General features: G+C 37.0%; 1 protein-coding gene across 1 annotated transcript; it reads right to left on the bottom strand.

Annotated features, from left to right (window-relative positions):
* Window positions 1-177868: 177868 nt before the first annotated feature.
* LOC148840899 (uncharacterized) lies at window positions 177869-181582 on the bottom strand. Its single transcript, XM_088917178.1, has 3 exons — window positions 181520-181582; window positions 179433-179580; window positions 177869-179344 (listed from the first exon to the last, which is right to left on the bottom strand). Exons 1-3 carry the CDS (start codon window positions 181570-181572, stop codon window positions 179207-179209), a joined length of 339 nt encoding a protein of 112 aa, XP_088773304.1. The 5' UTR covers window positions 181573-181582; the 3' UTR covers window positions 177869-179206.
* Window positions 181583-288358: the final 106776 nt, after the last annotated feature.

Here is a 288358-nt window from a genome sequence, read left to right as displayed (position 1 = left end):
ATGTAACTCTTTGTAACTGATTGAATATATACCTTTTGTATTCGGATAACCCTCTCGATAAGATCTGTTAGGTTTACATGCATATTCTATGTATTAATAAATGTATCCTCGTGTATTAGTACCTGTGTGTGTGCGTTGTTTGAGTTATGTCGCATGGTTGGATTCTAAAGCCATCAAAAGAATCAACTTTGTGATTTACTGCTACAATTAATAATTGTCTCAGTAAATGCCCAAACCCTACAGAACCGGTGCCTTCAGAGAGCCACTATGACTACATATTTGGCGTCCCTGAACGGCTATGAAACATTACAATGGGAACTGCATAAACTACAATACTATTAATGAGTCCCTGAGGCATATTGTACAAGTTTCAGAATGATAAAAAAGAAACCTTTGTTGAGTTTGCAGGTGAGACAAATGGTACCTTTTGAGAAGTCGTGCATTACGTGCAAATTTTGATGATTTTGACAAATGGCTAACTTTTGGTTGAAGAATTTAAAATCTATACTGTAGCTATATTTATTTCAGCAGAAAGTCACCTTGCTCTTACAAACGGCTCTGTTAAGCAGAGTTTGTTTTAACACCCCACACCCTTTTAAATGAGTTTTTAATCACCTTTGTCTGTCCAGGGTGTGGTGGGGAGTGGTGGGGGGTTGGGCAGAGTAATGGAGAGTGAAATAAATTACCACTAGCACTACCAGCATTTTCGCTTTCCCCTGGTGTGAGATGATAATGCCCTGGCGGGGACCGAGCAATCCCTCCCAAGCTCTTTCAGAACATCTTGGAGATGGTCTGAAGGTTGATTTGTTATTACATTATTTTTCACATTAATATTAATATTTGATACGTACTGTACAATTATAAGAAATGTGACTGTATCACAGTATATTACTATGATCTTGCAAGTACTTTTTAAAAAATGTTTGATGTTTGTAATTGCAAATTCTTAAAAATACATTATTGTATTTTTATATTTAGTGAAGACATTGTCATATATAAAAATAAAATGTCAATATAATGTACATAATATTAACTTTAAAAAAAAATAGTGTTTTTGTTGCAAGAAAAACACATACCTTGAATGGGATTTGAACACTGCTTTCCCAGTTGAGAGGCAAGAGCTTAATCCACTATACCACACTGTTGCTTGGAGAGAATGCTGAAACAGGCTGATATTTTCCCCACACCACATAATCACGAGTGAACGAGTCAAAGATGTTAATGCAGATGTTTACAAAGAATGGAATACGATAATACTTTGAGCCATATAAATATAATTAAATCCTTAAATATCGTTATCAATTTCTCTAGATACACGATTCCATATTCTATTCCCTATTAATTGGATTTTAAAAAGTATCTGTTTTTTTACTGCGAAAATGAGCACAAGTATTCATAGAAAAGGTTAAAACATTACAACTTTTTATAAAGTATATAAACTTAATATAGTCAGAAGGAGCACTTAAACGTAAAAACTTTCCCAAAATAACCACAGTAAGTAATTGAGTGAAAGACTTTGATGCTTAAAATGTTTATGAAGAAAGTGAAATACTGTTCTGTATTTTTTATTTAAACTACCGATACCAGCCATATACAGCTTGTATAATATATTTATATTCCTTAATTAAGATCGTTTATGACCTTCAGAGATGTTATGCTCCTCCTATTTTTATGCTCAACTACCAAAATATCCCTTTAGTTGTAAGATTCCATATTAATATTCAATATTAAGAGGATTTAAACATGCACAGTAAAGAAAAACAATCGCTTCAGTAAAAACTAATGCACCACAAGTGCCACCTGTTGGTCATTTTGGTCAGCCAATCACGTATTGCAGTAGGCTGTAGATGTTTTCCTGCGGTATGGGATTTTACAGTGCATTTTGAATGGCTACATCTGTAGGCTTTTCTATGTTGAAGTGATACTGAACACTTTGATTCCATGTTCTGCCTCCTTTAATTTTCAGGGGCTCTTAAAATGACTTCCAGGAGCTTCTATAAATTCATCTGAGATTGTGTAGTACTACTTATCATCTGCTTCTGTGTTCTGCCTTGTTTAATACTCAGTTGCAATTAAAATGACTTCCAGAAGCTTCTGTAATCTTTTTGAGACTGTGTAAATCTGCCAGATGACATTTAAACCATTTATTTTCAGCATAATTGAAGAGTGAAAATAAAATTAAACTTTAAGCATTTACAAACATATAAACTTATATTGACAGATGTGTTTTGTTTCATCTGACACTGATCATTGTCTTATTTAAAAACATTTCATGTTTCTATTTATGCAAAAACATATTGAATGTGCACTTGCATTTTTGATTGTCCATAAACCATTTTTAAGTTACAGTTCATCAAGGGTAGGAACACACTTTGAGCCTGCTTTATTTCATATATAAATAAAAATCACGGGTACTTTTTCATAGTTGTACATTTTACTTTATTCTACTATGAGAATAATGAGAGGAAGTACAAGAAAAAGATTAATCAACAATGTAATATATATGGAGTGTCAAAAGAAATTATTCCTTATAACTGCAACACATTCACAGAATAATAAGGGATACACTGTAATAAAATATCAGATGAAAGGAGCACTGGTATTTTATTGAATAGACATGACATAAATAAATGGATTAACGGGGGGCCTACTGTTTGTGTACAGGCTAGCAGTGGTGAAGGCCACAACTGGAAGCATTGCAAGCTATTCATCTTATAGATAGAGATTGTTGCATAGATTGTCTTCTATCACATTCCTTTTGCACAGCCTGGATAAGCATAATCCTGCTTATTTGACTCTGACTCTGAGTTCTAGATGCCATATGATATCCCACGTCATTCCACAAAATGTTAATGGGGCTCATATTTGCTGAGTGGGGCATCCACAGTATACTGTAACTGTTACATCCTCATCTCACAAACAAGTTGTTGTTACATCTTAGTGTCTTGAGCAGCATAAAGACTATGCTGTTCTTCTGTAATGGTGTCACCTTAAGATGAGCCTGCAGGAAAGACAACAACTGAGGTTCCAGGACATAAACAGTGTACCTTAGTGCAGTTAAACTGGCATCAATCACTACAAGTGGAGTTCTTTAGATCCTGGAAACATCTGTACAAACCATTCTTAGACCTTCTGATTGATTGGTCTATTGGATGCAATAATTATTATTTGTATCTTAAGGCTGGTATACACAAAACCACAACAAAGAAGGACTTTCCCCAACTTCTGTTGAGTCGACCTAATGTGTTACTCTAAATAATGATGATAAAAAGGTGTTGTTGCCTGGCATATTGTTTTTTTTTTCTGTTATTTTATTTTCTTCAGGATTGACAGGTTAAATTACCTCATCACCTAAGCATAATCAACTGTGAGTGTACCACAGCCATCAATAATCACTTACTCAAAAATGATGCCAAAAACATTTAATCACCTATTCCAAAATGTGTGTGCAAGTTGGGGTTATGTGCATACAAGCTCCTTTTAATACTTTTTATACTGTATTTAAGAATAAATAATGTGATGTGTATTGTCTTAAACAATTATATTTTATAAAAAGAATTTGTATGTATGAAATCATAAATTAGAATGTTAATTTGGTATTAGGAATGGCTCAGAAGGAATAAAAAAGAAACGTACTTTCTGTATCAGTCCATGGAGATTCCAATGGTACCAATGTCATGTTTAAAAGACACTAAATCAGACATGAACAAACTCGTGATGACATTTCAAAGTTTGTCACCTGGGGAATCAAGATCAGTGAAGAACTGTATTTTAAATTTGTAAAATGACTTTGGTTTGGTTGTGGGAGAAAGGATACCACAATAAATACTAGAATAAAATTGAAGGAATTAAAAATTGAAATTTTACTTTTTATACCAAAAGCAAAATGCCAGCTCAAGACCTTTGAAAAGTTTCTAATCAGACAACAAGTATTGACAGGAATACTTTAAAGTATATTTTATGAAACAATAAAATAATTATAATAGAATAACTTTAAAACCCAGAAGTGTGTACCAAGAAGCAATTGTATGTGAAAATTGCTTTTAAATTGCTTTTACCTTTGATTGTTGACCTTTTTCCTGTAGAAATAAATAATAAATTAAATGCTATAAAACATAAAAACGTATTAAGCAATTATGCTGCTGTAAAGTGTATCACATTTGCTTGAACAGCACATTCATGCTTCTCAAATTCATTTGTTTTTCCTAAAGTTAATGGAATTTGGAGAACAAAAAAAGCTCAGGAGGATAAAAGTGGCTGAGTTTAATTTCAGTGCACTAACCTTTAGAATGTGACAGCCCATTCAACTTCAATTCTTTTCATTTGCTTCAGTTCCATAATATTTTCATCCATTTTCATTAATTTAGTGTTTTCATGATTACAAATGATGTTGAATTGAATCCCCTCATAACTCAGTGCATAAGCAATGCATTGTGATTACCTGAGAACGTTAATAACTGTAGGGCAATAGAGCACAGATAGTCTTTTCAAAATGACACTTTTTACTAAGTTGCTGGTTCATAAATATAGAGTTCTCTTAATAATTATAACAAGATGCTTTGACATAGTATGAAAAAACACAAACTAAGTATTGAACAGTGCAGACAAATATATCAATATCAGGTAGTCTGGCAGTCTGGCCTTGTACAACATGCAGGCCCTGATGCAGAGTATCACAAAGCTTATGTTTCAGTCAAACTGGAAAATTTCCTATATCCTTATACTATATTATACCTATATTACATCTAATTTTCATATGGGAAATTCAAACCTTTGTGTTGGTTTGTTTTACATTGTGTTATGTGTTAAATAATGAAGGTTTGTGTGCAAGCCTGGAAAATTATATAAAAAACTTCTGTACGTAAAGAAATCTAATAATAATAACAGTATTTGATTGCATTTGCATTGATGATTGTTCACATTTGTATAGAGATTCCATTTCAAAAGATCTTAAAAGAGGAGACCTATTTCATCTACCACTTAAGTGCAACACTCCCCTGCGTGACGTGAGACAGACATTGTGTGCACCACTACACTGCAGATCAGGTGGAGAAAAGTAAAATTACTATGGAATACAATCCAGAGGCTCTTGGAAAATGTTCTGATATACAATGTGTAGGATTGAAAACAAGAGTCTTGCGATGCTGATATTGTGTATTCAGTAAAAAAAAATGACTGCACTTGTGAATCTGTGACTGAGGTAGGGAGCTGTACGTGCAGTTACTTTATGACTTTCTTGTTTTAATTCCACTTAGACGTGTGGAAACCACTAGGGAATCTTCAGCTGCAGGTAACTACCATATTAAGCATTGACCTTTAAGGCAGGACTCAACTTCTCTTTTTCTTTTATTTGTTAACTATTTCCTTAGAGATAGTTCCATAAAGTTATCCTGGTTTGTTGTAGTCATTCAGTGTGTTCAATGTTCAATAAAAAAATCCTAATGATTAATTTAATTAATTGATTTTATAATTAACATTACATTAAAAAAATATATTTTTTAAACAGTGATCCTGTATTATTTTAAAATAAATTGAATCCAATTGATGTTTAATGTAAATAAAATAATACAATCATATCTTAAATTCTTGAGGTGGAATCACTAAAAATTGCTTCACCAATTTAATAAATGAGGGAGACCCAAATGAGACCCAATTGTGCAAGGCCAAAACACATTGCTTAACATCTTTTATCTCATTAACAGTTCCATCTGAACCTTAATGACTAGTCACAACTTTGGTTTGACTTCTCAATTAGAAGCTCCTTTTATAATACTATATCCCCATTCACCATACTGGGTACTGGGTTTTTATTGGGAATTTTGGTCAAAGCAACCTGGTTTATCTTAGAGGTTTTTTATTCCTGTACTTACCCCCATTCTTGATTAGCATCTGAGATCTGTAGACATCAGCCAAGAAGATGGTAATGATGCTGTCATATTTAAGATAACCAAGTGTGTTTTTATGTTTTTCTTAAGAACTCACTGTAAGTCCGAATCCTTTATTTGTACACTGTTGCCTTTTTATCAGTAATTGAAATGGAACAAATAGTTATCTATTGCAACTTCGGACAGTTGGACAGAATTACTAGCTATATCAGTTGAAGAATTTTAGGCCAAAAGTAATACTAAATATCAACATGTCTTTGGCAAAGTTTAATCCTTTCAAAGTTTCATTTTCACAAAAATTTCACACATCAATTCCTCCTCATGTTATCAGTCATATTAGCCGTATTAGTGTCGTGTTCATATAAACAAATGAATTCATTGTGTTATAAATAACAATTTTAATACTAATTATATTTAATTAATTATATATTAATTAATAATAATAGTAGTAGCAACAGAAGTAGCAACAGTAGAAGAACATCAGTAATAAGAGTAGTGGCTGTTTTCTATATTGACATAATTAAACTAGACAGCACATAAGACAAAATACATAAATCAACACATGGTTTGTTTTGTACTATAAACACTATCTTCAGGATAGAACTGTTTTATACAAGGCAAAAAAGCATATACACCCTGGGGTTTTCAGACATTCAGAATACAGAAGGAAGTGGTTGCAGTCCCGGAGCTCAGATGACATTCTGTTTGAACGATCAGTTTAGTTTTATCCTGAGAAATACCTTCTGGAATATTAATAACAAAGGAAACATAGGACATTAATTATTTTGCCTTGTGCAATTCTAAAGGCTTACCAAGGTCATGACTAAAATTTCAAGTGGGCACTCAATTGATTTTACCGATTAATTGTGATGTTTTAAATTGCCCCATTCTCTTGAGGAATGAAGCAACAGAAAGAGGTCTGATTCAAATATCACACTATCACTCAAATGGATTCCAACAATAAAAAATGACATTTCTAACTTAATATCATGTAGTGCCTGTAAGTCTCAGAATAGAGGATTATAGGGACAATTTGTGCTTGTTCTGTCCATCAAAGACAACCTCTAAAATGATTAGGTGAGTCCCAAATGTGCTAGTACGTTAGCTAAATATCACAGAAATTAAACCAGGCAGCCTCTGATTGTCCAATGCAAAGTCAGCTCTTGCTTGGAATTTATAGTCACCAGGCCTTTGGCTTTATAGCAATATGTATCTAAGGGTTCTAATTAAACAACACAAATACATTGCTCAATATCATTTGGTTTTAATAAACTATATAAATTTGTTAATGGGCAAAGAAAATCTTACTTCAATAGTATGTATGCTTGGTGGTCAGCAAAAAACTTTAACATGCTATGCTTACAATATTGTGGTTTTAGATTAAAATCTCTATATAATACACACATAGTATTATTATGGAATAAACTGTAACCTAAGCCAAAATACAAGAACTACAGCCAACAGTTTATAAATATAAAGGAAATGTACAAATTGAAGTTTACCAATAAGTATCTTTTAAATGACAAAAAAAAAGTATTTTCATGGGGAAATGACTGGAAAAACAACTTGCTGTTGTTGAGACAACATAAAGAAACTTGATAGAAAACTAATATGTTGAATAAAGCTGCTTCACCTACTGAATGTTATCCACAAAGGCCCACAACAGTTTTACTTTTTATAAAATTCTGTGTGGGCACCAAAACACATTTTTATTGATAGAAAACATTTGAGACCAATTATTTTTCCTCTATAATACTAATACAGAGGAAATAGTATGTGATTTATTCAGAAGACAATTTGGCTTGTTTTCAATTGTGTAGATTTTGAGAATATTTTTTTCTTTGTTATTTTGTATCCTTTAGAGCTCTCAAGTGCAATGAGGATCAAAATGACTATATTTTATATTATCTGTTGCAATGAATTCTTCTAGTCAACGACAGGAATAAAGCAATCATAATTCCATTGTTTTCTGAACAATATCTGAAGCTTTTTTTAGTAATCACAATATGCTTCTGCATATTCCCATACAACATTTTGTCATTTAAAATGGTCTATGCAACAACGGTGTCCTCAGAATTAAAGTGTTTTCTAGAGAAATATTACATAAGTAAATATGTTTTTATTTGCTTACTAGAAAGCAAATTGTGTTGGACACAGAAACATTATACATCTATCCATTTTTTAACTGTTTTATCTGGTAAAAGGTTGTGGGGGGAGCTGGAGCCAAACCTGACATGCAACGGTCAAAAGGCACTACACACCCTGGGCAGGACACCAGTCCATTGATGTGCATACACAGACACAAACATACACATGCTCACACCAGGACCAATTTTCCCAGAAGCCAATTAACCCTCCTGGATGTCTTTGGTCTGTGGGAGGAAACCAGAGCACCCAGAGGAATCTCATACAAACACAGGGAGAACATACAAACTCCATGTAAATATCACCCCAGGAATTTAACCCATACCTTCTGCACTGTGAGACAGCAATGCTAACCTTTGTGCCCTCATGCCACCCCATATACAAAATTATTTCTCTTTTCATATTGTTTGTTATAGAAAGAGTGTCATCATTACCCAACATCATAGGCTTTAATGTCATGCTTGTTTTTTATTTAAAAATATTATTTTTGTATCAGGGTTCCCTAACAATGAAAACACAAAAATCTATCCTTAGGATTTATTTATTTGTTCAGTATCAAAAATAGGTTTAAGAACACATACTTTTATTATTATTAATACAGTCATATCATGGTTTAAAATGAAACAAGTGTTCAAACAATACATTGGAATGCCTGTTAACGCTGTAATAGAATAACCCATGAATGACCATTTAAAATAGAATAGAATGGGCAAAATGGGAATTAGGTGGCATACAATTTATACAGAACATCATAAAAGATCTGCAACTTGTGTTTTTTTCCAGAACTGAAAAATAAAATTAATGTAATACCAAAACTTAATATATAATAATACTTTAATATATCATTTAAAAATGAATCGTATCTTTGATTTAAAACCTTTTGGCGAGTTTAGCCAAGTAAATAACATGTTTTTTATTCTCAATCTAAGTTTATACATACAGGCAAGCTGTATAAAGCTTAGCAAAAATCTTACGTTTAAGGTTTTTTTCTGAAAAGGATAAGAGTTCAATGGAATTAAGATTTTGGTAGAAGGAATTTAGCAGAATCATGGAATGAGTGGTTAAGGTATGACATGTTATTACTACATATGAAAATGTATGTTTAATGCAATAAAATGTAATGACACTAATGTATTAGACTATAGATTAAATTAATCAATTAAAAAGTTGGATACATGTCCCATCTCATTTCCTAACAACTTACTCCTGGGGAGGGTTACTGTTGTAACAGGCTGAGCAGAGCAGACATCAGGAGAAAAAGGTCTCAAAAGGATTCTTAGGCCCATTGAGAGATATAATCCCTCCAGTGGGTCTGCCCAATACACTTTCAGCGGGAGTTGCCCTGGAAGCATCCTTACCATGTGCCCGTGCTACCTCAACTGGTGGTGCTCCATTCGGAGGAGCAGCAACTCTACTCCATGGTCTTCCCGGATTGCTGAGCTCCTCTCCCTTTCACAAAGCCCAGAAGCCCTGCAGAGAAATGTATAAAACATTATACATCTATCCATTGTTTAACTGTTTTATCTGGTAAAAGGTCGTAGGGGGAGCTGGAGCATCCTTATCACGTGCCCATGCTACCTCAACTGGTGGTGCTCCATCCGGAGGAGCAGCAGCTCTACTCCAAGGTCTTCCCAGATTGCTGAGCTCCTCTCCCTGTCACAAAGCCCAGCATCCCTGCAGAGAAACCTCATTTCTGCCACTGTACCCATGATCACATTCTTTCACTCACTATCCAAAGCTCTTCACCTTAGATGAATATAGGGACAAAGATCAATAGAAAAACCATGAGCTTTGTCCAAAAACGCAGTTCCCACTTCACTACCCAAGATCAATAAAGCATCTGTGTTACTGTATTAAATACTTGTTTGGATAAATCATTAAATATATTGATTCATAACTTTTGGGAATGGTGGAAAGTTCATACAGTGTGTGCACATTTAGAGAGCTGTTTATCCTCTACTTTTAAATGTAATATTGTTTAAACCAGTCATTATGCTTATTACAAGATATATCACATGACCATTCGTTGAGATATCCATTATGTTGGATTGTGGTATACCCTGCTATATTTTTAAATAAACTCCTGTTACAATACTGGAAATCAACTTTATTACCAAATTTACAAGAATATACATCTTTTGAATTGAATCATTTAAGCACTGAGTAAAGTTGAGCACTGAAAAGAAATAAAACTATACAATTTCAAAGAGTATGGGGAGATGAAACGTAAACTTTGGATGAAATTTGATTTTATGGATCAGAGAAGGAAAGTAGAGGACTTCAACATCTGTATTGTGGTTGTTATTCTGATATATTGTACTATGTAATTAGATGTCATTGTTATTATAGCTTTTATGTTTTTTTGTGTATTTTGTGATGTCATGTTATATCTGCAATATTATAATGTCACACCATGACATTTGCACCATTTATAATCCAAAGAAAAATATAACAGTATAAGGGATTTCAGTGCTCAGGTCACATTCCTGCTCTTGTTTGGTCCATAACCCACTTGGTGAACTTTCAGTCTGAACTGGTGGCTGAAGTTACTCTGCCCATGTTAGAGTTTCCAGCTCCTCTCTTAATGGAGCAAACTGGTTCCTTGAAGAGTGAGCTCAAGTGTGTTAATTAAACATATCAATTTGGAAAATGTATGATCCTTCTTTATTTTTCTCCCATCACTTGTCTAATGCCTAAACATGTTCTCTAACCGGTGTGAAATGGTCTTCACAATATAACCATACTGGTTGAATAATTTCTCTATCAACAAGTCTGTTGCACCCATGTGCAAATGCCCACATTTATAAAATTCTCTCTAAATTATTTTTGATAATGACAGCTCAGAGAGACAGGTGCTTTGTTATATTCAGACTGCTTTTTCCAGGCTTGTCTTGATGTGATGCTTCCTTTCTTTATTCTGGAGTCTCCTGATGTCCTAATCCCACATAAATCCTGCAAAAACAGCAGGATTATGACATATTATGCATGAAACAGTGGAGAAGCAAAAAAATAAACCCAAAGAAAATTTAGATCATAAACATAAACAGAAGACAGCCATCACAAAGAATTAAATAACTACCCTTACAAATGCTAAAAAATGCAGAAACTACATTTTTTTAACACATCAGTAAAAAAGTTTCAGTCACACTTTTTTGGCATATTACAATAACTTACTTTATGGGAGTAAAAGGTGGAATGAATTATATCTGGTTTGACTCTGGTAACTATTTAATCTATGATAAAAGTTGTACGCAGTTCAGAATTTTTTTACAGTCATCAAAGATATCCACCAGTGTAAAAAATACCACACTTTCATGTTGTTATTGAATTTGCATAATCCTTCCTTCTTTGACCTTATCTACATTGTAATACAATATGCTACACAGATTAAGGTACTTTAGATTCTGAACACAATCCATCTACGTGTTTTTCATTTAGTTTCTAAGATTGGTTCGGACCACAATATCTCTTCCTAAGTCTGCTTAAAATTACTTCATGCCTTTTTGTTTTCCAACATACTTCACTGTATTAACTTATATGGAGATGATATAAACATTCCCTTTGTGGTTATGCCTGTATTTTAGGTTCTTTATTCAACAGCTATCAGCTGTTGCTACTAAAATTATATTTTACTCTTAACGATAGTTTTGATACACAGTTTGATAGTATGGTGTACACATACAGATCCAGCCATTCAGAATGCAGAAATACACTGGATAATGCAGTACATTGCAACGCATGCGTGGCGGGGCACTGTGCATTTTTTAAAATATGCAGCTGTTGGACTGCACTAATTTGTAAAATCACCAGGTGGAATAGTGAAAGCTTAACGTGGCTTGTGGAAGCATTTGGGTTGTTGCCAGAAAACGATTTTTTTTAATATTTTAAATATTAAGTTAATACTAAATTAATTAAAAAAGAAAGTAGGGCTATTTTACAAAAAGAACATGACTAGGTTTGATATATGAAAAATAATGTATTATTCTACTGTCATTTACTGTGAGCAAATGTGCTTTTTTCAGGCTCACATCTGGATTGAGATAATCTATATTGTGCCTTAATGCAAATTTCAGCAGTGAGTAATCAGGATAATTTACCTTTAAATTTCGATTGTGAAAAATATAGTTTTTACACATACTGTACTGTAGTGGCTTTGAAGCCATACAGTCTCATATGTACAGGTAATATATACCTAATGTACATACAATAGACGGTAGTGGGAGCTTAATATAAAAAATACAAAGTACAAGTATTCCACCATCTTCATAAACATTTTATGCATCAAAGTCTTTAACTCAGCAACGTGCAGTAGTTATTTTTTATGTGCTTGTTCTAACTATATAAAGTTTATATACTTAATAAAAAGCTATATGTTGTATCCTTTTTGAAGAATATGTAATAAGAGCACTCTCCATTATTGTAAAAAAAACAACATTTAATGCTTTAATACCACATGATAGGGAATATTAATATGGAATCGTGTAACTAAAGAAATTTTGGCAGTTAAAAATATCACCTGTAGATATTTTTGAAACACTTTGATGTTGTGACAAGACAAGTGGTTACTACTCTTAGGAACATGGTTCAAATCCAGGTCAGAGCAATCCTTTTGGCTATATTTTTTACAGTCAGATTTCTTAAAACAGTTTATCATTATTATAGCTTGTTGTGAACATGATGTCCCACTCCGTTGGGCCCCTGAACAAGGCCCTTAACCCCAACTGCTCCAGGGGTGCCATATAAATGGCTGACTCTGTGCTCTGACCCCAAGCTTCTCTTCTTGTCTGTGTGTCTCATGGAGAGCAAGTTGGGGTATGCAAAAAGACAAATTCCTAATACAAGATATTGTATATGGCCAATAAAGTGATCTCTCTCTCTCATGAAGAAAATCTATATTTTGTGTTAATGAAAATTTCAGCAATGAGAAGTCAACTTTAAATATTGATTATGAAAAATATTTCACACATACTTTTAGAACCATACAGTATCATACTGTATGTACAATATACAGTGGTGTGAAAAAGTGTTTGCCCCCTTCCTGATTTCTTATTTTTTTGCATGTTTGTCACACTGAAATGTTTCAGATCATCAAACAAATTGAAATATTAGACAAAGATAACACAAGTAAACACAAAATGCAGTTTTTAAATGAAAGTTTTTATTATTAAGGGAAAAAAAAATCCAAACCTACATGGCCCCGTGTGAAAAAGTGATTGCCCCTAAACCTAATAACTGGTTGGGCCACCCTTGGCAGCAACAACTGCAATCAAGCGTTTGCGATAACTGGCAATGAGTCTTTTACAGCGCTGTGGAGGAATTTTGGCCCACTCATCTTTGCAGAATTGTTGTAATTCAGCCACATTGGAGAGTTTTCGAGCCTTAACCGCTTTTTTAAGGTCATGCCACAACATCTCAATCGGATTCAGGTCAGGACTTTGACTAGGCCACTCCAAAGTCTTCATTTTGTTTTTCTTAAGCCATTCAGAGGTGGACTTGCTGGTGTGTTTTGATCATTGTCCTGCTGCAGAACCCAAGTGCGCTTCAGCTTGAGGTCACGAACAGATGGCCGGACATTCTCCTTCAGGATTTTTTGGTAAACAGCAGAATTAATGGTTCCATTTACCACAGCAAGTCTTCCAGGTCCTGAAGCAGCAAAACAGCCCCAGACCATCACACTACCACCACCATATTTTACTGTTGGTATGATGTTCCTTTTCTGAAATGCTGTGTTACTTTTACGCCAGATGTAATGGGACACACACCTTCCAAAAAGTATTTTCCCAAAAGTCTTGGGGATCATCAAGATGTTTTCTGGCAAAACTGAGACGAGCCTTTATGTTCTTTTTGCTCAGCAGTGGTTTTCGTCTTGGAACTCTGCCATGCAGGCCATTTTTGCCCAGTCTCTTTCTTATGGTGGAGTCATGAACACTGACCTTAACTGAGGCAAGTGAAGCCTGCAGTTCTTTGGATGTTGTTGTGGGGTTTTTTGTGACCTCTTGGATGAGTCATCGCTGCGCTCTTGGGGTAATTTTGGTCGGCCGGCCACTCCTGGGAAGGTTCACCACTGTTCCATGTTTTTGCCATTTGTGGATAATGGCTCTCACTGTGGTTCGCTGGAGTCTCAAAGCTTTAGAAATGGCTTTATAACCTTTTCCAGACTGATAAATCTCAATTACTCTGTTTCTCATTTGTTCCTGAATTTCTTTGGATCGCAGCATAATGTCTAGCTTTTGAGGATCTTTTGGTCTACTTCACTTTGTCAGGCAGGTCCTATTTAAGTGATTTCTTGATTGAGAACAGGTGTGGCAGTAATCAGGCCTGGGTGTGGCTAGAGAAATTGAACTCAGCTTTCCAAAGATGTGATAAACCACAGTTGATTTATGTTTTAACAGGGGGGGCAATCACTTTTTCACACAGGGCCATGTAGGTTTGGATTTTTTTTTCCCTTAATAATAAAAACCTTAATTTAAAAACTGCATTTTGTGTTTACTTGTGTTATCTTTGTCTAATATTTCAATTTGTTTGATGATCTGAAACATTTCAGTGTGACAAACATGCAAAAAAATAAGAAATCAGGAAGGGGGCAAACATTTTTTCACACCACTGTATTTATATGGTATGGGATCACACAGCCGTTCATTGATGTGTACGCTGCTGTTGAGGTATAGCTGTGAATCTGACTTCATGGGGTTTGCGTGTGTGGAAAGTTGAGTGATGAGGCCCAGCGAGGGTTTTGTTTATACTACGAATGCATCCCTGAAGCATAAAGTCCAGGTTTCAAAATTATAAAAAAATAAACCTTTGTTGAGTTTGCATGAGAGAAAAGGGTACCTTTTGAGAAGTCGTGTTCTGCTTGCAAAGTACCTGATTTTGACAAACAGCTAATTTTGCTTGAAGAATTTTGCTTTAAATCTGTCTGTAATGTAGCTTTCATTTAATTGAGCAGAAAGTCATCTTGCTCTTACAAGCAGCTCTGTTTGGAGAGTTTGTGTTAACGCAGTGCACCCTTTTGAATTAATTTTTATCGCCTTTATCACCTTTGTCTGTCCGGGAGATGTGGTTTGGGGAGAGTGATGGAGATTGAAACATAAGCCCACATCCAGTTTTTCTTCCCCATAATACTAAATACATAATACATAATAAAAAAAGAACTTACGAATAAAAACGAAACCACAAATTATTAACATAAACAAGCTTATTTTAATGTATCTGACAAACTTGGAATTTCAAATGAGAAATATTCAAACGTGATAATGCACTAGTTGGCTGGCACAAAACAATCCCTCCCATGCTCTTTCCAAGCATCCTGGAGATGGTCTGGAGGTTCATTCATGTTATTATGTTATTATTAATATAAATATTATTATTAATATTTGATATGTACAATTATCAGAAATGTGAATATAGTTTGCATAGTATTTTATTATGAGATAGTCACATTTATTTTCACCATTGTATTAACAGTTACAGCAGATATTTCATACCTGAAAACACGGGGCTTTTTATTACACTGGAGGCACTGGGACACTAAACCTGGTGAGATTACTCAGCTGACTCTCATTTATTTTGTGGCATCTGTGGTGCAGATAGAGAGATTTAACTGTTGGCTGCATTGTATTTAGTTAGGAGGCAGCTCAACTCTTGTGTGGCCTCTGTAGGCATGTTAAGAGTTTAATGGTTAGTAGCAGTCTGGGGTTTTCTGGTGACCAGAATGTTAGGCCTCTGAAATGCTTTGTTTGTAAATACTGTACATAAAGTTACTTGTGTGTTGTATGTTGGGTGTAATGTAGTTTCTGTTTTGTCACTGTAATAAATATTTGTTTGACCAAGTGTGCCTGAATTATTACTCCTATCAGCAAAGCTGTAACAGAGAATAAAGAATTCATGTGCCTCCAATCATATGGTTTTGAATAATTATTTTACATATTGGCTAAACTGCTTGGTCAAATCCTGGTTTTCACCAGTTTTGTAACCCCCCATTTGTAACAATATAATAGTGTATTACTTTGATCTTTATCTTGCAAGGATATGGTTTTAAACATTTGTAATCGCTATTCTTGCAAATACACTTTGTAATCTTATTCAGTTTGTGTCTGCATGTTAGTTGGTGGGCAATGTTCAAGATGAAAATTCATCCATGAGAAGGGGACTTTTAAAGCTGAGACAACAGCACCAGAAATTTGTGATGCTCCCTCTCTTTAAATCTCTGTCCAAATACTCAGACAGTTTGTACAGTTAAAATTCAAACTAAACTAAAAACTATACATCCCAGTTAACATGGCAGTGTTTGTGATCAATGAGTTTAACCAAAGAACCAGGGTGAAAAATCAGTCACATGACTTTGAGGCTGCTTTTTAAAAGCTTAACCTATCAGCAACAAAACAAAATTTACATGATAGGCTAACTCAAACTGTCAGCTGCTCTGCATTGTACAGATGCAGCCATTCAAAGTGTGCGGCACAGACACGTACCAGAGGTAATTCGTACAAGAGGCATCGTGACGCGCGATGACGCAAAATACCGCAGTACGTGATTGGTTGACCGACAGGGGCACTCGTGGTGCGTTGGTCGGTCGTAGAAAGATTTAAATGTCTTTACTGTGCCCGTTTTAGTATTGAATATTTATATGGAATTTTACCACTGAAGGGAAATCTTAGTAGCTGAGCATAAAAAGAATAGGAGCATACTGTAACGCATGTGAAGGCCATAAACGATATTAATTTTGGAACATAAACATACAGTATATAGCTGGTCTCGGTACTTTAAAGAAAAAATACACACCAGTATTCCATTTCTCCCTAAACATTTTAAGCATCGAAGTCTTTAACTAACGTGATACCGGAGTCAACAAGCATACTTTTAGAATTTGATTAAAAGGGAATATAATATGGAATCGCGTATCTAAAGAAATTAATAATGATATAATTATATTCATGTACCGCAACACAAGAATAGTACACGCTGTACATTGTCTGTTGATAATGTTTCTGTAGGGCTTTTTCAACACTCCTCATGTGACCTTGCCAGTGGCGCTGTGGGTTAGCTTCCTAACTCCCACATTACATGTTGGGTGTTCGAATCCAGCTGGAGCCATGCCTTTTTTTTTAACAAACATTTCTTTGAAAAAATAAAACGTTTCCCTGGCTCAGAGATTAAATAAAACTTCACTCACACCAAACAAATTTATATTTCTAAATATCACAACATGATCGAATTTAAGTCATTTTAATAACAATGAATAGTCACCTACGCGTTACAATATAAACATTTATATTGATTTAAATCGCGTTTTGATTTAAATCGCAAATGCGTGTTTAAATCTATGTGTTTTTTGATTCACAATCAGACAAATGCAACATAAATTGATATATTTGTCTTTTAAGTATCTTAATAAACTTTCAGCATAGCTTTCTCCCCGTTTAGATTTATTTTTCTTGGGATCTTGGGATCAAACGTGGAAAGATTAGATAGTAATCATTTTTATTTTTTAAATACATTTTATAAAAGTGTAATCTATACTAAAAAGCTGTACACCACATGCTATAAAGCTACATATTGTAATACTTTCGGGTTCGGATAGGACGGACACAAGAACTCAGACTTGTGGAGTTAAAGCAAGTTAAAGCCTTGATTTTATATATCACCTTTAAATATGTGTTTTTTGATTCACAATTAGACAAATGCAACATAAATTGATATCTTTGTCTTCTAAGTATCTTAATAAACTTTCAGCATAGCTTTCTCCCCATTTAGATTTATTTTTCTTGGGATCTTGGGATCAAATGTGGAAAGATTAGACAGTAATCATTTTTATTTTTTATATACATTTTAGAAAAGTGTAATCTATACTAAAAAGCTGTACACCACCTGCTATAAAGATAAATATTGTAATACTTTCGGGTTCAGATAGGACGGACACAAGAACTCAGACTTGCCGAGTTAAAGCAAGTTAAAGCCTTGATTTTATATATCACCTTTAAAAGTGGCATCTCAAAGTAATACAGTAGATGTAAAAACAGTTAAAAGGACCACAGATTACAAAGTAAATACCCAACACTGATTGTACCCATCTGTCATGCTAATAAAGCACCTTGAATTGAATTGAATTGAGAGAGAGAGGGGGGGAGGGCGAGCGAGAGAGCACAGCCAGGACAGGCAAATAAGATACACTCCACAGACATTCACAACAGTGACATATCATAAAACCTTTGCACATATTGTTAAATTATTACTTGTTTTTCAGGAAGTTAAAAAAACACTTGAATTACTTATTCAGTCTCTCAAAATAAAATTATTTTTCAAGCAATGCAAATAACGTCGGGCAAAGTGTTTTTTTTAATCCAACATTGACAACCACATCTTAAATCTTGTCAGTCAGCTCTTTTTTCTCTATTTGAATTGTGGCGATTCAAACAACTTGGGATAACAAGTGGTCTCAAAGTCACCGAGCTCACAGAGCTTCAACAACAGATGCCAATTTCCTTAGTCCTTCCTTAGTCTTCCTGAAATTGTCAGATTATGAGTGAATAAAAGCATTTTATTAAAAACACGTTTGCATTTGTTTGGGAGCTATATTTCATATGTAAGATATAATGATGTGTTCCTGCTTACACATCGCACGACTTTAAAAGCTAGAAAAACAGGTTTCGATTCACATTATCTGGTGAGCCTTGTTTTGTCAATTGACAGCACATACTTTGAAAAGACCGCAAATGTATTAGCAAGGTGTGATTTGGGGTTTTTTGACAGAGGTCAAAAAGAGAGAGGGGGGGTGGGCGAGCGAGAGAGAGAGTTTTTTGCCCTCTGTCAAAAAACCCCAAATCACTCGGGGCAGAGACTCTGGGGGGATCATTGTGTGGTACAGAGCGGAGCTCAGTCATTCCATACAAGTAGTAAAGAGAAAAGAGTCAACAATTGATTTAAGGACGATCTGTCAAAGTGCAATGATATACAATATTGTTGTTGTTATTGTTGTTTTTATCCTGTAAAGCGTTTTGAGAAGCCACCTTTAAAGGCGCTATATAAAAGCGCTGATTCTTATGGAATGTGTTTTCTTTCTTCTTTTTTTCAGCATGGAATAAACCTATTACTTGATTCTTATGGATGCCTGGTTCCGCCGGGGATTCAAAAAAATTTTTTTTTTTGAATCGCGTATCTAAGGAAATAGCAGTATAACCTTATTCATGCACAAACAGTGGCATGTTACATTATTAATTTGGGTGTCTCCTCTTGCCAGAAAGCTCTAAATTGCATTTTGAGTGCGGTTTATGACTTTTTTTAAATTGCAACCCATAAATAAAGCTGATACTGTTTAGATTTTTAATTATTTTAAACTTTTCTTTTACTGTAACGGACATAAAAACTCCCTTGCTTTTAACAGAGCGTTTCATAATTTCTAACTACGAAAATCATTTAAACTGCGACACTTATCATTCAACCAGAGCTCAAAATATCACAAGGATCCTCAAGAGCACAGCAAAGACTGTATTAAAAGAATCGCATATCTAAAGAAATTAATAAGATATAATTATATTCGTGTACTGCGACAGGGCTGTGTAGGGCTGTTTCACCTCTCTCTTCGAAGTCGGGAGACATTAGAGGCTTGCCACACCCGGACTGTGAAACCAATGCATTAGCACGTCAAAGCCCATTGAGGAGCCGGGCACAATAATTGTTTTGTTCCTTGATTTACTGATCTGCATTAATTACAGAAATCGAGTTCCTGCTCTTTGCAGACGACCTGGTCCTACTGTCCCCCACAGAACAGAGGCTGTGGCAGAACCTGGCACTGCTGGAGCAGCACTGTCACACCTGGGCGCTGACAGTCAATCTGGACAAGACCAGAGTTATGGTTTTCCAGAAAAAAAGCCAGACCACTCTCTCTTTTCTCTCTCTCCCTCGGGCGCGCGGGCGGTGTGTTGGTTCGCGCTGTTGGCGGGCGGGGGCGCGGGAGAGCCGGGCTGGCAGGTGGTGACGGAGAAGAAAAATAAAGGCTTTCACTTCCTTTAACTCCGCAAGTATGAGTTCTTGTGTCCGTCCTATCCAAACCTGAAAGTATTACAATATGTATCTATATAGCTGGTGGTGTACAGCTTTTTAGTATAGATTACACTTTTCTAAAATGTATTTAAAAAATAAAAACGATTACAATCTAATCTTTCCACGTTTGATCCCAAAATCCCAAGAAAAATAAATCTAAACGGGGAGAAAGCTATGCTGAAAGTTTATTAAGATACTTAGAAGACAAAGATACTGTATCAATTTATGTTGCATTTGTCTGATTATGATTAAAAAAACACATATATTTAAACACGCGTTTGCGATTTAAATCAAAACATGATTTAAATCAATATAAATATTTATATTGTAACGCATACTGTACAGCCTCCATTTCTCTATAAAAATTTAAAAGATCGTGTGCGCAGCCTAAGAGGGGGGGTCTACTGTCAGTGACAACTGACAATCCTCCATACACCCATGTGAAAAATTAATAATGCCAATGTAAACGTCATATTTACAATTTGTTGATAATAGAAATGTTAAGTTCTCTAAAGCTTTGTGATAGTTGACCCAGGCAGCAAAAGATCAGCTGCACTGGTAAGATGCGACACCGAAGATATGATTAATAACCTTTTAAATCTGAAGAGAGATCTAAAGGGATCCCCCCCCACACACACACACAATAGAAACAGGAAGCAGAAGCAGGGACCGTTGTCAGAAGGGAAGAAGGTGACTATTCATTGTTATCAAAAATGACTTAAATTTGATCATGTTGTGATATTTAGAAATATAAAAGTCAATTAATTGTCCATAATATTGCTATTCTATTTTTTCAAAGAAATGTTTGTTAAAAGAAAAGTCACGGCGCCGGCTGGATTTGAACACACAACCTGTATGTTAGTAATCAGGCACGTAGACCAGTGGGCTACTAGGGAAGTGAGAGGCGAAACAGCCCTACACAGCCCTGTCACAGTACACGAATATAATCATCGTTATTAATTTCTTTAGATACGCGATTCCATATTATATTAGCAGAAAAGCTTAAAACTACCACTTTTTTACACGCTATTTCACATGTTAAAGACTTCGATGCTTAAAATGTTTAGGGAGAAATGGAATACTGGTGTGTATGTTTTCTTTAAAGTACAGATTCCTGGAATCTGACTGGCTGACACCCTTCTGAAGTGGTTCCATAATATCTGGTATACGGAAAAGAAAGCGTTGATAAAAAAGCCTGGATTCTCATGTATCTGATACAAGTATCTTTTAATACAGTCTTTGCTGTGCTCTTGAGGATCCTTGTGATATTTTGAGTGCTGGTTGAATGATAAGTGTCGCAGTTTAAATAATTTTCATAGTTAGAAATTATGAAACGCTCTGTTAAAAGCAAGGGAGTTTTTATGTCCGTTGCAGTAAAAGAAAATGCCTGACAAAGTAGGGCTTGGACAGATTCAAAGTGCTTGTACAAATGTGCTAAAGAAATTAGCAAAAAAAGTCATTCCTTTATCATTTGTATTGGCTAGCTAATGTCCTGTCCTCGTTAGTTAGATCAACGAAATGCTGTGGTGTTTGTCAAAGAAAAAAATAAAAGTATTTTCGTTTAAAATGACGGTTAGAAAGAATGTGGACCAGCGTAATACTTTGAGTTTACAGCTTGTCCAAAGTCATTCATTATTAATACTATTAGTAATATCTTCGGTAAAGGCTTTGATGCATAAATATTTCTGATAAAGGTAGGTTGTGTACTTTTGTCCAACTGAGCAATCTTGCTTTCATAAAATATACCAACTTTTTAATGACTGATGATTAACATGGTGTAATACACAGTTTAAATTTAAAAGCTCAAATGCTGTACATGAGAGGTTAAGCTTTATTGGCTCCTCCTGGCGGTTTTACAAGGTGATTCCGGATATTTTCCGGCATGACGTCAAATGACGCGATATACCGCGTGATACTGCGTTTTGATATGACACGCCCACCGGGGTATACCGCGAAATACCCCACCCATTTTGAATGGCTGCATCTGTATGCAGCTAAACTACTTTTATTTAGCATTTTTGTCAGAGACACAGGAAGACGACCCCTACCCCTTCCCTCTGGCTGTGTGACTTATCACCATCTTTTACCATTCCATGTCCGAATTGCAGCGGTTGAGAGATTAGAGTCATGGACAGAAAAAGTGAACCTTAGCTACAAAACATTTATACATATTTTTGTGGTAAGGGGAAGCAAGACATCTGTATTTACTGCTAATAATTAGTGTATTTGTAGTTTAAATCTGAGCCTAAATATAGAGTTAACATCTTGACAAACAGAGCAATGCTGGAAATGTGTATTGATTTTCTGGAGCAGAAATACAAATAGAAAATAAATGTCGATCAAGGTCTCCAAAATGAACAAAAAAAAGAGCATTTTCAGTAAGCAATTACTTTGTGTTAACATAGAATAGGTAATTAGAAATTTGAGCAATCTAATTTCTTGTTAGATTTAACTGTGAAATTTAAACTGCAGAAGATTGCACCAGAGATAGCACTAGTTCTGCTTGTCATAAAAGTTCAGGAAAGGGTGAATTAAGCCATGTCAGTGATCAGTAATAACAGTTTAAAATGTATATGGTTTAATGTAAAGATTCTGGAAACTTCACAACTAAAGAGCTCTGTAGGACAAGTAACAGAACATAGAGAAAACATATGCATTTTAAGGCTAAAGCTAAAATTCAATCTAAGACAAATGAAAATTTAGGACATTAAAGTGTAGAGATGTAAATAAATGGTTTAGATGTAAAAAAGCAAAAATGCTTATGAGGAAAAAAAATAGAAATGGAGCAGGTGTTATTTTGAAATGAGCAAACAGAAAGAAGTGAGTCATGACCAGACATAATGCAAAAGAGGAATACAGAAACACTCGCAAAAGCTTAGCCATATAGTACAAAAAATACAGAAAGCTATGTGTTACAAAAGAACGTGTGAACCTGAAGCAGAGTTGCAGAGTGAGGGGCTTGAATAAGTACAGTGGGTGTTCATTCTGACTATATTAAATTTATATACTTTATAGTTTATAAAAAGCTATAATGTTTTAACCTTTTTATGAATACTTGTTGTTGTTATTTCAGTAAAAATGTATATTTTTAGAATTCGCTTAATAATGAATATAATATGGAATTGCAAATTGCAACTAAACAATTTAACAATGATATCAATTTAAGAATTTAAATATATTTATATAGCTGGTAGTAATACCGTATTCCACTTTTTGGGGAAACATCTGGGATCAATTTCTTTGACTCATTCACTTGTGATTACTTTGGAAACATTTTGACCTGTCCATTTCAGCTATGTTTTTGAGTGATGCCTTGGTACAATGCATTTGGTGTATGCCTCTCACCCTGAAAGGACTGAGTTCAATTCCCACTCAGGGCACAAGTTTTTCTTTTCACAAATATAATAGTAAACATTATGACTTTTTTTATTATTTTTATATATCACAATGAGTTTAATGTTAAATGATATTAATACATTTAAAACATGAATGACCAAATGTGAAAACTGTCAAGAGTGGAGAGTAAAAACCAGTACAGCTGGTTTAAATCAATGTTAAATACTTTATCCATCCCAGTGACTAATCTAAGACTATACAACAAGCCTTAAAATGAAATTCTATATATTATATTTATAATCAAGAATAACAAAGTGGTATTAAAATACCTATAAAAGAACCATAATAACATACCAGATCATTATTAACAATATTAATATATCAATAATAAATAATAATTTCAAGCTTCTTGTTCAGGATCATTTGTTTTCTTCGGTTTTCATAACCTTCGCTTTCTTATTAAAATGGCTATTTATGAGACACAATGTTTCAGATGTCAATAACTTTGCAAACAAACAACAGCCTTCAAACCACAGGCATTTTAAATATCGAGATTTGAGAAAATTCTCACAGCTTATTTTTAAACAAAATATATTACCTGGTTGCTTTTTTTAGAAACCTTAGTTTAAATAAAGTGGATCCCAGGTATATGCTAGTTCAGTGAGAGGTGTGAGTATTACTTTTCAAAAGCTATTGGATTTACAGTATGTGAAACATCTGTCCATATAAAGCAGAATAACACAAACTCATTGGGTTCAACCTCTCTTTAATTTGTGAAACTCTTTCTTCATTTTCAATTTTTACTCAGATAAGAATAAACTACATACATGTATGAAATTCTTTTGACAAGAGGAAAGATGTTCTGTGCTCAATAGCTTTTTCATCACAGCACGCCTTATGCTACATTTTTTATGCCTCACTTGAAGTGTTTTGAAGTCTCTCAAAAATGTAAAAAATGTAACATAATATGTAAAATAATGCATGACTGTTACCATATTCGGAAGAAATACTACGCATTCTGAGTGGCTACATCTGTATATACTTGACCCTTTTCTACCCTTTGAATGTTGTTTAGATCCATCAGAATATACAGTATCTGTATGTATGGGAACCAATAATACTTAATGTGATCTTCAGAAATACAAGACGATTTATGTTTTTATTCCCCTGCAATTACAAAGCATTTTTTAAAATTTTTTGTCTAAAATAATCTTCATCCAAGAATAGTACTCCAGCAGTCTCGAATAAAGTTTTTCTAAGACGGAAGTGCATGTACAGTACAGTTGCAAGAAAAAGTTTGTGAACCCTTTGGAATTACCTGGATTTCATCATAAAAATGTGGTCTGATCTTCAACTGTCACAATAATAAACAAATCTAATAACACACAAACAATTATACTTCTTCTTGTCAATATTGAACACAGCAGTTGGGTCAGCAGGTTTAAGTTTAAGTTCCTGAGAATTAACATCTCAGAGGACTTAACCTGGACCCACCACACCAACACTGTGGTCAAAACACCATGGCGGCACCTATTCTTTTTCCGTAGGCTAAAGACATTTGGCATGCCATTACATATCCAGGCCAACTTCTACAGATGCACTATTGAGAGCATCCTGACTGGTTGCATCACTGCCTGGTATGGGAGCTGCTCCTCACAGGATCACAAAGTACTGCAGAGGGTGGTGAAGTCAGCGCAGCTCATTACCGGATGTGCGCTACCAGGTATCCAGGATATCTACTCAGCTAGATGTCTTAAGAAGGCCAGGTCCATTCTCAAGGACCCCAGTCATCCCAGTCACAAACTGTTTTCTCTCCTACTGTCTGGTAAACGGTACCGAAGCATTTGGTCAAAGTTCAACAGATTATGGAACAGCTTCTACCTCCAGGCAGTGAGACTGCTAAACAGCCAACCTGCAGCTCCTCTAGCAAATCACCCGTAATGGCTACATGGACATTCTGTTTTCATTGCATTCAGCATACTGCACTACTTGGACATGTAGCGGACGGCTTCCTCTGCGTTGTGTCAAATGAACACCCAGGGGCACCAGGTAGAGGTCTGCAATTTTATTTCCTTACAGAACATAAAGCACGTTGGGGTTACACACGCTAAATGTCTCTCTCTATCCCACTTGGCGTCCACAATGTGTCTGAGAAATCATCTTATAATTATATTATATAAAATAACAGAATAATATCTAGAATATATATAATATAAAGAATGATATATAATATATAAAAGTATGATATATAATATATAAATGTAATTATATAATATCATATATTATTAACACCATACCCTCCATCTATGTACATTCACATGACTACACATATCATACTAATATCAAATCAATTACAATGATTATAATGCACGCATAAATCGCCCCTTTCTTTTCCCATGTTTTATCTTTCATCACATTATACGTACTCTCCATGATATAAACCAATACCCGGTATCTTACTCTACAATGCAACTTTTCCAGTGTTGTACGTTAACATTAGGTTAATAAAATCGACACACCTAAAATATTAAATAAGAAAGAAAAAAAATTATAACAAAATGGACGACATACCTTACAGAACATAAAGCACGTTGGGGTTACACACGCTAAATGTCTCTCTCTATCCTGCGTAGCAAAATATAACATGTGGTTAAACACTGTGTAATGCATTATTATGCATTACCGTGATAAACTCTAATATTTCCAGAAATAATATATATAATATCGACACATGAATATGTAATAAAAATTAAATAAAAAAAATAACGCTCGCATGCTAACCTGCATGACCATGTGTAGCACCACACTACACTCCATTACGATATGTTATCATATCACAACAGGCCCTCCAGATCAGATATTCTAACTTTCTAATTAATCAAATAAAACATTATATGCAGCCTAATAATGCGGCACAGTCTTTATCACATGGTCACCAATATATTACACCATACTAATAATCGTTTAAAACAGAAAATAAACTGATTAAAATAAAGTTGCATAAGTTCGTTGAAGAGAGACAGTAACGTGCGTCTTACCCACTTGGCGTCCAAAATGCGTCTGAGAAACCACCAGAAAAACGTGACACCTATGACGCCCAGGGTGCACCTTAATTGATGCCCCACCAACAACAAATCCCAAGGTATGTCGCAAAGCCAACTATATACATAAAAACGGAACTAATTTTGGGGAAGTTCACAAAAATAAAATAATAAAATAACATAAAATAAAAGATTACATCATATAACCATGGCTCAATACACCTGGCTACAGACATAATATATTGCATACATCATGGACACATAGCAGCTCTATTCATCTTGAGTTATCTATTATTTATTTATTGAGTTATTATCTATTATCATGTAACCTTATTTTCGTAACCTTAATTTTGTGATTTTTGTGATCCTTTTGATTTTTGTGATTTTTGTGAGCTCGCAGAAAAGACATTTAATTGCCAGCAACTACTGCTGCACGCTGTATTGTTGTGCATTTGATAAATAAACTTTGATTTGATTTGACATTGTTTAAACATTCGCAGTTCAGGCTGGAAAAGGTATCTGAACCCATGTATTTAGTAACTGGTAGAACCTCTTCTTCTAGTCCTTCCATTAACACCATTCTTGTTCTGTGTTTTTCTTATAGTAGACACATGAACAGAGACTTTGGCAAGTTCAAGAGTTTTCTGTAGGTCCTTTGCTGTTACCCTAGGTTCTTTTTCACCTCCTTCAGCATTGCATGCTGGAAATTACTGGACTTATCACACTTCTTGGAGAAGTTTCATTTTCAAGTTATCTTGTCAGTATACTCTGTATCTACACTTACTTGAACAGTCTGTTCAAATGGAAATTATTCTATCCAATGGAACATATAGCAGATCAACTTGAAAAGATTTGAATGTTAAATGAAAGCTACAGTAAATCTGAAAAAAAAATCATATCATATAGCATCTGTATGTGTATTCTACTACTTTGAGCACTGCTTTTACCACCTCAGTTTAGAATAATCCTAAATATGAAAAGCTATCTACAGACTCTTAGACATTTAAAAAAAAACCTGTCTTATTAAAGACATTGTTTGTCAAAGATAATTTGGTGTTTATGTTTATTTAACACATTGTGTTTATGCAGTAAAAAGTTGTTTTACGCAGTGACAACAGAATAGGTATTGAGTGCATGTGAAGAGCTATGGAAGCTGTCAGAAAGTTGACAATGGGATGTTACAAAAGACAAAATGAAAGCATTTAGATTCCATTGTGTAGACACTGTAAATTAACATTTATCACATTCTCTAGAGAAAGCAAACAAACATCTTTTACAATTAGCAGGTTTATTACCTTTCTCATTAAGTCATCCTGCCAGTCATGGCTCACAATACCCTTCATTTCATTCCTGTCATTACAGAGCTCACAGAATTCCTTGACAGAAAATAAAACCTAAAGATAAAAGTCATGCTTAAAAATTGTAAATACAACACTAAGTTTTACTAATTTGAAGTTCATGAGTACAAGGAACTATAGTAAAAATCACCTTTATAAATAGATGATTTGAAACTCTATTCTTAGTGGTACCAGTGTAAAGTGATACTTCTACAAGGGAAGATGGAAGACATTATACAGAGATACAGAAAATTGTATTGTTTTAGACATAGTGCTGCCTACTCTAAAACTGCCAGTTTTTACTGCTGCTTTAAGTCCTAAGGTGAAAGGTTGCAGTGTATATATATATGTAGCATAAATTAAACATTACCATTAATAGCAGTACCACATAGTAGACTGTTATTAATATTAGTAACCATCATTTTAGAAGAAATACTAAATATAGTACTTATAGCAGTACCTACCTACAAAGAAGCAGTAGGATTGTTTTTTATATTGACACTGTTTCTATTAATGGTTTTGATGAGTTTTTCTAGTTTATTATAGAATATAAGGCAGCCTTAAAATACTTATCCTTCACAGGTCTGGTGTCATGGGGTGCAGAAGGCAGGTGACTACACCCGAGCTTAGTTTTGTGGAGTTGTAGACCAAGGGGAGCCCATCCGTAGACCCATTTTCCCTAGAAAGTGAAAAATAGGTACTTCATTCCTTCCCCTAGAGAGTGAAAAATAAATGAGGGAATACAGAGCAACAATTTTTCACCAGGACACATGATTTACATCTCTGGCTCTGATCTCTAAAGCTGACTTATTTTAAGAAAAACATTGTATGTTTTCAGCATTGTTTGTGTGTGTGCTGTGAACCTTATACTGACATAACAGCATTGAAAACATCACAGAACAAAGATACATTTGCAGTACTTCTGTATGTCTTCAACATTTCATGGTTGCTAAATAATTTACTTCTCCTATTTTCTTTTTTAGGTCTTAGGACAAGCTGACAAGCAAGCTAAGAAAAAATACAAAATCAAAGCCTTGTAAACAAAAATGGAAACAGAAGTAAAACTCCTTCAGGCTTGACGTGGATGCATAACAAGAAGGTTGCAGAATACCATAGAGGTACTCAAATTGACTACATTTTACTTCAACAGCCACTGGCTAACCTGTCTTTAACATGCATTTTCAATTACACAATTCACAAAGGAGTAGAAAAAAATCCTTTTACCTCCACTTTTAATGCACTGAACTGTGTGTTCACTCATACTAATGTATTTGCAATCATTGTCCCTGCAATATGGGGTGATACACTCACTAGAGTAACACTACTTTACTACAGCATTGCTTTAGCTTGGGATTTTAAAGATGTGAATAAAACAAGGAATTGAAAGTTAGTAATATACTTATAGTGCCTTAATCTCCCTCTGGATAATCTGTCTAAATATACAATATTCAGAATGTTTATTTGGTTGACTCTTAAAGTCATCAGAGCTTCCATCCATGTAACCATTCATCCCTGTTTCTTGAATAAATGGTAATTAACTTCTTTAATGCATGTAACATTTTTAATTCAATCATTTAATTACTTTACATTGTCATTTATGTGCATATTACATTTGTGTACATGTACAGATGCAGCCATTCAAAACAAGCAGGCGATACCGCATTATTTTGCGGTGCGTTTAATGCGGTATACCGCAAGTTACGGTACTAATACCGTATATTCTCACATAGAACCGCATCATACCGCATGATAACGCAGGTAAAATAATAGTATCTGGAATTTCCGCAAGGTGGAGCTAATAAAGCTCAACCTCTCATGTTTGAGCTGTCTCCATCAAAGACTTTACCGAAGATATTACTAATAGTATTTATAATGAATGACCTTGGACAAGCTGTAAACTCAAAGTATTGCCCTGGTCCACATTCTTTTTTTCATTGTCCCTCTTTGTAAAAGTAACACCACAGCATTTTGTTGATCCAATCATGCATTTGTTTCCAATCATGCAAAGTACAGTAATTTTTGAGAATCTCCGATTACCATAAATAAAGCTGATACTATTTAGACTTTTAATTATTTTAAACTGTATTACAGCAGCACAATGCACAGAAACGTAAATCGCTACCTTTGTCTTCTGCATAATAATGTTCACCTCTCTGTCCAGCAAATTAATGTATTAATGGTTAGTTAATTACCACACTTTTATGGTAAATGACTTTGCTAAAATGTATTTAAAAATAAAAATGATTACAAATGCCAGCAGAGAGAAAGAGAGACACACACAGTTTTTCATGGTCAAAAAGTAATTGTTTTTTACTTTGTCAGCACCCAGACAAACACAAATGCGTTTTTAATAAAATGCTTTTATTCATTCTTAATCAGACTCACATTCCCGAATGCCCCCCGCCCCACTCAACAATCCTGGGGAGAACACGAAACAGCCTGTTAATAAAATTGTTGTAATTTTGTTTGGTCAGTTCTTCCTCCCAGAATTTGTAAATCACATTGATCAGTTCTTGCTTTGTGCTGGGTTTAGCAGTTTTCAGAACATAGTCTTTCAGCGAATGCAAAACCATCTCTATTGGATTTAAATCTAGGGATTTGGCTGGAGTTTTCACCCAGTTCACTCCTTCTCCTATAAGCCTCGCCCTTGCTGCTGTGTGTTTCAGATCGTTGTCTTAAAAGAGACGGTGCCTTGATCCAAAGTGCTCCCTGATATATGGGGCGGCATGCTGTGTGACCACAACTTCCTCGAAGAATTCACGATCCATAATTCCTTCGAAAATAAGAAGTGGTCCCGGGCCTCTTCTAGATATACCCCCCCAGACGTGAACCTTCAGTGGATGTTTGGGCTTTGGCTTGTCCACATATCTCCCCTTTTTACAAAATGACATGTTTGAAAACATGTCTCTACCTACTGCGACTCGAACACGGAATGGTTAAAGATGGTGACAAGTCAGGCACCCAGAGGTGGGGGGTGCGTCTTTCCACCTCCATAACATTAGCAAGTTAAAAAAAATTGCGTCGAAAAGCCAGGCGTAACAATTGTTTCCTTTTTCTGATCACTCACTGTTTGGATACTCGTCTCACCTGCCCTGTTCTTTGTTTTCTTGTTATTTGCTGTGTATGCCTGCTGCGATCCACTCCTGCCCTCACACCTAAAGAAGACTATTTTACATTTCTTTGTGCGGTCCATAGTGCAATTAACCCTTGCTAATACATTTGTGGCCTTTTGAAAGTCTGTGCTGTCCTTTGAAAGCGAGATGATCTCTGGTTCTTTGACAAAACAAGGCTCGCCAGATAATGTGAAAAATACAAGAATTGAAACCTGTTTTTATAGCTTTTAAAGTCGTGCAATGTGTAAGCAGGAACACATCATTATATCTTATATATGAAAAATACATAATATACCTCCCAAACAAACGCAAACGTATTTTGAATAAAATGTTTTTATTCATTCATAATCTAACTCGCATAACTCACATTCCCGAGTGCCCCCCAACCCGTCTAACAATTTTAGGAAGACTAAGGAAGGACTAAGGAAGTTGTCATCTGTTGTTGAAGCTCTGTGAGCTCGGTGACTTTGAGACCACTTGTTATCCAAAGTTATTTGAATCACCACAATTCAAATAGAGAAAAAAGAGCTGACTGACAAGATTTAAGATGTGGCTGTCAATGTTAGATAAAAAAAAACACATTCCCCAACATTAGTTACATTGCTTGAAAAATAATTTTATTTCGAGAGACTGGATAAGTAATTTATGTGTTTTTTAACTTCCTGAAAAACAAGTAATAATTTAACAATCTTTGCAAATGTTTTATGATATGTTGCTGTTGTGAATGTCTGTAGAGTGTATCTTATTTGCCTGTCCTGACTGGTGGAGCTCATCCAGCTGTGCCTGGATATCTTGGTCAAATATTCGGCTAGTGTGTATTGTCTGTTTAGGGTTCTGTAGCATTCCACACGGCTGGGCAGCTTGTTCCCCCCTCCTGCCCCTCTCTGTGTACAGTAGAGCCTCCTGTCCTGGCTGGTGGAGCTCATACAGCTGTGTCTGGAGAGAATCCAGAGTATCAGCTTCAACCACATGGCTGGGCAGCTTGTTCCCCCCTCCCGCCCCTCTCTGTGTACAGTAGAGCCTCCTGTCCTGACTAGTGGAGCTCATACAGCTGTGTCTGGAGAGAACCCAGGGTATCAGCTTGTGAGCACTCTGTGATTAAATTAATTCTCATTACATTATCATTCCCACTGTGCATAACAAGGAAGATTAATAAACATAAGGTTGTTTAATGACAATCTATTGTATATCTCATGGCTAGATAGTCAAGTCTAGCCAAAAGAGAAAACATCGATTTTATTTAAACCCAAGCGAAAGTATTAATGGTTTTTAATTACCATACATTTATGGTACATTACTTTGCTAAAATGTATTTAAAAATAAAAACGATTGCAATTGGCACGCCTGTAGCTTTTTCACGAAACCTCCTAGGGTAACAAAATTCTTGCGTTGTACAGCTTTTCAGCTAAATATACAGTATTTATCGCTTACGCCTGAAATTGGAGATGCTCGCCGCACGGTGAATAGCGACTAATAAGCAATGAAAACATTTGTCTGTCTTTCCGTGGGGAGAAGGGAATCTGATCTGATCTGCAATCGCTGGAAGACTCGCCCCCTTCTACTTTGAAAATACCTGTGAAACCGGTTTAATTCATCTCAGCCAGCACTCCCGCAGAGAGTGATGAAATCCGCGCTGCGCGACTCCTATTTGGCATTTTAGTTATGGAGGCAGAAAGACCCACCCCCACCTCTGGGTGCCTGACTTGTCGACATCTTTAACAATTCAGTGTTCGAGTCGCAGTAGGTAGAGACATGTATGAAAAAAAGTTAATTAATCCCTGGCGGGACCGGGCGTCCATAAGAATCAAGTAATAGGTTTCATTGCGCTTTGACAGATCGCTTTGACAGAAACCAAATTTCCCAAATTTAATATGTGCTTTTCTATATTATTGTCAATTAATTGTCCATAATATTGCTATTCTATTTTTTCAAAGAAAAATTTGTTAAAATAAAAGTCACGGTGCCAGCTCGATTTGAACACCCAACCTGTGGTTTATTAGTTAGGCACCTAGACCACAGTACCACCCGCAAGGTCACATGAGGAGTGGTGAAACAGCCTTACACAAACAGTATCAACAGACATTGTACAGCGTATACTATTCTTGTGTTGCAGTACATGAATATAATTATACTGTTATTAATTTCTTTAGATACACAATTCCATATTATATTCCTTATTAATCAAATTCTAAAAGTATGCTTGTTGACACTGGAATCGAGCGTATTCGCAGAAAAGCTTAAAACTACCACTTTTTAAACACATGTTAGTTAAAGACTTCGATGCTTAAAATGTTTAGGGAGAAATGGAATACTGGTGTGTATTTTTTCTTTAAAGTACCGAGACCAGCCATATACTGTAATACTCTATGTTTATGTAACAAAATTAATATCATTTATGGTCTTCACACGCGTTATGCTCCTATTCTTTTTATGCTCAGCTACTAAGATTTCCCTTCAGTGGTAAAATTCTATATAAATATTCAATACTAAAACGGGCACAGTAAAGACATTTAAATCTTTCAACGACCGACCAAAGCACCACGAGTGCCCCTGTTGGTCAACCAATCACTTTAGTAGAGGCTGGACAGGTATGTGCTTGTTCATTCGTTTCTGAGCTCCAGATTCCACCTCACCCCACTTTAACCCTCAAATGTTAAGTGGTGCTTGAGTCTGACATAGGGAATGTCACATTCTTATCTGTCAAAGTCCTCGTTAAATTAGTAGCTTGGGATGTGCAATGACCCTACAGGAAAGTTGTTCCATCAGGATGAGTCTGGTAACATGTGACCACCTTTTAGAACTTGTTCAATATAGTGCCATGTGGTCAGGTCATCATCAATCATTACAATAGTTTTTGGTGACTAGATACCCCTATCTAGACCACCACACTTGAACCTCAAAATTCCTGGCAAGTGTGGCTTATCACACTTTCAACATATTATGGCTGGAAGATGTTGCTCTCTTGCACATACTGTAGGTTCCATTCTGCATTCTTTTTTATTGATTTTCACCAGACTTGACTTTCAAAAGTTTAAATCACCCTATCACTTGTGCCTAACAAGCTCTCTCAGTTTTACGGTGATTTAGTACTTATCCAACTGTCGGAGTCACTTGAGCATATTACTGTCTGCCATGAATGAACAATTACTCAATTTATCACCAAATATATTTAATCTATATTCAAAATCCATATACTTTTTTTCTAGAATCATACATGCATAAACAGAGTGATAGGTTTCCTTTCACATGTGATGCTTTGTAAACAGATTGCTTGAAATGTATTCTGTTGGTACAGTACATGCTTTTGGATGGATGGCATGAATCTTGCAAATTGCATAAGACTAAAAAAATCCAGCAATAATTACACAAAAGATAACAGTGATTTTTGCTGGCTTTGCATTCCATTCTTTTGTGATCATATTCTGTATAAGTTATTTCTGACATGCTTGTTTTTCAAATTCCTAAATTATGTGTGACAGTAAACAAAACATGCCAACTGAATTTAATTATTTTTTATAGAAATATATATAATTAACATTAAATATAATTACAGTCCCGACAAGATATGGAAAATAATATATTAACATTTACAAAATATGTATATAATTTAAAACTTTGTAATTATACACAGTGAAAACTTGCGCTTTCATGAAGATTGAGGCTTGTCAGCAGTCTACTTTATCTCTGAAGTAGAAACTATGTTTCTGTTAATACTGTATTCTCAACAGAAAAATATTTCAAAAAGAAGTGTACTCAAAATGTGTTCTTAGAGTGTGAACATTTCTTAAAATAAGGTAAATGACAAGTTGTCATCTCAGCTTTTCATCATTCCTCCACTGGTTTTCATGCTTCAGAAAATATTGTTCAGTGTTTCATCTATTGAACTATTTAGAAACACCTTCTTATTGTATTTAGGACTCGGAAAACCTTGGATCTTAAAATGTTCTGACAAGAAAAAGAAGCTGCATTCAATAGTATTGAAAAAGTTATAAACTGTTTTTAACTGTTTTAAATATATTTGAGTCCTTCACTCGTATGTATTAAAGTTCTTTATTCAAGAGCTTAAAATGTGCTGAAAGATGAAACCAGAACAAAGAAGCCTTACCTGAAAAAAGACACATCTCAAATGCTATTTGAGATATAATACAGACACGTGGTAGAAGGTTTTATGGTCAGATGAGACAAAAACTGAACATTTTCAGTCTAAATACAAAATGTAAAATCTGCAATGAGCCTAACACAGCACATAACCCAGTCAGCGCTATCCCAGCTATCAAGCATAGTGGTGGCAGCATCATAAGGATGCTTCTCTTGAGCAGATACTGAAAACTTGTCAGGATTGGGGGAAACAAGGATGGTGAAAGAAGAAGGCCAATACAACACTGAAATAGCTTAACAAGAAGAGAATGGATGTTCTTGAATAGCCAAAATGTCCTATATGTGTACTGTATCTGATGGTTTGGATTTGTCCTTATAAGGGTTTGATACTGACAATTTAAATGAAATATCAATAAACATCTAAAAGGAATCTGGATTTAGAGCAGTGCTTTCAGAAATACAGTGCTATTCAATATGTTGTGATCTTTATACACCTGAGAACATCTGTCTCAAAACATCCTCCACTGTCTTTTTACAGAAAGCAAAAGAAGAAGCTGTCTAAAACCTTTGATTTCTTTCCTCATGCTTGCAAAGGCATAAATCCCTAGGAGGACTCCTCAGCTGGTGGAAAAAGGCTGCAATGATGACGGTAAAGACATCCATAAGATTAGCTGTTTGTCCCAGGCAGTGATGGGAGTAGTATAAACTATAATGGAATGAAGGGCTTAGATAACAGAAAGCTAAAATTAATACTACACTGAAACATAAAAAAATGAGTAAAGTACACAGTTTCAGCTGTGGGACCTTCCTCAGATAAGAAAGAAAATAGGAAACAGGAAAAACGGGTAAGAGGTAGGGTGGGGAAAACAAAATAAACAAAAAATGTAAGAAAATAAGGTTATGTTAGGAGGTTAAGGCAGAAGAACAATACAACAAAATTTGAGGACTCAAAGATGGAAATCTGAATTTAAAATATGTTTTAAAAAGATTATCTGATTGTTGGGTGTAGGAAAATATTTGATCCAGCTCTAATATGATGTTGGCCTTTGACAATGTTATTGAATAAGAGTCTTTGAATCTCAAAGATTAGGCAGAAAAGTTATGTTGTCCCATGTGAAAATCAAGTTGTAGTACATACTCACTACAGTTGAATGTCAGAAACGACCTCATGCAAATTACTCATAATATAATGTGAAGAACAATAGTCCACATTCAGAACCATTTTAAGCTTGCTCTACGACATTGATTCACTACAATATGGTGCCATATGAGCTTTTATGTGAAACTGAATATATTACCTTTTGAATGTGTTAATTACTTGTATATTCCACATTTTTGTATCCATTTTAACTTAATCTTAAATTGCAAATCATAAACCTGCAATTAAGACAACAGAAGATCATGTTAAAAAAACAGAAAAAGAAGCAAAAGAAGGCAGTCATGATGTACAGTATACATAATACTGAAACACTACAGATTGTCTCCTCCACTGAAATTGATCTAAAATGCAAAGTGTTTATGTAATTAACATAACTAAAATGAGTGTTAATGTACCAAAAGTAAAAATACTGTAAATGCAAAACTTCATAAGCTTAATGATGATTTAAAACATATTTCCATTTTATACCATATATTTAATACCATATTTTATACCAAGTTAAACACTACCCTCATCTTAATTGGATCCCAAAAGCCTGATGGAGAATAATACTGTAAGTCACCTTGGATAAGGCTGACTGCAAAACTTATTTTTTCTTCTGATTACACACTCATTGAAGAAAATGAACAGCTTTGATCTTACAATGAAGAAAATCTGGTTATTATGCATCACAAGTTAAATAAAATAAAGACCTTGTGGCTAGATATACAACTCTTATTAAACTCTGAACAATTATCTTAGGGAGGATTAATTATACCTTTTAAAGCAATGAACTAGACTGCCAGCCCATTTTATCTGTGCATCAACTGAGCAATGAAAAGATAAGAGTCATTGAAGTCAATCTTGCTATAAATTGCCTTGTTTCGTTTTATTTGATATATTGTGAGGTTAAAAGACCTTAATTTATTATTTTAGCTGTTTTAACTTTATAATGTTACTGTGTTTCTTACCATTGTTTATTTACAATTTCTATTTTAACAACACCATACAACTTATTATTATTAAATCTTAAACCCTTAGATTATTTAATTTTTATTCTAGGAATAGTGATTTAAAAAGAACTTAATTCAAGTCACTATCTCTATTGCACAGCAAAAAACTCTGCTACCTCAACAAGCTTAGCTAATCCTTAGAGCCTAATGAACCCAAAGTACCATGCCTTAAGTCCTATGGTACTGTAGGAATCTTGAGATCTCTAATTCATACTTAATAAAATGCTTTATTATAACAGAAAGACTATATTATTAAAATTGTCAAAGTAAGAAATAAACTGATTAAATTAATTTAAAGGCCATATAAATATTTTATCTAAATATTTATTTCTTGTTTGTATTGTCAAAGTAAAAACAGATTATCATAACTGAGAGTAAACAATTAATTGAAGGCCTAACTAAAATGTAGGTCTTTAGATAGCTGTTCAGATAGGGTGCATTAGACTCCCTAATGCATTGTAGCATTAATCACTAATGTTATTATGTGGACAAATGGGAAGTTAGAATAATCCATTACTGCCAATTCAAAAAAAGGACTTTTGTTACAGTGAGATACAGAATTCAAATTAAGATCTATTCCTAATGTTTGGTAGGTGTGCATTAATATTCCAGAATTCCACCTAAAAGCTACTATGATCTGCACCTTACTAATTATCTGAGGTTGTAGTGGGGGTGTTTTAGCAGTCAATTTTGAAGGACTTGTTTTTTTTAATGATACTGTATATAACAACGTATGTCACAGAGTTGCATAACGACAGGTAAAGTAGAAGACAGGCAGTGTCTGACAGTTTTGTAAGAGTCTGTCAGAACCCAGTACCTGACATGGCTCATTTTGTGCGACGGCTGTCAGGATTGATGTTTTCTGCAGCCATAGTGGCCTCAAACTTTATGCCTTGGAGGGAAGTAGCAGAGTACAAAAAGGTTTTCTGAACTGTTGATATAAAATGAAAATAAATCATCCCCAGTAATATTAATATTTGTGAGTGTAGTGGGTTTATTGTTCTAAAATGGAATATAATCTTCATAGTGATTATTTATTGTAAACAATATTCTTATTCAATTTATTCTGCAGCAACACATTTAGAGCCCTGTAATAGGTAACATTTATAAACATTGCTATTGTTTCTTATTTTGCACATCCAGCTATTGGAGAAGATTCATGGCATTACTAAAACATTTCTTAATTCCATTTTCTTGCATTTCACAAATACAAATCCTTTCACACATTATTGGGCTTTATTGAGATTCAGCCATGTATGGTATAATTCCTTGCTTTCTCTACTTGGCAATGTTAAATGGCATTTTTATCAAATGAATTTTTAATACATTTTATTCTGATACACCACTTTAACCTCGTCTTTTTTAGTCTTGTAACAATATGTAGAATGACAAATACTGCACATAAATTGCAGAGATCCAAACAAAAAAGGAAAAAATATATAATATTGTTACATTGTTTTTTGGTGTCCATATCCATATCGTCTGGTATATTACTGGGTGTGTTATAAAGTATAATAATTAATAAAATGTTAGTCACATGCATGGGCACCATTAAAAGCAATGCAAAGAAGTACATCTGTGATGCATGTATTGTTCCAGGTGGTTAAAGTTGTCTTAGAGCATTCTGTACCATTTGTCTCTAGATCCTGGGCAAGCTTGTGTCTGGTTTCTGTACCCCTAGATGTTCCACATTATAAGTAGGACATCTCCTGCATAAATGTCAACAATTTCATATTGCAAGAAATTCTTTGTTTAAGGGCCAGCACAAGGATGTGCATTGACATGCTACAAAATAAGGATAAGCCTGCAGAAATGACAGCAAGTGAGGTCCCCGGATTTGACCAATGAAGCACAATGCAATGAGGTTGCCATCAATTCCTAGAAATCAAAATAAGACCATTGGTGTTGGACCCCTCCATCAACTGGTCTATGGTACATAACAATTAGCATATTGTTCAGTATGTCTGTTTCACACTCACTGATGCTCAACAGTGTGGTGTACATTAAAATATACTTTGATTGTGTATGACTTAGAACATTGATTAATTCCTAAAGAAGACTTGGTTTCAAGGAACTACATTTAATATGTTGTTACAACATAACAAAAGCACAAAGCAGTAATTGTCTTGATAAATGGGGTATAGTTCCTTACTGTGACAGGCATTCAAAGTTTAGTCACTTCATCACCTGTGCTTTAACAAATTTATGAAAGTAATGTTAGCAGTCAAAGTCACTCAAGTGTAGCATGGTTTATACTCAATGAAAATATTATTATTGCTTAAATAGGTAAATAAAAAAATAATAATATTAATAATGTGGTTGTTTACTCTTTTATTTCTGGGAATGGCAGCTTGAAGATGTTTTTTTTTTACATAACTATGGTGGTACTCTCAAAAATGAATAATTCTCTGTTACAAAAACAGCAGTAGTATAACTGTTTTTTCTAAAGACATTTACTTTTATTATGATATGAATTACTTGTTGTTTTCTACATGTGTCCTCCCAGTCTATCAATCTAACTACAAACATCCATCAACCAATGCTTTGATAAGCTATTCATCCCATATGTTACTAAGATGATAACCAATAGCTGTGACAGCTAATCAATCACTATCACCCTGTTTATAAAACAAACTAGGGCTTTCTACACCATTTTATATCATCTAAGTGTTCAAACTATCATTGATTCACAGCCCTCTGCATGTTACAAAGCAACTGTTTATTTTCATGAATCATAGGCTAGTCTGCTCAAAATAGGTGTTAGGACAATGTAATTGGTTGAGCAGTGGAGTAGGATATTAAATCATTTGGCTTTTTAATGGAATCCCTGCTTCATAGTTTTCTCTCCCAACGGATTTATTTATTTGAGGTGTTTTATAGTGGTAGGATGACATACATTGTAATGATGCTAGAATGGGATACTTATTAAGTATCTCCACACATGTACAGTTTGAAAAGGTGTCCTCTATTTCCTAATTGAAAATATTAATTTGAGACTAATCAGTATGCAAAGCAGTAAAATTAACACCAGTGATATGTCTGTTATATGATATCAGACCCTGCTGTTTTTGTGCAGTTTAACACTGTTATGTCCCTGTGAGTGTCCATGTTTTTTTTTTCCGCTTCCTGTACTCAGGTACCCCCACCCATTGGTCCATCACTACAATCAAGTAATCAGCTACTAATCAACTACCGACCTTCTGCTTGTTTTGATGGTTTCGGCTTTGTTTTTTCTTATTTAGTTTTTGTTTGTTGTTTGTGCTTGTATTACCTTGCTCGTTGCTCCTAATTTCTCTTTGTACCCCGTCCCTGGCTTGTGTATTGTATATTCACATATTACCTGTTTTCCACCATTGTGCACATTTTTCACTTGTGTTTGTGTTTAACTGTGAACTTGTTGTACACTAGGGGAAAAGGTAATAGGTAAGATCATCGGATATATATTTCAATCATAGGGTTGTTTTCTGTCTAGACACACTAGGTTAGAGGCGTGTGCCACTTGTGTATTTTGGTTCTGGTTAGTTCAGTGTAGGGAAGTTAGGGTGCGTGAAGATGCCAAAGACCTTTTTATTTTTGTTTGGGTTAGTTAGGTTAGACCTCACTGTTAGCTATATCTGTTTGGTTTTGTTATTTTCTTTGCTTTGGCACCACTCAAGTTCTTTTTCCCTGTGTGATATTGTGTCTTGTATACATACCAGTCACTTATTCACTTTTTAAAAAATAAATCACTTTTGCACAAACTTTTGTTGTTACGCTTCCTAAGTCCCTCACCAGAAATTCACCTGCATCCAAACCCATCCTAAATGTTACACCTTTTTTACCCCTAGACATCTGGGGTCCTAACAAACACATACTGACAAGGATCAGTTCTTTGGACAAAAAAAGTATGTAAAACCCTTACCAGAATATACTGTCACTTCTATTAGGCAGTCAAGGTTTCTAAAAGTAGTGAGATTAGATCAAACTCTGCTAAAAAAAATATTTTATTTTTATACTCAAAGGTCTAATTTATCTCAATGACACCACCAATTCAAAATTATGTTCTTTGTTTTTTTGTGTCAAGGTAATAGTGGTGGAAATTTATGTTTCATAAAGTTGTAAAATGCATATACGTTATAGGTAGGATAGCATTAGGGGGAATAAGTCAGATACCAGGTGGTGAGGGGGAGGCAAATAAAATCTAAAAAGTGTTGTAACAGAAAGAATAAGGTTCTGGATCCCGAGATGAAGTTAAACAGATGAGTTTATTGCATGCAAGGAACAATAAAGCCAAAGTCTTGTTTCCGCAAGAAACAACAAAAACGAAATATTGTTCAAAGTGCTGGTACAAACTTTAGGTTTATATATCCTTTCCTTTTCGCTTCTGACGTCACTGTTGTTATGGTAAAGGGGGGAGGTCACGTGTCTGGCCAGTTTACAGCTTTTTGGCCAAATGGTCAGGGATTAAGTCCACAGGGGGTTCCCTAGCTCTCCTAGCTCGCATCTGGAATTCTTATCAGTTAACCCCTTTCCTGCCATAAACTCCAGCCTTAGAAGTCTAATCTTCATGCAGAAAGGACTTAAAATTAACCCCGTCTTCACATCTTACTTCAAAAGGAATACACATGAAAAGTAAGATAAAAAAGAGAACACAGAGGGAAAACAAACAAGACTACATACTTAAGTGCATAAGCCTAGTAGCCATGGAATAGAAGCTACCATATTAATAATTATGAGGTATGTGCATAATATATTATGTGTGCTGGATATTGCATCACCCCAAGCTAACGCGACCATTTTAAAAAACAAATCTGTTTTTGGGCTGCACTATTTTGTACAGTGAATGCTTATCGTGGCATGTGGAAGCATTAAGGCTATCGCCAGAAAATGCCTGGTTTCAGATCCAGTTAATGCTGAGCCCCTTGAGACAATCTTTTTCTAATTATAGAATTTAAGTTGTATGCTGTTAAGACTTTTATTAATTTTAAACTGTATACATTTATTAATACTAAATTAATTAAGAAAGTCTGATTTCTAAAAACAAAATTACTTAGCTGGATATATAAAAAGAGTTTATTATACTGTAGCTTGTTGCGAAAAGGATATGCCTCTTTCTGATTTACAACCGAATTGAGTAAATCTGAAGGTAAATTTTGGTAGCGGAAAATAAAAACTGAAGTATAAAGTAATATATACCAAATGCACATGCAGTAGATGGTAGTGGTAGCTAAATGTAAAAAAGTACACAACAGTATTCCACCTTCTTCATAAATATTTTATGCATCAAATTATTTAACTGGGTAACGTACGGTGGATATTTTGGAAAAGTTTTAAAATGCTTGTTCTAACTATATAAAGCTTATATACTGTACTATAAAAGGCTATAATGTTTTATCCTTTCCTAAGAATACATAGTAAGAACACTACTTGTTATTGTAAAAAAAGTTTGACTATTGTCTTTATAGTGTTAATGAACAATGAAATGCTCATGGACTTTAATGTAGCACCCAAGTGGTTCAAAGCCTGATCAGAGCATTACATTTGGTTTGTTTTTTACATAGTTGGATGTATAATAATGTAAAATTATTATGAATTATTATAGCTGGTTGTGAATGGGATGAGCCTCTTTCAGGTTTACATCCGCACTGATAAAAAATCTATATTTTGTCTTAATCCAAATTTCAGCAACCACTAGTCAACAATGTACCTTAATTTTAATACTTTAAACCATATATTGTACTATACAATACTGCACAGTCCAAAGCCTTACTGGGAGGTTGTTTCTGGCAAAATTGGCTCCAGCGTGAGTGTGTGTATCTGGATGAATTATTATAAGTGATGGTTTGTGATTAAGGATTTCTTCATGGAATTCTTAAAGTTAAACAAAGGAGGGAAGAAGGGCTGTTTTTACAATTTCCAGTAACTAGAGAACAGCTTATCAATATGTTGAAACCGTACCATGACAGTGAAGACAGACGTGTTACACCTTGACTCACTGTTGTTGACTAATGTGTACTGTCTAGATGTGGATGGTCTTGTTATGCAAAATATTTTAGACCAAAACGCCCACTTATTAAACTCTGAGATCCTGACTGATTTGACTTTCTACTCTCCCCATTTAGCTGAAGTGGAAAAAAGAAGATGTGGTTAATTTATTGAAAAATGCTCTGTTTTATTAACAGACACTCCGATTCAAACCTGTGTCGTACAACGCTATAAACGTGGGAATGTCACCACAATTAAGCAATGTGCTTATCACATGAATCCTGATAAACTAAAGCATTGCAGACGGTGATACACTGTACATTATTTGCATAATTACAGTTTATTTAAAACAAACAAGTCTGTGGAGTTTCCCTTGTTTAGTTCCCTTTTGTTATAAAAAGGGAAATTAGACACAAGGGCATGGACAATTTTGTGTGGCTCTGGTGGAATTTTTCTATAAACTGAAGAGTTATAAAGGAGACACTCGTGTATCGCCTCTTTTTATAATTGTAAAAACGTTCCAATTTAAATGCAATACAGAATATATTATTAATAATATTAATAATGAATGACCAAGAATGAGCTGTAAGCTGAAGAGTTATAGAGAAGACAAATTGAGTCTTGTCTTTTCAGCCTGGAATTAACCTTTAGAGTGATCCTTTTGACTATATTTTTCACATAGTTGGATGTATAAAAATAGATTATTATTATAACTTGTTGCAAATTCTATGGGCATCTTTGAGGTTTATAGCCGCATTAAGAAAATATTAATATTAAAAATAATCTATATTTTGTCCTTATACAAATTTCGGCAACAAGAAATTTAACTTTAAATTTTGATTATGAAAAATATTTCTCACATACGGTACTGCACTGTAGTGGCTTTAAAACCATATGGTATCATACTGTATATACAGTATATTTATACAGTATATAAAGTTTAATACAGTAAAACAACCAGCTATATAAATATATTGCATTTAGATAATTAAATTAATATAATTATTAATTTCTTCAGTTACGTGTTCCATATTAAGTAGATTCTAAAAAGTATACATTTTTTTTACTGCAATAACGTCAAGTAGTAATAGAAAATATGAAAACATTATAGCTTTTTATAAAGTATATAAACTTAATATAGTCAGAACGAGCGCATCAAAACTTTTCCAAAATAACCATAGTAAGTGACCAAGGCTTTGAGGCATAACATTTTTATGAAGAAAGTGGAACACTGTTATGTACATTTTGTTTAAGCTACCACTACCAGCCTTATACAGTATGAATTATATATTTATATTCTTAAATTAATATTGTTTATGACGATATGACATTCAGAGATGTTATGCTCCTGTTATTTTTATGCTCAGGTGCCAAAATTTCCCTTTAGTTGTAAATTCCATATTAATATTCCATATTAAGCGGATTTAAACATGCACAGTAAATAGATGCAAATTGTTTCACTAATAACTAATGCACCACAAGTGCCACCTGTTGATCATTTTTGGGCAGCAAATCACATGCCACGGTAACTTGCAGCCCCACTCCCGCATTACAGGGTTTTACAATGCATTCTGAATGGCTACATCTGTATGTGCAAAAAGAAAGTGTTTTAATGGGAGACTTCAACTTTCTTCATACAGTCTGGAAATAACAATGAATGACAGCAGCAGAAACATAAATAGTAGACATTGTTAATAAATCTTTTTTTACTCAGTTTGTGGGTGCAAGAGGAAATAATCGACAGAGTGAGGAGTACAGAAGTAAGGGAACTAAGATGATAGTATTGTGTGCTGTTTAATTAAGAAGTAAAAACCTTACAGCGTACACAGATTTCTAAGCTGATCAGGAGGAAGAAAAATCACCCGTGTTTCGCGCATAAAAAGTGGTTATAACTATCGAAACCTGTTTTTATTTTGCCTGGCAATCTACCTGAATGCCCAACTACATTGTCTGAGAAGAACTGCAATTGAACTAGTGTTGATAATAAGAAGAGAGAGAGTCCCCATTACCCACATTTTGATTTAAATCGCAAATGCGTGTTTAATTAAATGTCTTTTTTGATTCACAATCAGACAAATGCAACGTAAATCGTTATCTTTGTCTTCTAGGTATCTCAATAAACTTTCAACATAGCTTTCTCCCCGTTTAGATTTATTTTTCTTAGGATTTTGGGATCAAACATGGAAAGATTAGATTGTAATCGTTTTTATTTTTTAAATACATTTTAGAAAAGTGTAATCTATACTAAAAAGCTGTATTGATTTAATACCACTCAATACTTATATTAATGTAGTTTAGTGGATACTGTTTAAGCTTTTAATTATTTTAAACTGTATTACAGCATTGTACACATGCTTAAAAGAGAAGAGAGAAAACGCAAGCCTTCTTCAGGTGTGAGGGTCTTCTGCTCAGAATGAAACATTAAAATGTAGTGTAGGCTCTGAATGGGTTCAATTATGATTTGGGCTTGATTGAGGTTGCTGCCTTTCATCTAAAACACTGTTTTTCCATGTTAACAAAGAAAGTGGAATACAGTGATACTAGCTGCTATATAGATACATATTTGTAGATATTTAGACCCTTAAATTAATATCATTATTAATTTCTTTAGATACGCGATTCCATACTATTGTGAGACATATTTGGGTTAACATGTTCAGTGTTCAGTGTGTGGTAATTTGTTTGGTGCGAGTGAAGTTGTATTTACTGAACTAGAAGTGTATATCTTTGTTGGGCTCTGGACAGACATGAAGTCCTTGTGTCTAGGTCTGTTGGCATTCAGGGAAAGTTGTGCATTTGGATTGAGAGCTGGTAAATCAATAGAAAAAAAGAGATTACAGATAAAGGGTGAGTGTTCAAATGGGGAGTACATAATTGTAATGTAATAAGGCAAGTACAACAGGGATATGTAATCAGATTATTGCAGGTGGAAAATTATATCAATTTCCTGGATTCTGGTATAGTTAATAAAACTAGTCAAGTTTGCAGATGATACCAAATTAGGAGAATTTATGAACACTGTAGAAGAAGCAAATCCACCCATCCATTTTCAAACTGCTTTATCCAATACAGGGTTGTAGGAGAGCTGGAGCTTATACCAGCAAGCAACGGGGCGTTTTAACTCTTATATTTGATAATTTCAGTCATGAAAAATATCAAATATCATCAATAAAAAAGCATACATCATTCACTTCCCTTACTCCACATATCAACACTTCACTAAATGAGTAAATACTAAAAAAAAATCTGTTATATTTTTGAATAATTCTGTTTCAGCATGCCAGTTCTGTTTTTTTTATTATTCTGTTGCTGAGAGTCATTGTCTGGACAGTAGCATCATTATTTTTGGCTTTATTACATGAATCTTTGTATGTTTAAGATATCAATAAATATCAATAAATAAATATCAATAGATAATCAGAAAAATCTTTTTTTTCATTAGTCAAAGAACTGAGTTCCATTACACATTTCAGAAGACAAGGACAAGTAAAAATGAGAAAGAGTCATTTGGACCATTTTGCTCATTGGGTTGCTAACTGAACCAAAATTCTCATCAATCTGTTTCTTAAAATAAGCCAAGATGGCAATAGTATGGTGTAGTGTTTCATAGCCGTTCAGGGACGCCAAATATGTAATGTAGTGGCTCTCTGAAGGCACCAGTTCTGTAGGGTTTGGGCATTTACTGAGACAATTATTAATTGTAGCAGTAAATCACAAAGTTGATTCTTTTGATGGCTTTAGAGTCCAACCATGCGACATAACTCAAACAACGCACACACACAGGTACTAATACACGAGGATACATTTATTAATACATAGAATATGCATATAAACCTAACAGATCTTATCGAGAGGGTTATCAGAATACAAAAGGTATATATTCAATCAGTTACGAAGTGTTACACATCAAGAGGACATACGTTCAGTATATCATTCATTAAGACCGTTTCGTAAATGAACTTGGTTATAACTTCTACATTAGATACTCAAAACAAGTACATAACTCTTAGGAATTAAATTGATATCAACTGGTTGGGATAACAATTGAATTCTCGAGCTGTAATGCATTGAAGTTGAATACTCATCCAATTTCTGGGGATTCAGATCTCCTGCGGGCACAAAGAAACAGTTGCAGGCTGTTGCTGTCCAATCCGCGCTGTCTGGCTCGGTGCCAGGCTGTGCTGTGCGGCTTGCGACGGTGCGCTGCTGATGCTCACTGACCGGCTAGTTAGTGTTGGCTTTAACTAGCAAAGTTTGTGCACAGGAGAAAAGATGACTGTGGATCCCAGCAAGTCAGGAAGAGGACCGGTTCGTTCCTGATGAAGAGCTAGTTCTGAATAGTGATTCAGCTGTCCACAGTTCTGACCTGTTCACGAGGCCTGCTGCTGGTTACTCTCTGGCAACCTCCACTCTAGACTCTTAGAACAAAGGAAAGTTCTGGCACTCGGACACACTGGCCGTTCCGTGGTTGTCCGGGCTGAGTCTCGGGATGGTCAGGAGGCGCGCTGCGAGAATGTCCTGCCCTTGGGAGCCTTCTGCTCCTGGGCCGTCCTGCCCTGGAATTCTCCTTTGAATTCCCTTTAGAACAGTCCACAGAATCCTCTCCAGAATCTTACTGAATCTCCCGAATCTCCCCTTCTGAATCTCTCAGGCTCTCTGTGTTGCCTGTTTTTACCTGGAGGAACTTCAGCTCGTTGATTGGCTGAAAGTTCCATGGGCATCAGAGTCCCACGTGGGTTACTCGGCCCTACCAGTCCCTGATTGGTTGATCAAGGTGAGATATGAGTCACTTAGTCCTGACACTTAGTAATGCAGTCCAGATGTCCATCCGGCACTCCCTAGACTGATAGGCGCCAGTGGATGACCATTGATCATGATAGCCAGACTTAGCTAAGTGCATCCCCCTTTGGGAGCTGTCCTAGGACCTTAAATCACCCTGCACTAATGGTCTCTCTGTGGCTGCACCACAGAGATGAACAGAGAAATGGGGCCTCATTTTGTGAAGCTCAGAAACACTTAATTCTTTCTTATTATTAAGCCTCGCCGCTACATATCCCCCCTTTTTGAAGGTCACGAGGTCCTGAGGCGTTGTTGCCTTCAAAACAAAAACAGAGTTAAGTGATGTCCCTTGCCATTAGAACATTAATCTTAAATGTCCACATTACTCCTCGAGAATTCATACCAGAACCAGCATTGGATACAAACAGGATGAATAACATCTGGAGTATGTATAAACACGGTAGGAGACATTATCTAAGTCTAGGAATTACACATCAGGAAGTTCACTGTCAATATCTGATACCTCTGTGGTAGATATTTGGGGAGAAGTCACTTCCTTTCTTTTGACATGCTACCTTTGACTCATTCATGCTACCCGGAGTACATCTTGATGTGAGAGTACATCATTCAGAGTACACTGTCAGTCATGATCCAGCTACCTGGCAGTAGTGTTACAATAACAACAGTTCCTGTTCCCAGCCCCCCGATAAACCACAACACCTGTGTTGGGTATCTGCTAGGGTGGTTTGGAGGTTTGTTCCATTAAAGCAAACTAAACTACCTGTACCTCTTCAGGGCTTACTGTTTCTTGGATTTCTATCCAATTCAATAGTGTGGCACCTGAAGGCATCCAAGACCTCAAGTTTGGTCTTATATTGTCTGGTTCCAGACCGTACAGTATTAAGTTCAAGAACACTGTGGCCTCCTCGGGAACTTGCAGGAAAACTGTTTTGATTAGGTAGCTGCATTGCGGTAGCTGTATCATGCCTGTCACAAGTCATGGTGACAGTTAAATGTGGTGTGCTGACCAGCCATTTACTTCCCACCTGCTCTTCATGGGGTTCATTAACCTCCCTCTGCCCATTAGTAGCTTTACACCCTTCATTGGTGAATCGTTTAGACACAGCCAATGGATAGCTTTGGTAGCCATACCCATCTCAAGATTTGGAACCGAATTCAATCTTGGATTGCCTTCTGGGTGAGCTATGAGTGATGGGGTTAATGTCACATACTCCTCTACTGAGAAGAGTGGAATCAAGTGGGTTGGGAATTGTGCCGTGGCTAGACTGGCTACAGTGGCACTAAACTCCCTTAACAGGTCTTGTGTCAGCATTCTTGCCTGTTGCACACAAGCATAAACCCACTGTATAACACCAACAATCATGTCCACTGGTTGGGGAATAAGGTTTAACCCTGTTGCATAGGAAGTTGCCTGTAGGGTTTTCCCTAAGCTTTCCAACTTTTGCTGCTGTCGATACAGTCTGTCACTACCCTCTGGCATCTCTGACACCTGCCTTCTTGGGGCAGTCAGGGTGAGAGTGCCAGTAGCACACAAACCTACCAGAAAAAGCAAACGTGCAACAGTGGCGGCAGCAATCAGTCTTCCCAAAAGTCTTTTCGGGTGGCTGATCCCAGTCATCTCCTTCTGAGTGACTGTTGCCTTTCTAAGCTGGCGCAGCGTGTACATGGTGTCTTTCTCAGTATGCCATGTGGCATCTTGGGCACCAACATCCTGGAAATCTGGGGAGATCTGACACAGCTGCTGATGCTGCTCCTCCATTTCCAGGGCATCTGCTTTTTCGATTTGTTCATGCCTGTGCTCTAGGAACCCTGCAGGGGGCGGTGCAGCGGTGGAGCATGCCTGACCCTCGGCTGAGTGGTCATCTGGAGCACCTGAGTGATCTGGGATTGTTACCCCATTCTCAATGTTCAGGTCACAATGTGCACACTTCCTGATTGAGGAATCCCTCTATCGGCATGTTTACAATCGTTCGCTGGGGGTAGGTGTAGGACACCTGCTCGCTCCCCCCTTCCCTCGCTAGGGGTTCAGGGAGCTGCCCCAGCACTGGGATAGCTAGTTCACTGTCTTCGAACTCGCTATCACCCACCAGGCCCATGTTAGTGCAGGCGGGGATTCTGACACCCCTCTTTGCGATGTCCTGCACTGACAGGCGGGTGGCTTGACCATCCAGCTCCAGTCTGGGTGAACCACTGTTGGTCAGACTCAGACTGACAGACTGAGCTGGTGGCTGTAAGAAAACCAGCTCGGCTTTCATTCCCTGTCCCTTCTGGGGGACTGGGTGTGTTGGAAACCCTGCCGTTGAGGCAGGAACAATCAGGTCAGTCTCACTCACTACCTGGTAGTTGTGAGAAATAATGTTACCTGACTGCAGGTTCCCTGGGTCACAGCAGAGGGAATCGGCATCTGGGATCAGGTGTGTCCACAGCGCAGTAGTCTCAGCGTCCAGCTGGACCTCCTGTCTAACCTGTGAATGTTGCACCAGGGGCACCTGGTGGTGGCCCTGTGACAGCTGCTCAAGCAGATCCTCACTAATAGAGGACCTGTCAGGGCTAAGGGTGAGGGCTACATCACCAACCTGCTCTCCTGCCATCTGGATCCCTTCCACCACTGCAGGGTGGTGTTCCTGACCCCTCTTGGGTGCCAGGGTGCACAGGGAAAGCTCCTTTTCATCGCCAGGTGGGGAGATCTGCTCCTCTTTAGGGATGTAAAAGGTGTGTGCTTTACCTGGTGGATCAGGCGGCTGCTCGGAGCACCGCTCCTGTGGCAGGGAGGCTGTTGTGACCTCAGCCGGGACACGACTTCCCTGTATATCCGGGGAACAAGAAAATATTTTTATTTCTTGTCCAGAGGGAACAGAAGGAATCTCCACATAGGCTTCTGTGTTCGGTGGGCACTGTGTGAGCACAGTCTGCCTCTTGGCCCCCCTTTCCTTCTGTACAGAAGGCTTAGGAGCCTTGACCTGTTTCCACACTTTGCCTTTCCGGTGATCCACCAAAGGTTCCACTCTGAGTCGCATACCCTTTTCTTTTTTTACCCGTTTGAGCTTGCTGTGTGACATCAAACACCTTTCAACCTCAGTGTCAATCAGTGTCTCACTGGGTAAGACATCTCCCATGGCAGCCTTGAGGTAAAAGCTTCCTGCTTTTCCTCTGTGTTTTACTGCCTGCTCTGTGACTTCAGGGGTGGAGTCAGCACTCACTTGGGAGTGGCTGACCTCATCCAGGCAGGAACCCTTCCGCTCAATCAGATAGACTGAGGGAGGGAGAGGGGGCGGGTCTCCGCCTCCTCCAGTGGAGAGTATCAGCTCATTCACGCTTCCGGCAGCCTTGGGGAGCGGTTGTCCCTGTCCTAATAAAACTTGTTCAAGCCTGGCCAGGCGGGCGGCTACTGAATCCTTTTGTTCAGCTTTATCTAGCCCTTTCCCTCCCCCGGTGTTCTCATGGCACTTAGGACGCTGGGTGCGGTCCTGTGTGCCTGCTTTGGAACGGGGCTTAGCCAGCTCAGGAGCCTGTGCTCCTTCGAGCAGGAGGGAGTTAACCCTGCTGGCTCTGACGGCGAACACAGTCGCTTTAACAGCTTTTTGCTCAGAGCAAATTTGGACATCATACTCCCAGGCTTTCTGCACGAATCTCTTAATATCAGTCATTTTCATGGTCTGTGCATCTGTATGCATTAAGATCATCTTTCTGACTGATGGGTGGAGATTTGCAATGAATAAACCCTTGAAATGTGTGTTCTCTTCGCAACCCTCATTATTTCGCCCTGCAAAATAAGTTCGTCTAAGTCTCTCGTAATATTCGCGAGGGGACTCTGCTCTCTCGTGCTTAATGTTAAGGGCGGCGGCTATCGCGGCAGTCAGGTCAATAAACGCACTGTATTCTTCGATAAGTGCATGACAAAGCTGTTCAAAGTCATTACAGACTTCTTTCATCTGCCTAGCCATCCACTCATGTACAGCTCTGCTGGTAGTTTTCCTGACCAGAAACACTTTCTCCTGTTCTGTGGCGTTTGGCAGGAACTGCAGGTTATACCTGAGGTCTTGAATATAACTCTCGATATTATTCTCTGACACTGCGGGGTCAAATCTCTCTACGTCCTTCGCTAGCTCTCTCAGAGAATGGAGATTTATTCTTCTAGCTTCTCCGCTGACGGAGATATGGAAGAGATCGTGGTCAGACTTGTCGCTGCTAGAGAGAGTGCTTAATAGCGACTCGAATTCAGACCTTTTAGCAACCATCGTTAAACTTAAAGAGTATTACTTTTAAGTACGAAATCACAGTTTTACCACAGAAAACCACAAGATCAAGTATGCAATCAACCCGGTAGATTGCAAAAGATCACAAAACACTCAAGCACTGCTTAAAGAGCAAGGGGAACTTTTTCTTTCGGCTTTCAGCACACTGTATTATCGTGTATGAAACCCGCGGCGTTTTATATGAATTATTCCGCTTGGTTGATTCATTTCAGTCTTGCCACGCCGGTCCAGGGACGCCAAATATATGTAGTGTTTCATAGCCGTTCAGGGACGCCAAATATGTAATGTAGTGGCTCTCTGAAGGCACCAGTTCTGTAGGGTTTGGGCATTTACTGAGACAATTATTAATTGTAGCAGTAAATCACAAAGTTGATTCTTTTGATGGCTTTAGAGTCCAACCATGCGACATAACTCAAACAACGCACACACACAGGTACTAATACACGAGGATACATTTATTAATACATAGAATATGCATATAAACCTAACAGATCTTATCGAGAGGGTTATCAGAATACAAGAGGTATATATTTAATCAGTTACGAAGTGTTACACATCAAGAGGACATACGTTCAGTATATCATTCATTAAGACCGTTTCGTAAATGAACTTGGTTATAACTTCTACATTAGATACTCAAAACAAGTACATAACTCTTAGGAATTAAATTGATATCAACTGGTTGGGATAACAATTGAATTCTCGAGCTGTAATGCATTGAAGTTGAATACTCATCCAATTTCTGGGGATTCAGATCTCCTGCGGGCACAAAGAAACAGTTGCAGGCTGTTGCTGTCCAATCCGCGCTGTCTGGCTCGGTGCCAGGCTGTGCTGTGCGGCTTGCGACGGTGCGCTGCTGATGCTCACTGACCGGCTAGTTAGTGTTGGCTTTAACTAGCAAAGTTTGTGCACAGGAGAAAAGATGACTGTGGATCCCAGCAAGTCAGGAAGAGGACCGGTTCGTTCCTGATGAAGAGCTAGTTCTGAATAGTGATTCAGCTGTCCACAGTTCTGACCTGTTCACGAGGCCTGCTGCTGGTTACTCTCTGGCAACCTCCACTCTAGACTCTTAGAACAAAGGAAAGTTCTGGCACTCGGACACACTGGCCGTTCCGTGGTTGTCCGGGCTGAGTCTCGGGATGGTCAGGAGGCGCGCTGCGAGAATGTCCTGCCCTTGGGAGCCTTCTGCTCCTGGGCCGTCCTGCCCTGGAATTCTCCTTTGAATTCCCTTTAGAACAGTCCACAGAATCCTCTCCAGAATCTTACTGAATCTCCCGAATCTCCCCTTCTGAATCTCTCAGGCTCTCTGTGTTGCCTGTTTTTACCTAGAGGAACTTCAGCTCGTTGATTGGCTGAAAGTTCCATGGGCATCAGAGTCCCACGTGGGTTACTCGGCCCTACCAGTCCCTGATTGGTTGATCAAGGTGAGATATGAGTCACTTAGTCCTGACACTTAGTAATGCAGTCCAGATGTCCATCCGGCACTCCCTAGACTGATAGGCGCCAGTGGATGACCATTGATCATGATAGCCAGACTTAGCTAAGTGCATCCCCCTTTGGGAGCTGTCCTAGGACCTTAAATCACCCTGCACTAATGGTCTCTCTGTGGCTGCACCACAGAGATGAACAGAGAAATGGGGCCTCATTTGGGAAGCTCAGAAACACTTAATTCTTTCTTATTATTAAGCCTCGCCGCTACAATGGCATGGTAGCTTATTCCAGACTCCCACATCCCTTTGTTTAAAAATGTGTCTCCTGTTATCTATTTTCCAGTAAATGCACTTTCTTATTGTTGCCATTTATAGAGTTTGGTATTTCATTGTTTCTGAAAAAGGACATTGGGTTGTCAGTGCCTTTATGGATTTTGAATTCCTGAATTAAGTCCACTTAGTTTTCTCTATTTGACTAAAATTCATTTTTTTAGACTGTTAGTGAGCCTGGAACCAAAATTGTACACAATATTCTGGTTTCACTAGTATACTGTACAATTGTAACATAACGCCGTTTCTTTTGAGACTTTGTTTCATGTTTCTGAGCCTGGAGAAGCAGAATGGGCATAATGCACAACTACAACTTCTGCAGTGGGAGAAAGTAATTGCTCTAGGAGCCCAAAACTGGAAACCCAAACAGTTGGTAAGGTCCAGAGTTGGAAAACCTGCATCAAGAGGCAGAGTAGGAAAAGGTTTACAAGAGGCAACTACCCTTCCCAAGCTCCTGTCCACAGTCTCCAGTGGAGAGGCAAGACTGAAAGGTATTTTGGCTCAGTTGCTAAGGAACACAATGGGTTGTTCGTGTCCTTCAAAATCCTGGACTAATACTGCCCCAATGCCATGGTCAGAGGCATCAGTATGGACTTTTAATATGTCATATCACTCTGCAACTCACAACTGGCAACCCACAAAAGCTAAGGAGGTGTGAGCCTGGTCAGTACCTGGATGGGAGACCTCTTGGGAAAAACTAAGGTTGCTGCTGGAAGAGGTGTTAGTGGGGCCAGCAGGGGGTGCTCTCCCTGCGGCCTATGTGGGCCCTAATGCCCCAGTATAGTGACGGGGACACTATACTGTAAACAGGTGCCGTCCTTCGGATGAGACGTAAAAACGAGGTCCTGACTCTCTGTGGTCATTAAAAATCCCAGGGTGTTTCTCGAAAAGAGTAGGGGTGTAACCCCAGCGTCCTGGCCAAATTTCCCATTGGCCCTTACCAATCATGGCCTCCTAATAATTCCCATCTATGAATTGGCTTCATTACTCTGTTCTCCTCCCCACCAATAGCTGATGTGTGGTGAGGGTTCTGGCACACTATGGCTGCCGTCGCATCATCCAGGTGGATGCTGCACATTGGTGGTGGTGGAGGGGAGTCCCCATTACCTGTAAAGCACTTTGAGTGGAGTGTCCAGAAAAGCGCTATATAAGTGTAAGCAATTATTATTATTATTATAAATGATTTTGCAAAGTTTAAGCTTTTGAGGAAAGGTTACCTGGCAATGAAGTCCTGTAACTGTTGAAAGGCCTGTTCACACTCTATTATCCAGTTAAATGTATGTCCTCCTTTAGTTTGAGTAAGTTCTGCGATGGAAAAAGAAGTCTAAACAGAGTCCCGTATGAAACCAACCAAGCAGAGAAACAACCAAACTCTCTTTCTAGTTGTTGACGTGACACAAGAAGTAATTGCAGAGATCTTACAAACTTGCTGTTTAATAAAGCCCTTTTTGACTATATACTCCAGGTATTGGATCGCCCAATGGGCAAATGTGCACTTGGATCCACTGACTGTAAGCCCAGCCTCCAGGATTCTTTGCTGCCTGGATTCCTGGGTCCTGAAGATCACAATGAGGCTGCAAAAGCGGGGCAGTCACCCAGGATATGGTCTGTCATCTGCTTAAATGTTGCTAGAGCACCATGGAGAAAAAAAGGTATTACCCAGAACCGAAACAAGCCAAAAGATGTTCTGAAGGCAGTCAGCTCTCAGGATTCCCAAGTTGAGATACTTGCTAGCATCAATTTCCTGAGATCAAGAGTTGTCAGATATTGCAGCCTTTCCCATATCCTCTAAGCATAACCATTACGTTTGTTTTCACAGCACTGAAAGTACTTTCTGATAAAGGAATAAATTAAAGTGTTTCAAGTGGTGCGTACTGTACCTTACCATTATAATGGCAAATTGCAATATTAACAATTTATGTTATTTATTCTTTCCATTACTGTTGTTTGTAATCACTCCAATTCATTGTTTTCTGAGAATCTCAATGAAACCAGATACATTGAAATCAGTCAAATCTAGGCTACATTCCTAGCATGTAATCCACTTTTTAGAAAAAAATACTATATTTTGCATTTGCTAGGCTATGTATTGTATTTACAGAAAATATAAATTATATTTTTCAAGAAATATGATTATTAGACTAAGAAGATGCAGATTAAAAGAAGCTACCTTTTCAGTAGCATCTAATGCAACACACATATCATCTATTGAACTGTTTTGAGCAGTAAAGGGCTGATAGATGTACTCCAGACCAGTTTTATACTGCAGTGCACTTTCCACTAACGTGAGTTTTGATGTGCGTTCTAGATGGCTGCATCTGTAATTCATTAGTCCAGGCTTTACTAAAAATGTCATATAGTCCCACCCACCTGGCTAACAATTTATTCTCCAGTGCAGGGAGAAGCAACAGCACTTTCTGACCAAGTTGTAGTTCTCTGTTTCTGGCCTGCTAATCGCAACACATCGCATGGTGCAGGTTTTGTTGAGCCATTGCTGTTTGTTGTTCAAGAATATCCCTCACTAATAAAATGTGATCAATAACAGAAGGATTCACTGTTCCCTGGTGCCTCCTATTCCTATTCCAAGGATTCCTTTAGCACGTCTGAAGGTTCTCTTAGTGTCCGACAGCACAGTATTTCAAAAGATGATAATTCTGTCGACTCCTGAGATACATCTCTCTAAGCAAATGATAAATATGGCAAATGATAAATATCACAATTTGTGCCTGTTTCAGATACAAATTTCTTCAACATTCCCTTGAGGGTTAATTGAATTGCTCCATCAAACCATCTGTCTGCGCATAGTAAAGGCTGGAGTGCCTTTACCATGTAATATCCAGTAATTTATAGACATGTCTGAAAAGACTAGACATAAAATTAGTGCCCTGGTCAGTACTTTTTTCTTTGGATATTTCTTCTCTTGAGATAATATATTATCTATAATATATCTATATAATTTATTATCTATATAATATATTTCTATATTTAGCAGTAAGGGGAAGAGCTTTTGGGTACCATGTTGCATAATCAGATACAGTACAACCAAAAGTTGTCAATTTCCTGCTACATTTTAAAGTTCCCACAATTTCCATTGCAATACATTCAAATGGAAACTTAAAGGTAGGTATCACAAGCTAGACAAGATTTGAAATACTGTACCACATCTTTGTACAGTCCAGGCCAAACAAAATGATCTGCAATATACTGTAACTGCGAGTTGTCATTTGACCTACAGATGCAGCCATTCAAAATGCACGGGCGATACCGCATTATTTTCCAGTGCGCTGTACGTAGTCTACCGCGAGTTACCGATAAATACCGCTAGTTACCGTAAGCAAAATAATAGTATCCGGAATTTCCGCAAGGTGGAGCTAATAAAGCTCAACCTCTCATGTTTGAGCTGTAGCCATCAAAGTCTTTAACGAAGATATTACTAATAGTATTAATAATAAATGACCTTGGACAAGCTGTAAACTCAAAGTATTGCCCTGGTCCACATTCTTTTTTTCATTGACCGTCTTTGTAAAAGTAATACCACAGCATTTCGCAATCACGCATTTTTTTCCAATCATGCAAAGTACAGTAATTTTTGAGAATCGATTCACCATGCCTTACACATGCTCATAAAAGAGATTGATTTAGGAACATAAACATATTACCGTATGCAAACTGTACTGTATACAGTATGTATATGTATATTTAATGTCTTAACTGTGCCCGTTTAAGTATTGAATATTTATATGGAATTTTACCACTGAAGGGAAATCTTAGTGCCTGAGCATAAAAAGAATAGGAGCATACTGCAACGTGTGTGAAGGCCATAAACGATATTAATTTTGGAACATAAACATACAGTATATGGCTGGTCTCGGTACTTTAAAGAAAACATACACGAAACATGGTTTCATTATGACCAGAATCGGTCTTGAGATATTTTTAACTTGATTTACAGTATTTGAGAGGTATGTCTTGACACCGATACTACGTAAGTACTGCTCACGTACTGTATATGTTTCTAGGTTTATATTATGCATTTCATACGGTCAAATTACTTTTGAGCAACTGATAAGAAGCGCGAAACGGTATGCCCAGGGCGTTTTAGTTTCGTTTTGTGCGGGGACTGCTTTAACTAAATCGCCGTGGATTGATTAGAGATATCAAGTACATACAAGTCATTTTTTAAATGTTGTAGTTTGTCTTGTAAAAATGTTACGAGAACATCATCTGTCAACAATTACACAGGTTCTGTTTCCATATTGCAGATTTTGGTTACGTAATATTATTTTCTAATTTAACGTTGTGAATATATGATTTGGGCAAACAGAGCCGCAAAGAAGTACATTATGGGTTGTTGTTTTTTTTTGCAGTTTTATCTAGAACAAGCGATGCTTAAACCTTTGTCTGATTCTTGTGAAACTATCCACACGACAGTTACCCACAGTAGGAGTTGACTTCAGTGATGTCACTGATGGGATGTTTCTAAAAATCCATCCTCTGTAAAACGTCTTCTCTAGTTGTCCTGCATATGTATTCGCTAATGAAGCTGTGTGTTCTGAGCCTGGATCTCTACATTTCTGTATGAACCAGCTTAGAGGGCTAAAGACAGCTTGTGTTTAAATTGAGTGTAAGGTAATTTATGCTTCTAAAGTCATGGTCAGCATTTATTATTGTACTGTGCTGTAAACTTGTTCTGTGCCTAGTCACATTATTTTATAGCGTTTTTATAGCGTTATCAAATCTGGTGGCGCTGTGTGTTAGTTTCCTGACTCCCATGTCACATGGTCTGTGATTGAATCCCATGGAACTACTGTACAGTATCACTTTATTTTTTAACAAACATTTCTTTGAAAAAATGAAACGTTTCCCTTGTTTAGAGATTAAATAAAACCTCACTCGCACCAAACAAATTTATATTTCTAAATATCACAACATGATCGAATTTAAGTCTTTTTAATAACAATGAACAGTCACCTATGCGTTACAAAATAAACATTTATATTGATTTGAATCGCGTTTTGATTTAAATCGTAAACGCGTGTTTAAATATATGTGTTTAAAGGCGATATACTGTATAAAAGCGCTGATTCTTATGGAGTGTGTTCCGCCGGGGATTCAAAAAATTTATTTTTTTTAATCGCTTATCTAAGGAAAATTGCAGTATAACTTTGTTAATGCACAAACAGTGGCATGTTACATTATAATTTGGGTGTCTCCCCTTGCCAGAAAGCTCTAAATTGCATTTTGAGTGCGGTTTTTGACTTTTTCTAAATTGCAACCCATAAATAAAGCTGATAAAGCTTAGACTAACTGTATTCTAAACTGTATTACAACGTAAATTGCAAAAATGCACTTGGAATCTGTCCAAGCACTCCTACAAAAATTATTTAAACTGCGACACTGATCATTCATCTCTAAATAAACTTTATTTTATATAGCGTTTTAGGCGAATAGGTAATTAGATTGCTCATAAACCTAATTGCTTTTTCTACATAAACACAGCGTGATTGCTCTCTGAAAATGCTTTTCCTTTATATTTAGGCTCAGATTTCAACTATAGATCGCATTATTATAAACTTTCTTGGAAAAATGTATTTTATGTAAACCATGTTTGCTATTAATTCATTTAGGGCTAAAATACGTTCATTGTCTTCCAATCGAGTCGAGTTGACATTAGAAGCTTGCCACTCCCGGACTGTTACACCAACGCATTAGCATGTTAAAGCAACTTAATTGAGGTGCCCAGCTACCAGTTAACACTGTACTTCCTACTTTAAAAATACTTGTGAAACCGGTTTAATTCGTCACAGCCAGCACTCCTGCAGAGAGGGGGTTGTACTCGTAAAGTAGAAGCAGGTGAGATTTCCAGCGAAAGACACCTCCCCCCCTCAAAAACCCAGTAAGCAGCAAGGCTTTATGTTGAAAATTGAGGTGGATTTTGTTTATGATAAAGAGGAGAAACTGGGATGGGAGGAAGGTTTGGTCTTGCATAAGGGGCGGGATTATGATAATTGTAGGAATTTGCGAGAGTATAATGGTTTGATATATTTGATTTTGTATTGTGGTCGTTATCTATGTTTTTGGTTGGTATTATGTTTATATGGTTGTTTTTGTTGGTTGGTTGTTATTATGGTTATTAATAATACAATCTATAGTTGAAATCTGAGCTTAAATAAAAAGAAAAAGCAAGTGATTAGGTATATGAGCAATCTAATTACTTATTCGTTTAAAACGCTATATAAAATAAAGTTTATTATTAATTTGCTGGACAGAGCGGTGAACATTATTATGCATAAGACAAAGATAACGATCCTGATCAGTTTAGAAATCTGTGTACGCTGTAAGGTTTTTACTTCTTAAACTTTTAAAGTACACGTTTCGAATAGAAAGAAATCCTCTTCCTGGTACAGTCGCATGAAGAGACAGGCGAAACAGCCCTACACAGCCCTGTCGCAGTACACGATTATAATCATATCGTTATTAAATTCTTTAGATACGCGATTCCATATTATATTAGCAGAAAAGCTTAAACTACCACTTTTTCACACGCTATTTCACATGTTAGTTAAATTTAATTTATTTATATATTATATATTTATATCTCTGACCAAGGGAAACGTCTCATTTTTTCAAAGAAATGTTTGTTCACAACGGCGACTGTCAGAAGATAGGACACAGCGGGTCAGGCACCCGCTGAATGGAAAAGGGGCACTTTAATGTTCTGTATGGCTAATACTAAAGCCAATACTAATATTCAGTACTTAAATATCCTTTTCTGTATGTTTAACAATAGTGGGTACTGGCCTAATTCGTCCCTGCTCCCGTTGTTAGGTGTTAATGTGTTGTTAAGTGTGAATTTGTAGCTGTTTCCCTGGGGTCTGGCTTTTTTTCTGGAAAACCATAACTGGTCTTGTCCAGATTGACTGTCGGCGCCCAGGTCTGACAGTGCTGCTCCAGCAGTGCCTGGTTCTGGCGCAGCCTCTGTTCTGTGGGCGACAGCGGGACCAGGTCGTCTGCACAGAGCAGGAACTCAATTTCCATAATTAATGCAGATCAGTAAATCAAGGGACAAAACAATTATTGCGCCCGGGTCCTCAATGGGTTTTGACGTGCTAATGCGTTGGTTTAAGAGTCCGGGTGTGGCAAGCCTCTAATGTCTCCCGACTTTGAAAACCAAGTAATAACTTAACTATATGTGCAAACGTTTCATATGTTGCTGTTGTGGATGCCTGTGGAGTGTATCTTATTTGCCGCGCGCCCTCCCCCCCTCTTTCCCTCAATTCAATTCAATTCAAGGTGTTTTATTAGCATGGCAGATGGGTTCAATCAGTGTTGGGTATTTACAGTACTTTGCTTTGAGATTCCACTTTTAAAGGTGATATATAAATTTTTGAGTAAAATAAATTGATATCTTTGTCTTCTAAGCTCTCTGCGTACAGTGGAGCCTCCTGTCCAGCCAGCACATGTCCACAGACATTCACAACAGCGACATATCATAAAACGTTTGCACATATAGTGTGCAAAAATGCACTTTATTTACTAAAAATAAGACAGAGATACTGTATCAATTTATGTTGCATTAGCCTGATTATGATTAAAAAAAGACATATAATTAAACACGCGTTTGCGATTTAAATCAAGACACGATTTAAATCAATATAAATGTTTATATTGTATCGCATACTGTCCAGCCTCCATTTCTCTATAAAAATTTACTCTATTACACACACACACAATAGAAGCAGGAAGCGGAAGCAGGGACCGTTGTCAGAAGGGAAGAAGGTGACTATTCATTGTTATCAAAAATGACTTAGAATCGATCATGTTGCGATATTTTGAAATATAAAAGTCAATTGATTGTCCATAATATCGCTATTCTATTTTTTCGAAGAAATGTTTGTGAAAAGAAAAGTCCAGCACCAGCTGGATTTGAACACACAACCTGCAAGTTGTTAATCAGGCACGTAGACCAGTAGGCTACAAGACAACTCGCATGAACAGGGAGGCGAAACAGCCCTACACAGCCCTGTCGCAGTACACGAATATAATCATATCGTTATTAAATTTTTTAGATACGCGATTCCATATTATATTAGCGGAAAAGCTTAAAAGTACCACTTTTTCACACGCTATTTCACATGCTAGTTAAATACTTCGATGCTTGAAATGTTTAGGGAGAAATGGAATACCGGTGTGTATTTTTCCTTTAAAGTACCGATTCCTGGAATCTGACTGGCTGACACCTTTCTGAAGTGGTTCCAAAAAATCTGGTATACGGAAAAGAAAGCATTGATAAAAAAAGCCTGGATTCTCATGTATCTCATACAAGTATCCTTTAATACAGTCTTTGCTGTGCTCTTGAGGATCCTTGTGATGTTTTGAGCTCTAGTTGAATGATAAGTGTCGCATTTAAATCATTTTCGTAGTTAGAAATTATGAAACGCCCTGTTAAAAGCAAGGGGGTTTTTATGCCCGTTGAAGTAAAACAAAATGCCTGACAAAGTATGGCTTGGACAGATTCCAAGTGCTTGTACAAATGTGCTAAAGAAATTATACTTTGAGTATACAGCTTGTCCAAAGTCATTCATTATTAATACTATTAGTAATATCTTCGGTAAAGGCTTTGATGCATAAATATTTCTGATAAAGGTAGGTTGTGTACTTTTGTCCAGCTGAGCAATCGTGCTTTCATAAAATATATACGCGATTCAATATTATATTCCCTTTTAATCAAATTCTAAAAGTATGCCTGTTGACTCTGGTATCTCTTTAGTTAAAGACTTCGATGCTTAAAATGTTTAGGGAGAAATGGAATACTGGTGTGTATTTTTTCTTTAAAGTACCAAGACCAGCCATATACTGTATGTTTATGTTCCAAAATTAATATCGTTTATGGCCTTCACACGCGTTACAGTATGCTCCTATTCTTTTTATGCTCAGCTACTAAGATTTCCTTTCAGTGGTAAAATTCAATATCTACAACGGGCACAGCAAAGACGTTTACTGTAAGTCTTTCTACGACAGACCAACGGACCACGAGTGCCCCTGTCGGTCAACCAATCACGTACTGCGGTGCCTCGCGTCATCTTGCGTCACAATGCGCGACGCCACCTGCAGTACGTGTCTGTAACGCGCACTTTGAATGGCTGCATCTGTACATAGAGTAATGTTTCTGTTCCTAAATTAATATCGTTTATGACCTTCAGATGCGTTATGCTCCTCTTCTTTTTATGCTCAGCTACTAAAATTTCCCTTTAGTGGTAAAATTCCATATAAATATTCAAAACTAACCGGATTAAAATGTGCACAGTAAAGACATTAAATGATTAAATCTTTTCACTACCAACCAATGCACCACGAGTGCCCCTGTCGGTCATTTTGGCCAGCCAATCACTTACAGCGGTGCCCTCCGGTGCCCTGCGGTGGCTTGTGGGTAGGTTACCGTACCGCGGGTTTTTACCGCGCATTTTGAATGGCTGCATCTGTAAATGATCTTCCATAGAAATAGTGTGTCCCATCCATAAGACTTTCTTTCACTTAGCGTGGGGTACGAAAAGCTGTTTCTCTTCATTAAAGTGAAACAATAAATATTTTACTATGACAAAATTAACATTTGTCTGTCTGTATCTGTGTTCCCTTTTAGACTTCAGTAAATGAGAAATGTGCATATTGCATATGAACAGAATGCAGCAGGTGTTGCATATCGGTAGCCTTGCCTAAACTGCACTGTTTTTCAGTGATTGCAAATAATTCCACTAGAAGACTTGGAAAAGACAAATTCTTCTCAATCTCCATTTCTCTTAAAAAATATTAACTCTAATTTTTCATTCAATGAATCCTCTGACACATTCAGTTGGGCCCACCCATCCACAGCCAGTCTTCCCTTTACCTGGAAGAAACCTGTCGCTTTCCTACTCTGTGACCCCAGGCACACTCAATAGGTGTCACCCATCCACTTTCCCACCACTACAATTTCAATGTTTCCTCAGAGAACTACTGAAGTGCCCTTCATGGCTAGCCATTTATGCCCTGCTTTTTCCTCAGATATTCTGGAGTATAAAAACAATTTCCAGGAAATTATATTCTTAAATTTAATTTCCAGGCTTAAATTCACTTGCAATCTGCCTTTCATAATTAAGTCAAATCTCTAACAAGCTCCTTGCAAGTTTTCATTATCTCTCAAACCCTTCAAACTTTCCCTGGTATCAAGACTACTGCCTGATATGCTGATGACAAAGCACAGAAGTCAAGTATCTATTCTTTCTACAGTGAAACTACTACTCACTCTCTGCCACACAGAATAAAAAAAAATCTTGATTAACCAATTTAACTCCCAGATCTCAATCCAATTGAGAATTTGTGTTTCTATATAAATATTATATTTCTTTCAGAATCCAAAGGGTCTGAAAGAAAGAATTATAACGATAGTACATGTTGTTGAAAAATGACTCTTTCAAGTGTCAAATACTCATACTGTAACACACTACAGTAGGTGTGTAGTCAGTGTAGTCTACCAGAGGAGTATTTACAAAATACTCCCTACAGAGGTTTGAATGGATGTCAGTTTTCTTTTCTAGACATTATTTATGATAAATATTACTTTACTCTGTGCAAAACTATGAACTGTGTAACATTTTAAGATTTTCGTAAGCAAGAAACATTATGTAGTTGTAATTCTCTCTGTTATTTAGTGTTTATTGTTACTGTTTCGTCGGGGGTATTAATAAATTTGGAGGGCACTGTAATATAAGTAAGAATTATTGGCCTATAATTACTTGGTTCAGTTTTGTCAACCTTTTTATGGAAGGGCACTTTAGCAATTTTCCAGTCAATGAGTATTATGCTTGGTTTAAGTGAGTTTCCATATCTTTAGAATTCTTTTACTCTATTACCATTATTCCTGTTAATGACCACTTACCAAGGAAAATACTTTCAGTTTAAAGAATAAATATAAAAAGCACTTTTCCCTGAATGCCTTCTGGTTGAAAAACACTTACAAAGACACAAACTCATGGAGTAAACTATAATAGACTTCTTCAATATTACTGTTAATTAAAATTTAATAAGCTGGATCTAAAAGAAGTGTTAAATATGTACTATATATATGTAAATACATAATAAAAAAAAGATTCAATTAAAATAGAGCATGTCTATACTGTATAAGTACCATACATAAAATTCTCTCTTCAGTCTCTTGTGCCAAAGCAGTCTGTAGAATAGTCTGTAGATGTTCTGTTAATCAGCGGTGCACTCCTTCTCCTAAATCTTCATAAATGTCCAGGGCAATCTTCAACAGCTGGGTGCTATTAGAATTTGTGCTAATGGTGACAATCTAGAGTACACCAGCCACTACCTTTTTGCTGGCTATCCAGCAGGGGCATGAGATGAGGTGACATGGTAATGAGTTGATACAAATGACTTTTATAGCTTTCATAGTGCTACCAGGCTGAGCTAGGCAATCATAAAAGCTATTGTCTGGCTTGTGTGTGAGTTTTAATGTGTTCCATTTGATTTAATACTGCTGTTAGGTAAAATGTGAAGGGAAAGTAGGTCACAGACATCTTCGCTTTTTAAATAATAGTAGTGAAGCTATCTAATTCTGAAATGAGATGGCATTTTCAGCAGAGCAAAAGTGAAAAACAGAGTAAAATGCAACATCCATTATGAGTTCTGCCTAAGGGACAAAAATAAAGATTTGACACTGTAAGTGATAAGAAAGAAAATATGACTTTGTATGGTAAATACTTATGTTATATTGGTTTAATTTACCTCATTTCTTAAATTTGCATTGACAATAAAAGCAGCACTTAATTGCCTCCTCTGAAGTTCATGAATATCTTTCACATTTATAAATGCATGTAACTGTATAAATGTTTATTTACCAAAAATGCATTATTTGTTAACTTTAAAACTTTATTTTTGGTTTGCTGCTTTGCTGCAGGGAATAGCTCATTAATGAAATGATGCATGAGTAACACAATTGAAATTATAATGCTATTTCAGAAGCATATCATATAATCAGCACATCACTTTCAATAACCTCTTATCCAATTATCCAGGGTCACAGTGGCCCATCCTGAGATGCATTGGGTGCAGGGTGGGACTTCATATGCATATACAATCCAATTTTTCATATAGATATGTTTTCTGTTGTTCAAATGATAAAGTACCAACTATCATACTTAGTTGCTTGACTAAAGGACTTCATGTGCTTGAATTGACTTTTTGGTTACTTAGAATATATGTAATTGATTTTCTAAGTAGAGTAATATATTGTATGGTTCTTGTAATTAAAAGAATACAAAGGTATTGAAACTATATAGAAATAATGTTGTGTGTCACGTAAGTATTTCACATTAAATGCCACTGAAACATCCAATCAAAGATTCAATCATCTCAGATATGTAAAGAACATACCTCATCACATTGCACTTTCAACATGTGATAACAATAGATCAAACAGTATTACATTTATTACATAAGCCCTTGTGGTACATATATGTTTATTTTGTAAAAAAAAGTGTGAGGTTCACATATGAGTGAGCAACACAAATTGTACACAAAGCTGAGCAGTGTATTACTAAATTCAGCAGCTTGACTTATTTCCTAGTGTAACAGATTTGCATGCATATTACAATTAAGATCAACTATCACTTAGTTGTTTAACTTGATTAGTTAACAATTATTTATTTAGGAAAGTTTTAATTTGTGATTATGTAAATATCAGTCTCAAAATATGACAGGCACTATGGCTGAAGCTTTAATTCTCTGTGTGCATTTTGTTTTAATTGATTGTTTTCTAATTTACCATTTGAAAAGAAATAAAGTGAAAATTTTGTTTTACACAGCTAGTCACATATTGTGGAAAAAGATAAAACTCTATATCAGCTACATAAGTCACAGCATGTAAATTAAAGTTATAAAAGCTCTGTATAATCATTTCTCTCATGAACTTTTGTACAGTATATTGGCAAACACCAATTTATTCTCAATTTGTATGTGCTCAGTTGCATCCAATAATTTATTTTCCTTTCACTAATGTAGCAATGTAATGGAACATTTTCATTTCACTTTTATTTCCTTCCATTTATTGAAATGTATATTTACATTTGTTTCTTTTGTACTGGTAAACATATGTTACTCTTCAGGTGGGTAGCTGTGTCAGCATACGTACTGTAGGCTGCAAAGGAAAAAGTAATAGGTTTATTCCATGCTGAAAAAAAAGAAAGAAAACACAACGTTTCAGTCATGGGGCCTTCTTCAGGTGTGAGAAAGACAAGGCCTTTCTTACTCTTCTTCTGCATAGCACATAATCAGAAAATGCTGTGTTTGCTAGACATTCTCTTTAAGTTTTATTTTTTCCATGACTTACTTCTAGACAAAAAAAATCTGATGCCATGTTTTTTTTTCTTAACCATTTATTTTATATCTACCTTTTGGTGATAGTACTCTACTTGAAGCAAAGTTGAAGAGTACTCAATCTGTCTTTTTGCTCCAGCCAAGCACAATCTAAACATTAATTTCAATGCTTGGCAGGATCCACCTCCTTTGTAGAAATGATTGATTTGTTCCTGTGGTGGAGGAGGTGGTGGAGATTTCATTAGTTTACACAGAATGGAGGGGATCTTCTTGTAGATTCTCCTCTTGTGAAATATTACAGAAGAAAAGGAAAAAAAAATCTTATGCAATTTTTGCATATAAATATTGTATCAGTAAGTAAATGATTCAGGGATTGAATCATAGCTCACATCATATTGTGAAAATCTAGTATTCACTGTAAAAGTAGGAAAAAGGTAAGAGCAGTTTGTCAATAAGTAAATTAAGCTTTTTTATTTTGTAAATGCAAAACAAAATAGTTTTAATAATCATTAAAGCATTAAAGGACAAATATTTGATTTATCAGATCTGATTTCAATTTTTAAAAACTGTTCAGGGACCAAAGTAAAAATCTTGAGTGTTTCTCTCTTAAGTGTCTTTGCAATCAAATAAGTGAGGCAAAACTAAAATGTATAATCTACAGCATATAATAACATGTACAGTATAAGCTGCATGCATAGTAGGAATTTCTCAATTATCGTGTCAGGAACACGGACTGAAATCCGTGTCAGATCTTGTAGAAGACCCTATGCGATGCGGTAAGAGCTGGAGAAAACAGGAGGCGTGGTAAAAGGGAACACACAGGGGTTTAATAGTGCACAAAAATAATAGTGACAATCCGTGAGACAGTGTACAGGGAAGACAAAAACGGCATCCAAATCCAAACGGGTCCAAAGGCAGGTCAAAGCACAGTCCGAGAGTCCATCAACAAGGAATCCATCCTGGAACGCGACAAAGTTAAAATCCCCGGGAGGGGGGAGCACACGGACAAACAAAACATGGAGGTCCAAGGGTGATGGGGCGAGATCCTCCAGACCCCGGGCTCAGGAAACGGGAGATGTCGGGGATGAGGCCTATGCCCTCAGGAGACGGACGTAGGGTTTCCTGGTGCTAGGCTGGCCTCGCGACATCTTACCCTAATGATGAGCCCCGAGGACTGGAGGAGCTGGTCTTTAAATAATAACTCTAAAAGGGTACACCTGGAGAGCTTAATCACACGGACAATAATGAGAGCAGTGGAGCGCCCTCTAGGGAGGGATGTCGGGCGTGACAATCGGTTATCAAAGAAAATATATTACAGTAGCTATGAACACTTTCTTCATCTGAAATGGAAAAGACAAATAAAAAGCAAAAATTAAATATGGGTTTTTGTGTCTTTTAAACTGATCTCATAACTAAAATCTCAATAAGAGTCCAAAATCAAACTAATAGAGATTCTACACTGTTTAAAAGAATCATTCCCATTTCATTTTCTGTTACGGGTTCAATTGTGTTTCTCCCTCTGAATTTAATTGGGTACTTGTGGATTTTTGCTTAAATGTGAGATAGGTACTGTCCCATTTAATTTAGAAAATCTTAAGCTGCTTGCAAATTGTACATTGCATGATTAAATATGAGCAAATTAATGTTAACACCTTAGATTTAAAGGATGGTGTCTTATTGTGGTATTTTGTATGCCATAATACATTATATATACAGTAATAAATTAACATAGAATAGTATCAAACTACTGGAAATATCTGTACTGCCACTGCCAATACTACATATTGAGTCAATTGTCCTTATAAATAAGTCAGTGCAACAGCATTGCAACATTCCTACTACCTCACAAATGCAGACAATAATATTTTAGAGGTTCTGAAAGAAAATACAAGCTTTTCGTAAATAAAAGTGACTAAACAAATTTTAGAAACAATTATTTAAAAAAAAAATAGCTATTGCCTTTTTTTTTTTTACAGTAACATGTTGTTATAAACTGGTTGTTTATGGAACATAGTTGTTTATGGAGCATACTTGCATCACGGAGTTCCTGGCTACATTGCACAAATGTCAATGCTATGAAATTCCTAACCTCTTAGAGCTTGTAGATCACAGAACCCTGAAATGTAGTACAATTATGCGGAAATGAGAATACATTGCTTAGCACACAGCTGCTACCAATATGTCATACGAATATAATGCAGAAAATTGTCTCCAGTTCAGCAGCTAGATGGCACAGGGTAAGTTGGAGAAAGGGGTTCAGTTCCTACAAAAATTGAGTTTATTGCCCTTTAGTTTACAGAGAGCATGATAGTCATAAGAAGAGAGAGAGGGGATAGAGAGATAGAGTGACTGCAGTCTTCCTTTCCAGGATATTTTGCAAAAGAGAAAGAGATGTGGGGCCCCCTTATATACAGTAATAGAGGAGAAAACAGATGCGGTCAGGGTCAAGGTGATGGTTCAATGGTGCAATGAAACAACAGATGGAGCGGAATGCTACAATGTAATGTACATCTCACAGCATGATGATTCTTACTATGGCTTACTATGGCTTTGTAGCTCACATTATATGAAACAACATGAAACACTAATAAGTAGTACAGTACATATTAAAAAGCTTCAAATTTTAACATATAAAAAAATTATTAGTGTGACTTAGTTGAAGATCAGACCACATTTTAGTAATTTTTATAAGTAACTAATGCAGAAATCCAGGTATTTCCCAAGGGTTCACAAAGTTTTTTTTGGAACTGTACAGTATGTGGCAATAGTATGCATGTCCTGTGCTTGAACCTCCAGTGCCAACTGACTATATTGGTGTTCTCTTAACTAACTCAACAATCTAGGTCATTATCGCCCATTCCCCTAGTAAGGTCCAAAACAGTTTGACAGTGCTCAATGGAGGATATTGAACTACAGTAAATACAGGCCAACACCTTGGGGAGTTTCATTCTATTTCATCATGGGATGCTAAATTTGCTGAAGACTCCTTTTGTGCCACATTTCCTGTTTCCGATGTTTTGGTCCATAAAAAGATTTAACTTGTCATTTTTGTCTCAATTACCAAAAGCTCAATGCTGCAGCTATCAATGACTCACATCCTCTTCTGCAAGTTGATGGTGCATTGGATACCTTGTATGTTCCATTTGGTTTTCGACTGTGGATCTTAAGCATAGTTATTGGCAAGTTGAGCTAACCAATCAAAGTCCTTAAAACAAGATCAAGATTCACAACAGTGGATTTTACCGATTTAAGGTGATGCCAAAAGAACTTACCAGTGTTCCTTCTACATTTGAAAAATGAATGGAGATGGTACATCAAGACCTCCCGTGGAAAACCTGCCTGGTGTATTTAGCTGATGTTCTCATATACAGTTGCTCTTTTAGTGAAAATCTGGAGCACTTAAAATAAGTATCTGTTAGATTTCAAGACAGTGGCTTAAAGCTTAACCATGCAGTGCAGTCTTTCCAAGGATAATGTCCAGTTCCTAAGACATGTTGTGTCCAAACATGGAATCCACCCTGACCCACAAAACATCCAAAATGTAAAGGACTGGCCAACTGCTTGCACGCCAACAGAAGTGAAAGCATTTTTAGGACTTTGCTCTTACTATCGTAAGTTTGTCAAGAACTTTCCACACCATGCTGTTCCTCCTCATTAATCGTAGTATGTCAAGATGTGTTCTACTTGAAACATGCATTGTTGCACCCTCCTGTGGCAGCAATTTCAGACTCCACACTGCCATTTTACCTTTACAGAAATGCCTTTTGTTCTGCTATTGGTGTTGTGCTTATTCAAAATCATGAGACAGTGCTCGCTTCCGCTAGTCACAGCCTCACAAAAGCTGAAAGAAATTGGTCAACACATGATTTTGAACTTTGGGCAGTTTTCTGGGCAGTGAGACATTTCCTCCATTACCTTTACGAGCAGCCCTTCTTTATTGTTACTGACCACTAACCAGTATTAGGCCTGAATAAGATTCCTGTTGACAATGATAGAATGGGCTGTCATGCATGTTGGGCTTTTGAGCTTGACTTGTTTGAATGGACTGTAATTCAACGAGAAGGACACATACATTTTTTTTAGAGAAGGGGGTTATGAAAGTGAATTTCAGGAATTGACCGAGTGGCTTAATTTAATTTAATTATTAAGTAAAATAATTAATCGTAACCCCAACTTGTAAGTAATTTCTCCAGAATATACCAGCAAGGTTAGTATAATTAGAGGCATGTGAATTCTTTATTCTCTGGCACAGCTTTGGTGAAAAGAGTAATAATCCAGGCACAATTGGTTAAACAAATGACACAAACAAATATATACAGTATATGTGTGTCAACTAATTTAGATACCAACTTAATATCATGATGAAGGGTGTAAAGAAATTGTTTGCAATAAAAATTAAAAACTGATACAAAGTATATTAAAACAAAAGGGATACATTACCACTGAGATTAATAAAACTAAGGAATAGTATAATACCTTCAAATTATTATTGTCTGATTTCCTTCATGAAAACTTGAATTTATCATTTAATTTCCGTCTGTGCTGTGAGCATCTAAAAACAGTACATAACCATAAATTGTATGTAGTACGTTTTACACACCACTGTAGTTCTTCCTGACAGTTGTCATATTTTTCTCTTTATCAGGAAGATTTGTAAAACCTTGTTTCTTGTTTTTTTACATTTATTTGCATGAACTGACAAATGTAAAGATGGCATGTAAAAGATCTTTAGACATTCTGTGTTGATTATTGTTTTGTCTTCACTATTAATTTTAGAATATCAAGTCCAGTTTTGATTCAAAGGAGAAACATTAAAAAAATTATTGTGATAAAATATAAATAGTGTTTAAGTACCAGTCATTCTTATTGAATCACACTGAATTTTGTTCTCATAGTTTGAGGCTTATAAATTAAGCCTTTATTTTCCTACAAAAAAATCTCTCTTTATATATTTGTTCACCAGTGTCAATAAAATCTGCTAAGGAGAAACAGTTTTCAAAATCAATGAAAAACGAGTCATGAATAGAACTAGAATGTAACTTTTGGATATGAGAGTTTAAATGTCTGTTACTTTCTGGAAACAATTCAAACAAACCACTTATCCTTTTTTATTTTGTTTTTAAAAGACTGTACAACAGTCAACCTCATGAAAATGGAAAATACTTGATGCACTGAAAGCAAAATAACACTTGCTTATATGATTTAATAGGATTTTCAAATATAACAACATTGAACCTCTGGGAGTTAATTTCTATAAGGGAATTATAAGACCTTGTGATTTGTTTTAGAGCACCAATGTGGTACAGGATGTAAATGACTAACCTGAACTATGTACAGCAGTACAAACTGATGACTTGTCAGAAAAAGAATGAAGGAGTTCTTTGATTCCTTGACAAACTGCAGAAACAAGTGTACCTTATATGTTAATTGAGAAAACTCCTGTTCTACTTTCACAGCAATGTCATTCCATCTGTTTTATTGTATTAACAGAACTGGATATGGAGTTTATCCCTATGAATCTATAAATACTAGGGTCTTTGTCAATCCAACCAAATCAACTGACAGTTAATATTTGAGGACTGAGTGATTTCACATCCTTATACATTAATTAAAGATGTATACAGTATATAGATGCTTTACAGACATTTGTTGCTTTAATACTACGCAAAATTATATTCCCTGTGTCTTTTCTTGAGGATGGGGGTTCCTTAAGGATTATGTGTGCAAAAAAAATGACACATAAAAATAGCATTTTAAAAGAACTGATGGTTGCAGAAATGCAGAATTTGTAATCAAAATGACCATGTGTTTCTCGTAAGTGTATAGTGCAGACAATGAAAAAAAATTACCTGAAGAAAACCCAAAAGAAAAATATTCCAAAAAACAAGAGTATATGCACAAAAAATATTAACCCTTACTTGAAAGCCAATATTATAATTATGCTTATAATCTTCTGTTTTTATCAGACCACCTGCTGGATAGCAGCCACAAATTCAGAAATAGACATAATATGTTTTCATTTGTCTTAATTATCATGTTATAGATAATGATCCATTCTTTTTACTGTATGTGCACCATTACAGTGTATTCACTTGTACAGTGACATTTGTAACTCATGGTCTAACTTGAATCATTTCACTTATTCTTCCATTTCATTAATTTCTGTGCATCACCTTTTAATAGTTATCTGTAGTAGCTAGTTTATCAGTAGTAGTAGTTTCTGTATCAATTCTGATTTCCAGGTTATCAGGTTTTCACCTGTATAATGAACTCCATTTATAACTAATCATTAATTAAATAATTGTGGTTTGGCTACCCAATCAGATGGAAAACATAGTGAAACAAGACTTATCTAAAATTACTGAAAGTACATAAAATGGAGACATAAAACGAACAACGTATTTAAAAGGTAAAATTTAATTACTGAATGCTGAAATTAAGAAATTGATTAATCAGTTTATTAATTAATTTTACAACTTATTCCCTGTGCTTTCATCAAGGGAACTGTTATTTTTGCACATTTTGCACTCTACAGTGAAGGGCTGACAGCAAATGAAATAAAAAAATAGTATGTATGTATGCCAGCCTTCTTGTTCTGCTTGTTACAGTTGACTTATTTTGACCCCATGAAAAATGCTAAAAAGGTTACTGAATAAAAAGCATTGGATTCAAATTCAAATTATTTAAACAGACCACAGAGCAATTACCTTATTGTGTGAACTCTATACTTTTCCTGTATTGTACTCTTCACAATTTTGCAGATTGTCATTAATAATATTTGAAAATGTCAGTAAATTTATCTAATTTATTATTTGTATAAAATATGTATAAATTAGGTTTTTGTTTCTGACCTCCTGTAAAATATCAACAATGACAACTGTAATCTGTTAATAAATTCATTCTGAATTTCAACTGCATCTGAAAAATAAAAAGTGCTAATATAAATGTTTCATTTCTGTTTTATTTTTCATTGTTTTTTCATTAGTTATTGAACATTTGCAAAGTTTTAACCCTGACTTCTAGTTATAAATGTATTACTATGAAAAATGATTTAAAGTTTGGGTAACACTTTATTTTAAGCTCCTCATAAGAAGTTATACTTTTACGTCTAAGCAACAAGTTCAAATAAACTACTTAGGAAGCATTAAATAAGGCTTTATAAGTAATAGTAATACTGTATGCTTACGTATCCATTTTTCAATTTATTATTGCTGTACTGTATATCTGAATAATATATTTACACCTCAATAGGAGCTGCAAAAGTCTTTGCTGTTGGACACCTCTTAAGGTCTTTATTAATGTAAATATAGTTCTCACTTCAGGTCTGTGGAAGTCTTTATTCTTGACCTGTTCTTCTTTCTATTCTTGAAAAAAGAACAGGTCAGAATTTCTATTCTTTTTTCTTAAATCTGTTGATACATTCTTAATAAGTTCTTTACAAATGTAAATGAAGTCTTCACTTCAAAATTAGAGCTCTGAAGTTCTTCATTTGTGAGTGTCACCCTCTTAATAGTCCTGCTTAGAATTGCAGTCTTCATTGTATTTCATACTGAAGTGAGACTGAATCTGTATGGAAGTACTAATGCCACATATTTTATATGGGATTTACAGTGAATATCAAAAGTATCCACCCCCTTGAACATTTTCACATTTTACTGTGTAACAATATAGAATCACAATATTTTTGGTACCATAGTATTTATAGTATTTACAACACACCTACCACCTCCACAAATCCTAACTTTCTGACCTTTCCCTTTCACAGGATGAGCTATCCCTCCTCAGCAAAGGCCTCAGTTTTGTACCAGTTCCCAGGAAGCTGGACATCCCCCAGACCCAAGTCAACCTCTGCCGCTTTTACCGCAGGATCTGGCTCAGAGCACATTTTGCGGATGATTCCTCCTTACAGGCAGCTGACAACAATCTGGTTATTGATGTCATTAACAACATTAATCCTAAACAGAGCTGTTGGACTCCCCCCTCTAGCCGTTTTCCACCAGTCGATTATTTCATTAAGCAATGCACCAATCAAGCTCCCAAGACACCCTCTATACCCGGTAAACACAGGTCTAACCCAAGGAGAAATTCAGGCACTCCAGTCTCTCCACAACAGGGATGATATCATCATCAAACCAGCAGACAAAGGAGGCGCTGTTGTGGTGTGGCATAAGGACCTATATATTTTTGAAGCCTCGAGACAACTAACTGACACTTCTGCCTACCTCCCTCTCCAACAGGACCTTACCGCTGACTATGAAAAGGAAGTGGTATTCACCATCTCCCTTCTTATCAACAGTAAGGAGCTCCCCCAGGAGGTGAACTGGCTCATCATTGAACATCCCCAGGTATCTCAATTTTACCTCCTCCCCAAAATCTACAAACCGGACACCCCTGGACGCCCCATAATATCAGCATGCAACTCGGCCTACATACATCTCGGCCTTTCTCAACAGCCTTATGAGACCTCTGGCTGAAGGTCTTCCCTCATACATCAAGGACAACAACCACACGTTCCAACTTTTTAATGATTTCCAGTTTCAGGGCCCCAAATGCTACATTTTTACCATGGACATCACATCTCTTTACACCGTCATTCCCCAAAATGACGGTCTTACAGCCCTCAAGCACACGTTGAACAAACGCACAGTGCTTGATCCACCCACCCACACCCTGGTAAGCCTTGCAGGTAAGTGGAGTCGCCATGGGCACCAGAATGGGACCCAGCTATGCCAATATTTTTGTTGGCTGGGTAAAAGAACACTTCTTCGCTTTCTACACTGGCTTTGTCCTTGACCACTACAAATGATACATTGATGACTGCATTGGTGCTGCCACATGCTCCAACGACCAGCTTGAGCACTTTCTGCATCATTTCACCAACTTTCACCCATCCCTCAAATATACGGTTAACATATCTTTTGCTACTCTTTCATTTCTAGACATCAGCTTCTCCATTAACTGCCCCATACTCTCTGCTTTGGTCTACTACAAACCCACTGATTCACGCAACTATCTTCTGTATAGCTCATTTCACCCCAAACACACTAAAAACTCTTTCCATCTTTCACAGTTCCTTCGGCTATGACGACTCTGCAGCAACTTTCCCCTTCTCTCAACGACAGATTAATTTTCTTCTAAATTATCTCTTTTCATTGTAGGTTTCATTTCACACCTCTCCTCACCTATCCTGACTTCACACTACCTGATCGCCCACTCTGTCTGATTTTCCACTCTGTCTGTCCCCTGCTCCCGCCTCCTGCTGCTCCTCTCCCCCAGCTTTTGTTCTCCTATGCTATATTACCTTTGCTTACTGTCCTGTCTTTCTCACACCTGAAGAAGGCTCCACAGCCAAAAACATTGTGTTTTCTTTCTTCTCTTTTCAGCATGGAATAGACCTATTACTTGTTCCTTTATATTATTTATTTTGGATGCTGCTGTTTTTCAGATAAATCAAGATGGTACTACAACCTCCCTTTGTTCTCAGATTGCCTCCAATTTTATTGATGAACTTTGCTCAATGGTTGCTGTAATACTTTTCATTTGCCTACAGTGTTTTCATCAACTACTTTGCAGAAGAACATTCTGTTCTCTTATGAAATGTAGTATTTAGCAAACAAAATATGAAGTTGGCATGCATTGTTCTTGCTGGCAATACAATTAAAATACAATGAAATTGGGTTCTGTTATGGTTCCATCATCTTGCTGCCAGAGGGTGCTTCAAGGACTCGTTGCTAGTCCGGCTGCGCAGCAGAGGTCCAGACCACACAGATGGCTGTTGCCAATGACGGACTGACTAGTGTACCTAGTGCACCATGCCACTCCTCCTCAGATTTATATTAACTGTGCTCTCATTCCTTTTAGTGCTCAGTATCGTACACCTCTGGTTTGAGCTCTGGACATTTACTTACTTGACTTTTCCTGCACCTAGTATTCTGTTTCTTAATTTTCTTCCTAATCCTGTTCTGTTTGCAGTCTTTAGTTTTGATCTTGATCATCTTTTCACAATACTTTCTCCTGTTTACTCCTTGTTTTATTTTCCCTGCTTCTTGTTTTTTATTTATTCTTGGACTGCTTTCCCGGTTCTTGAATTCAGCTTGTTTCTGGACTTCGTTTGTAGACTTTGTATTATAGTATTCTATTATAGATGTTATATAGGTCTATTATCCCTGTCTTTTTTTAACCTGAAAAGGTTCCTGCTTACTTAAGCTGTTTAGGCAGCTGTTACTGGTTCAAAAAACATTGGGTTAACCAGATTGGTCTTCTGGCTCCCAGTTGTTCAGAAATTCCAATCTGAATTGATTTTGGACCTACTGCATTAATGCCCAGCTTCAGAATCGCACAGATCATAGATTGTAGTGATATGTTATGTACTGTATTGATACTGCTTACCAAATCATGGCAAAACACCATGAATCTGCTTGTCTTCAAATGCATAGTCAAAGTATAATGATGTGGTGAGGCAAAAAATAGCTACATCTGACTAAAATCTCACAAGCAGATCTCAAGCAATGAAGAGGTGAGAAACAGCAAGAAAAAACGCAGAGCCAAAAAAGAAAAGAAAGACAAAAATAATAAACCCAGCACTCAGGGCTGCAGAGCAGTAATGGCAAGGAAAAGGGATTGTGCTGGAACAAGTAAGCAAGTGCAAAAAGACAGAGAAAAAAGAAAACTAGATTGAAGAAAGTACAAGATAGCAAAGGCACAGTAGTTCAGCTAATTACAGAGCCCTGAGTGAAGTGGAAGGGAAGTATTCAAGGAAAAAGGAACTAATAGTGAAGTAATCATTAATTAATAGATTAATTAGTCACCCGCTGTAAAAGTCTGCCTGAGCATGTTCTAACAGTGCCGGGAGGTGTCCCGCATATGTATGTGGGACTGATCACCAGTGCCTGCTCAGGCATGAAACAAATAAATCCAAATGTGGTAGCTGCAGTACATTACTTAGTATTCATAGTAGTATTTTGACCCTTCCTATGGTGTCCCATTTTTTGAAATTACAAAATTATGTACACGTTTTTTAAACTTTTTTGTTCAACTTTAATTAAAATATTTTATTCAAAACCTGAAAGCTCAATCTGAAGATTTATTAGAGTAAGACAAGTTACAGTAAATGTCAATAAAGACTGAATTGAAAAAAAAATATGTTGATTACGTAAGTATTCGGACCCATGAACCCCAAATTAGTGAAGGCACCTTTGACATCAATTACAGCCGTAAGACTTTGAGGGTAAGTAACAACTTTACATATTGGTATAGTGCAATTTTTGCCCATTCGTCTTAAAAGATTTGCTCAATCTCTCTCTTTTGGAATAAGACAAGAGTTTTAAAGTTTTTCTGAAGATCCTTAATAGGATTCAATTCATGACTTTGACTGGACCTCTCAAGGACATGCACTATCTTATTAATAAGCCCCTCCAGTGATCCTTTGACCTTGTGCTTGGATCATTGTCCTGCTATAAAGTCAGTTAAATTTATGAAATATTAAGAAAATATAAATACTCCAAGGTGTCATGACTGCGTGCATCACAGCCTCATATTGTAAGGATAAAGGTGCACTGATTACCAATATAGACACATACATAAAGCTTTTTAGAAAAGAAAAGCTAGAAAGCAATTTAGAACACTGATGTTTTTCAAATTAACTTTTTATTTTCTGAGAAACTACTTGCCAATCTTAGAAACTTTGGCAATTTAAATTTTTGAGTATTTCTTTCACACCTGGAGTGAATTGATAGATTTTAAGAACTGACATGTACTGTAAGAAAAAAAAACATATACTAAGTCAGTTTGGTTATTTGTAGCCAGAAAGAGCTAGCTTGTAGTGGAAAAAGACCTCAATAAAGTAGAACACTAATTAATAATTTGTTACATGACTTAATGAAATAGCAGAGGAACTAAAGGAATTGGTAACGTAAGCCAAGACATTGCATTAGAGAAGATTTCACAGGAATCAGTTCATCTTCCCCCTGAAGTATGTTCTGTAGGGAGGCAATCATGTAATGTTAATGCTTGCAATTATTTTTGTTTGTGGGTTTTGCTTAATTTGTAGTTTAATTATTTTTGTGGCAGCAGTAATGTTTATCTTTACAAAAAAATCTCAATGGAGTAAATGAATTGTGTAGCTATAATGCAGTTGGGTGTTTGAATTAACTGTGTCAGGAATGATTAAATACTATATTCTGTATAGAATTGAATGACTGAAGAAATATTGACAACTTAATTTTGGTTGAACCACTTACTGGACATCCCATTACAAATATACTACTTGAGGCACAAAGAAAAAAATAACACCATGATGAATCTCATTAAACATGCAAGGATACAAAGTCTACTGAATAAAAACGACTGTGTTGCCTGATAGTACTCATGGTTTAAAACAATATATTCTTGTTTAAAGTCCATATTTTGCATAAAGAAGTGTATATAAAAATACAGTGTATTAGATAGCTAATCCCTAACAGCTCTGGGCTAGTTTACGATTCACTTGCAGGTGCAAAACCTATTAAAATGTCTTCTTCTGTCACCCAAAACAGAGTATAGTCTTTTTCTTTTTGGGAATGTTGTCACAGTTTAAATATTTATCTAGAAGACATATTTTTAGTTGTTTATGCCTCCAGACTGGCATATTTAAAACCTATATTGTGGGTATATAATATTTTTGTTTTAATTTAGGCCCTAATGACATTCAAACCACATTTTATGATTGACTAGACAACCTCTGATGGTACTGAATTTATTGGGAATTTGCAGATATGATTGCTGCCATGTATTATGTTCTTGACAGATAAAAGTTAAAGGGCGCAACTGTCCAGCACTTTTACTTGTTTATGACACAAACGTTTTTGGGCTAAAAATAAATCAACTGACTTGATTTTCACCTCTCACATTTTTACTTTTTTCTGCCCATAGCTTTGCTGTTACCAGATTACCATATAAAATCTTAAAGAGTTGTACCAACTTATACATTTTCATGTGACATATTAGTACCACACTGTTACAAATTCAATGTTTCTGTTTCAATCTAAATTTGAGGGGTTTCTCTATTATAGATGTGACTCAGTCAATACTGCCCTTCCACATTCTGTGGAAATGCAGTCAAAGCCTTTAAAATTTACCTCAACATTTGTTCAGTGTCACTTCAGAAATGTTTTTCTACATTGAGTAAATGTACAAATCTACACCAGTAAACTACCAAACTGCAAATTGATACACATCCATTCTACATAAGGCTCCACTCTTACTGAGACAATTATGATTGATGTATAGTCCGGTGCTAGGTTCCAAAGTTAAATACTATAGACAAAAGCTGAATTACACACACTACTAAAATTTGTATTACTTATATCAAGTCAGATCTTGAAGAAAGAAATACTGTACAGTCTTTACTACCACATTGTACCCGTATGGAAGCAGTTAAAAAACAGCCACGCATGAACTTTGCATTCTCGGGTGCTTTTCTTTCTAGATGAAGATGTTTACAGCTGAAAACATCACAGAGATTTAAGCTTGCCACATAATAAACTTCTGGTTTGTTTTTGTTTTGTTTTTTGTTTTACTTCCTTGATTTAAAACATATTGATTTATTCATTATCCATAATTGACTGCAATACACTCAAAGTATTTTTATTGTTGCATAAGCACTAAATCACTTTATTAAAAAAAAATAATTAATTGATGATGCAGTGATTTACCTGCTGAATTTAAAGCCTCATGAAAATTAAGAAAAATATTAAATGAAATGAAATACGACACCTGTTTGCTGATGTTATGTTGGAGGTTGTAAATGTATTTAGTGTAAATCATCACATTGTCACTTGTTGTCTTGGGTTTTCACAGCCAGCAATTTTTTGGCATGTAAAGACAATACATCTAAACATAGTCTGTAAATGATGTCATAATCTGGCAGAAAATGCATCCTGTCACCTGGCAAGACAGACACATCTCCTTATTCTCCACCTTTATCATTGTTTTTGCTGTCTGTTCCATTGTATTAGAAACTCAAAGTTGTACTAATCATTCTATCAACAGTTCAAATGTAAAGAGGCGAACTAAACATTCATTACATAAAGATGAACACAATGGGGTGTAGTGCTCACAAATATTCATTGATGTAACAGAATGAGATGGGCTAAGCAACACCTAAAATGCACTCATTAGCAATGGAGCCAAGTCCTCTTTAGCAATCAATCAAGATTTTGTATAGAAGTGTTTATGTCAGTAAGAATGGCACCAATGCACAGAATGATGCATTAACTGTTGTGTACAACATAACAGTTGATGGAGTGGTCTAAGTGTAATGTTCTGATCAGGACTTTTCAGTTGCTACAGAACTGCACTTCTAGTGATTGATGGCAAACTGACTCCATGGTACTATATTGATCAAATCCTGGAACCTAACTTGCTGGCTTTCCTGCAGGATCATCCTGATTTGACAACATTCTTACTTGTATAAGTTCTTCCTTGAATATAAGAACACAATGCCCTACTTACCAAACGTCAACCTTTTCAAACTTCAAATGTTTCTTTTCTGGGTAGACACTGTATTGATTATATGGTGGAGAATAGAATTGTGTCCCCACTTTAATTAACAGAAATTTTTAAAGTTCATTTTTGGAAAAGGTAGAAAAGATGCTAGAATGTGCTCTGTGTTGTCTATCATACAACCTGAAGTTTCAAATGTGTAAAATAATAATTCCTTACACTTGTATACCATTTTCTGGACACTCCACTCAAAGTGCTTTACAGGTGTAGTGGCAAGGCTTATTAATAATACAGGTTTTAGGTTTACTGCTCCCTTGCCAGTCTCTCTCTCCCTCATCTTAGTAGTGCAGGGCACAGAGAGACCATTCCATGTGGCTCAGATTTAAGGTGTTTTTCTATCTGATATAGTTTCCTGATAAGGAACAACTCCCAGGGCTGTGATTCTCAAGCCACCCTAATGAATGGTCATCTCTGGCGCCTTTCTGTCTGGGAGATTCCAAGGGAGAGTCTTATCGCAAGGTTAACAACCCTAAGGTCAGAGTGCATTGTTACTCATCCTCCACCTTGATCAGCCAATCAGGAACTGGTAGGGCAGGATAACCCCATGTGGGTGTCAAATGCCCGCGAAACTTTCAACCAATGAATGAACGTAGTTCCTCCAGATAAAAGAGGCAGCACAGGGCCCAGAAGGTGCCCCTCCAGGAAATTCTCAGAGTCATCTCGGACAATCACGTGATGGCCAGTGTGTCCGAGTGCCAGGACTTAACTTTGTTCTAAGAGTCGAGACCGGAGGTCGCCTATGCATAACGAAAGGATCCGCCCGAGGTTAGCCCAGCAGCAAGACTCGTGAACCACCGGTCAACGAGTGAACTACGGTCGGAACTGTATCAGGACTAGTGCTACAATGGGAACGAACCGGTCTTCTTCCCGTCTAAAGAGTGTGACTTGCCTGGACCCGCAGTCACTTTTCATGTGCACAAACTCTGCTAGTTCAGCCAGGACTAACTAGCCAGTTTTCAGAGAGTTACTGCCAGTGCGCCGCAGCAGGAATCTCCCCCTCCTTCTCCCACAGCTCCAGCCACCACAGCACTGCCTGGCACCGGACCAGAGGACACCGATTTGAACGCAAGAACAGCTGTTCCTTTGTGTCTGCGGAAGATCTGAATTGGATGAGTATTCAATGTTCTGCATCACAGCTCAAAAATTCAATTGTTACCTCAACCCCAGTTGATCTCAATTTATTTCCTATGAGTGACGTACTTACTTTTGAGTATCTAGTGTAGAAGTTGTAATTAAAGCTCATTAATGAAACGGTGTAAGTGAATGGTATACTACAATTAATAATTGTCCCAGCAAATGCACAAAACCCCTACACAGGTAATGGGGACTCCTCTCCACCACCACCAATGTGCTGCCCCACCTGGATAATGCAATGTCAGCCATTGTGCGCCAGTACGCTCACAACACATCAGCTATTAGTGGGAAGGAAAACAGTGTGATGAAGCCAATTTCCAGATGGAATTATTAGGAGGCCATGAACTAGTAAAGGCCAAAGGGAAATTTAGCCAGGACACTTGGGTAACACCCTTAATCTTTTTGAGAAAATTCCTGGGATTTTTAACAACCACAGAAAGTCAGGACCTTGGATTTACATCTCATCCAAAAGATGCCACCTTTTTACAGTATAGTGTCCCTGTCATTATACTGGGGCTTTAGGACCCACACATACTGCAGGGTGAGCATCTCCTTACTGGCCCACTAAGACTTCCTCCAGCAGCAAAGATTGCTTTCCCAGAAGGTTTCCCATTCATGTCGTGACCAGGTTCACACCTGCTGACCTTCAGTGGGCTGCCAGTTGTGAGGTGCAGGGTGATGTAGCTGATGATAAAACTAATAACAGATTTTATTTTAATAAACTTTAATATATTAAAATAAATATCACATTATTGATTATTTAAATAATAATTTTTTGCTGTATTGTAACTTATATGGCACTTAGAAACAGTAGAAAACAATTGTTGAGAATTATTACATTAAAATGAACAAACTTTTTAGCTTTAGTGTTGTTCAGTTCTCTAGGTACAGTCTAAATTCTGTCTCTGCTACTAAGTTGGTCAGAGGTTAATTACTTTTGTGGATAATTTCACTTTAGTAGTATCTATCTATTTATCAGTTTGCAAAATGTAACGTTTTCTTTACATGATATAAGGCATTCAACATATACTTAATTCCAGAGTGAATTTATTCTTTCACATGTGTGAAAACAACACATTTGTCATAGATGAACTGCATAGAAAGCTTGATCAAAGGTGTTGTATAAAAGACGGAGTTCCACCACTGTTGAGTAGATTCAAGTTGGGCAGTTTTTGTATTCAGTGTGTCATGCAATAGTTAGCTCCTGCTTTAGCAGCTGCTGTATTGGTATTGGTGTGTGATGCATATGCTCCCTACCCAATGGCATACAAACTGTGGGCTCACAGTGTGAAAAAGAAGCTGAAGATCTTACAGGCATATATTTTGGTAGACATATGTGGTGTTTCTACATATATTACTATACTGGCTAATGGAATTGATTAAGGAAAGGAATTACAGATTGAAATAGCATTTTGTCCACTGATTACTGGCACCAAATTTTATATCTCAGAAAAGTAACACTTACTTTTTAGTACTTGAAATCTTAGGAGCTACAGATAATATATCTGCAGTACCATCTGGAAGACTGACATCCTGGCTTTTTTTAAAGAGTAAAAACAAAGTGAAGTGGTATTCTGAAATAATTTATTGAATAATGTTAAAAAGGGGTCTGGGTTTGGTTTTTTGGAATTTTTTTCTGTGCTGGAGTCTTGGAAAATCTTAAATACCTCTTTGGACACTAATTTTTTTTTTTTTTTTAGTCCATCATATTAAATTCAGGAACTTTCACCAATATATCCATACATACAAATCTATCATTTTGTTCTATTCCGCTACCAATGAGGTCTTGATCCTCATATCTTATCATATATAACTTATTTAATATACAGGGGTTAATTTCTGTATTTCAGCCAAAATCAATTTGTCTCCTTCAACAGGTGCTTTATCTCGTTAAGTAGTGTGAAGAATTTGATGGCATAGAGAGGATTCTTAAATTAAGAGTCTGAGAACGTGCATAACTGGGGAAATGGGTGACAAATAAATCACAGATGAATGAAAAAGAACATAAAAAAATTTTAATGAGAAAGAAACAAGACGTACTATAACTACAAATCATCTTCCTCTAGAGCAAGATGGGAAATTGAGCTCAACCAATTTCAGCAAGCTCCTATGCTGGCCAGATGGGTCCTGCAGTTGAGGAGTGTCTGTGAGCGGCCAAAAACTAATGCTGAGCAGCACTATGACAATCAGAAGAAAAAAAGTGTTCATTTGATCTGACTCTACCAAACACTGAATGGACTGCTCATCAAGAAAGATAACCCAGACCTGATGATGTGGACACTGCTGACTTTGAGGATGCTGACTGAAGCTCAATGAGCTAATGAGAGCTAATGAGACTGGAGAAATGCTTGTGGAGGAGACTGACCATAGATCCTGCAGAGAAGTTGGCTCCTAGCAAGGGAAGAAAAAATGCAGTTAGGGGAGTGTCCCCCAAGATGTTCTCTTAAAGGTATTTCCCCCCTGAAGATGGTGTCCAATAATCTTGTTACCTCTAGTAATGAACTTTTAGTTTTTCATACCTATGGTCCTAAGATGTGGTGTTGCATTGCAGGTAAATTAAGCTTGGAAGTAAATATTTGCATGGAAATAATGTGTCCACCAATGTCATTTACTGTACTCAACCAAGTGAGTTAAAGCCAAAGTATTATGGACACTGTCCTTTTATATTCATTGGCTCTTTTGGTTGTTATTATTAGGATTTGAACAACTAAAATGTAAATTGTTCGGATAATTTTCTGTTGGTATTTTTTGTTTCTTCCAAATATAATTTTATCCGTGTTTTGCCCTTATGCCAAGATTTTCACCTCATAGTTGCAATCTAAAATAGTAAATATTATAAACACTATATTGAAGTGTTGGGGTATTTCTAAATATCACAACATGTTTGAAGTTATGTTATTTATTAATAACTGCTAATAATTTCAAGCTGCTAGTATTTTAAAATTGTATTTTGTTTGGGGTGATTTGTCACTGTTTTCACAACCTTCAATTTATTAAACGTCTATTTTTGAGACAGTGTTCCAGACCTCTGTTTAAATTTTGAAACTCCCTCTGTATTTCTTGTTTTCACACAGATAAGAATAAACTACAGATGCAAATCTTTTCACAGATGGAAAGATGTTCTTTGCTCAATATCTCTTTTACCACGGTACGCATTATGTTATATTTTTAAGCATCAGTCTAAGCATTCTGAAGTCTGTCAAAATCGTAAAAAATGTTACCAAATAGTAAAAATAAAATAGAAATTTGAATGCGATATGGAAGATAATATTAATAATAAATGACCTTGGACGGTCTATATGCTGAAGATTTATAGAGACATGTTGAGTCTTTTCTTTTCAGCTTGGAATTAACTTTTACCTACTACAATTTATTCCATTGCAGCCACTTTATGTAACACAGCTCATTGTTGCTCTTTAACATAAGGCAATCATCAATCAGATGTCCTATTTTTTCTTTACACTAATTTTTTCCATACTGTAGTTTTAAAACATGAACAAAGATGTGCCACATGCATACAGCACGATGTTGTATAGCTTTAAAGCCACTACAGTATAGCTTGTGGGAAACACATTTATTTGTCTTGCATCAAAGTTTAACTTGTTCAGAGTGCCCTACATTACAAACTCCAAGCGTTTCATTGTCTAATGCAACAGTATCGACAGCAATGTAGTTAAAAGGAACGTCAAAACGTTTTCAAAATAATCACAAGTGAATGAGTTGAGGGATTCGATAATAATAGAGAAATCATAATAACCCCGAGTTGTTTAGATAGACAGATACTTTATTGATCCCATGAGGGAAATTGCAGTGCAACAGCAGCTTAACACAGACAACACAGCCACAGTGTAACGAATGATACAATAATAATAATAATACAATACATACAATACAATCAGTACAGTGAGAAGTGCACTAAAACAGTTACTCACAGTCCAGAACACACAAGAACAAACTAGAACAGAACAGTACGCAGAAAAATCGGATTGCATGGTAATCATGCAATCCAACTGAAAGAAGGATACTTAAATCAATGCAAAAATACTTTATTTTTTCATTGACAAAAAGTAATGTCACGCTTTCTTGTTTTACCTGTTAAATTTGTTTAATTGCTGCACACTGTTAAATCAGAGGAGAAGAGTGTCTCTTTATTCGAAGCATTTTCGTTTATACGATCATGTATTCATGTCCAATCATACAAAGTAAGTTTTGAGAATCTCTGATTCACCATGCCAATAATGTTTTCCAGACATTTCCCAGGAAAAACTCTTTTGCCTCTGGACCTGTCGAAATTTACAGATGTAGTCCACCCTCAGTAAAATTGAAGTCACAAAATTACGAAACAGAAGAGCGGCGTAATGGTTGGCTCTGGCTTTCCCATCTGTGCCGATGCACTGCACGTACTGTACAATCTCTCCTCCTTCTCTTGACTGATGGGCAAACATTGGATATCTGGGAGAACTATACGTAGCATTGGCATCTGTGAATTCTGCTGTGGCACAGAGCCTTCAAACCACAGTGTAAGCAATCTCATAATGCGAGAAGGCATTAGGTTACAGTTTAATGCATCAGTTGAAACATTCAGAAGTCTCTCAAAAACATAAAAATGTAACCTAATATTGTATGGCATGATGGGCAACTGATTCTTTCAATTTTAAAGAAAATCAAAAATAAGAAACAATAGCGTGTGTCCGCCTTCAATAACGTGTGCAATTAGACATTGCATTACTTTAAAATACAAAAATCCACAAGATCAGCTTAGAGTCTTTGTGTATGCTGTAAGTTCTTTTTACTTTTTAATTAAACATTTTAAAAGTAAAATATAATTTGAAATTAAGACAGAATACACTTTTTTCTGGGTCTCTTCCTACTCTCTCTCACCCGCTTTGATTTGGACACTGATTAAAAATGGGAGGGAATGTTTCGTGCCAGCCAGCACATTATCATCCCGCACCAGGGGGAAGGGAAAAAAGCAGATAGTCATTAATTTCACTCTGCCCAAACCCCCAAAAAGCTGCGGTGTGTTAACACAAACTCTACTTAACAGAGCCGCTTGTAAGGGCAAGGTGACTTTCTGGTCATTTGAATAAAGCTTCTGTACAGACAGCTGTCAAAATTTGTATATATAACAACGTGTTCAGTAAATATGAATGAGCAAATGTGAATATTATTTAAACTCTTATTTTTGTGACAGGATACTTCAGATGTCAATAACTCCGCCATCAAATGACACAGAACCTTCAAACCACCGGCATTGTAAAGATCGCAATTTGTGAAAATGTTCACAACTTTTATATAAACAAGATCTAGTACCTGGTTCAAAATTAAAAAAAAACTTATTTTGAATAAAGCAAATCCTAGGTGTAAGTGGGTTCATAAAGCCAGAATTACTATCCCTGAGTCTGCGAAACATCTGACCATTTGCTGTACTTTTATACTACTTTTTTCTCCTGATGGTAATTGTAACAAATTGTCACGTTTCATTTCCTTGCGTAAAAATCATAAATTTCTCATCTAATCAAAGGTTTGATTTTTTTTTATTTCGAAACCGTGATCTTGACATGCAGGTGTGAAGTATAGTTAATAGCTTCAGATTTAAAAGGTTATTAATAATATCTTCCGTGTTACATTAACATTGGAATGTTCTTACAAGTGTAAAAAGAGGCAATACACAATGTGTCTCCTCTATAACTGTTCAGTTTACAGAGAAATTCTGCCAGAGCCGCACAATATTGTCCAATAATACTCTTCTTGTGTCTAATTTCCAGGGAGTAACCCTGTTACAAAAGGGAACAGCACATCGGTCCTTGATTATGGTTAAATAGTACATATGATGGCTGGTAGAGTTTCAGCGTTCATTTTTAATGTTCATTTGTAATCTGTACAGAACTGTGAGGTCTCATCAATGTTTGGTACCAATAAACAGGGGGACTTCACAGACTTCCTTCTTTGAACTCAACTGCGTTCCAGTAAATAATGTACAGTTTATCACCTTTTACAGTACTTCTAGTTTAGCAGGATTTGCACGATAAGCACATTGTTTAATAGGGATGACATTACCCACATCTATATCATTGTATGATACAGATTTGAGTCAGAGTGTCTCTTAGTATAATAGAGTGCCTTCCAATACATATAACTGCTGCATGATTTCTTTATCCATTTCAGCTAAATGAGGGGAATATAGAGTCAGAATCTCAATGTTTAATAAGCAAGAGCTTATTCTTGTTTGCATAACAAGAACATTGGCATCTAGACAGTGTACAATAGTAAACAACATAGAGAGTGACTGGCTCAACTGAAGGTGTAACACGTCTGTCTTCGCTGTTATGGTGCGGTTTCAACATATAGATAAGTTGCTCTCCAGTTACTGGCAATTGTAAAAATAACCCTCCTTCCCTCCTTTGTTTAACTTAAAGAATTTCGCGACAAAATGCTTAATCACAAAACCATCACTTAATTTATACAGATACACAAACTCACGCCGGAGTCAACAACAAGCTATAATAGTAGACTATTTTTATGTATTCACTATATAAGAAACAAACCAAAAATCATGCTCTGATCGCGCTTTGAATGATTGGGTGTAGCACACTACATCACAGTGTTTTGCCCATTACCACTACAAGGACAATAAAAGTTTTTTAAAAAGAAACGAATGTCAAAATGTTTCCAAAATGTCCACCTGTGATATTTTAGCTGCTTAGTTACATGATTCCATATTCATATAACTATCAAGTAGTATTAAATCAGTACAACTTTTTATTTACACTAACAGCAAGTGATGTTCTTACTATGTATTACTATGTATTCTTGGAAAAGGATAAAACGTTATAACTTTTTATGAAGTACAGTATATAAACTTAATAATATTAGAACAAGCACGTTAAAACCATAACCCACTGTAAGTTACCAAGGTAAAGACTTTGATGCATAAAATATTTATGAAGAGGGTAGAACTGTAGTCACATTACTGAAAATTTTTCAAATGCTGCATTCTCCCGCAATTTACTGCAAACACACACAGTCTTGTGCATCCGCTCAACTGCAGTCCAGTGCAGTATCCCTTGCGCATTCTGAATGACTGGATCTGTACATTAATCAAGAAGGTTTGTTAATCCGCTAGGTAGAAGTGCACATTCTCCTTATTTAAGTCCCATAGATGAAGTTAGAGCGATATATTTTTAGCATTAATAGGATAAAGCCTACCCAAGAAAAATTGTGATATTACAAAAAGCAATGATTGCAAATAAAAATCACAAAGTGACCTAAAAGAGCCAAAAGCCTGTACAATCAAAGGGTCAAAATCTGGCAATTCTTAAATTTGCGATAAATAAAGATTAAACAGAAGACAAAGTTTCACTGTCTGAACTGATGTCTGTAGACAATTCTGTGTGACACTACCTACTGACTATGGAAATAAGTTTAGTTTAAGTAAGATAGTTAAGATAGTTCCCCCCGTGTCCCTTTGCCTTCAGGGTCTGTTCGTTCTCATCTGTCACTACTCAATAAAATCAAGACGTATTAATCTTTGACCACCTTCTGTCATATCCTCAAGACTCATCTGCTATACATCACCTGAGATCTTTTTCACACTGCCATGAACCTTTACCACCAATTGATAATTTACTATGTTCAATGGCATTCCTTCTATTCCGTAATCAATGTTTCCATACTTACTTATTGTTTAGGTACTGCTTGATGGACAGTATCTTTATTCTTCACTGTAATGCTCTGGCATTGTAATTCTAACGTGCATCACTGTTTTGTTTTTGTTATCATATGTATTTTATGTTTTACTGCATTTCATTTTTTTAAGGTTTATATTTAAGCCATACTGGATAAAGGTCTCTCAATTATTTTCTGTGTTTAAGTAAACAAATTAAATAAATAACACATCTACATTCATATTAATTATTAGACTTGATTATTGCATATGTTTAAATAACGCAGATATTAGCAACACTGCTAGCTTTATGGACTTTACATCAAGTTTGCCTAATAGGTATTTTTCTGCACAATTAAAACCAGAATGACACTATGAACTGTCAACATGTGCACATGCTAGATGTATTCAATGCTTTGTGATCTGTGAAATATAACCCAGAGCAATTTACAATTTTAGACTGAAACAACAAACATTGCATCTCATACCACTTCATAAATTTATTTATGTTGTATTTATTTGTAATTCACTTTTTAAGATATTAAAATATATTGAGGAAATTACTGTTTGATGAAACCTGAACTGAGATAACACACAATCCTTTTGTAAAATATTTTGGAATTAGACATAAAGTGTAAGACTGATATATCATGACAGCAAAGCAGGCATCTACTGATGCCTAAAACAACTTCTAATGTGATTGATTTGAAATGGCACACAAAACTACAAGTAAAAAAGACATCTGTGAAACAGACTTTTCCAGTCTATTTTTCTACAGATTGCAATCACGTAAATATTTCTATGAAAATAATTTTGCAAACACCATTACAATTATGGGTACAGCTTTGCAATCTTACTGAAAATTAATTGAAAAAGAAAGAAACAACATAAATTATTGATTTTGTTTACTTTTTTATTAACTTTCTCTAAACGAAAATGCTGCAGAGTGTATGTTTAGCTGTCAATTTACTTCAAAGTTTTCTCATTAAATATTGTATCTTCTATTTTTTAGCTATCATAGCTGCATGTACACTTGTCACACTACTTTAGAATATATTCCATGTTAAAGTATCTTCACTCTTTTCTTTTTTACTGTCCTGTCAAAAATCATTGTACAGCATTTCAAAGGTAGACAGCTGACAAAATCCACATGTATGCTAGTTTTTCTTCTATTTTAAGTAATTCGTTGCATATTTTAGGTCATTAATATTTTTCTACCATTAAACTGTCTAGACTAGTGTAGAAAGACTGTTAAAGGTAATTATTAAACTGTGAACTAAAACTACTGAATAAAAAATGAAAAGGAGACACATCCTTTAGCAATTAAAACAGTTAAATACAGTATGTATACTTATTAAGCTCTACTTTTCCCCTACAGATTTGAAACATGAAACACATTAGATAAATAAATAAATGTCTTTAAATGTTTACTTAATTTCATATGAAGGCTTTTATGGCATTAACTTTGTTTTTTTTTTTCTTAAAAAATGTGAAACCAATGTTGTTTATATTAGAAGTTGTGCCAAGATCCAATTTAATATAGGGTCTAAGAGTCCAAAAGCTTAAAAAACAAGTTATAAAAAACAAATGTATAAATTTATGTTTAGAACAAGGTAACTACAATTCCATAGAGTATCACTACCTAATTATCACACCAATATAATATACCCCATAAAAGATAATTTCATTCCTGTCAGTGTTTGGAAGATAGCATCATCCTGGCTAGCAATATGTTCTTGGGATAACATATTAAGGAGGTTTAGAAAGCTTCCATGAACAAATAGGTTATAAAGAAGAGAAAACATACTATCTAGGATTAATGAAATTAATAACTAACATTTGCAGAAGGAAGAACATTTGATTAAGGCACACTGTCAAAATGCTAACTTTAAATTATTAGTTGATATAGTGTTATATGAAGACAAAATGGTGGTTTTTATCTAACCACAATCCACAGAAAGCTGTGGGAAAAGCTCTCTAATCTTCAGTCACCTGAGCAATGTGAGGAAGGGAATTGGTTGTGTAACATTTAAAATCACTGTACCCTCTATTAGCTGGGAAGTACACTGAACCTGTGTTATGCATTGCAGAATGGAGAAAGGAGCAAAGGAAGAAGCAAATGACAAATGAGCATGAAAACTTAAAGTGTGATATTCTTTTGAAAAGTCTCTGAAAAAGATTCTGTCTCCTTCGATATTTTGATTTCCCATACACCTGAGTATAGGACTTTGGTTCAATCGCTGTGTAAATAGCCCATTTTCTGCATGCATGAGAAAGTGAAGGTTGACTGGAAGCCATTTGTATGGTTCAGTGTTAATTTAGTCACCAGGTTTTGAATTAGTCATAGTATTATGAAAATATCTATTAATCATACTTGTTTTAGTCATATTTTAGTCATGCAGTTTAATTTATTTATATAATGAAATCTATAAATCTTTTAGTTATATTGATTTGAAAAGGAATTCATTCTTTTGTTTTTCTTTTTAGTCTTGAAATATTAAATTTAGTCTTATTTAACAATGAAGACTCTTCTAATTGGATGAGCTTATACTTGTTTTGCAACTTTTAACTTACCACATTAAGTATGACACATGTATTGAACAAATTAGGAACCTTGACTGTCACTCTGAGAATATGGTTTGCTCATCTGGTAAGATTCTATCAAAAAGCACAAGTCTCTTTTGCAAAATCTATAGTGTATTGATCCCCAAAGAGGTCAAATATCAAATACAACAAATAATTGTACAATGAAGTAATAATAAACACTCTTATGCAGATAACATATGAATCCTTCCTAATAAGAAAATCTACTTTTGCACTGTTAACAGTAATACTGTACATTTATGTAGGTTTTATAGGTTTCATTGCAATATTATTATAATTTTATTCAGTGGAGGCCCCGGCAAAAAATGAATTATAATAACTATAGGGAAATGACTGCATGAGTTACTTAAAAAATATTAATACTGGACAGAACAAACAATATATACATTCTTTAATTACGTTCACTCATGCATTATTATTAATAACTATCCCTTTCGACACCATGTTTTTTCACTTGAAAATCTACCATAGTCTTAGAATTATCTAAGTGCTAATGACGTTGTGTTAGTATCTTGCTTACAAAATGACATGCATGTGCTTAAGGTCTGTCACAGTGTTTTCACTCCACACATTCTTCTGAAGAAATAAGATGGAATGTGTGCAAGAATTATAAAATGTTGGTGCTACGATAATATTTTCTTGGTTAGCTAAATACCCAGCTAAACTATTAAATTACATTTAATTCATATGGGACTTCACTTTTGTTGTAGTTGTTCAATTTATAATGTAGCCAAGTTATTTTCAGTAATGTTTTACTACAGTTCTTCCTGGTTTGCTAATTGTACTGTATATGAAGTACTGCCAGACTCCAGATCTTTTTCTTCTAGCTGAAAGCATAGTAAAATACAAGTATTTCTTGTAAATCTCCACAAGGCTCTTTGTCTAATGAAGGTGCTCTAGTTTTAATCTCATTGTTTATCTGGGTATCAATCAATTAACACAATAAGGATCCATGATATGGGGTGTGAAAAAGATCGACTAGAAATGAGGGGCAGTTATAAAAGAAAAGAGAAGAGGAGAGAAAACGGCACACCCTGATCCTTGTGATTCTCACACATAAGTAGCCTGAGGCACTGCACAGTCCACAGCTGCAGCCCTAGGATCATACTTGTTACGGCCAGCCTGATGTTTGCCAGACAGAAAGCAAATGTGAAAACGGTGAACCACATGTGATGAAATTAATTTCAGTATGTGTTTTAGTCAGATAAATTATTTTGTTTTAATTTAATCAATTAAATGCCACGTATTTAGTCTTCATCATTGTCATTGTGGATTATTTTCAGGACCATTTAGTCAATGTTGACAAAAATAAAAATATACATAGACATATGTATTGTAGACATATATTTTCATCAACAAAATTAATACTGGTTGTGCTCTGTGGAGTCTTGGAATTGTGTATTTGCCATTAATGTCTATTACCTGGAAGTCTCTGTGCACAACACTTAAATGGTGTGCTTGAATTTCATCTGCTTTATTGCTAGAACGTTTTTTAAGGTTAACAGAATTTTCAATGTTACATTATTATTGTTGCTGCTGCTCCCAGAGGCTTTCCTCTCCTGTTTCTGTGTTGCCTGGTCTTTCTTTTGGGCTTGGATATCTGTTGACATTTTTCACTTATCTTCACTAGGATAACAGCAATATAAATTAAATTTTTTCCATCTTTCACTTCTTCCTTGTTTACATGGATACACTAAGTCAATAATATTTTCTGTTTTGTTTAATACTGTCAGAGCAATGTTTGACCAAATATTTTGGAACTGGGTATGTTCCTGTTCTGTTTACATATCAAATTTTAATTCTTCTTTAAGTTCTACTATTTTTGCAGTATTTTATAATTATGACAAATTCATAGAACTGATGGATGCTGTGTCAACTTCAGTATTTGAAATGTGAACAGACAACTATTTATGATATACAACAAAGTCCCTATCAAGCCTCAGCTGCTAAAGACAGACATTGTATTTGCATTCCCGCAAAAGACAAGTTTTCACAATTTTTGATCACTTCCAAATTCACAAGGATTGGGTAGTGTAGCCATTTCATTCCAGTTTTTATCGGAAGACTTGTGGCAATGCTAATTCTATCATATCTTATCTTTTGATGAGAAAAGGTTATGTCTGATGTGAATGGAATGTATGTTAGAGTCGCAGGCAAACTTTTAATGCCCCCATTATTCTGGCCAATGTTTATGCCTCCAGCTAGGGAGACTGATTTTTTTTTCATTTAATTTTCCTCATTACCTTCCTTGGACTCACACCAGTCGTTCCTTGGAGGGGATTTCAGTTGCCTTAATTCAAATATAGACTGCTCTTTAACTGAATGTTATAGAATTTCAAAAAGTGCTGTGCTTTTTTGCATTTTTTTTCTCAAACCATATGCATTTTCTGACACTTGTGCTTTCTCTTTCCATCTGCAAGACAGTATTTGTTCTTTTCACTTTCTTGTCACATTATTCCCATTTTAATTAGAATTTCAACAATGCATTTTTCTTCTGTTTATTAATGCTGATATGTGCTCCTTTTATTTTTTCATTACCAGTTAAAAAAACACCCATTAATACTTCCTACTATGAATTTCACTCTTTCTTACTTTGGAAATTAACATATTTTGGCAACACAGCACGCTTGAAAGGTCTTCCTGTCAAATCTGTTGGAAACAAAGCGTACTTTTGAGGATACATATCAGTTATTTCTCATATGAATAAACTTGAATAGAGAGATTAACAGAAGTGACAACAAACATTTTACAAAGTATCAGCATAATGCCAGCTCCTCCACAGCTCATCTACTCCAGGGTAGATCCAAAAAAAAACAACCTGTTAATCATGAACTACTGGTCTTCATGCTTTAACAAATAGATCATACAGCATTTAAAAATAATATAAACATACAGTATGCTTTTTGTTTTGAGATTCTTTTTTAAATGAGAAAAATCACAATTAAAAAATAATAGGAAAAGTGTAGATTATTTTAATACTGTGAGCCAGGGAATAATTATTGATTCCCTAAACCAGAAAAAAGATTAAAAGTTTATTATGTAAATTATGTGCAATGTCTGTTCAGAAGGGATGATATACATCTACATCTTTAGATACTCTAATACTGACTTTGATATTTAAATTGAGAATATTCTAAATGCAAACAACCTAAAAATATTTAATTTTTCTGTTTTAAACCATGCACAATGACATAGCAGTTCGTAGAGAGGTAGATTATTGTTTTACCACAGTGAACGACATCAATTTTAAAATGTACAGATCCAGCCATCAAAGTGAGCGAGCTATGCTGCAGTAAAACGTGTCGCAATATACCACATGCAAATTAGATTATGATAATAGTATCTAGAAGCACCTTGTAAGACCTTGTAAAACCGCCAGGTAGAGCTAATAAAGCTTAACATCTCATGTACAGCATTTGAGCTGTCGCCAGAAAACACTGCTGAGGGAAAATCTTTTTCCAATTAAGAATTTAAGTTGTATACTCTTTAGACTTTTACCAATTTTAAACTGTGTATTACAGCATGTTAATCATTAAAGATTTAAAAGTTGTTATATTTTATAAAAGCAAGATTGCTTAGTTAGACAAAAGTACACAACCTTCCACCTTCATCATAAATATTTTAATTATGCATCTATACTGAGATGGATAGCTTTAGTAAATATGTTGATAAAATATCTGAATTTATGCAAGATAAAATTGTACCCAGCTGTGAATCAGCTACAGTCTAAACAGTATATAACTTAAATTCGTATCTATATTAATATAACTATTAATATATTAATATAACTATCAAGTGTTATTAAATAAATACAACTTGTTTGTATAGATGACACTTTTCTAAAATTTATAAAAAAACCAAAAACAAATACAATCTAATCTTTCCACATGTGATCCCATCAGGAAGTACATTACGCTCCTGCTGTGTTTAACGATAGTATGAAAAAAATACATCTAAATGGTGAGAAAGCTATGCTTAAAGTTAATTAAGGGACTTAGAAGACAAAGATAACGATTTACGTTGCATTGTCAGACTGTGAATTAATAAAGGCATTTAATTAGACATGCGTTTGCGATTTTAATCAAAATGGGGGTAATGGGGACTCTCTATTATACTGTAAATGCCCAAAAATAAATTCACAGTAATAAATATCATGTTCTACATTGACCTTTTTATTATGTGATAGACAAAAAGAAGGGCAATGACTTTCTTTGCAAGCTAGTCGAAGAAGTAAGTAGGCGACTCAAAGCTCGAAGCCCAGCAGCAACAATAATTTAAACAATGTGTATTCTCTTGTCACATTATAAAATAGAACAATGCATCTCCTAAAGATGCAGAAGCCAGAGACAGTATGTTCCAGCAGTCAAACTCTAGGTCAGCTGTCTCTAAACAGACCTTCATCTCCTGATGAGTGCCTCTCACTGCCGCGCAGGTTGCTGTACCTGGCAGAATGTGTATCTCCACACAGCCCTCCGCCCCCAGCAGAGCACACACTGCCTCAGGACACTCCATCCTAGCCTCTCTGCTCACCAATGCCCAGGAATTGGCTGGTGCTGTTCCTGCTGTCTATCTCCCCTCAGGAAGCACCATCTACACAGCAGAATTCACAGATGCTAATGCAACGTCCAGTTCTCCCAGATATCCAACTTTTGCCCATCAGTCACAAGAAGGAGGAGGGATTGTACGTGCAGTGCATCAGCATAGATGGGAAAGCCAGAGCCGACTGCTACGCCGCTCTTCTGTTTCAACAAATCTTGTGACTTTGGAAATTTACCGGGAGTGGACCATATCTGTAAATTTCAATGGGTCCAGAGGCAAAAGGTCCTTGCCTTGCAATCTCTGGGAAACCATTATCGGCATGGTGAATCAGAGATTCTCAAAACTTACTTTTTATGATTGGAAACAAATACGTGACCAGATCAACAAAATACTTAGAAGAAAAAGGCACTCTTTTCCTCTGGTTTAACAGTCTGTGCAGAATCAAATTAAAATTAGAATGTTCTTTTTTACAAGTGTAAAAAGAGGTGATACACAACGTGTCTCCTCTATAACTCTTCAGTTTACAGAGAAATTCTGCCAGAGCTGCACAACATTGTCCAGTAATACTCTTCTTGTGTCTAATTTCCAGGGAGTAACCCTGTTACAAAAGGGAACAGCGCATCGGTCCTTGGCTATGGTTAAACGGTACATACAATGGCTGGTGGAATCATGTAATTAAATGTAAATATTGGTAGATGAGAATAAAAATAACCAAAATACAATAATATTTCCAAATGTTTTTTTTTACTACATTAATTTAGGAATATAAATATATTTACACCCCTGGTATCTGATAGTAAATCCACCCTCAATTTTCCTAAGATATACAGTTGCCAAGTATGGCTATGATGCTGTATTTCCTGTAGAATATATATCTGTGCTTGTCACAGAGTCGAAAATACCACGCAAGAAACATTACAGCAGGTACAAAACAATATTCCATCTTCTTTATAAACATTTTCTGCATTGAATCTTTAATTTGGTGAGAGTTGCTGTTATTATTTTTGGAAAGCTTTGATGTGCTCATTTTAACTACATTTCCCATGAACACTTTCAAGGTACAAATTAAACAACATATTGATTAAACAAACATAATTTATATTAGTACTTCTATTCCAACGATGTTGGGCAGGATCTGCAGGACCGAAGGAAGCAGAACTTGGGATTTCGGGGAGGTGTAGTTTTTGTGGGCAATGGAAAGACTGAGTCATCTAGATTTAGGGTTTACAGTTTATTTTATGAAACTGATAAAATGAGAAATACCAAACTTTTTTTGACAAACTGGTACAGGGGACCATGTAGTAATAACTTATAGAAGTAATTTTATTCATATTATTGTGGATAAATTAGTTAGGATAACCCCTGTCTGCTGTTCCTACTTTTTTTACAAACCACTTTTCTTAGAAGAAATTTTTAAATATCATTTAACTGCCAGATTTATGATATTAAAAGTCAACATTCTAAATAAAGTTTTCAGATTTTATTTAAGTGATTTGGATTTTAATAACAATTTATTGGATTCTTGAATGGTTTAATGGTATTTATTTTTTTAATTTTTAAAGTTATTTACACACATAATTGACCTTAAATGACATCACACTGGTGTGAAAATGTACGTTTTCAATGTGTCATCTGGCAACGTTACAGAGTAGTGCAGTCCTGCATTTCACAATTGCACGGGAAAAATAAGAACGAGGTGCCACATGTCATTTCTGTAAACTGCAGTGCTTAACTCCAAAAAAGGATGTAATAACAGGAGAAATCTTTTACTTAAGTAAAACAAGAATTTAAACTGAAAATTCACATTTCAGCAGGACAATGACCTAAAGCACTTGGCCAAAGCCACAGTGATCTGACAAAAACACTATTAAAATATCCTATCCCAAAATATTAACAGTAACTGCTGATAAAGGTGATTGACTTCTCCACTACTGACTTCGGGGACAGAATACGTACATAATTGGTATATTTCACTTTTCTAAATCATCTTTAAAGGCTTTGCTGACACTTAAAATTCTTAACATACTGTTACAGACACTGAGAAGTGTCTCTTAGATTTTAGATAAAGTTTGTGACACTTGTAAACACTTCTAACTTCAAAGGAGACAGGATGTTTGCTGAGGTCGGGGGGTCAGAAAAAGACAATATAAGATCACATTAAGAGCACAGAGAGACAAGAAGAAGGAGAGAATGAGAAGAAGCAAAGAAGAGCACAAGAAGAGAGAGGAGTTGGGACTTAAAAGCTTGCGCCAGGTGAGAGACCCTACGTCATGATCATCCAAATCAAATCTGACTGGAGCTAATTGTTTGAACCTTGTTAAGGAGAGCATGCTATTCTGTGTTTTAGGGAACTTGAGTTTCCTGGGTAAAAGATACCTCTGTTAGAAATGTCTTTCCTGCTTAGGGTGCATTTTTATGGATAGGGATATAGGCTCCCATTTATTTTGTGGCATCCGGGGTGCAGAAAGAGAGAGATTTAACTTCAGGTGGCATTGTATTTAGTTAGAAGGAAGCTTATCTCTTGTGTGGCCTCTGTACTAAAGCCATATTAAGAGTTTAATGCTTAATAGCACTCTAGGGTTTTCTGGATGAAGTTTCTGGATGGGTTTTCGGAGAAGCTTTGTTTGTAAATACTGTATATAGAGCAACTTGTGTGTTGTATGTTTTGTTAAATATAGTGTAGTTTGTGTCTTGTAATTGTAATATTTGTTTAACCAAGTGTGCCTCAATTATTACTCCTCTCAACAAAGCTGTGCAAGAGAACAAAGAATTCATGTGCCTCTAATTATACCAACCACTCGGGTATATTCTGGTGAAATTACGAATTATAAATTATAAATAATTATTTAGCTTATAGACTAAACCACTTGGTCAAATCCTGATTTTCACCAGTTTCATAACCCCTCATTTGTAACACCACAGCATAAAATTTCAACATACACTCAACATATAGCACTACAGTAGGATTACAGTGTGGATTATAACTAGTATTTTATTATTAAATATTTTATTTATTTGACAATAAGAACTAATAATATGTCCAGTTTATATATTAAGGCTAAGGAATTAAAGAAGGTAGATTATAAATACAGACATAAATGGCCTATTTTCACAATTTTCATGAGAATTTAAAAAATAATTAAACCATATCAATTACTGGACATATATTTGTTAGAGAAGGTAAGTAGACTAGTAGAATTACCTACTAGTGCATTTTGGCAAGGTCCTCTAACTCATGTTTATGATTTAACACACAGCTTCCATGCCAACAATTATTTCAGATTGATGATCATGTTGCAATTTATGGTGAAGACATGAACAAAAAAATTAAAATGAACTTTTTAGGAAAAGAGTACTCACTTCTGGCATTCAGTGGTCAGACTGATGCTGTACTAGGCTGTCATGGAATGGATGGACTTTTTCAAGGATTCAGAAAATTGTTTTTCTCTTTTGCAAAAGGGACAGAGTTGTAGTGCAGACTACAAGGTCAACATAGAGGTCAGCTGTTAAGATACTGGAAGTGCTGGTTATTATAACAGAAATTTGTAACACTTTTCCAGCTCATTTATGGAACCTTGAGCTGCAGCTGTTCATAATGTCCTACCTTTCCATTGGTTTTTCTTCCAATATTCCTATATTTAATCTTAAATCTTAAAGTAGCTAAAAGACAGCACTGTCTACATCAATGTCTTCTTACACTGCTTAATGTGTAAAGCAGCATTTTTATGAAGAAAAAAAAATGAGCCAGATGTCTGTTTGCAATGGTTGCAGGGGTGCCAATAAAAAACTGTGCATTTTGCTAATATAATCTAAAATGAGATTTAAACTAGTACTGTATGTCATATGCAAACAAAATCTTATTGAAGGAATATACTGCTTGACTTTTTTTTCACACCGGGTGTTATTATAGCTTAGATTTTTATTTCAGACTTAAACAATTACATGATTATAACAGCTCGGACAGGGCTTTTTTTAATTTTCATCCTGTCTATTATGGGCATCTTTAGGTTTGGTTACTAAAAGCAGTTGCAAATTCTCATGACAACAGCCATGCAATTCTAAGTGTTCATTTTGACTGTGATGCAGCAATGTATTTGCAAAAAGTAGAATCAGTAACATAATGCAAATTATTTGTGGCCTGATCTAATGGCTCTTTCAGGATGATAAAACTGTTATACAAATGCTATGTCTGCTCCTTCAAAAGACCCTTTTTGTTATGTTTCAATTTACAGGCCAAAATTTAGTTTTCCTAGCTTTTAATCTTTAACCTTAAAAAAACTGTTTTCAGTACAGCTCAAAAACAACAAAATACTAGTTGTTTGAAGTCCTGCTGTCAAAGAGTTTAGCAAGCCCTGTAATGACAGCTGACAATGGATAAGGGCTGTTTGAATGCCAACGTGCTTGGCAGCAAGAAGCCATAGCACCAGTGTTCCTTTCACACTGCTTCAATCAGTGTGTTTGGAAAGAGAGACTGGGGCAGTTTAAATGCAAGACCTTAGGTCTATTTAAGGAGTAAATGAGCCAACAACAGGAATCTGTTGCTTTGGCAAATGGCAAACTTGACTTGGCAAATATTTAACCCCCCCAAAAATTGATTTTTATTAAAATTATTTCCATCAGAGATTACTGCAACTGAATTCTGGAAGAACACTGTTTTAGCTGTATAGCTATCTTTAGTTCACTTTTTAAAAAAGGCCCAAGAAAGATGATATAATGTCCAGTTAAGAAAATAATAATAACCTAATTCACATCAAGAGCTCCAGGTGGAATAAAAAATGGACTTTGAGACAACCTTTCATAAGATGTATCAATTATTATGTGACATATATACTGTATGTATTTTTATTATTAAGGTTGCTAAATATCAGCAGACAGCCATCCATTGTCTAACTCCCATTATCCTTTAAAGGGTCATGGAGAAGCCAGAGTCTAACCCGGCACCAATGGGTGCGGGTGGGATACACTCTGGACAGAATGCTCGTCCATCACAAGGCACACATAGACACAAACACACTCACACCAGGGTTCCGTCGTTTGGATGAGACGTAAAACCGAGGTCCTGACTGTCTGTGGTCATTAAAAAATCCCAGGGTGTTTCTCGAAAAGAGTAGGGGTGTAACCCCAGCGTCCTGGCCAAATTTCCCATTGACCTTTACCAATCATGGCCTCCTAATAATCCCCATCTATGAATTGGCTTCATTACTCTGCTCTCCTCCCCACTAATAGCTGATGTGTGGTGAGCGTTCTGGCGCACTATGGCTGCCTTCCCATCATCCAGGTGGATGCTGCAAATTGGTGGTTATGGAAGGGAGTCCCCATTACCTTTAAAGCGCTTTGAGTGGAGTGTCCAGAAAAGCGCTATATAAGTGTAAGCAATTATTATTATTATAATAAGCTCTATTGAATCCAATACACCAGCGTGTTTTTGGACTGTGAGAGGAAACAGAGCACCCAGAGGAAATGTACGCAAACACAGGGAGAACATACAAACTGTGTGCAGACAGCACCGCAGGAATTGAACTCAGGGCTCCAATGGTAACCGCTGCAAAACCATGGCCCCCTATCTAAGAACACTGATGGCTCAATTTATGATGTCACAAATATTATGACAGAAAGTGTGGTACTGTATTAACATCAAACCATGTTCTTTAAAGTGTACCTACAGTACATCTCAGTGGACAGTAGTGTTCAGTAATTAACCTCTTTAAATTAATGTGATATCATTATATATTAACACAATATAATGCTTAAGTTTTTTGTTTCAAATTTATTTCGAAAACATTTTTCCACTGATCATAAAGCATGATGTTGTTAGACTTTGCATTAGCTATGCTGTAAACAGACAGTGCTGTATATATATAGTATAATGTGAAAAAGCACCCAAGCTGAAAGACAGACAGCACCTATTAGAGATCTGTATTGAGAGATTTTTTATCATTTATTAATGCAAAACGTTAAACGGCTTCATAGGTATTGTTACATGGTTTGTAAGTAATGAACAAGCAGTACTATGATGATTAATGAATAAACATTAAATAAATCTATATAAACTGACCAGATACTACAAATGTTTTACAGATCTTAAAAGTATCTTAAACCGAGTATGATACGGTTAATAGAAATACATTTGAAGGAAACAAAAGTTTTGAAGTTTTGAAATAAAACTTTAGATCCAGTTTCAACATCTATTGACAATATAGCCTTGGAATATTATGCAATATGTTTTAGAAAATTGAGCATAAGCATGAAAACACTATATACAATTCATCATCTTAAGCACAAGTAATTCAGTGTATAAGCAAGACTTCTATAAGATGAGGGTATCTGAACCTCTGTATATAGAAGTCGCCTGTATAAATCTTCTGATTAAGGCTATTTACAGAGAGCAAGCAAAGCCCTACAGTTCATAAATTGCTGGTTCAAACCTGGTCAAAGGCATTAGCAGACTGGGATTTGCCAAATTGAGAGGAGCTATGTGTTCCAAGTATAAGTGCCTTCAGCTTCCTACAACAATTAATTTTGGCTTGAAGGGCCCACTATAGGATTCGTCAGTTCACTTGCATGAATTGTAGGGCAGTGTCAAAACTGCAGAAAGCCTGTCCATGCATGTTACAGAGCTGGTGTGAATGCTTTCCTCCTTTCTATCTGGGAAAAGGGTCAAAATGGTGAGTTAATTTGATTTAAACTTAAAAAATATATTTTTAAATACTTCAAACTACAGTGTTGTGAGGGTTATTTTTGTTTTATAAATTACAGATTGCATGGTTTTGAAAGGACTCTGTAACATACTGTAGTCCTTGATATTACTCCATTAGATAACAAAGCAGGGTAAATCTGGATTACTTGTTGATAACTGATGAAACTACTTGTTTAGTGTAAATAAACAAATACATTAACATAATTTAAATGGCTACTGGGATATCTGAGATATATTAAACGGGATAGCATACAAAACAGAATTTTCAATTAATTATACTGTACAGAATTATACTGTACATTATACTATAAAGATTTCATCTAACTGGAATCAGAATTAAGTTGTAAAAATATGTAAATCCGTCAGCTATACTGTAAAATATGTATTAACAATAATAAAATGTTTGAATATTTTGATTCAGTCCATCCTGCCATTGTCAAAATCAGTCTAGATGTAATAAACCAACCATAATACATATCTTAATTCTAACTAAAGCCTAAGCTTATCACTAACCCTAAAATTAACTCTTACCCTTGCCTAATTCCCAGATGAATAATTATTGTGATATTAATCTATACTGTATAATACAATCTATACAATAATTTAATCTTATCAAAAAAGTACAGTACTCCATACTTCAGTAAAACAAATCAAGTTTTACTAATATATAAAAAATCAAAGAAGTCCATCTGCTAAAAATCTGTATGTGGAATTGAATTGCATTGCAAATTTGATTTTCAAACTGAATATTTAGTTCAGTGATGGCTAATTACATATGATTTTAATGATGCAAAGATGCCACTGATAGTATCTTATGTTTCAATTGCATGCAGAGAACTTTAGTTATCCATAATATTTCAGGTTGTGAACAGTTGCTGTTTGAGATTATGTTGGAAACATTATATATAAAACTAATTTATATTGTTACAGATATCAAAATTGCTGTTTGAGCTGTCTTAGGATCTAGAGAAAATAGTCTCTCTGGTATTTGCAATTCTCATCTTCAAAGCAAGAATTATAAACTGAGGTGTTTGGTGAGCTGTAGGGAATCTGAGATACAGTATAATTTTGAAAAGGAATTGTAAGGCTTACTTTAGTTAAATGTGTTCTTGGTAAATTATTTAGCGTTATATATGGAAGCCAGTTTCCTCCAGGGAGTAAAAAAAAACTGGCTATGGTATCTCAGAATTCCGACTTAGTAACTCAGAATTCCGACTTCATATCTTGCAATTGCGACTTTTTATCTCACATTTGCGACTTCGAAACAGCTCACATTTCATTGTCCGTGCTTTTGTTATTGTAATGGATTCAGGTTCTAGGGCTTGTGCCCTCCCCGCTCTCACCCTACTTCATGCCTCACTGCATTGGCTCGAACCCAGGTCTTTCTGAGTCTAAGAAAATGTGAAAATATAAGTCTGTCTGCTTTACTTTAGTAACCACTTTGTAGCTCCATGTTTAAGTGCTCGTAATCAGATTTAAACCATATTGAAATGATTTTCAGACATTTTCTATAATGAAATGAAAAATGCAAATCAGAGTGGATCACACCAAGTGAAATGATCTTAAGGTACCAATACAATGATAACATTTATTTTAAATTAAAATAAAGTGCTGTTTGCAGCTGAATTACCTCATAAAATACAAAATTCTAAAAGAACTGTAGCGCCAATCACTTATGTATAAATTATTTTCATGGTATATATACCATAAGCATCAAAAAAGGTTGTTCATATCTGACCACGATACAGTTGAGTTACAGTACCTGTATTAGTTAAAGAGAGACTTGATTGGGCACAGCTTATGAGGTGATATTACCTACCATCACTCCAACTGACTGAACCAGAAAGACTCCAATTGTCATCCAGCTCACTGTATCAGCTCATTCCCTAAGAGGTTTCTGGGCCAAGTAGTCCAGACAAGGCTGTCATTTTGTCCAGAATGGCTGTGCGCTTACACTAGTCAAAGACAATTTTAAGTTTTGTTCTATTCATACTGGAGGTCTGAACCATTGAACAAGGTTTTATTTTAAAGTATGAAGATAGTCCCTAACATATGATTTGTCCAGGGAGTGAATTGGGTTTTTTCACCCTCTTTTTCAGGGGGTTTGAAACATGATTTCTTTGATTTTGTCCAGTATTGGAAGCAAGAATAGCTTGGGCTCTCAACTAGTGCACTTGTTAAATGATAATTCCCATCTTGGTCTTTCAAAATGGCTTAAATCAAACTGTTTGGATGGTTTTACTGCAGCTAATAAGAGGTTGGAATTAATTTGGGAATCTCCTTATTCCCTTTACTAGTATCATTGCTTATCTTGATACCATTTACATGAATGTATCTAGTGTTGGGATCTATTTTACAGAGAGAGAGAATGGAGCCTTAGAGAGTTGCTGTGGATCCTCTAAAATCTTTATTGCTTGGTGCTCTTTTTAAAGTTATCAGATATTTTTTTTAATGAAAACAGGGATGTCTTTGTTTTACAGCTTTATTCTTTATAAAATTGTTTTGAAAATGTAAAACTCACAATCTACTTTAATAAAAGAAAGTTTTAAAATAAGAGAAAAAATGTGTATAGCCCCAGCCTATTTTTGTTTTACAAAATATACTTTATTTCTGTAACTACATCTCAAAAAAGAAACATTCTCACAATTGTAAATCTTTGCATGCAATAAAAAAGTCCCTCCAAGCCCTACCACTTGCTTTTGTCCATTAGTCCCTGTACAGAGCCCAAAATCCTTTCCAGCACGTCCTCACCGTAGGGAAACCCCATTTGGTGAAGTCACGCTTTATCCTCCTTTTGAGGTCCGCCAGGATCTTCTCCTCCAGCTCCCTCGCTCCCCGCTCTGCGTTGTGCCGGATGAGAGTTTTCCTCGCATTCCACGGGCCTTGTTTGGTGAGAGACAGCAGCAGCCACAGTATGAACTGCGTCCTCTTGTCCAATCTGGTTGGTGCCAGCCCCAGCAGAATGTACTGGTAACTGTGCACCACTCCTGCTCCCAGGAGTTGCATAATGTTGTCCATTCTCCCCCACACCACTTTGGCAGCTCCAGAACACATGCTCCTGAGTCTCCTTCACAAAGCACGTGTCCCCGGGGGCAATGCAGATTCCTGGTGATCGAGTGTCTGTAGAGGACCTTTCTGGTAGCCAGCCTCTTTTGTACGGCCATCCAGTTGAGGCCCTTCAGTTGGTTGTCCAATTCTTTTGGCTGCATCCTTTCCCAGACTTGTCTGAGAACCCACAGCCTTTCGTCGGCAACCAGTTGTCCCCTCACCTTCTTGTACAGGGCTCTGTGGTTAGTGCAGAGCTCTTGCTGTCTCGTGGCCTCATACCTCCTGCTCCACTTGATAACATGGGTGTAGAACTCCGGTCACCTCTCTGCCTTGGGCCCAGTGTTTGACCACTGGACCAGGTGCCTCATCGGGATAGAGAGCTACAGCCTGACAAAGTACTGGTACTTGTGGCCGATGGGCTCCCGCAGCACCCGACAGAGGTTGCAGAAAAAGATGCAGTCGAGTTTCAGGGGGAAATGTGGTACATCTCTACCCCCTTCCTCGACCAGCTGGCACATCCGGTTCCTCATGATGTACTCGTACCTGCCGCCCCAGATGAAGCCGAAGATCATTCCCTGCAGCGCTTGTCTGAGTCTAGCCGGCAGCGGGTACACCACTGCCAGGTAAACCAAAGCCGGCAGGATGTCTGCTTTCAACATCATCACTTTCCCTGTGTACAGCTACCGCGTTTTTCACAGACCCAGCTTCGCATTCACCCTGGCGATCCTCTTGGTCCAGGAACAGCGTTGTGTCGTCTGCGTAATGGGAGATCTTCAGGGTTTCCCCTGCACTTCCCAGTATCGCCAGGCCATCGATGACAGGGTCCTGTCTCACCACCTCCGTTAAGGGTTCTGTGAAGAGAACATAGAGAAGGGGTGAAAGGGGACAGCCTTGTCGTACTCCGGATTCCTGGGGAATGAAATCCCCCAGGTTTCTGTTTACGTTGACCCTGCTGCCTATGTCAGAGTACAGTATCTTTATCCAGCGGCTGAAACTCTCTCCGAAACCGAAGCGTTCCAGCACCCTGAACAGATAACTGTGGTTTACTCTGTCGAAGGCTTTCTCCTGGTCCAGGCTGACCACCATCATGGGCACGTTCCGGTTCGAGGCGATGGCGTCTCTGGTGAGCTGGAGATTCCAGCTGACAGATCGCCCTTCCACCCCACACGTCTGTTCGCTGTTGATGATGTGGGGCAGTACATCTGTCTGCAGTACATCTGTGCCAGGGTTTGGGTCCTCTCCTTCACGTCTTCCCACCATTCCACCACGGAGCTGTAACCGCCCATCATGTCGACCCAGCTCGCGTACTCCTCCCAGAACAGTGCCTTGAAGTCATCTTCCTCCAGTATCTCCCGATTCAGCTTCCAGTACCCTCGGCCAAATGCCGGCAGGTTGGCATTAGCCCCCACTGTCATGCAGTCATGGTCGGAATACCACACTGGGGACACCGCTGCTGACTCCAGGGAGCAGGTCTTGTGCAGAAAGATGTAGTCCAGGTGGCTGCACACTCCCCGGGAGTTTCTCCACATCGTTCCGGTGTCACTTGGGCAGCAAGGGAGCCCTGGCCTTTGTCCCTGTGGGCTAAGCCCAGCTAGTTGCAGGCGCAGGAGGAGGCCTTCGGTGGTCTTGAGGAGGGAAACAAGTGCTGCGGCAAGCCGCATGCACATGGCCCCGGCAAAGAGGCAGGAGAGGCAGAGAAAGAGGAGGGAGCAGATAGAGCTTCCGAGTCTCAAGGAAAAAGCAAGTGCTGCGGGCAGGCCACGAGCACCTACTCCCAGCCAAGAGGCCAAGGAGGGAGAGAGAGAAGAGAAAGAAGAGGAAAGTTCTGGTTCCCACCCAGTTCAGCTGCTGCTTGGCCTTAACCCCCTGGGCTCAACCCAGAGCGATACCAAGCACTCAAGTCAAGAGTCAAGCACTCTTCAGGGTTCCGGAGGCAGATCAAGAGAAAAAGGGAGGGGAGAGGAGAGAGGAGAGAGAGAGCGTTACTGCTGGATCCCACCCAGCTCAGCTGCTGCTTGACCTTAACCCCCTAGGCTCAACCTAGAGCGACAAGAACTGTGGGCATGCCACTTGAACTTGATCTTAGCCAAAAGGCTGAGAAGCGATATATAGCCCCAGCCTATATGTTGTTTTCTCTCGCCCTAATCCTTCTGGCCACTGCAGAAGCTCCCATGTTCTGACTCTCACTCTGCCCTGTGGGTGCGAGTCCATGGCGTCAGTCTGCTCCAGATCTGGGCTTCCTTGTTCACACACACACTGTCCCTAGCATGGGCCTAGGCAGCATACAATGAAGGATTACCTTCCCTATTTACCTTTTCTGAGGGCTGGCATCCACCTGGTTAGTAATAACCTTTGGAATTGTCCGATCTTTGGTCAGCCGATGGCCTCCCTCATGAGGGATGGGGGATATGTGGCTTTAAGTGGGAGTATGTTCAGTGTGGAGATCCTGGATTAAGGAAGACATGTTGCCTTAGCAACCACAGCTGTTCTGGTTAATTAAGAATAAGCCGTAGCTCCTTTTGATTTTTTCCTTTTTGTTTTTTTTTCACACCAGTGCTTCTATAGCGGAGCTAGTTTGGACACGGTGACATCATTGCCCTCCCTGCGCATAGCTGCATAGGCTGAGGGAGGTCTTCTTTAGCTCATGCGGCTGGCTCCCTGTTGCGTTACGCCGGAGACCTGGGTTCGCGCCCCAGGTGTTGTGGGACGAAACAGGGTGGAGCGGAGAGGGCACGTGCCCACGTGGAACTGCGACGGTCGCACTTCCAGCCCCCTCAGATGGGGCGTCAACTTTGACCAATGTATGCCGTGGCTCCTCCCACTACTGCACTGTTACAGTATGTTAGAGAGGTACTCTATTAAAATTGCTCCAGGCCAACCAGCTGTATAAACAGGGAACAACATTTTTGGGGGTGATATATGTGATTGACCAGTCTCCTGTCCAGGGAAAAAGATGTGCTTTCTCATCAGCCTTAACAGCTTAACCAGAAAACAGCATTAGCTCTGGTCTGATGAACTAATGTTGATCAGTTACAGAAATTACCTATATTTCTTCTTAGAAATTTAATCATTGTCATTTTAATTAATTTAGGAAATATTGTTTATCATTAGGACGCACTTTGTTATATGCAATCTCTGAATATTCATATGTAATTTTATATTTTTGCTCCCCTATGCTGGTCATAAAAAATAACAGGTCAAGGTGAGTCATAACTTGAGAATAAATAGACTTGTTATGTTACACTAAACTTATAATAATGAAATTGATTTTTGGAGCATTAAATATGGAGGTAGTCTCAGTACATTTTTATGATAAAACACCTGTGTATTCAAAGCCAGGGGATTTTGCAACCCATGTGTGATATTACTTGAGAAATTCAATATTTTAAATGAAACAAAAGCTGGCTGACGTTTCTACATTTTATATGTGTTTAACCTCTGGCACTGTAAACAAAAAATAATGCTTGTTTATTCATTTTATTATTAGTATCAAAATTTGAACTACATAATATATTTAAATGTTAAAAAATGATACCAAAATTACATAATATACACTTACTATTGAAAAAGACAAAATGCTTACTCTTCTAATAATTCATATTGCAATTTGAAATCCCAAAATGTCTTCCTTAGATGAATGTCATATTCAAAAACTGTGAAGATGGAATTTATGTTTTAATAATAACATATATTTAAAGGTCTTATTACTCAGAGAAGTATATGAGGATTTTAGAACCGTAAAGAGAAAATGCACTTCATAATTAGTAAAACCACATGCTTATGAAGTGCTAGCGCAAAAGGTCGGTTTGAGTAGGCAGGATTAGTTTATATTATTCAAACATTCAAACCTCTTCATAATTAACATTCACCCCTTAGCTTTACATTTGTGTACACCCTCTAATCAACTCATACTTCATGAATGAATCCATCTGAAGTATACTCCATGTGAACATTTAACAACTATAAGTTAATGTTAAGTGTGAAAAAAGAAAAGCTGCGATAATCAACAAGTTGATTATATATACTTACTCTTATCTCCGGGACAAGGTCTCCCCCCCACCTCAGCAAGACCTCCCTTGTTACCTCTAAGCCATTTAATATCAAATATTATTTGGGGAATATTTATAATATGTTACTGATCATAAAAATTACAAATAATACAGCAATTAATACATGTTTATCATTGATAAAAGTAAACAACCACTGCAAACAGACTGAACAGCACTATAGATACATAAAAATAAAAGCCTGGTGCTAACTTTTCATAGCTTGTTTCTTTAGTTGCTTATGTGTAATTTGAAACTGGACCTTGAATTACAATAAATTCAAACTCAGTGAGGTTAATTAATGAATTTCAAGCACAGGTTCAACCATAAAGAATAAATACTTTAAGGATCAAAAATAAAGTTGTACAAAAGTGCAGGAGAAGGGTTTAAAGCATTTAAAACATTCTTAATATTTCTTTTAGCATGGTGGAGAAGATCAATAAGTGGGAGGTACACAGACACTGCCTAATCCCTCTAAACTGACCATCCAGGCAAGGATGGAACTTGTTAGGAATGCCACTGTGAGGTCAACTGCGACTTTGAAAGAGTTCAGCGACTGAGATTGTGAGTTTACTCCACAAAGAGTCTTTGCATGGAACTGAAAAAAAATCTTAAAACCCACATGGGATTAGCAACAGATCTTAAAGATCCTAAAGATCTTGCAAACAAGATGGTCACACAAAACAAAATTGGAATTGTTTGGTTTTAATTCAAAGTATTACATCTGATATAAGCCCAACATAATGCATCACACAATAAACACCATTCCTGCTATCTTCCTATAAACCCCTATAGAATAAGGCAGCTATGAATAATGGAGAGCAGCAAATGTTTCCTTACACAAAAACCCATGGAGTGACTGGCACAAGCTGCCCAGTCATGTCTTTGTAACAGATTTCATTAGATCAATCAAGATGGATAGATGAGTGTCTCAAACTAATAAGCAGCTAATAACTAATTCATCAATAAAAATGCAGAATACCTAAGAGCTGTAAGATCTCTAATTGTAAGATGACTAAAATTCAAAATAATATGTAAAAATAGTCAAGAAGAAGAAAAAGCTTGCTAATCTAAATATGGCAGGTGAAAAATGCAATGTATCTGGAACACCTCAACAGCATTATTTTTAGCAGCTGCAGATATTTGTTCTGTAAAATAAGTCACAGTAATAGAATGGAATTATTTGCTTAAATGAAAATTTCCACAATAAAGAAACTTGATACTTTGGATTTTTTCACTTTGTGCCATTCTTCTAGACAGGAATACGTTATATCAGCTATGAAGCTCCCTCGGGCACCACTTTGCTGTCATCCTACGTATGTCTAGTAGAAAAACCATTCAAAGAATTACAAAAAAATGCATTCTAACACAGCTTGTCAACATTCTACAGAATGCTACTTTTGTTAAACTGATGAACCAAAATATAATATTTAACTCATCTGATTTTCATCTTGATGTTTTTTTTCTTCATTCCTATAGGTCTATACATTTATTGCAAGTTAATTTTGGCATACAGTTATGGTAACCAGAGACCCTGATTAGGAATGAGTAAACGTTAATTCCATGCCAAAAAGGAGACCTGAAGAAGGTTAAAAACTGAAAATATTGTTTCTTAAAAGAATGGATTTATTAGTTACCTTTCAAATATGGAACAAATTTATTTTGAAAATTTGAATTTTAATTTAAATATTTGTTTATCCTAAATGAGTTCTGTGTCTGGATGTAAAATTATCATGGCACTGCACTAGTTGTAGACAAAGTGTATCAGATAAAAACAGGTACATTGTCCTTGCCTTTAAGAAGAAGATATAAAAAAGTTACATACTGTATCATGAATTTACTTCTTTTTATTTTCTGAGTATAACTAGAGATGGGAAAACATCATCTGACATTCTGAATCATAGAACTTGACAACAAATATAGCTACAGGTTTGTTGATTTGTTGACTAACAGATATAGTGAAGAAACATAGATCAAATGAATGGATATTGAAATTATACCGCAAAAATATGTTTCTAAAGACATTCATTTACAACTTTTATTTACAAAAAATAACAAGGCCTATGCTTCTTGCAAAAAATTTTGAGATTCTGATTGCCAAAAAACACTTTTCTCATTACCAGTAACCAGTACTGAATAGATAGACAAGACAGGAACATTTATTTTAGACAGGTTTCTACCCAAACAAAATTATATTTGGCAGGCTAAAACATATTTAATGAAAAGGATATTCAGAATTTCCTTTAAGAAGCCAGCACCTTCTGAGTTGTCACAATTCTACAATATTTAATATTTTAAACAAGGAGAAGGTCATTTAGACAAACTTGCTTGTTTAGTCTCTAGTGGTTTAAAGACAAATCCCAGCAAGATGATTCTTAAAAGATTCCACAAAATCAGTTTACTGTAGGTATGCAGCCAGGGAGTATGTTCTAGGCATTCATATTTACGAATAGGTTTGCATTTTCTTTGTATAAAGTAGCTACATGAATCAACACCTTAAGTTATACAAACAGTTATGGTAGCTTGGCAAAATTGGTAAAAATACAATTCATACTGTATCTATCTGTTCTCTACACTTTTAATTTTTACTTTATTATTATTTTACTATTTTTGAATCTGCTTTAAAAATAATCACAAATTTACCTTACTGGATCCCTCTCTTGTTCCCTTTGCAGAGAAAAGCATTAAAAGATTAATAGGAATTGAGACATATATGAAACCTTTGTGTGACTAGATTAAGAGGTGATTATAACCTGATCAGTGTAGGTGCAAGACTGACAGAGAAGTCTAGGGGAATGAAGATGAAAATGAAATTCAAATAAATCCAATAAAGGTTTAGAGATGTATTTTTATCTCTCCCATCCATTTTACTGATTGCTTGTGTCTTTGATTATTTTATGTGCATGGGAATTTATATGGACACATTATTTTCATCTTTCAAGCAATGTGGGGGAACCATAAAAAGGCAGAATGAAAGGTTATATAGATAAAACAAATACTGTAATTAAATCAAGGCATGTTATGCGAGAATCGTACAATACACTAGTAAGACTTCTCTGAAAACAGTGTTCAATTGTGGTCACTGCTGTACAATAAAGATATTGCTGTTCAGTTTAGAGAACAGTAACACGGTACTGTATGTTCTTGGACTCAGTGGAATGTCTGGCTCTGAGAAGCTAAAATGACTTATTACCTTTTGTCTCAAACACCTTGAGACTTCTTCAGCTGCAAATGTTAATCACAAACCAAATGAAACTATGGAGAGTACAATTTGAAAGGAGAACAGGAGGTATCATTTACACAAATAGGTTGGGGAATCTGGAATAAGCTACCCCACCATGTTGTTGAACATAATGTCTCTATGAAATCCTGAGAGGGACTAGTTCCTGAAAATCAACTAAGCAAGAAAGGCCAAATGGCCTCCTCTCATTTGCAAACATATGTTTATTTGTATGTGCATATGATAGTTTGCCTGATTTGAATACAAATGTGTACAACAAAAATGTCAGATATCATGGTATTTTTTCATGAAACTCTTTCTCAGATCATAGGTGCTACAAAATGAATACTCTCCTTAGCGGTCAAAAATCTTTTCAGAAATATTTTATGTACTTATCAGTGTTCAAAGAAGAATCATTAAATAAAGGTCTCCCTGTCACACCACATAGCAGGAGCAAAGTGTCAAATATAATAAATATAATTAATTGTCAATCTTGTTTTGTGCAGGTTCTTTTTTCAGGAACTTTGTGTGTACAATACCAGAACAGTTGTACATTAGAGTTTTTTAAAAGTCTGAAGGTTGAAATGAAGAAAAAAAATGCATTTCATATGCAACACTTCAGTCAATACTTTTCATAGTGGCAAAAATAACTACAAAATGTGTTGCTCAAAGCAAGATTAATAAGCTGCACTGTTCTACTGAACTGGGTAAATGGCATGGTTATTTGCGCTCCACTGGTGATAATGGAGATCAGGGAATAATAGGTACAGCAGTCTCTTTAAATTAACTGCTGTATGCCTTTTATACATTTGAAAAGTGACTAAGGCAAGAACTTCTGCAAGCACCTTTTTTATCAAATACTTGTCCCTTCCTTGAATGTGGCTCATTACTGAGCAGTGTCCAATGGACCGATATAATATGTAAAGTTTTAATCAGTACAGAATAATTGAGTATATTCTTTAAAGTTCTTTTGTGCTTCTTTCAGGAGTCCTAAAGGGACTCATCAGTTGTATTGAAAAGACTGGAGGGAGATAATGAATCAAAGCCAAAAGACTTCAGACACTGAAAGATAATTGGCATTTTACTTTCCTCAGTCTGGAGACACCTGTAAAAAATGTAGACTAAAGAAAATTGACTGCAAATTACATCATCATAAAGTGATATCGTTGGGAGTTATTATTAGTTTTAGAAAGTAGGTTCATTATATAAACATATGTATTTGAAATAAACATTGTGTTAAATAACAGTAAAAGTACTTCTTAATTATACAAGAAAAGTTAATTATCTGTCATATTGTACTCTAAGCATGCTGATGATTTTATGTATGATATGTAGAAATGGTGTACTTAATTAAGTCAAGATTGTGTCACTCTGCAGCAAATTACTCTTTTATAATTTGCATGTATCGCTCTGCCATTATGGTTTGCTTCTCAGCTCATAATTCAGTGGATGAAGACAAAAAGTGAAATAATAGAGAACAATCGTAAAAAATAAAACTATATTTCTTCCAGTGGAACTTTTTTAAAAATGCATTTCTGATATCTTTACATCAGTTGCTATGATGACTACATCTTTGAAAAATTCACCAAAAATCATACAATATATCAAATGATCAATCAATTTCTCTGCATAAAAATTAATTTCAGTACTTTAAAATACTACATTAAAGGTAATGTTGCTGTCTCATTTTTGTCCCAATTTACATATCTTTTATTTGTATAGTGTTATGAAATGAATTATGCTTATAAGACAAGTAGGCATTTAGAAATCTCTGAAAGAAAAAGATCTCTAAAAATAATAGCACCACAAAACTGTAGGGCACAATGTAGGCCACTCAGGGCACAATGTTAGATAATTCCATTTGAAAGTAGTGCAATTCTATAACTATAGTGTTCAATTACAGTAACCCAAGGCTGTTGTAGAAAACACAAAGGACCTCTGATATTAAAAAGATATTTTAATAGCAGATCTATAACCTCAAGCATTCAATTGTTGCTGTCATCATAGTTTTTTTTGCCACTTTCACTTATTATAGATTTTTAAATTGTAATGAAAAGAGAAATGGAGAGCTGGTAAAATACTAAAATATTTATCATAATTTTGGTGGCTGTGTTCTATGTCAGTGTGTTTTACTTAGATTTTATATGGGTTTCTCAGAATGCAACGAGACAGAATCCCTATAACTTAAACTGAGGGTGTTACAGGTTTACAAAAAAGTAATTGCAAAGCCAGTTAGAATATATCTACAATTGAATAGAATAGCCTTGATACAGTTCCGGCCATTCAGAATGCACACTAGATAATGCAGCATTTTGTAGCATACAGTACATGCCACAGCACAATGTACTGTGCCACAGTTTTAAATGAAATATCCTGATGTTGGACTGCACTATTTTGTACCACCGCCAGATCGTGCAGTGAATATTTAACATGGTGTGTGGAAGCATTTCCATATAAGTACCATATAAGCTACAGTACTACATAGCCCAAAGACTTATTGGGAGGTTGTTTCTGGGAAAACTGGCAATGGAATAAGTGTGTGTATCTTAATGAATTAGTATAGTGATGGTTTCATGATTAAGGAATTCTTCACGGAATTGTTTAAGTTAAACAAAAAAGGGAAGAAGAGTTATTTTTACAACTACCAGTAACTAGAGAATAGCTTATCAATATGTTGAAACCATACCATGATGGTGAAGAAAGACATGTTACACCTTTAACTGATCTGTCATTCACTCTGTTGTTTACTAATGTACACCATCTAGATGCAGATGATCTTGCTAATCAAAATATTTTTGACCAAAGTGCTCGTTTATTAAAAGCTGAGATCAGGTCTGGTTTGATTTACTTTTCACCTCATTTATCTGAAATGGAAAAAGAAGATGTACAGTAGATAAAATTATTGGAAGGCACTCTGTTTTATTATCAGACACTCTGACTCAAACTTGTGTCATACAGCGACATAGACGTGGGTAATGCACCCCAATTATACAATGTACTTATTGTGTAAATCCTAGAGGATTTACTATAGGAGTTACAGAACAAGGTACTGTAGATTATTTGCTGGATCAAGGTTTAGTTCAAACAAGCAATAGTACGTGGTGTTCCCCTTGTTTATTGGTACCAAAACTTGATGGTACATCACGGTTCTGTACAGACTACAGAAAAGTGAATGCTGAAACTCCACCAGAGATCATATGTACTGTATAACCATAATCAAGGACTGATGCACTGTTCCCTTATGTTACAATGTTATTTCCTGGAAATTAGACAAAAGAAGGGCATGGAGAACATTGTGGATCTGGGTGAATTTGTCTGTGATCTGAAAAGTTACAGAGGAGACATGTATTGTCTTGTCTCTTTACTTTTCAGCATGGAATTAACCTTTCCTTTTAGCATGGAATTGCAGCCAAGGCATGCAACACAGCTCCTTACTCAAACTTCTCTAGCAAACATTATGTTTGTTACAAAGGTTAGGGATGTTACATCCCACCGTGTTTGTTATGTGGAATAAACAGTTTTGCTTTGGAGATGGGGCTGAATTTTTAGTCTCCTGCCTTCTTCATTGTCGCTTTTTAACATAAGGCAATCAGTAATTAAATGGCCTATTTTATAAAAAAATACTAATTTTTATACCTTCTCATTAATTAACAAATGTGCACCCAGTTGACTGATTTTTTATCACCTTTGTCTGTCTAAGGGTGGGGGTTGGGGCTGACATTATTGTCTCCCTTACTCAATTTAATATCTGATACGTCCCCAGTACTGCGATCATGAATTTAAAGTGAATCTTAAAATACTGTGATTATATAAAATCAATAGAATATCCTGCTACAATGAACTAAATAAATATATCTATATCCATAAATTGATATTGTTAATGACACTCAGAAATGTATTGGCAGCAAATACTTCAAAAATATTTGTATTAATCAAATTTAACTTTTTACAGTTTTAAAACACATAATATCTTACATAAAAACTAAATTTCATTAGGTGACTTTACACTTTTACTGTATGTATTCTAGGTAGGAAGTTTTGACATAAAGCTTTTACCCATTTGCACTGATGAATATTTGTTTACCAGCAATGTATTTTGTACATAGAATATTTAATGGTATACATACTGTATTTAATAGTACAAAACTTTGAGATATTGCCAAGTTTACCTTATTTAGTTTGCTTTAAATGAACATGAATGAACGCATTATGTTCCTTGTACTGTCATTTTTGTATTGGGACGGACAATATGAAATTTACTTAGTAGTACTCAGCTTTGAATAAACAGAGAACTAAACTAAAGTTTCCTTAGTTTACTTTGCCTGTTTTGAGTCAAGCCTGACCAACAAGAATGAACATGATGTGGCACTATTTTTGTGCAGGAATAGATGCAATGACATTCAAATTCATCGAACTGTGAGCAGAGAATGATTGTTTGCTTTTTTAAATTAGCAGCCAACATCTACTTTGCCACTGGAAAAGAAGCATCAATGGGAAATAGTTTGGCCCTGAGCTGTGTAGCAAATGAGTGATGTCACGTGAAGGTGTCCCTTTACCCTTTTTATATTGGTGCGCCATTGAATATTCACACACTTTAAGTCTACACTTGCGCTATATCAGAAATCAAGAATTGGAACATGGCCAGAGAGTGAAAATAAAAACCGACACCCCCTCCCCTGTACTGCAAGGGGACATCCTCAAGGCATGGAACACACCCTTCAATGCTACATCAGAAAAGTAAAGATGAAATAGGTGCTACACCCCGCAAAATGCAGTATAACGTAAAAAAACAATTTCTGTTTAAAGGTATCTTCTCTTGCTGTTTCCGAGGTACCCCCAGATTTTTGGTCTGCTGGTTTGGAGGTTCATTCATGTTATTACTTAATAGTCAGAAATGTGAATATAGTTTACAAAGTATTTTATTGTAAGAGAGTGTTTATTATACACTGATATGGACAGCAGCCATATCACTCTGCAACTCACAACTGGCAACCCACTGAAGCTAAGCAGGTGTGAGCCTGGTCAGTACCTGAATGGGAGACTTCTTGGGAAAAAACTAAGGTTACTGCTGGAAGAGGTGTTAGTGGGCCCAGCAGGGGACGCTCACCCTGCGGTCCATGTGGATCCTAATTCCCCAGTATAGTGATGGGGACACTATACTGTAAACAGGCACCGTCCTTCGGATGAGACGTAAAACCGAGGTCCTGACTCTCTGTCGTCATTAAAAATCCCAAGGCATTTCTCGAAAAGAGTAGGAGTGCTACCCTGGCATCCTAGCCAAAATTCCCATTGGTCTTTACTAATCAGGGCCTCCTAATAATACCCATCTATGAATTGGCTTCTTTACTCTGCTCTCCTCCCCACTGATAGCTGATGTGTGGTAAGCGTTCTGGCACACTATGGCTGCTGTTGCATCATCCAGGTGGATGTTGCACATTGGTGGTGGTGAAGCGAAGTCCCCATTACCTGTAAAGCAGTTTGAGTGTAGTGTCCAGAAAAGCACTATATAAGTGTGTAGCGGCGAGGCTTATTAAAATACAGGAATTCAGTTTTCTGCTCCCTTGCCAGTCCCTCTCTCTTTCATCTCAGTGGTGCTTTGTATTCCATTCCATTTGGTTCACAATTAAGGTGTTTTTCTAGCTGATAGAGTGTCCTGATAAGGAACAGCTCCCCAAATGCTGAGATTCTCCAGGAACCTTAATAAATGTTCATCTCTGGCGCCTTAAAATCTGAGATTCCAAGGGAAAGTGTTATTCAAAGTTGATTTACAACTCTAAGGTCAGAGGGCATGGTTACTCATCATCAGCCAATCAGGAACTGCTAGGGTAGGTTAACCCCACGTGGGTCTCTGATACCCATGAAACTTTCAACCAATGAACGACCTGCAGTTCCTCCAGGTAAAACAGGAACAGTTCCCAGGAGCAGGACATTCTCATAATGCGCTTTGGACAGGCCTCAGGTCTCCTCCTGAACATCCTCAGACTCAGTCCGGACCACCACGTAACAGCCAGTGTGTTCGAGTGCAGGACTTTCCTTTGTTCTAAGAGTCGAGGATGGAGGTTGCCAGCACGTAACCAAAGGATCCACCCGAGGTTAGCATCAGCAGCAAGCCTCGTGAACAGGTCGGAACTGTGGACAGCTGAATCAGTATTCAGGACTTGTGCTTCATCAGGAACGAACCGGTCTTCTTCCTGACCTGCTGGGACCCGCAGTCACTTTTCCCCTGTGCACAAACTTTGCTAGTTTCAGCCAACACTAACTAGCTGGTTTTCAGAGAGCATCAGCAGCGAATCGCCGCAGGAATCTCCACCACGTCGCAAGCCGCACCGAGCACTGCTTGACACCGAGCCAGAGAGCGCCGATTGGACAGCAACAAGCCTGCCACTGCTTCTTTGTGTCTGCAGGAGATCTGAATCCCCAGAGATTGGATGAGTATTCAACATTCTGCATTACTGCTCGAGAATTCAATTGTTACCTCAACCTGAGTTGATATCAATGTAATTCCTATGAGTGATGTACTTGCTTTTGAGTATCTAGTGTAGAAGTTGTAACCAAGTTCATTTACGAAACGGTCTAAATGAATGATATACTGAACATATGTCCCTCTTAGTATTTGTAACTCTTCGTGACTGAATATATACATTTTGTATTTTCGTAACCCTCACGATAAGATCTGTTATGTTTATATGCACATTTTATGTATTAATAAATGTATTCTCGTGTATTAGTACCCGTGTGTGTGCGTTGTTTGAGTTATCCTGCAAGGTTGGATTCTAATAGCCATCATAAGAATCATTTTTGTGACTTGCTGCTACAATTAATAATTGTCCCAGTTAAGCACAACCCCTACATTTACTGGTGCCTCGTGACACCTACAAGTGTAAGAAATTATAATAATAATAATAATAAACTTTAATTTAATAAAGATCCTTTAAAGGTGGCTTCTCAAAGTGCTTTACAGAATAAGACCAACAATAAAAAAGAATAAACAAGATAAAACACAATTACAATATAGATAGGAGACCATGGATGGTGGTACTAGGAAAAGCAGAGGGGTGAAGAATGGAACCAGTTAAGTAAAGCCTCTTCTAAAGAAGAAGGTTTTGAGTCTGGATTTGAAGGAGTTTAGAGAAGGTGACTCTCTGATATCCTTGGGCAGAGAGTTCCAGAGCTTGGGAGCATGACAGTATAAGGCCCTGTCACCCATACAACGTAGACGGGCTTGGGGGACAATAAGGAGACCAGAATTAGAAGAGCGAAGGTTGTGAGGTGAGGAGTAAGGCAATAATAGTACAGACAGGTACTGAGGTGCCAAGCCATGCAGAGCCTTATAGGTGAGCATGAGGATTTTAAAGTCCACACGGAATTTGACAGGAAGCCAGTGCAAGGACTCCAGGATAGGAGTAATGTGATCACTTGCACTAGACCGGGTCAGGATCCTGGCTGCTGAGGTTTGGACATTTGGACACTGATCGCCAGTTGTGGAGATTTACAGATCGTGAGGGGGAAGTGTTAGAAACTTTCCAGATTGAAAAGAATAGCTAAGTGGTCAGAGAGGCCTAGATCAAGGGAAGAGCAGTGGGAGACAAAAGAGTCATTGGCAATGATTAAATCTAGGGTGTGTCCTTTGTTATGTGTAGGGGTACAAACAAACTGAGTAAGATCAAAACATCCCAATAGAGAAAGGATGTCCTTAGCCAGACTAGAAGACCTTGAGTCAATGTGTAAACTCCCCTAGAGTGTAAACTCCCCTAGAATAAGGATCCTTTTAAACTTAAGGCATAAAAATGAGAGTAGATCAGCAAACTCACCTAAGAAGGCTTTGCTGGGTTTGGGTGGTATATAAACTGTGGCAATGATAGTAGATTGGGGTATAGAGACATTTAAAACAAGGCACGGAAGACACGGAAGGTCAAACAAACCATATCCAGGAGGGAGTAGTTGGTTAAACAACAGTTCATCATTTTGTCTGTCTTGTCTTTTTTTTCTTTGATAATGTCACATAAAAGAAGAGCCTTGTTGTTCATGGAGTGGGTACTGAGTAGCGCTGATCTGGCCAGTCTCGGGGAAGCAGGGGGAAGCGGAGTGCACTCCAGGTGCGGTAGTGAGAGAAGATTTTTGAGGTCGGTGCCAGGATGGGATGGACTTAAAGTCGTGTACTGAAAGGCAGGGATAGAGACTCTGCTGGCAGACGAATGAAAGAAGCAGCGTCCTGTGCTGCGATGGATGTAGCGACTTGGTCGTTAAATTCCAGTAATACGGCAATAAACAAATGTGTCTTTTACCAGGATGTAGTTTTGTTTTAGTTGAAGAAGTTGCAGTGCAGTGCAGAGACATGATCAATGAATCCAAGACGGTGTAACAAGCCGGCAAGGAAATCCAGAGTAAGGCAGTAGCAGGTGGCGAAAGTCTTCAGTTGAGCAATTTCACAATGCAAGTGGAAGTCACATTTGTAAATTGCAACGTGGAGTGGATAACGTGAAGCAGATAAAAATAAATAATTAGAAACCAGTGTTGCCGAGAAGAAAAATAAATAAATAAGTAGATAAAAAAATGAAAAACTGGTGAGAGGAGCAGCAGCCAAACACGCCAGCATTCCCTCTCGACCGGAACCACAAAAATAAAAAAAATATTATTATTATTATTATTATTATACTCAAAGAACAATTTGTTAAAAATATAACTCAGGTCAAAGCTACTATAGAATCTGGACCCTTCTGTGTGAAAGCACAGGATCCAAACACTGAGCCACCAATGCATTTAAAGGTATACATTCCCACTTTCCCAAAGTAACGATAGCAAGTGATCAAACTAAAGATGCAGAAAATGTTAATGAAGATTGTAGAATACTAATGTGTACCTTATTTTTTTATTTTTAGCTACATACAGATCCATTACATATTGTATATTCACAGTCTCATTTTATTACTGTCTTTGTTAATGTAGGGGTGCGACCTACAGTATTATGTTACATTTTTTAAGTGTTTGAGAGACTTCAAAACACTTAGGCTGATGCATAACAAATGTAACATAATTTGTGCTGTGGTGAAAAAGCTATTGAGCACAGAACACCTTTCCTCCTGTCAAAAGAATTGTATATGTAGTTTATTCTTATCAGAGTAAATACAGACAGAGTTTCACAAACTAAAAGAGAGGTTGAACCCAATGAGTGTTATTCTGCTTCATATGGTCAGGTGTTTCATATACATAGCTTTTGAATAGTAATTCTTGTGTTATAAACTCTCTTACACCAGGGATCCACTTTTTTATCCTGAGGTTACTAAAAATGTTTTTTAGATAAAACCTCTGAAAATGTTCAGATTTTTTTTCTATTGTTAAAATGTCTGTGGTTTGAAGGCTCTGTGTCATTTTTTCGCAAAGTTATTGCGATCTGAAACATCGTTTATTAAAAATAGTCATTTTAATAAGAAAGTGAACATTGTAAAAATATATATATTATTTATTATTAATAATTTAATATTGTTAATAATTCTCAGATCCATTATTTTTCTATGATTTATTAATATTATTTTAATATTTAACATGTTGTGATATATAAAATAATAAAACTGCCAATATAGTGTACTTATTATTTACTATTTTATTTCTTGAGAAGTGGTCTTTATTTGTTCAAAATAAAACCTATGCCCTGACCAAGAAATGAACACAGGAGAACACAGTTACCCTACTGTACCAAAGCATCACTTGGTAACATACATTAGCTGAAACAGACATGTCAAAATGTTTCTAAAATAATCACAAGTGAACAACTCAAAGAAATTGATGCCGTTGTTTATGAAGAAAGTGGAATATGGCACTACTACTAGCTATATAAATATATTATATTCAGATCCTTAAATTAATATCATTAGGGACATTAAGAATTATTTTTCAGCTGTGAAAACATATTTAGTTACATGATTCCATATTAATATTCCTAAGTAAGTGGATTTTTAAAAATACAACTTTTTTACAACAGTAACAACAGCAAGCATTCATAGAAAAGGTTACAACATTATAGCTGTTTTATAAAGTATAAAAACTTAATATAGTCAAAACAAGAATGTCAAAACTTTTACAAAATAACCACAATAAGTGACTGAGTTAAAGACTTTGATGCATAAAATGTTTATGAAGAAGCTAGAATACCGTTGTGTTTTTTATTTGTAGCTATATTCATAAATTATAATTGTTAATGACATTCAGAGACATTATGCTTCTGTTATTTTTATACTTGCTACAAAAATTTCCCTTTAGTTGTACAATTCCATATTAATATTCCACATTTAGCAGATTTAAAAATGAACAGTAGAGAAACAGATTAAATGAAGCAATCCATTTCATTAACATCTAAGACACCACAAGTGCCACCTATCGATCATCTTTGGCCAGTGAATTACACGCTGTTACTTTTAGCATATTTGGAAGAAAAAACATGTGTTCTGGGTGGCTGCATCTGTTTTTTATAAAACATCAATTATTTTTGTTACACCCATTTGTTTGGGAAATCTACTTGTCTACTTTATCTTGTGAAATCTACTTTATCTTGTGAACATATGACAGAGAGCACAACCATCTACTGGAAAGTCAGCACAGATGGGGTGTGAAATGTATACTTCACAGACATGCCTGCAGGTGTCTGAAAATATGTGGGGGTCACTGTGTTGCTCTGAGATGTGAGAGCCCTGATTGGTATAGTCAGCTAATTACACAGAGCTCAACTTGCACTTTGATGAGCACCTTTACCAGTTGATCAAGAAACAAAACTCATGGGGAGTGATTGTTTCTAAGAGATGCTGATCCAGTACTTAGATGGGGCATCATGAAGGGTGCTCCATCTGTCAGAGCAAGGGATGTTTCCAAAATCTTGTTCTTTTTTCTGAAAGGGGACCCTGACATTTTTCCTATGGTCGTTTCAAAGGGAACACACAGTGCACTTCAGACATTTAATGTTATGTATGTACTGAATAGCAGCAATACCCATCTATGACATTTGTAAAAATCTTCACCTTATTTCCATTGTCAAACTTCATCTACAGTATATCCCAAAATTTTGTCTAGGATGAGTTCATTTCCAGGCTGAATATTTTGCATGTTCTTATTATATTTTCACGGTACTATATAACTACTTCTCTTAATTGATATCACTTAAATCCAGATTAATTCTACCTCTTTTTGTTTTAATCCACTCATTAAAAAACATTACACTTACCATACATTTACTCATTGCTACTAAATATTGACAAATCTGTGTTTCAATAATCTGAATTTCTATTTTTTCCAGTATATTTAGTGAGCATTTTTGCCTCTTAAAAGGGCCATTGTTTTGACTGTACTAGCTTCAAATGCTCCTGAATATATATATTTATTTCTATGATTAATTTTGCTGTTTATTTTCTAATGCATAATGCCTGAAGCAAGACTGTGTCACAACAAGATCTTTGTCTGATTCCATTCTTTTGTTATTTTCTTTTTTCATTTATATATGGCATACAGCTTCTCATTTACTTTTCAGCAATAATATATTAATAACATCATATATCAATTTCATACATAAATAACAAAAAACAATCATCCTGAGTATACGTCTTTGACAAGCATAATATTTTAGTAGGTTAAAGATTTAGTATGTTTCTGAACCACATAAACAAGTGTGATATGTCCACACTTCACATATGGCTTTTCAGAACATTAAAGTTGCAGAAATAATCTGAGAATAAGGGATTAGTGTTATAGGGTTTTAAAATGGAGGTAGGATGGAAGAATAAATTAAATTGGAGGAGAGTACAGTATGTCTTTTTTATAAACCCAGACCTCCTTATTCCCAGCCTAATCCTGTACCACTGTTCATAATTTGTGTTATTTTTGTTGAGAAATGTATCTCAGAATATTTCAAATTGGACAGTATTAATTGGTTTGTCATTTTTTTTCTTTTTAACAGGAGCACTTCTGCTCTGAGGCCAAAGACTATAGCATTGGTAAAAACACAACATTCCAATTAGATAGCAAGGATAAGGTGGTACTATATACATACAGTATATAATGAAATCAGGAAAATATTTAAATGGAATTAGTGGTTATTGTTGAATTGTTTATACTTTCCTCGGAATAGGCCATCAGACCATCAGGGGTACTGTATCAGAAGTTTCAACTGAAATAATAGACATAGAAGCTGATGTCCATAACCAATGAACTGGTTATTGGGTAACAAATAAGATTATAGAAATTACATACATAATTTAAGTAGAGACTCAACAGAAGATAGTGAGTACAGATATAGGGTGAATGAATACATATTATGAACATTTCCTTTCCCAATTTATAAAAAGAATTATAAAATCAAATAAGTATGACATACCCAAGAGAAGGGCCTCCTCACATTTGCATATTCCTACTGCTCTTGTGTTTTTAGGATAAAATTAAGGGTTATGCACAAAATGTGAATCAAATATAAAATATGTAAATCTACTCAATAAAGCTGAAAACTCACATTCACACCCATCAAAGTATAATGATCCTTGTTTTGTATGACTGGATTGATGGTGGGGATACCTTATAGGTCAAGGCCAAAAACATTTACAGTATGTTGTATTGTACTGGCAAATAGTGACAAGTAACCTGAAATGTGCTAAACTGAAACTTTAAAAGAAACATATGGTTTCACCTGCTAATTGATTTCATTTGGTCCATAGATTCTTCCTCATAAGTTGATACTCTGATACTCTGAGTCTCAATGTTCAATACCATCTTCAGGGCACCATTTGTATAATTACAATGTCTTGTCCCTATCCAGAATATAGTTTTACATTTTTGGCCAATTATACAGTTCCTTTTTTAATCAGACAGCTTATAAATTTATTAATTGTATTTTATTTATTATTTACAAAAGTTTATCTCAGATGTCAGTACAAAATTCCTCATGATGTGAATCTTCCTCTGTCAGATTTTGAAAAACAGGGTATGTACTTTTATTTTTCCAGATAAGATTTTATGAAAATCATTATGGATTTAGACAGATAAAGCATATGTGACTGTGCTTAATTCTGTGGTTTAGTCATAGTCTTAATGCTATATATTGCAATTAATCAATCCACCTATCAATCTATAAATAGGGAAAATCTATTTAATATACATACTCACAATATAATTTTAGACAAAAGTATTCAAACATTTCAAGCTTGACAGACGTAAAACACCAAAAACTGATGGTTACTTGATATGTAAATTAGAGTTGAAATTCCTGTATTACATATTAAGTACGGTTTGGTTTATGATTTGTATTCTTTCCATATTCGGAAATATTTTTGAACTAGTTAATCCACATTGGATGCATGAACAAATAACAAAAACCACAAAAACAAACAACACAACACAAATTCATAATACATCTTTATTGTGATAAAGAAATTGAACACTTATTGTCTTTTTTTTTCTTGTCAGGAACATTTACACTTGAAATTAAGGGCAAGAGTCAAGTTTGGGATGGTGAGCCTAAGAATGCTCAGCATTCTTATCACCAATAATGGAAGACATAAACCCAAAATCTAGCTTATAAGGAGAGGTAATAGTTTTTATGAATTCCAACATGTTTTTATCCAAAAATCTGTACTGCCTAAGAATTTAAATAAAACCTAATAAACATGTCTTACCTTTTCTTTAAGGAAGTACAATTTCTGGAAAGATTAGTAGGATCCTTACAGTTCTAGTTTCAATATCTGATTTAGTCATGTAAATTCTCAATAATATCTGATACTCTGCATTTCTTAGGACTTCCATTTCCTCTGACTCTATACTAGATAACCACACTTTAAGCCTTTTTGGCACCACAACCCACCAACTTTTTAATCACACAAAACGTCTAGCTATATACACCAAGTAGCTTCCATTATATATTTGTAGCCCAGGTTTGCTATTGGCATCAACATTACAGGTAGTGTTCATTTAGCTGCATGATTATAGCACCCCATAAGGGTACAGCCTTCAGCATCAACACCCTCAAGGTGAAATCTATCTATAATTAAATTTATCACTCACAGGGGTTGGCTTCTAGCAATGTAAGAAGAGCCTTCCTATGTGCTTTACTTATAAATCTTATTTGGTTTAGATGTTTCACAAAAAGAGCCTTAACTTGGCAAACAGTGTACCATGAAGTAAAATAGGGGTTTTCACTAAAAAGGGCTGTGCAACTATTTCTTTCAAAAGCAGCATGGAAACCGCATTAAGAGGCATATAACTGTATATTGTAGACTCCCAGAATTGTCTTAACAAATGTCTTTTTAAAAGTATTTGATCATATATAATAGTGTTATAGATGGGGTGTTACAAAAAGCTGAATACCTGGAAACATCCAAGTTGATTAGTCAATAAGTAAAATAATCAAAGCCCCTAACTTGTAAGGATGTTGCCTAGAATATAGCCAAGCAGTTGGTGTAGTTAAAGTCACATTAATTCTTTGTTCTGTGGAACATCTTTGATGAAAAAACTAAAAATTCAGGCACACTGGGTTAAACCAATACAATATTTATTAACAATGACAGTGAGGCATACTTAACTACACACAACATAAACACAACATAACAAGTTACTCCATTTACAACTTTATAGACAAAGCGTTCCAGGGGCCTAACATCCTAACCACCCAGAAAAACCCCTATTGTTACCAAGTATTCAAACTCATAATGCCTATAAAGGCCAGAATAAGATAAAGATACCTTCTAAAGTAAACATAATACAACTTGTGGTTAAATCTCTATCTCTGCAAACTTATTCTCCGGCACAGAATAAATGGGAACCTACAGTATCTCCCTTTTCTAAAAATGCACTCAATAACCAGGAGAGGCTGTTTTTAACCAAGAGATTCTTCACTCTTGAAATTAGAGTCCCTTAAAAAATATAGAATACCAAGCTCTCTTTGCAAGGTTAAAATTTTGAGCTACAGTTATGGATGATCTGTACAAGGACCTCTTGCCTGGAACACACTTTAGGTTCTGTCCTCCTGTCTCCTCTGTTCTCTCTCTGTGTCTTCTGTGAGACTTCTGTGTCTCTAGATTTTATCTTACATTTTTGACACTTGTAATCATTTACCCAGAATGTAATTAACTAAGGTAAACCAGAATATTCTTTTGATCAGTGTGTTTTAGCAAACTAAAAACATCCTTTGGTTTAAAGCTGTAGGAAGTGTGAACACAAGCTAGGTGTTACCAGTTGTCTCCAGATGCTTAGGGACACTTCCATAGTTACCCACCATAGCCTGTAACAATATGCTGTAAATTCAGTAAATATATGCCTTGTTATTTATCTTCAGTTTGAACTCTATACATCTTTAGACAGAAGCAGACACTGAATCATCTGGATATATTTCTCAACATAATTCCTGCTTTTTCTCTTTAAAAGGAATTTGAGCATATTGTAAATATTTTAGTTAATACAGATTATATGCTATTACTATAGGAAGGAAGATAATCTATCTCAGATAAATGATGATTGATTTTTATGTGATTTGTTTTCAAGTAAATGCCACATTTAGAATAGTTAAATCTAGAAAACGACATTCTTAGTCTGTTTTATGGATTCACTTTATTGACAGAATTTAATCTCTTCCCAGTTGTTAGGTTAAAATCTTTAATCTTAAACTAAAAATTAAGCTGTCAAAAACTATTTCTTTACTGTTATATTTTTTGTGGGATGTGTTGCAATGCTTATGTCGCAGAATGTGGGCCATTGACGCAGTCAAAGGGCGGGGATTGATTGGGCTATGTTGATTAGTGTTGCAGGATGTGGGCCATTGAGGCGGTGAAAGGCTGGGTGATTAGATTATGTTGATTTCCAGGGTGGTGTCGATGTTGCCTTTCACTCGGGGGGGGGCGACTGCAGCTGTCCCAATGAATACTGCCTAGCAGGAACAATTAGGTATCGAGACTTGGAGGTGTGAGGAGTCGCAGAGCCAGTTTAGCCAGACAAAGGGAGGAGGAGAGAGAGCCGGAGAGTGAACAATGAACTGATAAGGTCCTATGACACCTAGCTCGGCACCCCCACAGTCCTCAAACAATACAAGCTTCCTCCTGGAAAAATACTGGACAAATCCAATTCTGCCAGGGACTGTGGAAAATCCCCTGAAAGGGATTGGCTAAGCAGAGGGATAAAAACACCTGAGACAGGACAGAGGGCTCGGGGAACTCCCACTGGACCCTGGAGACGACACAGGCAGCGCCGGGGAAGCTGCAGAGTGCGAGACCACGGAGGCAAGGACCTATTAATCCAGGAATTGACAACTACGAGAGACATTGGCATTGTAACAGAGGTACTGTACAGAGACTTTTTAATACCTGAAGGCAAAGGACAAAGAACCTGGCCCAGCTAACGGATACAAACTGAGCGGAATTACAGCTCGTGGGAGGATTTCTAGTGTAACCTGAACAGAGATCGGGAAATTGAACTGGGTGATACCCCTCTCCTTAAAGTGGTTGTTCGTCTCCAGGCCATCAACGACTTTCACCGATATTAAGAAGAAGTGTGGTAGTGGCCTCCCTTCAGCACTTTACAGAAGAAAAGACTGCTGTCCCCCTGGATTTTATTGTGCCCCTTTGAACTATTTTCTTGTTGTTGTGGATGTTCCCCTTTTTTATGCGTCTTAGAATAGTAGATTGTGCTGATGTATGTAGAAAATAATACATCATTGTTTTACCTTGATGTTTAAACTGTTCAATGCTTCTCACTGAAAAATGAATAAAGCTTTATTTATTGCTATTATTTTGATGTTACCACAGAGAAAAGCAATGAGAATAATGAAAAACTGTCTAATACTTGATGCTTATTAGCTACATAAAATATCATATCTTCTATCCATTAGCAGACAGAAGTTGTCAAATGTTATATTCATTTTGAAACATATTAGTTTGGTGATTTAAAAAAATATTTTTTAATCTTTGCCTACAAACCCTAAACTGCTACTATTGTAGTTCATAAATATAATCTACATCATATGAAATAAATTATAATTAAACTTAAACAGTTGATTGCAATTAATGGTGTGGAATTAAATTAAAATGCTAATCAATGCCTTAAAAGTAATTAATCAACTTGGGCTATTCCAGAGCCATACTAGTAACACCAAACAAATAAATACATGTCTGTGAAATCTTACATTTTGTCTGTGGGCAAATAGCATATAAGCTTTGGTTTCTAAAGAATGCACCAGATTGATTTTAGCAGATTGTGTCTAGCAGAGCAAAGTGTTGGAAAATAAAATCTGAAAAGCTATAATCATTTTCCAACAACCACATTTGTCTTAGTTATATCATTAAACCCATTCATGACAATTGTTTCATGTCTTTAAAATCTTTTTCCTGAAATGGATATTATGGAAATGTTATTGGTAGTGATGAAATACTGAATTTCTGTACAGAGTGAAGAAAATTATTTTCAGATTTGTATGTAAGTTGTACTATGTAAGACCTGATGTACTAGTTTAAATGAAACTTTCTGGTATAGCTATCTGTTGGCATATCACAAGGATTTGGAGATGCAACCATCATATACAACAGGATAAAATCTTAAAAACCACTATAACTCTCATTGCTTCCCTTTGTAGGCTTTTTATATATTTACTTATTTCTTTTAATAGTGTAAACCTGTATTAAAGGATTACTACCAGTAATAAGTATTTTTCTTCACTATTTCTCAAATGTTAAAATATGCCTTTAATTGAAAATAGTATATACTGTACATGCTCTTCCTGACATTGCCATCTAAGTTTCCCTAAAATATACAACTGTTCTTTCAAACAGTTTCTTTGTAAATATCCATAATATATTTTATTATTTGTTTTTGCCAGATTCTTCAGGTGACTTTACAGAAGTAACAATGGGAGATATTATTAGGGTCGATATCCATAAAAAATGTTTGAAACCCATATTCTGTATACTGCACCTGTGTATAAATGAAAGATAAAAACGTAAATAGCTGTGAAGTGCTGTCAGGATTTACTTTAGCTTGCCATTCCTCCATTCTGTTTTGACACCAGATCCCAGAAGTTGTTATGCAAGCAAAGAAAGAAGAAAATGCACTCTTTGGTAACATATGGCATCCATGACATTTTGTATAATTAAATATATTAGCTAGACTTCATGAGCAATGTGTTCAGAATGTGCATATTCCGAAATCCAATCACTGTCGGTGCATACTGTCTATCCACCTATTTTCTAACCACATCATGCAATTCAGGGTCACAGGAGAGTCAGAACTTTTCCTGGCAAGCAAAGGGCACATGGCAGGATACACCATAGATGGGACAACAGTACAGCGCCGTGGTGTATACTATTGAGTATATAAATTTAACTGTTTAAGAATAATATTTACCTCTTTTAACAAAGGTTCTGCATATTAATGTTTACAAAAATGAATATTGGTATTTTTTTCATTCAAACAAAGCCATCTGTCAAAACTTTAACAAGGAAGTCTCAGATTACAAACAATAAGGTCATTCCATTAGTTTTCAGGTCACCCAAAAAAGGGCCAAGAGACTCCAAGTTGTGTTTTACTTTTGTGTATGTACAGTATTTATAATACACTGTTTTATCATATACAGTATTTGGTCCCATTAAAAACATTTTTTACAATAAAAAGTACATAACAATAAAAATCAAAGAAAATGATGTCAATAAAACATAACAGATATGGAATATATAACAGGCATAAAGAGGTTTTTGGAAAAAGTATTTTTTTTTCAACTATGCATAAAATAATTCATTGTAGTTGAGTCCCTGTTTCTGTGGGATGGCATTAGAGAGCTTGAAAATAGAACAAAAAAAGGCTCTGTCACCCATGTAATGAAGACAAACAGTAGAAACACATTGTAAACTAGAATTAGCTGAGTGAATGAGGCACTAAAATAATATATTAACTGGACACTGGAAAGATAAGCCCTGTAGAGCCTTTTCATAAACAAAAGGAATTTAAAATCAACTTGGAACCTACCCAAAAATCACTTGCATGTGATCTAGGTCATGACTGTAACTGCTAAATCCTAAACATATTGTAAGATATTAAATATAATGTCAGAGACATCTGCAAGTATGGTGTTATAATAGGCAATCCTTGAAAAAGCAAACACATGACTCTGTATTTTTTTTCTACAGACACAGACAGCATGGGATGTAATCTGAAAATTTTTGTGTGGATGGAAAACAATCTTTGTAATAATAAAGGGATGTGAAAATATGGATGAATTCCTCAGAATAATTAACTTCTAGAAAAAAAAACACCAATAAAATAGATAGGCCTGATGTCCACACCCACACTCTCATTTTTAAACATTTTATGTTTCTGTGTTCTGCATGAGAGATTTAAAAGTCAATTCATGATCAAAGATCCCCTCTCAGATTTTAAAGCTCAAGCACAGTGATGCTAATTGATGAAGTAACAGAATTTAGGAACCCATTAATATGATATTAATCTTATCACAATTAAGATGCAAAACATTTTCTGTCATACAAGCTTACAAGCTTTTATATTTGAAATGTGATCAGCTAGTGTGGAAATAGCTACCTTAGTATCATGTTTAATGTGGGCATAGACATGAGAAGATCTGCTCAGAAATGGTCATTCAGGCCAACTTTAGTACCTGACCAAGGGAAACTATATGCTGTACACCAAGACCAAGGGAAACTATATACTGTAAATACTAAATATCTGAGGGATCAATGTACAGCCCTGCTGAACAAGTGTAATAAACCTAACCACAGAACTATCAAAAAAAAATAAATGATTTAATCCATTTGGGGGCAGCATAGGAAATATCCAAACAAATATAGTGTAGTACATCTGAATTAACTGGCATGGGGGGACAGTTAGAAACCTTTACGAGAGTAGTTTTAGTGATACATAAGTTTCTAAAGCTGAATTAAAATGATTAAAAATATTTACAGTGAGATGACTAGCTGCATGGTAACAGCATGTACTGTATGTAGCAGAAAAATGCTACTTAGGTATGGGCCAAAATACAGAGATTATCCAAATACATAAAGTTCTTTTAGGCATTGGAATAACTACATCAATTTTAAAACTTGTTGGCAGAAAACCAGAGATCAGGGAGTCATTTATTATACTAAACTCCAATGGGCAAAGGGCAGATAAATGTCAAATAAAATAGAGTGAATGTGTTTCCACAAACAGGATGCTGGTTTCATCTTTGATGTCAGAGTGAATCTTTGTCCAAAGGAAATTGTATTTGGTGTACCAAACAGAAGGTGTCTTTTTCTAAATAAATAATGTCTTTCGGTCTTCTCAACACTAGGTGAAAACAATTTATCTCCTCTTTTATGAGGTATCTCAGGTTTAGTGTTTCTTTGTGGGACTCCTACTGTTACAAAATTGTTGTTCTCGGGTTCTGTATCTTTTTCATCACTGATCCATTCTTCTATAAGCCCCGACTAGCTCAGTTGCTAGAGCATGAGACTTATAATCTCAGGGTACTGGGTTCATGTCCCATGTTGGGTGCAAGGTTCTCTAATAACCCATACTGGGCAGCAGCAGTATGGGGTGGTGTTGGCGGCAGAGGGTCACATATCTGTGACAGCAGCAACAACACTTGCACTATCTGTGCATTAGAAAGGCCTGGCAATCTAGTTCCATATCTTGCCATGAAAACTCTATGGATAGTGATGGTGGAACTGTCCATAGGGTCTCCATGAGTCGATACCAACTCGATGACACTCACCCATCATCCACCATTCTTCTATATTTAAATATAGAACTGTTACATCCCAGTGTGTGGTCCATGTGTGTTTTTGTTGCTATGCTTCACACTTCCTGACCTTGATTGTTCTCCTTCCCCAACTGGTCCATCATAACAACATTGTTCTGTATTGTGTCACCTTTAATTAGCTTCTTGGCCAATCAGAACGCAGCTTATTCAGTATATAACTTGGTGGTTTTCAGAATGAAGGGGCCTTTCATTTGACTTTGGTCCTGCTCAGCTCAGCTTTGGTTTTGCTTCGCTTTTGGTTCTGCTTCGGCTTCATTTCGCTTTGTGTGTGTGTTTTCATATAGCTTTGGCTTTGTTGGTTTATTGGTTTATGTTCATCTCCTCATACTTTCGTTTGTTTGTGTGTTTATCCTTGTTTCGGCATTACCTTGTCCAGACGAATTGTATCAACCTCTGGGTTCTTTTGTACCCTGTTACTTGCGTCCACTCTCATTTTCCCTTATTGGTATTCGTAGTTCACTTATGTATTTGTGTGAACTTTTGTGTATGGGGTTAGTTTAGGTTGTCAGGTACATTGTGCACACGTAGTTGGTCTTTGTATTAATAACACTAGTTAGGACGGGTGAGTGCCTTTTGTCTTATATGGTTTTGGGTAGTAAGTGAAGGTTAGCTAGGGTGTTTAAAGACGCCAAAGACCGAGTGTTTCAGGTTTTCTTTTGTAGTTAGGTCAGCTTTCCCTCACTTTCTTAGCCAGCTCCATTTTGGTTGTTGTTTTCTTTTCTTTGGCACTGCTCTAGTTCCCTTTCCCTGTGTGTTATTGTGTCCTATTATGTACCAGTCACTTGTTCACCTTAAAATAATCACTTTTGCACCAACCCTTGTTATCACGCTTCCTAAGTCCCTCACCAGAACCCACCTGCATCCAAAAACTATACTAAATGTAACACCCCTACACCTCTAGACACGTGGGGTTGTAACAAGAATGAATTAAGGATTTCATGACCTAGAACAGTACAGGTGTGGTAAATGAGTATGAAATTTGAAGCACTGCTATCTAACATCTGTTATGATGGCCGGATACAGCCAAGTAGGTGGTGATTAGTCTGGAGAGTGGTGGAACACCCAAAGTTACCCAACTGATTGGGGCTCAAGTGCTCTGGAATGGAGGGAAAGTGAAAGTGAACAGGAAATGATAATAGGATAACCGGAGATGATAATAGAATAATTGATTACTAGCCAGTGGGGCTTAATCAAACCAGACCTATCAGTAATGGAAAAGAAAAAAGGAAAAAAGTGATGTGTGATGGTCTGGGAGATGCCGGCTTTTTGCATCCCTGGTACAGTTTAACCCAAGCCTACCGATCGGAACCTGGGACCCTTGACTCCGCGATGGAACCAACTGCTGAGAACCCAGAAATAGAGGGGCTTCACAGGCCTGGGAGACAGCCATCTAATTAGCCAGGGATGCAGGACAGCCAGTCCACAGGCTCACACCCAGAATAGAAAAAAAGCAACAAATAGACTAAGCCTCCTCAAGGCACAGCTGTGCTTTGCCACATGGACTTACTCAGACCCGACTGAGAGGAGGGGTCCCAACGAGTTGCAAGGCAGGAAACCCCCCACACAGTGGTCCAGTCAGAGGGGCCAGGAGCCAAAGATTCAAGGCACCCGCCCTTATCGGGGGGTCTCCTCTGAGACCAGGCCAGGCATATGCTGTCATTTTGGTCTCTCAGGTTCAACTCTCTGATGGAGGCGCCCAGGTGCGAGCGTAATCAGATACCCAGGCGCCCTCTGGACCAACTGGAGGAGACATCTGTGATGGAGGGAAGGCAATTGACCAGTCCTCAGTCCTCTCTCAATACCCAGAGCCCCGGCTCAGCACAGCTGCAGAAAGTGGTCCCAGTGAGAGCCTGAGAACTAGGAATTCTCAGGGAGGCTAAAGGAGTGATGCTCTCCAGGTTCAGCTGGGATGCTGAAAGGAGATGCTGAAAGTGAGAAAGAAGATTTACCCAGACAGGCCTAGAGAAAAAAGGTATAAAGAAGGTAAAAAGTATACTTATAATGGTATGAAGTAAAAAAGAAACTTTTACATTTAAATTATAATTTTATTTTTTTAATGAAATTAATTATTATCATTTCACAGTGTACAGGATAGCTCCACCAGACTCTGTAACAGCTTCTTCCCCTAGGCTGTCAGGCTCCTCAACACCCTGGAATCTACTAGCACCCACTCCATTTCTAGAAACAGGGTTTAAATGCCCCTAGTGTGTTGTGTATATTGTATTATATATTGCCTTGAAATTTGCACTACCTTTCTTTTTCACTTGTGACTTTATCGTGCAATGTGTTACTATAGGTTTCTGTGCAGGGTGAGGTTGCCTGTGCACCCTATTAATAATGTGCTGGTGTTCGGGAAAATGAAAGGGGTTATCTCCCTTTTCCTGTTGAAATTTTAATACAAGCCTTTAATATCTGTCTCCATTAGGAATTTGTTGCATTTGAAAAAATTCCCTTACACAGTATTTGAATAAAATAAATATGGCTCTCAAAAATACCTTATCATGAAATGATTCATTTACTTTTTCTTCAAAAAGTGTTCTTCTTCAAAAACTGAAAATTTTGTACGTACTCTGTTTTGTACACTGTCTAATGAAGGTTGTGGGCAATGTATTTGCTTGTTTTGGGAGTTTTATGATTAATTTTTGGAAACCCATTTCTTTGTTTTTCTTCATCATACTAAATAAAGAATTCCCTATTCTCAATTTGTAATCTTGCAAAACGATGCTAATTGGTGTGGTATAGTCAAATGCTTGTATCGCAGCTGTGTGATTTTTGCTTAGGGTTTGTTTTGTTGGAAACTGGGAGGGATGTTCACTTTGTTCCTGTATTAGTGGTGGATAGAAAGCAGATGATTATTTACAAGTGACCTCTTCTTACTATGCAAAGCAATAGATTTTTAATTTGCAACTGACTATAGTCATTCAAGTTTGGGAGGCAAACTGGCAAAGAACAGTTTAAAGTACCTAAGAAATGAAAAGCAACACATATGTGATTATTTCTGAAGCTCCAATGCACAAATAAAGAAGCTCTCTGGAGGGCACAGATGGAGTTGGTGTTATCCCCACAGAGGATGTCACCGGAAATAGACTAAGTTCAGATAATCAAATTGGACTACTAATGGCTGTGGTCTCATATTGCCTAAATAGCACTGGCAGGTAGCTCTACTCATGGTGATAAATGCTCACTCCGTGAGCTGCAACTAATTACAAACTTTGGCAGGCTAAAGAAATCTGTTAATGAGTAGAGACGGCATGTTCAGGCATATATAGAGATGCCAACACCACATGGTGAGCCCCATTATCACATTTAATTTACCAAATAATTATTTTAAAGTTAGGATTTAAAAACTATTTATATATTTATTTTGTAGAATGTTTTTATGAAAGTCTAATTTAATTTGTTGTCCCTCAAAAATTTTAAGAACTGGTAGTCAAGTGCTACTCATGTTATGTAGAGTAAAATTCAAATTAAACTTTCAGATTTTATTTTAGCTCACTAATTGGTCATAATAAAGTCAATTGCATTAACATGGTTAATCCATTTGAACCACTATTAATTAGAATTAGATATTAAAATTATATACCTTGCTATTTCATATCATTTACTTTGTACATGTTGACAAATATTTTTTTTCAACACTATTAATTTAAAAAATAATAAATATGAAAGCTATACTAAATGAGATAGACTTTGCACCATACTGCATCCTGAGCTCAAGTGCATCAGCAATGGAGAAGATAGGTGTAAGCTCAATGAGCTTGCCATGCTGCAAAAAGCCAGGAGCCCATCCCTGTACTAATTGCACTAAACCTCTCAAGAACACACAAATGCAAGTTCACAGAATGACAGCAATCAGCATAAAATGTATAGAACTGATTCACAGTTTCACTGCACAAATGAACTCCCTTTACTGTTCTCCAGTCATCCAGTAACACATCAATAATCTTCTGTATCAGAAACATTAACATGCAGGCTGTGCAAACTGAGACAGGCACAGTACATAAGCAGATGGATTTGCCACTGGATGCCACCATATATTGAATTACATCTTAAGCCAGTGCAAAAAAAATTACAGCAACAGTATGAGATTCTTTAGAACATGTCTTTTAAAATATATTTTTTAAAAAACATTTTAAGCGTTAAATAGCACCATATCGAAAAAGTACTAACTGTAACCACTAATTTTATTTGGTTACAAGTTTTATTGACATAAAAGTGCCCAAGGAGCAGAAAGCGCACATGCAATCTTAAAGTAAAGTCCACTGAATTTTTGAGAAATATCGCTTGACATACTACGCTATGCATGACATTTTAATTCCCCAAGAAGCAACCTACTGTTGATGGCAGTCTATTGCTAGGATATAGAAAAAGAGATAACTTAGAATAGCTAATCACATCTAACTAACATCCTTTTGGATGTTCATCCAGTGAAAACCTATGTGAATATGAAAAGAATAATAAATAATAATCTTTTGACTGCTTTATGTGGAAACATAAGATTTATAATTTTAGATTAAATGGTAGTGCATTCTTTGAATTGGTCATAAACCATATATTGAAGAGGTGGGAACAATGTTGTTCATTTTGTAGAACTGCTGGGTTGTCCTTTTGGCTGCATCAGTCTGTTGAGGGAAAGTATTTTTGCAATATTTCACTGATGTGCTTTATTCACACATCACACAAATATCCACAGCCATTTTCTTAACAATACTGGAATGTATTATTTCATGCACATTTTGTTGTTTTAAAAAAATAATTGAGTATAAAATACAGTACTTATTATAAAATTAACACATCATTCTAAGTATTTACTATTATAAAAGGTCTATTGATTTTGTATAATTGTGACTATGATTTGCATAGGTTAATACAAAATGTTTTGTTGCAGTTAATTTTATTACTCATCGGTTTTTGTGTATGTGAACTGAAGTATTTTTAAATTTTAATAAAAGTACAAGAATACCTAAATTGTCTGAACAAGAAATTTGTTAAAATGAGATTTTAAAGACTTCAGAACTTTCACCACAAAAGAAGCATATTACCAAAACAGCACATTGCACTTCAACGACAACACCTAAATGTAGGATTCACCCCCAAAGTGAAATAGATTCTTGCTTTTATGGCAGAATTGTTTTTTGGTATTGGTAAAAACATTCACCCAAGGCCAATTTAATCTCAGTAGCTTCAGTCCTGTCTACCCTGACATTATACCATGTTTTAGAGCTTGATACACATGTGGCACTGCAATTACATTTTAATTTATTGCTGGGGCCCATCTAAATTTGGCTCTCACCACCAAAACGGCTATTGACATTGATATGGAATAAAAACCCTGAGCTGCCTCTGTCAATTTTTCATTCTGTTCCCGGTGCTTTAATGCAGATGGAGGCAGGATGTTAGTGCTGGCAGGCATTCGGGTCTTATCAGGTTTAACTTGACCTAATTAAGCCAATATCTTGTCAGGCATGGGAGTCAGATCATTCTTAATTCTGTAAATGAAAAACAACTCGAAGACCACTTTCATTGCTGTGGGCGTATTTAATATAGTTTGTAATCTGTAGTCGAAGAAGAAAACTTGCAGCTCTAACAAACAGAATGGCACATTTCATCAAAGTGACTAGTACAAGCACTAATAGGGGGAAAAGGAGGGAGTCACTAATTCTGATTTATTTATTCGATCATCTTGTGGGATGCTAATGCTTTATAATGTTGATATTGATCCAGCCACTTATATTCTTCCTATTTTTATATAAAAATCAAATTGTACCTTGGTGATGTAGCTAGAACTAAGAAATTACTAGGACAGTTATAGGGAAAAAATCTTACAGGTGCTGATCATTCAATACAATTATTTTGAAGTTTTTTTTTTGTCCCAAGAATCTGTTTTTTTTTTCTTCTCACAGACAATTGGAATGGAATAGTACCCACAAGGGATGTTTTGTTATTTAACATCTACTGTATTAATGGAAAGCATTGCCAATTATGAAATATTTTAACCATGTTCTACAAAAGGAAACTAAAGTGTTGATTTTTTAGATTTTTCTTTTGATTGGTTTTGATCAAGTTTCTTTCAAGAAGAATTTATGGAATATTAATGTAACTGTTGTGAATGACCTCTTATTTGCATAGAAAGTAATGATGAACCGTCGCTTTTGGTTACACAGAATAAAAATGAATATACTAAGCTGTCCTGAGGAATCTCATTTTGGCCCACAACACCAGCTTTACACGGTGGCATTAGTGTAGCCTGTTTTTATACTCTAAGAAGGGACATTATAAAATGTGACTGAATATGATTTCAAATTCTATTCTTCTTCATCTTTGTCTCTCTATTTCTGTTAAGTCAGTATTGAGTAGCAGTGCAATGCCCAATGGAGATGGCAGTTCCTAAAAGGGTTAGAAAGGAAAAAGAATGGGTTATGGAAAAAATTATGATTTAAAAAATAAACTAAAATTGTAGGCATATCCTCAATTGTTTTTATTTTGTGTTTAGTTGAATTTCCATTGATACATTTCCTAAGGAAACTGCAACTAATTGCAGTCAGATTCAATGAACATTAGTGTAGAATTGGACCGTAAGGGAAAAGGGTACAATTGGTCTTTCTGTTAAAGAAGCGTCAGGCATAATATGATGTGAAGCAATACTGAGATGTTAAGTACAAAGAAGGCTTGTGTAACATTCTACATCTGTAAACCGAAGACCACCATATTTTGTACAAAAATAGGTACACATTTCAAAATGGCCTTTTGTTTTTCTATTGCAAGAATATAGAATATCATAGAAGAGTGGACAAAACAGAAAAATGGCATTTAGTGTGGTAAAAAAATGGTAAGACAAAAATCAGCAAAACACAACAGCTTTTTTGACAATCTCATTTGCATCCTTTTTAAATATGCATGTCTTTACTTGCATGAATAGGCAATATGCCATCATGTGACACATCAAAATAAGATTTTGTATCTGAGAAAACTGTTTGCTGATAAGAGGTGTTTTGATGAAATGCAGATTTTTTTAAGATAAACATTATGAACTGAACAAGGTCTGTATTTTTGTTTCATAGGTGTCTAAACAAATCATACACTAGAAATTGAATATATTTTTGCAATTAAAAGAGTTTCAGTATCATGCAGAACCCAGAGGAAGACATGATAACCAGGTGAAGGGGCAAAGATTGTTTTAGGAACAAATGTTATGTGGCCACTCTAGATTTTCACTTCCGTGAATACTTAAAAGGCAAGAACATCATTGTTTCATAACTCCACTTCCATTAAAATCTGTTACCACATTACATTAGTGTCATGCGTTACAAAAGGCAAAAAAGCAGGCATCTTTAACCCCAAAAGACTTCACTAGTGATAATGATGCTGGTTTTGAGAGATGGGTTTGAAACAGCTTTGCTAGTTTGGCCAAACCCTTATCCGTATTGAAGCTTGAGGATGAGCCTGGAAAGGGAATGACAAATAAATGAGTTAAAACATCATAAACATGCCCACAGAAATTAAGCTTAAAAACTGATTGGACAAAGGTGTCATTACCTTGTTCATGCAGTGTGATAGATACTGGAGTAAGGGTGCAGTTTGATGTTTTAAATAAAATGCATTCAGGAAAAATGTGTGCTGCTAATCAGAAAATTAATAACTAAGCTTAGATATAGTTAATGGTTTATAATTTTTTCTTTTATTTTATTTTTTGGATTTCGTACATGACAGTTATGTTGTGTGTACACACAAAAAATGTCAATAGGAGTAGCTCTTAAGAGATACAGAAACCAAAAACAGAAAAGATGTACTTGTAATGTTTTGCTCCTTACATTTTAAAAAGAATTTGCAATATTTATTTTGCATGTTCATTGATGTGAACAGAATATTGTATTATGGTGCAATTGAGTTTCCAACCATTTTGTCATCTGTTACATTTACAATCAGTCCATTGTGTTCAGCAAATGACAGTTCTAATTCCATTATGATAAAGCCAGATTGTAGCATAACAAGTCTATGCATATGTAATGAAACAAAATTGTAAATATTTAAAGTCATGGGACACTGAGAGGAATACATGCTCCGCAAAAATACATAAAAGGGAATTTAGTCACAGTTAACAGTGTAAGAATGCTTTACTGTTTTACTATACATAATTTATAGGCCACAGCATTGAGAATCTGGTTTAAGGTTTTCAATTGAGACATCATCCTGAAAATAGCAAGGGAACTACGCAAATGCATTTTGCTTGGACCCTGTGTAAAGAAATCACAGTTCATGTTTTTAGGAGGCTTGTTTCCCTAATGCTTACTGCACTCTATTTTCCAGATGTTTAAATAAAACTAAATAATAATAATTATAATCATCATCATCATCACCTTGCAGGAATTGAATGTGTTTCAGTCCAAAGGATTGCAAAGCTCTTTTAATGGAGGGGGCCCACTTCCTCCACCACTGAATGCAGCACTCACCTACAGTAGGTGTTACACATTGGCCATCATGCAACAACATGTAGCAGATGTGTAGCCATGCTACACAGAAGATCAGGAGGCAAAGTGAGAAATTGATTTACCAATTGAAAAAAGTTGAATTTAAAGTTAGGTCAGATTATAAAAAGCTTAGTGGTATTTAGAGCAGAAATTAGCAAAGGGACAGGGATGAACATTTCATCCTAGAGAACAATGTATCTGGTCAACAAAGTAAGCTACCGATTGGGAAATTCTGGTCCAAAATTAAAATAAACTTATTCTTACTAGAACTATTAATGTTGATGTCATTTAAACAGTGTAAGTACTCATTGTTGGTAAAGTTAGAAATATGAACTGTCAGAACATACACTGCATTGGAGAAACTGTATTAAAGAAATCATAAAATATCAGTATTAACAGTGTGAAGAGTCTATACACTTTTCAGGTTAAATAAATACAGGAGAACATTATTACTGTGTATCTACTATATATATATACAGTATATCATTTGCTTGTTCAAGTGCTTAGGCAGATAGGAACTATAAATATAAATATTTAGCCTTAGGCTACGACGATTGTGCAGCGACAACATCGACTTTGAGAACCAAGACCTCAAACTGTACTCCTTTTTCATCAACAGAGGATACCCCAGCAGTGTGATTGACAGGGCCCCTGCCCGTGCCAAAAACACCCCTCGGACCATCAACCCGATCAGGAACTCCCGCCGTAACAACCACATTCGTTTGGTGCTTCCTTACCACCCTAACACACTTCCTATCCCCAGGACTATTAACCACAACTTTTCCATCCTACAGGATAATCCCTCCATTGGGGCCCTCTTTTCTGATTGCCCTATCATGTCATATCGCCGACCACCTAATCTGCGTAACCTCCTTGTTCACAGCTCCCTTGACCGCCCTCAACAACCATCCACACCAGGCACTTTCCCTTGCAACAGAGCTCACTGTATCACCTGCAAGTACACATCCACCACCACACTCATTCAAGGCCCCTCAGGACAATTCCAGATCACCCAGACAGCATCTTGTACCTCCAGCAACCTTATTTACTGTATCTCTTGCAGTAAATGCCCAGCCGTCTACATTGGAGAAACAGGAAGGAGACTCGGAGACCGCTTCAGAGAACACGTCAGGGCTGTGAAGATTAAAGATCTCTCCAAGCCCATTGTTTCTCATTTCACCTCTGACGGCCACGACCACTCTAATCTCTCCGTCTGTGTTCTCAAAGACGGTTTTCCGAACTCATACATCAGAAAGACTACCGAAACCAAAATTATTCTGCAGCTAGGATCACACATTCTCCCTTCTCTTAACGAAAGACTACTGTTCTTTTAAATTTTCTCCATTCATTGGAAGTTTCATTTCACACCTCTCTATACCCATTCTGACTTCACACCTCTTGATTGGCCTCTCTTTCTGTCCCCTGCTCCCGCCTCTCATTCCTCCTCCCTCCCAACCTTTGTTCTCCCGCTACTTTACCTTTGACTACTGCCTTCTCTCTCACACCCGAAGAAGGCTCCACAGCTGAAACGTTGTGTTCTCTTTCTTCTTTTTTTCAGCATGGAATAAACCTATTACTTGTATAAATATAAATGATGAGTTATCTGCTGATATTATTGGTATTATTTTTTCTTATAAAACAATATTTAAGTCCTTGAAGTTTGAAGGTAATGGTAAAGGTAACAAAAATACAAGGAATATCTTTCACTTAGTTTTTGATATTATTAAGCAATCAACTAAAGAAACCACAGCTTTTCAGGAATAAATTGTCCTGCTTTGGTTTACAAAAGACAACTATTCTGAACATTCTTGATTTTATATTTTGTTTTTAGATACATTAGATTTTTGTAGACTCAAATTCTTTAGTACAAAGAACAGTCCTATTGTATGAATGTATACGATTTAATGTCTCTTACCAAACACACATTTTCACTATCATTACTGTTGGGAAAAAACATCCACCCTAATTGCAATCTACTGTATATATGATTTTCTGTTCAGTCACAGTCACATTAAGTGACATATCAATCAATATATTATATATGTAGAATTATAGATCAAAGTAAAAACCAAGAGATTATTAGAAAAGGAAACTTTTTAGATTTATAATTCTACTTTTGCATACTTTGTATATTTTATATACTTATCTGTATACAGTCTAAATGTAACAAATTAGAATTGGTAACAACAGCATTTGTTGTAATTTTAATACCTCTCAGAAACTTAATATGAGAGAACTACAGATGTGAAACAGATGAAGCCAGTAAAGTATTTATGCATATTTTCTCATCTAGATAATAGGACAAACTAAAGATTATTTTTTTAAGTATCAGAAGACACAATCTTTTAAACACGTATATTTAATTTTCTTCATTATACCCTGCAAAACCTTGAATTAAAATCTATATTTACAGTCAAGGGAAAAAATAAATATTTAAAATGTTTTTATTTCACCTGTGTGTCAACACTCTATTGCATCAGAACACTGCAAAAAATATATTTTTTGATGATTTGATATTGAAGGAACCAGCATCTTTGGTATGTGTAAACAAAATAAGAGGACTTTAGACCTCAGACATACACCTTATTAAACTGCTATTGGATGCAACAGGCTACCATCAGGCTCAACAAGCAAGTCTTATACTGCTTCTTAATCCTCAATGGAGTGCACAGAATCCAAACTGACACCAATTTTGCATAGTGTGGTCAACATTAAATTGTTGCTGACAGTATCAAATGCTTCCTGGAGGGCTTTAAATATCGCTCAATTAATTTGACCGCTGACTTTTTATGTTTCTCCTCAGGAAAGTTTTTTTTAAAGGGAAAAAATGTCAAGAAAAGGTCTTTTTTAATCTGTGATGTAAAAAATAAAATCAGAATAATAAATTAGTATAGTATAAAGAATATGTCTGAGATCTTCACTTTAGTGACTGATCAAGTGTGAAATTGAGAAAGGTAAACTGATATTATATGAAAAGCAAAATCCATGCTAACCTTTTGCTGAAATCACAGATCCCAATATACCTTCATCATAGCAGGAAAATTACAAAAGTTAGGTGCCGATTGGGAATCTGTATTAACTGTTTAATTTAATTTTATGTTGCATTTCCTGAAAATAAAAAGTCATGTTTCAGATTTGGATTTCATAATTCTGCATTTCTTATATATAAAATAATTTGGGCCAATAGGTTGCATAAAATTGATTATTTTCTTAAAGCAAAGGTATATTTCAAATCTAACAAATTTGTTAGTAAATATAGTTAATGAAGCAATTCTGTAACAGCTTACTTAAAGCTTATACTTGTCACAGTTATCATCTGCTTTTTGCCATTCTTTGTTCTTTTTATTATTGTCATAGTTAGGCCAAATTCACAGCTTGCTAACTGAGTCAGTGATAAATGATGACCATTCTCCACACAGCTGGTTTTGTTAATCAAATCTGCTGTCTAAACACCCCATACTCGGTAGCTGGTTTTAAAGTTTTTATTGCTGGAATTTTAATCACAATAATATCTGATAGGATCATCAAAACCTTAAACTGATGACTGCTAATTAACAAGATGCACATGTCTTACAAGAACAATCCATAAATGTGGAATAGTATTAAATATTTTTTGAATTATTGACATCAGTATGCAAACTAGAATATGACTAATTTGTTTTTATTTCATGAAAGTAATTCTCAGTTGATACAAGGACTAAAATGTGAACCTCTTCAAGATGTCCTTAAATTCAGTTTTCAGTTACCCTTTGTAACTGAGTAAATGTTTTAGTAAACTAGTAAACTATGCACATGATCATATGAATGCATAGGGTTTCAACATTAACCAAAACTTATTGCTAGAAATAATCTATTGACAAGTAGTTTCATTATGTTTCAATTCAAATTAAATATCACTCTTGCTGTTTGAGCGACATTCGCCTAGATGAGATCACTTGAAAAAACTCAGTTTCTTTCGATTCCACACCTTTCCACACTTTTCAGTTCTGACCTTTGGAATTATCCAAGTTGTACTGATGTCGCCTTGACAGATATACCCCTGACTAAGTTTTAAGTCTCACTTAAGTCTCTCCAATGAGTTACCTCCTAAACTCTGCTAGAATTTGGGGTTTATGTGCATAGTTTACTAGTTTACTAAAACATTTACTCATTACTTTCATGAAATGAAGACAAATTAGTCATATTCTAGTTTGCATACTGATGTCAATAATTAATAAAATATTGAATACTATTCCACAATTATGAATTGCTTTTGTAAGGCTTGTGCAGCTTGTTAATTAGCAGTCATCAGTTATTTTTGTGGACAAGAACATGATGATCAGTGACATAGCGATTTAAAGTACAAACTAAACCTTGATGTAACAAAGCAATAGTTGGTTTCTTATGATTTAAAAAATATATATAATCTGAGTTTAATTTTTTTATTGGTAAAAAGAGAAAAGGCACCAGAAACATCCAAAACTAAGTGATCAGCCAGAAGAGACAAAGCAACAGCTATTTGCAACATGTCTTAATAATGACTGGTGGATTCCACCTATTTCATGGATTTACATTATGTGATTTACCAAGTAATTTGAAAACTACAGTATATAAAATATCATTCTGATGGGTCCTTCATAGGTATTAAAACTCAGCTCCTAAGGGTTACTCAGTCAAGGCTCCATCATTTTGTCAACATCTTCTTAAATTCATAGTTGACTTTATGCAACATGCAAAACTGTGAAAACTACTTGTATTTTAGGTGTTATAAGATGTAAATCTCCTCAGTTTCCAATAAATATAGTAATCCAATAACATTCTTAAGATTGTTGAATCTTCAGGTATTCTTAATTATCTATACATTAGATTGTTATTTTAATGTTTTACTTATAATACAGAAAATTATCATCTCAAAATTGTAAAATCAATAGAATGATAATTTCATTATCTACAGTTTGCTCAGTCACTTGTTTGTGATGTCAGTATATTTTCTGCCCATGTTATTCACAAGATTTCTAACCTATTTACAAACATAGAATGTATATTAATATTCATATATTTTTCCTATAATAGTGTTTATATTAATATACTTGACTACATGTAATAATTAAGAGTTGTGCAACGTGTCTATTCAATTATCAGATTGGAACTGACAGTGCTACTAAAATTAAACCTTTATGTATTTAATTTTACTAAACAACATTTTTCTAGCAGTTTATCCAGATAGACAAGAAAATTCCATCACATTTATGGAACAAAAACTACAAAAGGCAGTGATGAAATCAGTGATTATGCATTTATACAATTTTGAAACTAAGCATACAATTCATATCATGCTCCATTTGTTTCTTCTACATACACACAAGTGGCAGACAATCTACAATAAGTGTAGAAATAGGAGAATGAGAATGAGACCTTTTCTTTTCAGACATTTACATGTTTTTGTTTTGCTTTCCTGTTATGTTTGACTACAAATTTAAACCTTTTCACCAGGTACTTTCAAACTCCTCCTCTTGCCCATCATTCTCTGTGTTGCACTGATCGATGCATTGCTGTCCCCTAAATGTGTCACAGGGGTTTTAAAGAATTCTTAATTGTCTAATTAATTATCCAACTAGCTATGCTACATACAGGGAATAGGAGAGAGAGAGAGAACTTCATTTTAAATGCACTGTGATTAAATTTAAAAAAGCTGCAAATAATAAAGTGACAGTAAGGGGCTAAGGATGTTATGCTGTTTATCTATTGTATTGTTGAAAGTGTAATCAAATTATTTTTTTTATTCTGTCTGCATGCTGCTTCTTTATTTTTCTAATTAACTTCCTAGGTTATTCTGTTAATTTGAAGTTTAATATGACACATTAAAAAGACTAAAATTCATATATAGCATAGAATATAATTAAAATCAATTGATGTTTCTTTGCCTTCTGTTCCCTTATCACACCTTAAATCTGATCCAACAATTAAATCTCAAACAAATGTTTGTGCTAATTAAAATATAATATAAATATTTTATGATAATTGTTAGTCCTTTACTACTGTATTAAATGCAGAATGAACTACAAAATGAATTATATCATAAATAAAATATTTCTTTTAAAAATTAAACAGTCATGAAAACTGAAAATGGTTGAAATGTAGCTTAATACAGTACATACAGTAGCAATACATCTTACAGCTTCACTATTAAAAAATATAAAAGTATATTAAAAATATACAATGCATTTTGTTATTTATGTTATTAAAATACATAACATTTTCTAACTGTTTCATCCAATATAAGGTCACTGAGGAGGCAAAGCAAGAAAAAATGGAAGCAAAAAATGGCAGATGGGATGGGATGCCAGTCAATCACAGGGCACACACACACAAGACCAATTTTCCCAAAAGCCAATTAGCCTAATCAGTATGTCTTTGGGCAGTGGGAGGAAACCAAATCACCCAGCAAAAACCCATACAAACATTGGAAGACCATGCAAACTCCACTCAGATACCATACGAAACTCCACTCAGGTCTGGAATTGAATCCAGGGCCCCAGGACTTGAGGCAGCAATGCTAACCACTGGGTCACTATGAATTACTAACATTTTAATATTAAAAGGAATAAGAGGAAATATTTTTATCCCATTTTCCCTACTTTAATGATATATAAAGACAAGCACATTGTAACAAGTGATAGAAATTCCTGTTATGTACCTAAAAAAAGAATCCTAATGATTTTACTATTTGTAACATATTTATCATATTTCTAGTAGGTGAATTTTATTTTTTTCTATTTTAAATTCAAGTTGGAGCTTATATATTTTGTAGGTGTATAAAACATTACTATAACATCTTATTATTTATAGGTTAATTTTAATTGATAAGCTGTATGTTGAAATGATTTAAGAATGTCAGCTCCTCGTTGACATGTTAAATTCATCCTGGTTTATTGCATCAAATATTACAATATTCATCAAAAAGTTATAAAAAACAATATCTAGAAAACAATGTATTGGCTTTCCTTCTAGGAAGAAAGAAAGCTCTTCAAAGAATAATTAAAAAAGAACAAAAACAGTCTGAATAAATAGTATCTGGTATAAGTCAATGAAGGTAAAATTAAATAAAAATTAAGTATGAATGAAAGGAAATGGAAAATGTATTAAATATTTCAGTGAAGTGTTTACTTAAGACAAAATAAACAATGTACAGACGAAGAGAGACAGCTATATATTAATATTGGCATAGAAGATACTGTAATACTATAGTTTTTCAGTACCTAATGGTTCCTAGAGCCAGACAGGACTGGTTAACGGCACTATAAGATATTGGGTAGCTTTTAGAAGATAACGTGAGTGTGCTGTACTGAAGTGTCCCACAGGTCCAGGACAGGTATGTTTTGTTGCACCAGGCCCAATGGTGAAGAATGATATTGCTAAAAAGCAGGAATGGTTTGCTTGGTTAGAGCTAATGAGAAGATTCAGCACCTAGAGGAGTAAGACTGTTAAGTTAGCAGTTTATCTTTTCACCACCAAAAAAGGAGCTACTATATAGTCCAGCAGCTACTGTATCAAGGACACCAGGATTTGGTATAAAGAAACATTCCTGCCCAAATGCCATGAGAAGGGTAGTAAAAAGAAAAGGGAACTAGGAACTAAAGAATAAGCTAGACGTAAACACCAAAGCTTACTTTAGTGAAATTTATAAGAGGAAGGGTCCAGAAAGGGGGTCTAAACATAAATATGGAGTGACAAAAATCATTTGACATGGCTGGGTGTGAGTTACTTAAGGCAGAGTTGCAAGCAACTGAGGGCTGAAGTTGTTACACAAACATTTAAAAATATACTCAAGAAAACCATATAATTCTAGGTCAATAAGCTTTGCTGTATTAATATTTCTGTTAAAATGATTTATGTGGCAGATTCTAACTAAACTAATTAACTAATATCATCTATATGGTAATATAGATAAAACAGAGATCATGGATTTAGAAAAAGCAGGTATCGTTTAACTAACATATTATGAGTTATTTGAGCAATCAACAGAAAAAGGTTATTATGTCGAATTTTGCTAATTAGGATTTTAGTCTTGACCCACATGCATATTTACTGTTTTATTCTTTGATGATAGTAGGTTTCCATCCTATGCTAGGTCACATGAACATAGTTTGTAACATATCGAATACACTGTATTCTGAATTAAAATTAAAAAAAAAATCCTGCATGGATCAAATAACAGAAATTAAGCTCTATTTAATAAACCTCTATGCAGTTATGGATTTGTAGTTCCCAATGTATGTATATGATATATGATATATATCCATAAAAATAAGGAATACCCAAATTTTTAAGTTATTTTATGGTATTATTTAATGGTATTATATTTATTATATGGAGGTGCCTTCAATGCCCGGGCTGTTATCTACTGTACATGGACCTTGTAGGGTATAATAATAATAATTGCTTACACTTATATAGCGCTTTTCTGGACACTCCACTCAATGCGCTTTATAGGTAATAGGGACTCCCCTCCACCACCACTGTGCAGCATCCACCTGAGCCAGAACGCTCAGGTGAGCCAGAACACTCACCACACATCAGCTATCAGTGGGGAGGAGAGCAGAGTAATGAAGCCAATTCAAAGATGGGGATTTTTAGGAGGCCATGATTGCTAAGGGCCAATGGGAAATTTGGCTAGGACGCCAGGGTTACACTTTTTTCGAGAAACGCCCTGGGATTTTTAATGACCACAGAGAGTCAGGACCTCAGTTTTACATCTCATCTGAACGACGGTGCCTGTTTACAGTATAGTGTCCCCGTCACTATACTGGGGCATTAGAACTCACACAGACCGCAGGGTGAGCGCCCCCTGCTGGCCCCACTAACACCTCTTCCAGCAGCAACCTTAGTTTTTCCCAGGAGGTCTCCCATCCAGGTACTGACCAGGCTCACACCTGCTTAGCTTCAGTGGGTTGCCAGTTGTGAGCTGCAGGGTGATATGGCTGCTGGTTTCTGTGTATGTTCTCCCAATGTTCACACAGGTTTTCCCTGGATACTCCAGTTTCATCCCACAGTCCAAAGACAGTAGTAGTTTAATCGGCTTCTGGAAAAATGGCCCTGGTGTGAGAGTGTTTGTATTTTATAGTGTGTGTCTTGTGATGGACTGGTATTCTGTTCAGGGTGTATTCTGCCTCGGTGGATTGGGCTTCAGTTTCCCTTTGACCCTGTACTGGAAAAGGGATTGGAAAGTGGATATTAAGGTTTTATGTAGTCAAACTTGCATATTTCATTGTTACATAAGTCACACAAACTGAACAGTGTCTGTTGAAGGAGTGAAAATTCAATTTGAAGTAATTGTCATGATTAATACAGACCTGTTCTTTGTAATTGATGACTAATTTCAGAGAATACAGAGCTCTTGCAAATGAGACCGGATAGTTTGAATACTATGAAATTCCTTTATAGGCTTCTAAATGGACAACAGGATTATACTCTGTACTAAGGTGTGTCCAGTAAGCCACAGAAGCATGTGTGAATTTGCTAGATTAATGACTAACTGGTCAATGTTTTTAAAACTGAAATACAAACTGAAATAAAATGTTAATATACTCTGAAGCACTATGAAAACACAACAGTTTCAGTTTATTTTAGAAGTTTATTGCACACATATTTCAGGTTTAGATTTTAAATATTGAACACGTTGATTGTTTGATTCTCATTTGTTACTAAGGATAGCAAAATACCAAAGCAATGTCATGCAATCTCATAAAAATTCAAATGCTCACTTTGAGTTGAAATCAACTAAATAAGTTGATTATAAATCTGTATAACTACTAAAAGAACAACAAAAGATACAACTACATTTTAGTGTAGTATTGAAGATAATAGATAATGTAATATGTGAAAGAAGTAGAATAAGAATAGTATATCTTATATTTATATGATTATATATAATATTTAGATTTATTATATTTCTCACATTATAAAATCAGTTTGGTGACAGTTTAATCACTATTGTGTTTATTTTGTAACCCTGGATCACATAATTTAATTTGATTGTCAGTGCACTTTTACACATTCAAGGTTGTTGTTCTAAAAATGCTGCTCAGACACACAATGGGTTAATCTCAGTATTTTTTGCAAGAAATTATTTAGTTTCAAAATATTCCCTTACCCTTATACTTTTCCTCTTGTTTTAAGAAGCACATTTCATTAAATAAATAATATGCCAGCTGGTTCCATCTCATTCTGGCTTTTACCCCATCCTCAATCAGAAGTCTCTTTAGATGGTTCTACTTACTAGCAATAGTCCATTAATATTCACATTCCCACAATTCATAGAGACTACTTGCTTTCAATAACACCATAAACCTGAAAGGTGTTGCTTGTATAATGCATATGCATGCCCATTTCATTAATGAATTCTAGCATTGAGAAATGTTCATTAAATTAATATTCCCATTCCCATAAGTCAAAGTAATTAAAACACTACAGCCCTGTAATCTATTAGTTTATACAGTGCTGAATGAAGTTAGTAGATACTTTACTTGATTTAGCTCACAAGAACATGTATGGCAGCAGATTTAGTGTAAAAATGAAATAAAAAAAACTGATACAGTATTTGTTTGCAAATCAGAAATGGAAACCTTTTCTGAGAACACAAGACCAATGGAAAAAATTTATGATTTCATACTGACGGCATTATGAAGGTGATAAAAAAACAGTTCTCAAATGGGAGAAGAATGACAACCAAAGAATCACCCAAAGCTTTCTATTTGACATTTACTCCATTTGGAGTGAAATGCTTTCAAGTCAGGTTCAAACCAAACTCTAAATAATATTTTCTTTAAGAGATCAGTGTTTTCCTTAAGAATGTAAAAAATGCAAAAGCATTCAAACGATCCACGTATTTGGTATTAAAATGCTCAAATTAAGTATTTGAAAAAAATCAGCTTACAAATAGTTTGGATATCATACGAAGTTTTATATATATATATCTGTTAACATCATTGCTCACCTCCTAACAACTGCATTGCAAATCTGTTGGGACTCTGAGAATTATAAGGGAAATAATACAGAATTCTTCTTTAAATTTCTGCCACAAAACTGTTTTAATTTACAATATTCACACTTTTATTTTAAATATTATAAAATAACACAGATTTTATCAATTGTAATATATTTCCATAAAAGAATAAATTGCATTTTTAAATCCATAGATTTTACTTTATTCCTTAATGTATTGCCAGAAGTAGACAACCATATAAAATTCTTTTTGTAAAATATGAGGTTAAACCTTAACTAAAAAGGCAAGAATCAACATTTATTTTGACAGCACAGACTTTACCACACAAAATATTTAACGATGCTAAAATAATATATTACTAATACTTCCCTTGTTTTACAGATGCTAGTACTAGTACTACTAGTATATCATTTTGAATTACATATACAGTACTAATACACAAATAAGTCTCTAATAAAACCCCAATTTAAATAATTCCCAAAGGGATTAGTCACTTTGAATTAAACAACGCCCTCATATTCTGATAAAGTTATTATCTGCATATTATTAATATAGGTATGTCAGTGTGACAAGCATTTAAATAATGCTAAAATCAGCTAATGGACTCTGAGGGGGAATTATTCCTGCCAATGAGGTGCCAATGCAGGACATAGATAAATTCTTGGCACAGAATTGTAGAGCTATTTTCTCAAAATGTATGTACATTCTAATATTTGTAAAAAATAGATCTAGTATTGAGTGAAACATCATCTATAGCCTTCACATTTCATTTCAAATTACTCAAATGTCTCTATCTACTGTACACAGAAACATCAAATTGTAATAGATTGAATATTCTACAGCTGACTATTTTAAATTTGAACCGAAACAGCAGAGTAATGAACGTGATAAACAATGGGCACATTTTAAAGCTACATTCAGAATAAAAGTAGATTTCAAGAATGCGGGATTCTAGCCAGACTCTTTTTTCATTAAAATTGTATGCTGTCATAAAGTGTTATAATATAACAAGCACTGTCATTTTGAAATTAATATTTACTGCACTGTTACACATTTTCAAGTTGAAATTACAAAACGTTTCAGATGTATAATATTGTAATTTACCAGAATACTATAAATAGATCTAGTATGAGAAGCTTTAACTTTTTTTTGTAATTTGTTGAGGGCATGCAACATAATGTATACCACGCAATGGCTTCATACTAGGCTATTCTTAAATTTGGTCAGATTCAGCTGAAGTTTTAACAACAACAACAACAACAATATACTGTATATTTATAGAATACTTTCCGAAATGTCTGCATCCTTATAGTATGAATTAGAATTTCTGTAATAGTGGAGAATCATACACAAAATAATTAAAACATTGTGCTTTTCTTCTTGTTTACCTTTCAGCACAGAATGAACCTTTACAACAAACAATGGCCAGTGCCTGAAAATGTTAATCATAAGTATACGCTAATTTTCTTCATACTTACAGAAAAAAAAATCAGTTCTTGTGTCATAATTATCTGAAAATAGCTGCTTAAATGTTTTGATTTAGAATGTGCAAGAAGCTATTTTCTCATTTTTGTTCAGGTTTAAGCATTTTTTTAAAGTGTAATTTCACGTGCATATCAAGAGTCTAAAGTTACAATCTGTTCTTGATTCTGAAGTATTCCACAGCAGGTGTCAATAACCAGATGTCCATTTTTACTGTCCTGTAGGTGCTGGCCTGTCTGTAAATATCAGACATACAAACAGGGGTGACAGACAGCTCAAACAGCTGCAGATTAAACGGTCTGTTAATACCATTGACAAACATTTTTGAAAGAAGAGACATTATTTTGGGTTTTTTTTTAGTTGCATCAAATGTTGAAATCCACCTATGGTGAAATATGTTATTATTTCTATACAAAAGGATAACAATTCTACACATTTTTAATTTTGTCTACATCTTTATCTGAACTCAAAGAGCCATGAGTCATTTATATGCACTGACTTTCAAGAAATTCTGTTGTTTTCACATGGTTTTTCTCTGCGTCTACTACTTTTTGTTTATATTTTTTAAAATAAGAAATATTTGTTGTCTGTATTAACAGTTAAGGAGTCCCAGAAGTCACACGTAGTTTGATTACATCTGTTGAAAGAGTACTTTTCTTATAGGAGCTATTAGATGTTATATTGTTATGAGTATTATATTGTTTTACAGGAAATGTTGTTATTTGGATTAAATGTTTAACTGAGGTCCTGACTACTTTGTCATTAAAAAATACCTTAGCGCTATTTTTAAGAGTAGGGTTGTTAGCCTCTTTTGTCTAAATTCCATTCTGGGCTTTAGGCACAATCTAACCTACTTAATGTTCCCCCTTAATTCAATTGGTGACACAATTCCTTGGATTTCTATAATGGGGCTTTTGGCACAGAATGACTGCTGTCACACATTTGAGTATGATTCTTAAGTGGTGGAAGTAGTGGGTTTCCATCCTATATATATTTCATGACTTTGGAATGGAAAGTGACTTGTTAATACAAACATATAATGATTAGTATGTGTTAGTAGTATATTTGTATGTTGTATTAGTAATACAGTATATCTTGATATTGTATCATTATTAATTGGGACATTTCTATAGAAATCTATAAACCATCTATTTTATTTTTAGGAGGATAGGTTTTTAAATCATATTGTGACTTTGGCTTAAAATTAAAGGAATTTAAAGGCTTCATGAAAAATACAATGTCTTACAAAAGTATACCCCCTTGCAATGATGTCCCATTTTCTTAGATAACAAATGATCTACTGTATATATAATTTTAAAGTTAATATTAAGAAAATTAAAAATTAAAAAATGAAAATAATTTTTTTAGGCAGTGATGTCTTCCCATGACTGGAGTTATTTAGTTAAACGTAATACTCTGACTGTGGAGTTCATCACTAAAATTGGCTTTTCCTCTGAGAAAAGCATTGCAACAGTGAATATAACACATGATGACAACATGCATTAGTGTTTCAAGTGAAGACTAATACATAATTTCCATTGACCTTGGTATGTTCCTTGGGTAGAAATACTACTGTATATTGTCAAGATACTTTGAATAGGTATTTGAAAAATCAATTATGATTCAAAATGCATTCCAAAGTTCTTTATCTTTGATCGGACAAAGAAGGCATGAACAGTATATTTAAAGGGGTTTGTTTTCTTTAGAATTGAACAATTTAACATTTGTCTAATAAGAGTTGGACTGATTTGAATTTTTCTTTATCCACTGCTTGATATTAAATAGAAAGTCTAGTGATTCAGTAAATTAGCTTTTAAAGAAACAGCTGCATATCATTACTTTAAACATTACTATATATATATATTATACAATTGTTACTGCAGACTAGTAGATTAAAAAGAGTGTATTCTATTACCATTCTAACTCTTTATATACATACAAAGAAGATTAACTTTCATTTAAATAATTAGAATTATGTGAGAAGCATGTAATTTTGTTGTTAGAAAGAGGCAGATTCACTGAAGCAAAGTGGAGGATGAGGGAAGCTAAGCTGGAAAGATCTGTCAAAAAACTCTTCGGAGAAGACAAACATCTGTGCCTAGAGATCAAAGAGGCATAGCACATCCCAATCTGCAGGTAGACCAGTCCTACGATATCAGGGAAGACTTGGCACCTCTACCCAGAAAGTAAGCTGGAGGAGGTGAACAGAAGCCCAATCAGACTCTTGCGACTGCCAGAGTGCCAAAGGCAATTTACCAAGGGAAGTCTGAGCTCTTTTCTTATGAAAATCTGTTAACCAACAGAACTGCTGAGACACAACAGATTAGCACTCCCAGGGAGACTGGAACACTCTGCTAATAAGAGATTACACAACAAGATGAAGTATGTGTCTGATATGGGGATATGGCCACTCCCTGAATCCTTCACAGACCTCTTTATGGGGGTTGCACCTTACTACTGGCTTTTTGCCAGCATTGCCACCCCTTTGCAATGTTTCACAGCATGTAAAATTGAACAGGGATCAGAATGCGACAATGCCTTCTCCCAACTCCATGAGACTAAGTTTTTGGTTATCCAGTGCTTGTGACCCTATTTCTACCACAGTAGGAGTAGGTCCTTCTGCATCATTCATCTGGTTCCTCACCATTTATGACAAACAGATTTAACAAGTTAAAAAAAAAATATTCCAAAAAGTGTGGAAAGTTCATGATCTTTTCGTGATTTCCAGTGATGCAATTTTTTTTAATCATGAAATACATTAATTCAGTTTCTCTCATTGGTTGAGCAAACACCCTTGTGGAAAGTGTTTTTTTTCATCTTTATGTGCTGTATAATATTACAACAATATCTTCTGTAAAGGTTTTCTTTTTTCCTGCAAACAGCTTTTTAATTTATTTTTTGTAATTCTACCTTGTTAATTGATTTTGAACCTCTTTTGTTGTACAAATTATTTTTTCAGTATTCAAGAAAGACAAAATTTAAGTGAAAGCATCTAAATGATTATTCAGTATTTTAATACATGCCATTTTAATTTATTAAAGCATTATGAATGTGTCATCACTAATATTTTCTAAAAGTCTCTTAAGCTAATATATAAAGCAGATTATAAATGGGCAACAGAGTCTTGAATTTAAAGAGCTTTATGAATATGAATTGTTTATCATTGGCAGAGTCTCTAGTTTTGAGACTATGTGTTTATTTTTTTGTTATTTTTTTGCAGCAGTGAACTATCCTAGAGAAGGAAGATCAACATTTCTGAATGCATATACTGTAAAGTGATAGAAAATGGCATTTCTTATCAAGAGGTTAGAGCAATAGACTTTAAGGCAACTTCTTCTGCATCTTGTCAGCCCTAAGCCATTCTGAGTCATTATAGCTCATTTGGTCATATTATTCAATGTGACAGAATGACTAGGATCTTCATGTTAGCAAAGTATCATTCTAAGGTAGATACCAAATAATTTTAACCTTTTTCTCCTTTTTGGGGTTTATGCTTCATGTGTAACATATACATGTGCATACATATTAGTATCCTGTGGCATTTCAGAATTTAATATGAAACCAAAAGTAGAAAGAATTAGAGCCCCGATATAGAAAAAATAAATTGTGGTGATTTTAGTTTTACATCATTATAGATCTTTAAAAAGCATATTATAAAGGCATTAGACTATTTTGTCTATTTTGACTATTTTTACAGCTCCATTTTATGCACAATATTTGTTTTACTGATAAGACTTTAAAACAAAAATCAGATTCTCTTGCTGTACATAAAGAGCAAGACAACACTGCTCAAGGGTTTCTGCTTATTCTTTACAGTGAAGTTTTCTAGACATTTCACTCAGAAAAGGCCCATTGACGTTATTAATCAAGAAATTAGAAGTCAATTTCAACATGACTTTTGGTTATAGATACTAGGTACAAGGGAATTGGTATTGTTTTGTTCCAACAGGATAGATTACTGATGCAGCCATTCAAAGTGCGCGTTACAGACACGTACCGCAGGTGGCGTCGCGCATTGTGACGCAAGATGACGCGCGGCACCGCAGTACGTGATTGGTTGACCGACAGGGGCACTCGTGGTCCGTTGGTCTGTCGTAGAAAGACTTACAGGAAACGTCTTTGCTGTGCCCGTTGTAGATATTGAATTTTACCACTGAAGGGAAATCTTGGTAGCTGAGCATAAAAAGAATAGGAGCATACTGTAACGCATGTGAAGGCCATAAACGATATTCATTTTGGAACATAAACATACAATATATGGCTGGTCTTGGTACTTTAAAGAAAAAATACACACCAGTATTCCATTTCTCCCTAAACATTTTAAGCATCGAAGTCTTTAACTAAAGAGATACCGGAGTCAACAAGCATACTTTTAGAATTTGATTAAAAGGGAATATAATATTGAATCGCGTATATATTTTATGAAAGCAAGATTGCTCAGCTGGACAAAAGTACACAACCTACCTTTATCAGAAATATTTATGCATCAAAGCCTTTACCGAAGATATTACTAATAGTATTAATAATGAATGACTTTGGACAAGCTGTATACTCAAAGTATAATTTCTTTAGCACATTTGTACAAGCACTTGGAATCTGTCCAAGCCATACTTTGTCAGGCATTTTGTTTTACTTCAACGGGCATAAAAACTCCCTTGCTTTTAGCAGGGCGTTTCATAATTTCTAACTACGAAAATGATTTAAAATGCGACACTTATCATTCAACTAGAGCTCAAAATATCACAAGGATCCTCAAGAGCACAGCAAAGACTTTATTAAAAGATACTTGTATGAGATACATGAGAATCCAGGCTTTTTTTATCAATGCTTTCTTTTCCGTATACCAGATTTTATGGAACCACTTCAGAAGGGTGTCAGCCAGTCAGATTCCAGGAATCGGTACTTTAAAGGAAAAATACACACCGGTATTCCATTTCTCCCTAAACAATTCAAGCATCGAAGTATTTAACTAGCATGTGAAATAGCGTGTGAAAAAGTGGTAGTTTTAAGCTTTTCTGCTAATATAATATGGAATTGCGTATCTAAAGAATTTAATAACGTTATGATTATATTCGTGTACTGCGACAGGGCTGTGTAGGGCTGTTTCGCCTCTGTCTTCATGCAATTCCCCCTGTAGCCTACTGGTCTACGTGCCCGCTTACCAACTCACGGGTTGTGTGTTCAAATCCAGCTGGTGCTGGACTTTTCTTTTCACAAACATTTCTTCGAAAAATAGAATAGCGATATTATGGACAATCAATTGACTTTTATATTTCAGAATACCACAACATGATCGATTCTAAGTCATTTTTGATAACAATGAATAGTCACCTTCTTCCCTTCTGACAACGGTCCCTGCTTCTGCTTCCTGCTTCTATTGTGTGTGTGTGCAATAGAGTAAATTTTTATAGAGAAATGGAGGCTGGACAGTATGCGTTACAATATAAACATTTATATTGATTTAAATCGTGTTCTGATTTAAATCGCAAACGTGTGTTTAATTATATGTGTTTTTTAATCATAATCAGGCTAATGCAACATAAATTGATACAGTATCTTTGTCTTCTAAGTATCTTAATAAATTTTCAGCATAGCTTTCTACCCGTTAAGATTTATATTTCTTGGGATTTTGGGATCAAACGTGGAAGGATTAGATTGTAATCGTTTTTATTTGTCAAATACGTGATTGTATTTCTGAATGTTATGTTACACCTACAGTAGTTCACTGCTTTAAATACATCGAATTAAGAAAGTTATGTGTAGCACTTTAGATCTTTTTTTCTGAACCAGGGAAAATCTGATCATGTTTCTCTATAACAATAATAAAAAACTTTATTTTACATATCACCTTTAAAAGTGGCATCTCAAAGCAATACAGTAGATCGAAAAACAGTTAAAAGGGACCAAAGTAAATACCAGACAAACGCAAATGCGTTTTTAATAAAATGCTTTTATTCATTCAGCAGAGAGTGAGAGGGACATCCAGCAGAGAGAGACACACACACCGGTTTCCATTGACAAAATTGTTTTTTTTCAATTCCTCTTGTCTAACAGGAATGTTTTGTTTGTGGACAGACTGTTAGACTAGAGGAAAAGATCGCCTCCTTCTACGAAGCATTTCGTTGATCCGATCACGAATTCTTTTCCAGTCGCACGAAGTAAGGGTAAACTTACACCATACCGATGAGCTAATGCCAGGGAAAGACACCATTTCCTTTTTCTGATCACTCGCTTTCTGGATACACATCTCACCTGTCCTGTTCTTTGTTTTCCTGGTTTGCTGATTATGCCTGCTGCGGTCCACTCCTACCCTCACACCTAAAGAATACTATTTTAAATTTCTTGGCGCAGTTCATTAACCCTTGTATGTGCTGTCCGCGCCCAAAATGCAATTTAAAAAAAGTCAAAAACCGCACTCAAAATGCAATTTAGAGCTTTCTGGCAAGAGGAGACACCCAAATCAATGTTACATGCCACAGTTTGTGCATGAACAGGGTTCTACTGCCTATTCCCTTCGATACCCGATTAAAAAAATAAAAAATGTTTGAATCCCCGGCGGAACCGGGCATCCATATGAATCAAGTAACAGGTTTATTCCATGCTGAAAAAAAGAAAGAAAACACATCCCATAAGAATTGATTGAGCTCCGCTCTGTACCACGCAATGATCCCCCCGGAGTCTCTGCCCCGGGTTATTTGGGTTTTTTAGACAGAGGGTAAAAACTCTCTCTCTGGCTTGACCTCCCCCTCCATGGGTATTGTCTGTTTTTTTTTTGTTAACAAGGCTCGCCAGCTAATGTGAATCGAAACCTGTCTTTCTAGCTTTTAAAGTCGTGCGATGTGTAAACCACAATTCAAATAGAGAAAAAAGACCTGACTGACAAGCCGATACATACTCTTAGAGTTTGATTAATAGGGAATATAATACAAAAATATAGTACTAAAAATGGTACTACCACTTTTAAAGGTGATATGTAAAATAAAGTTTTTTATTATTGTTATAGAGAAACATGATCAGATTTTCCCTGGTTCAGAAAAAAAGATCTAAAGTGCTACACATAACTTTCTTAATTCGATGTATTTAAAGCAGTGAACTACTGTAGGTGTCGAGAATTGTTTTGTGGTGTTTGTTTAGATGAAACGTTCCTAAAACGTATAACGTAACAAAATTAAAGACGATTAAAATCTGTAATCTTTCCACTTGTACTGTAAGTCATCGGAAAGTTTCTGCTTTGTGTAAGGATGGTATCAAAAAGCAATCTTAAGTGGTGAGAAAGCTGTGCTCAATGTATTTAAGGGACTTAAAAGTAAAAGGAGATGCTTCATATTGCTTGACTAATTTTAAAAACTAAGTTATAAATGCAGACGCTCCCTCGGTGCCGCGCCGGGTGTAAATATCAAAATATACATACCCAACACTGATTGTACCCATCTGTCATGCAAATAAAACACCTTGAATTGAATTGAATTGAGGGAGAGAGGGAGGAGGGGGAGAGAGATAACCAGGACTCAAGGCAAATAAGATACACTCCACAGGCATTCACAACAGCAACATATGAAACGTTTGCACGTATAGTTAAGTTATTACTTGGTTTTCAAAGTGCAATGAAATACAATATTGTTGTTGTTGCTGTTCTTGTTGTTTTTATCCTGTAAAGCGTTTTGAGAAGCCACCTTTAAAGGCGATATATACTGTAAAAGCGCTGATTCTTATGGAATGTGTTCCGCCGGGGATTCAAATTTTTTTTTTTAATCGCGTATCTAAGGAAATCTCAGTATAACTTTGTTCATGAACAAACAGTGTCATGTTACATTATTATTAGTTTTTTTGTTAACAAGGCTCGCCAGCTAATGTGAATCGAAACCTGTCTTTCTAGCTTTTAAAGTCGTGCGATGTGCAAACCACAATTCAAATAGAGAAAAAAAGACCTGACTGACAAGATTTAAGATGTGGCTGTCAATGTTGGATTAAAAAAAACACATTGCCCGACGTTTGTTGCATTGCTTGAAAAATAACTTTATTTCGAGAGACTGCATAAGTAATTCAAGTGTTTTTTTTAACTTCCTGAAAAATAACTAATAATTTAACTATATGTGCAAACGTTTTATGATATGTTGCTGTTGTGAATGTCTGAGGACATGTGCTGGCTGGACAGGAGGCTCCACTGTACACAGAGAGGGGCGGGAGGAGGGGACAAGCCGATACATACTCTTAGAGTTTGATTAATAGGGAATATAATACAAAAATATAGTACTAAAAATAAGATACACTCTACAGACATTCACAACGGCGACTGTCAGAAGATAGGACACAGCGGCTCAGGCACCCGCTGAATGGAAAAGGGGCACTTTAATGTTCTGTATGGCTAATACTAAAGCCAATACTGGCTCAATACCCTCAATGGGCTTTGACGTGCTAATGCGTTGGTTTAACAGTCCGGGTGTGGCAAGCTTCCAATGTCAACTCGACTCGATTGGAAGACAATGAACGTATTTTAGCCCTAAATGTATTAATAGCAAACATGGTTTACATAAAATACATTTTTCCAAGAAAGTTTATAATAATACGATCTATAGTTGAATTCTGAGCCTAAATATAAAGGAAAAGCATTTTCAGAGAGCAGTCACGCTGTGTTTATGTAGAAAAAGCGATTACGTTTCTGAGCAATCTAATTACCTATTCGCCTAAAACGCTATATAAAATAAAGTTTATATAGAGATGAATGATCAGTGTCGCAGTTTAATGCAGAGCTTTATTTAGATTTAGAGCTTTCTGGCAAGAGGAGACACCCAAATTATAATGTAACATGCCACTGTTTGTGCATGAACAAAGTTATACTGCAATTTTCCTTAGATACGCGATTAAAAAAAATAAATTTTTTGAATCCCCGGTGGAACACACTCTATAAGAATCAGCGCTTTTATACAGTATATCGCCTTTAAACACATATATTTAAACACGCGTTTACGATTTAAATCAAAACGCGATTCAAATCAATATAAATGTTTATTTTGTAACGCATAGGTGACTATTCATTGTTATTAAAAAGACTTAAATTCGATCATGTTGTGATATTTAGAAATATAAATTTGTTTGGTGCGAATGAGGTTTTATTTAATCTCTGACCAAGGGAAACGTTTCATTTTTTCAAAAAAAAGTTTGTTAAAAAATAAAGTCATACTGTACAGTAGTTCCATGGGATTCAATCACAGACAATGTGACATGGGAGTCAGGAAACTAACACACAGCGCCACCAGATTTGATAACGCTATAAAAACGCTATAAAATAATGTGACTAGGCACAGAACAAGTTTACAGCACAGTACAATAATAAATGCTGACCATGACTTTAGAAGCATAAATTACCTTACACTCAATTTAAACACAAGCTGTCTTTAGCCCTCTAAGCTGGTTCATACAGAAATGTAGAGATCCAGGCTCAGAACACACAGCTTCATTAGCGAATACATATGCAGGACAACTAGAGAAGATGTTTTACAGAGGATGGATTTTTAGAAACATCCCATCAGTGACATCACTGAAGTCAACTCCTACTGTGGGTAACTGTCGTGTGGATAGTTTCACAAGAATCAGACAAAGGTTTAAGCATCGCTTGTTCTAGATAAAACTGCAAAAAAAAACAACAACCCGTAATGTACTTCTTTGTGGCTCTGTTTGCCCAAATCATATATTCACAACGTTAAATTAGAAAATAATATTACGTAACCAAAATCCGCAATATGGAAACAGAACCTGTGTAATTGTTGACAGCTGATGTTCTCGTAACATTTTTACAAGACAAACTACAACATTTAAAAAATGACTTGTATGTACTTGATATCTCTAATCAATCCACTGCACTGCATTAAAACAAAACGAAAACTAGAACGCCCTGGGCATACCGTTTCGCGCTTCTTATCAGTTGCTCAAAAGTAATTTGACCGTATGAAATGCATAATATAAACCTAGAAACATATACGTGAGCAGTATTTACGTAGTATCGGTGTCAAGACATACCTCTCAAATACTGTAAATCAAGTTAAAAATATCTCAAGACCGATTCTGGTCATAATGAAACCATGTTTCGTGTATGTTTTCTTTAAAGTACCAAGACCAGCCATATACTGTATGTTTATGTTCCAAAATTAATATCGTTTATGGCCTTCACACGCGTTGCAGTATGCTCCTATTCTTTTTATGCTCAGGCACTAAGATTTCCCTTCAGTGGTAAAATTCCATATAAATATTCAATACTTAAACGGGCACAGTTAAGACATTAAATATACATATACATACTGTATACAGTACAGTTTGCATACGGTAATATGTTTATGTTCCTAAATCAATCTCTTTTATGAGCATGTGTAAGGCATGGTGAATCGATTCTCAAAAATTACTGTACTTTGCATGATTGGAAAAAAATGAGTGATTGCGAAATGCTGTGGTGTTACTTTTACAAAGACGGTCAATGAAAAAAAGAATGTGGACCAGGGCAATACTTTGAGTTTACAGCTTGTCCAAGGTCATTTATTATTAATACTATTAGTAATATCTTCGTTAAAGACTTTGATGGCTACAGCTCAAACATGAGAGGTTGAGGTTTATTAGCTCCACCTTGCGGAAATTCCGGATACTATTATTTTGCTAGCGGTATTTACCGGTAACTTGCGGTATTTACCGGTAACTTGCGGTAGACTGCGTACAGCGTACCGGAAAATAATGCGGTATCGCCCGCGCATTTTGGATGGCTGCATCTGTATAATGTCATGAATTAGAAGAAAAAGAATTAGACAATGTGTAAACTGTGAATTAAATATCATTATTTTTCTCAAATGGGTAATGTCTTTTAAACTCAGTTGATCAATTCCAGAATTTTGTACACGTATTTTATTATTGATGGCAATAGTGGGGTACAACAGGGATCTATTGTAGGACCACTTCTCTTCATAATTTATATCAATGATTTATATTTTGGTACAGCTGGTAAATTAGACACGCTCGCAGATGACACCAAGTAGTAGAATTAGCAAACACCATAAAAGCTGACTAAGAAATCCCTAAATAAATTTATAAAAGAATCAAAGCTTGTGATTACATCTGGCAGACAACATTTAATGCAAATACATATAAAGTATTTTTTCTACTATGTAAGTGTCTATTATTAACATAGGAAAGACACAGAACTCTCTTACTGTATGTTAAATTATGGTAAGACTGATGTTATGCTTCTAGGCTTCCAACGTAAAATTCCTGATAGATGATAGATACCTTGCAGTTACTTTTGGCTCTGTGTTATTTAAGAATATCAGGAACATCATGGTCCATCTATTTTCCATCTGTGTAATATTGCTCTTGCTCGACAGTGAAGACAGATGATAATAAAGTAGTTGTAATTACATTGGGTTTTTCATTGAGCTGTTTCATTGAGCAGCTACAGTCTCGTTCTAAATCATGTGTCTGATTATTATACTGCTAGCAATAAAACTGCCAATCAAGTCTATGTAAATTGGGCTGTCAGAATATCCAGTGCAGATTACATTCTTATTAAATAATACTATACAGTTTCAGCCTTTCAGAATGTGCAGGGGATACTGCAGTAGTTTGCAGTTCAGGTGCAAACCCAGTTACTTTGAAATACTCAATATGGGGCTGCACTACTTTGTAAAACTGCCAGGTGGAGCAGTGAAAGCTTAACGTGGCACGTGCAGCATTTGGGTTGTCGCCAGAAAACACCAGGTTTTGAATCCCAGTCAATGCTGAGGGACAATCTTTTTCCAATTGCAGAATTTAAGTTGTATACTGTTTAGACTTTTATTAATTTTAAACTGTGTATTACAGCATGTTAAACATTGAACTAATTAAAAAGTAGGTGTTTTTTATAAAAGCAAAATTGCTGTTGGATATATAAAAAAGAGTTTATTATTATACAGTAGCTTGTGAACGTGATGTACCTCTTTCAGTTTTACATCCACATTCAAAAAATCTAAAGGTAGATTTTGGTAGTGGAATGTACACACAGTAGATGGAAGTGGCAGCTAAATATAAAAAAGTACACAACACTATTCCACCTTCTTCATTAATATTTTATGCATCAAAGTCTTTAACTTCGTGCATTAGAGTGGGTTATGGTTTTAACATCTTTGTTCTAAAAATATTATAACGTTTATATACTGTAACTCATAAAAAGTTATAACATCATGCTCTTATTGTAAAAAAAGTCATACGGATTTAATGCCACTTGATAGTAACATTAATATGGAATCATGTAAATAAGCAGCTAAAATATCACAAGTGGATGTTTTGGGAATGTTTTGACTTTTATTTAAAAAAAATACGTTATTGTCCTTATAGTGGTAATGGCAATGGACTGTAATGTAGCGTGCTGCACCCAGGTGGTTCAAAGCCCGATCAGAGCATTACATTTGGTTTGTGTTTTACATAGCCAAATATATAAAAATTGTTTATTATTATAGCTTATAGTGAATGCAATGAGCCTCTTTCAGGTTTACATCTGAATTGAGAAAATCTATATTTTGTCTTAATCCAAATTTCAGCAGCCAGTAATCAGCCAACAATTTAACTTTAAATTTAAAACTTTAAACTATATATTGTACTGTACAGTACTGCCCAATCCAAAGACTTGGATCCCTTACTGGGAGGTTGTTTTGGGCAAATAGCTCCGGCATGAATCCTTTAAATTAAAGGAAGAGTGAAGAGTTATAAAGGAGACACATTGTGTATCTCCTCTTTTTATATATGTAAAAATGTTCCAATTTAAATGCAATACGGACTATATTATTAATAATATTAATAATGAATGACCATGGATGAGCTGTAAACTGAAGAGTTATAGAGAAGACACATCGAGTCTTGTCTTTTCAGCTTGGAATTAACCTTTAAAGCAATCCTTTTGGCTATATTTTTTACATAGCCGGATGTGTAAAAATAGTTCGTTATTATAGTTCGATGTGAATGTGATGTGACTTTTTCAGGCTTACATCCACATTAAGAATCTATATATTGTCTTAATACAAATTTTACTACAGAGAAATTTAACTTTAAATTTTGATTAAGAAAAATATTTGAACTGGTAGTATATCGTGGACTATGGTAATACTACCAGCTATATAAATATATTATATTTCGATCCTTAAATTAATATTTCACACATACTTTACTGTACTGGCTTTGAAACCATACGGTATCATAATGTATATACAGTGTATTTATGCGTATTTGCCATGTACGCTACTGTTTCGGTATAGCTGTGGATCTGACTTCATGGGATTTTCTTGTATGGAACAGCCTGAGGTGAGACCCGACGGGATGCGGAGTCCCTGAGGCGTATCGTCCAAGTTTCGAAATTATAAAAAAATAAACCTTTGATCACTTTGATCAGTCCGGTTTGTGGATTTTGGGAAGGAGGTAAAATTGAGATACCTGTGGATGTTCCATGATGAGACGGTTTGCCTCCTGGGGGAGCTCATTACTGCTGATAAGAAGAGAAATGGTGGATACCACTTCCTTTTGGTAGTCAGTGGTAGGGTCCTGTTGGAGAGGGAGGTAGGCAGAAGTGTCAGTTAGTTGTCTAGAGGCTTCAAAGATATATAGATCCTTACGCCACACCACAACAGCACCTCCTTTGTCCGCTGGTTTGATGACGATATCATCCCTGTTGCGGAGAGACTGGAGCGCCTGATTTTCTCCTTGGGTGAGGTTAGACCTATGTTTACTGGGTATAGAGAGTGCCTTGGGAGCTTGATTAGTGCATTGGTTGATGAATTTGGACCCAGCTATGCCAACATTTTTGTCGGCTGGGTAGAAGAACGCTTCTTCGCTTCCTACACTGGCTATGTCCCTGACCTCTACAAACGATATATTGATGACTGCGTTGGTGCCGCCACATGCTCCAACAATCAGCTTGAGTTCTTCCTGCACCATTTCACCAACTTCCACCCGTCCCTCAAATATACGATTAACATATCTTCCACTACTCTTCCGTTTCTAGACATCCACTTGTCTATCAACTACCCCCGACTGTCCACTTCAGTTTATTACAAACCCACGGATTCACACAGCTACCTCCTGTACAGCTCATTTCACCCCAACCACACTAAAAACTCTCTTCCTTTTTCACAGTTCCTTAGGTTACGACGATTATGCAGCGACGACATCGACTTCGAGAACCAAGCCCTCGAAATGTACTCATTTTTCATCAACAGAGGATACCCCAGCAGTGTGATTGACAGGGCCCTTGCCCGAGCCAAAAACACCCCCCGGACCATCAACCCGATCAGGAACTCCCGCCGTAACAACCGCATTCCTTTGGTGCTTCCTTACCACCCTAACACACTTCCTATCCCCAGGACCATTAACCACAACTTTTCCATCCTACAGGATGATCCCTCCATTGGGGCCCTCTTTTCTGATCGCCCTATCATCTCATATCGCCGACCACCTAATCTGCGTAACCTCCTTGTTCACAGCTCCCTTGACCGCCCTCAACAACCATCCACACCAGGCACTTTCCCTTGCAACAGAGCTCGCTGTATCACCTGCAAATACACAGCCACCACCACACTCATTCAAGGCCCCTCAGGACAATTCCGGATCACCCAGACAGCATCTTGTACCTCCAGCAACCTTATTTACTGTATCTCTTGCAGTAAATGCCCAGCCATCTACATTGGAGAAACAGGAAGGAGACTCGGAGACCGTTTCAGAGAACATGTCAGGGCTGTAAAGATTAAAGATCTCTCCAAGCCCATTGTTTCTCATTTCACCTCTGACGGCCACGACCACTCTAATCTCTCCGTCTGTGTTCTCAAAGATGGTTTTCCGAACTCATACATCAGAAAGACCACCGAAACTAAAATTATTCTGCAGCTAGGATCACACCTTCTCCCTTCCCTTAACGACAGACTACTGTTCTTTTAAATTTTCTCCATTCATTGGAAGTTTCATTTCACACCTCTCTGCACCCATTCTGACTTCACACCTCTTGATTGGCCTCTCTTTCTGTCCCCTGCTCCCGCCTCTCACTCCTCCTCCCTCCCAACCTTTGTTCTCCTGCTACTTTACCTTTGCCTACTGCCCTGTCTCTCTCACACCTGAAGAAGGCTCCACGGCCGAAACGTTGTGTTCTCTTTCTTCTTTTTTTCAGCATGGAATAAACCTATTACTTGTTCCTAAAGAATGATATATAATATATAAAAGTAATAGATTACATATACAAATGTAATTATATAATATCATATATTAACACAATACCCACCATCTATGTACATTCACATGACTAAACATATATCATATCAGTATCAAATCAATTACAATGATTATAATTCACGCATAAATCGCCCCTTTTTTCCCCATCTTGTATCACATTAGACGTACTCCCCAAGATATAAGCCAATATCCGTTATTTTAATCTACAATGCAACTTTTCCAGTGTTGTACGTTAACATTTGGTTAATAAAATCGACACACCTAAAATATTAAATAAGAAAGAAAAAAATTATAACAAAATGGACGACATACCTTATAGAACATAAAACACGTTGGTGTTACACACGCTAAATGTCTCTCTCTCTCTCCTTCTTAGCAAAATATAACACGTGGTTAAACACCGTGTAATGCATTAAACATTACCTTCATGCATTACCGTGATTAATTTGGCACACAACTGTAATATTTACAGAAATAATATAAATAATATCGCCACATGAATATGTAATAAAAATAAAATAAAAAAATAACGCTCACATGCTAACCTGCATGACCACGTGTAGCTAGCACCACACTACACTCCATTACGGTACGTTATCATATCGCAACAGGCCCTCCAGATCAGACATCCTAACTTTCTAATTAATCAAATAAAACATTATGTGCAGCCAAATAATGCGGCACAGTCTTTGTCACATGGTCACCAATATATTACACCATACTATTAATAGTTTAAAACGGAAAATAAGCTGATTAAAATAAAGTCGCATAAGTTCATTGAAGAGAGACAGTAACGTGTGTCTTACCCACTTGGCGTCCACAATACATCTGAGGAAACACCAGAAAAACGTGATGCCTATGACGCCCAGGGTGCACCTTAATTGATGCCCCACCAACAACAAATTCTAAGGTATGACGCAAAGCCAACTATATACATAAAAACTGAACTAATTTTGGGGAAGTTCACAAAAATAAAATATTACATTTAAATTTTAATAACATAAAATAAAAGATAATATCATATAACCATGGCTCAATACACCTGGCTACACAGACATACCATGTAGAGCCTTGAACATAAGCATAAAGATTTAAAAGTGACTTCAAAACCAGAAAAGAAGCTGTTGCAAGGACTCCAAAACAGAAGTGACATGATTGACTAGCTGCCAGTGTCTGAACATACAGTATTGTAATTTGCCAAGTGTAGTTTTAGAGACTCCAACAAGCAGGGTGTTAAAGTAATTATTTTTTTAAAACAAACAGTTTTACCACTACATTTCACATAAGACACAACCTGGCAATATTATTTAGATGAAAAATATGCAGATAAAGATATTATTGGGGCAACACTGATATTCAAAATGTTGTCTATTAAAAAGGCTTTGGTGTAGAAAGGAGAGCAAAGTTAGGATTTGTAGTTAACATTGTATAAATTAAAACAATGAATGTTATGTCAGGATTGTACAATGCAGTGGTAAAACCACATTTAAAATATTGAAATTAACTTTGGTCACCAAATTAAGAAAATATTATGCTGTTCTGGAATTCATCCAGAGCAGAGAAAGCAGGTACATTGCCAGGATGATAAGGTACATTGAAAAGAATGTCTTACTCTGTCATCTTATTTTCAGAAGGAGTGCAAAGCTGTCTTTTCTGTTGGGTTGTTACTGGAATATAAAGATCAAACACCCAACCAAACACCTCGATCCTAATCAAGAGCAAAGTCCCAATAATATTTGGATTGATGTCCAGACTTACTACTGTATGTAAGTACAGTAGGTTCATGCACACTGAAGGGATCACTGAACATTTCACTTTATCTAATGGTCACTTCAGCTGAGATTAGGAGCAGCAATATAATAGTACTTTGGGCATTCTGAATTGATAAAAGAGATAAAAAAGAAATGAATATGCCATTCTGACTTATATTGTAGTAATATAATGTGATGAATAGTGTACTGATCCACATCTCCCTAAAGTTGACTCTTCCTATTGTATGCTCCTTGCCATTTCCCCTCTGCCTCTCACTTTCCCACCTTTTCCCCTCCATAAAAGAACTGAGAGACAATGCTCATTTTCTTCCTGCCAGGTTTCATTTAGAAGCAGCATCTCTATCTTCTTCTCCTTCCACGCTAGTTTTCTCACCCCCCCAAATAGCACACAAGCTGTAAATAAAAAGGGCATGAAAGCTTCCTCACGAGTCAGAACAATAGCCTCCTCGCTTCCCTTCTTTGACTAAATGCCTAAAAAGTGCTAAACATCACAATATGTACTGTATAAAAATGAGTGGGTTCAGAACTCCATTTTTGATTCCCAGTTTCTTTGATCCTTTCTATTATTTGAGATGCACCTGGTAAAATTAAGCTTCTTCTTTCATTCTGTAGTTTCAAATAAAAGCATCTTAGGCATATTGGAAGCTATATTATTTGCTAGCATCCATCATCCAAGCCACCCTTAGAGCAGTTTTGCCCACAGCATTGATTCTGTATAGAGAATTACATCCCTTCTGGCTGTATAAATTGACTTCTTTTGGCAGAAGGCCCCATGTGGTTCAAGGTTCTGCAGTATATTTTATCTAGCATTTACAATGGTAGTTTACACCACATGCTGGGAACAATGTATAGCTAAATAATTAAATACTACATTTAAACATTGTTGACCAACTTCAGTTTTGCACCTGTGATTTTTTGTTATTATTTCAATACTTTAATTATAGATTTTATTATTCAATGTTATTTTCAGCAGAGTACAAAATTAAACTTAGTAGTACATATCTTAGATCAACATGCTCAGTAAATCTTATACAAATTACAATTGCATGGGAGAACACCCAAAGATTTTATGTCTGTTTCAAGGTATACAATTCACCATCAAGATAAATGATAAATGCTGGAGTGCTCAGGCTGGAAAATGATTACACTGTCAACACCTATTACACAGATCAATCAAGACTGTAAATGGTATATTTATTAGAGGTTTTCTTCATAAGATGAACTTCATCCTGTAGAGATGAGAGAAAGAGTGATTACATGTAGTGGTTTTAATAACCACCATTGTTATTTTTTTCATACCTTACTGGATTATTTTCATACCTTCTAGGACTATTTTGTTTGTTTAGACTAAAATTTAATACAGCTTATTTATTAAGTGAATGCAAAGTCCCTGATCTGATCTGACTCCCTGATCTGATCTGTTGAGGGTGTGTAGTCTTCTACTGAGTCTGTGGATTGGGCAGTCCTCTGGAATGTGCTCCATAGTTTGCTCCATCCCACAGGAACAAAGAGGACTTGCACTGATTCTCCATCCATAGAGGTTGTTAAGACATGGACCATGACCAGTCATACAGAGGTTTAGATTGGACCACTTTTTTCTTGAAAGGTGAAAGCTGGGAGCTTGTTGGGTAGGGCATGTGATGAGGTACTTAGTTGTTAAGTCCAGTGATTCCCATTCTTGAGCCCCAGGTGGAGTCTGCATTGGAATCTTGCTGGGGATGTTTTTTACAGATTGGCTTTTCTTTAAAGGCAGATGTGTCTTTGATGGATTAAATATGTCCTTGTGTTGAGTCGGGTGAGGCTTTGAGGCTTGAGCCTTTTGAGCATGTCTTATCACAAGTGGTCAGAGTGGAGTGATGTTTGTGAGGACAGGGGAGTGGGGTGGAATAGGGTTCCAGAAATGATGTGCATGGTGACATTCAGCTGGGTGTCTGGGTGAGTATGTAAAGATCTTGACCAGACAGGGGCATAGTATTCTGCTGCTGAGAACGTTCAATGGCTGAAGTCCAGAAAGTGGTAGAGGTAGCAACCCATATTGTACCACATGTTTGGAGATCATATTGTTCCTTGTTTTGACCTTGTGAACCCAAAAAGTGAGAACATACTTTGCTACTGGTATTCTCTAAAGTATTTTCTTCATAACTATAAATCATTAAATAATTAATATATAAAATAGAGAAAAACAGAATATATAATTAAATCTTCTAAGCCTTTTTCCGTAAATTTAGTTACTTGATCTTTCAATGAGATGCCATTTCATACACCAAAGATGTTACTTATGATAGCCACACATATTACTAAGAATTGTAAATCTACCCCTAGTATCTGGTGACAGTTGCAAGAAGAAGCACATACTGCAAAGCAATATTTAATGACTTGCCATGCCAGACATTATTAAATCTTGATAAATTAAGTTCATATGATTATCACAGTCAGAATACTTTTATTATCAGATGAAAAATAAATAACAACAAAAATTAGTTACTCTCCAAAAAAGGGATGACAGTCCCGAACCCAATAATTATCAACTAATAAAAGGTGGCTTATACTCCACTGTCTAATTGCTGATGAGCAAAACTACAAATGAACATCATTGTCAAGTTGCTTCATGTGATCTTTGACCTAATCACTGACTAAGTTGCTTAGTGATGTTTTGTTAAAATGGAAGATTAAGGTTGTTATTTATGGTGAAGATTGTCAACTGTTCTGCAAATAATTACTGTGATACTGATCTTTGATATCTGCTACAGCCCTGTTGTAATGGCCATGTGGTGTTTCAATTTTTGGTTATATTCTTTTAAAAACAATCTTTAAGCATGTAGTTTAAATATAATAAAGTTATTGAGTTATTAAGAAGTTAATTCCGAAGGCTTGCTGCATAGCATTGAGAGTTTTTTTTTTTTGTGCTGCAGTAATTTGTGGAAATTGTTGTGGAATAATTACCCAGTGTGGATTCATTGCAGTTGCTTAACTTTTGTGCTGTATTGTATGCAAACAAGCAAACGTGGAGTGTGGTTCAGCAGAATTATCAACTTCTAAAAGGGAAGTAATGCTTATGGATAGAGCTAAGGAAGATAGGCCTTTTCGGCTCCTGGGATCAAGAAAGGCTAAAATAGGGCAGATGACTAATAAAATGAATGAGATGGAACAGCTCATAACAGTAATATTGACACAGTCAAAACCAGGTTAAACGTGAATTTCAAAGAGCTGCATAAGGAATTTGATTAGCTCAACGGTTCAGTGTGGCAATGCATGTCTGAAGATGATGTAATTGAGCCCAGAATGGCCACCTTTGCTGAATTTATCACAAAACCTGTAAGATGGATGCATGAAGTCTATAAACATGCCAAGCTAGCCAGAAAGACTGAAGCAGAAGTGAGTCCTGCTGATAGTATATCCATAGTGTCACCAAAGGTTTGTAAGAAGACACAGAGAAAGAGCTCTAGTGCTGACACATCATCTTCTGCCCATGTGAAAGCAGAAATAGAAACGGCAACTTTACTTGCACAAGCAGCTGCTCTAAGGCAAAAGCAAGCTCTTGAGAGACAAGAAGCTGACTTAAAAGCACAAAAGAAGGCACTTTGGCCGTTTCAGACACTAAGATCAAGATTTTGAAAGAACTTGAACTTGGTCAAGCTACATTGCTAATATCAAGCAAGATATTCACTTATGCTTCTGGCAGAAGTGAGCAACATAGTCACCCAGTCAGGGGAGTGAGTTCTCAGACAAAAGAGTGTCCATTTGAAACATGTTTGCAACGTCAGGAAAGCCACGGTGATGTGCAATGATTTAACACTCCTGTTCCAAGGAAAGACGGACTGGTTGATGCAATGTGTGATGCAGTGCAGAAACAAAACGATATCACAGAAATCTTAGTGAAGCAACATAGGTCAGTAGTATAAAGCGACACCTTTCGTCAAACTTTTGACAGGTACCACGCCCCCTTTTCAGGCCAATGGTCGTCCGCGGTGGTTGGCTGTCCCGCCCCCTCAGGAGCCAATGTTGTGGATCGGAACTCCTCGCCTCCACCCCCCACCCGGGCGGTCGGCCCGACGCCACAGGGTCCCAAAGCCACCAGACGTCGCATGCCACGCTTTAGGTGTGTGCACGTGTGTATTGGTTTGGAAGGGGACCATGTCTGCCGCGGGGTTGAGTGCGCTCTATTATAACCCTGGGAAATCGGGCAGTTACGGCGGCGCGGAGAGTCTGGTGCGGGCCGCGAGATCCCGGGGTGTGAGCGGCGTCAGCCGCGGCCGGGTGGTCGAGTGGTTGTCCGGCCAGGCTGCTTATACGCTGCACAAGCAGTGTCTCAAAAGCATCAGGGTTGTAAGCACACACACACACACGCACTGACTGTGTAAAGTCTCGCGGAAAGAATTTACAGGACAAACACCATGTGAAATGTGAACCGCTTTATTTCAACAGTGGGTTTTCAAACACAGAAACACCGCAGCAGCGCTTTCACACAAGTTACAGACTCCAGTTTGCAAGTATGTGAAATGTGAACCGCTTTATTTCAACAGGGGTTTTCAAACACTGAAACAACGCAGCACACACGCGTTACCGACTCCTGTTTGCATTCAACAATTAAATGTTGGTGCGGAAAATTAGTTCGGTACGCGTAACCACCACCCCCACACTGCTGAGAAACTTTGCGGCATCTGAAAAAGCATTCATAACCCCCTTCCGCTCCCCGCGTCTAAAGCCATGCGAACCACACTGGGCGATCCGATCTAGCAGGGCAAAAAAATTTGCCTGCGTAACCAGCGGGATGGTGTTACCACAGGTTCTGTGCAAAACACGCTGTATTTTGGAATACACACTGTAGAACCCCCCAGGCTTCCTTTTCTGATCTGAAAACAACAGATCTGTAATAATTTCACTCAAGTTCTCGACATACACATCTATCTCTTTAACAAATTTAAGGACATTAGCATTCGACTCTTTGTTTTGCATATCAAGCTTTGTAGAGAGAAGCGTGTAAAGCACTCTTAGTAAGAATTCAGACGTATACATTCGAAATTCTTCATTCTTCGGTCGATGGCACACCCGGGTCTGTAAAACAGAGTGAAATCTGTATTCACATTTTACATAGATCTTTTTTTTTTGCGTCTGTAAAAATAAGAATAGTGTTTCTTCTGCAACTCATCAAAAGTCACGTCTACTAATTTTTCATCCAGCTGTTCAAGGGTGGTGTGTACATGCTCATATGGGGAGCGGTCCTCAATTATATTTTTTAGCAACTGTTTTATGCACCGCTCAGTGTCATTTGTGATGGTGTACGACCCCAGACACCGGGCGGTGTACAGAACAGCCGATAAAATTCGGGCTAAACTGAGAGACTTATAAATTTCTAAAGCGGCAAACGTCACGTCTTCACCCCCATCTGCGTAGCCGGCAGACAGGCATGTGTGACCCCGCTGCCCGGGGTGGTCAATCAAACAGGCCGGACAGTCATCAACCAGGACCCCCTTTAAACAGTGTTTGAAGATGCAATAAACTACTGCTTTCACAATCTTGGGCATAACATCGGGCTCATTAGGGACAGGGGCATCAGCTTTATTAACATTTGGGCGAACACCCAGGCATAGACACGAGACATTCACATGTGTCGGTAGGCTGAAGATTGACCCGTCCACATCCTCTTTATTCTATTAAAGGAAAAAGAAAAGGAAGGCTTAACAAAATAGACATGCTTTGCACCTAAAATATCGAGCATTTAACGCGCTTTTGAGCTAAGGTTTTTCGTTAATATTTACCATTTGTAGCGTGGTATCATCGCTAGCACCCGGCTGTTCTTCAACATCTGCTACCCCAGCTGAACTCACACACCCACTGATGTCACAGGGCGCAGTGGGTGGGGTCGGGTTTTGCTAAAAAGAAGACCATGTATTAAAATGACATACGCTAAGCACCGATACAACAATTCCACGAGCCGAAAAAAATATTTTAGCCGCCTACCTCTTCACTTTGCAGAGTAGCGGACCCCGTTGTTTCGCCACACAAAGAAGCCATCTCAGCAGCTCCGCGGTGTCTGACAGCACCAAGCACGCACTGCGGCCCAGTCAGGTCGGAGCGTTTAAGAATATGCGCCAATGGTGTAACACGCCTACATAACACAAGACATTTTTCAATTGGTTGTGACGACCCCCCCCCCTGATTTATCGAGAGCGAAAAGTATACGCTTATCAGCTTATAAGTTTTAAAGTATTATCACACAACGCAAACACAAATGCTGTGTTTCACCGAAAATAAATTTTAAACACGCGGGGTTGGTCTTAAAGTTTTTAAAATAACGTGATAAGACACAGTTTATTTTTAATAACACATTCGCGACAGCTTTTTCGAAAGTTTGGGATAAATTTCCACACAGCGCCAGCCTAAAAGTCTTTAAGGTGATAACAGACAACAAATGGTGGGTTGTTGTTCTTCAGACTTTAACGGATTGTTCTTAAAGTTTTAAAATAGTTTCCCTGAAGAGATGATTTGTGATGCTATTGGAGACGGGGTTGGGGGGGGGGGGTTAGTTACAGGCTCTGGAATGCAGAGTGGGGGGGGGGGGGGGGGTAAAATTGACATCTGGGAAAGTTTACAAACATTTTAAATCCATGTAAAGTTTTCTAATTTACAAACAACACATGTACTTCACGCAAAAATGTTCATAACAAAGCGGCGCGAAAAATAAAACCTCAAAACGTCAAGCTTGGTCTGTGAACACGTCCCTATAAAGAACAGATACATAATAAAAACATTTTGCTTGATAATATTCTTAGCGGTCTGTTGGCGAATCAAACAAAGACACAGCGGCACATTTTCGCCACGTTTTAACAGCTAAGAAATGTAGACACCGTTGTATGTCTTAAATAATATAGATTTTAACATTATAACGATCTATATTCGCTTATCAGTTTATAAGTTTTAAAGTATTAACATACAATGCAAACACAAATGATGTGTTTGCCCAGAAAATAAATTTTAAACACGCGGGGATGGTTTTAAAGTTTTTAAAATAACGTGATAAGACACAGTTTATTTTTAATAACACATTCGCGACAGCTTTTCGAAAGTTTGGGATAAATTTCCACACAGCGCCAGCCTAAAAGTCTTTAAGATGTTAACAGACAACAAATGGTGGGTTGTTGTTCTTCAGACTTTAACGGATTGTTCTTAAAGTTTTAAAATTGTTTCCCTGTAGAGATGATTTGTGATGCTATTGGAGACGGGGTTGAGAGGGGGGTTAGTTACAGGCTCTGGAATGCAGAGTGGGGGGGGGGGTAAAATTGACATCTGGGAAAGTTTACAAACATTTTAAATTCATGTAAAGTTTTCTAATTTACAAACACCACATGTATTTCACGCAAAAATGTTCATAACAACGCGGCGCGAAAAAATAAAACCTCAAAACGTCAAGCTTGGTTTGCGAACACGCCCCTATAAAGAACAGATACATAATAAAAAACATTTTGCTTGATAATATTCTTAGCGGTCTGTTGGCGAATCAAACAAAGACACTGCGGTACATTTTCGCCACGTTTTAACAGCTAAGAAATGTAGACACCGTTGTATGTCTTAAATAATATAGATTTTAACATTATAACGATCTAAAACGTTTTCTAAAATGTTTCTTAAATAATTTCTACAGACCACTACCTGCACCCCCAACGATACCTAAGATTAATGGTTTTATTGGGGGGGGACATGTGTGTTTCTTATAAGAGAATGTTTAGCGGGTTGAGTATAAGTACCAGTGGTTTAACAGACGAAGTTTTAGCTGCATTCCAAGTCCTACAGTCTCACGTTATCGCCTAACTCGTCAGAATGGATCACGCCGATCAATTACAACAGTCTGAAGATAGTCTATTTACAGACTTAACACTGTTCGACTTGATAGACGAAGACGAGGATTCCACGAATTTCAGCGGTATGTATATCTGGCTTATTGTGAGACAATTACAACGTCACGATGCATGTCACGTGTTAGCTATAGTTACAAAACGTTGTATAATATTTGTATACTAGGCAGTATTGAATGATTATAACGGAATTACCGGTGATTGGTGCCGTAATGTGGTCGTGACTGTGTGTATCCATTCATTTCCATTAGCCCCGAAAACCGCCGCTGTAAAAAGACCAGTTACGACGCAGCACAACGCTGGTGGGTAATTACGACAATGTTTTGAATAACGCTTTACGGCCATGTGAGTCTTAAAGACACAGGGGTATATACACCACACCAAAACACGTATGTGTCTATTCCGCAGACGCGGGCGAAGGGACAAGTCGCCACACATTTAAAAAACCTCGTTTGGGGTTTGCAATACCACCCCAAAACCTTGTGGTGACACAGGCAGATGTTCACGGCACACCAGACGGTGCGGGGGATATTATCAGAGCGCCTGAGAGAAGAGGTCGGTATTATATAAAACATTCTTTTAGCATGGCCATTTAAACGTGTCTATAATAAAAATACCATCCGTTTTTCTATTTTTTCACTAATGGTATTTTCCCACGTCGTGCAGACCCCGGACCTTCAAAAAATAAATTGCGACGAGCCAACAAGTTAACTGGGACAACGAGCTCAAAACGTCTGAAATCAACAGGCAAAGGTTAATATAATTTAAGCGTGGTCAAGATGTGTTATGATCCACTTACGGTAAACGTTACTTCTTTTGTTAGGCTGTTAATTCGCTGAAAGATCCTACCTCGCGTAGTTTTCTGTTTGGGAGTGTTAAAAAACCTTATTTAAAACTGCCTAGCTTTTAAAGTTAAAAGCGACTGGTCTGTGCGAGGGTCTACAGGCCGTTAACCACGCCGCTTGACCCAGTAGCGCCACCACAGCCGTCAAGGAAACCGGTGTTGTGTTGAAAAGTCTTTTATTTTTATCACCGTGTAGTTTTCTGATTTTGAGATGTGGAGCATTGGCGTGGTAATAAAAAGTCTTTTATTTTTTCACACAGCAGCTGTATCGACGCGCGGCGAAACAAATGTGTCGGAAACGACGGACCCTAAGGCGGTGACTGCATCGGAGACGGTTGTTAAGACGCTGACCAAAGCCAGACGTGTCAAGCCTTCGGAGCGAAATCATAACGCGCCTAAAGACTTGGTGCTTGGTGATTTGGGGTGCTCAGTACGGCATATTGCAGACTTGGTATCAAAGGTGGGCACTAATGAGGTGGATAAAAAGCGGTGTTTAGAGAATCTAAGAGCCGCTTTAGCATGTGCACATGCAGTGTTTCCAAAAACGATCCAGGTTTACGCCGCTAGCCTCTTAGACGTTTTTTCCAAAGAGGATGTCGATCTAACCTCTGGATTTCACTACCTCGTAATGCTATTTCAGGGAGCATTGGTGCAAAGCCCCGGTGATAAATGACTAAACATGCGGTCTAAAAAGTGCTTAAAAGACCGACCGCGTGCCAACCGCAAGCTTTTGTACATAAATAAAAGAATTAAACTGGCAAAAGCATGTTTGTTGCGTCGTCAAAGATTCAGAGCGAGGCATCAGATTTCCCAAGGGTCGCCCGAGCCACGCAATGAAAATGCAGTGGTAGAAAATAATTTAAGACCCGAGGTTGTTGTAGCAGAACAGGATGGTGGTAACCCAGAACCGGTTGTACTGAACGATCTAAATCAGGTTGGTGGTGGTGGTGCCGGGGCGAATAGAGACCCCTTAGTTTTCCTGGAGCGTATACGTAGTTATAACAGGTCTTATAATAATTTTAGAGCAACAGAGCACCATGAAGAATTTCGTTTTGTTAATCTCGACAGAATAGCCTCGTATGTACAGGCTATAGACGCTGTGCATGGTGCAGTCCAGAGAATATTGGATGAACTTTCTCCAAACATCGGGGCGAATGATTTTGTACAGCTGCGTTTGACTGCGGGTGGTTTTAACAAACCCTTGTTCTCACGCAGGAGACACCCCGGAGAATTAAATGCTGCCGATTTTTTAAGCCACATCTCAGACCTCCTACAGAGCCACACAGAGGTTCTCACCGATGACACCCTCCGCTTAGTGGTGACGATAGTTAGGAATATGCAGGGGGGTGCCCGCCGAAGATTTAAATCTGTTCTGTACAGCCGGGTAATTGCTCAGAAAAAAGCGCACCTTATCGACTTACATTACACGGGCGGTAATCTGTGTTTCGCCGGGAGTGTGTATGGTTTGTTGAATGAGGGTTGTACCGATGGGGAAATGTTACAGGGCGCTAAACGAATGCACAGAGAGTTGGGTTTTCCAGAGAATCGGAAAATTAGTTTGTCAGACATTACCGCTTTTGAAAAACATTTAAAGGTGGTCATTAAAATTTTGTACCACGACCAGGGTGATTGGAAATATTTTACAACGGGGCCCACACCACCAAATTCTAAAATACTTTTTGTTCTACTGCATGAAGAGCATTTTTACGGGGTTTTAAATATTAAAGCTTTTGTGGGGGCGGCGTATTTTTGCACTAACTGCCATGCGGCGTATAGCCACAAGAACGCACACGCCTGTGTTAAAGCTTGTAAAACCTGTTTAGATCCCCAGTGTTGCGAAATTGATGCTGAAATTCGGAATTGCCCGTCCTGTAAGGTCTTTTGTCGTAGCTCTCAGTGTTTGGCGAGACACTTTCAGAATGCGGCGACGGGTGTGAGTAAGTGTGAGCGCAGGGTCTTTTGTGAGAAATGTGGGGTTTATAACCTTGCAAGTCACAAATGTAAAGAGAAACTGTGCGCGCGTTGTAACAACGTGATCGACACCCCTGACACACATTTGTGCTACATACCGCCTTTGGACAACCCCAAAATTTCAAACAAGTACATTTTTTTCGACTTTGAATGCATGCAAGAAACGGGGACACACATACCAAATTACGTCCACGCCCTTCATATTGACAATAAACGTAGCTGGGAATTTTATGGTGAAACTTGTCTAAAGGATTTTGTGTGTAAATTTATCGATAGACGTTTCAAAAACCATACGTTCATATCACACAATGGCAAGGGATATGACAATTACCTAGTGATCAGACAGTTGTTAGCTGAAAAGATGGACGTTGAACTAATTAATCAGGGTGGTAAGATAATGTGTATGACCGTAAAAGCTCTGAACATCCGATTTATCGATTCTTTAAACTTTCTGCCTATGAAATTAAGCAAAATGCCGGCCGCCATGGGGTTCCCCGGGTGTAAGGGTCATTTTCCACACTTGATGAACACTTCGGAAAACCAAAATTATGTCGGACCGATGCCTCCGCCTGAACTTTACGGCGTTAACTACATGCTGCCGAGCGAGAAAGCCGAGTTTTTGGTTTGGTATGAAGAATGCCGGGGAAGTGTGTTTAACTTACAGAGAGAGTTGAAACGTTACTGCCAGTTGGATGTGGCAATTCTAAGAGAAGGCTGTGTCAGGTTTCGGGACGAGGTCATGAATATGACCAGACAGACACGCGTGACTGAGTCGGGGGCCGCCTGCGTTGTCTGCATCGACCCCTTTCAGTTTGTGACCATCGCTAGTGTCTGCATGGCCATGTTCAGACTTATGTTTTTACATGAAGAGACGATTGCGTTGCTACCCCATGACAATTACCACCGCCAGCAAAAACGATTTTCTACACCCAGCATTCAATGGCTTATGTACATCGAACACACAGAGCGCGTTAAAATCCAACACGCGTTAACCACGGCCGGTGAGTTCAAGGTTGGCCCATATTTTCTGGATGGTTATGCTGTAATTGACGGCGTGCCGACAGCCTTTGAGTTCAACGGTTGCTTTTTTCACGGGTGTAGCGTTTGTTATTGTGAAAACGATTTTAATCAGCTGACAAACACTACTTTTGGTTGGTTGTACAGAAAGACAATGGTGAAAATTAATTTTCTCAAAATGAGAGGTTTTAACGTGCGTGTTTTGTGGGAGCACGAGTTCAGAGACATGCTTGTTGAAAATGGAGACTTGGGTAAATTTCTAACAGCTGCTCAGTTACCAGAGCCTCTGCAACCTCGCGAGTCGCTTTTTGGGGGGAGAACAAACGCGATTTGTTTGCATTACACAGCGCAGCCCGGTGAAAAAATTCATTACTATGATTTCACCAGTCTGTATCCGTTTGTGAACAAAACTAAAAAATACCCACTTGGGCACCCCCGAATAATATATAACAACTTTGGAGATTTAAAACGGTATTTCGGTTTAGCGAAGGTGAAAGTTTACCCACCCAGACGCTTGTACTTTCCAGTTCTTCCAACCAAAATTGACAAAAAACTGTTTTTCACACTGTGTCGTACGTGTGCCGAAACAAAACAGACCACCCGATGTGAGCACGGTGATGAAGATCGCGCCTTGACTGGTGTCTGGTGCACCCCCGAATTACAGAAGGCCTTAGATCTGGGGTATAGAGTGTGTAAAATTTACGAAATTTGGCATTTCGAAAAAGGCCTCACACGATCTTTTTACCGACTACATCAAACTGCATCTGAAAGGGAAGCAGGAAGCTTCGGGGTTTCCAGAGTGGTGTACTGATGTCGCGAAACAACAAAGATATATCAGCGAATATTATGAAAAAGAGGGTGTCCGGCTGGACCCCGGCAACATTAAAAAGAATCCGGCCAAAAGACAGCTTTCAAAAATTGCCTTGAACAGTTTGTGGGGGAAGTATGGGCAAAGAGACAATTTACCACAGACCACCATTGTGAGAAACCCCGATGAATTGTTCAGGTACTTATTTACGCCATATCATGAGGTGTCAGCCTGCGAGTTTATCGATGAAAACACCGCCTGTGTTACGTGGAAACACACTAAACACCACTATACGGGCCATTCAAACACCAACATTTTCATCGCTAGCTTTACAACCGCCTATGCCCGCTTGGAGTTATACAATCTGCTAAATGCTTTGCAAGGCCGTTGTCTGTACCACGACACAGATTCCGTTATCTTTGTGAGCCGGGAGGGTGAGTGGAATCCGGAACTGGGCGACTACTTGGGTGAGCTGACCAGCGAAATCGCTGCTGGTCAACACATCACCGAGTTTGTGTCAACAGGACCCAAGTCGTACGGGTACAAACTGTCTGGAGGGAAAGCCTGTTTAAAGGTAAAAGGCATTACGCTCAATGTGAACAATTGTGAAAAAGTTAACTTTGAGAGTCTGCAGGACTTGGTTTTTGACTATGGCGTTAACCCTTATGCAGAGTGCCGGGAATTTAAACACATTTCTATTCAACAGCCGATGATCGTGCGTGTTAAAAAGGATTGGCGCATTGAGACCCGAACATTAAAGAAAACCCAGAAGGTGGTGTACGACAAGCGGGTGCTGCAAGAAAATTTGACATCGTTGCCCTACGGATATTAACACGATGGATGTCAGGTTAAAACACCCTTTTTCATGCATTTTGTCCGGACCCTCGAATTGCGGTAAAAGTTATTTTATAAAACAGCTCTTGGAGAACGGTGATACCGTTATGACTCGTAAACCCGAAAACATAGTCTGGTGTTACAGCTGCTGGCAACCTCTATACGACGAGTTGCTTGTGAAATTTCCATACATTCAGTTTATAGAAGGACTACCGACGTCGTTTTCCGACGACCAGCTACTGCCGCCGGGTAGAGTAAATTTGATTATAGTTGATGATTTGATGGTGTCTGCGTGTGAAAATAATGAGATAGAAAAAGCTTTTACCAAATACGTACACCACCGAAACCTCAGCATCATGTATATCGTCCAAAATGTGTTTTGTCAAGGCCGGAAAAGTAGAACCATCGCGTTAAATACAAAGTACATGGTGCTGTTTAAAAACCCTAGAGATAAACTACAGATTACAACCCTGTCCCGGCAGATGTACCCCGGTAAAGCCAAATTTTTTTTGGAAGCGTTCGATGATGCTACTAAAAAAACTTTCGGTTACTTGTTGGTGGATTTAAATGCAGACACACCAGATGACTATCGCTTGCGAACAGGTCTTTTCCCCCCAGATGTACCCACGGCTTATGTATTTAAAAAATCTAAAAGTCGGTGATCTCACAACCGCAGACTCAGTCGAATAACACGTTCGGGGCGTCGTCATGTCTTCACGCGTTCGGAGAAACCTGACTCTCTTAAATTTTCTGGTAAAAGCCGCCCCCAAGCAGCGGAAAGCTATTCTCTGCGGAGCTACAAATGATCTTGTACAGGCCATAGCTGAAATCGCCTTGAATACCTTGAAAGGGAACATACCGTTATCTGCTAAGCAGTTTGGGACCCTGAAGAGAAAGCGTAAGCTTATAAAGACTTTGAGTCGAAAGGGTCTTTCTCTTAAAAGAAAGAGACTCTTGGTGAACCAGTCTGGTGGTTTTATCGGGACCCTGTTGAGTATTGCAGTACCACTGATTACGGGGCTTCTACAACGTCAATAATGGAGCACGCTGAAAAAATGTACCTGGTACCTCAGAAACAGCTCGATCGACTCCGAGAGCGGTCTGGGTTCGAAAGCGATGTAAGAAAAATAACAGCCCGTCGGTTGGATGATGAAATGCGTGACATTCTGCAGAACGCGCATCTGGCCGAATATGAAAAAGTGAAATTGTACAACCAGGTGTTACAAAGGTATTTGGCATTAGTACGCCAGGAGACTTCCGAAAAGGGGACTTTAACAGTTGTGCTACCGGAAAATGCACACACCGAACTATCACACACGTTAGCACAACCGCCGTCATCGAGCGTGGCTGACTTTGGTTATATTTTGGACAGCGTGTCTCAGCGGTTCCGGAGAAATGCTGAGATATTGTTAAAGACCATGGCCCGCAATGAACCATTAATAGCCTGGAATGAAAAAGGGGAATTTGTGTACAAGGGGGCACCCGTTGAGGGCTCTCACATGATTGATCTTGTCAGAGCTCTCACGCAGCAGCAAGCAGTTGCGGTCGGTAAGAAGCCAAAAGGCTGGGATGTGTTCATGGAGGCTATGGCAGAAATCAACGTGCCGGGCACCCTGCTAGCCAACGCTGGTAACCGAGAGCTACTTGAAAAACTCAAGGCTGCCCCGCCGGGGTGTGCAGCGTCGGTCAAAACTTTAAAACAACCGGTAGAGTTGTCGACGGTCGACCCGGTCTCTAAGATAACCGCTGAAAGGAGACGCTCGCTAATACCTAGACCCACATGGTTGTCTTTGTAACATTTTTTCTCTGGGTATGTGTGTTTGTGTTAAATGACTTGAAATGTATATTAAAAAGCGTGCGCAATATGTTTAAAAATGGTTTGTCTGTAACATGTATTAAAAAAAGCTTGAGCGCTATAACAGCGAATGTATAATAAAAATATTGTGTTGATTTTCAATCATGTTTTGTGTTCTTTTTAAATAATAACCACACAGACGTCGAAATGGTTCGATTTCATTTTTATTTTAGACGATCGATTAACATTTATGACATGTTTTAAATTGTCGTAAACACCCGCATAATTGAACATTCGTATTTTCAAAGGGCTTGAAAGGGTACAGGGGTCTCCGTCTCACACGACGTCGGTTTTTCAGAAACATTTCCACCATGCGGTCATTCTGGATTGCATTCGTAGAATAAAGTTCTAAAATGTTTCTAAAAGATAAACCTTTACATCTATGGTATAGAAAAAAGACGCAATGTAGACCGCAGGTCACTGCAAAAGAATCTTGCAATTGTCTGTTGTAAAATATGGAGTTAGCATTTCTGTTTAAGAAATCAATAATGTTCTTGGGAAAGAAAAAGGCTTCGGGTGAAAATCCGTAGGAGTCGAAAAATTCTGCGCCCTCGTCGTCGGGTAAGTAAATAGCCAGCCAGTGTTCACCGGGGCGGTCGTGTGGGTGAGTATTAACTATTAAACACAACGGTCGCCGCGCCAGTCTCTCGCGTGGTAGGGCATCACTGGGGAACACGCCTAGAAAACTGTCTCGGGTGTAGCGGTCTCGGGTTAGAATGTCTTCCAGCTGTTTGGTGTTCATCTTTATGTGCAGATTGTGTGGCCACCCGTGCTTTTTAGCTGAAGTCGTAAATGACTTGACGTCTCATATCCAGCTCTATCACGTTGTCGAACAACGCGTACACAACCATGTTAACTGTAGTGGGTAGCGGTAGCGCGAAGCGTATTTCAGCTCTCAGATTACCCGTTTTGATAAGTGAATAATGTCCTGTGCACTCGTCGTCGGGGCTGAGGTTGAAAGCGAACAATGTGTAACCGCGCGCGTACTCCTCGCGGTCCACCAGAAGTGGTTTGTCTTTCAGACGCTTCCCGGCTGTTTCCACCAGATTAAAATATTCACGGACGCAATGTCCATTCTGGAAGTCTGGTTGAAGCGGTTTAGTGGGGATTTGTTCACCGTCCGCGTAGAGAGCCAGAAAGTTAACGTTGTAGTGTTTAAAATTGAAGGGGTTTTGGGTAAAACTGCCGCTGAATGCCGCGTTGTCCACAAACCCCAAAATGACCACTTTGGGTAACTGTCCGAGAAAGAGGTTTTCTTGGTTACACACACGGCTTCCTGCAGGCAGGCTGAAGACTTTCATCTGTACGCGGTCTATGGGGTATTTAGCGTTGGCCGTCAGGAGTGCTTCGGCGTGTCCCAGTCTGACCCCTGGTGACACTCTGACTCTTTTCACAAACAAAGATGCAGAGAGTACGCTCAGTTTGTGTTCTCCGGCGTTGTTCATTAAGCAGAAAGCATCTCTGTTTCGCGTGAGTTTTATTTTCAGGTCTACGCCATTCAGTAGTAGTTTGTCCTGAAAAAACAGGTCGGCGTGAATGTGACCCAGGAGCTCCAGTTTTCGGCTTTGCGTCGTGTATGATGCTCTTTTTCGGAACCCCTGATTGGGACCATCCAAAATTGTGGACTCGTGTTCCCCGGCTGTGTCTTTGTAAAAGAGCCCTGTTGAATACTGCGTCTTCAGCGTCTCTTCACTGTAGTTCAGGACCGACTCTATAAAGGCTCTGTAAGGATAGCAGTTGTTGCTCTGGCTGATCAATCGGTCTCCTACTGTGATGTCAACCTGGCTGAAGATGGCTGCGATGGGGTAGTTCACCAGGCTCACACGGGCTGCCGCATCAATGTCCCGACCGTCTGGTTCTGTTATTTTACAGGTCAAATAGAGCAGGGTGTTGTTTAAATCTAAATAATCTTCTCCGTTGCCTGCGACGTAGAACTCCAGAGGTGCGTTTTCCGTTAGGGCCGTGAGGGGTGGAACTTCTATGTAAAAACTTTTCTCGACGCTTGTTTGGGTAGGTGCTAATTGAAATATGTCCAGCTCCGACTTGGCGCATTCTGCAGACCCGCCGTGAACAAAAGCCATGTTTAAAATATGTCTCGTTTCGTGTCTCGATGATTGCTGTGTGTCACGCTCTTCTTGGTCGACCTGAAGCTTTTATGAGTTGCCTGTCTGCGCTTAGCCGTTCTTTTATTAGGTTTCGGCGGCCCCCGACGGTACGATGATGACGTCTGTCTTTTTCTCTTGACACCCCTGCGGATGTATGCTAGACCCGAACCTTCCTGCTGATGTGCAGCCACCTTTGACATGACCGCGCTTGTAACGTTGCCGACCACGTCTTTGGCGATGTTTTTAGCTGCCGATGCCATGTGTGGCTTAGCTATTTCAAACCCGCGTTTCAGAAAAGGCACGGCTTTTCTAAATAGCGCTCTGAAAATACCCCCGATACCAGCGCCGTACTGAACCGGCAGCCCTGAAAATCCTGGTAACCCATAACCAGCCTGTTGTTTGTAGTAGTGCGTATACAAAGAAGGATCCCCGTAGCTCTTGATGACCGTCATCCTTTTAGATGTTTGTCGCTTTCACGGGTCTGAAATGCAGCTTGACGATGACCTTTCCAAAAGCAAATGACACGTGTTCGTTTTGATCCGTCTTTATTTCAATAGCGATGTTGTTAAAATGGTCGATGCTCACCGGCACGTAATGGGGTTTGTCGTACAATACTGTGACGAATTCACCATCCACGCCTCTGAAGGGCACACAACGCAAAAGCGGTGCGTAGACGTCGCCTATTAACTGGTGTTCTATGATATCGGTGTATATATACATGGTGTTAAATCCGCCAGTCATATCGACGGGGTGCGGTGATTTTACACCCACGACACCCGAATTGAAACCCAACATCCGCGCTAGGCGATTACCCACCTGCATAACAAACCGTTTATCACTAACAATCCTTACCGAGCGGCTAATGGGGTTGTATTTAAGACTTACAGCCGTTAACTTGGATTTTTCAGCAGCCCGTTTCATTTCATGCAAGAGCTGCTCGATGTTGCCGTAGTACCCTCTCGGTAAGGTACAGGTCCAGATAGTCTTGAGCTCCTCGCTGATGAACAGAAAAACTTCGTCTTCATCAAACGTGTTTAGCGTATGCGGATAGTGCAGCTCGACCAGGCCCACTTCCCAGCTCCCGTCCAGGTCAATCGCCTTTGCCAGATGCTCTGTGAAGCACGCGTTAGTGTTCTTTGGAAACATCTTTGAGGATGAATTACTAGCCAGCGTCACATAGAAGCCATTGGGGTTCATTTTTCACGACCTCTATATGTCTCTGACCTCAGAAGCCTTCACCCAACTATTGAATTTATCGCTCCAGCCGCGCCACTTTACCAAAAGCTGTTTGTTTTTGCCACGACCCCTGGCTGCTAAAATCTTTTGGATGCGGTAGACGTTCTCAACATCTGGGTTTATCTTCTGTAGCTCTTCTGCATAGAAGGAGCCCTTAATGTCGTCGCCTGCGTAGTCCTGCAGTTTGTAATAGGGTCTCAGAGCCGCGGACCGCTCTTTGACAATGAAAATTTCATCTGTGAAGGTCTGTTCATATCCCTTCTCAAACACACCCTTTATTTTGGACACCCGCACGCGATCACCCACATTAAATGAAAACTTTGACGGTTTTCTCTTAAAGTGCTCGTCATAGACCGTTCTCCACACCTCAAGGGCGTTGTCGGGCGTAACAGAAGCCGGGGGTCGTTTAATAGTCGTGTGGTAACTATGGTTATAAGCGTAAATAAGATCTGAAAGGACGTCGATATAACGAAAGGTGTTTTTGTGTGTCAGGTACCTCCACATTTTTGTTTTAATAGTTCTGTTAAACCTCTCGACCACACTAGCCTTCACATCACTGGCCGTAACGAAATGTTCAATATTCTCACATTTGAGAAAATTTTGGAAGGTCCTGTTAAGAAATTCTTTACCCTCGTCCGTTTGTAGCTTTTTAGGAGCACGCCCCTCTTGCAGTATATTTCGGAAGGCGCCTGTCACGGCCCCACCAGTCTTGGTTTTCAACGGCACGGCCCACGCGTATTTAGACAGTATGTCTATACACATTAAGATGTAACAGAAACCGTCGTTGAACTCGCGGTGTTCTCTCATGTCCACCAAGTCGGCCTGCCACTGCCAGTCCATTTCGGACACCAGCGTCCTGTTTCTCTTAAAACGTACGCGCGCCGGCTTGTGCAGCGTATAAGCAGCCTGGCCGGACAACCACTCGACCACCCGGCCGCGGCTGACGCCGCTCACACCCCGGGATCTCGCGGCCCGCACCAGACTCTCCGCGCCGCCGTAACTGCCCGATTTCCCAGGGTTATAATAGAGCGCACTCAACCCCGCGGCAGACATGGTCCCCTTCCAAACCAATACACACGTGCACACACCTAAAGCGTGGCATGCGACGTCTGGTGGCTTTGGGACCCTGTGGCGTCGGGCCGACCGCCCGGGTGGGGGGTGGAGGCGGGGAGTTCCGATCCACAACATTGGCTCCTGAGGGGGCGGGACAGCCAACCACCGCGGATGACCATTGGCCTGAAAAGGGGGCGTGGTACCTGTCAAAAGTTTGACGAAAGGTGTCGCTTTATACTACTTAGGTCATCCACACTGCCACGGTTGGAGATTCCCATTTTCAGAGGCAACCCTATGGATTACAAGTTGTTCATTAAAGCCGTCGAAGAGGGAGTAGAAGAAAAGTCAGAGAGCTTCAGGGACAGGCTTTACTTTTTAGAACAACTCACTGGTGGACAACCCAAGGACTTAGTAAGAAGCTGTCTTCTTATGGACCCAGAGAAGGTCTATTATGAAGCAAAGAAGCTGTTGCAGAAGAACTTTGGAAATGAAAATAGGATAGCTGTTGCCTACATGGACAAGGCATTAAACTGGTCACCAGTTAAATTCAATGATGGAGAGGTTTTGAATTAATTTTCACTCTTTCTCACAAGTTGCTGCAACACCATGATTGAGGTGGACTCTCTAGGTGAAATGCACATGAAAATAATAATTTCTAAATTACCCTACAACTTGAGAGAGAAGTGGAGGGTTGTAGCTTTCGATTGTCCAAGAACAGATGGGTAGGAGAGCCAGGTTTCAAGACCTTGTCAGCGTTATCAGTAAGCAAGCTAAGATTGCGAGGCAGCCAGTGTTTGGAGATATAAAGGACAGCAATGTTATGAAGGGACGTGCAAATTTCAACACAAACACAGCCTATGTGTGAAAGGTGAAAAGAAAACATTCTCTACTGCGCCTCTTAATAAGGACAAAAGGGATTCTGTGGCTCCCACAAGTGCTTAGACAGACTCTTGTGTGTTCTGTAAGGGAGAGTATGCTCTTGAGGTCTCCAAATGTTTAAGGAACTAAACACATAAGGAAAGGCTTGAATTTCGGAGAAGCAATGGGCTCTGTTTTAGCTGCTTTAAGCAGGGACATATGAGCAAGATGTGTAATGAGTTGTGCTGTCAAAAGTGCTCTCAGTGCCATTCTACTGTGTTACACATCAAGAGAAAGGAAAGACCTGCTGAATCTGTAAACAATACAGGCAAAACAGATGCTGGTGACAAGCAGTCAGTACAAGTGCACTTGTTAGTGCAGACAGAGGATCTTGTGGACACACTGGGGCCGGTGAGAGTGAGTGCATTCTCTCTATAGTTCCCGTTCAAGTGAAGACAAAGAAAGGCAGTAAAGTTGTGCAAACATATGCCTTCCTTGACCCAGGAAGCATGGCAAATGAGGCGCTGATGAGGGAGTTGAACATCAGTGGCAAAAGGACTGTTACTTATTGCTGCAAACAATGGGCAAAGAAAAATCTGTGAGAGCATGTCAGGGTTGGAAGTCAGCAGGCTTGCAGATAATGAGTTCATAAGGCTTCCTGATGCATTCTCTCAAAAGGTGATTCATGTTAATAGAGAAAACATACCAATGCAGCAAGACGCAGATAAGTGGCCTTACTTGAAACAGCTATATCTCCCCAAAATCTCAGCAGATGTTGGGCTGTTAATTGCAGCAAATGTACCAAGGGCAATGGAGCCCTGGCAGATTATTTGCAGCATCTGAGATGGTTCCTACACCATTAAAACCAAGCTGGGATGGATCATTAATGGGCCTCTGAGGGACTCAAACACACTTGAGGTGTCACATATCAATGCTAATCACATATCTGTTGTGCAACTGGAGAATTTGTGGAAGTAACAGTTCAAGTATGATTTCCCTGAATCTGGAAAAGATGAGCAATGTGAAATTTCGCAAGAAGATTGTCAGTTTATGTCCATGGTGTTAGAGTCAGCCAAGCTTATAGATGGGCATTTCAGCATATGTCTACCTTTGAGAAACAGAGACATTAATGTGCCAAAGAACCACAGTGTTGCTATGCAGCGAGCATTGGACTGAGCATGACAGTTCAAGAGAAATCCTTTGTTCTATACAGATTTCACAGTCTTCATGGAGGAACTCTTCAACAGGGGCTACGCAGTGAAGGTCCCTGTTGATGAGCAGGGTCATATGAATGGTAGAATCTGGTGCATACCACACCATGGTGTGTACCACCCAGTAAAACAGAAGATCCATGTAGTGCTGGACTGTGCGGCATCCTTCCAAGGGATGTCTTTGATCGATCAGCTCCTGCAGGGTTCTGACCAAACCAGTTCTCTTTTGGGTGTGCTGTCCAGGTTTAGAAAGGAACGAGTGACATTAATGGCTGATGTGGAAGCCATATTTCACCAGGTTAAAATGTCTGCAGAACACACAGACCTGCTCATATTTCTATGGTGGCCAAATGGGGCCACAAGCCAGGAACTGGAGGAATACAAAATGGTTATACTCCTGTTTGGAGCTACATCATCCTCAGTATGGCAAGCTATGCCCTTAGGAAATGTGCAGAAGATTACAAAGCGCATTTCAGGACTTGTGTTGTGGACACAGTAATGCATAACTTTTACATTTACGACTGCCTCAAGTCAGTTAGCAGTGACAAGGAAGCTGTATCCTTGTCAATGGGCTGATGTCATTATGTGCAAAGGAAGGCTTCAGGCTCAATAAATGGGTCAGTAACAGTTGCAAGGTCCTATGTATCATCCCAGGAAGTGAAAGGGCCAAGGAGATCAAGGATCTAGATTTGGAATGTGACTAGCTTCCCATGGAGAAAGCACTTGGGGTCAGGTGGTGTATAGAATAGGATACTTTCCAAATTCAGATCATAATTAAGGATCACCTACTCACAGGAAGAGGTCTTCGGTCTGTGATCGGCTCAATTTATGATCCTTTGGGAATCCTCGCACCTCTAGTCCTGTCTGCGAAGAGGAATTTGCAAGAGTTAAGCAGAATGAAGCTCGGTTGGGACCAAAAATTACTGGAACAGCTTGCTGAAAAGTGGTTGCAGTGGTTGTCAGACCTCGGTCGTCTTGAAGACTTCAAGCTGCTAAGATGCATCAACCCTGAAGGGTTTGGAGACCAAGGCTTTGACCAGCTGCATCATTTTTCAGATGCAAGCGAAGACGCTTATGGTACAGTGAGTTATCTTCTGTTGCAGAAGCAGGAAGGAAAAATACATTGTGCCTTTATGATTGGAAAGGCCAGGGTTGCCACCTTAAAGCAACCAACTATTCTGCATCTGGAGCTGACTGCAGCAGTGGGTGCTAGTCAGATAGATAGATGTTAATAAAAAGAACTTAATCTAGAAATGACGGATTATGTCTTCTGAACGGACAGTACGGCTGTACTGAAATACCTTGGGAATTAAAAAAAAAAACAGATTCTGCACCTTCGTGGCAAATAGAGTCTCAGCCATTCTGGAGTTGTCTAAGGTGGCACAGTGGCTATATGTCAGCACTTCTCCGGCAGATTATGCATCCAGGGCCCAGAAGGTAGATAACTTTTTGGGAACGAGGTCTGGATTTCAGGACCAAGCTTTCTCAGAAGTTCAGAGCAGAACTGGACTAAAATCCCAGATAATGCTCAAAGGATGGAAACCCACAAACCCAAAGGTAATGGTAAACACTTTTACTGTTAGGAATAATGATGCAGTCAAGAAATTCTTTCATCATTATTCGTGTTGGACAAAGCTGATTAAGATTAAGGGACATGCTCCTGAGTTTTAGTAGGGCAAGAAGGAAGTTGGTAGCCATCCCTTATCAGTTGAAGGGAGAAAACCTACAGACACAGGTGTAACTGGAGAGGGCAAAGGCCAAACAAAGTCACCTTTCTGTGGAAGATCTGACAAGGACAGAGCTGGAAATCATTCGCCACTTTCAGAGCGAGACATTCCATGAGAAAATCTCCACTTTGCTTAGGGACAGTGTGTGAGGAGGATTAGTACCATTTACAAGCTCAATCCCTTCCTTCAGGATGGAGTTCTAAGAGTTGGTGGCAGACTCAGTAGAGCTGCTATGCCAGAGGAATCCAAGAAACCCATCATCCTGTCGAAGGAGCTTCACATTACTACTTTGATCCTCCGACACATTCATTAAAGGTTGGGTATGGTGGTGTTAACCACATGTTTTCCAAGCTGCTCTTCTCTGATTTGATTCCAGAGCTGCAGTTTCTGGGGCAGTAGAAAAAAGAAAACGAGTGAGCACCGTTTCTGATGTGCTTGTGTAGATGCGTGTTTAATTTATTTGAGCTTTGTGGAATAGTTTGGTATTGTGGAAAACTTCTCCTTTTTCCTTTTTGTTTTGTTAATGAAACCAACATGAATGTGAATAAAATACTTTTTTTTTAAACCTGTTGAAGTTTATCATGGAGTCTGCACAAGCATAAGTCATTGACAGCTTCAACTCTTCAACTTCTTTTTCAGAATAAAAAAATGAATTAAAGGACAAAGATGGAAAACAAAAATGTGTAGTACGTTTAAAACAGACAAGTTTTAAATTAGGTGCTTTTTTACACAATAAACTGTAGTAGTATAAAACAAGCTATCTAGCTGTATTGTAACAGCTTATATCCTGGTGTTTTTGGAGAAAGAATTCATTGAAATCCATAGATGAACTATTAGAAACCAAATTATGTAGATATGCTAATTTCCCTCCTCTAATTTTGTTAAAAAGAGAAAAATATATATATATAGGAAATTTGTTACAGAATTGAAACTTTTTTTGGCTTGTAATGAAAGAATAAATAAAGGAGAAAATACTACATGCAAAGCCATTGAAATTTTGCAGACATACTAAATACCATCTTTACAATTATGCAAGGACTGAAAATATTATTTGTCATACATATTATTATTATTATTATTTACATACTCAATTACCGTACCAATCTTGCAGTTGTATATTAAAGAATAACATTTCTAATTTTTTAACTGGTAAGATAAATTGTATTCTACAGATTTCAAACAAAAATGACAAATGTTTATTGATGGCTTCAAAGCATTAGTTCATCCATCATTTTCACCAAAATGATTAAACACTTTTCGTTTTCTGCCCTTTAAACCAAACAGAGACAGTACAAGTATAATGCTGTGAACCATATTAGCTCGTCTCCTGAGTAAAAAACTGCGTTGATCTGTTCTTTACCTTAACTTGCCCTTGTGAAATGGTAAATCTAGCAGAATCAGAGCACTTGTGGTTCAAGGCCATTTAGTTGTTACATGGATGACTAGTTTCACTTTCCAAGTTTTACAGCAGGAAGCAAGAAATTTCATGTCAAGTATATGGGTTTGGTTTTGTTGATCTGTCAATTTTTCTTGCTAATTTATCTAAACCATACCAAAAAATAATTGAAAATTATTATCATTTTTAATGATACTGTACCATTCTTTGTAGTAGTTTGAATATATAATTAATCTAGAGATATCACCTCCTTGAAAATCCAAATAAATTATGATGTAACTGATCTAATTTCTTGTCTTTTCACAGACAGCATTTATATAATGGTTACATAGAATACATTGTTATATAGTGTGTCTTACAGTGCTGTGTTTGGATATTGTATGTTTGAAATTCCATTTGATATCAATGAGAATGTATGTGAGACTCTGAGGCAAATTCAGTTTCTCTGGGTATTGTACATTTGTTATAATTCATGTACTTTGGTTAATTTGAAAAATCATTAAAACTTTATATTGACTTGTATATCAAATTAATACAATTACTGATAAAATGAGGTTAATGCATAGATCAACTGACAAACGACAGTCAATAGTTTTGGGGGTAAAATCAGGTAAAAACAGCAGGTGTAGGTCAAAATAACAATGCAGATTCATGCATCCATCCATTTTTTAACTGCTTTTTCCAGTTCAGGGTCATGGAGGAGCTGGAGCCTCAGCTAGCAACAGGTGTAAGGCAGATTACACCCTGGACAGGGCACCAGTCCATCATAAAGACATATAGACACACATACCCAATGTAGGGCCGATTTTCACTGAAACCAGGTAACCTACCTGGTTTTGGTCGGTGGGAGGATACTGAAGCATTCGGAGTAAACCAACGCAAATGAGGGTGAACTCACAAACTCCACAAATGATAACCACTATGCCACCATGTCGCCCCAGACTTGTGCACGGCGCTTTTTCTGTAAAATCTGTTAACACTTCTTGTTACATAGATAATGTACTGTCACTAATATCCTAAGAAGTCAGAAAACAAACATTTTACCACTATAAAGACAATAAAAGATGTTATACATGAACATTTATAGGTTTCCAAAATATCCATAACTGCCAAAATTTCTTTAGTTACATATTCCGTGTCCCGTGGTATTAAAACCAGTATTACAAGTTTTTATAATAATGGAAAGTATAGTGTTCTTATTATGTGTTCTTAGAAAACGATAAAACATTATAGCTTTTTATGACATATATAAACTTTGTATAGTTAGAGCACTTTTCCAATACAATCGCAGTAAGTTACAGAGACTTTGATGCATAAAATGTTTCTGAAGATAGTGGAATACTGTTGTTTTTTATATTTAGCTACTACTATCATCTATTGTGCATTACATATATATATAGTATTTATGAGACCATATAGCTTTAAAGTCACTACAGTATAGTATGTGTGAAATATTTTTCATAATAAAAATTAAGTTAAATGTTTCCTGATTACTTGTTGCTGAAATATGCATTACATTATACTTCTGTTTTTATTTTCAACTTCCAAAATTCCAGATTAATATTTCATATTAAGCAGATTTAAATATGCACAGTAGAGAAACAGATTTAATGAGGCAATCGTTTCACTAACATGTAATGCACCACAAGTGCTACCTATCAATTGCCTTTGGCCAGTGAATTATGGAAGAAATGCTCCACGTTCTGAATGACTCCATGTGGATGTTGCATTGAAAAGGATTTTAAGGTGTATTTTTAGTAATTTTACTGTTTTGCATGTTTCTGTTCAATTATACAACAAATTAGTATGTTTTGAACACTTAAGCAACATGAATAAATTGCTTTTCTGCCATAGCCATGGATAAGCTAGAATAAATCTGGAATTCAAATCACACAAAAGATCAAGGGAAAACCTTTAAAGTATCTTTTTACTGTTACGCCGGGCCCAACAAAGTGTTGAGATAGGCTTGGTGAAAATTAGTCAATGAGCCAAGATATGTGGCAATCATGATAATTTATTCGGTGTCAGCACTGAAAAGGATCAGCAGAGCTGAAACTGAGAAAGCAGCTTAAGCAGTAGCTGCACGGCTGAATCAGATGAAGACTGAAGACTGATACTTTTTGAGAACCTGAGACTGAGAAACTCGAGCAGAGTTAGCAACTCAATGTCTGAGCCCTGAGGAATGATTCCTCAGGGCTTAAATACTGTGCAAGGTTCCCTAATTGGCCCGATCTCTTTGAGGAAGGCCCCATTGAGTCTCCAGCATGTGGGGAATGCGCATTGGCAATTGCTGGAGCCAATGCAGCAGTGCTGGAGCTTGTTGGGGCATCACAGTGCCCCCTCCTGAAGGAGCGACATCCGGGCGCTGGACCAGGCCTTCTGGGGAACCTCGCATGATATGCCCGATTAGTCGTGGAGCGGTCAACTGTCTCGCTGGGAGCCAGGACCGATCTTCAGCTCCACGCCCCCGCCAATGAACAAGTAATTGTAAACTTCCTTGGACCCATATGGAGTCAAGAATTCTCTGTGGCCGGGGTTCTTCCAAATCCTCCAGATAGAGAGAGTGGGCGACTCACCAGGTATTGCTAGTGCGGGTGCAGGTTTCAGTAAAGAAACATGGAATGCTGTTGAGGTCTTTGAGCCGAGTGTCCTGGGGAGTGCAAGGCAGTAAGTGACAGCATTCAACTGCTCCGAGATTCTAAAAGGGCCGATGTACCGAGGTGCCAGTTTCTTGGAGGGTACCCGCAGTCGGAGATGTTTAGTGGAGAGCCAGACCCGCTGCCCTACCCGGAGTGGAGGGTGTTGCCTTCGGCGTCAATTAACAGTGGCTTCCCGACGTCGGGTGGCCTTCCGAAGATTTGCCCGCACAAGTCTCCAGACTCCTTCCAGATCTCTGGTCCTTAGGTCCGTGGCAGGTACTCCAGAGCTGTGGGCAGAGATCTGAAGGATAGGTGGTTTAAACCCATATTGGCATTCAAAGAGTGAAACTCCTGTGGCCGAGTTCACCAGGATGTTGCGCGAGAACTCAGCCCAGGGCAGATGTTGCACCCAATCATCCTGAAATGCTGATATGTGGCACATGAGGTAAGTTTCCAAGTCCTGGTTTGCCCATTCCATTTGTCCATTTGTCTGCGGGTGGTATCCGGAGGACAGGTCAGTCCTGATTCCCAGTCTTTGGCAGAAGGCTCGCCAGAATCTGAAGACAAACTGGGGACCTCTGTCCGAGATGATGTTCTTAGGGAATTCGTGTAGTTGGAAGATCTCCTTAATAAAAGTGTCCGCTATCTGAGAAGTGGTCGGCAAACGGGGCAGTAGGATAAAATGAGCTGCCTTGGAGAATTGATCCACTACTGTGAGGACGACTGACTGTCCTCGGGATCCAGGGAGGCTTGTGATGAAATCCATGGACAGGGATTACCACGGACGCTCCGGGGGCGGGAGGGATTGGAGGAGTCCAGCTGGGGCTTGCCTGGGGTCCTTCGACATCTAGCAGGGAGTGCAGTTGGAGATGAGGGTCTCCACATCCGTGCGCATTGAAGGCCACTAGAATTTCCGTTGGATAAGTTCCAACGTTCATTTGGCCCCAGGGTGTCCAGCAACCCTAGAAGAGTGCCCCCATTTCAGTACCTCCATCCTGGCCTGTGGAGGTACAAAAACTTTACCTGGTGGAGTTTCAGGAGGAGGGGTGGTGCCACGGAGTGCCTCACAGACAGTCCTTTCCATGTCTAGGAGGGTAACTCCAATGACTTTCTCCACCGGGATGATGGTTTTGGGTTGCTCTGGAAGGTGTTCAGGTAGAAACATTCGAGACAGGGCATTCGCTTTTCCATTCTTACTCCCAGGTCTGTAGGAAATTGAGCAGTCAAAACGTGAGAAGAGTGCCCAGCGTGCCTGTCGTGGACTTAGCCTCTTGGCTTGGCGAATATACTCAAGATTCTTATGGTCTGTGAACACGAGGAAGGGGTATTTAGCACCTTCCAGTAGATGCCTCCACTCCTCCAGTGCTAGCTTTATAGCCAGGAGCTCTATTGCCAACGTCATAATTCTTTTCAGTTGGTGTGAGCTTTCTGGAAAAAAAGGCACAGGGATGCAATTTTGGGGGCGAGCCAACCCGTTGAGAGAACACCGCACCTACCTCGACTTCAGATGCGTCCACCTCAATTTCAAACTGTCGCTCCGGGTCCAGGTGACACAGAATAGGTGCAGAAATGAATTTTCTTTTGAGTAGTTCAAAGGCTTCTTGAGCCTGGGGGTTCCACTGTCCTTGCATTGTTCCCTTCTTCGTCAGGGCAGTAATGGGAGCTACTGTATGAGAGAACTGAAACTTTTAATGAAGCACCTGTAGAAATTAGCAAAGCAGATAAAACTTTGGATCGGTTTCAAGTTACTGGGAGTAGGCCAATTCTGAATCACTGAGACTTTGGATGGATCCATCTTCCTGCCTGAACAGGAGAGAATGTACCCCAGGAAGGCAATTTCTGAGCGATGAAATTCACATTTTTCTATTTTAGCATAGAGATGATGTTCTCAGAGTTGGCTTAGCACCATTCGTACATGTTGCACATGCTCCGTGTAATCACTGGAGAACACTAGGATGTCGTCGAGATAAATGAGGATGAGCTTACCTAGATAATCCTGGAAGATGTCATTCATAAAGTGCTGAAAAACAGCTGGTGCTTTGCACAAACCGAATGGCATCATTAGGTACTCGTAATGTCCAGTTTCTGTGCTGAAGGCAGTCTTCCATTCGTCTCCTTTTATTCAAATGAGGTTATATGCCCCTCTGAGGTCAATCTTCAAAAAGACAGTGGATCTTGAAGCCTTGTCCAGTAATGCCGGTATCAGAGGTACAGATGCAGCCATTCAAAATGCGCGGGCGATACCGCATTATTTTCCGGTACGCTGTACGCAGTCTACCGCAAGTTACTGGTAAATACCGCAAGTTACCAGTAAATACCGCTAGCAAACTAATAGTATCCGGAATTTCCGCAAGGTGGAGCTAATAAAGCTCAACCTCTCATGTTTGAGCTGTAGCCATCAAAGTCTTTAACGAAGATATTACTAATAGTATTAATAATAAATCAATGACCTTGGACAAGCTGTAAACTCAAAGTATTGCCCTGGCCCACATTCTTTTTTTCATTGACCGTCTTTGTAAAAGTAACACCACAGCATTTCGCAATCACGCATTTTTTTCCAATCATGCAAACTACAGTAATTTTTGAGAATCGATTCACCATGCCTTACACATGCTCATAAAAGAGATTGATTTAGGAACATAAACATATTACCGTATGCAAACTGTACTGTATACAGTATGTATATGTATATTTAATGTCTTAACTGTGCCCGTTTAAGTATTGAATATTTATATGGAATTTTACCACTGAAGGGAAATCTTAGTGCCTGAGCATAAAAAGAATAGGAGCATACTGTAACGCGTGTGAAGGCCATAAACGATATTAATTTTGGAACATAAACATACAGTATATGGCTGGTCTCGGTACTTTAAAGAAAACATACACGAAACATGGTTTCATTATGTCCAGAATCGGTCTTGAGATATTTTTAACTTGATTTACAGTATTTGAGAGGTATGTCTTGACACCGATAGTACGTAAGTACTGCTCACGTACTGTATATGTTTCTAGGTTTATATTATGCATTTCATACGGTCAAATTACTTTTGAGCAACTGATAAGAAGCGCGAAACGGTATGCCCAGGGCATTTTAGTTTAGTTTTGTCCGGGGACTGCTTTAACTATATCGCTGTGGATTGATTAGAGATATCAAGTACATACAAGTCATTTTTTAAATGTTGTAGTTTGTCTTGTAAAAATGTTACGAGAACATCATCTGTCAACAATTACACAGGTTCTGTTTCCATATTGCGGATTTTGGTTACGTAATATTATTTTCTAATTTAACGTTGTGAATATATGATTTGGGCAAACAGAGCCGCAAAGAAATACATTATGGGTTGTTGTTTTTTTTTGCAGTTTTATCTAGAACAAGCGATGCTTAAATCTTTGTCTGATTCTTGTGAAACTATCCACACGACAGTTACCCACAGTAGGAGTTGACTTCAGTGATATCACTGATGGGATGTTTCTAAAAATCCATCCTCTGTAAAACGTCTTCTCTAGTTGTCCTGCATATGTATTCGCTAATGAAGCTGTGTGTTCTGAGCCTGGATCTCTACATTTCTGTATGAACCAGCTTAGAGGGCTAAAGACAGCTTGTGTTTAAATTGAGTGTAAGGTAATTTATGCTTCTAAAGTCATGGTCAGCATTTATTATTGTACTGTGCTGTAAACTTGTTCTGTGCCTAGTCACATTATTTTATAGCGTTTTTATAGCGTTATCAAATCTGGTGGCTGTTTCCAGCCAGTTTCCTGACTCCCATGTCACATGGTCTGTGATTGAATCCCATGGAACTACTGTACAGTATCACTTTATTTTTTAACAAACATTTCTTTGAAAAAATGAAACGTTTCCCTTGGTCAGAGATTAAATAAAACCTCACTCGCACCAAACAAATTTATATTTCTAAATATCACAACATGATCGAATTTAAGTCTTTTTAATAACAATGAATAGTCACCTATGCGTTACAAAATAAACATTTATATTGATTTGAATCGCGTTTTGATTTAAATCGTAAACGCGTGTTTAAATATATGTGTTTAAAGGCGATATACTGTATAAAAGCGCTGATTCTTATGGAGTGTGTTCCGCCGGGGATTCAAAAAATTTATTTTTTTTAATCGCTTATCTAAGGAAAATTGCAGTATAACTTTGTTAATGCACAAACAGTGGCATGTTACATTATAATTTGGGTGTCTCCCCTTGCCAGAAAGCTCTAAATTGCATTTTGAGTGCGGTTATGACTTTTTCTAAATTGCAACCCATAAATAAAGCTGATAAAGCTTAGACTAACTGTATTCTAAACTGTATTACAACGTGAATTGCAAAAATGCACTTGGAATCTGTCCAAGCCCTCCTACGAAAATTATTTAAACTGCGACACTGATCATTCATCTCTAAATAAACTTTATTTTATATAGCATTTTGGGTGAATAGGTAATTAGATTGCTCATAAACCTAATCGCTTTTTCTACATAAACACAGCGTGATTGCTCTCTGAAAATGCTTTTCCTTTATATTTAGGCTCAGATTTCAACTATAGATCGCATTATTATAAACTTTCTTGGAAAAATGTATTTTATGTAAACCATGTTTGCTATTAATTCATTTAGGGCTAAAATACGTTCATTGTCTTCCAATCGAGTCGAGTTGACATTAGAAGCTTGTTACACCAACGCATTAGCATGTTAAAGCGACTTAATTGAGGTGCCCAGCTACCAGTTAACACTGTACTTCCTACTTTAAAAATACTTGTGAAACCGGTTTAATTCGTCACAGCCAGCACTCCTGCAGAGAGGGGGTTGTACTCGTAAAGTAGAAGCAGGCGAGATTTCCAGCGAAAGACACCTCCCCCCCTTCCGTCTAAAACCCAGTAAGCAGTAAGGCTTTATGTTGAAAATTGAAGTGGATTTTGTTTATGATAAAGAGGAGAAACTGGGATGGGAGGAGGGTTTGGTTTTGCATAAGGGGCGGGATTATGATAATTGTAGGAATTTGCGAGAGTATAATGGTTTGATATATTTGATTTTGTATTGTGGTCGTTATCTATGTTTTTGGTTGGTATTATGTTTATATGGTTGTTTTTGTTGGTTGGTTGTTATTATGGTTATTAATAATACGATCTATAGTTGAAATCTGAGCCTAAATAAAAAGAAAAAGCAAGTGATTAGGTTTATGAGCAATCTAATTACTTATTCGTTTAAAACGCTATATAAAATAAAGATTATTATTAATTTGCTGGACAGAGCGGTGAACATTATTATGCATAAGACAAAGATAACGATCCTGATCAGTTTAGAAATCTGTGTACGCTGTAAGGTTTTTACTTCTTAAACTTTTAAAATACACGTTTCGAATAGAAAGAAATCCTCTTCCTGGTACAGTCGCATAAAGAGAGAGGCGAAACAGCCCTACACAGCCCTGTCGCAGTACACGAATATAATCATATCGTTATTAAATTCTTTAGATACGCGATTCCATATTATATTAGCAGAAAAGCTTAAACTACCACTTTTTCACACGCTATTTCATATGTTAGTTAAATTTAATTTATTTATATATTATATATTTATATCTCTGACCAAGGGAAACGTCTCATTTTTTCAAAGAAATGTTTGTTCACAACGGCGACTGTCAGAAGATAGGACACAGCGGCTCAGGCACCCGCTGAATGGAAAAGGGGCACTTTAATGTTCTGTATGGCTAATACTAAAGCCAATACTAATATTCAATACTTTAATATCCTTTTCTGTATGTTTAACAATAGTGGGTACTGGCCTAATTCGTCCCTGCTCCCGTTGTTAGGTGTTAATGTGTTGTTAAGTGTGAATTTGTAGCTGTTTCCCTGGGGTCTGGCTTTTTTTCTGGAAAACCATAACTGGCCTTGTCCAGATTGACTGTCGGCGCCCAGGTCTGACAGTGCTGCTCCAGCAGTGCCAGGTTCTGGCGCAGCCTCTGTTCTGTGGGCGACAGCGGGACCAGGTCGTCTGCACAGAGCAGGAACTCGATTTCCATAATTAATGCAGATCAGTAAATCAAGGGACAAAACAATTATTGCGCCCGGGTCCTCAATGGGCTTTGACATGCTAATGCGTTGGTTTAACAGTCCGGGTGTAGCAAGCCTCTAATGTCTCCCGACTTTGAAAACCAAGTAATAACTTAACTATATGTGCAAACGTTTCATATGTTGCTGTTGTGGATGCCTGTGGAGTGTATCTTATTTGCCGCGCGCCCTCCCCCCCTCTTTCCCTCAATTCAATTCAAGGTGTTTTATTAGCATGGCAGATGGGTTCAATCAGTGTTGGGTATTTACTTTGCTTTGAGATTCCACTTTTAAAGGTGATATATAAATTTTTGACTAAAATAAATTGATATCTTTGTCTTCTAAGCTCTCTGTGTACAGTGGAGCCTCCTGTCCAGCCAGCACATGTCCACAGACATTCACAACAGCGACATATCATAAAACGTTTGCACATATAGTGTGCAAAAATGCACTTTATTTATTAAAAATAAGACAGAGATACTGTATCAATTTATGTTGCATTAGCCTGATTATGATTAAAAAAAACACATATAATTAAACACGCGTTTGCGTTTTAAATCAAAACACGATTTAAATCAATATAAATGTTTATATTGTATCGCATACTGTCCAGCCTCCATTTCTCTATAAAAATTTACTCTATTACACAAACACACAATAGAAGCAGGAAGCAGAAGCAGGGACCGTTGTCAGAAGGGAAGAAGGTGACTATTCATTGTTATCAAAAATGACTTAGAATCGATCATGTTGTGATATTTTGAAATATAAAAGTCAATTGATTGTCCATAATATCACTATTCTATTTTTCGAAGAAATGTTTGTGAAAAGAAAAGTCCAGCACCAGCTGGATTTGAACACACAACCTGCAAGTTGTTAATCAGGCACGTAGACCAGTAGGCTACAAGACAACTCGCATGACAGGGAGGCGAAACAGCCCTACACAGCCCTGTCGCAGTACACGAATATAATCATATCGTTATTAAATTCTTTAGATACGCGATTCCATATTATATTAGCAGAAAAGCTTAAAACTACCACTTTTTCACACGCTATTTCACATGCTAGTTAAATACTTCGATGCTTGAAATGTTTAGGGAGAAATGGAATACCGGTGTGTATTTTTCCTTTAAAGTACCGATTCCTGGAATCTGACTGGCTGACACCCTTCTGAAGTGGTTCCATAAAATCTGGTATACGGAAAAGAAAGCATTGATAAAAAAAGCCTGGATTCTCATGTATCTGATACAAGTATCTTTTAATACAGTCTTTGCTGTGCTCTTGAGGATCCTTGTGATGTTTTGAGCTCTAGTTGAATGATAAGTGTCGCATTTTAAATCATTTTCGTAGTTAGAAATTATGAAACGCCCTGTTAAAAGCAAGGGAGTTTTTATGCCCGTTGAAGTAAAACAAAATGCCTGACAAAGTATGGCTTGGACAGATTCCAAGTGCTTGTACAAATGTGCTAAAGAAATTATACTTTGAGTATACAGCTTGTCCAAAGTCATTCATTATTAATACTATTAGTAATATCTTCGGTAAAGGCTTTGATGCATAAATATTTCTGATAAAGGTAGGTTGTGTACTTTTGTCCAGCTGAGCAATCTTGCTTTCATAAAATATATACGCGATTCAATATTATATTCCCTTTTAATCAAATTCTAAAAGTATGCCTGTTGACTCTGGTATCACTTTAGTTAAAGACTTCGATGCTTAAAATGTTTAGGGAGAAATGGAATACTGGTGTGTATTTTTTCTTTAAAGTACCAAGACCAGCCATATACTGTATGTTTATGTTCCAAAATTAATATCGTTTATGGCCTTCACACGCGTTACAGTATGCTCCTATTCTTTTTATGCTCAGCTACTAAGATTTCCTTTCAGTGGTAAAATTCAATATCTACAACGGGCACAGCAAAGACGTTTACTGTAAGTCTTTCTACGACAGACCAACGGACCACAAGTGCCCCTGTCGGTCAACCAATCACGTACTGCGGTGCCTCGCGTCATCTTGCGTCACAATGCGTGACGCCACCTGCAGTACGTGTCTGTAACACGCACTTTGAATGGCTGCATCTGTAGAGGGTACTGGTTCCTTTGGGTAATTTTGTTGAGCTCTCGGTAATCGATGCACGGGCGTAAACTGCCATCTTTCTTTTTAAGAAAGAAAAAACCTGCCCCAGCTGGAGAGGTAGAGTGTCAAATAAATCCTGAGGTGAGATATACTCCTCCATAGCTGTGGTTTCTGTGGGAGACAAGGAATATAATATAATATATATAACCGGCCTCGGAGGGGTAATTTCCCTGGGACTAGGTCAATAGCGCAGTCATATAGTCTGTGGGGTGGAAGTTCGACGTTTCGTTTACTGAAAACATCTTGAAAATCCCGATATTCAATAGGTAGCTTATCAAGATCAATGTCTGTAGAGGCCAGTAATTTGGCTCCAGACAAGCACTGGGAGTTACAATTGTGACTCCAAGAGAGTAAGTCTCTCTTTTTCTAGTCTATGTGCGGATTACGTTTCTGTAACCAGGGAAAGCCGAGAATTAGCGGCACCTGTGGAGCCCTGATGCAAAATAGGGAAATAGATTCCTGATGGAAAGAGCCGATCTGAAGACTTAGTGGGATTGTCTGTCGAAAGATCCGGCCTGACCCAATAGGGGAGCCATCTAGAGCTTGGAGCTTTAGGGGAGAATTACAGCAAACTAGAGGAATCTAATCTTTTTACGCTGTCTTCATCAATAAAGTTACCGGCTGCCCCAGAGTCTATAAATGCAGACAGATGCACTTGACCATCTGCCCAGTGGAGAGAGGCTAGTAACAGAAGTTTATTTGTGACTAGAGGAGACTGAAGGGGTCCGTTCAGCAAGGCTCCTCCCCGTTTTACTGAGCAGACCCGTTTCTCGATAACTCAGGGCAAATCCTTTTCCAATGGCCCTCCTTTCCACAGTACATGCAAAGTTTACCTCGATATCTTCTTTCTCTTTCCTCCACCAAGAGTCTCATTTTCCCAATTTGCATGGGCTCTTCCGAGTCTGAAGCCTGCAAGAGTGGAGTCTGAGGCAAGAGCGTTAGAAGTGGCAACGGGAGGTTTGGTCTCACCCGTTTCGGATTTTTTTCTGAGCGTCTTTCCCCGGAATCGATAATCAAGCCAAGTTGCAAGTGATATGAGCTCCTCCATGGAGTCCGGGAGTTAATTCCTTGCCAGCTCATCCTTGATCCTTTCAGCGAGGCCGTGATAAATATGAACACTGGGCCACTTCATTCCACCTAGTTTCCAAGGCTAGGGTCTGAAATTTAATAGCATAATCACCAACAGAGAGGTTGCCCTGAGACAGCTGAAGGAGTTGATGCTCCATTCTTTTTGGATACCCTGGGGGTTGAAAAACTTGAAGCAGCTTTTGCGTAAAGGCCGAATAATTTTGGCAAACTAGGTCTCCTTGGTACCACAATGCTGTAGCCCATGCCAGAGCTCTTCCCGAGAGCAGAGAAAAAAAAAAGGCCAACCGGGAGGCATCACTCAGAAATGCTGAGGGCTGCAGAGACATGGCCATTTCACATTGCATGATGAAGACTCGACACTGGTCTGGAGCCCCAGAGAAGGGGCTTGGAGGTGGCAATCTTGGCTCATGTCCTCTTGCAGGAAAGATGGCCACTGACCTGTATCCTGAGACTGAGGCAGCATCTGAGCTGGAATCTGGGGCTGAGGCTGGGAAGCAAATCCCCCTGGGGCAAAAAACTGAGACCCGGGTTCCGAGGCGTGTGACTGAGGCCCCGGCCTCTGAAAACCTGGAACCTGCTGCTGAGGAAAGGCCGAGACCACCTGAGGTGAGCACTGACCTGTGGGCTGGGTTGGCAACTGGGGAGGCCCAGGGCATCGTATCCATGGAAGAGGTGGAAGGAGTTAATCGTGGAGCCTCTGGAAGAATTTCCTGGAGCAGGGCTCTGAGGTATTGTGCTGCATCAGTGGCTCTGTGTCCTGAATTCTTCTGCCGCCTCCTGGCTCTAGACTTGGCTGGCTCAGACATTCTGTTACGCCAGGCCCAACAGTGTTGAGACGGGCTTGGTGGAAAATTAGTCAATGATCCAAGATATGCAGTAATCACGATAATTTATTCAGTGACAGCACTGAAGAGGATCAAACAGAGCTGAAACTGAGAAGAAGACGGAAACTTTTTTGAGAACCTGAAACTGAGAAACTCAAGCAGAGTTAACAACTCAATGTCTGATCCCTGAGGAATTATTCCTCAGGGCTTAAGTACTGTGCGAGGTTCCTTAATTGGCCTGATAGGCCCGGCCTGATCTCGTTGAGGAAGGCCCCATTGAATCTCCAGCATGTGCGGAATGCGCATTGGCAATTGATGGAGCTAATGCAGCAGTGCTGGAGCTCACTGGGACACAACATTTACTTAATAGAAAGTAAGCAAATGTTGTTAAGGGGGGAAATATGTTTTGAGACATCTTTTTTGGGGGGAGCAATGAAGAAGGGAAGGCCTTTATCTGAATGGAAATGGACATTTTTAACTTAATTTAATTACACTGTAGATTGCTTGTGTTAATGTGTGTGCTGATGTGGTATTTGCAATTTATCTCAACTAGTCTGAGTCTGCCACTTCTTGATAAACCCAACCTGCAAGGCTCGCCAAACAATCGTGTGAATCTGCTATATCAGAAGACCAGTCCCTTATTCATGGGGATTCAAAGCTACTATTGTTCATTATCATTCCTGTTAGTCCTGCAGACTGACTTACCTATTGGAATTATTAGTTTCATCTAACATTTTACATCAGTAACAATACTGAATTTGACATTGTTTGCTCAAAACTATCTTTAAAACCTAAGTGGAAATATAGAAACTCATTAAATATTATTCCAAAATGATAAAATTCCAAATTCAGCCATTTTGTAGAATCCCAATGGGTATATGATTATCAAAAACTTAAGCTAGGATTATGGCCTATGTAAACAGAAAAGAAAAATGCATTTACTATAGATTGACATATCTTTATTGCATGTTATTGCTATGTTTCCTATTTGAAACTTTTTATTTTTATTCCATATTTTTATTGGATATTATTGCTATGTTTCCAACTACTCGAGATCCTTACTTTTTTAGAACTCTTGGGAATTACCAAATTGTTGAATACTGTCTGATTTTGTATCCCCTCCTCCCAAAAAATGACAAATTTATTAACAGTTCTTTGCAGATTGAAAATAATGTATCATATTCTCTAAAACTCCCAAACATCCAATAAGGGTCAGGTGATTGAATATCTGATGTATAAAGGGTTTTTCCTGGTTGGGCTGACGCCCCTGCCTTCTTGATTTAATGCCTAACATGAGCACTTTTTTTCAGAACTACTCAATTAATATTTTAATTTCAGCTGACAGTACATAATGTATTTTAAACATTGTTTGGTTTTATTTACAGTCACTACTCCCAACATCTTTGGGGATTACAATGTAATACATTCTGCAGTATTTCCTTGAATTACGCAAATACATGTAGGTAAGTACAGCTGACAGGGAATTGTAATAAAGTTTCTACAATCCTTTCACATTTATCTCTGTCACTATGTGTTAAGTATTATAAGCATATGTTTCTCCCTAATAAATTTAAATACAACAGAAAATCCAAAGTTATTCACTACAGCAAGGAAGGGATTGCTAATTCACATTCTAATATGGAGCTGTTAGTAGAACCTGTACAAGTATTAGCTAGTGTTTAAGTGGTGAAGAGAAATCAGTTTGCAAAAAACTCATGGATAGGCATTTTAGAACTTCCTACTCAAACCACTATGTGTCTTTTTAAATAATTTGATAGAATTGCTTGATAAGAGATTTTAAAATATACTGATGGAAAAAAGAAATGTAACACCTCCTCCACATTCTGGCCCTCCCGTCTGCGTGGAACAGGCTGAAGAGTGATACATCTTTCAAGAGAACCTGATGCCACTGCTGATGAGTCCATCACAGCCTCTGTCCAGCCCAAACCTCTAAGGCCAGCAGCATGGAGCTTCACTGTCCTGTCACTGATGCGGGCATTGTGTTTGCCAGCAGTTTCAGCAGCAGTGCAGGTGGCAAATCTGAAACGATCATTTCTTTTTCCCATGAGCATACATATCAGGCTCCCAAAGATTAAAATTATAACAATAACTCGTAACTATTTGATTAAAAAACAAAAGCCTGTATCTTTTTATTAATGCAAACATATTTACTCATTTTTGCTATACAAACCTAACTCCTGCGGTGAAGTCAGATTGAGCTGAAATACACTAAGTAGTGGTGGAAGAGGGAGCATAACAAGACAGAGCACTGGTTTCCTTTTGCATTGTTTCTTGTCCAAATGAAGGACTTAATTATTAAACATTTTGTTGGTCCAATGATAAATCTCCTCAATAAAATTTCCTCCTGTTCTGAATTATAATTTGACCTGTCCCTACAATGGACTACACCCGTTATTTGCCCATGACCATGAATTGGATTAAATTATTAGAGAATGGATGGAATGGATTTAACTTCTCTGGATGTTTCGCTCTGTGGCCTGAATCCAATCATTCCTATTCAAAAGGCAAGTGCCCTCTGTTATTCTCAGCCTGACATTGGATCTAGCTCTTTTTTTCTATTTACTCAGCCTCTGCAGCCAAGAACTGTTTGAAATGTATATTTCTTTCTTACTCTTTTATTAAGACCATGTACGTCACAACACTCAATCTTTTCATATTCTTACCAGCTAACAAATTCTCATTCCCCACTCCAGAATAAATATTAACCAGCACCTAAGGTTATGGTTCGGGTTTATTAAGGTCTAAGAAAAGGGTTGCTTTAATGTAGAATGCCATTTTAGTACACAGAAAAGTTTCTGGTGTTTACTACTGGAAGAAAGCGGCAGGCTCCTAAAGACTGCTCTCAGTTGAATTAATTTTACACCAGCCTTGGGACAGCATTATTCTGAGAATTATAAGAAGCTAAATTAATGTGCTTTTTAGCATTTAACCCCAAATTCAGCAAATTCTGGTGTGAAATGTGAATTGAAACATATTGTTTGTTAAAGCTCCTCCAGATATTCATTTGCAAACAAGTTATGCAAGACCTCAATGACTTTTCCAAGTCATGCATCCTTACTACTACAGCCTACCTGCATCTAGCATCTAGCACCATCAAAAATCTTTTATCAGTATTCTCACAGAAGAATAGATGTTTTCTTTCCCATGATCTTTATCTTTATGGAATATGTTTGTAATTTAAAGAGGATTTGGCTTCGACTGTCCTACAAAGTCCCAGAGCATAAGGGAAATCCAAGCAAAAAAATAAACAAATGTTTTCAGAATGTTTTCTAAAACGTGCATGTTCAATTCCATCAATGTGACATATACTTTGGAACAAGAAAAATAAACTATTTCTTTCTTTTGCTCACAAACATACATGTTTAGCTCTTTTCCAACCAACAAAATAAGATATATGCAGTAAACTCCCTAATATCTGGAAGGAAAGGGGGAAGAGGTTCACTACGATTTTTCAGATATGTAAGATTAAAGCAAATTAATATGCAATGACAGCTAAAGCACAATGATTAGGACAATACCACAAATAAATTGAAATTAAGTTGTGTAATATAATAATGTTATATAAACATGGCAAACCAAAAAATATGGTACTCACCATCCTATGACGAAGATTCAATAACATAATAAATTAATCCTGGGCACTTATAAATAACATGAATGTTGAAAAACATTCTTTAACATTTTGAATATTTTTAATACCTATACTTAATCACACTAAGCTTCCGTCTTGTTAGGACTGTCAACAGATGATGAACCTGAAGTCAAAGGTGAAACATGTTCAGCAGGTGGCAGTGGAGGAGAAGTTTGAGTGGAGGTGGAAGGAAAAGGATCAAATATGGCTGACAATGGAGGTGTAGGTGCAATAGCAGACTGAAACTTGGCAAACATCTTGATACATCATCTGATATCAGCCTGCTTGGTGGATTGGTGCCAGTGCTGGAGAAATTAATTATTTATCATGCAAAGACTTATGACATCATCTTGGACTGCCATATTGTTTGGCGAACTGAATGTACATTGCTAACGCTTGGCTTGCCTCACACCAGCTGAGTTTTGGGGTAGCCTCCTGCTCTTTCTCACTGTCATAGTCTTTCTCTTCATCTTTCCTGACAACTGCAGTGATAATTCCATCTTCATAGAGAAAAATAGTAACAGGAGTATCATTATCAAAGGAAACCAAAGTTCTGAGATAGTCCTCGTTTATGTTCAATTTGTACATTAATTCTGCAAATTCACATAGCCCTTGATACGCAACACTCACCCAAGAAACCCCATATTCTAAATCCCACAAAATATTTGTCCTTGTCTCCATCGAAAAGAACACTGCTTGAGGGGATATTTTCCTCCAACAACTGCACAAAGTCTTAGGCTTGACATTATCCCAGACAATGGAACCTTGCAACCTGAGACTGTTGAATAGTCCCCTCAAAACTTATATGCCACATAAAGTCCCGTCAATAATGCATTTTCAAGTTTTGGATCACACCCTAAACCACGCACTGGATCAGGCTTGTTGCATTAGGAGGCATGTACGCACACAACACACAATTTCATAGTCCATCCATGAATTTGACTGGGCATGATGCTCCACTGTGTAGCGGCTATGCTTGTTAATAAGACAGAATTAAGTGTTGCTGCGCTTTCCTAAATGAGGAACCCTCTCTCTCTTCATCTCTGTGGTGCAGCCACAGAGAAGCTATTTATGCAGGCTGATTTAAGGTGTTTTCTTTTGATAAGAAACAGCTCAGAAAAGGGAGATGCACTTAGCTAAGCCTGGCTATCATGATCAATGGTCATCCATTGGTGCCTATCTGTCTAGAGAGTGGCAGAAGGACATCTGGACTGCATTCCTAAGTGTCAGGAGTAAGTGACCCATCTCTCACCTTGATCAACCAATCAGGGACTGGCAGGGCGTGGTAACACTACGTGGGTCTCCCATGCCCGCCAAACTCTCAACCAATCAGCACACATCTGTGTCTTGGTCAAAAAAGTAGCGCAAGCTCAGGTCGGAGCTCTCCTTGGCCATTTTCGCGCACCCTCAGAGACAATCACGTGACAACAGCTGTTGTCTGCACTGGGACTTGGACTTTGTTCTAAGCGTGAGGCCGAGGATCCCGTACGCACTCAAGAATTCTGCAACGACCAACGTGAATGCTCTGCTTGATCAACGGCAGCCTACAGTTGGACCCTTGTCGACAACCTGAATAGCTTATTCAGAAGCAGCGCTGGACCGGGAACTAACCAGTTTCTTCCCGTGCAAAAGAGTGACTTGCGAGGACCCGCGGTCACACTCTGTGCATAGAGACTTTCTACTAGGCAGCCGGACTGCTGGTAGACCCCTCGGAGCAACTACTGCCCTGCGCGCCGCAGTTAGATTCCTTCACCCGTCCTACTCCGAGCTGCACCTCGATTGGTTGGCTGGTTGCCAGAGGACGCCTAGACGGACACCTATTGGACGACCGCTGGAACAGAGGTTGCAACAGAGCCTGTCAGCTGGTTTGGTGTTCGTGCCGGGTAATCCGAATCCCTACAGTGGATTAGTAAACCCCATGTTCTACATTGTGTCTCGAGAATTTAATTGTTATCTCAACACAAGTTGTTATCAATTTAATTCATGAGTAATGTATTTACTTCCGAGTCCAGTGTAACAGTGGGTAATACCACTGACTAGCGATTTGGTATAGCCGAACGATATATTGAAATATATTCTCTGTTGTGTATCTCTTTGTGTTTGCATCTCTTCGACATTATATACCTTGTATATTGATAACCCTCACAGTAAGGTCTGCCGCCTGTATCCAGGCAGACTGGTATATGTTTGGTGCACAATTTATGTTTAATAAATGTATCTCGTGTATTGAATCTGTGTGTGTGCATTGTTAGTTGTTCTGACAATTGATTTTCTAAAAGCCACAACGAACCACCTCGTGATTACTGCTACAATTAATAATTGTCTCAGTAAAATCATAAAACCACTACAACTGGAAGGCACATAATGTCCTTGAAGCACCTAGGCTCCCAGTGCATTTTGATCACTATACGTTTCACATGTTGTGTGCCAGAAGCATTTCTAACAATGCCAGATGTTCTTTTCTCTGCTTAAAACTAAACACAACCTTCTCCTCTCCATCTGCCAATGTTATTGAAGGAAAACACTGCCACAGAAGCCCTGGTCTGGGGTTATTTTATGCTCCTCCACAACTTTCGTGAAATAAAAGCAAAAATCTTTGACAGCATTGGTATCAGTGGACATCTGTTCACGAGACACATTCAATTTATGAATACAAATTTGCGAGTACCCACAGAGAAACTGCATTCGCTCAGAATCTTTATCTTTTCATGAAAAAGATGAAATCTCTCGCCTCCTCCTGCAGCACACTATAGGCACTGAGAAAACCGCATAGTCATTAAATCGTTGAAATTAAAATTCACCAAAAAATGCAGCTAGTATCTGGGAGCATGAATATATGAGAAGAGGCCATTTGACACACCGAGCCTGTCTGTTACTAAATTAACTGAGTATGTCATTCAGCCATTTCTTGAAAAAAGTCAAACCACTGGCTTCAACAACATTGCTGCCTTGCTTGATCCAGACTCCCATAGCCTATCATGAAACGAAATGCCTCCAGCTCTGAGTTTTAAATGTACTTCCACATAGATGCTACTTTTCTCGGGATCTACTGTATAAGTCTACAAGGTTTAATTATGTCTTGAAGGATTTTGAATACTTGACTCAGATCTCCATCACTGTCTTTTGTGTTCAAAACTAAAAAGGTTAAATTCTTTTAGTTTGTCAGAGTAGTGCTTTGCTTTAGAGTAGGGGGTTTATACAGCTGGATTCAAATGTCCCGGGGACATCCAATTACTGTAGAACCAGATGAATCAGAGTTCAATGGTAGATTTTTAAAAAATCATGCACAACACAAAAATAAAGATCCTGCACAATTTCAGATGATTGTAGTCATGTATTAAAATGATGTTTCTCCTTCTAACTCCCAGGGGAGAATAATTTTACTCAAGCAAGTCTGTGTCTCAAACATATTGTACTACAATAGTGAAGCATATTAATTGTTTATGTTTCTAATTTTTAATACTTAGTTGTTAATGTTGTATTTGCTACCTCATATACAGATCCAGCCATTCAGAACAAGCGAAGGATGCTGCAGTACTTTGTGGTTCATGGTCTGCGGTAGCTCAGTTTTTTTTAAATACTCAGTTTGTGGTTGCACTACTTTATAAATGCGCCAGGTAGAGGAGGAGCTGCAAAAGTTTAACGTGGCGTGTGGAGCATTTGGGCTATCGCCAAAAAATGCCTGGTTTCTTGTCCCATTCAATACTAAGAGACAATCTTTTTCCAATTATAGAATTTAAGTTGTAAACTGTTTAGACTTTTATTAATTTTAAACTGTGTATTACAGCATATTAAATATTGAACTAATTAAAAAGTAGGTATATTTTATAAAAGCAGGATTGCCCAGTTAGATATATAAAAAATAGTTTATTATTATTATTACTGTACCTTGTGAAAGTGATGTGCCTCTTTCATGTTTACATCTATGTAGAGAAAATCCAAATGTAAATTGTGGTAGCGGAAAATAAAAAAAAAGTAGTATAACGTAATACATACCTAATGTACACACAGTAGATGGTAGTGGTAGCTAACTATAAAAAAGTACACAACAGTATTCCACCTTCTTCTTACAGTGGGATATAGTTTTAATGTGCTTGTTCTAACATTATAAAGTTTATATACTGTACTTCATAAAAAGTTATTATGTTTTATCCTTTTCTAAGAATACATAGTAAGAACACCACTTGCTGTTATTGTAAAAACAAAGTTGTACTGATGTAATAACATTTGAAAGTAATATTAATATGGAATCCTGTAACTAAGAAGCTGAAATATCACAAGTGGATGTTTTGGAAACATTTTGGAAACACTTTTCTTTACTTTTTTACCAGATTCTTTGGATTGATTCCAAAGCAGCAGTAAGTGTTTTTTGTAATGTGGTGATAATTACGTACATTATACCGTAAATACTGTACACTGTACACAATACTGTAAAATGTCTTAATGTCTTAATTAATAATGGTGTCATTTTAAAATGACACCCCCTGTTCTAACATCTTGCTTTTTCATTGCTTCCCCAGATTGTTTAGAAAATAAAAATACAAAGCTCTTTCAAGCTTAATTCTGTTGTTTGCAAGAAACAAAAAGCCTCTAACAAGAACCTGGCATCAGGTAATATGCAGCTGGATAGAAGACCAAAATATATGTTTAATCAAGATATTAGTTTCAGTATCTTGTAAACTCTTTATGGTTTTAAAACAGATTGATATTAGTTATCATGTTAAAATCCGGAAAGCTACAGTTCTCTAATGAATCATTACATGATTATACTGTATACACTACTTGCACTACTTGCAGTACATAATGTGCATAGGGAATATTAAAATTGTCATGAGGTATACCAAGTTTTGTTTTCCATAGCCATATTTTTCACATGTTCATAGCTCTTTATTTTTACCTTCAACACAATTCACAAAATTATATTCCAAACTATTTATTACAGGCCTCATTGCTGTTATTTTTGTAAAAGAACTTTAAAAAAGCATTTTTCCAGGAAAAATAGAAGCTCTAGGTTGAAAACCTTTTGAAAATGTTAATACTGTGCATAGCTTAAAGAAAAAAAAGTTAATAGCGATTAAGTGATAATATTAAAGATCATAACTTTGAAATGACTGTCAGATTAGCATTTCTCCCTTCCTGTTAAAATCTGTTTAAAAGGCCATTTTTGAAGATATAGACCTGGAAATACCATGTGCTTCTACAGCATTTTAAGAATCAGAACTCATAATAAATTAAATTAATCAATTATTGATAAAAAATTATCTGGCCTTCACTGACTAATTGAAAGGTGAACAGTTCAAAATATTTGAACAGATTTTCACAAATAAAGCCATGTACTTTTAAATACTTTTATAAGAATGATATTATTTTTATTTGGGAATTACAGGTTTAAAAATGTGAATGCATTTAGCATTATATATATATACAGTATATATTCAGTTTTGCACTACGCAATTGTATACACAATGCAGTTAATTATAGTATGATATGAGTATAATTAATGAGATAAATCTAGCAAAATCTATGTTCTTAAGGGATTATATCTATATCTTAAATATTTTAAATTAACTTTATTTATTAATTTTATTTGAACACTACAAAAATGTGAAACAATCAGATATTATTAAGATGTAAGACCTTCTGATAAAAAATAAATTAGAAGATGTAGGCAGCAGAATCATAAGCAGAGAGGAGGCTTGTACAGGCAAGTCAAATGTAAATTATTCAATATCAAAACAAAGTAGAAAAACATTTTCACATAGTATGCTTTCTAGAGTTACAACATTAAAGGCTGTAAATGAAAGAACAATAGAAGTGAAAATGTAGAAATAAACGACACAAAACTATAGACTGCATCCTGAGATTTGGCTCGATTCAGAAAAAAGTCTGGAACTTTGTTATGAGAGTTGAAATTGAAAGTTGTCCATGATTTTTTACATAAGTGTGAGAGTATCATCTGTATCTAACTTGCCTGACTGTAATGTAGTAGGATATAGCCTGAATAGTCGGTAATAAAGAACACAGTCATCAGGGTGGTCCAAATAGATGTGTTTTGTCACATATTCAAAAACATCGGTGTTATTTCATTTACAATAAAGAATTTGTTCAAAAATATTGATTGTTCGTTAAGCAACACCAGTATAGCTTCGGTTTTGTGCTTTTGGTCATTGTTCTGCTGATAGGTGAATTTTCAACCCAGTTTTAAGCCTTTAGCAGACTTGAAAAGAGGTTTTCCTTTTAAATTTCCCTGTACTTTGCTCCATCTACTCCATCTACATTCCCCTGAATCTAGACATGTGTCCCAGTTCCTCTTGATGAGATGTAACCCTATAACATAATACTGCCATCATAATGCACAATATTTGGTAAAGATGTAGTTGACTAGGATATTAGCTGTTTTGGGTTTTGGCCAAACTTAATGCTTTCCATTTAGACCTAAAATGTTTTTTTTCCTCTCTGACCAAAAACCCCTGTGCCACGTGTTTGCTGAATCACTCAAAATGCTTTGTTGCTTTTTTTGTCAGTAATGGCTTCCTTCTTGTCACTCTGCCATGCAGGCAAACTTTGTGAAGAGATGACGATTGTGAACATTTTTTCCATTGAAACCATTGAAATAGTTCTGTACATCTTTCAAAAGCTGTTAGCCTCACAATGGTATCCATTATCAGTTTCTTTCTTGTCTGGCAGGCACACCTGATTTACAATGCCTTCGGAAAGTATTCAGACCCCTCCACATTTTCCATATTTTGTTGTGTTGTAGACTTATTTCAAAATAGATTAAATTGATTCTTTTTTGCCATCAATTGACACACAATACCCCATAATGACAAAGTGAAAACATGTTTTTTTGCAAATTTATTAAAAATAAAAAACTGAAATCTCTGATTTCATATTTACATAAGTATTCAGACCCTTTATTCAGTACTTTTTAGGACCACCTTTAGCATCGATTACAGCTGCGAGTGCCTGAATGGTATTATTTACCATCCAATGACTGACATCATTTTGCTCAAATGAATTGAAGATCTTTGAAAATAGTATTCTCCTGATCTGTTCCTTTCTACAATTTTGTTCCTGAGTTGTTTTGAGCTCATCTCAGTAATCAAGGCTTCATTCTTGATCGAAATGACTACTGTTACTGTTACTATTACTAATTACTGCTTGACTGAGGGACCTTACAGAGATAGATATATTTATTCTGAAATCATTAGAACCATTATTATAGCTATGACAAAGTGGGAGGCTGGAATTGTTGAAGGGTGGAGCTAATTGTCAGAGGAGCATGTGTTGATAAGTGACTACAGCTGTAGGAACTTTGTAATCTAACAAGTAACAGCTGTGGCCAGTCTTATAATTAGCAACTGCCCCTGACAGTAGATGCAGCTAGGGGGTCAGTCTGAATTTGGCTCAAACCAGAGAAAAAGTAAGACTGTAGCTCCCATGCTATGTGTAGCATCTTCATGTAATTTACCCAGCCAAGGGCAAGGCAGAACTGGCAAAGTAGAGCAATTATGATACCCTCTATGTGAGTGTTTTCGTGTCTACCTACCTCAGGATGAAACATAGCAGTGAGATGGATATCCTGAAGCTGAGGGAGTGCAGACATGTTTTTGTTTGTGAGTGCAGTAGTAACACTTCTGGTTCTGTCCGTGTCTGCATGGTGAAAGAGCTTTAAGTGAGCCTTTTTTTATATCCATGAGTTCAGTAAACACTTTAATGGTAGCAGGCTGCTAGCTGCTGTGAAAGTTTCTAAGAGACATACTTATCTAAATCTTATTGTTACAGCTTTAGGTGACTGAGAAGTGCCTCTAAGATTTGAGATAATGTTTGAAATAGTAAACACTTCTGGCTTCAAAGCAGAGAGGATGTTGGATGAGGTCTGGGGGGTCCCTTCATCAAAAACAAGTCTAATGTTTACCTTGGTATACCTAGGTAAGTTGTGGCTTAATGACTGTCAATGAGGAGTACAGAAATACACAATATAAGATCACATTAAAAGCACACAGAGACAACAAGAAGAAAAGAAGCAGGGAAGAAGGAGAGGAGAGATAAGAGTCTGCAGGAGTTGGAGCTTGAAGCTTGCGCTAGGAGAGAGCCCCTCTTTCATGATTATCCATACAAAACCTGAATGGAGGAAAGTATTTGAAACTTGTTAGAGAGAACTTGCTATCTGTGTTTTTAGGAAACTTGGGTTTCCAGGGTAATATATACCTTGGTTAGAAACATCTTTCCTGCTTGCCTCCATTTATTTTGTGGCAGCCAGGGTGCAGAGAGAGAGAGCGATTTAACTGCAGGCTGTATTGCATTTAGTTAGAAAGCAGCTTATCTCTTATGTGGCCTCTGTCATTTTGGAAACATTTTGACATGCTTGTTTTAACAATGTTTTGATGTCATGGCTTTTGCAATGGACAATGAAATGCTCATAGTTTGCTCATAGTTTGTAATGTAGGGCATTGTACTAGAGTGACAGTCTGGTACAGTGGTTAAATACTTGACTGCTACTTAGAAGGTTCATAGTTCAATTTCTGGTCAAAGCAAGTTTTATTTTTCAAAATTAAAGTAAGGCTGTCTTACAAAGCTGAATTATTCAGATGGATATATAAAAAGAGTTTATTATTGAAGCTTGTGAACGCTTTTTCCAGGTTTACATCTGCATTAAAATAATCTATATTTTGACTTAATGGTAATTTCAGCAACACGTAATCAGGAAATTATTTTACTTTATATTTTGATAATGAATAATATTTTTTTTCATATAGACTGTACTGCAGTAGCTTTAAAACCCTGTGCTATTGTTTTGGCATATCTGAGGATATTACTTTGTGTGATTCACATGTGTGGCATGTTGGAAATAGTAGTCATTGCTCATATGGCTGATGTTTTAAAACTACAGTACATGCACTGTATAGCAAATATGTCACTGATAACATGCACATACAGATGTAGCCATTCAAAACGAGCGGGGTATGCCGCGGTAAACGCAGTGGGCGTGTCAAGGCATTACACGTCATAACGCGCCATACCATATAATACCGCAAGTAAGATAATAGTATCCGGAATTACCGCCAGGTAGAGCTAATAAAGCTCAACCTCTCATGTACAGTGTTTGAGCTGTCGCCAGGAAACACCCGGTTTCGAATCCTGATCACTGCTGAGGGACAATCTTTATTCAACTAAGAATTTAAGTTGTATACTCTTTAGACTTTTAAATTTAAACTGTATTACAGCATGTTAATCATTATACATTAAAACTGGTATATTTTATGAAAGCAAGATTGCTCAGTTGGACAAAAGTACACAACCTACCACCTTTATCTTAAATATTTTAATTATGCAGGAATATCTTATGCATTAAAGTCTTTACCGAAGATATTATTAATAGTATTAATAATGAATGACCTTGGACAAGCTGTAAACTCAAAGTATTACCCTGGTCCACATTCTTTGTAACCGTTTTTGTAAACGAAAAGACTATTTTTTCATTGACAAAAAGTAACACCACAGCATTTCGTTGATCCGCATTCATTTCCAATCATACTGTACAAAGTAATTCTTGAGAATCTCCGATTCACCATGCCTTTCACATGCTCATAAAATATTAATTTAGGAACATAAACATATTACTGTATGTAAACTGTACTGTATATGGCTGGTAGTGGTAGTTTAAATAAAAAATACACACCAGTCTTCCATTTCTCCCTAAACATTTTAAGCATCAAAGTCTAACGTGGTTATTTCGGAAACATTTTTACATGCTGCTTCTGACCATGTCACTGGACGTTTATATACTGTACAGTACTTTGTGAGAAAAGTGATAGTTTTAAGCTTTTCTGCGAATACGCTCGATACCGGAGTAAACAAAAGCATACTTTTAGAATTAAATTAATAGGGAATATAATATGGAATCGCATATCTAAAGAAATTAATAACGATGTAATTATATTAATGTACTGTAGCACAAACAGTAGTATAAGACTTTCTATTGATATGTGTATGGCTGTTTCAGTACTCAACATGTCACTGCGTCTGTGGCATGATGGCTTAAGTGATTGACCTATAAGCAATCCAGCTATTGCCATGAGTTTTCTTTTAACAAACATTTCTTTGAAAAACTAAAATAGCAATATTATGGTCACTTTATTGACTTTTTTATATTTCTAAATATCACAACATGTTCAAATCTAAGTCATTTATTAATAACAACGAATAGTTTCAAACTGCTACTGATATCATCATCAATATGTGAAAAAAATGAATCCTGTTTTTTATGGTCTGTAGCTCAAATCCTGCTAAACTAAAAATTAGGCACAAGAAGAGTATTATTGGACAATGCTGTGAGGCTAAAGAAATCAATAACGATATTAATTCAAAGATCTAAATATATTTAACACATACGCCTGACATTAGAGGGTGTGTCTGCTCGCGGTGACATCACCGTCTTTCCCTCTGAATTTCTAGCAGGGACCTGTACCATGTGGATCCCTTTAGATCTCCCTTGAGATTTAAAAGGTTATTAATATTAATTAATAATTAATATTTTCAATATTCAATATAATAATAATAATTGAAATAATAATTTCAATATATTTCAATATTAAGTGCCCCTGTCGGTCATTTTGGCCAGCCAATCACGTACCGTGGTATGACGCGGTATGACGTAGTGAGTTGCCCGCAGTACAGGTTTGTACTGCGCACTTTGAATGGCTGCATCTGTATGAGATGGAAATCTGGAGGCTAGGACAACAGGATAGTCCAGTGCATTTTTACCAGAGTATGCTGAAAATGTGTATTTCTTCTTGTAGTCACCAAACTCCACTACCATATTTTGTATTTTTTATTTTAATTTCTAATTTACTGTGATTTTACTATCAAAGCACTTTATTTTAGTTTTGATAATAATAATCTCCTTTTGACCAGTGTGCTCACAGCAACCAGAATAAAAAAATATATATATTATTGTTTCTTGTAGTGGTTTATGTACTGCAGGCTACATATGATTAGAAAAATATTGTCCCTACAGAGGTGATGAGTATTGACAGGGAGTCAAAACCAGGCGTTTTCAGGTGACAGGCCACATACAATACTTCCATATGCTACATTAAGTATTCACAGCACCACCTGGCAGTTTTACAAAGCAGTCTTGCAACAGAATCTAAACAAATGCATTGGAACCCGCCACGTACAACACATTTACTGCATTATACATCGTGAATGGCTGGATCTTTAGGAGATGTTAAGGAAAGACAGTTGGTGTAAGTGAAATTGGTGAATCTGTAGGTAGCACCCATCCATCTAGACTAGAATTTCTGATCTACAGTAAATCCCCAGTCTCGTGACTAGTGCTGTAGGAGGTGTGTTTTTTTTTTGGATGACATGTTAAGACCAAGTTCCTTACTATTTGGTCAGTTAAAAGAAGTAGGGATGTTTACCCCAGCATCTTAGTTAAATTCTGCTCTGGGCTTAAACATGTGGCCTGCCTATTATTTTCTAATTTAATTCAATTGGTGAAGCAATTTCTCACTTCTTCATCAAATTTGTTGTGTAATAGGGTAGCTGATGTATATTGGCTAACGTGTCACCCAGGTATTACTTCACTTCACTGGTGGATTAAGGGGATCTCCCCTTAATGTAATGTTTTGTGATCTTTTGCAGTGAAAAATTCCTGATTTTAATATTCAATTTATTATTATCACTTACAAAAATTGTCTAGTCAACATAGTAAAGAGCACTGATGCTGAAAATTTTCATAACCAATTAATGCAGTTCAATATATTTTTCTAATACATTATTTTTATTTAATTAGTCATTGCGAGAAATAATTGATAAAATAGTGCTTTTCCTCATATATATCTCCATACTTTGACATTGGTTTAAAAATCAAATATGTAACAATTTGCATAGTAGCTTCTCATATCATCAGTCACTTGCTCCACTGATTTTATCCTTTTGTATAATGGTCTCGCACAGTGGTTCTGCCGTTACAATGACGAAAGCAATATGCTATGCACATCCCACGACTTATTTGAATTCCATTTTTAAAAAAACCTTGACCACTGTGTCCTTTATTTAAAAAATGTTAATATGGATTTCTTTTTACAAGATAATTTCCAGTCCATGATGACAAAATCAGAATAAAAAATACACCCTTGAAAGCAGCTCAGAGTAATGCTGGAATAAAAATGATTTGAATTGAACTTTTCATTGGCAGGGAGAGGTGACTCCATAAAGCTTTCAGAGGCATAGAAATTCATTCAGTATTACTCTGGTAGTCTTAATTTAAAATTATCAGCAGCATGTTATCTAGCTTTAAAGACAAAAATAAATTGCTTTAATTAGACTGCTTTGACCAATTCCACATCTTTTACTTTATTGAGCTACTATCCAATTTTCTAAAAATGACTAACAAACTCTTATACCAAATTTAACCAATCATGTAGCTATCAGATATACAGTTGAAGGCTTCAAAAAGTTGATTTTGTTCATGCTCTGCTCATCATTTTCTGAATTGTTTTGTTTTCCTGTATTTATCAAAACAATGCTTTCTTGTACAGTACACACACAAGAAAAATGACAGAACACTCAATACATTCTCATGAGAACATTTATTCATCTAATCTTAGTAATATTTATAATACGTTGATATTATATTAAATGTATTTTAGTACCTATGTAGCTTTACTTTAAATAAATGCTGTAGAAGTTGGAAAATAACTGGTTTGACTTCTCATGTATGGATTTGCTATCATGTTTTCAGCCATGAGCAATATTTTATGATTGGGTCATGGAATATATACATATATAATAATTAATGTGTGTACAGTGATAATTACCATTATTAAAACATTTCTCTCTGTCTTTTTAAATTCAAATAAATACAGTATTATAAAGTATTATAAAAATGACCATATATGCATACTCCTTGTTTGTCTAGTTTTGCAAAAAAAACACTTTAATTAATGTCTTGCCATGTTTCCATACAAACATTGTTAGACCGTCCAAGGCCATTTCTGGCATATATTTTTAAAATAATGTCTTAAAAGCCCTCAATATATGCCATATCATATCATGGCATGTGATAGCATTATAGTCATGTAAAATAGATTGAAGGAGTTTTGTGTGATACTAATCAAACCCTGTCCTATCCTTATTTCATGGTGAGAGATAATCTGCTTTACCAGGTCCAAAAGGGAGAAGGCAAGGAGCTAGAACAACTGCTTGTACCATGGCCTTATCAAAGGACATTACCCAAACTTGTGTTCAGCCACCTCTTGGGAGGTCACCTTGGCTGAAAAACTTTTCAAACACTTCTTTTAGCCCGGAATACAAAAGCCAATAGAACAATACTGCCAGGAGTATCCTGAGTGCCAAAGGATAGCATCTCAGCCCCCTTGTTCCCCTACCAATAATAGAAACAACTTTTGAGCATATACAGATGCAGCCATTCAAAATGCGCGGGCGATACCGCATTATTTTGCGGTGCGCTTTACGCAGTCTACCGCGAGTTACCGTAAATTCTCCTATAATACCGCAAGCAAAATAATAGCATCCGGAATTTCCGCAAGGTGGAGCTAATAAAGCTCAACCTCTCATGTTTGAGCTGTCGCCATCAAAGACTTTACCGAAGATATTACTAATAGTATTTATAATGAATGACCTTGGACAAGCTGTAAACTCAAAGTATTGCCCTGGTCCACATTCTTTTTTTCATTGACCGTCTTTGTAAAAGTAACACCACAGCATTTCGCAATCATGCATTTGTTTCCAATCATGCAAAGTACAGTAATTTTTAAGAAACGTTTCTCCATGCCTTTCACATGCTCATAAAAGAGATTGATTTAGGAACATAAACATATTACCGTATGCAAACTGTACTGTATACAGTATGTATATGTATATTTAATGTCTTAACTGTGCCCGTTTAAGTATTGAATATTTATATGGAATTTTACCACTAAAGGGAAATCTTAGTACCTGAGCACAAAAAGAATAGGAGCATACTGTAACGCGTGTGAAGGCCATAAATGATATTAATTTTGGAACTTAAACATACAGTATATGGCTGGTCTCGGTACTTTAAAGAAAACATACACACCAGTATTCCATTTCTCCCTAAACATTTTAAGCATCGAAGTCTTTAACTAACGTGATACCGGAGTCAACAAGCATACTTTTAGAATTTGATTAAAAGGGAATACAATATGGAATCGTGTATCTAAAAAAATTAATAACGATATAATTATATTCATGTACCACAACACAAGAATAGTACACACTGTACATTGTCTGTTGATAATGTTTCTGTAGTGCTTTTTCAGCACTCTGCATGTGACCTTGCCGGTGGCGCTGTGGGTTAGGTTCCTGACTCCCACGTCACACGGTCTGTGATCGAATCCCGGCAGAGCCATGAATTTTTTTTAACAAACATTTCTTTGAAAAAATTAAATGTTTCCCTGAGTCAGAGATTAAATAAAACCTCACTCGCACCAAACAAATTTATATTTCTAAATATCACAACATGATCGAATTTAAGTCATGTTAATAACAATGAATAGTCACCTAGGCGTTACAATATAAACATTTATATTGATTTAAATCGCGTTTTGATTTAAATCTCAAATGTGGGTTTAAATATATGTGTTTTTTGATTCACAATCAGACAAATGCAACATAAATTGATATCTTTGTCTTCTAAGTATCTTAATAAACTTTCAGCATAGCTTTCTCCCCGTTTAGATTTATTTTTCTTGGGATCTTGGGATCAAACGTGGAAAGATTAGATTGTAATCGTTTTTATTTTTTAAATACATTTTAGAAAAGTGTAATCTATACTAAAAAGCTGTACACCACCTGCTATAAAGATACATATTGTAATACTTTCGGGTTCGGATAGGACAGACACAAGAACTCAGACTTGCGGAGTTAAAGCAAGTTAAAGCCTTGATTTTATATATCACCTTTAAAAGTGGCATCTCAAAGCAAAGTAAATACCCAACACTGATTGTACCCATCTGTCATGCTAATAAAGCACCTTGAATTGAATTGAGAGAGAGGGGGGGAGGGCGAGCGAGAGAGCCAGGACAGACAGGCAAATAAGATACACTCCATAGACATTCACAACAGCGACATATCATAAAACGTTTGCACATATAGTTAAGTTATTTCTTGGTTTTCAAAGTGCAATGAAATACAATATTGTTGTTGTTGCTGTTATTGTTGTTTTTATCCTGTAAAGCGTTTTGAGAAGCCACCTTTAAAGGCGATATATAAAAGCGCTGATTCTTATGGAATTTGTTCCGCCGGGGATTCAAAATTTTTTTAATTTTTTTTTTTAATCGCGTATCTAAGGAAATAGCAGTATAACCTTGTTCATGCACAAACAGTGGCATGTTACATTATTAATTTGGGGGTCTCTACTTGCCAGAAAGCTATAAATTGCATTTTGAGTGCGGTTTTTGACTTTTTTTAAATTGCAACCCATAAATAAAGCTGATACTGTTTAGACTTTGAATTATTTTAAACTGTATTACAGGAGCACAATGCACAATGCAACGTAAATTGCAAAAATACACTTGGAATCTGTCCAAGCTCTACTCTGTCAGGCATTTTCTTTTACTGTAACGGACACAAAAACTCCCTTGCTTTTAACAGAGAGTTTCATAATTTCCAACTACGAAAAAACTGCGACACTTATCATTCAACCAGAGCTCGAAATATCGCAAGGATCCTCAAGAGCACAGCAAAGACTGTATTAAAAGTATACTAGTGACAAACTTGTATACTTTAGATCTTTTTTTCTGAACCGGGGAAAATCTGATCATGTTTCTCTATCACAATAATAATATTTTACATATCACCTTTATGTGATATCACCTTAAGGACAGCACATACAAGGGTTAATTGCACAATGGACCGAGCAAAGAAATTTAAAATAGTCTTCTTTAGGTGTGAGGGCAGGAGTGGATCGCAGAAGGCATAATCAGCAAATTAGGAAAACAAAGAACAGGACAGGTGAGACGTTTATCCAGAGAGCGAGTGATCAGAAAAAGGAACAGCTGTTACGCCCAGGTTTTACGCTCTCTCTCTGCTGAATGAATAAAAACATTTTATTAAAAACGCGTTTGCATTTGTCTGGGTATTTACTTTGTAATCTGTGGTTTACATCTACTGTATTGCTTTGAGATGCCACTTTTAAAGGTGATATGTAAAATAAAGTTTCTTATTATTGTTATAGAGAAACATGATCAGATTTTCCCTGGTTCAGAAAAAAGACGATTAAAATCTGTAATCTTTCCACTTGTATGTCATCGGAAAATACAAGAAGTTTCTGCTTTGTGTAAGGATGGTATCAAAAAGTAATCTAAGTGGTGAGAAAGCTGTGCTCCTCAAAGCGCTTTACAGGATAAAAACAATAACAACAATAGTGTTAGGCTGGGCAAACAATTTTTTTATAGAAATACAAAATGAGATATAATGATGTGTTCCGGCTAAGACATTAACGATTACAACCCCCTCTCTGCGGGAGTGCTGGCTGTGACGAATTAAACTGGTTTTACAGGTATTTTCAAAGTAGAAGGGTGTGAGATTTCCAGCGAAAGACACCTCCCCCCTCCAAAACCAAGGAGGTACAGTACTTACTAGTTAAGAAAGCTAGGCTCCTCAATGAAATCGCTTTAACATGCTAATGCGTTGGTGTAACAGTCCGGGCGTGGCAAGCTTCTAATGTCAACTCGACTCGATTGGAAGACAATGAACATATTCTAGCCCTAAATGAATTAATAGCAAACATGGTTTACATAAAAGACATTTTTCCAAGAAAGTTTATAATAATACGATCTATAGTTGAAATCTGAGACTAAATAAAAAGAAAAAGCATTTTCAGAGAGCAATTACGCTGTTTATGTAGAATAAGTGTTTAGGTTTATGAGCAATCTAATTACTTATTTGTTTAAAATGCTATATAAAATAAAGTTTATTATTAATTTGCTGGACAGAGCGGTGAACATTATTATGCATAAGACAAAGATAACGATCCTGATCAGTTTAGAAATCTGTGTATGCTGTAAGGTTTTTACTTCTTAAACTTTTAAAATACACGTTTCGAATAGAAAGAAATCCTCTTCCTGGTACAGTATGTATAGCAAACCAGCAGGTCTTTTTTCTCCAATCAGAGGGGTGTCAGATGGTTTCAGCCAATCACCACTCTGAAGCCCTACCATAATCTCTGGTATGGGGAGACCCCAGAATTCTGTCCCATAGTTTAGACAGATGATAGATACTTTTATTGATCCCGTGAGGGAAATAAAGTAAATCATTTTCATTTTAGGAAATTATTAAACGCTCGGTTAAAAGCAAAGGAGATTGTCTGTTATAGTAGACATAAAAACAAGAGTTTGCTGGCATTATATCCTAGAAGACACAGACCGGCACCAGACTGGGAGAATGCCCGCAGCGTAAAAGAAAATGCCTGATGAACTAGGGATTGGACAGTTTCCAAGTGCTTGTACAATCGATGGAAATGTTCAAATAAATGTGCAAAAGAAATAAACAAAATAATCATTTATTTCTTTATCATATTGGCTAGCTAATGTCCTCTCTTTGCTAGTTAGTGGCTGTGTTTCTGCGTTGGGTAGAAATGGGTGACTGTTCTCAGGCGGAAGATGTAAACAGCTTAATTTTCGTGTTAAATAATTTTTTTAAATTAAAATTCATTCTATACAGCAATCACATATTTGGGTACCGTTTCATAAAACTTTCATGCTTAAAATGTTTAGGGAGAAATGGAAGACTGGTGTGTATTTTTTCTTTAAACTACCAAGATCAGCCATACACAGTACAGTTTACGTACATACAGTAATGTTTATGTTCCTAAATTAATATAGTTTATGACCTTCAGATGTGTTATGCTCCTCTTCTTTTTATGCTCAGCTACTAAAATTTCCCTTTAGTGGTAAAATTCCATATAAATATTCAATACTAAACGGATTAAAATGTGCACAGTAAAGACATTAAATGATTAAATCTTTTCACTACCAACCACTGCACCACGAGTGCCCCTGTCGGTCATTTTGGCCAGCCAATCACTTACCGCGGTGCCCTTTGGTGCCCCGCGGTGGCTTGTGGGTAGTTTACCGTACCGCGGGTTTGTACCGCGCATTTTGAATGGCTGCATCTGTAGGGATGGATCTAGTAGGACCTCTCATGAAATCTACTAAGGGATAACAATATACAGATGCAGCCATTCAAAACATGTGGGGTATTTCGGGGTACACCGCAGTGGGCGTGTCGCATCAAAACGCAGTTTCACACAGTACCACGAGGTATAAAGCGTCATTTGACGTCATACCGGAAAGTATCCGGAATCACCTTGTAAAACCGCCAGGAGGAGCCAATAAAGCTTAACCTCTCATGTACAGCATTTGAGCTTTTAAATTTAAACTGTGTATTACAGCATGTTAATCATCAATCATTAAAAAGTTGGTATATTTTATGAAAGCAAGATTGCTCAGTTGGGTAAAAAAGTACACAACCTACCTTCATCATAAATATTTTAATTATGCAGAAATATTTTATGCATCAAAGCCTTTACCGAAGATATTACTAATAGTATTAATAATGCATGACTTTGGACAAGCTATAAACTCAAAGTATTAAGCTGGTCCACATTTTTTCTAACCGTCATTTTAAATGAAAAGACTTTATTTTTTTCATTGACAAACACCACAGCATTTCGTTGATTTAACTAACGAGGACAGGACATTACCTAGCCAATATGATAAAGGAATAAATGACTTTTTTTTGTTCATTTCTTTAGCACATTTGTACAAGCACTTGGAATCTGTCCAAGCCCTACTTTGTCAGGCATTTTCTTTTACTGCAACGGAAATAAAAACTCCCTTGCTTTTAACAGAGCGTTTCATAATTTCTAACTACGAAAATTATTTAAACTGCGACACTTATCATTCAACCAGAGCTCAAAATATCACAAGGATCCTCAAGAGCACAACAAAGACTGTATTAAAAGATACTTGTATCAGATACATGAGAATCCAAGCTTTTTTTATCTACGTTTTCTTATCTACGCTAAGAAGTAGTCTTTAAAATTTATTACACAGTAAAAAGTCAAATTTCTGGGGTTTCCGTATACCAGAGATTATGGTAACGTTTCAGAACAGTGTCAGCCAATCAGATCCAGGACCGGAATTATCTGTTCTATGATCGAGAATATAATATGTAATCACGTATCTAAAGAAATTAATAATGATATTAATTTAAGGATCTAAATATCTAAATCTATTTATCTATATAGCTGGTAGTATTACTGTATTTCACTTTCTTTGTAAACACGTTTTGTTAACACCCAAATCGCAGGTGGATTCTGTTTTTTGGTCTGTTATGGTCTGTAGCTCAAATCCTGCTTAACTAAAAATTAGACAGAAGAAGAGTATTATTGGACAACGTTGTGAGGCTCTGGTGGAACTTCTCTGTAAACTGAAGAGTTATAGAGGAGACAGGTTGTGTATCGCTTCTTTTGACACTAGTAACAAAAACATTCCAATGTTAATACGACACGGAAGATAATGTGGTGTATTGGTCGTTAGTGATAAGATTTAATCATTTAATCTCTTTACTGTGCACATTTTAATCTGCTTAGTATTGAATATTTATATGGAATTTTACCACTAAAGGGAAATTTTAGTAGCTAAGCATAAAATGCAGAGGAGCATAACGAAGGTCATAAAGGTCATAAACGATATTAATTTAGGAACATAAACATATTACTGTATACAAACTGTACTGTATACAGTAAGTATATGTATATTTAAGAAAAAATACACACCAGTATTCCATTTCTCCCTAAACATTTTAAGCATCGAAGTCTTTAACTAACATGTGAAATAACGTGTATAAAAAGTGGTAGTTTTAAGCTTTTCTGCAAATACGCTCGATACCGGAGTCAACAAGCATACTTTTAGAATTTGATTAATTGCCAGGTGAAAGGATTTGTAAATATATTTTGTTAAAGCAAGTCAGTTTTTCCGCAACACATAAAAGACATTTTTCCAAGAAAGTTTAGCCTTTGTCACTAATGAAACCACTAAATAAAAACGTAAATATAGAAATCTTAAGATTTTTTAAATTCAATGTTGTTAGCAGGATAAACTGTCAGGTTGAGCTAAGTGTATATTTTGTTGCAGAGTTGCTGCAAGATTTTAACAGTGAAAAAAGGAATTTAGAAATTAGTTATTTCAAGAAGAAAATTTTCAGAATAATTGCAAATCTAGCAGGATAGAGAAAGCACAGAAAATAGGCAGTTAGATTGATCAGATTAGTATGAAAAGCCATTTAGCAAAGAGGGAATGAGAAGAGTGACAAACCAGTATACTTTAGATCTTTTTTTCTGAACCAGGGAAAATCTGATCATGTTTCTCTATAGCAATAATAAAACACTTTATTTTATATATCACCTTTAAAAGTGGCATCTCAAAGCAATACAGTAGATGTAAAAACAGTTAAAGGGACCACAGATTACAAAGTAAATACATATAAGAAAGACAAGCAGTTAGAGGTGCTACCAAAATTAGAAAATGAAGCAGATACAGACACTAAGTCTTCAGAAAAGAAAGGTTTTGAGGTTAGAATTAAATGCACACAGGGTACGTGACTGATATCACGTGGGATACAAATCGAGAGCTCTGGGGTGCAGCTAGAGAAGGTTCTGTCACCCACAGAATGTAGATGTTCTTGAGTACAGCTAGAAGACCAGAGTCAGATGGACAAAGGTGGGGAGTAGACAGATAATAATCCATACATAGATACTTTATTGATCCCGTGAGGGAAATTGCAGTGCAACAGCAGCTTAACACAGACAACACAGGCACAGTGTAATAAATGATACAATAATAATACAATACATACAATAGAATCAGTAGAAGAGTTCCTCGGAGTCCAGAACACACAAAGAACAGAACAAAACCAGAACAGAACAGTACACAAAAAAGTCGTATTGCACAATATGACTATAAATAAATATAACTGTATTGCACAGATCCATGGCATATATTGCACAAAAACGGTTTAAAACAGGAAAAGAAAAAGAACAGATGCATCAGTTTACTGTTCAGTCCAGAAACAGGTCACTGTCAATGTTGCCTCTGCCCAGACGCAAGATGGATGCGTTGTACAGTCTTATGGCAGAAGGCAAGAATGACCTCCTGTAGCGCTTCCTGTCGCACCATGGATCAATCAGTCTAATGCTGAACGTGCTCTTCATTTCTACAAGCATGTCATAGAGGGGATGGGAGACGTTGTCCATGATGGCCTCTAGTTTGGACACCATTCTCCTCTCAGCCACTACCTCCAGGGGGTCCAGGCCAGACCCAATGACAGAGCTTGCTCTCCTGATGAGCTTGTTCAGCCTGTTGGAATCCACTGCTCTAATCCCAGAGCCCCAGCATACCACCACGTAGAAAATGGCGCTCGCCACCACCGACTGATAGAACATATGTAGCATTTTACTACACACATTGAAGGACCTGAGTCTCCTCAAGAAGTAAAGTCGGCTCTGACCCTTCTTGTAAATGGCCTCGATGTTCTTAGACCATTCCAGTCTATCATCGATGTGCACTCCCAGGTACTTGTACGAGTCCACCATCTCCACGCCACTCCCATGGATGTAGACAGGAGTAGGTTGGACCCTCTTCCTCCTGAAGTCTATCACCAACTCCTTAGTCTTTGCTACATTCAATTGCAGGTGGTTCTCCCCACACCACTCCACAAAGCTGCTGACCAGTCCTCTGTACTCCTCCTCCTGCCCACCCTTGATATATCCCACAATTGCAGAGTCATCTGAGAACTTCTGCAGGTGGCATGACTTTGAGTTGTATTTAAAGTCTGAGGTATAGAGGGTGAAGAGGAACGGAGAAAGAACCGTCCCCTGAGGAGCCCCTGTGTTACTTACTACCTGTTCAGACACACAGTTTTGAAGTCTCACAGACTGTGGTCTGCCTGTCAGGTAGTCAGTGATCCACGAGATCATGGAGGCATCGACTTGCATCTCCTCCAGCTTCCTCCTTAGAAGTAAGGGCTGGATGGTATTGAAGGCACAGGAGAAGTCGAAAAACATAATCCTTATGGTGTTGCCAGCCTTGTCCAGGTGTGAGTAGGCCCTTTGCAGCATGTAGATGATTGCATCCTCCACACCAACACTGGGCTGGTAGGCAGACTGTAGGTTGTCTAGTGATGAGCTAACCAGGGGTCTCAGGTGGGATAAGACCAGCCTCTCCAATGTGTTCATGACGTGAGAAGTCAGTGCAACTGGTCTGTAGTCATTGAGGACAGAGGGGCGCCCTTTCTTTGGTTCCGTGACCAGGCATGATGTCTTCCAGGGCACAGGGACTTTCTCCAAGCGCAGGTTCAGGTTGAACAGTCGCTGGAGCACTCCACTCAGCTGATCAGCACAAGCCCTGAGAACTCTGGGACAGATGTCGTCTGGTCCTGTGGCTTACCCTGGTGCAGCCTCTTCAGCTCCCTCTTCACCTGGTCAGCCGTGATGGTCAGCCTGGCCTGGGGGATGGTGCTCATGGCGCTTTCAGTGCTGCAGGTGTTAATGGCGGAGGTGTTGGAGAGTGGCAGCTGTGGGGGATGGGGGGGTGAGTAGCTGTCGGGGGTTGAAGCTGTAGGCGGCCATGATTGTGGGGGGATGGAGGAGGTGTTGGGCAGTCGCAGCTGTGAAGGGTTAGGGAGTGTGTGGCTGTGGGGGGATGGGTGTCGAGCCACAGAGGACCCTGAATCAAACCTGTTAAAAAACTGGTTCAACTCGTTGGCCATCTCCAGGTTCTCCTCCATTGCACCCCCAGCCTGTTTGAAGCCAGTGATCTACAGTAGGTACTGAATGAGGATGAGGATTTTGAAGTTCTCGAAACCTGATAGGAAGCCAGTGCAAGGACTTGAAGACAGGTGTAATGCATCCCTGTTAGGATTCTCTCTGTCATATTCTGAACATATTGCAGATTGCTCAGTGTGGATTTAATTTCCCCAGTGAACAGGATGTGCATTTATTAATTCTAGAAAAGAAAGCCTTTCTTGATTTCTCTAGTTCCTAGTTTCTCTAGTTCCCTTTAAAATAAACTATTATTCCACAATGCAGAGTATTACATGGCCAGTATTTACATATGATATTTGTGATTTAAAGAAATTAACACAAGCAGCTTTGGGGAATTTAAGTTATTGGCTGAGTTATTGCAGGATAAAAGACTAGAGATGTTGGTAAGAAAGATAATTTTGGGAAAGTTGAGGAATACACTGATAACAAGAACACTTCCTAATGGGGTTAGGCATACTTTTGATGAAAATGATGAAGTTAACAGACTGTATGTTTACATAGATACTGAAATTAGGATTGTATTTTAGATTTTGTGTAGTTGCTAGCATTGAACTGTGTGTTGGATGCACATGAATTGAAGGAATGGGCACACATAGCTGATGCTGATCCACAGAGCCAGCATATTAAGATGTTTATAATTAGAGGCAATTTGTTTAAATAACTAGGTATGGATACTGATGTGCAAGAGAGGTGGAAAGGCTGTTTCCTTAAGCCAGCACTATAAAATATTTTATTCTCAGTGAGATGCTGCCATTTCATAGTGGGTTTCTAATGCTGTGTATAGTTCCATCCACACAGCGCCTTTACTTCCATCCATTTTCTAATCTCTTTATCCAGTACAGAAGATTTGGAGCCTATCCCAGTAAGCAACGGACACAAGGCAGAATACACCCTGGACATAGCGCCAGTCCATCACAGGACAGACAGACACAAACACACACACACACCAGGGCCAGTTTTCCCATAAACCAATTAACTTACCAGTATGTTTTGGAATGCGAGAGGGAGTCATATCACACATAAAGTATGGAGAAAAACCATGTAACCCAGAAAGAACATGCAAACCCCACACACAGAGGACGGCAGGAATTGAACCTAGGACCCCAGTGCTGCAAGATAGCAATGCTAACCACTTCGCCACCATTAGAAATGGATGGATATCTTTGTTATCTTTCTAGTTCACAGGTTTGCATGCATAATTTAATTTTGAAAGCCACTGAGACATCAGGTACTTTTGTTGTATTTATGAAAAAGAAACAAAACAAAAACCATTGTAAGCAAAATATTTTGAATTATATTTTACCCTATTTTTTCTTTAGTTTTGTATTTAACTTATTATATGATAGTCAGATTTAATGTATATTTGAACAATGAAAATATGTTTTTACAAGATGCGGGGGAAAGTGCAACAACTTATTACAGTGCTAAATTTAATATTATTGATTACTAATAGTTTATGCTAACACCTAACTTTCTTAATTAGATGTATTTAAAACAGTGAACTAAGTGTAACATAACATTCAGAAATACAATCGAGAATAGTTTTGTGGTGTTCGTATAGATGAGACATTTCTAAAATGTACAACGTAACAAAATTAAAGACGATTAAAATCTGTAATCTTTCCACTTGTAATGTCATTAGAAAGTACAACAAGTTTCTGCTTTGTCTAAGGATGGTATCACAAAGTAGTCTAAGTGGTAAGAAAGCTGTGCTTAATGATAATTAAGGGACTTAAAAGTAAAAAGAGATGCTTCATATTGCTTGATTAATTTTAAAAACTAAGTTATAAATGCAGACGCGATTGGTGCCATTAAGCGCTCCAGGCAGCAGAATGTTCGTTCCGTACTGCTGAGCTCCGTACCTCCTCCCTCTCTCGGTGCTGCGCCAGGTCTAAATATCTAAACATATGTATCTATATAGCAGGTAGTATCACTGTATACCACTTTCTTTGTAAACACAGAAAAACAGATTCACAACGCGACGCTGTCAATGTGTAAAAAAAAACGGTTTGAACACCCTATATTGTAATGAGCTGCTGAGCTAAGAATAGGAGTTCCTGCTGTCAGAGGGGGTGGAAAGTGCCCGCGGTCATTTAATTAGTATTACAATTCGCACTGAATTGAACCTATTCAGAGCCTACATTACATTTTAGCGTTTCATTCTGAGCAGAAACCCTCACACCTGAAGAAGGCTTGCGTTTTCTCTCTTCTCTTTTAAGCATGTGTACAATGCTGTAATACAATTAAAAATAAAAGTTTAAACAGTATCAACTAAACTCCATTAATATAAGTATCGAGTGGTATTAAATAAATACAGCTTTTTAATATAGATTACACTTTTCTAAAATGTATTTAAAAAATAAAAACGATTACAATCTAATCTTTCCAAGTTTGATCCCAAAATCCCAAGAAAAATAAATCTAAACGGGGAGAAAGCTATGCTGAAAGTTTATTAAGATACTTAGAAGACAAAAATAACAATTTATGTTGCATTTGTCTGATTGTGAATAAAAAAATACATATAATTAAACACGCGTTTGCGATTTAAATCAAAATGTGATTTAAATCAATATAAATGTTTATATTGTAACGCATACTGTACTGTCTCCATTTCTCTATAAAAATTTAAAAGATCCTTTGCGCAGCCTAAGAAGGGGGGTCTGCTCTCAGTGACAGCTGACAATCCTCCATACACTCAAGTGAAAAATGAATAATGCCAATGTAAACTTCGTATTTACAATTTGTTGATAATAGAAATGTTAAGTTCTCTAAAGCTTTGTGATAGTTTACCCTGGCAGCAAAAGATCAGCTACACTGGGAAGATGCGACACCGCAGATATGATTAATAACATTTTAAATCTAAAGGGATCCCTCCCCCCCACACACACACAATAGAAGCAAGAAGCAGAAGCAGGGACTGTTGTCAGAAGGAAAGAAGGTGACTATTCATTGTTATTAAAAATGACTTAAATTCGATCATGTTGTGATATTTAGAAATATAAAAAGTCAATTAATTGTCCATAATATTGCTATTTTATTTTTTTAAAGAAATGTTTGTTAAAAGAAAAGTCGTGGCACCGGCTGGATTTGAACACCCAACCTGTGGTTCAGAAGTCAGGAACGTAGACCACAGTACAAACCCACAAGGTCACATGAGGAGAGGTGAAACAGCCCTACACATAAAGAATCAACAGACATTGTACGATTCCATATTATATTAGCAGAAAAGCTCAAAACTACCACTTTTTATACACGTTATTTCACGTTAGTTAAAGACTTCGATGCTTAAAATGTTTAGGGAGAAATGGAATACTGGTGTGTATTTTTTCTTTAAAGTACCGAGACCAGCCATATACTATATGTTTATGTTCTGTTATGTTTATATGTTTATATATGTTTATGTTCCAAAATTAATATCGTTTATGGCCTTCACACGCGTTACAGTATGCTCCTATTCTTTTTATGCTCAGCTACTAAGATTTCCCTTCAGTGGTAAAATTCCATATAAATATTCAATACTTAAACGGGCACAGTAAAGACATTTAAATCTTTCTATGACCGACCAACGCACCACGAGTGCCCCTGTCGGTCAACCAATCACGTACCGTAGTATTGCGCGTCATCACGCGTCACGATGCGCGAGGACGTAGCCAATTACCGGCGGTACGTGTCTGTGCCACGCACTTTGAATGGCTGCATCTGTATATAAGTGATAGTGGATTATGCCACTCGATAACTTGAGGCTATTCCTTTATGAACTGATGTTGCAAAGAACATAGCTAGAGAGCCTATTCAATTTTTATCTAGAGTAGGAATATTTAAAGAAATCCTAACATGTCTCAGAATAAAGATGTCTTTACAGAATACCAGGAAGAACCCATCTTATTCAACATCATATCATCACAGAACCAGGAAAAAAGGTACGGTTACCCCCTTATCGCGTGCCCAAAGCAAGAAGGTAATTTGGGAGGAAGTGGACAAAATGTCTACAATGGTTTTAATAGAAGACTCTCAAAGTGAGTGGGCCAGCCCAATTCTATTAGTTCCAAAGTTGGACAGAATGAGATCTCAGTGTTTGAAGCATATCCCATGCCGTGTGTAGATGACTTATTGAACAGCTGGAAAATGCACAGTATATTAGTACATTAGATCTAACTAAAGAGTACTGTTGATTACCCCTCGCTGAGGATGCTAAAGTTAAAACTGTGCTACCCCAGAGTTATATTAAGATCGAGGCTTACAAGGGGCCCCTGCTACATTCCAAAGACTGATGGATCGCATACTTTGATCATATCAGACTTCGCTGCCATTTATTTATATGATGTAGATATCCATAGAACCACCTAGAAACAATATATTGTAACGCTCTTGGGTTCACGTGGGTATGTGCCCTCGAAGTTGCCGCCTCAGGTCGGACCCCCACCACTGCGGATACAAACCCGGGCCTCCGGTGTCACTCAACAGGGACCCAGTCAGTTGAGCAAAAGGGAAATCTCCCGTCAGCCTGACGACTGCGGTCCCTGCTATTCACAGGGAAGGGCAGTGATGTCACCGTGGTGGTAAGTTGGCTCACACAACCTCTAATGTCGGCCATATGCGTTACGCTATGCATCATTTAAAATTGATAGCAGACACCTTGCGGAATGCAGGTCTCATGGCGAATCCCTGGATATGCTGTTTGGGAGCCAGTGAAGCCAATTACCTGGGGTATACCATCAGAAGGGGACTCATAATGCTGCAGGAGAAGAGGATACAGATTATTAGGAAATGACCTAACCCACTCACAAAGGAACAAGTTAGGACTTTCTTGGGTTTGGCAGAATATTATCGTTGGTTTATTCCTGCGTTCTCTACTATTGCAGCCAATCTACAGGATTTACAAAGATCTAACCTTCCTGACCAGGTAAAATGGACAGATATTGAAGAAACTGCATTCCAGAAACTAAAAAAAATGCTTTATCCTCCCATCCCATCCTAAAAGCACCTGATTTCAATAATTATTTTGTTGAGAGGGTGTTTGTGAATCTTGTACACATTTTTCCTGCAGAACATGCAATATTTTATAAGGTGGACATTTAGAACTGGTTTGAACTGGATTGGAAGAATGCTGGACACAAGGGCTACTATGTAATTCTATACCATTACAGTATATAGGAATGTGTGCTACGAACCTAAGTAACCAATTGTATTAAAATAAGTTATCTTTAGAAAATAGGGAAGTAGGAAGATGTGCGTGATTTTGGAACACTGTCAATCTTGTAAGCATGATAGATAACAGAAAAATATTTAAGGACTGTTCTCATTTAATTACTTTAAGAAAAATATACTGAGCATCTCTTTGTGTTCCGCTCCCATACACATGAAATAAAAACTTCTTTTAACTTCTGAGATGGACTCCTGACTGTCTCTTATGGGGAAGCAGGAAAAAATTACAGTACAGACCGACACCTCAAATTGGGAATTGGAGCCATCTTATCATAAGAAGTTGATGGACAAACACACCCAGTTTTATATATCAGCGGTAAGCCACGTCTGGCAGAAAAAATACTTCTCTACTATAGAAAAAGAATGTCTCGCTATTAAATGGGCTTTAGATTGCCTAAAATATTACTTATTGGGGAGACAATTTAAATTGTATACCAATCAAGCCCCCTTGACTTGGTTCCTTAAGAACAAGGATAAGAATGACCAGATTACTTGCTGGGCACTCAGTCTCCAATTCCAAATAGCATATAGAGCCAGTAAACAACAAGAGAATGCGGATGCCCTTTGCACTGTATGTTTTCTTCCGAGAAGCAGAACAAACTTGGGGGAGCGAATGCAAGATCAATTGAGGTTGGGTTACAAATGGCATATATTTTTCAAATAACGTGTTAAAATCCCTCAATATATGCTTAGACCCTGAAGAGATAAAATAGCCACCTGGGAAGTGAGATAATAATATAATTTCTTGTTTTTGTATTTTTGCAAACTATGCAGTCCAGTGTCCTGAAGTTAGCTTTGCTCTCAAATATATAAAGATGCTGCCTGTCCTTGGTCAGTAAGATAAAGGACATGTATTTGGTGAGCTGGCTGTACGCCCAGAACATGAAAACAACTAACTGTTGTCCAGTTTGCAACTTACAGTAGATATAATTAACTGGCATGTGTTGCTGTCTTATCATTTGTTTAGAATGTGTCATAGTAACTCTTTTTGTTTTAAGGTATAAAGGACCATCTTCAGCTACTTATTTTTTAAGTCTGGTGGTTGCAAGCCAGACTTCCATATGCATATGAAATAAAGAAACTTCTGCTTCACAGACACCTGAACTTTGTAATTTGTATGACACAGCAACCCTGTCAAGAAGGCCGACAGACTACGTCGGATGACCTGTCAGAGGAAATGCCTTACCCACTATTTAATTAACGAGGCCCAGGTGGGTGACGTCAACATCTAGATAAATCAACCCCAGAAGGAGTCATCAGGGAAGATACCGGTAAAGTGGAAGCAAAGAGTGAGTGAGAGGCGAGCGTGGAGTAGTAGGAGAGGAGTGATCTAATCTTTAGAGTATAGAAGAGATAACAGGCTGATAGGTACAGTGAGGAAACTGTGGAACGCTTAAGAAATAAGAGGCTTTGGATTATGGATTTTGGGCTTGAGTATGAGACAAACATAAACAAATGCCGTGTAAAGTGTTTATATTACTTCTGCTTGGGAGTGGTGTTAAATGGAACCTCCATACTACTAAAGAGGCTTTGCTGGGTATGACTTAAGGACTTTCATGAATTAGTTCAGGTGGGTAGCTGCGTCAGCATGCGTAGGCTGCAAAGGAACAAGTAAATAGGTTTATTCCATGCTGAAAAAAAGAAGAAAGAGAACACAACGTTTCGGCCGTGGAGCCTTCTTCAGGTGTGAGAGAGACAGGGCAGTAGACAAAGGTAAAGTAGAGGGAGAACAAAGGTTGGGAGGGAGGAGGAGTGAGAGGCGGGAGCAGGGGACAGAAAGAGAGGCAAATCAAGAGGTGTGAAGTCAGAATGGGTGCAGAGAGGAGTGAAATGAAACTTCCAATGAATGGAGAAAATTTAAAAGAACAGTAGTCTGACGTTAAGAGAAGGGAGAATGTGTGATCTTAGCTGCAGAATAATTTTAGTTTTGGTGGTCTTTCTGATGTATGAGTTCAGAAAACCGTCTTTGAGAACACAGACGGAGAGATTAGAGTGGTCGTGGCCGTCAGAGGTGAAATGAGAAACAATGGGCTTGTAGAGATCTTTAATCTTCACAACCCTGACATGTTCTCTGAAGCGGTCTCCGAGTCTCCTTCCTGTTTCTCCAATGTAGATGGTTGGGCGTTTACTGCAAGAGATATAGTAAATAAGGTTGCTGGAGGTACAAGATGCTGTCTGGGTGATCCGGATTTGTCCTGAGGGGCCTTGAATGAGTGTGGTGGTGGATGTGTACTTGCAGGTGATACAGCGAGCTCTGTTGCAAGGGAAAGTGCCTGGTGTGGATGGTTGTTGAGGGCGGTCAAGGGAGCTGTGAACAAGGAGGTTACGCAGATTAGGTGGTCGGCGATATGAGATGATAGGGCGATCAGAAAAGAGGGCCCCAATGGAGGGATCATCCTGTAGGATGGAAAAGTTGTGGTTGATGGTCCTGGGGATAGGAAGTGTGTTAGGGTGGTAAGGGAGCACCAAAGGAATGCGGTTGTTACGGCGGGAGTTCCTGATCGGGTTGATGGTCCGGGGAGTGTTTTTGGCTCGGGCAAGGGCCCTGTCAATCACACTGCTGGGGTATCCTCTGTTGATGAAAAAGGAGTACATTTCGAGGGCTTGGTTCTCGAAGTCGATGTCGTCGCTGCATAATCGTCGTAGCCTAAGGAACTGTGAAAGAGGAAGAGAGTTTTTAGTGTGTTAGGGGTGAAATGAGCTGTACAGGAGGAAGCTGTGTGAATCCGTGGGTTTGTAATAAACTGAAGTGGACAGTCGGGGGTAGTTGATAGAGAAGTTGATGTCTAGAAACGGAAGAGTAGTGGAAGATATGTTAACCGTATATTTGAGGGACGGGTGGAAGTTGGTGAAATGGTGCAGGAAGAACTCAAGCTGATCGTTGGAGCATGTGGCGGCACCGACGCAGTCATCAATATATCGTTTGTAGAGGTCAGGGACATAGCCAGTGTAGGAAGCGAATTTCATGAATTACTAGATTTAATCTCCCCCATAACACTACAACATCTAGCAGGATCCACTATTCACAGGCTGAATGTGTGAACTGGGAAGTTAAAATGAACAGATGGAAATTACTAGATGCCAGGCTAGTGTTTGGTGGTCCAGCATCTCTCACAGCTCACTACACATTTCTGGTTCCTGTTGACAGTGTCTGAAATAGCATGTCTTTACAGCAAGATGGCATCCTGATGTATCCACACAGTGTTTCATACCGGCAGGAGCATACTTTATTAGCTAAAAGAATCTGGACAAAGTTGTGCTAAGTAGCAACTAAAATATTTTGGTCAAAGTATCAGCATTTGAATCTTCAAATTATTTTAAGTGCCAGCTCTCAACCTGTGACTTTTTCCACTAATAGTTTCTTCAATCTGCAGATGTTTGCATCCATGGAAGCGGTGCCTGGACTCCTTATCATTTGTCCATTTTCAATAGCATTGAAACAAACCCTAAAATTTTGGGTTCCACCTGTGCAGGCCTGTAAAAAACTATAAGTTAGCAATGAATTTCAGCATACTGTATGTGCCCTTTGCATGTAGTAATTGAATCACACTATATATCTTATCAGACATCTGGGCAGGATAGTCTAGTGGCTATAGAACGCCATGTGTAGTAATTAGTGGCAACTGTATGGCACTGCACTGATCAAGTCCTGATATGTCCAATGCTGTTCTTCCTGTGGGTTCTTCCTGACAGAAAAATATATTCCAGCAGTACAGTACACATCTTTATGATGCATGCATTACAATGGCCTGTTGTGAAATAATAAATTGACATCTAAACCATGGATGCCCTACTCACCAGACTCGAGTCCACTGAACATATGTGGGGATGAGCTGGCATGATTAGTGGTATCTAAGATTTAGGGAGCATTACGTAGGCACATTCTTATCCAAGTTGTATGAGAACAATAAAACAGGATCCCACAAGTCAGCATCTTCAAGATGGTTTAAGAAGAAGCAAGAAGCTTGCATTTCAGATGTAAAGCACTTTCATAATAGACCTGCTGATGATCTGCCCTGTTAATAGAAAAATGTTATTTTGAAAATGGTTTTCCATATGTCATATTTTTCCAAAGAAATTACATGGAATCTGCTACAAAACAACTTTTTTTCATTGTCTTCATAATAATTTGTGAATTTCTTACTGTAATGAATGCCTTTCTTTGTAATGTTCCATATATACTGTAAATATTTTATATCTACTGTTCCCTTTAAAAGAATTGGAACAATACTTTTCACTAGGGACTCTAATAATTATGAAAAGGAAATCAGGACTGATCAGGGTCATCAACACTTCTAAATATTTTATCTTAAATAAAAAAAATCTGTTTACCATTCTTGATTAAAATATACCAACTGAATATGTTAAAGGAGCAAGAAAAGGCATTTGTTGTTCGGTAAATAGACATTCATAAAAGAGCTATGAAAATTCCATTAACCTATCACATTTTTTGATTTTGGACTTAACCAAAAATAAAATGTAAATGACGATTTCTTCTAGTTTTTTTAAAACCTGGATTAAATAAGAAAAAAAAACATCACATAACAGAAAGTGCCATAGATTGGCAAATGTGTCTGATTTATAAAATTCTAATAATGTTTTATTGTAATCATAATTGAATTGCACAGCGCAATTATTAAAGGAATACTGATGGAAAATTAAGTGAATGAGAACATGTGATGCAGGAAATCTAACTATGTTACAAACTAGAAAGAATACCCTGAGATAAATGAACTGAAGTGGAAGTAGGATAGGAACAAGTGTTGACTTATCACTTGCTCAAAGTTTGCTTGAACTAAATGGATGAGGACAGATTCCTAATAAAACCCCCAAAAGTAAAAGAAAATAGCTAGGTTTGCAGGAAGAGGATTGAGAACATTGCACCAAAGTTGAACATGGCGGCCAGACCCATTGCTGTAGCTTCGGGAACTAGCGATGGTGAGGCCCAAACCCAGTACTGACTGATGCTGTGTGTTTGCAAGCTCAGGACAGAGTGAGCATCAGTAACTGGGGCAGCTCCTGTGGTGACATGAACAGAAGGATTGTGGAAAGAAGAAAGATGGAACAATAAAGATCATCTGGTGCCGCAGAAGTTGTGGGTAGGATACACAACCAGAAATTAAAAAGTCATAGGGAGGGCAGAAGGAAAGGGAGAGAGGGAAAGAACAGGATTAGAAGAAGATTGAAGGGAAGGGGGGATGTAGACAAAGTAGTTGTAGTGAATAGGAGTTTTATGGAGGGTTGACGACAAGACAACTAAAAGAAAATAGTAGACACCATGGCAATGTAATTTGTCTTCCGTGGAGAATTGATGATGAAGAGCTTCTTGTTCGAGAAGAGGCAAGAAAGAGATGCTGTGCAGAGTTGCGGGCAGTCATAGGTTATTTATGCAGTACGTTGGAGAGTGGAAAAGCAAAATTAGAAATGTACGTCCTCTCAAACTTCTGTTAAATAACACCATTTGTCTTAAATAATTAATTGAATTCCATAAAACCAAAGGGTAACATTTATTCACTCTTAATTTGATTAAAATTAAAAAATAAAAAATCTGCAGTAACATTTTGCTCTTTAGAAGTGCATTGTAAGCCTCGGGAACAATACAGAGGCCTCTGAAGGTTTACCATTTCCTCAGGGTGTAAAAGGGGGTGATATAAAATTTAGAAGTACCGTGCATCATCAAGGTTAAAGTCAGAGTTCTGAGAATACTGTAGGGAAATGGGCATTAACCTCCACAAGTTGGAGGATAGCTATTATTTAGAAAAGGTTGAATTTACTATTTTTCACTGTCCATTATTAAATCAATTATTAAGACATTTAGGTCTACAGGTATAGTGGACACTCTGTGGACTCACTCTATTGGCCTGGCATAATGAAGAAAGATGAAATCCTGATTCAGACTGCTATTAGATTCCCAGGTTAGAAGGAGACAGAAAATCAGAGTGAGCAAGCAAGCAAGCAAGCAAAGAATTGAGCATTGCACTACTTTTTAAAGCAAGAAATCACAGATGAACAGATGATGATTGAGTATGATGGTATTAGGTGTAGTCCTTCTGTCCACCTTGCAGGGTTAGCATTGGTTGGTCTGTGTTGGTCGATAATTGGGATATGCTCTTCATCAGAGAGAGAAGAAAGAAGCACTTTTATTTTACTTAACAAGTAAAAAAAAGGCCCAAGTTTTCTAGCCAAGACAACAGATAATTGGAAATCTTTAATAACACTAAATTCTTAGTTTAATAATATGAATGGCTGCTGCACGTACTATAGCTGCAGGAAAGAAGCTTCTCTAAAGGGAGAAACCACAAGAAGAGGAGATTCAGACGTCTCAAACAGTATTTGAATGACAGTTGAAACAATGTCTTATGGACAGATTAAATAAAAAACTGAAGTATTTGGACATGCCCATTTACATAGTTAATATTTGCTACCCACCAGTAAAATTTCTGTTTTGCCATTATTTAGCTTCAGAAAATTTTGATGTCACTGAATCAAAGGAGGAGCAAGTTTTAACATAAGTCTGAGTATCATCTGGATAACAGTGATACTTGATTACCAAGAAAGACAAAATGCTTCCTGCCAGTCAGGTAAGAGCAAGACCATTTAAAGACAGTATTAATGACAGACAAAAAATGTTTGCAAGCTATTTTGAACATGAGATTCTGCTGATCAGTTCTCCAAAAGAAAAGTCACTTTGGATTTGAATTGAGCAGGATGAAACTGAATTTTAGTGAGTTAAGAGTAAGTTTACCAAACTCAGGTAGAAATGTGTTCAAAACCTCTCTGATAATAACAATATTTGGTGTTGCTCCAACATTGGAGGTACAGTGCACCATTCTTTAGATGCTACTATTTTATTTGAATTGAAATTCCTTATGTCTGTTTAAACATCAGATGCACACTGACATGAACAATCAAAATACCTTAGACCCTTTTCTATGGGTCCTATACTACTGTGTGTGAAATAATTGCGTTTTAAGTTTCTTTGAGCACATCAAGTGTTTCATATAAATTGATAAGGAAGTAATAAAATTTCTTTAAAATTTATTTAAAATAATAAAGTAAACAACTTTTGGAGGTTTCTCATTGGCTATTGAGAAAAGTATATGGTATAATAGTAGCAAATTCACCCGTTACTGTGTCAGTGGTGACGGCAATGTTTTTGTGTTTTGTGTCCCTGGCCAAACAGGATCAACTCCGAGTAGTAGCTGTACTCCTAATATTAAAATGGTTTAGAGTAAGTGCTGGTTAGGTTTAAAAATGTGTGAGAGAGGGTTTAGTTTTCCCTACAATGGAATGGATATTTTTTCTAAGATTCAATTTGTTACATATCCCAGAGGAGATTTGTGTTATCTGGATGTGGTTCTGAACATGTCAGGGTGGTCATCTTGTAAAGGTTATGGTTATAAGGTACAATGTTAGGTTCTGTTTTATAATAGTTATATACTAATTATACTATAATATATAATATATTATATTATAATGAGTTATAATATTAGATTATGGCTTTGAATAGAACTCTCAATAAGACCCTGTGATGCTCAAGATGTCTGACTGACTGGAATGACTGGTTGTCTGGTCCTGAATGTAGTATGCTCCAGTAGTGGGTTATATACTACAGGTTACAGTCTCCCCAGCGCAGTGTAATGACAGGACTGTCAAGAGAACCCAAGCAGAAGGTCAGCTAAAATTCCAACATAAACATAGGTAGCTGCGAGACCATGACTCACCAACTGGGCATGGCAAAAAACAATATTGCAATGGTGGCCTTGCCGTTACACAGTGTATGGAAAATTAACCAACATTACAAAAACTCCTAAGCTCCTCTTTGAGCTTCTTACTACACTTCTTCAGTTCCCTTTCTAGCTGACACACAAAGTACACAGTTGTCCCATAGATGCTTTAACCATCGCTACCTCCCTCTTTACTTCTGGCAAAGATTGCTTAACATACAGTAGGATGTGTTCTCTGTCACCATACAGCAGATAAAAGACCAATCCTGGAAGCCTCAGCTTCCTGGTTTTAACACTTACACCCAGTGACTGAGAGTGGCAAGTCATTTTTCGACAATATAGTAGGGGATTTAGGAGAATTTAGTTCAGACAAGAAAATCAAAAGAATATCTTTGTCTTGCCAGCAAATCATGTTCCTGTTTTTTTTAAATGCACCATCTATCATCTTGCCAAACATCATGATAGATTAGAATTTCGACTTGATAATCACTCAGCAATAGCATTGTATCTGCTAATATAAAATCTTTTCAATGTATTAGAACTTATTTTGTTCAAATAATTTGTTAAAAAGGTATTATAAATTCAGCCAAAGATGCATACAGTCTAAACAGATGTTCACTTTTAGCAGTAAAGAATATGATAGTCTTTTGTCAGATATGTTAACTATACTTTATTACTCACACTCATTTTTAATATTTGCTTATCCAATTCAGGCTCATGGTGGCCCTGAGCCTGACCTGGAAAGCATTAGGCACAAGGTTACATCCTTGACCATTCCATGCCAGTCTATTGCACTGCACTTTTCTAAATGTTATTTTAATTTTTACAGCATAGACAGCTATCTTTTCAATTTGTTGACATAATACATCACAGGTGCTGTAGCTATTCTGCTTAGCCTTACGAGTTCTGAAAACATTGGAAAAAATAGTGAAATTACTATATTTTAAGGGACATGAGTACCATAATCATAATTCCAGGACCAATATTCACCACCATGAGTTGTTTTTAACAATTTATCAATTTCATTGAAATATGTTTAATGTTACATGGCTATTAGATTTCCAATTCATATTTGCATAGCGCAATCCTATTTCACAGACCTGTAATGACAATAATTTTCCCTGAGATCTAGTAACTGCAAAAGCATGATGATGAGAAGGATAAAATATTCTCTTCCTACACAGCTGTTGCAGAATTTCTGTTCGCAATATTGCAGTTTGCATCAAGTCAAAATGATGCTGTAGGTGGACGATTAATCTTTTACTCTGAATTCAGGTTTTGCCCTATGCATAAATATTATATTATACACATTAGTCATAAATACTAATCAGTTAGCATATGATACAGTTTTCTAGGCAGTTTCTTCAAATGTAGAAAGTGATAGATATAGGTTTTAGTGTACATTATTTCTTATAGTTTTTATGTACAATGTACCATAACAATGATTGCAATTTTTCTTGATGTAATATATAAACGGAAACTAAGTTTCTTGCAGGAGTTCATTATAGAAAGTATTACATAGTAAATAAAAATAATTTAGAAAAGTTATTTACTTGCAGACTATGTGTATTTAAGATCTACATTTCAGGCCAGTCTCAAAATACATTTGAAGTATTTAAGAAAATAATAAGACCAACTTCTTTTTTGTGGCACTTGATGTTACTGAAGGAAGAAACTCCAGAATGCTTTATTGATTTTGTTATCCATTTTACATCACTGTTCTTTCTGTTCTTTGAAAAAGGACTGTAGTAGCCTTGCGGAAATTTGCTTTACAAAGTTAAAAACCGTAAACTTTCTAAACTTTCTGGTAGCTACAGGCACAAATAGCTGGGGAATTTGTTTAAATGCTTTATACCACTGTGGCTTCAAGCAAGCTAAAGGAAAACAAAAATAACATCACTAAGTGCTTGAGTGCAGCAAAAGCCACCTTCTTTAAAAGCAGAGATTCTGTATCTGTTTTTACATCATTCTATCATTGATAAAATCACAGTCATTAATAATTATTATGTAGATTTAATTACAAAATTAATATTCTCCAGCACATGCTGAAATCCCATTCATTTGAAAAAAATAATTAGACAGATCATGTACTCAACATGATCAATTGACATGTCTGCCAAAACAGCATCACTATTCAAATTAGGGAAACCAAACACTAGCTCTCTCAGATACAGTAGTTTGGTGCCCCACTTAGGGCCTTTGACATTATCAGGAAAGTGTAAAATTCTATAGCTTTGCAAATGGCATTGCTTTGCAAATTGATTGTATTGAATATTTGACTACCCCGAACATTGCTTCTAGAAGGTTTGATTTGAACTCTACAGTATGTTCATAAACAAAAAAAAAACCTTATGCTTGAAACAAGAAGGTTTTTTTCCATAACTAATATGGATTAAAAACAAATTTTATGCGTGATATCAATCTGAAAAAATACAAGGATATGTAACTTAATGTTTGTTAAAATTTTATTTCACATGTGGCATAGTATGTAAATGTTACTCCATTTCCAAAAAGCAGCTCTCTTTCCAGTAGTGAATTCAATTTCATTTATAAACACTATTTCTTTTGGGACATAGATTATTATTGTGAAGCAGGTATTCCTGAGCTAATAAGTGTTTTGTAGTGCATACATCACCATTTTAGAAAAGCTCCTGCAGGGTAACTGGCAAACAGGGGAAAGTCCTAAGGAAAAAGCCATTTGCCTGCTGTGACTTTATAAAGAGCCTTGGCATTGTGATTTTACACTTATATTTATCTGTTCTTTGGCAATAATCTCTGATCTTTACAAATCCTAAAAAAATATTAACGTAAATAACATTTGAATTAGGATTTGTACTGCTAATTCAGCTCTTTTGTTAGGCTTTTGCAGACTTACACCATAATTTAAAAATTTGAAATATTTCCTTGTTTTGTAATTGGTTGAAGTGTCATCAATTAATTTAACCCAGGCCATGGGGGGCAGTCTTAATAAATTTACAGTTGGTCTTAAATGCTACATGCTTGTCTGGGGTCTCAATTACAGTAACATTGGGGAAAACAAGTTGGAAGGTATATCTGTTGTGTCTTTTTTGTAGATTTATAAAAACCCAATATATTATCTTACAAAATATAAAAATATAAAAGTAAAAGTAAAGTTAACAATTCAAGCATTTATGAGTACATTTACTGACTGGAAAACAGAAAATGAACATAATGTACTCAGCATTTAATTCTCTCCATACCAAGAATGTTAATCAATGCCTAAAGCAATTAATACCTCATAGAAAAATACCCTTTCTGTTGTCGTAGATATGACTGTTTAATTGAACTAAATCTTTAAATATAGTATTTAGTAATTATTAGAATTCAGGAAATGGAATTTAAAAAGACATAATAGTGAACATAGAAGAGGAGCTAAAATTTGCTAAATGAATACATCTAATGAGAAGTACAAGATAAATTAAAATGTCATATTTTTTCATAGAATACTTTTCCACAATCATTAACAGTTAATCATAGGATAAAACCCATGGCTTCAGAGAGTTCTAAAGACAAATGGTGTGTTGGACACAAATAAGGTACACCATATTTAACTGAAACAAAAGGTAAAGTTACAGAATAGAAATAAACTACACATGCTCTGGTTCTCACACAAGCAACCAAATTAATCTGAAGACAAACATGAAGTCCTATTTTCTCTACCAGGGGCTTCCTGGTCCTCCCTGGAGAAGCTCCCTGGACCAGGGAAAGACCCCATTTGCTAAGTGTCAGTCAACCCACAGGGAGTCTCTATACTCACAACTGCAAATCCGTCAGTGCTCCTGCCCACCTGTGCCCACACAAACTTGACATATAAACAGGTTTGGAAAGGAAGAAAGCCAATGACAGGACCAATAGGGAACTACGTTAAGTACAACACAATAATTATAACAAGGCAAATAAGTGAGCTTAAATATTTATAACTCTGTATTAGTTACAATACTTTTTTCCCCATTAAGCACACTGCATTATGATTCATGCTCTAATGAATGTCCTGAGATTGAAATGACAGTTTTTTTTGGCTTTTTACTTTGTTCTAAGTTTTTCATTTTGTAGTCTGCATGAGTTTCAATTATTCTCCTGTGCACCTACAGAGAAAGTCACAGTGTGTGGATGTTATACATTTTTCATAAAACACCTTGACAAAATAATTTGACAACATCATAAGTGGATAAAGCTGACCTAATTTGATGTGGGACCAAGTGGGAGGCTAAGTATTTCATTCATTAAACAGCTTGTCACCAGGAAGATGCTGGCTAAAATCTTGGCTCTGCCTCTGAATCATTATGTGTTCCTATCTTTTGGAAAAGAAACATACTGTAAAACTTGCTTCTGTAACTGGCTTCTTTAGCAGTTGATTGGTAGTTTACACTGTGGACTGTTTGGGGAAAAAAAAGTCTGCAAACTGATTAATTCCATGTACATATTTTATGTGGGCTGATAACCAGGGTGCATTGCATTTTTAAAAACAATTTATGCACTTATGGTACAAACTGCTTAGACAATATACATAGCTGCCATAGGAAAAAAATACTTGGTAGAGTGTCACCAGAACTACCAAGACAATTATGCATTAACCCCTTTCATGCACAATCACTTTTTAAAACCCAGGATTTCCTCAGTTAATATGAGCAAGACATTACTGGAGACTATATTCTAAGGCTTCAGGGGAGACAAGCATCTAGGATCCTGTCTCCGTAGAGCAAGGGTACCTAACATGTCCCAGAGTAGTTAGGCTCCAGGAGTTGCACATATTGTGACAAAATGAATTGGCATAACAGCACCTTGAAACAAACTGAAGAGTAGGACAAAATTTGTGGTTTTCACAGGAATCATGCCTGCACAATATAAATGTCACTAAATGCAAATATTAAACATCAAATACTCTACAACACTAGACTGAGGACATATTGTGCTGAGGAACATTTCAGGTTTCTTGGCTACTGGAAATATGTTTACTGACTAAACTATCTATATAGATATAGATTATATCGGAATGAGATGATAGGCAGCTCAAGTAGGTTTTTTCTTCTCCCTGTTTTCACATGGGTTTTCTCTGGGCACTGCAGTTTCCTCCAACAGTCCAAAGACATACTGGTAAGATAATTGGTTTCTAGGATCCTGCCTAGCACCCCTTGCTTGTCGGGATAGGCTCCAGCTCCCCCTTGTTCTTGTATTAAATAAAGTGGTTAGACAATGGATGGATAAACGAATGGGATGAGCACTAGATGGAGAAATCCAGGAATGATTTCTCAATCCTAGGAATAAAAAAAAATAACAATGGAAATCCCCCCAAAGGCAAATCTGCAAGGCAGATTCATAAGAAATAGAGTCAAAAAGAGAATGTAAGGGAAATATATGATCTTAAAACACAAAGTAATTAAGTACGTATACCTACAGTGGTGTGAAAAAGTGTTTGCCCCCTTCCTGCTTTCTTATTTTTTTGCATGTTTGTCACACTGAAATGTTTCAGATCATCAAACAAATTGAAATATTAGACAAAGATAACACAAGTAAACACAAAATGCAGTTTTTAAATGAAGGTTTTTATTATTAAGGGAAAAAAAATCCAAACCTACATGGCCCTGTGTGAAAAAGTGATTGCCCCCTAAACCTAATAACTGGTGCAATCAAGCGTTTGCAATAACTGGCAATGAGTCTTTTACAGCGCTGTGGAGGAATTTTGGCCCACTCATCTTTTCAGAATTGTTGTAATTCAGCCACATTGGAGGGTTTTCAAGCCTTAACCGCTTTTTTAAGGTCATGCCACAACATCTTAATCGGATTCAGGTCAGGACTTTGACTAGGCCACTCCAAGGTCTTCATTTTGTTTTTCTTAAGCCATTCAGAGGTGGACTTGCTGGTGTGTTTTGGATCATTGTCCTGCTGCAGAACCCAAGTGCACTTCAGTTTGAGGTCACGAACAGATGGCCGGACATTCTCCTTCAGGATTTTTTGGTAGACAGCAGAATTCATGGTTCCATTTACCACAGCAAGTCTTCCAGGTCCTGAAGCAGCAAAACAGCCCCAGACCATCACACTACCACCACCATATTTTACTGTTGGTATGATGTTCCTTTTCTGAAATGCTGTGTTACTTTTACGCCAGATGTAATGGGACAAACACCTTCCAAAAAGTTCAACTTTTGTCTCGTCAGTCCACAGAGTATTTTCCCAAAAGTCTTGGGGATCATCAAGATGTTTTCTGGCAAAACGGAGACGAGCCTTTATGTTCTTTTTGCTCAGCAGTGGTTTTCGTCTTGGAACTCTGCCATGCAGGCCATTTTTGCCCAGTCTCTTTCTTATGGTGGAGTCATGAACACTGACCTTAACTGAGGCAAGTGAAGCCTGCAGTTCTTTGGATGTTGTTGTGGGGGTTTTTGTGACCTCTTGGATGAGTCGTCGCTGCGCTCTTGGGGTAATTTTGGTCGTCCGGCCACTCCTGGGAAGGTTCACCACTGTTCCATGTTTTCGCCATTTGTGGATAATGGCTCTCACTGTGGTTCGCTGGAGTCCCAAAGCTTTAGAAATGGCTTTATAACCTTTTCCAGACTGATAAATCTCAATTACTCTGTTTCTCATTTGATCCTGAATTTCTTTGGATCGCAGCATGATGTCTAGCTTTTGAGGATCTTTTGGTCTACTTCACTTTGTCAGGCAGGTCCTATTTAAGTGATTTCTTGATTGAGAACAGGTGTGGCAGTAATCAGGCCTGGGTGTGGCTAGAGAAATTGAGCTCAGCTTTCCAAAGATGTGATAAACCACAGTTGATTTATGTTTTAACAGGGGGGGCAATCACTTTTTCACACAGGGCCATGTAGGTTTGGATTTTTTTTCCCCTTAATAATAAACTGCATTTTGTGTTTACTTGTGTTATCTTTGTCTAATATTTCAATTTGTTTGATGATCTGAAACATTTCAGTGTGAAAAACATGCAAAAAAATAAGAAATCAGGAAGGGGGCAAACACTTTTTCACACCACTGTATATGCCAGGAATATAAGAACATAAAGCAAAAGATAAAGTTTAATTAGCATTCAATTATACTGCAGCTCAAATCAATGAAACGCGGATAACAGAGAGTGATGGTGAAAAATACAACATTAATAGGTACTCATCACTTATCAAGAGAGACAGGAACGATGGACAAGGAAGAGGTGGTGCTCTATACGTCAGAAATGTCACCAAAATGTACCTGAGAATCTCAGAATCAATAAAACATTCAAAATGTATAATGTTAGGAGTATGCTACAGATGAAAACAATCAGATATTAATTATAATATACTCTTATATAATGAAATTCTGTATATATGTGTAAAAACATCCATGGCTATCATAGGAAATTTTCATTTTCTTCAAATAGACTGTGAAAAATCACTAAGGATATCTTCAACAGAAATTAAACTGGCTGCCACAGCAGCCGACCACTTTCTTACTCATTTTGTCAGATTACCTACAAAGGAGAATCTTTATTGATCTAGTCTTTTAGAATAGACAAGTCACTACGTGTCAATAAATCATAGGCTAGAAATCAGTGCTGTAAATGGTTTAATGAATGATTTAAGAAAAACACAAGAAGAAATATAACACCTCGTATACACTAACATCCAGTTAAAGAAATTCTGTATAATAGATTGCTAGCAGTTAAAAAATATAAAATCCAATAAAGTGGTGTAAAGAAATATTGCTTCTTCCTAATACTAACAAAATGTATTAGTATATGTTGTATATATATAGTAGGTGTTTGAATAGAAATAAACAGTGACGAAGGTCACTTTAGAAGTGCTCCTATTGCAATGACTGGTCTGCACAGGATTTATATTCATAGACCTCCTTATTTGTGTGTGTTATGGTGAGAATCAAATGCTGAGATTTCTGCCATCTGAGAGCAAACATAAATTTTGTTAAACCAGTATTCCGTCTCTTCACAGCTATCTGTTCCAAGACCAGGCATTCTAACCGCCTTCTATTCCTTTACAGATGTCGTCAACATAATATCATTCCAAAAGGATTTCACCTGAAATTTAATATCTTTTCTTTTGATTCTGATACCACCCAGAGTAACACTCAGAGACTTCTAAAACAATTTTCTAGGAAACTAATGCTCTCTACCATTTTCTTCCTCAAAAAACAGATTATCCTTTCCGACAACAACATCAAAGAGGCTAAGGAATTTCTATGGCTGACAGCTCCACATCATCTTCCTTTTATAACTAATCTCTTTAGATCTCTCAACTCCAAACTCTACCAGTTCCTCACTACAGAGAAGGATAAAAAACTCAGTCATCTTCTACAGAAGAAAACCATCAACACCCCTCACACCTTCACCAATCCTAACCTTGTTGTCACTATACCTTCTGACCTTTCCTTTTAACAGGATGAGCGATCCCTCCTCAGCAAAGGCCTCAGTTTTGTACCAGTTCCCAGGAAGCTGGACATCCCCCAGACCAATGCCGACCTATACCTCTTTTACCGCAGGATCCGTCTCAGAGCACATTTTGCTGACGATTCCTCTTCACAGGCAGCTGACAACAATCCGGTTATTGATGTCATTAACAACATTAATCCCAAACAGAGCTGTTGGACTACCCCTCCCGGCCATCTTCCACCAGTCGATTATTTCATTAACCAATGCACCAATCAAGCTCCCAAGACACTCTCTATACCCAGTAAACACAGGTCTAACCTCACCCAAGGAGAAATTCAGGCGCTCCAGTCTCTCCAGAGATGATATCGTCATCAAACTAGCGGACAAAGGAGGTGCTGTTGTGGTGTGGCGTAAGGACTTATATAACTTTGAAGCCTCTAGACAACTAACTGACACCTCTGCCTACAGATGCAGCCATTCAAAGTACGCGGCACAGACACGTACCGCGGGTAATTGGCTACGGCCTCGCACATCGTGACGCAAAATACTGCGGTACGTGATTGGTTGACCGACAGGGGCACTCGTGGTGCGTTGGTCGGTTGTAGAAAGATTTAAATGTCTTTACTGTGCCTGTTTTAGTATTGAATATTTATATGGAATTTTACCACTGAAGGGAAATCTTAGTAGCTGAGCATAAAAAGAATAGGAGCATACTGTAACATGTGTGAAGGCCATAAACGATATTAATTTTGGAACATAAACATACAGTATATGGCTGGTCTCGTTACTTTAAAGAAAAAATACACACCAGTATTCCATTTCTCCCCAAACATTTTAAGCATCGAAGTCTTTAACTAACGTGATACCTGAGTCAACAAGCATACTTTTAGAATTTGATTAAAAGGGAATATAATATGGAATCGCGTATCTAAAGAAATTAATAACGATATAATTATATTCATGTACCGCAACACAAGAATAGTACATGCTGTACAATGTCTGCTGATACTGTTTCTCTAGGGCTTTTTCAACACTCCTCATGTGACCTTGCCAGTGGCGCTGTGGGTTAGGTTCCTGACTTATACATCACACATTGGGTGTTCGAATCCAGCCGTAGCCATGACTTTTTTTTAACAAACATTTCTTTGAAAAAATAAAACTTTTCCCTGGGTCAGAGATTAAATAAAACTTCACTCGCACCAAACAAATTACCACACACTGAACACTGAACATGTTAACCCAAATATGTCTCACAATACTTTTATGGTACATTACTTTGATAAAATGTGTTTAAAAATAAAAATGATTACAAACGCCAGCAGAGAGAGAGACACACACACAGTTCTTCATTGTCAAAAAGTAATTGTTTTTTACTTTGTCAGCACCCAGACAAACGCAAACGCGTTATTAATGAAATGCTTTTATTCATTCTTAATCTAACTCACAAGTTGTCATCTGTTGTTGAAGCTCTGTGAGACTAGACTCACACATGGCTAGACTTGACTATTTAACCATGAGATTATGTTTAATAATCTTCCTTGTTATGCACTGAGAATGATAAGCACCCCAAACACGAGGGCGGCGTAGCAGTCTGTTGTGGCTTTCCCATCTATACCGATACACTGCAAGTACAACCCCCCTCCTTCTCTTGAGTGATGGGCAACAGTTGGATATCTGGGAGAATTGTTTGTTCTACTGGCGTCTGTGAATTCCGCAGATTTTTATCGTCTTTAATTTTGTTACATTATACATTTTAGAAACGTTTAATCTATACAAACACAACAAAACTATTTTCGATTGTATTTCTGAATGTTATGTTACACTTAGAGTAGTTCACTGTTTTAAATACATCTAATTAAGAAAGTTAGGTGTTAGCATAAACTATTAGTAATCAATAATATTGAATTTAGCACTGTAATAAGTTGTTGCACTTTCCCCCGCATCTTGTAAAAACGTATTTTCATTGTTCAAATATACATTAAATCTGACTATCATATAATAAGTTAAATACAAAACCAAAGAAAAAACAGGGTAAAATATAATTCAAAATATTTTGCTAACAATGTTAACTGTTTATAAATAATCAATTGTATTAACTAAGGAGTAGGATGGCATTTCTTTGAAAAAATAAAGTAGCAATATTATGGATAATTAATTGACTTTTTATATTTCTAAATATCACAACATGTTCGAATCCAAGTTATTTTTAATAACAATGGGTAAACTGGGTAAGCGGTGAGGGTAATCACAAAGCTTTAGAGAACTTAACCTTTTTATTATCAACAAATTGTAAATACGACGTTTACATTGGCATTATTAATTTTTCACTTGAGTGTATGGAGATTTGTGAGAGCAGACCCCCCCTCTTAGGCTACGCAAATGATTGTTTCATTTTTATTAAGAAATGGAGGCTGTATTTGTTACAATATAAACATTTACTGTCAAACTTTAAATCAACAGTTTATTTAACGACGATCTGTCAAAGTGCAATGAAATACAATTTAAACTGTATTACAGCAGCACAATGTGCTTTTTCATCGTGTGTCTCTCTCTGGTCAGGGCGCGGGAGAGCTCGCTGGCAGGTGGTGACGGAAAGAAATAAAATAAAGGCAGCTTTTAACTCCGCAAGTCACACACCAATACTCCATTTCTCCCTAAACATTTTAAGCACCAAAGTCTTTCATGTGTTTTTCATCACTCTTTGCGGGAGTGCTGGCTGTGACGAATTAAACCAGTTTCACAGGTATTTACAAGTGGTTGAGTCTTCAGCGGGAGGGGGGAACAAGCTGCCCAGATGACAAAAAGTAACAACCCACCACAGCATTTCATTGATCTAACTAACAAGGATGGGACATTAGCTAGCCAATATGATAAAGGAATAACTTTTTTATTTCTTTAGCACATTTATTTGAAAATTTCCATCGATTGTACAAGCACTGAAAAACTGTTCAATCCCTAGTTCGTCGGGCATTTTCTTTTACTATAACAGATAGAAAAACTGTTTCATAATTTTTAACAACGAAAATTATTTAAACTGCGACACTTTTATCATTCAACGAGAGCTCAAAATATCACAAGGATCCACAAGAGATCAACAAAGACAACAGAAAAAGATATTTGTATAAGATACTGTCCATGGGAGTCCAAGCTTTTTTATCTATGCTAAGTAGTCTTTAATATTTCTTCATTACACAGTGAAGTCAAAATTCCGGGATGTGCCTATGTACGCTGGGCAAACGTTCCTAGGTAAAATTCTTCCAGTATGGGGGTACCTTTAAAGTGGAGACGACGGCACCGAAATTTTTTGGCATGCATAAAAAACAGCAATTCTGTCAGTAAGCCCTAAATGAATTAATAGCAAACATGGTTTACATAAAAGACATTTTTCCAAGAAAGTTTAGCCTTTGTAATTAATGAAACCACTAAATAAAGACATAAATATAGAAAACTTAAGATTTTTAAAATACATGACTTTGCTAAAATGTATTTAAAAATAAAAACGATTACAAACGCCAGCGGAGAGAGAGAGAGTGCTTACTTTGTCAGCACCCAGACAAAAATACAATGCTTTTATTCATTCTTAATCAGATGGTGAGAGTAAAGGGGGAGCGATAAGGTTGAAGGTGAGGAAAAAGATTCCCTTCCCCCCACGGAAAGACAGACACATGTTTTCACAGTTTAGAAGTCCCCTAGATAAAACATCAACTTTATTTAAACTCCAACGAAAGTATTAATGGTTTTTAATTACCGTACTCTTATGGAACATGCCACCAGCCATCTGCATGAAAAAGCACATTGTGCTGCTGTAATAGTTTAAATTAATTAAAAGTCTAAACAGTATCAGCTTATTTATGGGTTGTAATTTAAAAAAAAGTCCAAAACCGCACTCAAAATGCAATTTAGCGCTTTCTGGCAAGAGGAGACACCCAAATTAATAATGTAACATGCTACTGTTTGTGCATGAACATAGTTACTGTATACTGTTATTTCTTTAGATACGCGATTCCATGTTTTTTTTAATCCCTGGCGGGACCGGGAGTCCATAAGAATCGAGTAATAGGTTTCATTGCGCTTTGACAGATCATCTTTAAATCATTTGTTGATTTAAAGTTTGACAGTAAATGTTTATATTGTAACGCATACTGTACAGCCTCTATTTCTCTATAAAAATCTAAAAGATCGTTTGCGCAGCCTAAGAGGGGGGTGAATGCACTACAATAGATTAGCATACTGTAGAGGAACACAGTATAGGCATCGTTGATATGAGGACTTTTGAAACCAAATTTCCCAAATTTAATATGTGATTTTCTATATTTATTGTCAATTGATTGTCCATAATATTGCTATTCTAAGCAAGGAGTGCTTCACCCCGCCTGCTGTGGGAAGAGTTGGCTTATTCCTTCCCTGCCTCACCGAGGGCAGATCCTGCCAGGCCCTCGTCGACACCGGTTCGACCATCACCCTGCTGCGGCCTGGTGTCCTGCTGGGCACCGAGGCAGCCGGACCCCCAGGGCGCTCACCGTGCACTTTGGAGCTGCGAGGGTGAAACACCCCTTCTACCTTGCCCCAGTCCATGAGGACTGTATCCTGGGGTTGGACTGGTTGCAGCAGGTGGGTGGTTGCCTTGACTTGGGCGTGAGGGACGGGGTGCTGCGCTGGGGGTGGCGGGTGCCCTCCAGCGGCGAGGTCAGGTGGCAGTTTGTGATGTTGCAGTCGCTCCGTGGGGCAGTTCTCCAAGCGGTGCACGGCCAGCTGGAGGCCGCCAAGCAGTGACCTCGCTGCTGGAGGGCACCTGCCACCCCCGGCGCAGCACCCTGTCCCTCACCTCCAAGGCCTCCCACAGTGCACAGAGTGCCTTACAGACCGGGCAGGGGCAAGCTTATCTCACCGTACTGGGAGTCAGCTCTGCCACGCTCGCCCTGACACCCGCAGCTTCGACAAGCCAAAGCGACGCCCGCCGCTGCCACCTCCGCTTCCCGCTCCGGTCAACCCACACACCCCGGACACCTCCCGCCCCGCCCACCGCGAGACTGATTCGTTCCCCCTGCCCCACCAACTCTCACCGGCCCAAGTCAAGGCAACCACCCACCTGCTGCAACCAGTCCAACCCCAGGATACAGTCCTCACGGACTGGGGCAAGGTAGAAGGGGTGTTTCACCCTCGCAGCCCCAAAGTGCACGGTGAGCGCCCTGGGGGTCCGGCTGCCTTGGTGCCCGGCAGGACACCAGGCCTGGCAGGGTGATGGTCAAACTGGTGTCGACGAGGGCTTGGCAGGGTCTGCCCTCGATGAGGCAGGGAAGAAATAAGCCCCGGCTGTGGCCAACCCTTCCCACGGCAGCAGGCGGGGTGAAGCGCTCCTTCTGGCTTTCCGGAGTGGGGGTAGCGTCGCTCAAGGGCGGCCTTCCCCCCTTTAGGCCGCCCCGCTCCTGTTTCGTGACGGCCTCCGGAGTCCCCAGGGCTCCAGCGCCCGGCACTCCCGTGCGATGTGCCCCCTCTCCCCACAGCGGTGGCAGATGACTAGCCGTTGTCGCTCCCCCAGCATTGCCGTGCTGGCCGTCTCCTCCTTCCCATCTGATTCCCCGTGCACCCCTCCGTTGGTGCCCACCGGTCTCCTCGAATACGGCATCAGCCTGCTCATCCAGAGCCAGGGCCTGCTCCAAGGGGACTTGCGCGGCCAGCATCAAGTGGCGCTGCACCTCAGTCGGCGCCAGGGTCCAGAGGAACGCCTGGAGCGCTATCTCCCGGTGGGCCTCACTGTTACCTGGATACCTCTTTATTTAGAACTCACTCTTACCCGTACCTGTCTGGCTTCTTTTAATCCTTCTGTGCCCGAATTGCAGCAGGTAAGATGTTTTTCCAAGAAAAAAAGAGAAATTAAAAAAAGAGAAATTTCACCAGAGCCTCTTCTCGAGTCTAATTTTTAGTTTAGAAGGATTCAAGCAGGATTTTAGATTTTAGATTTTAGATGATTTTAGATGAAAGGTAATTCCCTATTAATTAAACTTTAAGAGTATGTATTGGCTTGTCCCCCCCCCCCCCCCGCCCCTCTCTGTGTACAGTAGAGCCTCCTGTCCTGGATGGTGGAGCCCATACAGCTGTGTCTGGAGAGAATCCAGGGTATCAGCTTCAACCACACGGCTGTGCAGCTTGTTCCCCCCTCCCGCCCCTCTCTGTGTACAGTAGAGCCTCCTGTCCAGCCAGTACAGGAGGCTCTACTGTACACAGAGAGGGGTGGGAGGGGGGAACAAGCTGTCCAGCCGTGTGGAATGCTACAGAACCCTAAGCAGACAATACACACCAGCCGAATATTTGACCGAGATATCCAGACACAGCTGGATGAGCTCCACCAGCCAGGACAGGCAAATAAGATACACTCCACAGACATTCACAGCAGCGACATACCATAAAACTTTTGCACATATTGTTAAATTATTACTTGTTTTTCAGGAAGTTAAAAAAACACTTGAATTACTTATCCAGTCTCTCGAAATAAAATTATTTTTCAAGCAATGCAACTAACGTCGGGCAATGTGTTTTTTTTAATCCAACATTGACAGCCACATCTTGAATCTTGTCAGTCAGCTCTTTTTTCTCTATTTGAATTGTGACGATTCAAACAACTTGGGATAACAAGTGGTCTCAACGTCACCGAGCTCACAGAGCTTCAACAATAGATGACAACTTCCTTAGTCCTTCCTTAGTCTTCCTGAAATTGTCAGATTATGAGTGAATAAAAGCATTTTATTAAAAACACGTTTGCGTTTGTTTGGGAGCTATATTATGTATTTTTTATATGTAAGATATAATGATGTGTTCCTGCTTACACATCGCACGACTTTAAAAGCTAGAAAAACAGGTTTCGATTCACATTATCTGGCGAGCCTTGTTTTGTCAAAGGACAGCACATACTTTGAAAAGACCGCAAATTTATTAGCAAGGGTTAATTGCACAATTGACCGCACAAAGAAATTTAAAATAGTCTTCTTTAGGTGTGAGGGCAGGAGTGGATCGCAGCAGGCATAATCAGCAAATAACAAGAAAACAAAGATTAGGGCATGTGAGACGAGTATCCAGAGAGCGAGTGATCAGAAAAAGGAAACAATTGTTACGCCCGGGTTTTCGACGCAATTTTTTTTAACTTGCTAATGCATCAGACACATTTCCTGGCATATTGTGTTTTAAATAAAATAGGAGTGTCTTTCCCTGGTATTAGCTCATCGGTATGGTGTAAGTTTTATCTGTACCATACTGTATACAGGTACAGACTTCAAGCTGCACCACTGTATCGCTTTGGTAAGGAGACGGACTATGGTCATAATCGCGAAAGTCTGATAAAGACAGTCTCATATTTGTGGACAGTCTGTCCACAAACAAAACATTCCTGTTAGACAAGAGGAATGTAAAAAAAAACAATTACTTTTTGTCAATGAAAACCGGTGTGTGTGTCTCCCTCTCTCTCTCTGCTGAATGAATAAAAGCATTTTATTAAAAACGCGTTTGTTTGTCTGGATATTTACTTTATAATCTGTGGTCCTTTTAACTGTTTTTACATCTACTGTATTGCTTTGAAATGACACTTTTAAAGGTGATATATAAAATAAAGTTTTTTATTATTGTTATAGAGAAACATGATCAGATTTTCCCTGGTTCAGAAAAAAAGATCTAAAGTATACTAGTTTGTCACTCTTCTCATTCCCTTTGCTTAATGGCTTTTCATACTAATCTGATCAATCTAACTGCCTGTTTTCTGTGCTTTCTCTATCCTTTAAAATAAACTATTATTCCACAATGCAGAGTATTACATGGCCAGTATCACAGGCCAGTTCATAGGTTTGCATCCATAATTTAATTTTGAAAGCCACTGAGACATCAGGTACTACTGTTGTATTTATGAAAAAGAAACAGAACAAAAAACATACAGTACTAATAACTGTGCCATCCTACTCCTTAGTTAATACAATTGATTATTTATAAACAGTTAACATTGTTAGCAAAATATTTTGAATTATATTTTACCCTGTTTTTTCTTTGGTTTTGTATTTAACTTATTATATGATAGTCAGATTTAATTTATATTTGAACAATGAAAATATATTTTTACAAGATACAGGGGAAAGTGCAACAACTTATTACAGTGCTAAATTCAATATTATTGATTACTAATAGTTTATGCTTACACCTAACTTTCTTAATTAGATGTATTTAAAACAGTGAACTACTGTAAGTGTAACATAGCATTCAGAAATACAATTGAGAATAGTTTTGTTGTGTTTGTATAGATGAAACGTTCCTAAAATGTATAACGTTTAACGTATAAACGTATAAAACGTATAAAATTAAAGACGATTAAAATCTGTAATCTTTCCACTTGTATGTCATCGGAAAATACAGAAGTTTCTGCTTTGTCTAAGGATGGTATCAAAAAGTAATCTAAGTGGTGAGAAAGCTGTGCTTAATGATAATTAAGGGACTTAAAAGTAAAAAGAGATGCTTCATATTGCTTGACTAATTTTAAAAACTAAGTTATAAATGCAGATGCTCTCTCGGTGCCGCGCCGGGTCTATATATCTAAATATACATTCGCCCCGGGCAGAGACCGAAGAGCGCCCGGCTGGCGTGCACGGTGAGGGGCAGGACAGGAGTGAAAGTGGTCAGGGCGGGGTTTAGGAAGGCCGCTGACCAGTGCGGCTGTCCCACAGTGAAGCAGGCGTACAATCTGGGGAGGTATCCATTTTCCTTGTAAAAAGTTCCCTGCTTCTGCACCCCTGGGTCTTACTCTCTCTCTCTTTTCTCTCTCTCTCTCTCGGGCACGCGGGCGCTGTGTTAGCTCGCGCTGTTGGCGGGCGGGGGCGTGGGAGAGCCGGGCTGGCAGGTGGTGACGGAGAAGAAAAATAAAGGCTTTCACTTCCTTTAACTCCGCAAGTCTGAGTTCTTGTGTCCGTCCTATCCAAACCCGAAAGTATTACAATATGTATCTATATAGCAGGTGGTGTACAGCTTTTTAGTATAGATTACACTTTTCTAAAACGTATTTAAAAAATAAAAATGATTACAATCTAATCTTTCCACGTTTGATCCCAAAATCCCAAGAAAAATAAATCTAAACGGGGAGAAAGCTATGCTGAAAGTTTATTAAGATACTTAGAAGACAAAGATATCAATTTATGTTGCATTTGTCTGATTATGATTCAAAAACACATATAATTAAACACGCGTTTGCGATTTAAATCAAAACGCGATTTAAATCAATATAAATGTTTATATTGTAACGCATACTGTATAGCCTCCATTTCTCTATAAAAATTTAAAAGATCGTGTGCGCAGCCTAAGAGGGGGGGTCTACTGTCAGTGACAGCTGACAATCCTCCATACACCCATGTTAAAAATTAATAATGCCAATGTAAACGTCGTATTTACAATTTGTTGATAATAGAAATGTTAAGTTCTCTAAAGCTTTGTGATAGTTGACCCAGGCAGCAAAATATCAGCTGCACTGGTAAGATGTGACACCGAAGATATGATTAATAACCTTTTAAATCTGAAGGGAGATCTAAAGGGATCCCCCCACACACACACATGATAGAAGCAGGAAGCAGAAGCAGGGACAGTTGTCAGAAGGGAAGAAGGTGACTATTCATTGTTATTAAAAATGACTTAAATTCGATCATGTTGTGATATTTAGAAATATAAAAGTCAATTAATTGTCCATAATATTGCTATTCTATTTTTTCAAAGAAATGTTTGTTAAAAGAAAAGTCACAGTACCAGCTGGATTTGAACACACAACCTGTAAGTTAGTAATCAGGCCCGTAGACCAGTGGGCTACTGGGTAAGTTACATGAAGAGAGAGATGAAACAGCCCTACACAGCCCTATCACAGTACACAAATATAATTATATCGTTATTAATTTCTTTAGATACGCGATTCCATATTATATTAGCAGAAAAACTTAAAATTACCACTTTTTTACACGCTATTTCACATGTTAGTTAAAGACTTCGATGCTTAAAATGTTTAGGGAGAAATGGAATACTGGTGTGTATTTTTTCTTTAAAGTACCGATTCCTGGAATCTGACTGGCTGACACCCTTCTGAAGTTGGTTTTTATGTCCGTTGCAGTAAAAGAAAATGCCTGACAAAGTAGGGCTTGGACAGATTCCAAGTGCTTGTACAAATGTGCTAAAGAAATTAGCAAAAAAAGTCATTCCTTTATCGTATTGGCTAGCTAATGTCCTGTCCTCGTTAGTTAGATCAACGAAATGCTGTGGTGTTTGTCAAAGAAAAAAATAAAAGTATTTTCGTTTAAAATGACGGTTAGAAAGAATGTGGACCAGTGTAATACTTTGAGTTTACAGCTTGTCCAAAGTCATTCATTATTAATACTATTAGTAATATCTTCAGTAAAGGCTTTGAGGCATAAAATATTTCTGCATAATTAAAATATTTCTGATAAAGGTAGGTTGTGTACTTTTGTCCAACTGAGCAATCTTGCTTTCATAAAATAAACCAGCTTTTTAACGACTGATGATTAACATGCTGTAATACACAGTTTAAATTTAAAAGCTCAAATGTGGTTTTACAAGGTGATTCTGGATACTTTCCGGTATGACGTCAAATGTACCTGCATCTGTACCTCCCTCTCCAATAGGACCCTACAACTGACTACCAAAAGTAAGTGGTATCCATCATCTCCCTTCTTATCAGCAGTAAGGAGCTCCCAGAGGAGGCGAACCTTTATTGAACATTCGCAGGTATCTCAATTTTATCTCCGCCCCAAAATCCACAAACCGGACACCCCTGGATGCCCCAGCGTATCAGCATGCAACTGTCCGACTACTTACATCTTGGCCTTTCTCGAGAGCCTCATGAGACCGCTGGTTGAATGTCTTCCCTCATACATTAAGGACACCAACCACACGCTCCAACTTTTTAATGATTTCCAATTTCAGGGCCCTGAATGCTACATTTTTACCATGTACATCACATCTCTTTACACTGTCATTCCCCATAATGATAGCCTTACAGCCCTCAAGCACACTCTGGACAAATGCACAGTGCTTGTTCCACCCACCCACAACCTGGTATGCCTTGAAGAATTGGTTCTCACACTGAATGCATTCTCATTCAATAACCTTTTTTACCAACAGGTTAATGGAGTTGCCATGGGCACCAGAATGGGACCCAGTTATGCCAATATTTTTGTCTGCTGGGTAGAAGAATGCTTCTTTGCTTCCTACACTGTCCCAGACCTCTACAAGCAATACATTGAAGACTGCATCGGTGCCGCCACATGCTCTAACGACCAGCTTGAGCACTTTCTGCATCATTTTACCAACTTCCACCCGTCCCCCAAATATACAGTTAACATATCTTCCACTACTCTTCCGTTTCTAGACATCAATTTCTCCATTAACTACCCCCGACTCTCTACTTCGGTCTATTACAAACCCACTGACTCACACAGCTATCTCCTGTATAGCTCATTTCACCCCAAACACACTATAAACTCTCTCCATTTTCACAGTTCCTTCAGCTACAACGATTATGCAGTGACGACATCGATTTCCAGGACCAAGCCCTCAAAATGTACTCCTTTTCCATCAACAGAGGATACCCTAACAGTGTTATTGACAGGGCCCTTTCCTGAGCCAAAAACACCCCTCGGACCATCAACTCAATCAGGAACTCCCACCATAACCACCGCATTCCCTACCACCCCAACACACTTGCTATCCCCAGGACTATTAACGACAACTTTTCCATCCTACAGGATGATCCCTCCACTGGGGCCCTCTTTTCTGACCAACCCATCATCTCATATTACCGATCACCTAATCTGCATAACCTTCTTGTTCACAGCTCCCTTGACTGCCCTCAGCAACCATCCACACCAGGCACTTTCCCTTGCAACAGAGCTTGGTGCATCACCTGCAAGTACACATCTAACACCACACTCATTCAAGGCCCCTCAGGACAATTCCGGATCACCCAGATGACATCTTGTACCTCCAGCAACCTTATTTACTGTATCTACTTTGGAGAAACAGGAAGGAGACTTGGAAACCACTTCAGAGAACATGTTAGGGCTGTGAAGATTAAAGATCTCTCCAAGCCCATTGTTTCTCATTTCACCTCTGACGGCCATGACCACTCTAATCTCTCCGTCTGTGTTCTCAAAGACGGTTTTCCGAACTCATACATAAGAAAGACTACAGAAATCAGCTAGGATCACACCTTCCCCCTTCTCTTAATGACAGACTACTTTTCTTCTAAATTCTCTCTATTCATTGTAGGTTTCATTTCACACCTCTCTTCACCTATCCTGACTTCACACTTCCTGATTGACCTCTCTTTCTGTCCCCTGCTCCCGCCCCTCACACCTGAAGAAGGCTCCACGGCCAAAATGTGTTTTCTTTCTTCTCTATTCAGCATGGAATAAACCTATTACTTATTAATTTTGTTAGGGAAGTAACCCCTGCCACAGCATTCCAACAGAACCTGTCTAGCCTCAGTACTCCTCTTATAATAATAATTGCTTACAATTGCATAACGCTTTTTTCTGGACACTCCATTCAAAGTGCTTTACAGGTAATTTGAAGCATCCACCTGGATGATGTGACGACAGCCATAGTGCACCAATGCACTCACCACACATCAGCTATCAGTGGAAAGGAGAACAGTGTGATGAAGCCAGTTCATAGATGGGGATTAATTAAGAGGCCAATGATTGGTAAAGGACAATGGGAAATTTGGACAGGATACCCGGGTACCATCCCTACTCTTTTTGAGAAATAAATGTTAGGAATTTATTGATTCAATAAGATATGAATTTAGACTTAGTTAATAATTATAAATTCTCTTTTAATCATTTGGATCATTTAATCATTTAACTATTCATTAATCAAAGACAGCTGTGTAAGTACTTAGACAATTCCCATTGCATCAAGCCTACAGATTAAAGTAATTTTGCAGGGATTTATAAATATAGTTTTTAATAATAATAAACAATAAGAAATCAGTAAAATGCAAGGAAGCTTGGACAACAGTTAGGAATCAAACAGACTCAATAATGTATCGTCTCACACATACAGCGGATTCTTAATATACAACAGTTTATTGATACAACAAAATATGCAAAGCAAACCAATGAGAGTAATAGAATATATTTGTGCATCAGTCTGCTTTGACACAAATAATTGATCATTCTATTAAGTACTCTAAAGGCAATAATTAATCGCATCAGATTAAAAAAAAATTGACTATAACAAATTATTGTCTAGCTCATAGACTATACCAGTCTCATATACAGTCATTATTCACATTCAAATTCTCAACTAAAAATAAATAAACATTTATAATTGTGAAATTAACTTTATAAAATGTATTGGAACTTTCGAGAATTGTAAAGTTCCTTTGGCCAAATATTTCTCGAAGAGTTTTGGACTTCTCACTGATAATGGAGCTGGGCTGTGTTCTTCACCATAGTCTGATTGCCTCAGCCGCTTGCTCTGAGCTGAAAGGGAGAGGAAGGAGAGAGCCATTTATCAGAGGGGCCTCTTTTAGCTGCATTTCTAATGTTTTACCCAGAGGACTAAGCTGCTTTGTCTAGGCAATGGAAAGATTATTAGAAAACTTTAATAATACTTAATTCTTCGTATAATAATATGCCCTGCAACTACAACTGATAATCCCAAACATTATATACAGTATACTGTATATATACTTATTTTGACATCCAGACAATAAAACAGATTGTCAATAAAAAAAAGAACTGGTAGGAGTTTAAAATGCAGAAAGAAATATGTTTTTTAAGTGCTTACAGAAATTGAAGAATATTCACATGAAATATTTCCTGTTTTTATACTGAAAATAAATCCCAGGTTAAAAAAAAAAACTTTTCATCTAAATAATAAATAAGCCATATAAATTTGAAATGCATTTAAAACACAACAAATAAGTAATGGAACCATAAGAGTTGGAACTGTTGTGGTAAAAGGAAAAAAAACAAAATAATTAATTTATTGATTCATTCATATATTCTTTGTATTATTCTACTCCACTTTATATACAGTATGCTTATTGAAAATATCAAATCATTTAAGTATGTACTTAATACTTAGTACTTAGCTTTTAATGATGCATTTATAATTTAGGTAATGGTATCTTAGAAGTTTTCTTCATATAAAATCTCACAGTCTTTCCATCAGTAATGCCATGGTTCTTGCATGGGTTCACCTTGCAAAGCCTTAGGGAGCCTTTTCTTTTTCACACATCAAAGATGCAGTTCACTCGATATTCTTTGTAGAGTTTTATATAAAAAATCACTTTCTCTGCAGTATCACTTTGTTATAAGCTTTACCAGAGCTGTGTATATTCGAGGAAGGGGATGGAGGTTTTCTGATTGCAAAGTGACTTGCAACATCTTTCAAAATGTGCTAATATCATTATTGTAACGTTTAAAGCACACTGCCACTAGCAGTCTCTTAAAAGAAAAAAGAATGAACAAATTATAAGAGAAATTCACAGTTTATTTCAACTTAATTTTTTATACAGTTGAGTCCCCATTTTTGGCACATAAATTTAATTGAGATGTTTGCTTTCTAATATGTTTTAATTTCCACACTGTTGTTGGACTGTTGTTAGAAGACATGATTCCTATTGACAAGTCACTAAAAGACATTAAAGAACTTATAACCCTGAAAAGAGAAATGTGTTCCTCATCTTGGCTGGACCACAAGTATATCCATTAAACTACAGTATATCACAGAAAAATAATAGGGAAAGTTTATTCTGTGTCACATATTATTATAGAGAATTAGTTTCAGTTCTTCCCAAAGGTTCTTTAATTGGGTAAGCAACTGTGATGTCAATGTCAGACAGGGATTCGATCTCACAATGATTCTTTTCAACGGTAAAAGAGCTCAGAGAGAATTTTATAAAGAAGAAACTTACAGGTTTACAAATTATTTTTAGTAAGACACATCTCAATATCTTGGAAATTAGTAGCAAATATAATAATAATAATAATAATAATAATAAACTTTATTTTATATACCGCCTTTAAAGGTGGCTTCTCAAAGCGCTTTACTGGATGACAACAACAATAAATAAGAAGAATACACAAGATAAAACACAATTACAATATATAGATGGTGGTACTAGGAAATGCAGAGGGGTGAAAAATGGAACCAGTTAAGTAAAGGCTTTTCTGAAGAAGAGGGTTTTGAGTCTGGATTTGAAGGAGTTTAGAGAATAATTGTCAGTTGCAATATAAACTGATGATAAACGTATACTGATGAATTCAGGTGCAGACAATCTTGTTTAAAACAAACAGTTCAAATGTTAAGGGAAGACAGATATACATTAAATAAGAAAAAAATTGCAATTTGAATAGATGGAGGGAATCAAGTGGTCTTTTACATTAAACACAGGCTTATCCCAATAAAACTTAAACTAGTCAACAAAATCTATCTTCCTCTTGGATCTTAGTGCTACTAAAATGAAGTCCATTAAACAAATGTAGCTTGTTCTGGGGAAACAAAAAAAAAAGAAATATACAGTATCCACTTTCAGGTTCTTGCAGGCTGTACAAGAAAATCCCACTATTTGCTCTGCAGCTGCTCCCCCTTTTAAAGTGCTTTGGACATGTCCATTGGACATACATTTTCACAGACTGAATGACATGCTGTTTGCTTAAGTGTTCTTCAGTCTGTCAAGGGCAATGTGAGTGGTGTGGACTAGACCTGGAACAGAGAGACAGAAAGAAAACAAAAGGAAAAGGAAAGAAAAGACAGCTAATAATCTTATGACTCACTATGAAATTTGTACATAGTCTTCTTTCTATCATTATACTCATTACACAAGTGTGAGAGTGATACAGAAATACATGGATCTCACAAAGTTTCTGGCAAGCAAGGTGAAAATCCGACATATGAAGACTATTTATAGAAATGGTGCAAAACAAAGTGTTCAGCTGTGCTCAGGCATGAGAAGGACATCCTTAAATTCATCAGTGGGTACAGTAAGAGCAACATTTTGAGAAATGAAAGACAATACGTTTGAATGACTTTTTGTAATTTTGGAAAGCTTTTTTTTACAAAAGAAAAAGAGTATAACACTCCATTGTTATTGTGTTATACATTCCTGATTTGGAATCACCAATTGTTTCTTTTTCACATCTTAGTTTTTTGCTCTGAACCTTGTGACTGCATCTGAGAACTTGACTGTCTAATCCCACTCTACCTTTGGTAACTTGGGGATTCCCAGTCACAGTGGCTAGTCACATTATCCACTGATACACACATTCAAACTGGCAAACCCAGAGCACAACCTACAGATTGAGCCTCTATCTATAAATGTATTACTATGCAGAGAATACTGCCCTACTTCACCCACTGTAAGACACATCTGGCTGTTCACTATAAAGGATTTTATTGCTTCATGAGCTTCTCAGTAGTCCCCTGAGTTTATATTGCTTTTAGCTGAATATCTTCCATTATTCACTTGTTTCTAACATTAGTAAATAAGCACATTGGAGGTAAAAAACTACATATTTTTAGTTGTCCATTCATCTTTCACATCTGATAAAATCAGAAACATAATTTACAACAAGCTGAGAATTTCACTCTATATCTCTTAGTCCCAGACCCTCAGTTAGCCTGCAATCATAAAAATAAATATCACCTAATAAAAAGGCAGGGAAGGAGGCAGAGATTTTCAAGCATACCTCAAACCAGTACACTCCTGCTGGGCTTTGCAATTTCACTTTTTCTCTCCTTGCTCTCTGTTTGCTTTTTGGCTGTCATCTGATAATGGCATGAAATCTATACTCTCCTACTGTAGTTTTTTATATTTTAAATGGGGTGAAACAAAGCTTGTGTTTCTTAAGGTGTATATCAAGTTGTGACAAAACCTGGTGCAGGGTGTAATAAAATAGGAACTTCAATGGTGAAGCACACAAAGTAGCTGTAAATTAAAAAATAAAAGTTATTTTTATTTATATTGTGTAGGAACAATTTTTGTTTGGTTTTGGACCAGAACGACATGTTTAGTATCTTTAAGATGAGATTAGAGAATGTCCTTTGCATTTATCTTAGGCATTGATCAAATACATTCCATTTATAATAACAAAAAAGTAATTGGGAAGTGTAGGTGAACATGGAAGAAGGACTTATTGAAATTATTTACCTCTAAAAATAAAAAAATATAACACCAAGTTAAATGTATGTGAAATAGCACCTTCTGTAACATGGAAAACATTGCAGGTCAATCCATTGTTAAAAGTTGTCTAAAAAACTTGGGTATGCCACAATTGGAAATAAAATACCACCAGCACAAGGGTGAAAGGTCTTAATCTTTTAATTATTTACTGTATGACAAGATAGTTTAGCTTACTTTCAGCGGTGCTGCAAGATGCCTCTTTTGTTGGTCCTAGTTACTTTTTGGCTTTTCTGGTTGTTTTGGCTACATGGACAAAACATGGCTCCAGTGGTTAACAACACCTAGATAGCGAAATAAAGCAACATCCAAAATCAAAGAAGGATGCTAATGCCTAAGAAAATGAAAGATACAGCCTATCTTTAGTCTCATCTCTCCTCACATATTTTCCTGCCTTCACCAGACTTTCTGTACACTTTCTATATCCTTCAATTTTCTATTTTACCCAAAACATGGTTACAGGGGACAACCATACAAGCTCCAAGCAGATAGCAACCCAATGTAGCCTAACTAACCAACTAACCACTTTCTGCATTTAACATCTAATCTCTCTATTTGTTTATTATTTTACAGAGAACTTAGTTGAAGAAATTCCATCTTGTACAAAGATACAGGTGACAATGTTTGTAATAGATCAGTTTTGTTTTATTATTGATTACATACTTTTTACATAAAAAACTTATTATACAAATAAGCCTTATTTTGAGATTTACATGCTCTGGAACATTTCCTCTTACCTACTTACTTCCCATTGCATGTATTTTAACATTGGCAAAATTAGTTCTCACACACGAATATTTAATGTTTGAAATTATCATATTATTTCCAAACCTTTACTATGTATGACATATATTAATGTCTAGTTTGTTCATTGGGGTGGACATGTCCACAGATTCATGTTATTTGTTTTTAATCCTTGATCTGAAAAGATCATAGAATGTACAAATTGCCAAAAAATATCATAGAACTCAATCCGTGATATGTAAGGGTACCACAGCATAACTCTCACAATACATCAATACACAATGTACATCTAATGCTTTGTGACAGAAACTGAATAACTAAGGCATAGCCCATGATGCACTTCTATGTAAAAATGTTAACTCTGTGGTAACTAAGCTACACCTATACTACAGAGACCAATGCAGGTTGGGTAGAGTAGATATGCAAAATGAAGCTGCTGCGTAAAAGGGTGCCACATTTGCCTTCCTACTATGCAGCCTGTGAAGAAGCAAATTTTGGTCTGCAAATGAAAAAAAGTGTTCACTTTATTATTACATAATTTTGCATGAAGTCTCTTGGAGACTTTATTTTATTCCATTTTCTGAGGTGCACCAAACAAAAGACAGCACTCGAAAAATCCCTACACTACTACCATTATACCCTTTATAAACCAAAGATTAATTGCACCCATGTGAAAATGTGAATTCCTAAACCCTTTAATTCCTAAACAAATTAACTATTAATTACATAATAATCCCTGCTGTGGCTAGTTAAAAAGCTATGTAGCAACCTCTGGTAGTAAGTCAGCTGTAGTTACTTCCCTTTTTTGCTGGCATGCCACAAACATGTAGGTATATTTTACTATCAGGTAATAAATTGAAACAATTATATTTGGATTTTACACTGTGTTCTTTATGCCTGTCCAAAATCATTTGGTCCAGTCAAATTTCTAAACTTTATCAAAACAGACTATCTTGGTACCTTTGCCAAATGGTAATTGTAAATGCGAATCATATGCTTAATGTAATTTTACACAACTATTATTCTTTTATATATCCTTCTGATTCATTTCATATACAAGGAGTGTTATTTAATTTCTCTATATATCTTTCTGTACATCATTCTAAAACAATCAGTGTGGGAAATGAAAACATAAAATGCTGTCTTTGAAAAAAAAATCATTTGCATAAGATCAGAATACAAAACTTTATGATTTGTGTATGTTTTTCTATATACTGTATATACAATATATTTTTTATACATTCGGTACTTTATGTATACTACAGTTTAAGCTTTAGAACTGTGTTCAATAAGTCATTTTTGAGTATAAAATAACAATGTTATATTTCATAGTTTTTGATTATTAAAAATACACCATTGAAACTCTCACTTTTGAGGTTGTTACACAGTTAGAGATTTTGTAGTGTTATGAGGTTTTTATGCATCAAATCATGGATTGTTTGAGAAAAGACAGGATTCTATTAATAATGGGGTTTACAAACTTTTGCTCATTGCTTTACTATAAATGTAGCCAAAGGAACATTCTCTTACACCACGTGTAATGTACTGTAGTTTCCCATCATACTAATACTTGTAGTGTAAAATATTTTATTTAATAATTAATAAGTAAAATGCAATTGTCAGTCAGGCAGCATCTATCCATCCATTTTCTAACCCACATTATCCAATACAGGGTCAAGGGGGAGCCAGAGCCATACTCTGCAGAAACAGGTTCAAGAGCAGGATACACCTATATGGGACACCAGTCCATCACAGAACACACACAGAAACAAAATCACACCAAGGCCAATTTTACAGAAGTAAATTAACCTAGCAGCATTTGTTTGGACTGGGAGAAAACAGGATCGCCTGGAGAAAACCCACATGAACACAGGAAGAATACAGATAGCTCCCCAAGAACTGAACCCAGGGCCCTAACGCTACAAGGCAGAAATGCTATCCATTGGCACACCCCATTGCTCCTATCATCTATTTTCATAATATGTTTTAAATTAGTGTGTCTTTCATTTTTCTATTTCATGCTTTTGAACTACAATCCCATCACTGAAAAATATGAGTGTTTTGTGTATTGAATGTTTCTTTTAATCCTTTCACTTCTCCTTTTTTTTTTCTTGATAGCTTCTACTGTACATTCATCCTAATTGTATATGAATTTGGTTCTCAGGGATGTTCAGGAAAACCATACTTAGCAGTGGTCCCCTCGATCCAGATACAGTGTGAAAACAAGAGGCTATTGTAATTACAATGAGAGGTGCACAACGATGAAGGTCACCCTTAAAATACCCCTATTTTACAACAAGCACATGACGGTGTTTTTTTATCTTTCATATACCTTCCTGGAGGGGAGGGCAAGAGATCATATCAGAGGTGTTTTACAGTGGGTTTCGGGTGCCAAATCTCCTGCCACTATAGATGGATCCTTTATTTCTGTAAAGGAGTTCCCCTTGAGCCATTTTTTACATACTAAGACTCATGTAATCTATCTGGTCCCAAAATATAAATCCACTACATATCTAGACTTGTGTAAAAAAAAGACTGCAACTTTATATTTATATTTATTTCTGTAACAGGTACTCAGAAAGGTGCTAAAAAATGCACCTTTTTGAACACTTGAGTATAACATGACTTTATATTTAAGTTTCCCAACTGGTTTTAATATTTTAATGATCCTGGTCTTTTGAACAGGATACACAAGCTTGTGAACAGCTCTATACATGTGTGTCTCATTAAGTTACAACTTACAGTATATAGGTTTAAAAATATTGCTATGACGTCTGAGTCATCATAAATTAAAATAATGAAAGGGACAACTGGAAATTAGTTTCTTATTAAAGTATTGTATATTAAACATTTTATGTTTATGCTTTTGTCTTAAGTCAAACTGTAACAATTTTCTATTTATCCACCTGATCTGAGGATAGAGTGTGCAGTTGGGCTTCTGGCAGCACTATATTAGCCGATTACATGCGTTACATATAAACTGTTTGGGATCGATAGAGTTGATTATACTGTATATGAAAAGGAGTATATAATTGTAAGAAATGTTATTACTATTACTATATACTGTACCTGAGCTGGGCAGCTGAAAAAGTGTAAAGAGGTCTCTAGGAAAAATGTTGCTTATTTTTTATTAACATTTACAGTAATGGACAGTATTATTGTTGTCATCATCATTAAAATAATTTTAATTGTTCATACTGCTGTGCACAGACCAAGCAACATGAAGTTAGATTTTGAATTTAATACATTCCTAGATAATTTCTAGATAATTAAATTACATTTTAATTTAAATTAAAAGTTAAGAAAAATGATCTACACTGCTATGATGTATTAGATTTAACCTATTTTCCTGTCATAAGAACATTTTAGTACCAAGCTGCCTCGTAGGATAAATGATTATCTAGCATTTTGTGATTCTCAATTAAATTGAATAAAGTTCTCACTTTAGAGTTAAAGGTCTGAATCAGTTTAATTAAAGACCTGTCTTAGAGACACAATGTTATCTTGGTTGCTAAATTAAGATGATGCATGAAATTTGCTAATTTTATATGTTTTGCTGATCTGTATTTTTTTCCACAGTTTAACAGGCTTTGAGCTCTACTGCAGTCTTCTCTACTTGTATCAGCCACTTTGAATTCCTGTTAATGACATAGTTTAGACATTTTTATTTTTTATCATGAGTATTTTATTTCTGGTTCTTTGAGACCTTCAATTGAAAAAAAAAGTCTTATGGAGGTGGACCTTTTAGTAATTTAGTAGTGATTTCTTCATTTTGTTTTAATCATTCTCCTGATAGTGTATTCACTGTGACCTTTCTTTATTTAACATTTTTAGTATTTCTGCCTTTCCATTTCTTTGGTTTTTTTGTTATAGTTTATGCCTACTCACACTAATCTCTAACTTTTTATTGTTTTTTTAAGTCTCTATACTCAAAAAAACACTTTGAATGAACTTGTTCTTGTAGAAGATAAGCTGCTCAGCTGCCAAGCTAGTAAAAAGAAAGGGGCTATGAAGAAGTGTAAGTAGAGCTCAAGGAGGAGCCTAGGTTTTTGTTATGTTTTTTTTTATTTTCTTTCACTATAAATAAAAGAGAACTATTATTTTTTACGTTCTAACTTATGGATGTAACCACTTTATCTGACGATCCTGTTACAGCACTGTGCAGGGCTGAGCATACTTGGAGCCCATGAGCAACTGAAATCGAATCCTGGAACAGGCAGGGAGAGCTGTACTTTTCACACAGACTTTGGTAAATCTAAGGTTCACGGAGACAATGAACAATACTGTCTCATCTAGACATTGTTTTTCCAAATTTGTAATATGAATATAATATATTGTTACAAAGGGGGGTAATGGAAATGGTGAGTACCATAAAGTGACCGAGTGGTTTAGTTGATAAGTAAAATAATTATTCATAACCCCCAGCTTGTAAGTAATTATTCCAGAATATAGCTGAGCAATTGGTATAATTAGGCACAGCTTTTGTGAAAAGAGTAACAATTCAGCCACACCTGGTTAAACAAATGCTTATTAAAGATGACAATACAAACACTACACTACACACAACAAAATATACAACACACAGGTTACTATATGTACAGTATGTAAAAATAAGGAATTTCAGAGGCCTAACATTCTAATCACCCAGAAAACTACAGACTGCTACTAAGCATTGAACTCTTAAATAATGCCTACAGAGGCAAAAAAAAAGGATAAGCTGTTAATAAATGCAATGCAACCTGCAGTTAAATCTTTCTCTCTGCAAACCCAGATGCCACAAAATAAATGGGAGCCTATTATAAGACTATCTTTAACCAAGGCATTTTATTCAGGAAACCAAAGTTCTCTGAAAACACAGAATAGCAAGCTCTCTATGATGGATGTTTGCCCGTTATGCCTTTTGGCATGTAGGGGCAGCAACATCCTGTTGCTGTTACCATAACATTAGTTTTTTATGGAACAGGGTTGTTAGCCTTATTTCCTACCTCCAACATGGAGGACCTGGCTCCTGACATGGGACACGAACGTGGGTGTTGTCTGGATGATCATGAAGCAGGGGTTCTCGCCTGGTGCAAGCTTCAAGTTCCAACTTATGACTCCTCTTTTGTGATCTGACCACTCATTCTCTTCTTGTCCTCTCTTTTTTCTTCTTTTTTCCTTTCTTTGTGGTCTTAATGTGATCCTATATGATATGTTTCTGGACTCATCATTGACAATCATTTAGCCACAACATAATTAACCAGATAAACCAAGGTAAACTTTGCAATTGTTTTTGATCAGGGGAACCCCTACATCTTAGCAAACATCCTCTGTGCTTTGAACCTGGAAATTTTACACTGCAAGGTGTCACACACTTTATTTAAACTCTTAGATACACCAATAGCTGTATATATAAAGGGATTGGGGTAGAGCGGTGGCTCAGTGGCTAAGGATCTGTGCCTATAGCTGGAAGGTTTCCAGTGAATCCCGCAGCTGGCAGAGGAATCCTACTCTGTTGGGTTCCTGAGCAAGGCCCTTAACCCCAGCTGCTCCAGGGGTGCTATACAATGGCTGACTCTGCACTCTGACTGTCTGTGTGTCTTATGGAGAGCAAGCTGGGGTATGCAAAAAAACAAATTCCTAATTCAAGAAATTGAATATGGCTAATAAAGTGATCTTATATATTTTTATATATGTAAAGGGATAAAAATATGAATGTATATATTACAAAACTAAATGAAAGGTTGAAAATTATATAACTCAAAATTCTGGTTAGCACATCAGTTTTGAATAATGTACAGTAGGAGAGACTGAGGGATTAATTTATAGAGAGATCGATATGAGCCTTTCTTTCAGAGGAGAAATGTTTGTATTCCTCTACTAAATTATTGTATTTTAAATTTCTAAATATAAAAAATAAACGAATTGAAATGAGCTTTAAAGACATTTTTAATTATTTAATTAGAAAACCCAAATATTCCAAATACACATACAAGTTTCTTCTCTAAAAATGTATTTACTATAGCTGATCTGAAATTATAAAGAATCACTTAAATTAACATCTTACCCTTACTATATCTATGTTGTCTAATTAAGTCAAATCTTTTAAAATGCAAGCTAACAGAAGAAACATACAATCTACAAACTAGGTTGTTTAACTACATATACATAAAATCAATATGGCTAGTGTTCAATAGCGATTCAATTCCTCAGTGATTAAAGTTTAACTAAAAAAAACTATTGTCATTTTGTGAAAGAAGATGTAATTTTAAAATTGTAAGCTAGAGCACTTAAAGTTAACAGAGGGTGTTTATTTATTTTGGGAAACCATATAAAGTCACCAGGACAAGTGGTTACTTTATACATTTTCCAAAAATAATGGATGGAAGGATTAAAGTTTTACACTTTGCTAGATTGCAAGCATCAGCATCAGAAAAGGATCAACACAACACAAGGCCTTAAAGTTCCTCAGGGGACTTTTAATGACAGAAAAATTATTCTTAATAGGAGAAAACATTTAATTTGCTATGTAGCATCACCAAGAAAATTGATAAAAAGAGCACTTTAAAGGCAAATTCTCTGTAGAGTTGTGGATCAACATGGGAATTAGAAAAAGCAGATACTCTACAGTACAAAGCATCTTTTAATAGAAAGCAAGAATGGTTCATGTAAGAAAATTAATTACAAAGAATAATTTTACAAAGCCACTGCTTTTTGTGTCTCTGCTGCCTGGTATAATGTTCTTGAGTAAATACTTAAAACAGTAATTTTCTAAAAAAAAGCATGTTTAACTACCCCCTCCACCAATTCTTCAGTCTCAATACATATCTTTATGTATGTATTTTTCATGATGTTAGAAAAAAGCAGGACTCACTGAAACAGCAGAAACACTGAATAATAAGGCCAATTCAATCACTAATAACATTAATTTTTGCTTATATACAGTATATAATAAATGACCAGGAATCAGTTAATAAAAATTGTTACAATTGTTATTACAAGCAAACAGTAAATTAAATAATAATAACTGAATTGAGACCTTTTCATTGCACACAGTAAGTGCCCTGTCCCAAAACAGATTACAGAAGTCATTTAAGGCATTAAAATATACTGACCATCAAAGGAAACTAATTTCTCAGTTTCATAAATAGATCTTTCTCCACTTAGAATCATTGACTGTTGCATAAGCGATAAACTACAAGTTAGTAAGAGAGTTGATAGGGCGGACAGGGCAAGTTACCCTGTTATATGTCAAGCAATGGCATGTTACTGTAGGTGAAAACCAACAAAGAAAAACACATAAAAGATTCAACATGCTAGCCCTATCAAGAAAGCAATGCCTTTGTACTATCAGTATATAAGTCACAACACTGTCACTCACTGACTGGTGTGTTCGAATACGGAAATTTCTAACCCCCAAATCATTATGAGCAAGTATATCTGCCAATAATACAGCATGAATCTGTGTGACCATGAGCCATGACACCTGGGCAAGATTGATGGAGAGGTCAAAGTGTGATGTTCTGGGCAGAAATGTCTAGTTCCTACAGAACTCCACTTGTAATGATTGATGGCAACTTGATTGCCTGGTGCTACATTGATCAGGTCCTGTCAGTTCACTTGCTGTCCTTCCTTTGGACTAATCCTGACATGACTACATTCCAAAAAGACAACTCCTAACTTCAAGCTTCCTGTGCATCACTGATTTTCTTTAAAGATGTGAATGTGACAGTAATTTTATGGATGACCACCTGACAGAATTTGAGCCCCTTTTATCATTTGTAGGATTTGTAGTGATGATTTGGGGTTTAGAGATCAAAGTAAAAGCTCATGCAGCACATTCATGTCCAGTCTCAACAATCATACAAATATCTGTGTCTGATACAAAAGCACATATCAATGTACATATGGTACATATCAATAGCTTGTGTTGCTTCCAAAAGTGGACAGCACACAACACACACACAACTAGCCCGTGACTTTCAAAGCAAACCCCAAGTTTGTCAGCACTATTGATGACAAATGTCTCCCAGCATAGAGAATTTACATATGTCATGTGTGTTTAATGACACCCAAGTGTATCTGATACAATAAAAAAATGTAATTTCTGTGATAACTTCTTGAATTTGTTGCAGTTTGGAAGTAATACGTTACTTTTGAAACTTAGTATACTGTACTGTACATTGAGATATTGTAATGGTTAATGGAATAAAATGGCTTTTAAAAGTACACATACTATTGCTAAATACCTTCTGAGAAATGATAAAAGATCCAGGAATAACAGATTACAAAAGGCAAGTACATAATCTCATATATATATGGTGCCCCAAGCAATGCATCTATGTTCCATTATTTTGTATTTTGAGTGATCACCCTGTCAAACTGATGTGGCTGGCAGTCAAAGACGAATCTTTGAAGCATTACAAAGATGAGATTTAACCACTTCTTGCAGTAGTTGAAAACATGATTCAAACATTATGCACAGGCCAAACCTTCCAATAAAGAAAAATTACAATAAAAAAGAAAACGTCACATCCAAATGAAAAGAAGCAAAATAACAAAAACATCCTGGTGCTGAAACAATTCACTATCTGATCAGGGAGTGTTTTATTACAGATTTTCTGCCCATTGGCAGTGTCAAGCATCTGATTCTCTCAAAGACTTTTGAGTTTATAACAGCATTCTTGTACAACTTTAAAAGTGCTGATGCTAAATGTTCTTATAAACTTATTTGAATGAAACAAAACTTGTTCTTGAATTTTATTCCAAAGAGATGGTTCTTATACATCACTCTTTTTATTTCCTATCTAATTTTGTGGAAAAATCTAAGAATGTTTTGAAGTAATACACAGTAAACACTCATAATAATAACATTTTATTTTATATAGCACCTTTAAAAGTAACTTCTCAAAGTGCTAGTAATACTAGAAATTCCAAAAGTATTACTTAACTGCAAATGTAATTTAACCGACATACAAGAAGTTTAAAATGGATCATTACTTGTATTTAAGTTGTGTGTGGCATTCTCTGTGATGTACAGTATGCTTAGTTGTGGATCAATTTGACTATTTACAGTTGCTGCTGCAGATATGTTTCATTGACTCTGGTGATCTTCAGTCATGGATGGAATTTATCATAGACATCTTCTAAAAAAGGAACATGGTTTGATGCCTCCGTGAGGGCAATGATGAGTTTGAAGAGTTCTAGATTTATTGACTGAGATGGGAGAAAATCTCCATACAGTAGGTTAACTTTGTCACTCCACAAAGAAGGCTTATATGGACCCTGAAAAAAAATCTCAAATATCTCCGAACTGGGTTTTGCAACAAAGCTCATAAGTGATATGGAAAACATGAGGCAAAAGGTTTTGTGGTAAGACAAAATGAAATTGAAGCCTTTTGATTTAAATGTAAAGCATTATGTCTTACTTAAACCTTTGCCAAGGTTGATAAGAACATACAGATGCAGCCATTCAAAGTGCGCGTTACAGACACGTACCGCAGGTGACGTCGCTCAGTATGACGCAAGATGACGCGGGGCACCGCAGTACGTGATTGGTTGACCGACAGGGGCACTCGTGGTCCGTTGGTCTGTCGTAGAAAGACAGTAAACGTCTTTGCTGTGCCCGTTGTAGGTATTGAATTTTACCACTGAAGGGAAATCTTAGTAGCTGAGCATAAAAAGAATAGGAGCATACTGTAACGCGTGTGAAGGTCATAAACGATATTAATTTTGGAACATAAACATACAGTGTATAGCTGGTCTTGGTACTTTAAAGAAAAAAATACACACCAGTATTCCATTTCTCCCTAAACATTTTAAGCTTCGAAGTCTTTAACTAACGCGATACCGGAGTCAACAAGCATACTTTTAGAATTTGATTAAAAGGGAATATAATATGGAATCGCGTATCTAAAGAATTTAATAATGGTATTCGTGTGCTGCGACAGGGCTGTGTAGGGCTGTTTCGCCTGCCTGTTCATGTGAGCTGTCTTGTAGACGTGACTACCAGCTGACAGGTTGTGTTTTCGAATCCAGCTGGTGCTGGTCTTTTCTTTTAACAAACATTTCTTCGAAAAAATAGAATAGCGATATTATGGACAATCAATTGACTTTTATATTTCAAAATATCGCAACATGATCGATATTTGCGATATTTTGAACATATCTTCCCTTCTGACAGCGGTGCCTGCTTCTATTGTGTGTGTGTGTGCAACAGAGTAAATTTTTAATAGCGTTTTAAGCGAATAGGTAATTAGATTGCTCGTAAACCTAATCGCTTTTTCTACATAAACACAGCATGATTACTCTCTGAAAATGCTTTTCCTTTATTTTTAAAGTAGGCTCAGATTTCAACTATAGATCGTATTATTATAAACTTTCTTGGAAAAATGTATTTTATGTAAACCATGTTTGCTATTAATTCATTTAGGGCTAAAATACGTTCATTGTCTTCCAATCGAGTCGAGTTGACATTGGAAGCCTGCCACACCCGGACTGTTAAACCAACGCATTAGCACGTCAAAGCCCATTGAGGGTATTGAGCCAGTATTGGCTTTAGTATTCCCCCCCTCTCCCCTCAATTCAATTCAATTCAAGGTGTTTTATTTGCATGACAGATGGGTACAAGCAGTGTTGGGTATGTATATTGTAACGCTTACGGCAGACAGGCACTGTGTAACAGCCGGCGCACCAGAGCAGCGCACCGAGGGAGCGTCTGCATTTATAACTTGGTTTTTAAAATTAGTCAAGCAATATGAAGCATCTTCTTTTACTTTTGAGTCCCTTAAATACATTGAACACAGCTTTCTCACCACTTAAGATTGCTCTTGATACCATCCTTACACAAAGCAGAAGGGAGATTTTAGTGCCTGAGCATAAAAAGAATAGGAGCATACTGCAACACGTGTGAAGTCCATAAACGATATTAATTTTGGAACTTAAACGTTCAGTATATGGCTGGTCTCGGTACTTTAAAGAAAACATACACACCAGTATTCCATTTCTCCCTAAACATTTTAAGCATCGAAGTCTTTAAGTAACGCGATACCGGAGTCAACAAGCATACTTTTAGAATTTGATTAAAAGGGAATATAATATGGAATCGCGTATCTCAAGAAATTAATATGCAATAACTGAGTCAAGGGACTCAGAGGATCCAAGGCTAGACTGAGTATAATAGGCTTCGGGCTTCTATTGTGACATCTACTGTAAATTACAGAAATGTTAAAAGTAAACAAAATAAAGTAACTAAAATGTGGTCTAAAATCACCCCTTTAGACACCCCTTTTACTTCACTGGTGTCAGATATGAAAGGCAATAGTCTCCCGTTCTGTCTGCTGTGTGTTGCAGCAGAGGGACTCCCTGCCGCTGAAAGGGGCAGAGTAACTTGCATGCCCTCTAGTACAGTTTACACATGCACGACTTTAAAAGCTAGCAAGACAGGTTTCGATTCACATTAGCTGGCGAGCCTTGTTAAAAAAACGAATGATAATGTAACATGCCACTGTTCATGAACAAAGTTATACTGAGATTTCCTAAGATACGCGATTAAAAAATAAATAAATAAAAATTTGAATCTCCCGCGGAACAC

The sequence above is a fragment of the Atractosteus spatula genome, chromosome 1 (assembly GCF_055471065.1).
Source record: "Atractosteus spatula isolate fAtrSpa1 chromosome 1, fAtrSpa1.hap1, whole genome shotgun sequence".
Taxonomy (NCBI): domain Eukaryota; kingdom Metazoa; phylum Chordata; class Actinopteri; order Semionotiformes; family Lepisosteidae; genus Atractosteus; species Atractosteus spatula.
This window is presented reverse-complemented; position numbering and strand designations above follow the sequence as displayed.

Excerpts from the sequence above, each read along its gene's own strand:
- LOC148840899 (XM_088917178.1), bottom strand. The coding sequence starts at position 181,572 with ATGGAAATGAATGGATACACACAGTCACGACCACATTACGGCACCAAT. Across the intron at positions 179,581-181,519 it reads CATTACGGCACCAATCACCG|GCGTGTTACACCATTGGCGC; the intron begins GTAATTCCGTTA and ends TGTGTTATGTAG. Across the intron at positions 179,345-179,432 it reads CTACTCTGCAAAGTGAAGAG|CAAAACCCGACCCCACCCAC; the intron begins GTAGGCGGCTAA and ends TCTTCTTTTTAG.